This window comes from Dermochelys coriacea, chromosome 1, assembly GCF_009764565.3.
Source record: "Dermochelys coriacea isolate rDerCor1 chromosome 1, rDerCor1.pri.v4, whole genome shotgun sequence".
NCBI lineage: Eukaryota > Metazoa > Chordata > Testudines > Dermochelyidae > Dermochelys > Dermochelys coriacea.
In genome coordinates, this window is record NC_050068.2 from 6999969 (window position 1) to 7286479 (window position 286511).

Below are 286511 nucleotides of genomic sequence, written 5' to 3' on the forward strand. Positions count from 1 at the left end.
ATGACATTTTTAAAAAGTAATAAAGTTGGGGTGGTTTTATTTGAGCACTGGCTTCTGAGCCTTTAGGTTGGGCTTGGGTCACATTTCCAAGCTTTCTTCCACAACCACGAGGGCTAGACCTTTTCAAAAACAAAGCTAAGATTCTAATGCAATCACATGAATCTAGGACCCAGGGTTTTAAGAACGATTGTCAGAGTTGCCAACCCCGCAGTGCCCCCTTGGGTTAGCGAATGCCAGGCTGCAGCTCCCAGCAGGCCATATTCCCAGGGGAAAGAAATAACAATGCATGTAAATTCAAGCAGATAAAAAGCAAATAAAAGGGACAAATCCCCTCCCCCACAATTCTGCAGGAAAAAAAGGCAGTGAATATGGGTGGAGTGCCTGGAAAGGAGAGAGAAAGAAGAGCACTGACAATCATGCCAACCAGAGCTGTTGCATTGTTTCCTTGTGCTTCCCCCACATCGCTCCAACTGTCTCTGTCTGTTCTCTTGTCTTATACTTGGATTGTAAGCTCCTTGGGGGCAGGGACTGTCTGTTCCCTGTTTGTGCAGCACCTTGCACAATGGCCCATGACGGAGACTCCTAAACAGTATGGTAGGGTGGCCACGGGCACATCTCCAGAACACAGGACATCCTCCACCTGCATGACCCTGCCCCTGCTGGTGTGATGCACGGAAGGACCCCCATTTAGAGAGGGCGCCGTTCCATCCCCGCTGGCGTGGCCTTGCAATGCGTGCGAGGTCATGCTTGTGGGGCGGGGATGCTTGCTCCTCAAAACAGGGGGGCCTTGGGAGGATGAATCCGGACACAACCAGGCCCGGTTTTAGATCCGGCCGGACAGCGGGGGGACAAGCCTTGCAGAACCAGGCCTGCCCGGCTTAAAACTGGACAGATGGCCTCGTGACACGACGTCGGACTGTACAAACGACGCAAGGAGAGCGGAGAGAGACCGGCGTGAGCGACGGGGCGAAGGAAAGCGACAGTGCTGCGCGGGGAGAAAGCGGGGCCGGAGGCGCGCGGCGTGGCGGACGGGAGGCCTGCAGTTGCGTGTGAGGGAGAGGAGGGGAAAGCTGGCACCAAGATCGGCATACAGCGAACTCGAGGGGCAGAGGAAGGGGGAGCATCACAGGCGAGCGGGAGAGGGGCAGGTTTGGGACAGGGCAAGTCCCAGACCCAGGATCCCAAAGCCAGGGGGGCAGATGGAGGAACTGCAGAGCCAAGGTCCCTTTGCGGCAGGGTGAGGGGAAGGGCCGCTGGTGCATGTATGCAAATGTGGTGATTTATTTAATTCTGGGAAGGGCTTTCCCCTCCCCCTCCCCCCCTCCTCCTCCCCCCCCCGGGGTGCCCTGCGCTGAGCCTCCCTCAGTGGGGAGGAGGCAGCAGCCTGCATAGGAAGAGGAAGGTCAGTTTCTCCTTTCACTGCCTTACGCTCTGCTTTTCTTCCCCCCCCTACTTTCCCCGACACCTCCTCTCTGCCCTGGAGGATGTGCATTGCCTGGGGGCGGGGGGGTGGTTTTCATGATGCTGGGTGGGGGGGGGACAGGCAGGGGGTTGACTCTGCAAAGCCAACACTTGTTTGTAGGGCACAAACAGTGGGTTGAATCAGTGTGTCCCCCCCCCTCCCTGCCCATCCAAGCCGCTTTGCCCAAGACCCCTTCCGCCCCCACCCCACGTGCCCTGGGGCCAGGGTCTTCAGCCCGGCTCAAACTTTGTTTCAGAAACGTACAAGCCTCCCAGGCAGGCTACAAATGAGAACATGGGAAACAGCAGCCATGGAGGGCTGCTTAAACAGAAGCAGCAGACTTTGGGTGTGAGGGACCCAAGAACAAAGCGTGCATGAATTTTTTTTCATGACCCCCCCCCTTCTTTCTCGCCGGCCACATCTTGCAACAGGGCTTTAAAAATCTGTTTTGGGCGAGGAGTTTGTTTGCTCAGTGGTTTGGACGTGGAAAGGCGCTGGCTGCAGACAGGGTTTGGGCCCAGCTTTTGATCTCAGTTCCATGCTGTGGTTCTGGACTAAACCCCGGGAAACGGAGGGAGGCCCCCCAGGTTACCCTGTGTAACGCAGAGTGGAATCTGGCCCCAGCATATGATGGTTAATTCCATTTTCTATGCTCACAAATATAAACAGGTTCTGCCCCGCAACCAGCATTGCCTTCCAAGGGTTAAGAAAGGACATAAACTGGCCTGCAAATTTTGCTCTCTCTGTCTGCTTGTAGAGACCCCCAACCCTCACCACCCCAGCACGAGTGCCTCCTAAGTATTTCAGAATAGAAATAAACACAGGTGCACTCCCTCTTCCTTCCCAGTCTGCGGGGGGTAAAAAAGCCCATGCTAACGTGTATAGTTCGTGAATTTGTGTAAGGGCAGGTGTTGCGTGTGAATTTACGGAGGGAATGCTAAGGCAAAGGGATGAGCTTTGCAGTCCGTTATAAAAAAGGGGAGGCTGTTTATAGAGGGGTCCTTCTTGGCTCCTGTGACTGTGAGTTCCACAGTCTGCATCTGGCTCGGGTGAAGGTTCCATGCCCTGCTCTTATGAGCCTGCCCTCGCTGGTTTCTACGTTCTGGGGGACTGCAGCTGTCGTGGGAGGGCACCGTTGCAGGGGGAGAGCTGATCTCAGCTGGCCAGGGCTTTGAATAGGACGGAGTCTTGTAGTGAGTGGGGAGCCCACGTGGAGAGGTGAGGTTTGTTTGCTCAGAGGTGATATGATCAGAGCTACCTGCATTCTTTAGCAGATGGGGCGCTGTGTTCTGCATCATCTGGGGCTTTCTTAGGGTATTAATTCATCCTAGGTAAAGAGGTCTAGGTACAGACTGTCCTAAACTGGATCCACGTGGGCACAGAGCCCCATTGGAATGAGAGCAAGGTGGCTCTTCCACCATGAATCCGATGACCGGATCGGGGCTTGAGGGTGGGTTGGGTCTGGGTTCTGTTCTGGTCTGTGTAGGATAGACTCATAGACTTTAAGGCCAGAAGGAACCATCATGGTCATCTAGTCTGACCTCCTGCGCATTGCAGGCCACAGAGCCTTGCCCACGCACTCCTGTTCTTTTCCTGCACTGAGCACCTTGGGTTTGGAGGGGGTTTGGGCAAATGCTTTGGATCTGTCTCCAGAAATAGAGGCTCTGACCCTGCAATGAGCAGCGTGCACATGGAACCCCTTAACCTATCCGGAACCTCCCTGAGGCCGCTGCAGAATTGGGGCATCTCTCTGTATCTTGCACAAACTGTGCCCGGTGAATTAATAGATAATCTCATGGAATAGAATAATGTCCCTTCACCAGCATAATGTTCCCAGTTCTGAGGGACAGTGGTGATAGACACGGTTTTCAATTACCAAAAAAAAAAAAAAAAAAAAAAATTACATTAAAAAGGAAACATAGTTTAATTCCTGAAGGCGGATCTCTTTATTGCCATTTTACAGATGGGGAAACTGAAGCACAGGACAGTAAGGTGACTTGCCCATGGTCATACAACAGGCTAGTGGCAGAGTTAGGAATAGAATCCAGGTTGCTTGAGTTTCAGTCCAGTGCTTGATCCACTAGGCCACCCTACTCTGAAGCAAAGCTAAACTGCAGCCCCTGTAATGAGCAACATGTGGCCTGATCCCCCTGCATGGAGCCCCAAAAGGGTCTGCCCACACAGAATTGGGGCCTAGCTCTGGCTATTAATTTTTACTGAGATAAATAATGTAGATGTATAATATACAAAAATAGGCCCCCTATCTACTGTTCTAGGTGCTTTTACCACAATTAAAAATAGCACCAAATTCAACCAAAAACTGACAGCTACTCCACAATCACAGCCAAGTGAAAATCAAGCCTAGCAAACCCTCCTCTTTCCTGCTCAAGCATCAGCTCCTCTCTCCCCAAAGGCCTGGGTAAATAGATACGACTTGCAGGTGGCAGATCAACGCATTGGGGCTATTTCAGAGCATGTAGAGGGAGTAGGTTCCAAAGCTGCAGGTGTCTCATGGAGAACACCCTGCTGGGGTTCGCAAAGTCCTTTGTCTTGCTGCAAACTCTGGGAGATTTTTATGTATGGTTGTGTGGAGGTGATGATTGGGGGGGTGTTTATAATCAGAAATGCTGCACTAGGTGAGCAGAGAGGATGATGGAGCAGCTTGACTGTCAAGTTTGAGCTGCATGCACCAGAAATGCCGATCAAGGCATGCTGCATGCAATGGAAAGACATCAGCTGGCTATAGCTGATGTGCACAGGTGCACAGCTCCAGTGAACCGCTTTTCCCCACTGCAGAAGTGAAACTTGCCTTCGCAAGGCCCTGTGGAGTTAGAGCTCAGCTGGGTTGTGGGTGTTTTATTCCTCCTTGGGAGGGGTTGCAATGTGTTTATTACACATGTGTGACTGGTCATCCGGTGTGTATCCACCACTGATCCTTGCAAGGATTTAATCTTTTGTTTGTTTGTTGGTAGCAAAGAGTGAGGGGAAATATGTAATGATAAGTATTGCTAAGAATCCAGAATGGCATCATCTCCTTTAAATAGGAGTAACTGGTGGGTTTCCTTATGGGAAGTTATGTCTTCGGGGTAATGTGAATGGTAGAAATGGAAGCTCTGTCTGTCGACGGTCCCAGACTGGTTCTATGAGGCAGTAAGGATCAATGGAGCATTGTCCGGTGCATTGCCACTACAACCACCTTTGGAAAGTCCCTCGTTTGCACCTTTCAAACATAGAGCAATTGGCGTTTGAGAGAAGGAGGGGCAAATCCTCTAGCAAGGTGGGAGGCATGGGATCTAATGGCAAGGCACGCTCCGGGATCCTTAGCATGATCCCCCTGCGTGCTTTATGGCAAAGTCATTGCCAGGCTGTTTGCAGGATGCGCCGTGGTGCACATTACATTCAATTTCAAGTATTGCATATTAATGCTGGGTTGTCTCTAGGTAGCTGAGCTTCCTCCTGGAAACAGTAAGACTAGGCTGAAGTATCCCTAGAATGTTGTTTTGCAGGCAGAGAGGTCACAGGAGGGCAGTGGGTCTGGAGACGTCTTTGAGAGCAATGGCTTAAGGTGGGTTTGTTTTGGGGGGAGGCTTGTTTCTGTTTAGGGCCTCCAGATGCTGTACATTGGAGAGCGGGTTGGGCCAGCACCTCCTTTGCTGGAATTGCAGAGCCCTTTGAATGGTCCTGCTGCATTTACCCCGTCCTGGGGGCTGCCTGTGTTTGATGTCATCAGCTGTTTGGACCTGCCTTTTCTGGCAGGCCTGTGGGATTCTCCTTCGTGTTTCCTGGAGACACTATAGGAGGAATTCTGGCTTCAGGGAAGTCCATGGCAAAATGCCTGTTGACTGCAGTGGGGCCAAGGTTTCAACCTATGTATTTTGTGTAGTTTTTATAATGAGTAGATAGGACCTGATAAGGTTTTCCCATCCGTGAGCCTCTGATCCCATGACTCCTTCATTTATAAATTGCATAGTTAGTTAGTGTGGGTGGTTGCTAGGGTGACCACTGGTCCAGAATTGTGTGGGACAGTCCCAAAATACAGAGTTCAAGTCCCAGTACTGGGCTGAATGACTCCTGGGCAACATTTGTATTGGATTCCCTGTGACACTGCTCCGTGCCTGCTTGAGGCTCGGGGCAGAGCCAGCCTCTTTCCAGTGGGGAGGAGAGGGTGGGCTGAGCAAGGGAGCCTTAGCCCTCCTCTTGCCACAAGGTCCTGGCTCTGCTCCTCCCATATAAAATGATGGGGTCTAAATTAGCTGTTACCACTCAAGATAGAGATCTTGGAGTCATTGTGGATAGTTATCTGAAAACATCCACTCAGTGTGCAGTGGCAGTCAAAAAAGCTGCCAGGATGTTGAGAATCATTAAGAAAGGGATTGGTGATAAGACAGAAAATATCATGTTGCCTCTATATAAATCCATGGTATGCCCACATCTTGAATACTCACAAAAAGAAAAGGAGGACTTGAGGCACCTTAGAGACTAACAAATTTATTTGAGCATAAGCTTTTGTGAGCTACAGCTCACTTCATCGGATGCATTCAGTGGAAAATACAATGAGGAGATTTATATACACACACAGAGAACATGAAACAATGGTTTTTTTCATACACACTGTAAGGAGAGTGATCACTTAAGATGAGCTATTACCAGCAGGAGGGGGGGGAAAGGAGGAAAACCTTTTGTGGTGATAATCAAGGTGGGCCATTTCCAGCAGTTAACAAGAACCTCTGAGGAACTGTGGGGGGTGGGGTAGGGGGAAGAAATAACATGGGGAAATAAAGAAAAGGAGTACTTGTGGCACCTTAGAGACTAACAAATTTATTTGAGCATAAGCTTTCGTGAGCTACAGCTCACTTCAATGCATCCGATGAAGTGAGTTGTAGCTCACGAAAGCTTATGCTCAAATAAATTTGTTAGTCTCTAAGGTGCCACAAGTACTCCTTTTCTTTTTGCAAATACAGGCTAACACGGCTGCTACTCTGAATCTTGAATACTGTGTGCAGATGTGGTCGCCCCATCTCAAAAAAGATATTGGACTTGAAAAAGGTTTGGAAAAGGGCAACCAAAATGATGAGGGGCATGGAACGGCTGCCATAGGAGGAAAGATTAATAAGAGTGGGACTTTTCAGCTTGGAAAAGGGACGGGTAAGGGGAGATATGATGGAGGTCTCTATTATCATGATGGGTGTAGAGAAAGTAAATCAGGAAGTGTTCTTTAGTCCTTCTCATAACACAAGAACCAGGGGTCACCAACAGAAATGAATAGGCAGCAGGTTTAAAACAACAAAAGGAAGTATTTCTTCACACAGCTCACAGTTGATCTGCAGAACTCTTTGCCAGAGGATGTTGTAAACGCCAAGACTATAACAGGGTTCAAAAAAGAACTAGATAAGTTCATGGAGGATAGATTCATCAGCTATTAGCCAGGATGGGCCTGGATGGTGTCCCTAGCCTCTGTTTGCCAGAAGCTGGGAATGGGTGACAGGGGATGGATCACTGGTGATTCCCTGTTCTGTTCATTTCCTCTGGGGCACCTGGCACTGGCCACTGTCAGAAGACAGGATACTGGGCTAGATGGACCTTTAGTCTGACCCAGTATGGCCGCTCTTATGTTATGCTCTCCTCTTTTCCCCCGATTCACCCCCTGGCCAGGCCAGAAGCAAGAGCTGGGTCATGGTAAGAGCCACACAGGAGTCTGGCCCGCTTTGGGGAACCCCCAGATCCTCCACCTGCCCTGGGAGGGGTACCATGGTGCCCAAGAGCAGCCCCGGCTCCTGTTTCTGCTCCCTGGGTCATGCCACCCACGGCAGGTGGAGCATCCGTGGCTCTGCACAGCATCTCGGACTCCCTGGGCAACTCTTACCACGGCCTGGCTCCAGCTTGGTCAGGGGGCAGGGCCCCAGGGGAAGAGGAGGAGCAGGAGGCAGGGCTCCTGCTTTTGTGTCCTGCTTTTGCCTTTGAAAAGGTGGCTGTATGGGTTTTGATGCCCTCCTTCCTTGCTGCAGATGTACCTAGAGGTGCACTTTGGCTAGCAGCTCTGCAGCGGTACTAACCATTGCAGGAGAACCTGTCTCACTAAGGTGGACTAGGGAGGTGAATGCTGCAGAGAGCCTAGAGGAAGAGCAGTGAACTCGACAGAGCGTTGCAGGCTGGGTGTGGAAGCGGCTGCATGGTGGAGCTTTGACAATGTCATCCCCCCAGGTGAACAAAGCTTGCGTTCTGATCCTCCCACTGACGTTTCTGACGTCTGTTTGCTCCCCTCACTCGTTAACACCACCTCAGCTGCTCCTAGCACTGTACGGGCAGCACTGTGTGCAGACGCACACACGCCTCTCTTAGAAACGCTGATGTGGGGAAACTACGAGGAAACCAGTTTGTCCAGGAAAGTGTTCCCTGTAGACATGGTGTTGTCTGTATTTCTCCTTCCCTCTTTCCATATAATTTGTCGGATATAATGATACTCCTCTACCCAAGGTACTGGTGTCATTCATCCCTGGAGTAGCCTGGTGCTTTGGTATCTGTGTTGTCCATCATGGCAGAGAAGAGAAAACTCATTTGTAGTGAGGCTTCTGGACGCAGCCAGCCCCTTCAGTTCTCCCTGGCTCCCAGACAGTGTGAACACAACCTGTGGTGATTTGCCTCCTGAAGACCCCCCGGAGTATGTAGCTCTCTATAGTGAAGGGTGCTCGCCTGAAACTGGATCCTTTGATCTGAAGAGTTGTCATCTCCTTTTGGTTCATCAGCGTCTGTTCTTACTAGGGGAGAGTCCGCTGGCTGGGGTGGGGTTCGGTCCAGAAAAGCGCGAGGTGTTGCTCTTTGGCTGGGTGAAGCTAGCCCCTGTTCCTGATTGCTCCTGACCTCCTAGGATGCAGCGACGACATTGTATGCACCTGGTGCAGAGAGTGTCCGTTTCTCTTAGCTTTCAGAGTAGCAGCCGTGTTAGTCTGTATTCGCAAAAAGAAAAGGAGTACTTGTGGCACCTTAGAGACTAACAAATTTATTTGAGCATAAGCTTTCGTGAGCTACAGCTCACTTCATCGGATGCATTCAGTGGAAAATACAGTGGGGAGATTTATATACACACACAGAGAACATGAAACAATGGGTTTTATCATACACACTGTAAGGAGAGTGATCACTTAAGATGAGCCATCACCAGCAGGAGCGGGGAGGAAGGAGGAAAACCTTTCATGGTGACAAGCAAGGTGGGCCATTTCCAGCAGTTAACAAGAATGTCTGAGGAACAGTGGGGGGTGGGGTGGGGGGGAGAAATAACATGGGGAAATAGTTTTACTTTGTGTTTCTCTTAGCTGTGTCTATAGAGATGTTGTAGGTAGAGAATTGACTCCAGAGGCAGCCTATCCTAGGTACGTACATGGTCCCCCATCACTGTCATATCTGAACACCTCACAGTCTCTAATGTATGTACAGTATCCTCACGCCCCCCTCAGAGTCAGGGCAGTGCTGTTGTCCCATTGTACAAATGGGGACCTGAGGCATAGAGAGGCTAAGGGAGTTGCCCAGGGTCACACACAGGAAATCAGTAGCAGAGCAGGGAATTTAACCCAGAACTTTCAAGTCCTAGGCTAGAGCCCTAACTGCTGGTTCATTTTTCCTCCAAGGATCAAGATTCATTGAAGGGGATAAGCCCGTCAGCCAGGATGCACACAGGACCAAAGTGATATGGAAGTAGATTTGTTTTCTAGCTGCAAGTCACTCAGTGCTTTCTGATGCATTTGAGAAACCAAAGCAGGCTGCTGCGGCTCCACATGGTCTGTAAAAGCTGTTGCTGCTGGTACTCGGGTAGTATTGGTTGCTCTTGATAACACACAAATGCCCGGGCTAGGACTGAGAGCTGCTTAAATCTGAAGGAAAGAGGCCAACAACAAGCTGGGACTGGCCCTCCCTCCCTCACCAGCTTATCTTGCTTTTCCTCTCTCCTCCTTGTAATGTCTGTTGTCTTATGAATCATGATGAATCTGAGTCTGGTCCCCTGGCCAGAACCGGAGGAGGATGGAATAGAGCACGTTTCCCATCCCCCTCTTGTGCCAGAGGCTCCTAGCAGCCTTTTGCTATAAAACCTGCACTTTTGTTGCTTAATCATCTGGATCGGACACGTTGGTCCTGTGGAATGAATGTGAAGTGATAAGATTGTCTTGCTGCCATTCGTTTTTCTATTCTTCCCCTGGTTACAGCAGTATGATTCCAGTGGATTTCAGTGGGGATTGAGGGAAGGATTTTGACCCATCTGATTTAGGAAACAGGGAGCCGCTGCATTCGTCGGAGTACACAGGAATTTTGGCACCGGGTGCTATGGGAATAGGATTTCACCCTAAGGAATTCAGCAATGAAAACCGCCTCCCAAGTCAGGATGCCTGTCTACTGCCGTGGTTTTTGCATTTTCTTCTGAAGCACCTGATACCAACCACAGTCCAGAGACAGGTTTCAGAGTAGCAGCCGTGTTAGTCTGTATTCGCAAAAAGAAAAGGAGTACTTGTGGCACCTTAGAGACTAACAAATTTATTTGAGCATAGGCTTTCATGAGCTACAGCTCACTTCATTGGATGCATCCGATGAAGTGAGCTGTAGCTCACGAAAGCTTATGCTCAAATAAATTTGTTAGTCTCTAAGGTGCCACAAGTAGTCCAGAGACAGGAGACTGGGTTAGATGGGCCAGTTATTCTGATTCTGACTGGCACTGCCAATGCGTCTGTGGAAATTCACAGTGCAGATTAAACCAAGAGAAATCTCTGAGCTAACACAAACCTGTTCTAAACTCGGGCATCAAACCATAAAAAAGGAGTGTAGCCGAGTTAAGTCATCTGACACTCCAGATTTTCTCCACGGAGTCACCAAAAATATCAGTGCCCCCAGGGGACTGTGCGGGGCTCCAAAGTAACCGAGCCTTCTGCAGGTTGCCACTCTTTTAATCACTTGTCGCTCAGGGAAATCGTTCGACCTTTTCGCTGGCATTTAAAACTGCTGCATGCACCAGAAAAATGCCCGGCGTATAGCTAATTAAGGGCACTGTGTGCCCAAGTAGCAGCTCCTGCCTTTCCCGAGGGCTGCGGGATCATGCATGCACTTGCCAGGGTATCCTTTGTCGTCCAGCATTGCTGCTCAGCGAAGCTGCTCTGCTGAGATTGTTAAATGCCATTCAGGTTGCTTAGTGTGAAGGAGGTTCCAAGACTTAGGAGTTACTGAGGAGCGGGTCTTTGCTGACTCTTTGTATCCTGCTGTTGCATTGCTCTGTGGCTGATCCCTTGATGGAAGGTTTCTCCAGCTACTCTGATGCTGAATGCTAAAATGAGCTCCCGCCAAAGCCCTGGGAGGGTGTTGCCCAGGCATACTTGTTGGAAACAGTTTCCATCTTCGAGGAAGGTGCCAAGAAAACCCAACTTAGTGATGCTTCAAATGGTCTAAAGTGCAAGAAGTGTTCCTGCCACTCCAGCACTCAGGTGAGCCATGCCGTGCCATGGCACTGGTGCCTGGTCTGTTGCACACATAATTGGACTGTTTGCGTGATGAAGCAGTTGGCACTGTGAGGCTTGCTTTGAGATGATGGAGGGTGTGACGCTGGCAGGCCAGATGCCCGCTCTTGCCCAGGCTGCAGGCATTTGCTAAGGACTGACAGACTCCTAGCTGGAGACCAGACCAGTTCGCCTGTAAGGTAGTTTTGCCAAGAATAGGCACTAGTCCTATAAGAATGTATTTAGGACGTTGTAGCTGCATGCATTAATCTCATTTGCAATGGCAGCATTCCAGGCTTTACTAAATGAAATACGTACGTTTTGCTTTATGACTTTGAAAATGTTTGCGTTGCACTTGTGAATTCAGGCAGGGGAATCGTTTATCTCCCCACCCCCACTGACTATCAAAATCAGATGGGCCATCAAGGAACATTGCAACACAAAGGGTTTTTTAATGGCTCTCTGGCACCTGGGAAATGCTACGTGCCAGGAAGCTTGTCCTGTGGGCTTGGAAGCGAATGAAGGAAATAAAACAAAGCTACATGGAAATGTTCCATCTCTTTTGGCTGTTTGAACTCGGACAGGGCTGAAACTGAAGCCAGAGATCTCCAGGGGCTGCCACCTGCGTCTTCCCTGAGAGACGCTTTGAACTGACGAATCACTGCAACTCTGTCACTCTTAGGAGTTGGATGGTAACTTATTAGTATGGAAACGTGTGCTTGCTTTAACCTGTACATAACACTCTGATTACTTTTTCCTAGTTAATAAACCTTTAGATAGTTTATTACAGGATTGGCAACAGGCATTGTCTAGGGTACCAGTTGGTCTGGGATAAGTGACTGGTCTCCTGGGACTGGAAGCAACCTGAAGATGGTGTGATTTTATGTGACTATTTATCGCTAAGTCCAGTTTGTCTGGGTGCCAAGAGAGACTGAAGAGTCTAAGGCAGGGGTGGGCAAACTTTTTGGCCTGAGGGCCACATCGGGGAATAGAAATTGTATGGAGGGCCACGAATGCTCACAAAATTGGGGTTGGGGGGTGGGCTCTGGGATGGGGCTGAGGATGAGGAGTTTGGGGTGTAGGAGGGTGCTCTGGGTTGGGACTGAGGGGTTTGGAGGGTGGGAGGGGGATCAGGGCTGGTGCAGGAAGGGGTTCGGGTTCTGGCTGGGGGTGCGGGCTCTGGGGTGGGGCTGGGGATGAGAGATTTGGGGTGCAGGAGGGTGCTCCAGGCTGGGATTGAGGGATTTAGAGAGCGGGAGGGGGATCAGGGTTGGGACAGGGGGCTGGGTGTGGGGAGAGGCTCAGGGGTGTGGCCCCCGACTGAACACCCCCCGGACTAGGGCCAAGCCGTGTCGTGCGGCCCCGGACCCAGCGCCCCGGCTGGAGTGGAGCCGAGCCACTTGGTGCGGCTCAGGGGCCATCTTAAAACAGCTTGCAGGCCGCATCTGGCCTGCGGGCCGTAGTTTGCCCTCCCCTGGTCTAAGGGGACAGTCTGTGACTCCATGGTAAGCCTGGTAGAGTGACTCAGGAGTTCACATTTGTTACTGGCTTGGTGAAATCTAATTACAGAACACACGGCCGCTTAGGGGTGTCTGCCCTGAGGTCGGCACTCCCGGTCGCGAGCCGCTCCAGACAGCGTGACAGAAGGGAACAGAGAAGGAATAAGTGTTGCTATTGGAGCAAGTGATGCTGTTTTATACCAGCGGCTGCGAATCTTCTCATATGGAGGAAGGGAACGTTTCTGGGTATAGGGAAAGGCCCTCTGAAACAAGCCCATCATTATTTGGCTCTGTTAGACACACTCTGCTGCAGGAAGCTGGAGAGTCGGTGATATTTAAATAGAACTGGCGGTGAGTCAAGCAGTTATGAAAAGCTGCTAGAACATCAGAGCCTGGCTTATTTATAGCAAATGAGGAGTTTCCTCCCCCCTGTAAGCAGCTTGTTTGCAGCAACAGTATAAGAAACCCACAGATTGGCATGAGGAAGGGATGGGGGGTCTTGTCCATAGAAGGTTTCTTCAGGAGAAACTGGGGAACTGTTGTACCGCGCCTGGAGTCCAAGCCTGCACATAGTGTGCACACTATGAATAATCCCTATTATTTATAGAGCTCACCAGTGAGGCTTGGCCGGCCAATCTCTGACATCGGCTGTAATTATGAGTTAATTTATGTTCACGTTTGTCCGGGGGCGGGGGGGGAGAACAGCCCACATCAATGCAACATGTGGGGTAAAGGAAGCCGCCGCATTAGACAGCTGCTAGGTTGAGCTGTATGCAGATGTGATCTAATTGCACCCTGGGCTAGGAGTGTGTTTGTCGTTATCGTCCTATGTTTTGTTATCCCTAGGTTAAATTCTGTTCTAGGGCACACCAGTGTAAATCAGGAGTAACTCCAGGAATGTCAAGGAAATGACTCCTATTTACATTGGTGGAAAAGCACAATTTGGCCGACTGGGCCTGATTCTGAGCTCACTTGCATTGCATTTACACTGGTGTAACTCTGTTGACCAGGGTGGAGTTATTCCTGATTGATACTGGGGGGGCATGAGATTAAAATCAGGCCCGGAGACTGCAATAATCTATTGATGCCTTGTGAAAAATTTGAACAACAGAGTAATGTCTGACTTGCCACAAGTAAGAGTGGCAGCATCTGTTTGGTTTCAGAGTAGCAAACTGTATTAGTGTTAGTCTGTATTCGCAAAATGAAAAGGAGTACTTGTGGCACCTTAGAGACTAACAAATTTATTTGAGCATAAGCTTTCGTGAGCTACAGCTCAAGCATCTGTTTGGTATATGCAGCTCTGTTGTTACTCTTTACAAATTAGGCAAAAGGCATGTCCCCGTTTTCTAAGGCTCTGGGCAAAAAAAGACTCGCATCAATACATTCAGTGTTATACTTGCTCTAGAAAGGACATCCCACCTTTACAACTGCCATGCTCCAATAATATCAGGCAGCAGGGAATTCCACTGGTGACTCATATTTTGTGTAAATTACAGGGGCGATCCTTTTACATTAGTCATTTGAATCTAAGATTCTAGGTCTCTCATCTACAAACATGCATATCTCCCTCTTATTATTCAACATGATTTATTATAGCATAAGTACTTAACCCGAAAACACGGTTGGGAGCAATCCTGCTGTGATGTACGTGAATCCTGGCAGTTCAAAGGCTCCTATTGTTCAATGTGCCAGCAGAGCATGGACTCTGGGAACAAAAAGTGTTAAGTAGCTTTCCTGGGGAATATTCAGGGGGAGGGGAATGCAAATTTCCCACCTCTGGTTATGTGAGAACCCATCTTCTTGAAGCCACGCCCTCCGGAGGGAGTCATTGGCTACTGATCACTTGTGACATGAGGCCAAGATCAAAGGCCCAAGTTGTATAAAAGAAAGACTGAGCTATTCTTGAGGGTTCTGAATCTGAGACAGTTATGAAGTTGTAACCATGGGAAAAGCCCAGTTGTGGGTTTTGAAGGACTGACCCCTGCCAAAGCTCAAGGTTGGAGTTGGAGTGACCTTTGTAAGGTTTTGTAGGTTCTTTTATTGTTTTTAATATGTTTTTTTTCATACTGCTTTCACCTTAAGAATAAAGGTGCTTGCTTAGAAGGAGCTGCATGGGAACTTGTGACTGCTGCTGGCAATTACACAGCTCCTAGCCTCTGGAGAGAAAGCAAAGTCCAGATGCTGGTAATCTGTCTTACTGGGGCTTTCACAACATAACCAGGGAACTGTGCAACTTGGAAAAAACCCAGTTAGGAGGGAGAGAGATTCAAGTCTCTGCCCAAGAGAGGGAATGGCTGGGAGCCAGAAGCCTACGAGTGGGTATCCTTGGTGGATCACAGCATGGGAACACAGGTGCAGTTTCCCTGAACCATGAAGTGCATTGGCCAAAAACTTGACTAGATGAAAGGATGTTGCAGAGGAAATAAACAGAGAATAGAGTTTTCATACTTTCTCTCTATTTAAAACTGCCTGAAAGTTCTGAATGTGAATGGTGGCTGTCATAAATGTAAAGAAAAGGATAGCATAAAATCCCTCCTTGGCAGCTGTACTGAATTGCTTTAACTGTAAGGGGTTAAGTAGCTCAAATCACCTAGTTGGCGCCTGACCAGAAGGACCAATGAGGAAAGAAGATGCTTTCAAATCTGGGGGGTGGGGGGAGAATTTGTTTGTGGCTCTCTTTGTTTGTTCCCTCTCTGGACGGAGAGAGAGACCAGGCAGGTACAACATCTCCTGAAAACATACCTGGAATGATCTATCTAAAATTACAGAAATTGTAAGGTTTCAGAGTAGCAGCTGTGTTAGTCTGTATTCGCAAAAAGAAAAGGAGTACTTGTGGCACCTTAGAGACTAACAAATTTATTTGAGCATAAGCTTTCGTGAGCTACAGCTCACTTCATCAGATGCATTGTAAGTAAGGCAAGGAAATGTTAGGTTATCTTTTGTTTTGGCTTGTGAATTTTCCTGTGCTACAAAGGTAGTTTTATTCTTGTTTTTGTAACTGTGAAGCTGAGTCCAGAGGGGAGTCCTCTGTGTTTTAAATCTTTTTATTACCCTGTAAATTTACCTTCCATCCTAATTTTGCAGGTGTGATTCCTTTACTTTTTTCTTTATTACAAAGTTCTTCTTTTAAGAATCTGATTTTAGTGTCCTAAAGAAAAAGAGTCCGGTCTGTACTCACATTGCTAAGGCAATTAGTTGGTATATTATTCTTAAGCCTCCCCAGGAAAGGGGGGTGAAGGAGCTTGGGGAGGATATTTTGAGGGGATAGAGATTCCAAGTGACCCTCCACTGAATTCTTGTGTAAATCACTTGGTGGTGGCAGCAATACCGTCCAAGGACAAGGACAGGAATTTGTGCCTTGGGGAAGATTTTAACCTAAGCTGGTAGAATATAAGCTTAGGAGTCTTTCATGCGGGTCCCCATATCTGTACCCCAGAGTTCAGAGTGTGTGTGTGGGGGAACCCTGACAGTGGCCATTCCTTGCCTTGTATTCAAAGGATAAAGGGATGGAATCAGAATTGCCCTATTGCCCCTCCATGCCAGCTGAGTCTCTGTGCTAGGTGCAGGCTGGAATCTGGTCCAAGGCTTATCAGCTGTGTTCAGTGATGGGCTCCCTTAACACTAGACAGTCTTTGGATTAAGGGACTGGACTGGAATTCAGCTCCTGGATCTACCACAGACTCTGCTGTGCCCATGGGCCAGTCACTTAACCTCTCTGTGCCTCAGTTCCCCATCTGTACAATGGGTATAATAATTAATAGGTTGTAAGGCCAGTGAGGTCTACTGGGGTTATCCAGCCTGCTCAGTCACGGGCTGTAGAATTTGACCAACTAATAGCCCATGTCTTGTGGTTGAATCACAGAATCATGGAAATGTGGGGCTGGACGGGACCTCAAGAGGTCATATAGTCCATCTTCCCACATTGAAGCAGGGCCAAGTGAACCTAGACCCGCCCTGATGGGTTTGTCCAACCTTTTCTTGAAAACCTCCGATGATGGGGATTCCACAACCTCCCTTGGCAGCCTATTGCAGAGTTTAGCAGCCTTTAGAGTTAGAAAGTTTTCCCTAATATCTAACCAAAAGCTCCCTTTGCTGCACACGAAGCCCATTGCTTCTTGCCCTTTAGCGAGAGCGTGTTTAGAAAGACATCCAGCCTGGATTTTAAAAGCTTCAAGCCATGAAGAATCCACCCCATCCCACATTGTTCCAATGATTATATCCTGTTACAAATGTGTGCCTTATTCTAGCCAGAATGTAACTAGCTTCAGCGGCCAGCCCTCGGATCTTGTTGTGCCTTTTTTCTATTCGCTTTGAGAGCTGGAGCTGTGCAGAAAAAAGACATTACGTTTCATGGAGGATTTGAATAGTTTGACAATTTGGTTTTGTTCTCACTTGGAATGAAACACCCAAATTTTGAAATTCTCTGCGAGAGGGAATTCCTGGGGTCGGTGCTCCTAGGCAGTCTGCCTGCCTGGCTGCCCTGAAGTGGCGGACACTGGAACCCCTGGAATCTTCTCCTTTTAGACTGTGATCAAGTCACCTCTTAACTTCTCTTGGAGAAGCTAAATAGATGGAGCTTCTTAAGACTTTCACGGTAGGGCAGGTTTTCCACGCCTGGAATCATACTGGTAGCTCTTTTCCCAAATTCCTTCCCCCCCCCACCCTGTTTTGTCTGTTTAAACTGTAAGCTTTTTGCTGCAGTGACTGTGTCTGTACAGAGCCTAGCACGGGGGTTATTGATCTTGGTTGGAACGTCTAGGTGCTACTGTGTTATGCAGAAGTAGCACCAGAAAGGAGCTCAGAGGTCAATTTACACCTCTACGGGAGGTGCTCCTGTTCATTTCCTCTGCGCTGCGGGTTAATATCTATGCTTTCCCTGCATGTGCAGAAGAGGCCGATCTTGTGGTGTGTGCCTTCTCTTAATCTCGCTTTTCTTGGCAGGGCTTTCTGCCCTTTGGGGGGTTAGGTTACTTCCTGTGCGGTGTTTGCAGTCAGAACGTTCCTGAGCTCATGTGTTTATTTGTTAAGCCTCCCAGCCTTACAGGACCTACGGGGGTAGGCAATAGTGTTGTCGCTGTGTCAGTCCCAGGACATTAAAGAGACAAGGTGGGGATGTAAAATCTTTTATTGGACCAACTTCTGCTGGTGAGAAAGAGAAGCTTTCGAGCTTACACCGAGCTCTTGTTCAGGACAGGAAGGTCTTCCCTCCCCCACCTTGTCTCTCTAGGATCTGCGGACTCAGACAGGGGGTTTGCTGTTGTGTTTCTGGCATTTCCCATCAAAAACAGCTGGGTACGTTACTGAAGAAATCGGATATTACACCTCAAGCTTCAGGCTTTAAGATAGTCTCTAACTTTTAAAAAAAGAAAAGGAGTACTTGTGGCACCTTAGAGACTAACAAATTTATTTGAGCATAAGCTTTCGTGAGCTACAGCTCACTTCATCGGATGCATTTGGTGGAAAATACAGAGGGGAGATTTATATACACACACAGAGAACATGAAACAGTGGGTTTTATCATACACACTGTAAGGAGAGTGATCACTTAAGATAAGCCATCACCAGCAGCAGGGGGGGGGAAGGAGGAAAACCTTTCATGGTGACAAGCAAGGTAGGCTATTTCCAGCAGTTAACAAGAACATCTGAGGAACAGTGGGGGGTGGGGTAGGGGGGAGAAATAACATGGGGAAATAGTAAATATATAAATCTCCCCTCTGTATTTTCCACCAAATGCATCCGATGAAGTGAGCTGTAGCTCACGAAAGCTTATGCTCAAACAAATTTGTTAGTCTCTAAGGTGCTACAAATCCTGCTTTTCTTTTTGCAGATACAGACTAACACGGCTGCTACTCTGAAACCTGTCTCTAACTTTTAGAGACCAGTATAAGACCTAATGTGGGAGGTCAGATAATCCCCCACCTGTTGTTGCCAGGTTTTGACACCTTCTTCTAACATACCTGGCACTGACCAGGATACTGGGCCAGATGGGTCACAGAGGTGATTCAGACTGGCAGTTCCTATGTTCCTCAGATCAAACAACACTGGACATCTACAGCTGGGTGCATGGCCCCGGTCGACTCTTTGCCAAATACAAATTGGGCCAACAAAGAATAACGCAAGGAGGCTGAGCCCTAACGCCGGCCATAGATGGATTAACGTGGCCAGTTTCAGGGAGGGAGTTATATACATGAGGTACCGGAACTAACAGGGGCCTGAGCTCTCCCTGCTTTTGGGATTGTACTGAGGTGGTCACCCCACACTGGCCTGGAAAGGGTTAATGAGGCTTCAAAGGGGCCAGTTAACCTGACAGTCCACACCTGACCGGTGAATTAGTCTTGATAAGCAATCTCTGATTGAGGATGGAGCCCAGCTGAGCAAAGCCAGGAAGTGTGCAGTATGGAAGCCTGGAGTGCTCTCGGGGTCTAGCGAGGGAAAGGAGGAGACCATGGGGAGAGCAGAAGCCCTGGGATCCTGGCCCTGAGGGAAGGGCGGACCCAGAAGGGTGGTGGATAAGGAAGCCTGATAATGATGGAGTTAGAGTTGCCAATTTTCTAATCGCACAAACCCAAACACCCTTGCCCTGTCCCCTTTCGTGCAGCCCCGCTCCTGCCCCACCCCTTCTCTGAGGCCCTTTCCCCTGCTCACGCCATCCCCCTCCCTCTGTCGCTTGCTCTCCCCCACCCTCACTCACTTTCACCAGGCTGGGGCAGGGCGTTGGGGGTGCGGGAAGGGATGAGGGCTCCGGCTGGGGGTACGGGTTCTGGGGTGGGGCCAGAAATGAGGGATTCAGGATGTGCGAGGGGGCTCTGGGCTGGAGCAGGGGGTGGAGGTGTGGGAGGGAGTTCGGGGTGCGGGCTCTGGGAGTGAGTTTGGGTGCAGGAGGGGGCTCAGGGCTTGGGCAGTGGGTTGGGGTTCAGAAGGAGGGTCAGGGTGTGGGCTCCGGGAGGGAGTTTGGCTCCAGGAGGGGGCTCAGGGCTTGGGCAGGGGGTTGGGGTGCGGGAGGGGATCAGGGCTGCGGGTTCCGGCTGGGTGGCACTTACGTTGGGCAGCTTCCAGAAGTAGCTGGCATGTCCGACTCCTAGGCTCAGGGTGGCCAGGAGGCTCTGTGTTCTGCACCTGCCTGCAGGCACCGCCCCCGCAGCTCCCGTTAGTCACGGTTCCCAGCCAATGTGAGCTGTGAAGTCAGTGCTTGGGGTGGGGGCAGCAAGCAGACACCCCCTGGCAACCTCTGTGCCTAGGAGCTGGACATGCTGGCTGCTTCCAGGAGCTGCGCGGGAGGGAGCTGAGCCAGGGACCGAGCTGGACATGCTGGCTGCTTCCAGGAGCTGAGCCAGGGACCGAGAGATGGATGCCGATTCCAGTAGACTCCCAGCCAATCTTGGAGAGTTGGCAACCCTAGATGGAGTACGAAACAGTTCAGGGAAACAGCGGCAAGGTTTGGGATGGAGCAGACCTTGGCTGCTGGTTATAGGAGCCTTGGGCTTGGAATGCAGAGTAGAGGGTGAGCCCAGCTTCCCCTATGAGCCCCGGACAAAGTGGCATAGGCTGGAATTGGAGGACTGGTGAACAATGCCTGGTCAGCCCATCCAGTGAGACTTTGATATCCTGGGAGGGGAAAACTGTTGTGACCGGATGGCCAAGCCACAAAGAGGGAGCATCCTGAGTCACAAGAGGGGTCGTAGCACGAATGAGAGACAGAAAGGGGTGTCAGAGCATGTGGAGCTATTCCCCAGACGTTGGGGGGGCCCACAAGGAGGCGCCCCAGTGGCGAGTTGAGAACCCTGTGATAGGGACAAAGAGCAAGGACCATCTGGTGGACCTCAGTTGTCTTGGAGGAACATCAACAGAGTTGTCACTCAAGTACCCCAGACCTTATACTTTCAACAATAGCTTGAATCCGCACTGGTGGCTTATTGGCACTAGGGTGACCAGATGTCCCGATTTTAAAGGGACAGTCCCGATATTCAGGGCTTTGTCTTATATAGGTGCCTATTACTCCCCCCCATCCTGATTTTTCACACTTGCTATCTGGTCACCCTAATTGGCCCCCACCTCATCACAGAAAATGAATGCACTGTGTGTCTGGGCTTGATCCTCCTTCCACAGGATTCCATGCCAAATCTCCGATCAAGACAGTGAGGACAGGACTATCGGTGTGAGAGTTGGCAGGGAAGCCTTGTGCGGCCATTTGGCTGCACTCTTCCAGCTCGGTCTGTGCAGGGCACTTCTCTATGACAAAGGCAGGGAGACCTTTACCCTGTTTGTTTGGCTCTGAGCAGGGCCCAGCTTGTTCCACACGGTGGCCTCTGATTTTATGGCAACGGGGCCAACCTTGAGGGCTGAAGAGGGTGGTGTCTCTTCCTCCCCTGGGTTGGGCAGTGGGGCAAAAAGACTGTGCCCATCATTAGGATAGCTACACTAGCTGAAATCTGCCGTATCGCTTCTCCTTGTCACAGGCTATGTGTATCACAAACCAAGATGGGTCAGCGTTTGCTTGGGCAGGAGACCCCCCAGGAGCTGCAGGAAGTGGTGCTGATGACTCACTGGCTGATGCTGTGCCCTATGAGTCAGTAATGTAGCAGAATGAGTATGGTGGTGGGCCCCTGATCTCGTCTCTTGCTGTTAAAATATCACATGGTCGTTTCCCCCCCCCCCCCCCTTTTTTTTTTTTTTTTTAAAGAGTGGATGCATTTTCTCTGGTGCCCTGGTCGTATCTGAACTTGTGCAATTAGATTTCCACCCCCACGCTAGACTGTAGGCACCTCTGGGCTCCAACACTGTCTTATTTTTATGTCTGTAAAGCGCCGTATTCACTGAGGTGTGCAAATAATAGCTAATGATGATCAGTCTCCCCACCTCTAATTTCAATTGGATATGGTCGTCATCTTCCCTTCTATACTAACTTGTTGTATCGGGTTGCTGTGTGCTGTTAAACTGATGCTGTGTGCCACCCCAGAGGTGGCTGTATTTCAGTGACAGATGAGCGATTCCTCTAGGTAATTTAAAAGATCCTTTATTCCCTACATAAATATAAGGTTTTCTTAGTCAGTAATAAGTCCTTCTTGTAACTGTTGTTACCGAAGCGTAGGGATCTTAGCATGTAGATATTCAAGGTTATTCTTTCTGATCACAATTTCTTCTGCTGAATAGGTGGTACTCCATTGTCTGGTGTTCTATAGATACCTGTGATAGACGGAACTTTCTTCCTATTCTTTAAAAAGAAAAGGAGTACTTGTGGCACCTTAGAGACTAACAAATTTATTAGAGCATAAGCTTTCGTGAGCTACAGCTTTGAGCTGTAGCTCACGAAAGCTTATGCTCTAATAAATTTGTTAGTCTCTAAGGTGCCACAAGTACTCCTTTTCTTTTTGCGAATACAGACTAACACGGCTGCTACTCTGAAACCTTCCTATTCTTTGTATCTGCTCCCTCACTTCTCCCTGTGCCTCTGTGAGGTTCTTATCTCTCTGCTCCCGTGGAAGGGTTTCTCCTCCGTGAACGAAATCTCTCTGCTCCCGTGGAAGGGTTTCTCCTCCGTGAACGAACTGTGTACGTTGCTCACAGGCTCTGGTAAACTGCAGCTTCTCTGTTACGTGGGGAGGAGTGTGAAATTCAGCGGCGACTACACTGGGTGTCTCCGCTGTGTCATGAAAGAAAGGAGGTGTGCTTTACTACATTGGGTCTTTCTCTTCCTTTAGTCCTCAGGGCAGCAAATAATCTCTTCTTTGCTCCCTTTATTTTTGGTTAAAGTCTTGCCTGGTGCACTGTAAAAGAAGGTGCTATGGCAGGGTAACCCACTGGTGAGCGTGTTACAGGGTCCCCTCCACCGAGGGCATATGTGTTGTTACAACCCCCCCGCTCTAGCTCCTTGACTGAGCTCATGCTTTTTGCTGGAGGTCTCTGGTTCTCTCTCTCCCGTGTGTCAGGGCAAGCAGGAAGAGTAGGAAAAAGGGGTGCAACATACAGTAAAGGGGTGATTGGCCATGTCCTGAAAAAACATTTCAGAGAGAAAAGGAGTACTTGTGGCACCTTAGAGACTAACAAATTTATTAGAGCATAAGCTTTCGTGAGCTACAGCTCACTTCATCGGATGCATTTGGTGGAAAAAACAGAGGAGAGATTTATATACACACACAGAGAACATGAAACAATGGGTTTATCATACACACTGTAAGGAGAGTGATCACTTAAGATAAGCCATCACCAGCAGCAAGGGGGGGAAAGGAGGAAAACCTTTCATGGTGACAAGCAAGGTAGGCTAATTCCAGCAGTTAACAAGAATATCAGAGGAACAGTGGGGGGGGGGGGGGGGGGGGGAGGGAGAAATACCATGGGGAAATAGAAAAGGAGTACTTGTGGCACCTTAGAGACTAACAAATTTATTAGAGCATAAGCTTTCGTGAGCTACAGCTCACTTCATCGGATGCATTTGGTGGAAAAAACAGAGGAGAGATTTATATACACACACACAGAGAACATGAAACAATGGGTTTATTATACACACTGTAAGGAGAGTGATCACTTAAGATAAGCCATCACCAACAGCAGGGGGGGGAAAGGAGGAAAACCTTCCATGGTGACAAGCAGGTAGGCTAATTCCAGCAGTTAACAAGAATATCAGAGGAACAGTGGGGGGTGGGGTGGGAGGGAGAAATACCATGGGGAAATAGTTTTACTTTGTGTAATGACTCATCCATTCCCAGTCTCTATTCAAGCCTAAGTTAATTGTATCCAGTTTGCAAATTAATTCCAATTCAGCAGTCTCTCGTTGGAGTCTGTTTTTGAAGCTTTTTTGTTGAAGTATAGCCACTCTTAGGTCTGTGATCGAGTGACCAGAGAGATTGAAGTGTTCTCCAACTGGTTTTTGAATGTTATAATTCTTGACGTCTGATTTGTGTCCATTCATTCTTTTACGTAGAGACTGTCCAGTTTGGCCAATGTACATGGCAGAGGGGCATTGCTGGCACATGATGGCATATATCACATTGGTAGATGCGCAGGTGAACGAGCCTCTGATAGTGTGGCTGATGTGATTAGGCCCTATGATGGTATCCCCTGAATAGATATGTGGACAGAGTTGGCAACGGGCTTTGTTGCAAGGATAGGTTCCTGGGTTAGTGGTTCTGTTGTGTGGTGTGTGGTTGCTGGTGAGTATTTGCTTCAGATTGGGGGGCTGTCTGTAAGCAAGGACTGGTCTGTCTCCCAAGATCTGAGAGAGCGATGGCTCGTCCTTCAGGATAGGTTGTAGATCCTTGATGATGCGTTGGAGGGGTTTTAGTTGGGGGCTGAAGGTGATGGCTAGTGGCGTTCTGTTGTTTTCTTTGTTGGGCCTGTCCTGTAGTAGGTGACTTCTGGGTACTCTTCTGGCTCTGTCAATCTGTTTCTTCACTTCAGCAGGTGGGTACTGTAGTTGTAGGAATGCATGATAGAGATCTTGTAGGTGTTTGTCTCTGTCTGAGGGGTTGGAGCAAATGCGGTTGTATCGTAGCGCTTGGCTGTAGACAATGGATCGAGTGGTATGATCTGGATGAAAGCTAGAGGCATGTAGGTAGGAATAGCGGTCAGTAGGTTTCCGATATAGGGTGGTGTTTATGTGACCATCGCTTATTAGCACCGTAGTGTCCAGGAAGTGGATCTCTTGTGTGGACTGGTCCAGGCTGAGGTTGATGGTGGGATGGAAATTGTTGAAATCATGGTGGAATTCCTCAAGAGCTTCTTTTCCATGGGTCCAGATGATGAAGATGTCATCAATGTAGCGCAAGTAGAGTAGGGGCATTAGGGAACGAGAGCTGAGGAAGCGTTGTTCTAAGTCAGCCATAAAAATGTTGGCATACTGTGGGGCCATGCGGGTACCCATCGCAGTGCCGCTGATTTGAAGGTATACATTGTCACCAAATGTGAAATAGTTATGGGTCAGGACAAAGTCACAAAGTTCTGCCACCAGGTTAGCCGTGACAGTATCGGGGATACTGTTCCTGACGGCTTGTAGTCCATCTTTGTGTGGAATGTTGGTGTAGAGGGCTTCTACATCCATAGTGGCTAGGATGGTGTTTTTAGGAAGATCACCAATGGACTGTAGTTTCCTCAGGAAATCGGTGGTGTCTCGAAGATAGCTGGGAGTGCTGGTAACGAAGAAACAGATTGACAGAGCCAGAAGAGTACCCAGAAGTCACCTACTACAGGACAGGCCCAACAAAGAAAACAACAGAACGCCACTAGCCATCACCTTCAGCCCCCAACTAAAACCCCTCCAACGCATCATCAAGGATCTACAACCTATCCTGAAGGACGAGCCATCGCTCTCTCAGATCTTGGGAGACAGACCAGTCCTTGCTTACAGACAGCCCCCCAATCTGAAGCAAATACTCACCAGCAACCACACACCACACAACAGAACCACTAACCCAGGAACCTATCCTTGCAACAAAGCCCGTTGCCAACTCTGTCCACATATCTATTCAGGGGATACCATCATAGGGCCTAATCACATCAGCCACACTATCAGAGGCTCGTTCACCTGCGCATCTACCAATGTGATATATGCCATCATGTGCCAGCAATGCCCCTCTGCCATGTACATTGGCCAAACTGGACAGTCTCTACGTAAAAGAATGAATGGACACAAATCAGACGTCAAGAATTATAACATTCAAAAACCAGTTGGAGAACACTTCAATCTCTCTGGTCACTCGATCACAGACCTAAGAGTGGCTATACTTCAACAAAAAAGCTTCAAAAACAGACTCCAACGAGAGACTGCTGAATTGGAATTAATTTGCAAACTGGATACAATTAACTTAGGCTTGAATAGAGACTGGGAATGGATGAGTCATTACACAAAGTAAAACTATTTCCCCATGGTATTTCTCCCTCCCACCCCACCCCCCACTGTTCCTCTGATATTCTTGTTAACTGCTGGAATTAGCCTACCTGCTTGTCACCATGAAAGGTTTTCCTCCTTTCCCCCCCCTGCTGTTGGTGATGGCTTATCTTAAGTGATCACTCTCCTTACAGTGTGTATAATAAACCCATTGTTTCATGTTCTCTGTGTGTGTGTATATAAATCTCTCCTCTGTTTTTTCCACCAAATGCATCCGATGAAGTGAGCTGTAGCTCACGAAAGCTTATGCTCTAATAAATTTGTTAGTCTCTAAGGTGCCACAAGTACTCCTTTTCTATTTCCCCATGGTATTTCTCCCTCCCCCCCCCCCCACTGTTCCTCTGATATTCTTGTTAACTGCTGGAATTAGCCTACCTTGCTTGTCACCATGAAAGGTTTTCCTCCTTTCCCCCCCTTGCTGCTGGTGATGGCTTATCTTAAGTGATCACTCTCCTTACAGTGTGTATGATAAACCCATTGTTTCATGTTCTCTGTGTGTGTATATAAATCTCTCCTCTGTTTTTTCCACCAAATGCATCCGATGAAGTGAGCTGTAGCTCACGAAAGCTTATGCTCTAATAAATTTGTTAGTCTCTAAGGTGCCACAAGTACTCCTTTTCTTTTTGCGAATACAGACTAACACGGCTGCTACTCTGAAACCTGTGATTTCAGAGAGAAAATCCTATAAATATCTCTCTGCAGGCACTGCCCGGCTGGGCCATAATCAGCTGCTTTGTTTCTAGTAGGCGTCACAGGAGAGGTGGGTTTGCAGGAGAGAGATGAGTGAAGAGGAGGTTGGAAGGGGGTGCCAGTGATCGGATGGCAGGGAAGAAAGTGTAGAGAGGTTGGGGGGGGGGGAGGGAAGTGAACCTACAGGGTGTTGAGACTGACATCATTGGAGGAGGAAGTCGTCACTCAAAGCATACCTCTGCTTGCTGCCCATCCCGCTAAACAGGACACTTGCCGTGTATATAAACCTTTCTGGCTTCTCAGCCTTGCCCTGTATTCTTAGGCTCCGGTCAAGGGGATCAGAGCTCTGTGACACGGGGTGGAAAGAAGTGATTTTTACTGAGTTAGCAGAGGATGAAATGGAAGGATAATGACAGCAGTAGGGCATGAGTGAGAGGCTGGATCATGACTCTCTAGTCGGCCTGGCTCCCAGTATCCCAGGGGATACAGCGCCCTCCAGGGAATTTAACTGGAGAGTGTGCTGGTGCCTCGAACGGTCTCCACCGGACTTGCGCGCAGAGGAGAGAAGGAAATCACACCTAATCAGAATGGATCGAGTGTTCATTGAATTTCTGAACAGGGCATCCTAAGCAGGAGAAGGTGACAGGATGGCCAGCCCAGCGGCTTTCCCAGCTGAATCTCCAGGCCAATTACCCTGATAGTGAGAACTGTCCGTTTCTGGATTCTCCCTACAGGAATACAGGGAGCATGGCTCTCTGGGTGAGGTCTTCTCAGTCCAGTGGGCTACTTTGGAACAGTGTCTGTTACTGAGTGGTTGAAACCAGTTGATTTTTTCCCCCCCAATATCGAATGTGCCCTCTGAGTTCATAGCATATCAGAGTCATCCTTCAACGTCATTCTGCATCTATTAATCAAATCCGATTTCTTTGTGGCTCTCTGACCGCCTCCAAGGATCACACAATTAATTAGCAGAGAACCTGAGTTAGTGTATTCCTATCCAGCAAAGCACGTAGGCATGGGCCTAAAGTGGAGAGTGTAGTTAAGTGCAGGGGTGGAGTTAAAAATGTGCTAGTACTTTGCTGAACCAAGGCCTATGTGCAGGATTAGATGAAATGTTGCGTTCGTGTGGGCTAGAGAAAGGGATGAGGAACGTGGCTCCTACATCTCTGCCAATGACTTGTGTGACTACAGACAAGTCGCCTCAAATATGGCTTTGGTCAGAAAAGTGACTATGTAACCCCTCTGCTTCCCAGGAATAGGGCGCAATCTCAGCTGCTGACCTTGGTGATATCTAAATTTGTCTCTGCAACAGGTTGATCCTAAACCCTGGATTCGTGCACCCTCTGAATCTGCACTGTGTGGCTTGTGTTTGTCTCTAGTGCAAAGTTGCGTTCTCTAATCCGCTGCCTGATTGCTAATCGATGTTGTGCAATGCTGTGTTTGCTGACCCCATTACTCACTTAAATGAGTTGGAGTCAGACTTTGTTCTCCAGCCCTCCATCTCCTTGCTGTGCACGAACTGAATCTGCAAGATCCAGTCTGCGGAAGGCAGCTGGGGGATGGTTTGATGAATTTCTCCTACTGCTGAGGTTTCCCCTTGGGGAGGGAACAAAGCAGGTTTGCAGTCTGTTGTGCTGTTGGCTGTGCTGTAGGCAGATGAGGGAAACAGGCCCCCTCTCTCGCACTTCCCTGAAGTACGAAGTGGAGGCTTGAGAAGTTTGTAAGCTGCTAAGTGGCCGTGCCAGAAGCTGACAGGAATTACTCCACTCACTTGATGCTATCTCCTCTTCTGCTCCAAGGCTTGCTGCAGCTGCTAGGAAAGGCCAGGAGGTCATTGTAGACTTTGGAAACAAGACGCCAAATACAAAAGCCTCATGCTAGGGAGGCTTCGAGCAGGAAAAAAGCTGCATTTTCATGCAGAAAGAAAGTGGGAGGACTGGAGGGAGCGTGATCTAGTGGTTAGAATGTGGCACTGGCAGTCAGTCGACCAGGGCTGCATTCCCTGCTCTGTTGTGGATGCTTTGGGTGACCTACGCAAGTCATTTGATCTCTCCGTGCCTCAGTTTCTCCATCGGTAAGATAGGGATAATAGCGATCTACTTCCCAGGGATGTTGCAAGACTTATTTTTTCCTTTTGTGAAAGCCTGGTTTATTTCTTGTCGATGTGTGAAAAATCCAGATCTTACAGCGATGAGCTCTTGAGAAATATGTGTAGTAACAAGTAGCATTTGCAAGGTGCCTTTTTATTTTATTAGTGGCATTATGGTAGAGCGTGGGGGCCCCGAATAAGGTTCCGGGCCCCTGATGTGCTGGCCACTGGACAGACAAGCAACAAAGGAGGCACTCGCCCCTGCAGAGAGCTCTTGACAAGCCAGACGGCAGACATGCTGGGAGAGGGGGACAAAATAGTGTGTGTGGGGGTGTTTTTAAATACCAGTCCCACAAACTCCCCCTGGGATCTGAGAGTCAAGCTGGGGTCTTCCTGTCTCACCCTCTTCCCCCCATAGAGATTCTGCTGGGCTAAAATCTGCCCCCCTCAGAGACTCCTATGTGGTCCTGTTGTCTTCGAACTGGGTTAGCACAGGTACAAGTGAGGAATGAGTCTGACCCTGCAGCTGGGGTTTGGTTAGTTTTTCTGGTGCTGTGCCAGCTGGGGTAGGTGCCGGCTCCCGTAGCTGCTGGCCTAAGAGCAGTAGCGAGAGTCAGAGCTGCTGTCCCTCATTCGCTGCCAGGGATCAGGTGTGGGGAATAAGAAGGGGGACATCTATGCACGGTCACTTCTTAGTACAGCACTGCCCTTTGGGGTAGATCTTCACAGCCCAGGGCAGCGAGCCTCCCAGCCTGGGTCCGCAGACTTGGGGCTGGGGGGGGGCGCCTCATGCTACCGTGCTGAAAATAGCTGTATAGAGAGCGCTTTTAAGTTGCAGCTCGGGCTCTGAAGCCCACCCTCTCACTTGGCTTCACAGCCCAAGCTGCCATGTCTACATGAGCCCCGTAAGCCTGAGACTGTCGCCCCGGGCTCAGAGCAGGGGGCTGTGTAGACGTACCCTGAGAGGGCCGATCATCTAGGGCTGTGGCTAGATGACACAAAAGCTGCTTTTTTTCCAGTTCAGTGTTGCAGATTCAGAGATTTTGGGGGACAGTTAAATTATCAAGGCACTAAACTGTGTCTACAGGGGGGTGCTGGGGTGGGAGGCGTTTCCCAGTTGCTGAGTCCGTTTCTCTAAAGCACCTTTCCTTGGTGGTCTGGAGGCGTGCCGCGTGTCCTTGTCTTGTCAGAGCCTGAGACACGCGTGTGTTCGTCGCGTGCATCAGTGGATCGTCAGTTCTCTGCATAAATGTCATGCTTGAGGAAAGGCAGAAGACTCTCTAAAAATAACCCGGGGCTTCCCGCCCAGATGGCACGGAAGAGAAAGGCTCCTCCTCCCCACAACGCCTAGTTCCTCTAATCACAGCTTTTCGCCTTCCACCTTTTTCCCCCTGCCCCACGCTTGGCAGCGTCTGTGGCAGAGCCTTCCCCCTTTGGAGCTGGGGGTGGCCCCTGGCACTTTCTGAGCGTAGCTGCTCAGATCATGTGATAAGAGCCTCAGGCTCTCAAAGCGGTAGGCTGCTCCCATGGGGTCCCATTCAGCAGATGGGGCGGACGTCCTAGGTTTGCACGTGACCGAAACTCTCGCAGCCATGGTCAAAGCACCTGGGGAGGAGGGGGCTGTCGCGAGACTGAGCGCCTGGGTGCTATGCGCTTAATTCAGGTGGAGAGGTTTTTCGCAGGAGGGGGTGGGTGAGATTCTGTGGCCTGCGTTGTGCAGGAGGTCGGACTAGATGATCGTAATGGTCCCTTCCGACCTTAGTATCTATGAATCTATGAATTCTGATCTATGGCGTGCCCTCATGGTAATCAATGGGAGTTTTGTCCATGGGTCCCCGCACTTTAGATCCAGATCCAAGCAGGCAGCTGGCCCCTTCATCTACAATGGGCCAAATGGCTGGTTTGGGAAAACAATCCATTAAGCGTAGGGAACATTTGGAGCTGGCCATTGTGGCTCAGACCCATGTCTAGGCTTTATGGTTGGACGACGTACGGGCACAAAGCTGCCGTTCGCCCCGGGATGCCGGAATGGCATCTTGCTGCTCTCCCTGGGTGAAGATGATGGGTCGTCTGGGAGGAGGAGGAAGGTTATTGGAATCTGTTGGCATGATCCTGCTCTGGGCCGAATGGGACACAGCTGTGGGGATTGGAAGTGTGATTGTTGCAATAGTGGGGGTGATCCAGTGCTGGAGACGCCATGAACGCAGCCCCTCCCCACCCCCAGTGTGCTGTTATAGCTGCTGTCTGCTGCCATCCATCATGGCTGAGCGTTCCTGTGAGAGGGTATCGGGCAGCGTATCTGCGGAGGGCACAGCTGCCCCGCGCGAGGCTGCAGTGAGCACACGCCCTCTGCCGAGCCATTTACCAAACACTTTCAGTTCCTGCTGAGAGGAAAGTGAAATACTCTGTGTGCTGCGTGGTCCTAACTGGTTTCAGGCTGTTGCAGCTGGTGTCATGAGGTGAGGGACGCGATTCTGCAGAGCACGGGGAAATGCCAGAGTCTCACCACCCTGTCGCTTGAAACGTAACCCCTGAGTTCTCACTGGATCTGTGTCCCATGGATTCAGCTCCAGCCCTGGCCACCTCTCGCTAATGCCTCAAAAAGGAAAAAAACTGGGAACGGCAACCTGTATTCTGTAGTGGTGAGGCATGTTTGGGAGGGGAAGCTGGCACTGGAGAGGCAGCGTGGTCTAGGGGGTGGGCCACTGGGACAGGACCCCTGGGTTCTATTCCCAGCTCTGCCACTGGCCTGCTGGGTGACCTTGGGCAAGTTACTTTCCTCATCTGTGCCTCAGTTTCCCCTCTATTTTATTTTAGATTGTACTTTCCTTGGGGCAGGGACTGTCTCACTCTGTGTCTGTGCAGCATCCAGCAACCAGAGGGGAAGGATTGTCTAGCGGTTCGGGTCCTAACCTTGGACCCAGGAGAGCTGGTTTCTATTTCTGGCTCTGCTTCAGGCCTGCTGGGTGGCCTTGGGCCAATCACTTAGTCTCTCTGGGCCTCAGTTTCCCCATCTGTACAATGGGGATAACAGCCCTGCCTCCCAGGGGTGGTGTGAAGGGAAATGCATTAGAATGTGAGGTGCTCAGCTGCTAGGGTGACTAGGAAGTGGGCACCTATAGTACGTAGACCAGGGTCCTAGTTCAATTGGCACTTCTGGGTGCTACTGCAGTACAAATTATCATCATCATAATTGCAGTGCTGCTACTGAGCTCTGCCAGCCATGCAGATAGACAGAGAACTTTGGTCTCTTTAGTGCTACTCTGCATCCCACTCCCTGTTGTGGTCAGTAGACTCCTATAATCAAAACTATTTAATTGTTGTATTTTTTCTAGTGTGTCTGTTCTTAGCTCTCCCTGGGTAAGACGAGTCCTGCTATATCTCACTGGATTTGACAGTCCTCTGTCCCTTCACCTGCTGTGATCCCAGCACCTCCCACTGTTACCCCCATCCAGCCATTGTACTTTAAACAGCCCAAAGTACCAGTGCTCCAAGCGCTGATAGCAATAGTGGTGAGATGGTAGCAAGAGACAGCAAAGATACGATTTCCTGACCTATTTTTATAAAGGTTTACGCCCAGTGTATAAAGTGTGTCAAGCGCTGTGGGCCCTGCAAACCCCTCTGGGTGGGATAGACATTTCTGAGTACAAGATAAGATTGTAAAGAGATTTTGAAGGTCAGATTGTGTGTGTCTGATACGTTCTCCATCTCCTGCGAAGACACACAAAACTGTAAAAAGAAAAGGAGTACTTGTGGCACCTTAGAGACTAACAAATTTATTTGAGCATGAGCTTTTGTGTATGTGCACTTACCAGCGGTTCTGACGATGTCTCAGCTGCGTGGTGGCATCTGATGTGTGTGTAGTTTTAGTAAGTTGTGTTTTCCTGTAAGTAATGAATAAAATCTATTTTCATAAGAGAACCCGTGTATTAAATTCATGGACAAGTTCTCCCTCTGCCTTCAGCACTACGCGGCTTTGCAATGTCCTTTTAGGGAAACTCAAGATGCAGCGTGGGAACATCTGGTTTTCTAAAGAAACACTAGCAACCTCTATAGGCCACTATCCTCTGACCCCCCTGAGGAGTACCAAAAGAAACTACACCATCTTCTCAAGAAACTCCCTGCTACAGCACGGGAACAAATCTACACGGACACACCCCGAGAGCCCCGACCAGGGGTATTCCATCTGCTACCCAAGATCCATAAACCTGGAAACCCTGGACGCCCCATCATCTCAGGCATTGGCACTCTTACAGCAGGATTATCTGGCTATTTGGACTCTCTCCTCAGACCCTACGCTACCAGCACTCCTAGCTATCTTCGAGACACCACAGACTTCCTGAGGAAACTACAATGCATTGGTGATCTTCCTGAAAACACCATCCTGGCCACCATGGATGTAGAAGCTCTTTCTTTATACCAATATATTCCACGTGAGGATGGACTACAAGCTGTCAAGAACAGTATCCCTGATTTCAGAGTAGCAGCCGTGTTAGTCTGTATTCGCAAAAAAGAAAAGGAGTACTTGTGGCACCTTAGAGACTAACAAATTTATTTGAGCATAAGCTTTCGTGAGCTACAGATGCATCCGATGAAGTGAGCTGTAGCTCACGAAAGCTTAAGCTCAAATAAATTTGTTAGTCTCTAAGGTGCCACAAGTACTCCTTTTCTTTTTTGAGTATCCCTGATGAGGCCACGGCACACCTGGTGGCTGAGCTTTGTGACTTTGTCCTCATCCGCAACCATTTCAGATTTGGGGACAACTTATACCTTCAAGTCAGTGGCACTGCTATGGGTACCCACATGGCCCACAGTATGCCAACATCTTTATGGCTGACTTAGAGCCACACTTCCTCAGCTCTCGTCCCCTAGTTCCCCTCCTCTACTTGCACTACATTGATGACATCTTCATCATATGGACCCACGGGAAGGAGGCCCTTGAAGAATTCCACTTGGATTTCAACAGTTTCCACCCCACCATCAACCTCAGCCTGGACCACACAAGAGATCCACTTCACCAATTAACACCATTAATTTGGGCTTGAATAGGAACTGGGAGTGTCTGGCTCATTACAGAAGCAGCTTTGCCTCTCCTGGAATTGACACCTCCTCATGTATTGTTGGGAGTGGACTACATCCTCCCTGATCAAATTGGCCCTGTCAGCACTGGCTCTCCACTTGTGAGGTCACTCCCTTCTCTTCATGTGTCAGTATATTTATGTCTGCATCTGTAACTTTCACTCCATGCATCTAAAGAAGTGAGGTTTTTACCCACGAAAGCTTATGCTCAAATAAATCAGTTCATCTTAAAGGTGCCACCGGACTCCTTGTTGTTTTTGTGGATACAGACTAACCCGGCTACCCCCTGATACTAGCAACCTTTGTAATGCTCAGGATTTTCTTTTACTGCTTAAAGTAAACCAGCGAGTGGGATAAGCAGAGAAAAGGAGATGACTTGCCAAACAGATTTCAGTCTTTGCCTTTTGAAAAGTTAATAGCAGCGCGTTTAGGCACCTAAATGAGGCTCCAAAATCCACCTTTAGGCACCTCAATGGTAGCCTGATTTTCATAAGGGCTGAGTGGCTGGCAGTTCTTGTTCATAGATGCTGGATACTCAACGCTTCTGAAAACCAGTCTGTTAAGTGCTTGGTGTGGATTTAGGAGCCTGACTTTATGCAACTCTTTTTAAAACCTAGGTCTATGTTTCTAACAGCCTTTGTCCTTCTCTGGCCCACGTAATCCCAGCATCCGAGAGCCTCACAAACGGTAAAGAATGAATCGTTGCAGCAGAGCAGGGAGATGCCTCCATTTTTCAGCTGGGGAAACTGAGGTACGGAGCTTTCCATGATTTGCCTAAGAGCACATGGGAGCCAGGAATAGAAATGAGATCTCCTCAAAAGTTGCATTTTTCAACTGATTTAAAAATAAATTAAAAGGCCATGATTTCTATTTATGATTTAACATTCCTTTTAGTGTATTAAGTGTATCCACTCAATGTGCAGTGGCAATCAAAAACGCAAACAGAATGTTGGGAATCCTTACGAAAGGCACAGGTAATAAGACAGAAAATATCATGTTGCCTCTCTGTAAATCCATGGTACACCCACTCCTTGAATACTGCGTGCGTATGTGATTGCCCCATCTCAAAGACGATATATTGGAATTGGAAAAGGTTCAGAAAAGGGCAACAAAAATGATGGAACAGCTTCCGTATGAGGAGGGATTAATAAGACTGGGACTTTTCAGCTTGGAAAAGAGACAACTAAGGGGGGATATGATAGAGGTCCATAAAATCATGACTGGTGTGGAAGAAAGTCAATAAGGAAGTGTTTACTTCTCATAACACAAGAACTAGGGGTCACCAAATGAAATGAATAGGCAGCAGGTTTAAAACAAACAAAAGGAAGCATTTTTCACACAATGCACAGTCAACCTGTGGAACTCCTTGCCAGAGGATGATGTGAAAACCAAAACTATAACAGGGTTCAAAAAAGAACTAGAGAAGTTCATGGAGGATAGGTCCATCAATGGCTATTAGTCAGGATGGGTAACAGTGGTGTCCCTAGACTCTTTGCCAGAATCTGGGAATGAGCGACGGGATGGATCACTTAATGATTCCCTGTTCTGTTCATTCCTTCTGGGGCACCTGGCATTGGCCAGTGTTGGAAGACAGGTCTGACCCAGGGTGGCCGTTCTTATGTTCTTTTGTTCTTAAGTGCCAGTGAAAGGTGTCAGATTGGCAGCTCTTGAGCGGAAGGTCATCTGTCGCTTCAGAGAAGGGACAACCAGGAACGGTCGGACCCTCGCACCCACACACCGAAGTGCCCACACTCTGACCTTTGGACTCCATATCCTGAGGTAAGAGGGATACCTCGGGCTCCATGGCTCATTCAATCACTGCTAGCAGGTCACTATTCACGCCTGTTTGGGCGATTGTTTTTGTGATATGAAGACAGTCACTGCCGCAAAGGCTTTAGAATCCAGAGTGGTGGAAGGAAGTGTCACTGGTGCTCAGTAAATAATTAGCAATGGTAGAAGACAGGATGACTGGGGAAACCAGAGGTGGGGATGACTTGGCGGAGTTCTCTTTCTGTGCAAAACTACAATCCAACTCCCTTCTTGTGGGCGTCGCTGAAGACGTGAAGTAGGCCTTTGAAGGAGTTCCAGATGGTTTGCCCTGAAAGATTAACTTGCCTCCTTCATACTAATGTAACCGGGTGGGTGGGAGATTTTGAATCTATGTCCTCCTTTGTATGTTTATAAAGTCCGTTTCTGTATTCCTAACACCTTCAGTGTTGTTCACGTCCCTGGATGGGTTTCCATGTTGTGTGAACTCTTGCGGCTGTTAGTGAGTGCTTTGTGGTGCTCAGATCCCACCGTGAGCAGTGCTATTTCAAGCCTCGGAGAGACTGTAAAGGAAAGAGATAACTGAGGCCTTGACCACCACTGGTCATTAATAAGTGTGTTGTATTTTTCACAAGAGCAAATGTCTTAGCTGCAGTATTCAGTCTAGGGGGATAGATTTTTTTTTTTTTTAAGGCCAGAATGGACAGTAATGATCAGCTAGTCTGACCTTGTGCATGGCAAAGGCTAGAGAATTTCAGAGTGATCCCTTTGTCAAGCCCAATAACTTATGGTTGAACTAGACCAGGGGTGGCCAACCTGAGCCTGAGAAGGAGCCAGAATTTACCAATGTACATTGCCAAAGAGCCTCGGTAATACGTCAGCAGCCTCCCCATCAGCTCCCTGTACCACTGGCAGCCCCGCAGATCAGTGCCCTCCCTTCCCCACCTCCCGATCAGCTGTTTCATGGCGTGCAGGAGGCTCTGGGAGGGAGGGGGAGAAGCAAGGGCACGCAGGCTCAGAGGAGGGGGCGGGAAGGAGTGGAGTGGGGGCAGGGCCTATGGCAGAGCCAGGGGGTGAGCAGTGAGCACCCCCCTGGCCCATTGGAAAGTTGGTGCCTGTAGCTCCAGCCCTGGAGTTGGTGCCTAGACAAGGAGCCGCATATAAACTTCTGAAGAGCCGCATTGGGCTCCAGAGCCCCAGGTTGGCCACCCCTGAACTAGAGCATAGCTTCTAGAAAGAGCCTGATTTTAAGCTTGAGCTGGACTTTAAGATGTCAGGTGATTGAGAATTCACCACACCCTTTAGGAAGCAGTGCTGTTAATTGTCTTCATTGTTTTAAAAAAAACAAAAAAAAAACCCCCAAAAAACCACCCTCTTATTTCTAGTTTGAACTTCGCTGACTTCAGTGGCCAGCCGTTGGATCTTGCTTTGTCTTTGTGTGCTAGATAAAAGAGCTCCCTAGCATCAGCTGTCGTCTCCCTGAGTAGATGGAATAGACCATGATCAAGTCCAATTCCAATTGGGTAATTGCCTTCTGCCCCCTTTTTTTTTCTCCACCTCCTCTCTTAGACTGTTGTGTGGGTTAAGCTGTGTGTGGTTAAACAAGTGCTAGTTCCACCCCAGCGATGACTGCACTTCAGCGGGGAGGCAGGGAACAATTCTCATATATATAAATGTATAGGAGTACTTGTGGCACCTTAGAGACTAACAAATTTATTAGAGCATAAGCTTTCGTGAGCTACAGCTCACTTACTCTGAAACCTATAAATGTATAGGGATTTCTATGGTACTGGTCACCATAGCTTAAGTTTATAAAATGCTTTGTGCCCTAGTTACCTTCTTGACTGAGGTGTTTATAAACACCTAAGGGAAAGAGGGAAACTGTCATCAAAGTATTGAAGCATCCAGTCATAGATTCATAGATACTAAGGTCAGAAGGGACCATTCTGATCATCTAGTCCGACCTCCTGCACAACGCAGGCCACAGAATCTCACCCACCCACTCCTACGGAAAAACCTCACCTATGACTGAGCTATTGAAGTCCTCAAATTGTGGTTTAAAGACTTCAAGGAGCAGAGAATCCTCCCTCAAGTGACCCGTGCCCCATGCTACAGAGGAAGGCGAGAAACCTCCAGGGCCTCTCCAATCTGCCCTGGAGGAAAATTCCTTCCCGACCCCAAATATGGCGATCAGCTAAACCCTCAGCATATGGGCAAGATTCACCAGCCAGACGCTACAGAAAATTCTTTCCTGGGTAACTCAGATCCCATCCATCTAATATCCCATCTCAGGGAATTAGGCCTATTTACCCTGAATATTTAAAGATCAATTAATCAGTGAAAGGAGAACCAAGATGCTTAAAAGGAAGGAAATGGTCAGACAGGCAATGTAGGTTGGAGCAAATAATTATTATCCGATAACTCACCAGAGGAAAGTGGAGTTTGGGAGATGAAGACACCAGAGTTATAGAAAGGGAAGTTTCAGAGGGGTAGCCGTGTTAGTCTGTATCAGCAAAAACAATGAGGTGTCCTTGTGGCACCTTAGAGGTTTATTTAGAAATTTATTTGGGCATAAGCTTTCGTGGGCTAAAACCCACTTCATCAGATGCATGGAGTGAAAAATACAGTAAGCAGTAAGGAAAGGAGAAGACATGAGCCATCAGTGAGAGTAGGGCCCTGCAGAAGGACTGGATCAGGAGGGCAGTCCAGGTTATATATGGTGACCTAGCAGGAAATTGCTGAAGTGCTGAGCCTTTGGGTTCTCAAACTTAGGGGGCTGGGTGTGGGAGGGCTGGAAGCTCTGCCAGTGAGAGTCTATGGCCTCTAGCTGCAGGATAGGGAGGAGCTGTTCTTCAAGAAGGAGTAGGGCCGGCCTGAAAACAAGAGCTGAGTTTCATGAAAAATTGGGCATTTTGATGTTTGTTTCCATTCTGATGTGGAATGAAATTGGAGACCCTTGAAAATCCTCTGGAGAGAGTGAGACCCCACCCCCAGCCCAGAATAGCTCATAGCCCAGGGGGCTGGGCCCTCACTGGGGATGTGGGAAATCCAGGTTCAAGCCTCGGCTCTGCCTGATTTGGCAGACTCACTGGTCTGCCACCCCACTGGGGTGGGGCATGTGCTCCCTCTGGCTTTGACAAGGTATTCAGACGGGGGGAGGCATGCCCTGGCCCTGTGGGAGGACAGAAGGCACCAGAGTTGTTGCTTGGAGGAGAGGGAATGTGCTGAGACAGCCTGGCAGCAGATCTTATTAAAAAAAAAAAAAAATCACTGTGCCCTTCTAGAGCCCTTTCCATCTGCATGTCGCCAAGCACTTGGTAGACATTAACTAATTAAAGGCTCTCAGTACCCAGTGAGCTGTCAGGTTTATTACACTAATTATACACATGGGGAAACTAAGGCGCAGGGCAACAACTTGCCCAGGGTCACACATCTCGTCAATGGCAGAGCTGGGAATGCAACCTAGGTCTTCCGAGTCCCAGCCCTGTGCCTTAAAAATGCAAACATCCTCTGACCCTCCCTCAACCCCCGCCTCCAGGGAGGAGCAAGAGAAAGCCATCAAGGTTGGCCTGAAAACTCCAGCTGCTGCTTGCTAGGACCTTCCTCCACAGCAGACCTGCCTGTGGCAGGCTGGGTGATCAACAGGAGACGGAGGGAGAACGTGCTAATCGAGACTTGCTCCTCTGGTGGGAGGCAGGGGGGATGGTGAACAGAGTGTTTGCAAACCCCCACTCTTTCTGATCAAGCCAAAAGACCACTCAGAAGTCCAGATTTCCTCCCAGCCTTCCACAGAGATGCAACCTGCCCAACGCCTCCACCCCTGAGCCCGAATGTCAGGACGTGGGAAAGCCTGGTGCACGCCAGGCTACGGCACCACTCAGTGTCTCCTTCTGAGGTTTGGCCTCCTGCCTCTTTGCCTGATGGTAACAGATGTAACCAGAGTGCTCTCCCCTCTCTGACCTGGCCCCCAGCCCAGGCCCCCTCGAACCACCAAGTGAAGACGGAGAGCAGTGTTGATTCTCCAGCCTTCGTTTGGCTGCTGGCAACAGAGCATTTTCACCCCTCCGCAGGGCTCTTGTGCGAGATGGTCGCCGTCCTGTCACGGTGCATTGAGCCTCACAGATTGGGCCGAGCCTGTCAAGGACCCACCTTGTTCCTCTGATTCCCTCCTATGAAACGACCACTTCTGGGGTCTCGCTCCACAGGGGTCCCGGCAGCTCTTCCCCTCCCTTGGCTCTGCCTTTTCCTTGGGGAGCCCATGGCAGCAATGGAAGCCTCCCTGCTGTACCTTGGCTGGTGCTGAGTTCTGGTCTCCGCCAGTGCGGGGTGTGCAATATATTGCCCGGGGTCAGTTCATGGGGGGGCAGAGAAAGGAAACGGGAACTATGGATGAGCCAGGAAAGGGAAGTGGAAAGAAGCCAGGGAGCTTGCCAGGAGCCAGGGGAGTCAGGGGTCTGCTGGAAGGTGACAAGGAGGGAAAGGCCGGGTGTCACAGAGGGCAGCTCAGCATACTGCTGGCGGGATGCTTCCCCGTGCCGCTGTGCACAGAGACACAGAGGGACGGGGCCATGTGCAGAGAGGAGGGAGCCGGCTGATCTGTGCAGGGGGCAGCCCAGGCAAAAAGGGAAGGTTCCTGAACTTGTTTACAAGAAGCTCTCAGCTGGAGCCTGCACTGCAACCGCATCCCCTTTGATCCGGGGCTGATGGGAAGGCGGCATTATGGAAATGGAAGTAAAACCAGAGAAGGCGAAGCATGGACTACCGCTCGGTGGGAACCGGGTTGTTCTAATCCCTGGACTTCCCTCTCTGGCAGCATCAACAGCCCAAAGATGCCCCCCCCGACCTGGCACCATCGCTCTTAGTTTACTCGCTGGGGCTGGCGGCCCCCGTGGGGGCTTGGATGGGCAACAGTGGTGGCTCTGAGGCCGAGGCTGGTGGTTTGCTTGCTTATGATTGGCCTTGTTCAGTCATCCCAGCTAGAGAATCTGGGTCACATCCTCCTCCCGGTGTCCTGACTGAGAGATTGAAGAGACTGAGATTGATACGGGGAAAGGAGACCGATCAAGGGGGCGTGATGGAAGGATGTAAAACCCTGGTTGGTCGAGAGAAGGTGGATCAGGAACGTCTGGTCTCCCTGCCGCAGAACACAAGAACAAGGGACAGGGCTTCTCCCCAGCTTGCGAAGGGCTCGCTGCCAGGCCCACAGTCTCTTTCGGTTTATTGTCCAAACTTAACCAACCAACCAAAAGCCGTTCCTCAGCTCACCCTTCACATCTCCGGCTCTCTCTGCCTTCCTGCCCATGGGTCTCTCTCAGTCCTGCTGCTCTGGCTTTCTAGCTCTCTAGGACAGTGGTTTTCAAACTTTTTCCTTCTGAGCCTCCCCCCCCCCCGCCCCCACTCCTCCCAACATGCTATATAAACTCCACGGCCCACTCATGCCACAGCCACTGGTTTTCAGTAGATTAAGAGCCAGGGCCGGCGTTGGGGGGTAGCAAGGGGTAGCAAGCAGAACCAGGGCCCCACGCCACAGGGCTCCCCGCAAAGCTAAGTTGTTCAGGCTTCGGCTTCAGCCCTGAGCAGTGAGGCTCGGGATTTAGCTTTCTGCCCTGGGCCCCAGTGAGTTTAACGCTGGCCCTGCTCTCTGGCTTATTTTGGTGGACCCACCCCAAAAACCTGCTCGCAGCCCCCCAGAGGGCCCCAGACCCCTGGTTGAGAACTGCTGCTCTAGGACTCCTTTGTAGCCCCCAGGTGCTTCCCCGTCGTCTATGGCCCTCTGGTTCAGCCCTGAGAGCCTGCAGGCATCTCCCTCTGCTGCCTGCAGCCTTCTGTGGTCTTGGCTCTCTCTGGCTCAGGAAGGACAGCTTGCTAGCCCCTCCACTGGCTTTCCTGCTAATTCCTCTCTCTTTCCAGAAAGGGCCTGCAGTCCCTCAAGGCCGCCTCCAGTCTCCTGACTTCACCTTACTCATCCTCACCAGGGCTTTCACACTGGGTCTCTCCCTGGCCTTTTATAGCCTTCGGTCCTGCTAACTTGGGAGCTCCTGCTCTGGCACAGGATCGCTGAATCTACTTCATTTACTGGGGCCAGCCACCCTGTGACAGGGACATTCAAAACCTGATCAAACAAAATACTCCTCTCCCCCCATCCCCACGAGACATACAATCAGACCGTGGAACTCACTGCCACTGGATGTCATTGAAGTCGAGAACTCAGCAAGGTTCAAAGACTAATGGGACACTTACATGGATATAAAGAATATTCAGGATTGTTATAATTAGTGACAATAAAGCTGTTGGCAGGGAGATGAACCTTATATTTCAGGGTTTAAATCAGTCTCTAGCTAGCTTTCCTCCTGATCTCTAATAATGAGAGTGGGGGCGGGGGGAGCAGGTTATCCCACAACTGCTTCGGTGGGATTTTTAACTCTTCCTGTAGAATACCTGGTGTTGGCCACTGTCAGAGGCGGGATGCTGGGATAGCTGGGCCGTGGGTTTAATGCATTCTGGCCATTGCTACCTCCCTATGTAGCAGTCTCTGTTATGGAGTCTGCCCCTGATGAGATTCCCTTTTGAGTCCAACACCAGCTCGGGTAACATTGTCCTCTTCCCCAGGCTAATGCCCTGTCTCTGGCTGCCACACACGCGTTCAGGTTACTGTCCCTTTAAGTGCTCGAGGCACAGGACTGCTGTCTCTGCCTCCCTGATTTCCTTTTCTACTCTCTGGATGCAGGGCCCCCAGCTGCTGCAGCTTCTGCCAGTCGCAGCCTGCTCCGGGCACTCTGATTGCTCTGAGAATTGGATCCCAGAAAGCCAGCTCTCTTGCTGGCCTGGGAGGGCGCCTTTTTAAAGGGTTTTCACTCCTGTTTTCCTCTTGGCCAGCAGAGAGGAGTCACATTAAGTGTGGTGCAATCGTGGCCCAGCAGATTCCACATGCCGTCTCTTGCTCGGACGACGCCTTGGCGTTCTCATACCTGTGACGGTTGAAGGTCCGGAAATCTGGAGCTGTGATACAAATTACTTATCATATCCTAAACTGCACATTCACGAAATATGTGTTGCCTCATTAAATTAATTTGCAGTCAGCCGCCTTAGATCTGACATGGGGAGCTTTTATGATAAGACTAAATTACCAACATTTAAATATCAATTGCTTTGCACTTGGTTCACGGAGATCTGCCCACAGCACTGAGCGCTGCTAATGAATGTCTCCACTGTTGCTGTGTTCAGACATATTTGTACTAACTGTTGTTAGTTTTTAGAGCCATGGCTGTCCCAATCTAGGACAAGACAAATGTTCTGTCTGTCCTGTAATGTATCCAGTGTTCTCTGTTTGTGTGTAAAATCTTGCTGGTTTCTAAAAGAAGCATAATTGTGTGGGGAAAAAAACTAACAGCTGATGTCAGTTTCCAACCCCAACACAAACGTAACACAGAATTTTGAATCTTTTTGTGAGTGGCAATTAAAGTTCATTGCAAGAATAAGGCAAAGGTGTTTCTTGAATTATTTCCCTCTTGGAGAACACCAGAAATCCTGAGGAAACGACTCACCCCAGCTAGTAGTTACAAGCAGTATTCAGGTTTCAGAGTAGCAGCCGTGTTAATCTGTATTCGCAAAAAGAAAACGAGCACTTGTGGCACCTTAGAGACTAACACATTTATTTGAGCATAAGCTTTCGTGAGCTACAGCTCACTTCATCGGAATGCATCTGATGAAGGTCACGAAAGCTTATGCTCAAATAAATGTGTTAGTCTCTAAGGTGCCACAAGTAGTCCTTTTATTTAAGCAGTATTTAGAAGCACTGCTAAGAGCCAGGGGACATTTGCTGACATTAAAAGGTGACACATACAAAAGGAAGTGCCTTTTCACACAGCTTGTCCACCACAGTGCGGCGGAGGCTGAATGTGTAGTGAGAGTCAGAAAGGGGTTTCAGAGTAGCAGCCGTGTTAGTCTGTATTCGCAAAAAGAAAAGGAGTACTTGTGGCACCTTGGAGACTAACAAATTTATTTGAGCATAAGCTTTCGTGAGCTACAGCTCACTTCATCGGATGCAATGAAGTGAGCTGTAGCTCACGAAAGCTTATGCTCAAATAAATTTGTTAGTCTCTAAGGTGCCACAAGTACTCCTTTTCTTTTTGAGAAAGGGGTTGGACATTTAAGAACTTTGTATCAAGCATATCCACTGTTATCATAATTAATGACAGCCAAATATTTTAGCAGGGTTATTAAACTCCATGCTTCAGGATCTAAGCCAATCTCTAACTGTTAGAGGCCAAGGTGAGGCCTCCTGGGGATGCACATTATCCCAATCTTCTATTGCAGGGTTCTTTATTCCTTTCTCTGAAGCATCTGAGAACATACTGGACCAGCACCAGATCTACATTACAAAGCTTTGTTGGCCTATCATGTTGGTTAGGGGTATGCAAAAAGACACCCGTCCAGTGAGCCAGCATTGTAGACATTTCTAGGCTGCCCAAGAGCCCCGCGCAAAGGCGCCTGTTATAAATGTACACACCCCAGTCTCCGTTTCTCTCCATTCTTTTTTGGTTGGTTGGTTAAGACATGAAGCATGTTTGTAAAGAAATGACAAACAGAGCCATCACGGCGAAAGAGGAAGGAGAGTCCCCAGGTCAGGCAGAGTCACCGGCCTCTGTGGTCATGTGGAGCAGGAATGAGCCCTATGACTCAGGAGGGGGTGGTGGGTGCTGCTAAGCAGTGTCAATAGCAGTATGTGCTCCTGACTTTGTTAGCCCAGATGCCCCAGGTAGCGTGTGGGAGTGGCTGTGATCTCTGCCCTGGATGTTCACACTCCTGGGGCTGTGATTGTGGAGGTGGCTGGGCTTCCTCCCCCCTTAAGATCATCTTACTTATCTTAAACTAATGGCTGAAGGGTCTGGCAGCCTGCATTTAAATGGAGGTCATTGCAACATGTTCTCTCATAAGAGTACAATTGTTAATGTCCTGTGTGTGTGTGTGTTTTTTTTTTTTTCTGGTAAGTTCCCGGTTGCTGTAGCAGCATTTGAGGAAGTTCCTCAGCAAGCAGCACACCCGTAGCTAACCGTGACAGTGGAGGAAGCTAGAGAAGGGGGAATGGAGCGCCGGGCTTCAGAATTCAGATCTCTCAACTAAAAAAAAAAAAAAAAAAAAAAAAAAAGGTACTGGATTATTTATTTGTGGTTTGATTTTTTTGGTTGTTGCTTTGATTAAAAAGCCTGTTGGGGTGAAGAAGGGAAGGAATTGAGTGTCTCAGCAGCATGTGTTTCTTCATCTTGATTGCCTGGCAGAGTGTAGGGGCTGGAGTGAAGATTGCTGCCTTATTTGTGAGAGGGAAACTTGATAAGACAGGCCGTTGATAGGGAATCTTAATAAAACAGCATGCGTGGATGGATGATGCCACTTTTATGTGTTGACAAAAAAGAAAAGGAGGACTTGTGGCACCTTAGAGACTAACAAATTTATTTGAGCATAAGCTTTCTTGAGCTACAGCTCACTTCATCGGATGCATTGCATCTGTAGCTCATGAAAGCTTATGCTCAAATAAATTTGTTAGTCTCTAAGGTGCCACAAGTACTCCTTTTCTTTTTTGCGAATACAGACTAACACGGCTGCTACTCTGAAACCTTTTATGTGTTGCTTAGCCTCTTTCCTGCCAGCTGATCCCGTAGCTTCCTGTAGATTCAGCTAATTCAGCCACGGAGAGACATAGCAGCAGGGGGGCAGAGAAGTAAAGAATCATGAGGCGGGCAGGAAATGTTGGTTACTAGGTAGGATTCAATACACAATGGAGAGACGGAGAACGCTCCTGTAAAGGGAAACAGCATGGGGCAGTGGATAGAGCGTGGGGCTGGAAGACAGGGCACCGGGGTTCTCTTTCTGAGTGATCTTGGTGAAATAGTTTCCCCCTCTTGTGCCTTGGTCTTCCCATCAGTAAAATGGGGATAATGCTGGTGTACCCCACAGAGGTGCTGTGAGGCTAAAGAGTGGGGATCATGACGCTCCCCCACCATCACCAAGCGTTTTAAGATCTATGGATGGAATGGGCTGAGCAGAATTAACCCTGTTTCAGGGGACTCTGGTTGTTTTCTGCTTGGCCGTTGCCTGATTCAAAGCTGGAAGTTGCAAATGGGCTGTCATGCTGTGTTCTCCTTTCATTTTGGTTGTTTATCCAGGAGCTGTCTTAAAGCACATTTCAGTTCCTGTTTCTTTTATCTCATGTTTGTGGGAAGTTGCTGCATCGCTTGATCAAGTTCATACCCTTCCCTCATGCAGGCTGCCTGGCCTGTGCTCAGAGCCAGAGGCTTGTATGTAATGGATGCTCCTCTCCATTTAATCTGTGGCCGGATGATTCCAGGCAGTTCTGAGGGGTCTGTGGTGACTTGAGCTAGACTGGCCGTGAAATCAGTAGCACTAGAGTTGCAATCTATATGGCAGGTTGCATAGCCACCTTCCATCTCAGCTTCCCGTTCAGGTCTGTCTGTCCGTCCCCTTTCTTTGCATTGCCATCTGAACACCAAACCAGCTCTGCAAATGCACCTCAGTTTTGACCTGCCATATCCCCTGCTACTCCAGTCCTCCTCGGCTCCTGCTTTGCCAATGCACTGCTCTCCTGCCCTGCTGCAGTCCTAGCTCCCCCCGTGTGCAGCTCTGCAGATGCATCTCACCCAGCCTGCTTCTACCCACAGCGCACATGCAGGTTCCCCTGACAATAAGACTGGAAGGCCTCTCCTATCCCCATGCATTCAGCTATTTGTCATTGTAACGTGCCAGTCCCCTGATGCACCGTCTTGTACTCCAGGGCAGAACTACCCTTTGCATTGTTGGTAATTCCCATATTGCTCTGATTTGCATGAGTGAACTTTGGCCTCGTGGGGCTAATCAGATGCAGCAGGTCGAGGTGAAAGCAGCTGTTAATGTGTCTGTGTCTTCCTCACCATATCCTAGAAATTCAGCTGTCAGCTCCTTGCACCTTCCTACCGTGGAGTGCTTGTTGATTAAATAATTACAGACACAGGCCTGAATTAGCAGACAAGTGTCAGGAGGGTTGCGTAAGCTACGCAGTGGTATGTGGGTATCAGTCTTCGGGTACTTGTACGCTGCAGTGCGTTGGGTAGACAGACATGCTCTAGCTCAGCTGGGGCTAGCATGCTAAAAATAGTGTAGCTGGGAGTAGCGGTGGGCGGCAGCTCCGGCTCACCGCCCAAGAACAAACCCGCCTGGAGCCTCTGGGTGTGTATCGGGTGGCTAGCCCCAGGCACCACCCATGCTACCCCGTCTTCCCTGTTCCTTTTAATGTGCTAGCTCCCAGTTGCAGGGTAAATGGATCCTTTGTATTTATAGGAGGTTAAACTGGTGCCATACCTGTGTTGATGGGGTTGGCTAAAGGTGTATATTGAGCTAATTTGAGCTCCGTCTAGAGCTTCTGAAACTTGCCTCTGTATTTGCCCCAGAGCATGGGATTAAAAACTGTGACAATGTCATGCAGCGTAGCTTGAAATTGCGCTGTTCAAAGTCCCATGGGAAAATACACTGCAGCAGCAGGGGTGAAACCTGCCTTCAGGAACCTCTCCAGAGTCTGGCAACAACTGTACTTTAACGGCGCTGGTCTCCTAGTAGAGGTGGAGCAGAACTGTGATCCACGGGCCAGATTCCAAGAGGAGTGGGAGCTGGTGAAACCTGTGCTAAGGGGCATGGTACACCAACTTAGAGTGGGCCCAATTCCCCACTCCCTGGTGTAACTTCAGTGGCAGGGTGGAATCCAGCCTGCTGTCCACTAGCTCTTTCAGCTCTGCAGGGTTAATGGGAGTGAGTGCTGGGGGCAGTGGAGTTACACAGATGTAATTGGGGGTGGCAGTTAAGATGCTGTGGGGAGCAGGGCCTGTGCAAGGTTTCACACCCTAGGTGAAACTTCCACCTTGTGCTGCCCCCCTCCCCCCGCGGCAGCTCCCTGGCCCCCCCGCCCCATGGCAGCTCCCCGCTGCCGCCCCCCCCCTCAGCCCAGGCAGCCCCTGCTGTGGTAGCTCCCCGCCGCCCCCTCCTTCCCCTCGGTCTGGGGAGCCGCGTGCAGCAGCTCCCCGCCCCAGCTCGCCTCTGCTCCGCCTCCTCCCCGAACACGCCACCGCTTCTCCCACCTCTCAGGCTTGCGGCGCCAATCAGCTGTTTGGCGTGCAAGCCTGGGAGGGAGAGAAGCAGAGCGGGATGGTGCTCAGGGGAGGAGGCGGAGCAGAGGTGAGCTGGGGTAGGGAGTGGTTTCCCTGTGCACCCTCCCCCGTTACTTGCTGCAGGCAGCCCTCCCTGCGCCCCCCTGCCCCAGCTCACCTCCGCTCCACCGCCGCCCCCAACCACTTGGTGCCCTAGGTGACCGCCTAATTCGCCTAGTGGTTGCACCGGTCCTGGCAGGGAGGGCTAAAGTGGCTGTAAACCAGCTTTGAGCACTCAAGATTATGGGCTTCTCTGAGAGCCTGTACAGTCCCTGGCATAAATTAGAGCAGTCCCAGGGGTGCTCTAATTTATAGCCGCCTCATATAGAGTTGCCTGTAGGCTGCTCTGTGGTCAAGAGCAGCCTGGAACCTCTGTAGGGCCATGTGCTATGGAGCTTCTCCGACATTTCCCCTCCCACCCTGATAGGCCCTGTGTGAAGGGGACATGGTAGAGCCTCTGATGGCAGCCCCACACTGTACCTGTGCCAGGGAAATTCCCCTCTGGACCTTTGTGCCTAGTTCTCGCACCTCTTCTCTACCAGAGCGGAATATAGGGCACGGGGCATGGGAGTGAATCTATCCCAGAATTATGGTTGGTGATGGTGATGTGTGAACCACGAGGAACTCAGCTTGACTTTCAGATCTCGGTTGTAATTTGCATAAAATGGCAATCAGAAAAAAATTCTTCTTTATGCATGTAAATTAATCAAATCTAATCTGGATTGGTGGAGATGTGACAGCCGTGAGACCCCAGGAAGGGCCTGTCTGCACAAACATTTAGTTTGCAGCGAGCTGTTAGTGCACTTTCAGCTAGTCCTCTTGGAAACAGGGCTAATCAAAGCACATTAGTGAACTGCTAATGTGCACCAGCAAGAGCCACATGGACAGTTAGTCCATGGCAGGCTAGTGCAGGGTAGATTCACACCTCAGCTAGCTGCGGATTAATGGTTGTGTAAACACACTCAGACATTGCGTCACAGCAAACAGAAAGTCACACTGTTGTGGATAAACAAAGGATATGAATAATAGACAGTCAGTTCTGATCCTGCATCGCTGAAGGATCAGGGACTAAACGGTTAATAAACCTCCAAGCCTGCAAGGTGGATGATATTGTTCTCTGTATCCAGATGAGGAAAGCGAGGCACTGAGAAGCCACGTGAAGTCTGCCTAAGGTCCCAGCATGAGTTAGGGGCAGAGGTGGGGCCAGGGCCAGGCCTATGATTCTACTCTGACCGCGCTGGGCCTGCAGTGCCTTTTGCTGAGGGAAACGTGAAGTACTATTTGTCAGGTTTCAGAGTAGCAGCCGTGTTAGTCTGTATTTGCAAAAAGAAAAGGAGTACTTGTGGCACCTTAGAGACTAACAAATTTATTAGAGCATAAGCTTTCGTGAGCTACAGCTCATTTCATCAGATGCATTTTCCACCAAATGCATCCGATGAAGTGAGCTGTAGCTCACGAAAGCTTATGCTCTAATAAATTTGTTAGTCTCTAAGGTGCCACAAGTACTCCTTTTCTTTTTACTATTTGTCAGTGACCCAGATCATTCATTTAGCTGGTGCATTGTCTCCCTATCAAAAGGGAGGGTGGCTGTGTGACAGTAATTTTGACTGGTCCCTGTGGGTCACTTTCATGCCTCTCACTCTGCTGCAGACTCCCTTTCCTTTCTGTTTTTGAGGCTGTGAGATTTTTATGATAGTCTCTTGCCAAACACTTTAATCTGGGTTGCCTAATCCAGAGGAGGAATGCATTTTGTAAACCATGGAGGGTTTTGTGGCCGCACGATGATCTCTCAGAACGTGCCAAGCCCTACTCCTGTGTACTGTATAGCAGCATGTGAGAGACACTGGGACATGCTGTACTGTGTAATAGCCATTTAAAGGACAAAAACACTTTGCCCACCTACTGGCTTACAGACACTAAAGAGTTAATCTTCAGAGGATCCCCCTTCTAAATTGTGTGGTCCTGATTTTACAGGTGGGGAAACTGAGGCACTGAGCAGTTAACATTAACCTTTTCAAACCTGGGGGCAGGGCCTGCCCAATATGGGGAATTATTCCCCGCCCTTCGGGGTTGGCCGCTGAGCCCAGTGGTTTGGTTTGATTTTTCAATGGGTAATTTTTTTTTTGGTCATTTTAATTTGTTTCTTTATGAAAATTAATAAACATTAGACTATACAAAAAGGGAAATCACCTACAGCTTGTATATGGGACCAAATACTGCATGTCACAGGATAGCCAATAAAATTATGCAACTTGATGTCTTGTCAAAGCTGCATGCCCAGACAATGCAAAATCAAACTGTTGCACAGACTTAACACTTTAGGGTGGGGATAACAATAAAAAAATAAAGATATACACACAGAGGCAAAAAAGGGAAGGAGGGGACCGGTGGAGGGGAGCAGGAAGAGGGGGTGGAATGGAAATCTGGCATCATTTGAGCTGTCTCGGCATTCTTTCTCCAAACGTATCAAGAAACAGTGTCCACGTTTCTTCAGATTCATATCCTTGCTCTCTGCCTCAAAGAGCGATTTTTTTTTTCCTTTGCTGCTAACTCAAAGGGCTCTGACTCCCTCTGCTCCGGTCTGGGCATTAGCCTACTCCTCCCTTTTTGTAGAATTGTGCGCTTGGTAATCAGTGCAGCCCTCAAGCCCCAAAGCCTTTGCGCTGGAGTAAAACCCAGCATAGTAGGTATGTACGGTAGGATATACTTTCCCACTGAAGACAAGCACTATTTTCACTCCGTCCAGCGCTTTCCACGGCTGCCGGCCTGTTGGAGAATCGCATAGCACGTGCATCAGGTTTCCTTTTTCTTTATTACAGCGCCTGCAAACATCAGAGGGCAAGGCCCCCAACCTGCACAGACCAAAGAATCTTCGGCTGAAGGAGGCAGATTGTGCGCTGCCGTGGGGGTTAGTTAAGGGCTGGGATAACTCGCTTTCACAAAGCGAGTAGTAGAGTGTGCTAGGGCAGCTGAACCAAACTGATATGTTAGCAAGTGTTTTAATTGTAAGTGTTGCTGCCTTGTGGAGGATGGCAGGTCATATTGCTGCTTTTGTGTTAGAAAAGAGACAAAGCCCTCATCCCTGACTATGGGGGGAACTGGATGCATTAGAATCACAGAAGATTAGGGGTGGAAGGGATGTCAGGAAGTCAAAACAGGACCCACCCCAACCAAATCATCCCAGCCAGGGCTTTGTCAAGCCAGGCCTTAGAAACCTCTAAGGATGGAGATTCCACCACCTCCCTAGGGAACCCATCCCAGTGCTTCACCACCCTCCTAGTGAAATAGTGTTTCCTAATATCCAACCTAAACCTCCCCCACTGCAACTTGAGACCACTGCTCCTTGTTCTGTCATCTGCCACCACTGAGAACAGCCGAGCTCCATCCTCTCTGGAACCCCCCTTCAGGTAGTTGAAGGCTGCTATCAAATCCCCCCTCACTCTTCTCTTCTGCAGACTAAATAAGCCCAGTTCCCTCAGCCTCGCCTTGTAAGTCATGTGCCCCAGACCCCTGACCACTGGAGACACTCCAATTTGTCCACAACCCTTCTGTAGTGGGGGGACCAAAATGGATGCAATACTCCAGGTGTGGCCTCACCAGTGTCGAATAGAGGGGAATAATCACTTCCCTCGATCTGCTGGCAGTGCTCCTATTAATGCCGCCCAGTTTGCTGTTAGCCTTGGCAGCAAGGGCACACGGCTGACTCGTATCCAGCTTCTCGTCCACTGTTATCCCCAGGTCCTTTTCTGCAGAACTGCCGCTTAGCCAGTCGGTTCCCAGCCTGTACCGGTGCATGGGATTCTTCCATCCTAAGTGCAGGACTCTGCACTTGTCCTTGTTGAGCCTCATTAGATTTCTTTTGGTTCAATCCTCTAATTTGTCTAGGTCACTCTGGACCCTATCCCTACCCTCCAGCGTATCTATCTCTCCCCCCAGCTTAGTGTCATCTGTGAACTTGCTGAGGGTGCAATCCACACCATCCTCCAGATCATTTATGAAGATGCTGAACAAAACTGACCCCAGGACCTAAGTTCCCTGTAAGCTGCATGGCAACGCAGCAGCCGATTTAGGGCTGTGGAGGTGCTCAGGGAACCCGCCCGGGGATCTGCTGTGGCCGGGGACTGGCTAAGGGGGGGCACCCCTCCCCCAGCCCCAACCTAGCCAGGCCCCCAACCTTCTGTGGGCAGGGTGCCCTCCCCGCCCCCCCGGTCACAACCTGCCATGGCCGGGACACCCGGCCGTGCTGGGGCTGCCTGGCCCCAACCGCGGCCCGTAACCAGGAGTGGCCCGGACCCAAGCACAGACAGGGCGGCCCAGGTGCGGCTTGGCACCAGATGCGGCCAGTGGCGCCGGCCAGCCCCAGTACCAGCCTGGACGGTGTGGCCCAGACCCAGGTGCAGCTGGGGCACCCCTCCCCTGGCCCGAACCCAGCCCCAGCTCGGATCTGCTGAGGCCAGGGAAGGGGCGTCTATCCTGCAGCCCCAACCCTGGAGCTGCTGCAACGGGGAGAGGTGCCTCTCCCTCACAGCCCAGGTGTTGATGCAGGGAGAGGGCTGGGGGGTGTCCTCTCTCCCCTCCGTAGCTCCGGAGTCCTCTCCCAAACCCCTCATCCCCAGCCCCACCCCAGAGCCCGCACCCCCAGCCGGAGCCCTCACACTCCTGCACCCCAACTCTCGCATATCACCTCCATATTGGTGCACATAACAAAATTAATTCCACACATGGGTGGGAAAAATTAGCGGGAACACTGCCCAGGACCGACCCTGGGGCACTCCGCTTGATACCGGCTGCCAAGTAGACATCCATTGATCACCACCCATTGAGCCCGACGATCTAGCCAGCTTTCTATCCACCTTATAGTCCATTCATCCAATCCGTACTTCTTTAACTTGCTGGCAAGAAGCTGGCGGGTAGGGCTAGGGGGTGGAGAGGAGCCCTCGGCCGGCTGGTGGGAAGGCCACGAGGAGCGAGTGGTGGGTGGGGTGGAGGGGCTGGTGGGGTCTCAGGGCAGAGTGCATGCAGAGCAGGCCGGGGCCCCTTCTGAGCATGGGCCCGGCTCCCTGGAGCTACTGGCGCCATTGCAAACCCAGCCCTGGGTGGTGCTAGCCCATGAGGGACCATAGGCAGGAATATTTGGGGGGGCCCAGCACACAACACATACCAATAATTAATAGAGATTTCCTTGAGCTGCTCAGGAACCTAAGCAATTGCTTAGTTTGCTTAGGTCTAGCCCCGGCTCTGTGTATGCCAGCAGCTTGCTGGCTTTTTCCGAGCAGTCCCGCCTGAGTGGGGCAAATTCAGCTCTAAAGGGAAGATTTGAATCTCTGTTTACATGGCTGTTTCTCACCTGGATCTGTTGCTATTTGAAGAGTAACGGGCATGATCAGAGATAGCAATTGCATTAATGGAGGAGTCAGTTGCAGAATTAACCAAGTCCCTGGACAGCAAAAAGAAATCTATGTGGGAATAGGACCTATGTACCAGAGAAAAGTAGGAATCGTCCCTACCCATTGGATGTATAAGATGCCAGATATCACATCATCCCAGATCTTTAAAGTGCAACTCCAGAGCCATTCCAGTTTGGTTGGTTTATGATCCTAAGGCTGAGCTAAATTTGGTCCACAAAAGGATCAAGCGCCTCACTTAAATGCCCAGCAGTCACAGGAGAGAGATAACTTAGTAAAAAACCTATGAAAGGTTTCACTGTCTCCTACAAAAGCACTACGGCTACCTTTGCTTGCTTTAATAAGGGCGACACCTTTTTTCTTTTAACTGGAGCATTGAGGCTCTTTACGTTCCAGGAGATAAAATTAAGATTTGGGGCCAGCTGGCTGTGTTAAGAATTATTTTTGTGTATGTAGCCTTACAAACGAAGGCGATGGAATGTTTGGCTCCTTTGCTCTATTGCCGTGGTTCCCAAACTTTTTTCTTCCAAGGACCCCTTTGGCATCTGGCTGAATTTCCTAGACCCCTTCCATTTTTTTATACCTAAGTTTCGTGGTGGTGGTTTTCTATTAGTTAGAGTAGCTTATTATTTAAAAGTATTTTTGTATTAAAATAAGTCTCACAAAGGAACTAAAAGTTAGCAGCCTGCAATTGTTACAAGTTATCACGTCACCCTTAGTTTCACATTAAAAGAGAGAGTCCTGAATGTGCAAGTACTGGTACTACTGGAACACCCCTAAAATGTCATCCTCCAGCCGGCAAAAGTGCTGGAATGTTGCGTTCTGGTCCCACTCGTCTGGGGTGGTCCCCTCCATAACTCACAGCAGAGCCCACTTTGGGAACCACTGCTCTGTTACATCCCGTCCCTACTCCCTGCACAGAAACCCACAAGCCGGCGGAGTCTATGGCTGAAATGTCTGAGACGCTCCTTCCACAGATTTTGGATTGCTTTGCCAGATGCTTGCCACTTGCCTGGCTTCCTGGGAATGGGGAGGAGAGGACTCCAGAGAGGGGGAAGGAAGAGCACAAAAAGACAAATTAAAACAAAACCTAAAATCACAGACTGTACATAGGTTTCAGAGTAGCAGCCGTGTTAGTCTGTATTCGCAAAAAGAAAAGGAGTACTTGTGGCACCTTAGAGACTAACAAATTTATTAGAGCATAAGCTTTCGTGAGCTACAGCTCACTTCATCGGATGCATTTGGTGGAAAAAACAGAGGAGAGATTTATATACACACACACAGAGAACATGAAACAATGGGTTTATCATACACACTGTAAGGAGAGTGATCACTTAAGATAAGCCATCACCAGCAGCGGGGGCGGGGGGGGGGGGGGGAGAAAGGAGGAAAACCTTTCATGGTGACAAGCAATGTAGAATAGGGCCATCCTTAAGGTTTATGGGGTCCTATATATAGTATTATTAAACTGGTGCCCCTATGCCGGATGGCAGCCCGGGCTCGCATGTGTATTTTCAATTAGGGTGGTCTTTTGAAGGATTTATTTAAAAAACTGTATGTCTGAAGATCCAATCATTTAAGGCTAAAGATGAATACTCAGATTGTGCATCTAAAAATCTATGCAAGGATTTTTTTAGAGATCCGATTTTATAATCTTCAGCAACACACTAATTTAAAATTTGATTTAAAAATATTTCATTAAAGTTCTGTAAACTAACATGTTCTGAGTAAATATTACAGTAATGCACAACTGTTTTTGTCAATAAATTCAGAAACTGACAGTATATACCTAGGGGTTGGCAAACGCTTGGTAAATGGCTCATTACCCCTTGAATGGCTCTTTAACTGTTTCAGTGTTGTGCTAATAGGTCTGGCAGGCTGGAAGCCTTTTTCACTTTTAAGTACTAGATCCCCTCCGGAAGACTCACCAGGCTGCAGCAGCCAGCTGTGGTGGGAGCCTGCAGGAATGGTCAGAACAAGGACAGGAAGAGTCAGAAGGGTGGAGACTAAAACACAGGGGTGCCCCAAATTTTCAGATGCCCTATGGATGGTCCTGCAGTAGAACCTCAGAGTTATGAACACCAGAGTTATGAACCGACCGGTCAACCATACACCTCATTTGGAACCGGAAATACGCAATCAGTTAGCAGCAGAGACCAGAAAAAGAAAAAAAAAGAATAGAAGCAGCAAATACAGTACAGTACTGTGTTAAATGAAATATACTAAAAAAAATTAAGGGAAAGTTAAAGAAAAAGATTTGACAAGGGAAGGAAACTGTTTCTGTGTTTATGCTCAAATAAATTTGTTAGTCTCTAAGGTGCCACAAGTCCTCCTTTTCTTTTTGCAGATACAGACTAACATGGCTGCTACTCTGAAACCTGTTTCTGTGTTTGTTTCATTTAAATTAAGATGGCTAAAAGCTGCATTTTTTTTCTGCATAGTAAAGTTTCAAAGCTGCATGAAGTCCACGTTCAGTTATAAACTTTGGAAAGAACAATCAGAACGTTTTGTTCAGAGTTACGAACAACCTCCATTCCCGAGGGGTTCGTAACTCCGAGGTTCTACTGTATAACAACCAAATTTAGTACCAAGCATAGATTACCATGAAACGGCAACAATTATCGAACACTTAACAGCAGAAACAAAACGAAACCAACATTCTGAAGGGGGCAGGCCGGGCCAGCAGCTCTGCCAATATCCATTAGTTAAATTATTATTAACAGGCACCCTATGTTTCCCAGACAGCGAAGTAGTAACTATATTATAAGGAGATGGAAAGGGAGCACACACTCTGCAAACGTACTGTCTCCTAACCGGCTATGTCAAGGATATTCCCGTGTATTACTCTCTAATTTGCAATCTTTTCACTGTGCCAGACCAGCCAGAGTTGTGGTAATACAGCTTGGTGCGTTGAGTGAGATCTTGTATGTGTTGGGGTTTACTTTCCCAGGGCCACTTGTCTCTCTCCCCCATTTCAATTTACAATCGAACATTGTTTCCCTTCCCCATATTAAACAAACATTTAGTGAAGTGGGGGACGGGGGGGGGAAATTTCACTGCTGTCACAAATGGTAAATGACTGCACCAAAGAAGACCCCCAACCAATCCAATTGAACAATTGCCTCTTCCTCATTGACTTCGGACTTCATGTCCTTGGGGTTTGAGCTCATAGAAGGTGTTCGGCTGAGGGAAGAGGCTGAAGAATCTGAGGGGAGATTCAGAGCGATGGGGGGATGGCACAGCAAGGGGAAAGAGATTGGGGAGGGCAGATGTGGGGGAAGAGGAAGGCAGGGGATATGGGGAAAGGGGCCAGCAGGGGCAGGCTGAGAGGAAGGAATAGGAGGTGTCAGGGAGGGCAGAAATCACTGTCCAACTAACTCAGCAACCCACACTGGGATTCTCCTCTGCTCTCTTGCTCAGCTCCTGGGCAGCTTGCAGGGAGCAGAGCTGCTTCTCACCCTTCTGACACATGGGATGTCAAGCTGCTGAGCTTTGAGGCTCCTCTGCACCTGGGCGGAGAGCCCTCGGACCTATCTTCCACCCATGAGCTTCTTTCTGTTTGAGTCACCCATCCTTTCTGTGCTGGCAGAGAGGTGGCGACAGTCAGCTGCACTGTAGGCTCCATATCTCCTGTATTGGCAGCCACCCTCTCCAGCAGGGCCATCCTAGACTCAGGGCCATCAGCTGCAGCCATCTTGTTCGGGAGGGGTGGGGGGCATGGCTCTGCTCTCTGTTTTTTCAGCTACTTGTAGAGCTCCCAGTGGTCAAATCTTTGCCTACTGATGTTCTGGAGATTTTGGGGGTACCGGTTCCTTTCCTGGGGGGCTGGGCAGGGGCTCTGGACTCTGGAGGGAAATGGAAATTAGCAGATGGCTCTGGAGCTCAAGGGATCGGCTCCTCCGTGCCACACAGCTCACAGCCCAATGGGGGCTTTTACACAGGCTAATAAAAACTGCAAGTCCACTCTGCCCCCAGGGAGTGGTTATGCCCGGTCCTTCTTGGATGTTGGAACAACCCCGATATGTTTTTTCGCTGCAGTTCCAACCGTCTCTTGATGCAGATTTTCTTTTTGGAATTTTCTTTGGCTTCTTCTTTTGGGCTAAATTGTTAACATTTGAAGAGTGAAAACAGCTGGGCTCTGAGGAATGATTTCCCTCTCTGCTGCCTACTGCTGTTCTTTGGCTGATTGTAAAATTACTGTCAGCGTGCAGTGGCTGGCACCCTCAGCAAAGAAGCCAAGGACGGACTAGCAGAAGTGCCAATAAAAACCTTGTGGCCCCAAATGAAGAGATCTGCCCAGTGCTTAATTTATAATGAAAGCGGTGCTGGGGCTCAAGCAGTGTTTTTACTTCCATAACTGACACGGGGAGCCTGGAGGTACTGGGGCTCTGAACTGCCAGGCCCAGAGGTGCCAGGGCTCAGCCCTGGCAAGCCCTGGCACAAATTAAGCCCTGGATGTGTCTGGAGCATGAGAGGGGACTTGCTGCTTTCCTCCCCCATCACTTTCAAGAAGGTGAGGATGTGATGCAAGGAACAAGGTGTGTTGGGGTGTGGAGGGGGGGTCTATGAGTGCCTCCCTGAGTTTGCTTACCCGTAGCATGCAATATTTTCAAGTGAGAGAGGCAGTCAAACCTGATGCCCTGCCCCTCTGATAAGCAGTTGGGGTGCCTGGGGGAGGTAGTGGGAATTTGTACATTAGCTCCTGCTGCTCCTCTTAGGGGGCTGGTGAGTTCTGGGTCTGATCACTTGCAGTGGGAAGCATGTAGAAGTGAGTGGTGGTATTATCTGCTGAATGCCGACAGTTAGCTTGGTGCCACAGAGAAATAAATGCTTCTTGTCCTAGGAGTGTACAGTCAACTCACCTGAGCCAAAGCCTGTTGACTTCAGTAGGCAGACTTCTATTGACGACAGTGGGCTTCAGAGCTGGCCCTAATCAGACAATATTACCTGGACACTGGTGACTGGAAGATGCTGTTAACAAAAGATGTTCTCAGGCTCTTTGGTTGGAAGGATGGGGTGAAGGACAGTTATTCTGTCTCACCCCAGAAGTGGCTGTGTTTTAGTGAACATAAAAGCCATACTGGATCAGACCCATGGTCCAGCTAGCTCAGAACCCTGTACCCTGGCAGTGGCTGGTGCCAGGTGCTTAAGAGGGAATGAACAAAACACACAGTTTTGAGTGATCCATCCCCTGTTGTCCAGTCGGAGCTTCTGGCAGTCAGAGGTTTAGGTGGTGGATGATGAACCTCATTGTTTTTCCTTTGTAATCTGTGTATCAGATTAGTAAAATATGCAAACTGCTTTGAGAGGAAAGGTTCTCTCTGAATGTAAGTTATTAACACCAGGGTGCTGCTGGGTTCCATTGTGCCCCAGAGCCCTCCAGCAATGATGGGGTAACAAAATAAGAATTTTTGGGTGTCCCAAATCTTAAAAACATCCCCGCTTCCTTTTGGTGATGAGCCCTGGGACCCCTTAGCATGACTTGAGAGACTAACGAATGGGAAGATGCAATAAGAGCTGTTGAGTTCAGCTCATCACTTAACTCCATTTGAAGTGAGGCTGTGGGAATGTTCTGAAGTTTCTTACGTATGGGATGTCATTGCTTCAACAGCTGTGCTGTAATGAAACCGGCTATCGGTGCACAAGAACTCAGCATGCACGGTCTGTGATTGGCTTCGTGTAAAGCACAAGTGTTTGGTCTGGATAACTTACATGGCTCTTGAAGCTTTTCCAGTTCTCCCTCCGGGTCTGTTCATTCTTGGTTGATGCAGGGTTATTTCTATAGTGGCTTCTATAAGGTTTTCGCAAAGATCCTGTGTTTGGACAAAGAGGATAATGGGGGAGTGAAAGTTTGTCCAAGTTATTAGCAAAATGAGAAAAGTGCCTTCATTTTTGATTTAGACATTCCTCAGACTCGGTGCCCTGTTGACTCAGAGGGACCAATCCCGAACTCTCTGACTTCAGTGAGGGCAGAACTGGGCACGATATGAGCATGACCCTTGCAATTCTATACTCCAGCCGGAATCCGTTTACAGATGGCATTACTTCCCCTGGCACTTTGCTTCTTGAGTCTCTTCATTGTGGTAACTGAGCACATTGCAAACAGAGAGGGGTGTGAAACTCATCACCATAATGAGAAGATTTTTGTCCCACTCCCTAATTTAATTTATCTGTTCAGAATCTGCTCATGGCAGGAGGGACCAGTGTATGGACCCCTGAAGTGAGAAAATACCCGCCCTTCCTACGGGTAATACGGGATATCTGCCCTCTTCTCAAAACACAATCACATGAGCTCTTCCTACCAAGTTCATCCAGCTGAAAGTAACTGACTCCTGGAACATGCAAAAAGAAAAGGAGTACTTGTGGCACCTTAGCGACTAACAAATTTATTTGAGCATGAGCTTTCGTGAGCTACTCCGATGAAGTGAGCTGTAGCTCACGAAAGCTCATGCTCAAATAAATTTGTTAGTCGCTAAGGTACCACAAGTACTCCTTTTCTTTTTGCGAATACAGGCTAACACGGCTGCTACTCTGAATCCTGGAACATGGGCTTCATATTGCAACAGACAGAGGCCAACATCAGATGCTTCAGAGGAAGTAGTCCAGTCTCCATAATTCCCTAACTAATCAATACTGTGCCATGGGGGGAAATTTCTTCCCATCCACATCTGGTGATTGCTCTATGCGTGAGGATTGATGGAGTTTGCAGTAACATAGTGGCTCATTTTTATTCTAGCTGGCAGATGTATACTCTGATTCATATGAACAGCTCACGCTCTTTAAAAATCTCACCAAGCTATTGGTTTCTCTCATATCCTGTGGCAGCAAGTTTCACAGGTTAATTCTATGTTGCATAAAACTGTGTTGTTTTCGATTTGCATTGTTGGTCAAAATAAATAGACCCTATGGGATATAGCTGCAGAATGTTGGGTTAGGATGAAAATGAGTGAAAGAGCCTTGAAGTCAGTTGCTTGGATTGTACATTGATGATGCTTTGCTAACTGGAAGGAATTCAGTGAGAATCTTTTGACAAAAGAGGTAGCTATAAATTGGAGTTTCAGAGTAGCAGCCGTGTTAGTCTGTATTCGCAAAAAGAAAAGGAGTACTTGTGGCACCTTAGAGACTAACAAATTTATTAGAGCATAAGCTTTCGTGAGCTACAGCTCACTTCATCGGATGCATTTGGTGGAAAAAACAGAGGAGAGATTTATATACACACACACAGAGAACATGAAACAATGGGTTTATCATACACACTGTAAGGAGAGTGATCACTTAAGATAAGCCATCACCAACAGCAGGGGGGGGAAGGAGGAAAACCTTTCATGGTGACAAGCAGGTAGGCTAATTCCAGCAGTTAACAAGAATATCAGAGGAACAGTGGGGGGTGGGGTGGGAGGGAGAAATACCATGGGGAAATAGTTTTACTTTGTGTAATGACTCATCCATTCCCAGTCTCTATTCAAGCCTAAGTTAATTGTATCCAGTTTGCAAATTAATTCCAATTCAGCAGTCTCTCGTTGGAGTCTGTTTTTGAAGCTTTTTTGTTGAAGTATAGCCACTCTTAGGTCTGTGATCGAGTGACCAGAGAGATTGAAGTGTTCTCCAACTGGTTTTTGAATGTTATAATTCTTGACGTCTGATTTGTGTCCATTCATTCTTTTACGTAGAGACTGTCCAGTTTGGCCAATGTACATGGCAGAGGGGCATTGCTGGCACATGATGGCATATATCACATTGGTAGATGCACAGGTGAACGAGCCTCTGATAGTGTGGCTGATGTGATTAGGCCCTATGATGGTATCCCCTGAATAGATATGTGGACAGAGTTGGCAACGGGCTTTGTTGCAAGGATAGGTTCCTGGGTTAGTGGTTCTGTTGTGTGGTGTGTGCTTGCTGGTGAGTATTTGCTTCAGATTGGGGGGCTGTCTGTAAGCAAGGACTGGTCTGTCTCCCAAGATCTGAGAGAGCGATGGCTCGTCCTTCAGGATAGGTTGTAGATCCTTGATGATGCGTTGGAGGGGTTTTAGTTGGGGGCTGAAGGTGATGGCTAGTGGCGTTCTGTTGTTTTCTTTGTTGGGCCTGTCCTGTAGTAGGTGACTTCTGGGTACTCTTCTGGCTCTGTCAATCTGTTTCTTCACTTCAGCAGGTGGGTACTGTAGTTGTAGGAATGCATGATAGAGATCTTGTAGGTGTTTGTCTCTGTCTGAGGGGTTGGAGCAAATGCGGTTATATCGTAGCGCTTGGCTGTAGACAATGGATCGAGTGGTATGATCTGGATGAAAGCTAGAGGCATGTAGGTAGGAATAGCGGTCAGTAGGTTTCCGATATAGGGTGGTGTTTATGTGACCATCGCTTATTAGCACCGTAGTGTCCAGGAAGTGGATCTCTTGTGTGGACTGGTCCAGGCTGAGGTTGATGGTGGGATGGAAATTGTTGAAATCATGGTGGAATTCCTCAAGAGCTTCTTTTCCATGGGTCCAGATGATGAAGATGTCATCAATGTAGCGCAAGTAGAGTAGGGGCATTAGGGAACGAGAGCTGAGGAAGCGTTGTTCTAAGTCAGCCATAAAAATGTTGGCATACTGTGGGGCCATGCGGGTACCCATCGCAGTGCCGCTGATTTGAAGGTATACATTGTCACCAAATGTGAAATAGTTATGGGTCAGGACAAAGTCACAAAGTTCTGCCACCAGGTTAGCCGTGACAGTATCGGGGATACTGTTCCTGACGGCTTGTAGTCCATCTTTGTGTGGAATGTTGGTGTAGAGGGCTTCTACATCCATAGTGGCTAGGATGGTGTTTTTAGGAAGATCACCAATGGACTGTAGTTTCCTCAGGAAATCGGTGGTGTCTCGAAGATAGCTGGGAGTGCTGGTAACGAAGGGCCTGAGGAGGGAGTCTACATAGCCAGACAATCCTGCTGTCAGGGTGCCAATGCCTGAGATGATGGGGCGTCCAGGATTTCCAGGTTTATGGATCTTGGGTAGCAGATAGAATACCCCAGGTCCTGGCTCCAGGGGTGTGTCTGTGCGGATTTGTTCTTGTGCTTTTTCAGGGAGTTTCTTGAGCAAATGCTGTAGTTTCTTTTGGTAACTCTCAGTGGGATCAGAGGGTAATGGCTTGTAGAAAGTGGTGTTGGAGAGCTGCCTAGTAGCCTCTTGTTCACCTGTGCATCTACCAATGTGATATATGCCATCATGTGCCAGCAATGCCCCTCTGCCATGTACATTGACCAAACTGGACAGTCTCTACGTAAAAGAATGAATGGACACAAATCAGACGTCAAGAATTATAACATTCAAAAACCAGTTGGAGAACACTTCAATCTCTCTGGTCACTCGATCACAGACCTAAGAGTGGCTATACTTCAACAAAAAAGCTTCAAAAACAGACTCCAACGAGAGACTGCTGAATTGGAATTAATTTGCAAACTGGATACAATTAACTTAGGCTTGAATAGAGACTGGGAATGGATGAGTCATTACACAAAGTAAAACTATTTCCCCATGGTATTTCTCCCTCCCACCCCACCCCCCACTGTTCCTCTGATATTCTTGTTAACTGCTGGAATTAGCCTACCTGCTTGTCACCATGAAAGGTTTTCCTCCTTCCCCCCCCTGCTGTTGGTGATGGCTTATCTTAAGTGATCACTCTCCTTACAGTGTGTATGATAAACCCATTGTTTCATGTTCTCTGTGTGTGTGTATATAAATCTCTCCTCTGTTTTTTCCACCAAATGCATCCGATGAAGTGAGCTGTAGCTCACGAAAGCTTATGCTCTAATAAATTTGTTAGTCTCTAAGGTGCCACAAGTACTCCTTTTCTTTTTATAAATTGGAGTGTGTCTTTTTAGTTCCAGGAGATCTGCGTGTATTTGTGTGTAAAAGAAAAGGGAGTAGAGATATCATGGAAAAACCCATGATTCATTCACTGGCTCAAACAGGGCTCTGCTGGATTGCTGGAATGCCGTGGGTATCCTCTGTCGGTGCATGAGAGGGAGAGAGATTATTATAATGAGCAGGCACAGCTAGTGTAAAGGGCTACATAATTAATTTTGGAAATAGCAGGGCCTTTGTCCCAGCAGATTCTGGTGTAAGAGCTGCCACAATTTTCTGTTTGTCCTTCAGGACACACAACTGCATTGCAGTGATGTTGTGTCATGACATCTTCTCACTGTGACTGGAATGGGCAAACTGCTTTGGATAAGATCAAAGACTACCTGAACCTTCAGCCAAACCTCCAGCTGGCCTTTTGTTGATGTTTGAAAAAGTTTGGTTAATTTCTGTTTTTTTCCTGTCCTGTGACGCTACTGGTTCCATCAGGACCCAAAGCAGAAGCTCCAGACAACAGCGCAAGAGAGCGTTCTTGCAGTAGCTCTAACCAGGGTGGATACACATGCAGTGCAGAAATTTGTGAGAGCTTATATTGAACCAGTACAACATCCCGGAGATAAGGGGTGGCGTGTTGGTGGAGGTTTTGTCTTTTTGATGCGGCATAAAACAGAAGTCCTGATTACTGTGCCCATTAAAGATTTCCTGGCATGAGAATTGGGGATCTTAATCAGGGGGTTTTGTCCGAATTCCATTCTGGTAACCAATTCCTTCTGGCCTAAAATTCCCCTTCGCAGTTTTGGCTGTGCATGGAATTCTTCTTCACCTCCTGTCCTATGCTCTTGTGCATGGTTTCCTTTTATGGCAGAGTCTGTCCACCTGTATATCTGTAGGGCCTCTAGATTGCTTGAGGCTTCAGGGCCCGACTGTACTACAAAGAAAAAGTAAATAATATTAAATAGCTTCTGGTGTTCCACCCACAATGTCGGTGGGCTAGTTCCTTTGGACAGGTTTAACGCACTTTGGGAGCTTACAACCCCGGAAGCTAGGAATGCAGAAGTCCTGTTAGATCATCTAGTTTCTATGTCTTGGGGCGGTGTAAGCTTGTTCCCTACAGAACATCTTCTAGAGTGTTGTGCAGTCTCCTTTTAAATGACTCAAGTGTTGGAGCTTCCAGCATGTCCAGTGGTCCGAGATCGCTGTCGGGACCCTTTGGGGTGCAAGGCATGCTAGGAGTGGACATCAGACCTCCCCTTCCCAAATCTAGGTAGCTAAAAAGCTGCTTGGAAGAGACCCTTAGATCCTATGGTGAGGAGCACCATAAACATGGTTATAAAAGGAATCAGAATTAATCCATTCGGTTGGTAGGCAAGGACTATTCCTCCCCCTGTGGATTTTCAGGATAGACAAGCTCAACTAGGAAGAGAAAAGAGATGTCAAATGGTGTTTTTAAGGAGAAAGTTGCCATTTGAGAACTTGTCCATAGCAAGTGCCTGTGTTGGGCATTTCTATCGAGTTTGTATATAAGGAAAAGTGAATGCTGGCTCCTTTTGTCAGTGTGGAGTGTGTGCCATGGTGGATTAGTGGTTAGAGCCAGAAGAATTGGTTTCTGTTCCTCAGTTTGGGTGGTCATGTTTCTAGTGGGGAGAGGGCATTTAAGCACTGGAATAAATTGCCTAGGGAGGTTGTGGAATCTCCATCACTGGGGATTTTAAGAGCAGGTTGGACAAACACCTTTCAGGGAAGGTCTAGATAATATTTAGCCCTGCCTTGGTTGTGCAGGGGACTGGACTAGATGGACTTCTCGAGGTCCCTTGCAGTCCTATGATTCTATGATTAGGAGTCAGGACTCCTGGGTTCTCTTCCTGGCTCTGTCAGTAACTGGCTGTCTGACCTTGGTCAAGTTACAGAACCCCTTTGTGCCTCATTTTTCCTATCAAAATCAATACACCACAACTTGGGCAAACACCAATCTCTGGAAAATTGTATACTTAGTTCCTGAAAAACATAGCGAGGCCATTGATAGAGTGGCCCAGTGTGCAACCTGTGTCACTGCAAATAGTGTGTGTGAAGGCAGGTGTCTCCAAAGAAGGGGCAATCTGAGGGACTGTCGGTTCTGAGCTCTGTAACTTCCACCTTTGAAATGAGCGACCGACAGGGAAACACCACGATTGGGTGCTTGTATGCAAAGCTGGATTTTGTGCTTCCTGCTCCTCCTGGTGAAATCTCCTTACTTAAGACCCGTTGTTTACGCTGTTTCTCGAAGGAAGTGATTGCTGGGGTTTTTGAGCTAAATTGGCAACCCTGCGGAAGTAGATAAGTTAGAATGGTGCTGTCCCAGGCTCTGTTATCATCAGGAAAGATTTTTTTAGTCACGAAAGTGTCTGTGTGTGTGTGTGTGTGAGTGTGTGTGTTCATGCACATGCTGTTTTTTTTTCCTTCTTCAAACTTAAATTAGCTAAGTGTAGCTATTTTTATGCAGCTGCAGACCAAGGAAACCAAAAACCCTAGTATAGGTTAACATATTTTGTTCGTTTGTTTCTAAGTCAGACCCATCATGGAGCTGTGTGAGCTCACCGATTAATCTTTTCTTAGCACTCTTACTCAGGCTGTCTGTCACATTCTCACACACACACACACAGTCACACTCTCTGACACATGCACACACACACACAAGGTACGTCCACACTGCAAAGAAAAATCTGTGGCACTGAGTCTCGGAGCCTGGATCTTGTGGGGCAGGGACTGCAGGACTGAAAACATCAGCGTAGACCTTTGTCCCTGTATAAGCAATCTTTAATGAGGCTGTTTCACAACAAACGATAGATCCAGATGAGTCCAAAGCTTCACTGCTTGTGCAGCCATGATCCGAGAATCATAAGACTGGAAGGGACCTTCTGGGTTTATGGAGTCCAGTCCTCCACTATCACGAGCTGCCCTGTCATATAAATAGAGCCCTACCAAATTCATGGCCATGAAAAACGCCTTGTGACCTGGGAAATCTGGTCTTTCTCTGTGAAATCTGGTCTTTTGTGTGCTTTTACCCTATACTATTCAGATTTCACAGGGGAGACCAGCGTTTCTCAAACTGGAGGTCCTGACCCAAAAGGGAGTTGCAGGGAGGTCACAAGGTTATTTTAGAGAGATTGTGGTATTGCCACCCTTCTGTGCTGCCTTCAGAGCTGGGTGGCCTGGGAGCGACAGCTGTTGGCCAGGTGGCCAGCTCTGAAGGCAGCACCCCTCCAGCAGCGGTGCAGAAGTCAGGGTGGCAATAACATACCAGGCCACCCTGACTTCTGTGCTGCCTTCAGAGCTGGGCGGCCGGAGACTGGTGACTGCTGATCGGGGCCCAGCTTTGCAGGCAGCAGCCCAGAAGTAAGGGTGGCAATACCATACCATGCCATCCTTACTTCTGCACTGCTGCTGATGGCGGCCCTGAAGGCAGTGCCACAGCCTGCAGTAGCCCAGAAGTTTAAGGGTAGCAGTACCGCACACCCTCTACAATAACCTTGTGACCCTCCACAACTCCTTTTTGGGTCAGGACCCCCACAATTACAGCACCGTGAAATTTCAGATTTAAATAGATGAAATCATGAAATTTACGATTTTTTAAATCTGATGGTCATGAAATTGACCAAAATGGACAGTGAATTTGGTAGGGCCCTACATATTAACCTCTTCATAACCTTATCAAGCTCCGTTTTAAAGCTAGTCGGGTTGTCGGCTCCACTGCTGCAATGCAGAGGCAGTTCCAGAACCTTCCTCCTTTGATGGGCAGAAACCAGCCGCGCAGCTCCCCGAGGTGTCGGCTCTTCCTTGATAAAGGGAGGACTTCTCTCAGCAGGGTTGTCTCTTCGCTATGGTTGGGTGTTGTCTCATTGTTGAGAAGTCACAGGCTGGAAGTTGGTCCCCTAAGTAATTGGGCCATCCGGGTCTTATAAATTTGCACACGGAAACTGTGCTGTCTGTTTTATTACAAGGTTTGCAGGCTAGGGGGCCTTTTGGATCATCAGCTGCTCCTGGATTCTCAGGTGTAGAGGTGATCTTTCTTCCTCTGCCATTTTTGTCCAGCGTGGAGGTAGTACCCTCTCCCTTGGAAGTCGATGTTCAGCAGCTCTCCATGCCTTTGGTGGCCCGTGGGTTGATTGTTGGCCTATTGGGCTGTACTTGGGGCTAAGTGTGAAGACAACTTAGGGGTATCAGTACAATAGTGATGTTCTCTGAACTGGGCATGGGGGGCATTGGCCTTCGGAGAGGGGAGCGTTGAGGACTCCATGACCTCAGCAGAACGTTTAAACAGCTGAACAAGGCTCTGCAAAATAATGGGGCCATGTTCATCCGGGTTCATTTCTGAATTGGCTTCTGTTTTTCTGGGTGCAGTTCAAGGAGTGGATTTTCATCTATTGTGCCCCAGGGCTTGGCCTGCCCTTAGAGTCATCCTCTGTGCCCCATCCTGGCAGAGGAGATGGCATGCCTCTGTAAGGGCATACCTACCTGTGCTAACCTGAATCCAGCTAGTGCATGTAACGATAACAGTGAATGATGGCTTCGGAGCAAGCTAACGAGCGGAGCATGTACCCGGGGTCTGTGCTTGGCTTCCATTATCTTTGCTTAGCCTGTGCTGTGTTGCCTTTACTGCTATAGTTATCTCTGCTAACTAGATTCCATCTATCTGGGAAAGGCTCGGCTGCACCACTTCTGCTGTGTAGACCTACTCTGACAGCCCCCAGATCTGCACCTCAAGTGTTCAGTCTGTCTGTATATTGGTGTGATGCTCTATACCTTGGGGGAACACCCTGTACCCTCATGTTCCTCCTTATAAAATGATTGTGTGGTATCCAGTGCAAAGTTTGTCATGTCGGGTGTCTTCGGAAGGCTCATGATGCATGGAGCATTGCTGTTATAGCACAGTTGTAGGTTGTAATTTCATGTATATTGTTATGAGGTTGAAAATGTGTCCTCCTGGCTTAAAACAAGCCCAGGCAAAAACTCTCCAGGAGCAGAGGGGCAGTTCACACCTCATCAGGGCATGTATGGGACAAACCCATCCCAGCCTCACAGGAACAAAGAACACTGGCCTAGGCAGCAACAAAGTATCTGTTGGACTCTCGAGTGAGTCAGCACCTTTCCCTTGGTCAGTTTGGGACTGTGATGAGGTAATGCTCACCTGACTCTGGGGGGGGACAAAGCCAAGAGGGAAGAAAGAACATTATAAAAGGGAGAGATGTTTGCCATGCTCTTCCTCTCTCTTCCACCTCCATCTACAGACACCACCACCAAGCCACTGAAGCGCTGATCAAAGGGGAGAGCCTGGCTGAAGAGCAACCAGCCAACCTGTGGTGAGACGCATCTAAGTTTGTAAGGGCACTGAAAGTGTTAAGATGAGTTTAGAATGTATTTTGCTTTTATTTCATTTGACCAAATCTGACTTGTTATGCTTTGACTTATATTCACTTAAAATCTATCTTTTTTCGTTAATAAATCTGTTTGATTCTTCTGCCTGAAGCAGTGCTTGGTTTGAAGCGTGTCAGAGGCTCCCCTTGGGATAACAAGCCTGGTGCAGATCAATTTCTTTGTTAAATTGACAAACTCATGTAAGCTTGCTGCGTCCAGCGGGCATAACTGGACACTGCAAGACTGAGTTTCCTAGGGGTGTGTCTGGGACTGGAGATATTGGCTAGTGTCATTTGGTTGCACAATCCAAGCAGCGGCTGGCCAAAAGTGCTCACTCACGTAGCTGGGAGCAGCTTACATGCCAGAGGCTGTGCGTGACCAGGCTGGGAGTGGAGGTTCTCACAGCAGAGCAGGGCAAGGCTGGCTCCCAGAGTCAAGGATTGGAGTGACCTAGCAGATCACCGGTCCAGATAACACCAGGGGAACATCACAATTGGTTTCTCCTTCCCCTGTCAGTCTGAGAAAGCTGGAGTTCATTGACTTTCTGAGCATATAGCAACGTCTACTGTATCTAGAGGCTCATGGGCTCAGGCATTTCACGAGCAGAGCAGGTTTGCTCCGTGTGCTGGGGGAGTTCTGCGGTAGATGCACTGCTGTCCTGTTCTGTTGTGTGTATCTTGAATTGATGTGAATGCCTCCAGAAATTATTGATGGGTGCATATTTTATAAGTCAAAATACTGATGAGTGGCTTCAGGGTGACCTCTATGCTCTAGGTCCCTCTTAATTGTACTCCTGACATTTCACAAGTGTGGCCTCTGTCTAAAGGAAATCCACAGTTGCCTGAAAGATCTGGGTTTAATTTTATGAGGCAGTGCAGGCTAGTGATTTCCAGGTTTGGGCCCTGGAAATCCTGAGTTCTGACCCCGACTTACACAGCAATGCCACCTGTGGCTTTGGGTCAGGCATGTTTCTCTCTCTCTGCCTTAGTTTCCTTATCTGTAAAATGGGGATAATACTACGGTGCCTCCTCAGGTGGGAGAGTTAAATTCAGAGGTCAAACTCATCCCTGGTGTAACTCAGTTGACATCAGTGGAGTTACACCAGGGATTGAATTGGCCTCCTGTGTGTAAATCGCTTTGCACACATTACACAAGAGAAGCAGCAGCATTACTGGTATTTCAGCAAATGCTGCAAGTGAGTGGCAGAGTCCTCAGAGGGTTAACAGCGGCATGAGTCAGTGAAATGTGACGGTGACTGGCAGGCTTTGTGATCTGCCTATTTATAGCAACAGGAAACTCCTCTCTCTGGAAGGCCGGTACTGCAAAGTGCACCAGGGTCACAGTGCTGGGAACAGTGAACCTCAGGCTGATGTGAAGCAATAACCCAGCTCCAGCTGGGCTGGGGGACGTGGCTGTCACAAGGGATAAATCACCCACTGTTGGGAAGGGCCCGGATGGTGCCGCAGTGCCCTTGGCCATGGGGAAAGGTGTTTTTTCCCCAATAACTTTGGCGCTTATTGCTCACAAAAACCATTTAATGTCGTTGTTGGGCCAGCGAGTTAACGAGCACTTAGGTGCTGGTGGCGGGACCCAGAGCTCTGGAGATGGAAGGCCTCTGCCTAGCTGTGGTGCAAACTTCCCCCATGCCAGTTGCTGAGTGAACTGCTGGGCTCTGTGTTGCATGGTGGGGCACGAGACCTGCCAGTCACCCTCAAGGAAATCGATGAGCTTTGAGGGACCGTCAGGGGTATCAATGATAGATTTATCCCCTCACTCTTCCGCCTTCCCCCCAGCAAAATGTAGCTACTGTATCTTGGCTGTTCGGATACTTTCTGAAAGTCAGCTGTGGAGGGGGGTGGAGAGATGGCTTTCCCCCTGCCCCAGATGGAATCGGCTAAGGCAGGGGCAGTCAATTATTTTTTATCAAGGTCCAGATTCCTTGGTTAAGATAGAATCAAAGTCTGGACTCCAGAGGAACACTTTTCACGCCACAAGTGACCCCGTTCAACAAACACATACAATGCTGTGTAATGTACCCAGGGCCTATTGCTTATATTTTTAGTGCCTTAAATGAAAAATAAAACCAAACCACTGCACAACCTAAAAATAACCTTCAAGAAAGATGTAATTTATCTGAGACTTTGAGAAAATACTTGGATAAAATGTCAAACAGATGCAAATATTGGCATTAAAAACGTTAAGACAACTGTTTCAAGTCTTGAATGAGTTTTGTCACACCCGATTATTGTAATGTAGCCATATCTGCATATAGATAGATAAACATATTCAAAACTTTTCAGCCTTTTGTGGTTTATTTAACATAAGTATCAGAGTTTGACAGAAAATAACACTTAGTACACATGAACTCTTTATCTGTTAAAAAGAAAAGGAGTACTTGTGGCACCTTAGAGACTAACAAATTTATTAGAGCATAAGCTTTCGTGAGCTACAGCTCACTTCATCGGATGCATTTGGTGGAAAAAACAGAGGAGAGATTTATATACACACACACAGAGAACATGAAACAATGGGTTTATCATACACACTGTAAGGAGAGTGATCACTTAAGATAAGCCATCACCAACAGCAGGGGGGGGAAGGAGGAAAACCTTTCATGGTGACAAGCAGGTAGGCTAATTCCAGCAGTTAACAAGAATATCAGAGGAACAGTGGGGGGTGGGGTGGGAGGGAGAAATACCATGGGGAAATAGTTTTACTTTGTGTAATGACTCATCCATTCCCAGTCTCTATTCAAGCCTAAGTTAATTGTATCCAGTTTGCAAATTAATTCCAATTCAGCAGTCTCTCGTTGGAGTCTGTTTTTGAAGCTTTTTTGTTGAAGTATAGCCACTCTTAGGTCTGTGATCGAGTGACCAGAGAGATTGAAGTGTTCTCCAACTGGTTTTTGAATGTTATAATTCTTGACGTCTGATTTGTGTCCATTCATTCTTTTACGTAGAGACTGTCCAGTTTGGCCAATGTACATGGCAGAGGGGCATTGCTGGCACATGATGGCATATATCACATTGGTAGATGCGCAGGTGAACGAGCCTCTGATAGTGTGGCTGATGTGATTAGGCCCTATGATGGTATCCCCTGAATAGATATGTGGACAGAGTTGGCAACGGGCTTTGTTGCAAGGATAGGTTCCTGGGTTAGTGGTTCTGTTGTGTGGTGTGTGGTTGCTGGTGAGTATTTGCTTCAGATTGGGGGGCTGTCTGTAAGCAAGGACTGGTCTGTCTCCCAAGATCTGAGAGAGCGATGGCTCGTCCTTCAGGATAGGTTGTAGATCCTTGATGATGCGTTGGAGGGGTTTTAGTTGGGGGCTGAAGGTGATGGCTAGTGGCGTTCTGTTGTTTTCTTTGTTGGGCCTGTCCTGTAGTAGGTGACTTCTGGGTACTCTTCTGGCTCTGTCAATCTGTTTCTTCACTTCAGCAGGTGGGTACTGTAGTTGTAGGAATGCATGATAGAGATCTTGTAGGTGTTTGTCTCTGTCTGAGGGGTTTGAGCAAATGCGGTTATATCGTAGCGCTTGGCTGTAGACAATGGATCGAGTGGTATGATCTGGATGAAAGCTAGAGGCATGTAGGTAGGAATAGCGGTCAGTAGGTTTCCGATATAGGGTGGTGTTTATGTGACCATCGCTTATTAGCACCGTAGTGTCCAGGAAGTGGATCTCTTGTGTGGACTGGTCCAGGCTGAGGTTGATGGTGGGATGGAAATTGTTGAAATCATGGTGGAATTCCTCAAGAGCTTCTTTTCCATGGGTCCAGATGATGAAGATGTCATCAATGTAGCGCAAGTAGAGTAGGGGCATTAGGGAACGAGAGCTGAGGAAGCGTTGTTCTAAGTCAGCCATAAAAATGTTCCTCTGATATTCTTGTTAACTGCTGGAATTAGCCTACCTGCTTGTCACCATGAAAGGTTTTCCTCCTTCCCCCCCCTGCTGTTGGTGATGGCTTATCTTAAGTGATCACTCTCCTTACAGTGTGTATGATAAACCCATTGTTTCATGTTCTCTGTGTGTGTGTATATAAATCTCTCCTCTGTTTTTTCCACCAAATGCATCCGATGAAGTGAGCTGTAGCTCACGAAAGCTTATGCTCTAATAAATTTGTTAGTCTCTAAGGTGCCACAAGTACTCCTTTTCTTTTTGCGAATACAGACTAACACGGCTGCTACTCTGAAACCTGTCTTTATCTGTTATGATTCAAGTCTTTAAAATAACCAATACACACCCATCTACACATGTATTAAGCAAAAGAATCATGAATAATTACTGTGAAATACCTGTTAAAACCATAGTATTACTACTGAAAATATAATTTTATACAGCACTACAAATTACTACTACTTCAACAACCTGAAGCGGGGTTCCAAAGAGGATGGAGCTCGGCTGTTCTCAGTGGTGGCAAATGACAGAACAAGGAGCAGTGGTCTCAAGTTGCAGTGGGGGAGGTCTAGGTTGGATAGTAGGATACACTATTTCACTAGGAGGGTGGTGAAGCATTGGAATGGGTTACCTAGGGAGGTGGTGGAATCTCCATCCACAGAGATTTTTAAGGATCGGCTTGATGAAGCCCTCGCTGGGATGATTTACAGTAGTTGGTGTTGATCCTGGTTTGAGCAGGGGGTTGGACTAGATGACCTCCTGAGGTCTCGTCCAACCCTAATCTTATATGATTCTATAAATTTAAAATAAAATATGCATGAGTAATGTATAACTATAGTGCTCCCTATCAGTGGGGAAAGTGACAGGACCTCTACTGGACAAGGGCCTTGAAGGTTGGAGTGAGTTCAGTCAAGGCAAGATGGAAGCAATTGCAGAGATGATTATCAGCCAGAACAGAGTGATTATGTAATTTACTGTTGTTCATGGTCGAGAATGCTGACTCACACACGTATGTCGAGCCGAACATAGTCAAAATGTTAAATGCCATCTTCCTCAAGTGTGGATACATGGAGTCCAGCCCAAGGGTTGTCCAGAAAGTTTCAGATGTAGTTTCAATGTGCAAACATCTAGAAGATAATAAGGGGATAAGTAACAGTCAGCATGGATTGGTCAAGAACAAATCATGTCAAACCAAGGGAAGGTCATGCCTGACTAATCTAATCGCCTTTTATGATGAGATTACTGGTTCTGTGGATGAAGGGAAAGCAGTGGATGTATTGTTTCTTGACTTTAGCAAAGCTTTTGACACGGTCTCCCACAGCATTCTTGTCAGCAAGTTAAGGAAGTATGGGCTGGATGAATGCACTATAAGGTGGGTAGAAAGCTGGCTAGATTGTCGGGCTCAACGGGTAGTGATCAATGGCTCCATGTCTAGTTGGCAGCCGGTGTCAAGTGGAGTGCCCCAGGGGTCGGTCCTGGGGCCCGTTTTGTTCAATATCTTCATAAATGATCTGGAGGATGGTGTGGATTGCACTCTCAGCAAATTTGCGGATGATACTAAACTGGGAGGAGTGGTAGATACGCTGGAGGGGAGGGATAGGATACAGAAGGACCTAGACAAATTGGAAGATTGGGCCAAAAGAAATCTAATGAGGTTCAATAAGGATAAGTGCAGGGTCCTGCACTTAGGATGGAAGAATCCAATGCACCGCTACAGACTAGGGACCGAATGGCTCGGCAGCAGTTCTGCGGAAAAGGACCTAGGGGTGACAGTGGACGAGAAGCTGGATATGAGTCAGCAGTGTGCCCTTGTTGCCAAGAAGGCCAATGGCATTTTGGGATGTATAAGTAGGGGCATAGCGAGCAGATCGAGGGACGTGATCGTTCCCCTCTATTCGACACTGGTGAGGCCTCATCTGGAGTACTGTGTCCAGTTTTGGGCCCCACACTACAAGAAGGATGTGGATAAATTGGAAAGAGTACAGCGAAGGGCAACAAAAATGATTAGGGGTCTAGAGCACATGACTTACGAGGAGAGGCTGAGGGAGCTGGGATTGTTTAGTCTGCAGAAGAGAAGAATGAGGGGGGATTTGATAGCTGCTTTCAACTACCTGAAAGGGGGTTTCAAAGAGGATGGCTCTAGACTGTTCTCAATGGTAGCAGATGACAGAACGAGGAGTAATGGTCTCAAGTTGCAATGGGGGAGGTTTAGATTGGATATTAGGAAAAACTTTTTCACTAAGAGGGTGGTGAAACACTGGAATGCGTTACCTAGGGAGGTGGTAGAATCTCCTTCCTTAGAGGTTTTTAAGGTCAGGCTTGACAAAGCCCTGGCTAGGATGATTTAACTGGGACTTGGTCCTGCTTTGAGCAGGGGGTTTGGACTAGATGACCTTCTGGGGTCCCTTCCAACCCTGATATTCTATGATTCTATAATTCTATGATTCTATGAAACCAACTATATAATTCAAAATGATCTGAGCAAACTGGAGAAATGGTCTGAAGTAAATAGGATGAAATTCAATAAGGACAAATGCAAAGTACTCCACTTAGGAAGGAACAATCAATTGCACACATACAACATGGGAAATGACTGCCTAGGAAGGAGCACTGCAGAAAGGGACCTGGGGGTCATAGTGGACCACAAGCTAAATATGAGTCAACAGGGTAACTGTTGCAAAAAAACCAGTTGTCATTCTGGGATGTATTAGCAGGAGTGTTGTAAGCAAGACACGAGAAATAATTCTTTCGCTCTACTCCACTCTGATTAGGCCTCAACTGGAGTATTGTGTCCAGTTCTGGGCACCACATTTCAGGAAAGATGTGGATGAATTGGAGAAAGTCCAGAGAAGAGCAACAAAAATGATTTAAAGGTCTAGAAAACATGACTTATGAGAGAAGATTGAAAAAACTGGATTTTTTTAGTCTGGAGAAGAGAAGACTGAGAGGGGACATAACAGCTTTCAAGTACATAAAAGGTTGTTACAAGGAGAAGGGAGAAAAATTGTTCTATTTAACCTCTGAGGATAGCACAAGAAGCAATGGGCTTAAATTGCAGCAGGGGCTGTTTAGGTTGGACATTAGGAAAAACTTCCTAACTGTCAGGGTGGTAAAGCACTGGAATAAATTACCTAGGGCGGTTGTGGAATCTCCATCATTGGGGATTTTTAAGAGCGGGCTAGGCAAACACCTGTCAGGAATGGTCTAGATAATACTTCGTCCTGCCGTGAGTGCAGGGGACTGGACTGGATGACCTCTCGAGGTCCCTTCCAGTCCTACAATTCTATGATTCAATGTGCTGCATCTTAAGCACTTCAACCGCTTGTAAATCATTAAGCTCCAGCTGTAGTTTTGCTTATTCAACATCTGGAAAGGATGCTTTTGCTTGATTGCAACAAGTGCCATTTGCTTGTACCACGAATGGATTCCTTACAAACAGGAAGATGTCTTTAACACTTTCAACTTCTTGGAGCCTCTGCTGGTAGTTTTGAAGAAGAGATGATTCCATCTGATTCACATCTGCGGTGTCCTGACAGCTTAGTAGTATTGGGAAATGCTGCATCTCCCCAGTTCCCGAATCACTTTTGAAGAGTCTCAGTTTGTTTTTAGATGAAGTGACACTGCTGTGGAGATCCACTACATTTGCGATTTTAGCTTTAAGTTGAAATTGTTTAAGTGGCCTGTTAAATTAACAAGGAAGGCCAGGATGCTCATGCTTGTGGGATCCCTCAAAAATGCATGTAGCTCCTCTGCCTTTTTCCCTGGAATATTATGTAGATATTCTTCCACATGAACTCTTAATTTCCCACAGCCGCCTTAGTACATGCCCAGTGCTCAGTCAGCGGCTGCCGGCAGGGCTGAAGGGGTGCAGGGAGGAAGAGGAGAAGAGGGAGAGGCACAAGATGCCTCTCCTTGTCCCAAGCATAGAAGGAAGGGAAAAGCAGGGCTGCCACAAGCCACTGAACTCTTTCTCTCTCCTGTGAAAAGGGGGCAGGGGCAGAGACAGGGCTGTCCCTAGGGGGGTGAGGGGCCCGGGACAAATCAGCTTCCCCGCTGGTCTCCTAATCATACATCGGTCGGGACGCGGGACAAAAGGGTTAAATATCGGGACAGTCCCGGTTTTATCGAAGCGCGGGGCCCCCCTAAAGTGCAGGGCCAGAGGCGGTCACCCCGATTCGCTCTGCCCAAGGGATGGCTCTGGGCAGAGAGCACCCCCTGCTTCCTGCAGCTGCCCTGATTGTCAGCAAGGGAAAAAACAGCCAATCAAACGAGGTTTCTCCAAGACAGACAGGAAATATGCAGCCTCAGCTGTTGGGGTGGGATTGTGGCCATTTTAATTGCAGGGTCTGTGACCTGGAGGTGCCATTTTAGATTTTGATTGGGGTGGTGGGTAGCATTCCAGGGGGTACTTGGCTGTCAGCCCCAGGTAGCCGGGCTCCTGCTGTCACGGATTACATGCATGTGCACCAGACTGGAGGTCGATAAATGTTTGGGAACCCCCCCGAGTCTCCTGCTGCACTGAAGCGCTAGTCCCCAAGAGCCTCCTGAGTCACAGCGCGGCTCAGACCTGGTGTCCCAGCGGGCCTCAGGCAGGGCTGAAGCCCCGAGTCCCAGAGCTGCCACCAGCAAGGGGCCAAAGCCCCGAGTCCTGGTGGGGCCGAAGCCCTAAGTCCCTGCATGCCTCGGGCAGGGCTGCATCCACGAGTCCCGGCGGGGCTGAGGCTTGGCATCCCAGAGCCCCTCCAGTGGGGCTTCAGCCCTGCAGAAAGTACGCCTGGACTCTGGGCTTCAGCCCCATGAGGAATTGGAGCTTCAGCCCCTCAGGAAGCACCTCGGGACTGAAGCACCCACCTGCAGGGCTGAAGCCCGTAGCTCCCATGAGCCCTGTGGTCTGCTGAAAAGGCTCATGTGGTCTGGATTTGGACCGCAAGTTGCCTATTGATTATCCCCGGAGTAAGGGTCTGAAGCATGCAGACTCAGACCCTTTGAAATAAAATCCTGGAGCATCTGTGGCCGTGAAAGATCTACTTTCACAAGCAGATGGGGTGCTAACCCCCTGTGTGCTGGCTAAGTTCCAGTTCTGTACGTCTAACTGCCTTATTGCAATTATTATTATGAATTTGTACTACTGTAACACTTAGGAGTCTCTGCCCTGTCCAAGACCCCATGGCACTAGGCGCTGCACAAACCCAGAATAAAAAGACAGTCCTAAAGAGCTTACAATCAAGGCGTAAGACTGGGGACCACAGATGGATACAGAGAGATGGAGAATACAAGGGAACAATAGCCAATATTGGTCACCACAGTTGGCTGTGGTCTCTTGACCAGCATCAAGTTTTCTGTCGATGTCCCGGCAAAGGAGAGTTGTAAGGAGAGATCTGAAGGAATGTAATGAGTCAGTTGCGTGGCTCTTCATGGGGAGTCCCTGCCAAGCATGAGGGTACAGCAAGAGTGAGAGCGGCAAGGTGTGTATTTGAAAACGTAACCCTTGGGCGATGGAGGCTGACATCAGGAGTGGACCTTTCCATGCTGAATGAGAGAAGCAGGGTGGGAATAGGCTGTAAAAGGGCCTTGACAGCAAAGACCAGCGACTTACGTTTGATACAATAGAGATGGGGAAGCCTGTGGAGGGATGCAAAGTGACAGGCTAGGAAAATGAACTTTGCTGCAGCCTTCTGACTGGATAGAAGCAGGGCAAGAGTGCATTTGTCAAGGCCAGAGAGAAGGACGCTGAAGTGATTAAGACACAGAATGATGAGAGCTGGGATGAGCATTTTAGCTGCACAGATGGATAGGAAAGGCCGTATCTTAGAAAGAATCTGCAGGATTTAGACTTAGGCAGGAAGTGAGGACCTAGGTGCAAGTCGCAGATGACGTCCAGGTTACAGATCTGAGTGAGAAGGATGGGGTAGTGTTGTCCGCAGTTCTAGAGAAAGAAAGTAGCAGGAAGGGATTGAGGAGGAGGGAGAAGATTCAGAGCTCTGTTTTGGACAGGTTGAGTGTGATCTGGTGGCTAGCCATCCATGAGGAGACATTAGAGAAATGGGTCAAGATTGTCGTTTGGACAGAAGCAGATGGCTCTGGAGTTGAGAGGTAGATCTGAGTCGTCGGCATGGAGACAGTGATTGAATTTGGTTTTGTGGATAAGTGGCCCCTGCAGGTTCAGTGGCCAGATTCATCTTGCTCACCGCCTGAATTGAACAGTTGTGTAGAGGTATTGTTAAGCAGCCGCCGTATTCTGCCCCAGAGGTGGCTCTATTTCAGTGGTGGGTGATGTGATCCCTGCTTGTTGTTTGTATGACAGTTTGTTTGTAAAGTCGGGGGGATCATTTGAAATGGAATGGGAGCTGCCGGTGATGTATTTGCATGTCGTGTCTATCCCAAGCTGTAGGGACTGTGTTTGGGTAAAGTAAGTCATATGTTTAATATTTTAAAAAACCCATCCATAAGCCACTAGGTGACTAATAAACTGTGAGCCTGTCCTCCACCGGATCCCGCTGCTCATATGTAGCATGCCTTCTCCCCTCCCTTCATTGGTGAGCTCTCCGGGACAGGATCTGTGTCTCCTTCAGGGATATGCCTAGGACATGTTGAGTGCTAATTCAATCTGAAAATGATAGTCACAGTTACTGCAGGTGGACATGGCTGTGTCACAAGTACTCCTTTTCTTTTTGCGAAAATGCTCAAATAAATTTGTTAGTCTCTAAGATGCCACAAGTACTCCTTTTCTTTTTGCGAATACAGACTAACACGGCTGCTACTCTGAAAACAGATCCTTGCAAGTCCCCCTTGTGGCTATTCACTAGGCCTGCTGTCAGGGGAATCCAAGCTTGTTTCACTGGATCCCCCAGATATTGTAAGCCCCTGGCCTAAACAGAGTCCAGCCACTGCCTCAACTGTGGAGGCCCCAGGCGCACTCATGTGGTGCAGACCTTCGATCTGCCGCCCTCTTTTCAGAGCTAGAGTCCCCAGTCTAGCTGTCTAGCACCTGGGCGCAGTGGTGACCGCTCAGGCTCCCCCTGTGTGTGAACACACCCCTCTCCCAGAACTCCATCCCAAAGGTGTGAAGCTTCTGGTTGCAGCTTAACTCTCGCTGTTACATGGTGGATGGTCTCGAGACAAATGACCCTGTCCCAAGAAAAACAGCTTCTTCCCTTTTAAAAACCTTTCAGCCCCGTGTCAGGTGACACCCGTGCCATCTTCCCCACATGCGCACAAACTCCTGCCAAGTGACTTTGTTGCCAGGGCGCCCTCTCCCCTGAGCAACCAGTTCCCCTGGGTAGAAACTGGTCTGTTGGCTTGAGCGACTACATTTCAATGGAAGAGCATGTAACTTCAAGGGCCAGTCTTTGGGATCTCAACTCCGCATGGAGGCAAACAAGCCTCAGAGAATGAGCGTGAAAGGCTGCGCGTTCAGATTGGGGCGTGCAGCCTGGCCTCTATGCACCGAGTTTACGAATTCTGTGTGAGATTATGAATTGTACAGACACATTCCCAAATCGCTGCAGGCTGGCAGGAGGGTTTTGCCGCTGTGAATCAGGACACAGACTGCAAAGCGTCGATCCATGTAATGGCTTTGCTCTCTGGAATTTGCTTCCCCACCTGCCCCTGAGGCAGTAGGTGGTGATTTTAATGTATTTTGCTTGTCAGACATTGGACAAAGTGGTGCTGTCCGTGGACCCTGGCTATGGGGATGGGTTCATTGGCTGTAACAGATCCAGGTAAGGGAAATAAGGACCTTTTGGGTTACGCACTTGCTTAGCTGATGGCGCAGCCTTGCTATCTGCTCTTTTATCCTGAGGGCCAGAAGGCCCCAACCCTGGAATTACCCCTCTAAGGCAGTGGTTCTCAACCAGGGGTACTCATACCCCTCGGCGTACACAGGGGTCTTTCAGGGGACACATCAACTCATTTAGATATTTGCCTTGTTTTACAACAGGCTATACTAGCCCTAGCAAAGTCAGTACAATGTAAAATTTTCTACAGACAATGACTTGTTTATGCTGCTCTGTGGACTGTACACTGAAATGGAAGTACAATATTTATATTCCAGTTGATTTATTTAATAATTATATGAACGTAAGCAATTGTTCAGGAATAGTGGGATGTGACACTTTTGTATCTCGATGTCTGATTTTGTAAGCAAGTCGTTTTTAAGTGAAGTGAAACTTGGGGAGGGGGTAGGCGAGACAAATCAAACTTTTGAAAGGGGTACAGTTGTCTGGAAAGGCTGAGAGCCGCTGCAATAAGGGACTGGAAACTGTGAGGCTCCCCCGGGCATTGTTCCATCCAGGGTTCTGCCTCCAAAATTAGTGGATCACCTTTGACCCATAGAGGCAGGGCTCTGTTGGTGCCTCCCCCTCCCCTGCCCTGTGTGCTGGGGCTCTGTGGGTGGGTATCTGCAAATTCCAGCCTATGCAGAGGAGAGACAGATGCATGCACACACTGATGCAGAGCCTCTGAGAACTTTCACTTCGCTGAGAACCGCAGCGGGGATCTGAGCCAAGCTTCAGTGTCGGTAGGGGAGAGGAACAGGGCAGGAAACCCGCAGAGGAGTGTGGGAGGGGGGTTGCCCTCTCCTGGGTAGGGAGCGCAGCCGCTGCCCAAGTTGGCGGAGGAACACACTTGCAAAGGAGAGGGGACACGGGGTCTGAACTTGTCTGGGGCAGATGGAGGTGAATGACTGCGCCGGGAGGTTTGTATTCACCCGTACTCGGCACTGCTCCTGTTTGGAAGCTCCAGCTGCTGTTTGTTCCTTAGCTTTTCACTCTCAGAAACGCAGCCCTTTCCCCCAGAAACGGCCTGCTGCAGTCTCCCAGCAAGCACCGCCAGTGCCAGCTGGCTCCTCTCTGCTGGTTTCTGACCCCTGTTGGAAACCAGCCCCTGCTGGACTCCCCTGCTGGTCCACCAGGGGCTTGGGAAAAGCCGGCAGAGATACACACTTGCTAGAGCTCAAAGGCAGCGGGGTGGGGCAGGGAGGAATGTAGGGGGTGAGGGTTATGTGGCTGGGGGCACTCTTAGCTGCAGGATCTGTAGCAGCAGAATAATAATACCTGTGCTTTTCATCCATAGAACTCACTTTACCCAGCAGGATGGTATCGTTACCCCCATTGTACAGATGGGGAAACTGAGGCACAGAACAGGGCTATGACTTGCCCAAGGTTGCCCAGCCTGTCAGTGGCCAAGGGGGGCATAGAGCTCAGGTCACTGGAGTGCCAGGGTCAGGTGTCCTTTGGAGGAGGAGAGGATCAGTAGCTGGGAGCAGATTGCACTTTGGGCGAGGGAGGAGGAGACTTGTCCTCAGGGACATGAAGTGTCATGTATAGGACTTGTCTGTAACTGAGAGCCCTGGTGTGGCACATCCGCTCATCACATGCAGGGTTTCCACCACTGGAGAAAGAGAAGAAGAACTTGTATTGCTGTCAAGCTAGTCTACGCTAAGGAGATGATGCCCACCCCCCGCCACGTGAAGAACTGTAAGCCCTTTTTTCTCTAAGCCAGGGGAGGCCTCATTCCTAGAGCTCCTGGGATCTGTTGGTGAAAGAAGCCAGGAAAAGCTGCCCTCGGCTTGCAGCAATCCTCCAGGTGGCAGAGCAGCCGGCCCACAAAGGTGTTCTCCTGCTGACACAGCTCGACTCACAAGGCTTCTGCTTTGCATAGGGAGGCTAAAGCACAAAAAGGGGAAAAGAGAAACATTTCCCTCCCTGAGATCACAGCAGGCTTTGTCACACCACTGTGACCGCCGCTGAGATCTGATGTCATTGCATCTTGTCGCTGAGGTGTAAGATGCTGCCACCCTCCGATTGAGGAAGTCTCCCACCATTGAGAGTCCTTGTGGGGAATCAGCCTGTGGTGGGCGCCGTGGCTGCAGGAGGGGTAGGGCTGTCTGTGACTCACTGCAGAGAAAAGGACACAAGACGTGACAGTGGCGCTAGGATGAGCCCTTTGGTCTGGTGATGGGTGTGTCTGATGTCTCAAGGGCAGGGGAAGCAGCAGTACCTAGTGAGAAAGTGTATCATGGTTTGAATGACTAGGAGGGAATTTTTAAACATGATTCAGATCTGTGTTTTTTTCTCAAAAGCTGGTTCTTATAAGCAACACGAAGAGTTAAAAACTGCCATTGAACTGTAAAGATTTACCAACAGGGTAAATCTTTGGTGTCCAAGAGAAAAAAAGTAATTCCTCGGAGCTTTGGCATTGTTACACCGGATTACACTAATGACCTGCCTGGTCCAGTATCCGAGAGTGGCCAGTTCCCTCCCCACACCTGTCGGTGAGCAGTTGCCTTCACCTCAGAGCATGAGGTTTTATAACCCTTATAAAATGTTATCCAAGCAGGCAAAACTCTGGTGGTTGTTCATGTTAATGTCTAATCCTTGTTTTGAATCCTGCTAACTTCTTGGCCTCAGAATATCTTGTTGCAATGAGTTTCACAGGCTAATTATACATTGTGTTTAAAAGAGTATTTCCTTTGATCAGTTTTAAGTTTACCTTTTAATTTCACTGGATGTAGCTTTGCTCTTGTGTTGTGAAGAAAGGTGAGCAGGCGCACTTAACAGACAGTCTGCAGCCCTTGTCCTTTCTGTGTACTTCTTTCATGTCCCCTTTTATCCATCTCCTCTCTAAACATGTACTCTGAGCAGAGGGGGATAACTGTAGTTATCTCAGACACCACCATATGGTAACAGTTGGCATATATTAAATCATTGTATATATGTTGTCATCCAAACATGGGCTCATGCTGGACTGGAAGCCTCTGTACTATCAGTGCATGGAAACTTTGAATTGTCTCTGTTTGTGAAGTTAGTATATTGCCATACTATCCTATCTGGTTAAAGGGACACGTGGGCTGTTTTCCCTAGAGGAAGCACTATCTAAACACTACCCCTGTCAACTCTGACTGTCCTGGGGCTGGAATATTCTATTGAAACTGTCTGGTACTCTGTCATTGGTGTAGTGAGTTATTTTGGTCAGTAATAAATCTGTACATTTATACAGACCCTGTAGTTGGAGGATCTCGGAGCATTTTATAAACACTAATATTCACAACACTCCTGTGAGGCAGGTCTGTTTGACTATGCCTACTTTACAGATGGGGAAACTGAGGCACAGAGTGGCCTGTTCACCATCAGAGCCAGGAGTAGAACTCAGGAGTCCTGATTCCCTGTTCTGCGGACTGAGCACTACATCACTCTCCCTTTATCTTGCATATACCACATCCCCTTTCCCTTGGTACATTTGCCACTGCTGGGCCTTTGTCTGCTTGACACCCGCTATCGTTTCCAGACAAAGGTGAGCACGTCAGCCATAGGGAGAGACAAAACTACCGATAACTGAGACCAGAGGCTTGGAGCCAGAGGAGGAATGAAAGACCTTTAAAAGGACACAGCAGAGCTGTCTGAGACAGCTTCCTGATGAAGATTTGGTGCAGTGCTCAACTCAGAGGAAGGTTCTGGAAGGAGCCAAGGAGGAGGCAGGTGGACTGAGACATGATGGGGGTTGCTATCCTGCTGCCCATGACCTCTGCGGGGTTCTGAGCAGCACCCCCAGAGAGCGGGCGTGGTTAGTTATTACTGTTCAAGGTATTTCTGGCGCTAAAAGTAAATTTTATATTGAAAAAAAATCAGGAGTCAGGCCCTGAAAATCATGAAATTTGACTTAAAAATCCTGGGATTTTTAGAGAAAGAAAGAATGAAATGTGGGTTCTTTTCTCAGACTTCGCGGGTCGCGTATTCAGGCTTCACTCTGTGACCATAAGGTCTGGAAACTTCCTTTTAAAAAAAAGAAAAAGAAATCTGAGCTTTTCCTGGAATTATGTGACTCCTGGAGCTGGGGCTGTTGGAAAAACACTCGATTTCGTGAGACTGGAGATAGAACTGCAGGAGCTGGCATCACTGTGTAGAGGTACGAATGCAGGGAGAAGAGCTCACATCTAGTGCCCCGCTACCTGCATTAACAGACACAACCCATGGATACAGCAAATAAACTCTGGAATACGTCAGGGCCTTGGGCCAGATTCTTAGCTGGTGTAAATTGGCATAGGTCCATTAGTTTCACTGGAGCGGGGATGGTCTACAGTAGCTGAAGAACTGGCTCTTTCTGGATAAAGATCATGAGGGGAGTGTGTCATCGGTATGTCCCCTACACCAGTGCCTTGGTATAAAAATAGAATGATGCCAGGCAGGGCAAGATGTTCCCGTATTACTTCTGTTCTCGCCTGGAGCCCCTCAGGCAAAGGTGTGAGAGAGGCGTGTGCGCTCTTCATGCCATATGTACTTTTTAGCTAACAAGTGCGTCTGTTAGCGATGATGATTTCTGTTGTACCATGTAGACTGAGGTCGCCAAACACAACTCCCACCTCTGTGGGAGGATAACAACTTTCCATTGCTGCCGGTGACCTAGATGCAATAGGTTCCGTAGCTCATTCCCAACAGCCAATGTGCCACCAATGGCACAGATCTTTTACAGTGAAGGTGATTAACCACTGGAATAAAATACTCAGGGGCAGGGTGGATTCCCCATCTCTGGAGATCTTCTGATTAAGACTGGTTGCCTTTGTGGAAGACAGGCTTTAATTAAACACAGGTTTGCTTTAGTCAAACACAAGTTATTGGGCTCAATACAGAGGTAACAAGGTGAAATTCTCCAGCCTGTGTTAGACTAGAGCAGGGTTTCTCAGCCTATGGTTTGGGACCCAAAACTGGGTCACCAAAATGTTTTAAAGGGTGAAGTGGCTGCTCCTGCCCCATGGGACTGGCTGGGCTCACCTCCCTGCTCCAGGCACTGTGACCTCTGGAGTCCCAGCACCACTCACTTTTGGCCCAGCCGTCATGATGACGGGAGTCCAGGTAGACCAAATGTGAGTGGGTGGCCCTGCAACCCCAGGAGCCAGGTCACAACTCCATTCACACAGATTTGGTCCAGTAGGGGGGCAGGGCCAAACCTGAGCCGTGCTGCAACCTCGGAGGTTGTAACGCTTGGAGCGGAGAGCCAAGCCCAGCCAGCCCCTCAGCACAGGAGCTGCAGGAGCCGCCAGCGTGGGGTGAGTGCTGGGCAAGACCCAACCCCTGCAAGGCGCAGGATCTGACCGAAACCGCCCCAGGGCAGCTCTGTATCCAGGGCTGGCGAGCGGGGCAGTGGCCCAGGGTGAAAAGCTGCGGGCAACCCAGCCCGTCTGGGTTCGGGGGGGGAAGCAACCAACAAATCTGGGGAGGGGGACGTGACCCCGCATGTCTTCCCCCCACGCGTCGCTTCTGGTAGGGGGCATAAATATGCTTGTGTGCCCTAGGCGCTAAAGTGCCTAGTTCGGGCTCTGCCCAGAGCCTCCACCCCCAGACTGTTTACTGGGTTGCGACAGGACGTAAATGTTTACAAAGGGGTCCTGAGCCCACAAAGGTTGAGAACTGCTGGTCTAGATGATCTAATGGGCCCTTTGGAGCTGAAACACTCTGAATCTGTCAATCTCCCCAGTAGTCTTTGAAAAGTAGCTTGATAGTCAAGCTCTGAGGGTGGTAGGGCCTTGGACTGGGACTTGTAAGACCAGTGTGAGTGAAACTGTGGCCCCTTGAAGTGAATAGGGAGTTTTGCTGTTGACTTCAATGGAGTTAAGATTTTATCTCCTCCACAAACAGCCCCTGGAGTTTATCCCTTGATAAACTTGCTAAGCCAATCCCTCCGTGCTCCCTCTGGTGGTAGAACAGCCCCCTGAGGCTTGCTAAGTTCAGCAGCAACCTTCAGGACAAAATGGGTGCAAGATCCCGGCGACTCGCTTTGGGCTGCAAGATTGTGAAAGCACCAGCCATGGGGTAACTTCATTGTCTCCTTTTTCTGAGCTGCAGAAATCTCTGTGACTCTTGAATGGGTTGTTTGCTGGCCTCTCTAGAAGCTGGATAGTGATAGGTATCGATCTGGTGTACGGCAGGAGAATAACCCATCAACTGCTAATCGGTATAAATAATATCACAGGAGTCAATGGATCTTTTTCCTCACTGACTGAGGTCTCCTCTTGTTTTCAAAGTTACACACAGGAGGTAGCTTTGAGCCCTCATTGGGATTAAACTGGATCCTTTGCTGAATGAACCTCAGCCAAATCCAACAGCAGATTCATCTTGCTTCCTCCTTTGGCTTGTCAAGTTGGAAAAAAAATGGTGTGATCTATTTGAAAAGCCTTTGCAAATCAAAATCTGTTGGCTGATTTAGTGCATGTGTTCACATATAGCTCTAATAGCTGGCCACACGGAGGATACGAACCTGCTACTTCTCACAGCTGATGGAGTCACTCTGTTAGCTCGAGTATTAGGGGCTTTGGTGTCCAAACTCCTAGGTTCAAACCCTGCAGATGGATGTATTTGTCTGTATACATGAGAATTGTTGCACAAGCGGAAGATGGCCTTAGGACAGGGGCTCTAAGTTTGAGATGCCAGTGGAGCTGTCCCTCGGTGCTGTGTTTATATGCTTGCCTTGCAAGTTGGTTATTGAGCCGGGCATGGGACTTATTTTTTCCACTGGAAAAGTAATCCACACCCGGCATTCATTGTGCTTGGTCTTCTCACAGCAATGCTGACCCCTGCATGGCCATCCATTCCTTTCCCACAAGCAAATGAAGATGATTCCCTTTCCCTGCCCTGCTGCTGTGATCTCCAGATGGCCTAATGGAGAAACACGTGCTGGTGGGTCTAATCTGCTGCATACCTCCCCTTCCGCTAGATGTATACCAGGTGTGTGACGATTGTCCATAGTGAATTGCACTGATTTGCCACCTCTGTCTTCCAGACCTTTCTAGCTGCATTAATTACAAGGCGAAATGGTTTCCTGGCCTAATAAGAAAGCCTGATGTAACCTTAAAAGTTTGGTCGACATAGTTACGATACACGGGGTGTGAAAAATTCACACCTCTCAGTGACGTAGCTATGGCGATCTCACTCTGGTGTAGATGTGGGTAGCTCAACAGAAGAGTTCTTCCATCGACCTGGCTACCGCCGCTCGGAGAGCTGGAGTACTGGCACTGATGGAAAAACCCCTTCCATAGCTGGAGGAAGCCATGTGTCTCCGCTGCGGTGCGACATAGTGGCAGTGCCGAAACTGTAGACATGACCTACCAACAGTTGAGAGTCCAATGGTTTAAGAGAGTTGAGTTCCTCGAATAAACAGGGAGTGTGGATGTGCCCCCCATCCAGCTTCTGTATTGCATCCCACACGCAAATGGTATTAAGTTAGAATCCAAGTCGTTCAGCTGCGTTTCCTAACCATGGAACTGCCAGGAGTCCCATGGACTGTCCAGCTAAACTACGTCCATGAGGCTCTGCAGTAACACTTCAAAATCAAAGTCTCTCTGTTTTTGGCCAAAATAGTTTGGTTTTAGGAATTCTTTTGGATGGAAAAACTGGGCTTTTCCATGGAAAGCCGTCACTTTTCACAAAAGAAATAAAAAAATCATTGAGTCGAGAACCCAATTTTCCATCAAGACCCGATGTTCCTAAATGGAATCCCTTGGGGGAAATCCAATCCTCCTTTGGCCTGGGAAAAATAAAACAATGATGATGAACAAACCAAACAACAATGGTTTGTATTTTGAATTCTCCACCCCGACCTAGCAATGACTCTGCGTTGGGGCTTTTCCTTGCCGTGTAGCCCGCAGGGACATTTCAAATTGGTTCCTGTTGAGAGTCTGATGTTAGTGGCACTGTGACGATGCTGCCCGTGGGAGCCAGCGGAGGTCACTCCGTTAGGGTGAGCAGCAAACAAAATGGGGCAGACAAACCCCCAAAACTGGTGGATATTCCAATACTTAGATTTACCCAGCCAGCCCAAAACAGCCTCTGTATTACCTCACTGGTTACTCAGCAGTCCAAACTGTGCAGTTCCCTTCAAGCACCCAGCCTCAGGCCTCCCTCCAAACACACATGTCAGATATGATGATGATTACTGAAAATCTTATCTTGTCCTATAAAAGAAAAGGTTCTTCCAGCCCCAAAGGATCAGCCACACACCCAGGTCCAATTATAACTTAGATCTTACCCAGAATACACGCTTATAGTCAATTCTTATTAACTAAGCTAACATTTATTTTAAAAGAAAAGAGAGTTGGTTAAAAGATCAGTATACATACAGACATGAATTCAATTCTTGAGGTTCAGATACATAGCAGAGATGAGTTTGTAGCTGTCAAAAGTCCTTTAGAATAAGCCATAGGTTATAGTCCAATGTCCATATTCAGGGTGACTCCAGCCAGTGACTGGGGATCTCAATTCTTATGGGTTAGGGTTTCCCCTTCTTGAAACCCAAAGCAAATTTGAGATGAAGAAGGATCGTGTCCCAGAGTTTTTATACATTTCCAGCAGCCTTTTGGCCTGAGAAAACATTAGGCTTAACTCCCAACATCATGGCGATTAGCACAGGGTAATTTATCCATTAAATAGTTCAGATGCAGGTTACCACAACCTTCAAAGAGACATCTAGATAATAATACTATTTCACTCAAGTGTCTTCCTAAATATTAATACTCCTTTTTTGATCTTTGAATTAAAGCTATAGCAATAGACAAGACTCGTTTGCTTACATCGCAAAACCTGAGCAAATATCTACCCTTCTATCTCTAACAATGCAGGCTTGCATTTCAAAGCTCTGTTCATTTACATATCTTCCTAACCAATCTTTAAAATTTGGCCATGGGTCAGGTCAGTTTGTGAGTTAATTAACTCTTTCTGGCCCTGTCACTTTTCAATGAGAGATTATATTACACTCATAATGTCACTGGCACCCAAACAAAACAAGGAGAGACGTCTTACAAATCTGTCAGAATGCGGCAATGAAGGCTCCAGGGAGAGTGGAAAGTACCTGAGGAGTCAAAGACTGTCCTGCTTGAAAAAGTCCCCCCTTTGAGATTGATTTCTTTAATTTAATTAAGCGATTTGAACCCAGCTCCATATAGTCTTAAGTATTAGGGTGGGAGGAATAGCTCAGTGGTTGGAGCATTGGCCTGCTAAAATCCGGATTGTGAGTTCAATCCTTGAGGGGGCCATTTAGGGATCTGGGGCAAAAATTGGGGATTGGTCCTGCTTTGAGTAGGGAGTTGCACTAGATGACCTCCTCCCTTCCAACCCTGGTGTTCTATGATCCCCACCACAGTGTTTGTCTCAGACATCCCAAAACTTCCAGACCTTACTGTTTTTCTGCGGGTGCGAAAGGACTCCGGCTCTGCATGAGTGATTAACACCAGGCTGTATTTTGCATAGGTCTCTGACTGCGGTGTAGCCAGTGGCAACATTAGCCAGTTCATAGTGATCCTGTACCTTTGGTATAAGGACATTTCCCTTTGGTGTCCCTCCTGTTTGTCCAAGTCTTTCCCAGTTCTCTGGCTGCTCCAGGGCTGCTCTAACCCAGGTGAGAAGGGACTTTGGAGCCCTTCCTGCAGCGGGCTCTGTGAAGATAGAAATACAGACATATTCATACTCTGTTCTCACTGAAGAGCATGAATTCTGCTCTTTTTGGTTTAATTAGATGCAGCCCTGCTGTGTACTCTGCCCTCTTCCACCTCACAAGGAGTGTTAGGGACTCTAGCTGGGAGTGTTACGCCCTTTGGGAGGCTGAGTGGGGGAGTGATGTTGAAATCATCTTGTACTTTCCTTCATTCGGCTGGTTCTTCTTTGATACAATCTGTAGTCTCCAGGGCGCTGGTAGAAACATGGAGTCACTCCACTCCACGGTGTAACTGAGAGTGGTCTCTGGTCCCGATTGCTTGCCTTCGCTACTGGAGCATGTGTAGCTGTGCAAGCTAAGGTGGTCGGTGTGATGGAGTCTCATGCTTTGGGGAATGAGATCTTGGCCTATGCAGGAGTCGGTTGAGAACATGTCCTCTCCTGAGGCAGGAAGGTGAGGCGGTTTCAGTTTTCTTGCCTTTCTCAGAACGCATCGCGGCAGGGTGGATTACAGTTTTGATGGAGCAATAATCTAAGCCAGGATGGCAAATCCCATGTAACAGCATGCTCACGTCCAGCCAGCAGGTGCACCAGCTGAGAGAATGAGAGAACGTGGTGGCTTGATTCTCTTCTTATTCAGTGTTACGCTGATTGACCTCCACTGATTGAGTGACCTTGGTACGAGAGGAAGATCAGCCTCCACCTCTCTAACCTGTTGGTCAGCTCCAGGAGCGAGCTGTCTAAGGGAACTATTTCTCTCTGCAGAGGGTCAGGGTGGATATTCTATTAACCACCAGCCTCAGGCAGCTCAACCTGATAGTGTCATTCCAGTCCCTGAGAAACTCCCCTGTTAGTTCCCCTATTTAAGGGAGGGATAAGTAAGTTACCTACACTTCCTTCCTTCTTCCCTTACACATGCTCTTTCTTATAGCGTGTCGGAGGTGTGGTTCGGATGCTCGAGCTTTGGTTTGAAATATCTTAACTCCCTGCAACTGCAGGTTAAAATCTTAGCATGGTCAGCTCAGACCGTCTTCCTTCTGAGAGGGTTAATCTGTGTGTTAGAGCAGGAGGCAACCTGAAGAACCTCAGGCCTGTCTGCTATGTGGGGGCGTTACCCATGCCTTGTTACTCTTAAGAGCAGAGGTTTTGTCCTGGTGTCCTTGGCTGGAATTTCCCCCTCCCTGTTTAGCAGTGTTGTGATGCACCATGTGGCAGCCACCCTAGAGATGGCTGCATTTCAGAGGTGTTGAGAACCAGTTAGAACAGACCACCTCCCAGCAGATTAAAGAATGGAATGTGGGTTAACTGATTCAGTTTAAACCGTTCCAATTTTGATTGTTTTTCACGAGGCATCAGCAGTGGCTAAAATACAAAGCAGGAGTCTTCTTGCCTTGTACAGCAGCAACATGCTGGGCTGGCTAATGAATTCCATTCATCCTCAGTCACCTTGTTAGCTAGTTGCTGTGCTCCAGACACTAATGAGTCTCTCACCACTCTGACATCATTAGCTGATGGCCCCTCTTCTCTGTATATGATCAGAAAATATAACTTCTCTTCTCCCTCTACACCTTATTTCCGGGCAATCTCATCCACAAACACAAATTCAAAACCCGTTCCTCTGCTGTCAATTCACAGATCTAACTCTGTGCTCCATGCCTGCCTCCTTCTGTCCAGACTAAAATCCTGGCCTGTCTCTCTGATGTCTCCTCACTGTGTAGCCATCAGCTCAAACAAAACATGGCTCAGACAGAGCTCTGGAACCCCCGCACCCCCACCCCAACCCCCACAAAAAAACCTTCCTGCTACCTCCTTTCTCGAGTGCTATGGACACCACCACCTGGGCCTTGCACCTTTCTCTAGGTCCTCACCTCCTGGCAATGTCTAAATCTTGCAGCTAGAACGCTTATCTAGCCTCTCGTCATTACTGCCCCTTCCTTCTCTCCGGCCTTGACAAATACAACCGTGCCCTGCTCGGATCCATTCTTCCTAGGGTTGTCTTCCTAGGCTGCCGCTTTGACCGTATCACCCCTCTCTTTGCACCTCTCCCCTGGCTCCCCCCATCTCGATTGCAGCAAGGCTCCTCCTAGCGACTCCCCACCCTATCTAGCAGGTCCACTTCGCTGTAGCTGTCGGGTGCTGCTTCCCCTCAGCCCATGAGACAGCCTCCTCTGCCCATTGTTAAAATGTCAAATAAGCCTCTTTCTGCTTTCTCCCCTGCTGCCCCTCACACAGAGACAACCGGTAACTCTGGATGGTGGGGAGCACAATTTAAAGGTTTGGGGGTGGCGGGGAGGAGGATGTGACCGCCCCATGCGTTGCCTCTGGCCCCTTTTCCACACCCGCTGCAAGCTGGCACCACCTTCCGCGCACTCCCCTCACACCTCCTTCCCCACTTACTTCTCCCATCGCCTCCCTGCTGCAGGCACGGGTTCCAGAGACTGACAGCCGAGCAGGTGACTGCAGCTGCGGGCAAGGAAGGGATGGGACTCAGTGGGCTTCCCCGCGCCCCCTCTGGCGGAGCTGTGCTGCCAGCCCCATCTCTCTTCTCTGCTCTGGGCACCCTCTAGCGGGGCTCAGCAAGAGCGGTAGGTGCTGGTGCCTTTCCCAGGCACATACCCCTTGACCACACTCAGCTCGACTCCCACCCTGGCAGAGATCTGGAGAGGCATGTCACGCCATGTGACCCCCCCACGTGTCGCCTCTGCCCTCACGCTTGGGAGGAGCGCCTGATCTCCATTAGCAAAGTTACCTCGCCATCCTCCTTCAAATCCCTCCACAAAATTCTCCTTCGCCGTGATGCCTACAGAAAATGGGACAGTGGTCTGCAGGGATCCTAGAAATCCGTTTGCCACGGAAAAACCCGGAATTTGCGTTTTTACAGAGAATCTTTAGTTTTGTGCCGTTTGTGAAAAAATAAAAACATAGATTAACCATTCACTACATTTTACTGAAAGCACCGGTGTCACTTATTCAATGCTCGCAACCTCCGCCTCGCATAGTTGATTTTTAAACACGCTTTAAATTGACATCGGTAAACATACTCCAACGAACTGCTTCTGGCGTCGAGTAGTTACTCAGCGGGTTTGTGTTTTAATGCATCTCAAATTTCACTTCAGCCTCCAGACAGGAGTAAGCAAAGTTATGAAAAGGTGGTGGAAACTTTAAAAATCCCCCCTAAAGACTGTGTCACTGAGTTTTGCAAGGACAAATTTCACGTTGATGGTAATGGGCTGCTCCGTACTCTATGCAACAAGGCAGCAGATTACGTTCAAAGGCAGGCAATTGTAGAACCCATGGAAAGCTCTGAACATAAACTGAATGATGAGAAACGAAGATGAGTCTGAAACAACAGGACTGTTGACAACAGAAGAGGAACAATATACTGTGACAGGATCATTCTAGTCATTTTATTTTATTATAATGATGGATGGCAGTGGTAGGCTTCTAACTTATCTAAATGTTGTAAATATATCTACAAAACATTGTGTTCAACTGATACTTGTATAGATTGTGGCTAGGGAAACTAAGGCTCAGCGTTTCATTTTAATCATGGAAAAACACAGAATTGTATGTGTTTTTTTTGTTTTTGTTTTTTTTTATTAATCAGGGAAAACAAGGAGATTCCTGATGGTCAGGCATGTGGTGTGCTGAGATCCCCTGCCCATCCTGCAGACTAATAGTGTCTCATTGTTTCCAGGTACTCCCCTCTCTGTCTGGCTGTATCCATCTGTTGTCTCTTCGATTATAAACTCTTGTGGGCAGAGACCATCTCTTAGTTCTAGTACAGCCCCTAGCACTGTGATTCATGACTGGGGCGCCAAAGTGCTAAGAGAACACAAATAAAAAATAATAATACTAATAATTAATAAGAGATTTGGGGAGGTTTCTCTGAACTGTGTGCGTGTCCAGGGACCATGCTAGCAGGGAAGCATCTTGAACGATGGCAGATCTTTCTCTGGACGGGCTATCCCACAGCAAACAGCATGATGAGGGTGTGACCCTCTGTATCTTGGGGGAACATCGTGCACCTCCGTGTTCATCCTTATTATATGATTGTGTGGTATCCAATGCAAAGTTTGTCATGTTAGGTGTCTTTGGAAGGCTCATGATGCACTGAGCGTTGTTGTCATAGTAATGTTATAGGTTGTAACTTCATGTATATAATTATGAGGCTGAAATTGTGTCCTCGTGGCTTAAAACAAGCCCAGGCAAAACTCTCCAGGAGCAGAGGGGCAGTTCACACCTCATCAGGGCATGTATGGGACAAACCCAGCCCAGCCTTACAGGAACAAAGGACAGTGGGCTAGGCAGCGCAAAGGATGTGTTGGGCTCTTGAGTGAGTCACCCCCCTTCCCTTGGTCAGTTTGGGACTGCGATGAGGTAATGCTCACCTGACTCTGAAGGGGTGGGAAGGAGGGAAGAAAGAACATGATAAAAGGGAGAGACGTTTGCCATGCTCTTCCTCTCTCTTCCGCCTCCATCTACATGCACCACCATCAAGCCACTGAAGCGCTGATCAAAGGGGAGAGCCTGGCTGAAGAGCAACCAGCCAGCCTGTGGTGAGAAACATCTCAGTTTGCAAGGGCATTGAAAGTGTTAAGATTAGCTTAGAATGCGTTTTGCTTTTATTTCATTTGACCAAATCTGACTTCTTGTGCTTTGACTTATAATCACTTAAAATCTATCTGTTTGTTTCTTCTACCTGAAGCAGTGCGTTTGGTTTGAAGCGTGTCAGAGACTCCCCTTGGGATAACAAGTCTGGGACATATCAATTTCTTTGTTAAATTGACAAACTCATATAAGCTTGCAGTGTCCAGCGGGCATAACTGGACACTGCAAGACGGAGGTTCCTAAGGTTGTGTCTGGGACTGGAGATATTGGCTAGTGTCATTCGCTTGCACAATCCAAGCAGCTTCTGGCCAGAAGTGCTCACTCGTGTGCTGGGAGCAGTTTACATGCCAGAGGCTGTGCGTGACCAGCCCAGGAGTGGGGGTTCTCACAGCAGAGCAGGGCAAGATGGCTCCCAGAGTCAAGGATTGGAGTGACTTAGCAGATCACACCGGTCCACGGACCGTGTCAAAGCGTTTTCACCACAGTGTTGCTTCTGACCCTGTAACAGCTCTGTGGTCAGCCGAGGTTTTGGCATTGCGAGCAAGGAGCCAGAGTTAAAGGAGCGTCTCTCAGTCGGAGAAGTGTTGGGCCTCGTGTGGACACTGGTTTGACTTTCTGGGCATCAGTGGCGCTTGCAACATTGCACCTGTTGATTTCCATCTAGCCACCACTCTGCTGCTGCTGAATGGGATGTCCCCTTGTCCCCATGTACACAGGGTGCTTGATGTCTGTTGTGTTTGTGCTGGTCCCCAATGTGCCATATTCACCCTCTCCAGCCTCTTTCGCGTGTGCTCCTGATAGGAATATTAGGAGTTAGAGATGGAAGAGCCAGACTGGGGCAGGTGGCCCAGCCAGCGTAGGAGTTCCTTGCAGTCTCTTCCCCACTGCATCACCAGCCCAGCTTTTAATATCTGTATATCTCCTGCCACTTCCCTTTGGAGAGACTATTTCAGTCGAACGCACTTGGGTCTCAGGGGTGCTTTTTGCTGAGACTTAGTTCAAGGTGGGAACTTCCTCGTTTCCCGATTTGCTCTGTGGGTTCATAAGTGACGTTCATGTTGGCTTGGAAATTAATTGTTGTTAGATGTGGTTGACTTTGGGGCAAACCGCTAGATTTGTTTGGCTGTCTGAAGCGAGGCTCCTAAAGCTGCACGTAGGGACCCAAACGAGTGGCTTTATTTTCTCAGAGGTGCTGACAGTCCACTGCTCCTGTTGACTTCTGTGGCATTCATGGGGGCTAAGGTGCTTGGATGCTGTGCTGATGAGGGCAATATAAAAACCTGGATAGAATAGAACAGCCTGGTCTGAAAATCAGCCCACTTTGATCTAGACAGTATCATGAAAATACAGGTCTTAGCGTCTCTGGGGCTTAGTTTTCCCCTCTGTAAAATGGGTAACAATCGCATGGGATTTCAGTGGGATGCTTTATGCAACAGCCAAAGGAAGAGTGGCAGGACAGGGCTTCTGTCTCCTCCCTGTTTGATGCTCTGATGCCTGCACGTTCTAACGAGCTCTTTGTTTGTTTCCTTCTAGGTGCGGATGCCATTTTGAAGCTCACCACGTGGCGGAGAAATGAACTGAGGTGGAGCTCCCCCGTCCCACGATGGAGGAAGGGGCATCTCTGCTTGTGGCTGAATGGCTCAGAGCCCTTCACCTGGACCAGTACTTGGAGAGCTTTGAGAAGAACGACCTCTGGAAGGTGTCGGACTGCAGGAACCTGACGGATGAGACGCTGACTCAGATCGGGATCTTGCTGCCAGGCCATCGCAAGCGCATCCTCTTTGGCCTCCAGAAGGCCTTCATGGAGGCTCCACCAGGCATGGAGGGGCCTGCGGTGGCAGCGAGGAGGCCGGTCCCCATGAAACGCAACATTTTCCGGGTCAGCACAGATGCTGTGACCGCCTGGGCAGAGCCGGAGCTCAAAGGTGACTCGCCCACGTCAGCCAGCGGAAAGTCTCCTCTTCTCACGGAGATGGAGAACCCTGCCGGCCTCAGCCAGGTGCCCCCACCCATCCCGCCGAGACTGGGGTGTCGCCCTCCCATCAAGTTCTCCTCAATGTCGCCTCCTGTCTCTGCTGAACTGTCCCCTGCTGTCCCCTGTCGCTCCGAACTGCCCTCCTTCACTGACTTTGCCCCTCCACTGCCTGCTCCTCTGCCAGCCAGAGACAAGCTCTCTCTGGGGCCAGCGGTCCCAGAAGGGAAGGGGAAACTACCGCTGCCCCCTTTGCCAGTGAAACGCCACCAGCTGGAGACCAAGCCCCACTCCCTCAAGGTGCCCCCCCTGCCAAGCCGACCACCCTTGCTGCCGCCAAGGGCTTTGTCCCAGAGGACGACCACCAGGTACGGTTAATGGGAGAATTGGAAGTCCAGTGACTGTGGAATCGGATGCAGGCCAGGGGTGGGATAGGTGCCTTCATGGAGGGCCACTTCACCTGGCTCCTCTCAGGACTCCCGAGCTAAGCCAGGTTAGGCTGGGTCCATGCTTGGGTGAGGGACCTCCGAGGAAGCCCAGGGGCTGCCGAAACCTATGCTGACCCCATGCAGAGCTCAGTGCGCTTCTCACCAGTCTGTTGGATGAGCTGTGAATCCCAGGTCTGGGTCATCCGGTGCAGCTGTGGGCGTGAAGTTCAGGAAGGGTCTGAGGAAGAGCCTGAGCTATGTAGATGCGTCTGCGCTTCCCAGACCCATTTTCATATAGACTGTGCTTAGAGCCATTGACCCAAATCTTTGTGTGGCCCCTTAAAAATGACCATAGTGCTATGACTGGGAGTCACTCAGCTCAGCGACCTTTTCCTCCTTGTGGCTCTGGCCGAGGGACTCCCGTCTGGAAGGATGGGCAGGACGCTGGGCACCCCGAAACAGACAGTGGAGGGGAGAGGGAGCTCAATCGCTGGGTGTAGACAGAAAGCGGGGTGTCCTGGGACAGGGCTGGGATGGGGGCTTTCTTTCCATAACTGCAGCACGAAGCCTTTGCCTAGTGGTGGTCACCAAAGTCCCCATGGGGAGCCCATGGAGGCCCCCAGATCGGCGTGAGTTACTGCTGGGTGTGCAGTCCTGCTGGCATTTGCCCCATCACACAGCACTGGTCAGCTGTGGCGCTCTGAGCTGGTGCTGGGGAATGTCACTCTGTAGCAAGCTACCGACTACAGAGAAGAGACTTGGATCCCCTGAGGGGAAGGGGTGTGTGTGTTGAGTATCAGAGAAATCATTGATCTCCCTCAGGAGTGGCCCTATCCATTTTGCTGAATACCGGCAGCTGAGCAAAAATAAACCAACCACATCCGGCCAATCAGCAAAGCGAAATAATAAAAAAAAAAAACAGCCAGCCAATCAGAGTGGCCAGTTACTTTTGCTCCAATCAGAATGGAGAAAAAAAAATTAAAAAGCCAAGTGGCAGAGCAGTGTGGCAGCACCCTTGGAAGTTGGGCCCAGGATGACTGCCCTGCTCGCCCACGTGCCCGTCCGCAGCTGGCCCTGGTTTCTAGTATGGATGGGTGGCACTGTGTGGTGTTGATTTCGCTTCCCACTAACAGGGTGCATTTTCTTCTCTCTATAAGCGTTATAAACTTTAGGGGTCTAGTGGTTAGAGCAGGAGACTAGGACTTCTCTGGGTTTGGTGCCCAGGTCTGCACCTGACTCAGCTGTGGGTACTTGGGGAAGGGCCACGTTTCCAGAAGTGGTCACAGATTTTGTGTGCCCAGCTTTGGGGACCTCCCCATGCCTGCTGTTCAGAGGTGCTGTTCAGAGGTCCAAGTGCCCAGCCCCACTGCCAATCAGACCCCAGGGGGTCCCAACTTGGGCACCCCAAATTAGAAGCCACTCTTGAAAGTTTGGGCAATAATTTTTGTGTCCAAATTCCTCACCTCCACACTGGGGATAATAATCCTTCCCCACCACCCGGAGGGAATGCTTAGTATTATTTATTTGTATCATCCTCATACTTGCAGCCCCAGTCATAGCCCAGGACCCCGTTGTGCTTGGTGCTGCACAAACACAGAACAAACGGATGGTAGCTGTCCCAGAGAGCTTCCAAGCAAAGTACAAGACCAGAGACAACAGACAGGGGTGCACAAGGAGACAGTGCTGGTCAGCGGGACAGGTTGTGGTCTCCATGCACACAGATGTGAGGCGCTATATAAATCTCAAAGCATGGTCATTGGTAGTGGTTCACTAGACAGAGATGTGGCCTAGTGATCTATACACAGGACCTGAGAGGAGGGACTCCGGAGGTATAATCTTTCTAGAAACATGTACAGCTCCTATGACAGGAGCATCTGAGGCTGTTCTGACACTGGCTCCCGACTCCCTAGTGGAGGATGATTGTGCAGTCCTTTGAACATGAACCAGTACTGAACATTGTCTTGTTATAAAAAGAAAAGGAGTACTTGTGGCACCTTAGAGACTAACAAATTTATTAGAGCATAAGCTACAGCTCACTTCATCGGATGCAAGTGAGCTGTAGCTCACGAAAGCTTATGCTCTAATAAATTTGTTAGTCTCTAAGGTGCCACAAGTACTCCTTTTCTTTTTGCGAATACAGACTAAAACGGCTGCTACTCTGAAACCTGTCTTGTTATAGTGACTGTTCCCAGGTTTGCTCCTTCTGGGGAGATTTCCTGGGGTTTTCAGGAAGTGGCTCACGGGGGAAGAAATGTTGCAGCCATGGCTGCTGCCCTGCGATAGAGTGATTGTCTCTGCCTAGTTCAGTAGTATGTGTCTGACATGATACAGGCACAAAGGTCTTGTCTGTTTTATTTGGTGTAATGCTGCTCTCTAGTGCTGAATTTGTGCAACCGATGCCTCAGATCTGGGGCATGAAAATGACACGCTAGAACAGTTAATGAATGTTCTGCAAACATTTTTGGTTGATAGTTTTAAATCTCATAGAGAATTGAAAGTAAATGCAAAGGGGAACTGCCAGCAAAATCAAGCTGATCCTTCCAGCAAGAGGAGCTGTCTGTACCCACTGACCTGCTTGAGAGGCGCTCAACTTTCCCCTATAAGTCAGCCGCAGAGAGGCATTCCCTATCTATCTAGGTAGCTGTATGGTCCACATTACCATAGCATGCGAGTGCTGAACAATCATTGCTAGATTTTACCCGCACAATACCCTGGTGAAGTACTGCCTCTGTGGGGAATAGAGGCACAGGGCAAATTAAGTGATTTGCCTGAAGTCTCCCTAACTAACACACACACACCCACACACACACTTAGCACCAGTTCTTTGGTATCATTGATCCATGTTTTACTCTTACTTCTAGCGTAAACGTAAGGGAGTCCTGAAAATTTTGGACTTCAAATAAGAGGGCATCAACCCGAAAATGCTGAGAAGCACTGTTCTGGATCATGTTTCCTCGCCATTAGCTTGTGTCCCAGTTCCTCTGTGAAATTAGCCATAAACAATGGTGAAACTGGCCGTGATCCCACTGACACATAAGCACAAAGCAGCTCCCAGAGCACCGATAGTGACAAGCACATAGGATGTGTAAGATTCCCTCCTTCACTGTGAAATGTCACAGTATGTACTTACTGAGCAAGGGTCTCTGGTCTGTGTTATGCAGAGAAACTGTTCTTAAAAAGTTAATATATTAGTAGGAAACAAAAAAAAATTGTCAACTAAAACCCAACAGAGCAGAGAGGTTTGTGGGGCAACACCTGGGTAGCTCAGAAGGAGAGGAGAAAAGATTGAGATCCTTCAGGACGGCCCTGTCGTGACTGTGCGAATGGTGCCGGTGAACAAAGAATTAAACAAGATATGTTAATAATTCTTATGTGCATAGTCCTTGTTCGGTTCCGTCTGTCTAACTACTTTCACACACACCTGCCTGCCTGTCTGTCGCTGTAATATCGGAGTGCCTGCCACATCAATAGAGACGTCCTTGGCGGACTCTGTGAAGTCTCTGGCTCTTCTCTCTGTTTGGGGTCAAGACTCTGGCTGGGGTTTTTGTTTTGATTTTTTTCATATGCTGCATGGGTGTGAGGCAGGATTTCTTCCGTATCTATCTTGCAGGTTCCTCTTAGTTCTTCTTCGAGTGCTTGTTCATGTCCATTCCAATCAGGTGTATGCACGCCGCATGCATGACAGCCGGAAGATTTTTTCCCTAGCAGCATCCAGAGGGTCGGCCTGGGTGCCCCTCTGGAGTTGTGCCTTCATGGCACCCAATATAGGGCCCTGCCGACCTGCCATCCCCTTGGTTCCTTCTTACCGCCTGTGACGGCTACCTGGAACTTCCCTCGCTCTTGCTTCTGCAAGCGCCTTTAGCAGTGTGCTGTTGTATTTTGTATACAGTTCATAGTTTTTTGTCTTAAGTTCATAATAGTAGTGGGCTAAGTTTTTACTGTGGGGGTTACTCCCCCCCCGACTTTCTCCCCCGCTGGGGTTCAAACCATGTGAAGTCTGCGGAGAGTTGATGCCAATGGTGAGAGTCACAAGGACAAGTGCTGCATTTGTAAAGGGTTTTGACTAAGGACCCTTAAGCATCGCTTGCAGAGACTCAGGCTTATCCTCATGGAGGCAGCCCTCCGCCTGCAATCCGACTCCGGTTGGCGGAGGCTGTGCTGAGTGCCTCCTCTTTCGTGCGCAGCGCACCGACGCTGACGGCGCGCAAGTCGGCTCCTATGAAGGAGACTAAGGACTCTCGGCTCTGACATGGCACCAAACATAAGACTTCTGGTGGGCGCCGATCTGTATCCCTGGTGCCCCTGAAGAAAAAGAGCCCAGAGAGGAGGCGCTCTCCCCCTCCTGTGCCTCAGAGACAACGGCAGCCTCCTTCGGGCCCGGCAGCTCCCAGGGGCTCATCGACTCCTGCCCCGCAAGGGGTCCAGTCGAGTCTGGTCCACTACTGTTCTACGGACCATCATGGCTGGGACATTCAACTCCCCTCCGCTCCGGAGACCTTTGAGGCGGTGCAGGACCGTAGTCACCTGACGGCTCCGCCTTCTCCAAGGAGGGACGAGGCACCGGTGTTAGCCAGGTTGCCTAGTCCATCTAGGGGCAAGCCGGCGATGATGTCACGCCGCTCCCCATCTCTGGCGCCGGCCACCCACGGGGGGGGGAACCGCATCAGTTCCCAGAGGCTCAGCACTGCTCTTCGGCACCACCGAGTACCGCTCCTGGTCTTCTTTTTCAGGGTCTGAGGTAAAGTCCTGTCGTTTGGAGAGGTCCAGCAGCAGGAGGTCTAGATCTAGGCAACACCGCCAGCCTCCTCCGGCGCTGTGGCCACTTCAGTGGCAACCACCAGCTCAACAAACAGGGTTGCACACTTCTCTCCCCTGTGCCAGGAAGCCCTCGTGCTGTGGGACTTCTGTGTAGAGCACTTGCTACACCTGCAAGCATCGTACCGCCCTGGAGTACAGAACGAGCTGGCGGACCATCTCAGCAGGTCGTTCCACGGCCACGAGTGGTCCCTCTGCCTGGATGTCATGAACTCAATCTTCCATCAGTGGGGCTTTCCCCAGATAGACCTGTTCGCCACTCCATGCAACAGGAAGTGTCAGCAGTTCTGCTCCTTCCTGAGTCACAGCCCGGGCTCCATTGCGGACGCGTTCCCCCTCCCAGGGGAGGCCGTCTCCTCAACGCGTTCCTGCCCGTCCCTTTCGTTCACAAGGTGCTCCTCAAGATCCGCAGGGACCAAGCTCTGTGATATTGATAGCGCCAGCCTGGCCCTTCCAGCATGGGTACATATCACTCCTGGAAATGTCCGTGGAAAGCCCCGTCATCCTGCCACTCTTCCCGGACCTTATAACCCAGGATCATGGCCGCCTCCAACATCCGAATTTCGAGTCGCTTCACCTTGCGGCATGGAAGCTCCATGGCTGAACCCAGTGGAGCTCTCTTGCTCTGATCAAGTCGGACAAGTTCTCGTCGGCAGCAGGAAACCCTCTATAAGAGCTACCTCTCTTGCCAAGTGTAAGAAATTTTCAGTCTGGTCGGCTCAGCATCACTCCTTCCTGATGCTCACTTCTGTGCCACTAATACTGTACTATCTTCTCCACTAAATAATGGAAAAGGGCCTATATTTGGCAGGCTCCAGTGTATAGGAGAAGGCGGTTATCCAAGGGAACATGAATAATTCAGGGTTCCAGTACAGGGAATTTCATTGGCAAATGCTGAGCGCTGAGCACTGAGCTGGGAGAGATCTAAATTCAGGTCCTGTTCTGGGGGGTTTCTCTGGAGAGCACAGGTTCTTCTATAAACAGAATAAACCCAACAGCGATGGCAGCAACATGTATCCTGCGAGGTGCTGGGGCCCTGCTGAAGTCCGTGGCCACTGAGGGTGCTCAGCATCTCACAGGATGAGGCTCCAGGATAGCTTTAACAGTTAGGTAGGGCTTTTTCTCAGAGGTGCTTCACAAACATCGATTAATTCTCTCATGCCCCAGGAGGCAGGTATGCCATGTCTGTTTGTTTTGGGGACTGTTTTCCCCCCTTTGTTGCGTTTGCAAATAGCATGTGTATGTGTGATATTGAATGCACACAGGCACTGAGACAGAACTGGCCATAGCTTAGACATCTAAGGGCTCATTCCTCACTCCAGCGACTACACATGCTTCCAAAACTGATGTAATACAGCAGTGACCAAGCCCCTGGATACATCTCCAAATAATGGGAGGGTTCAGAAGCCTCTGGGCCCTGATCTTCCTGCAGGGGCTGAGTGCATTTTGGTGCTCTGGGTGTTACTTTCTCCAGTTATCCTATTTCTTATTTCAGAGTAGCAGCCGTGTTAGTCTGTATCTGCAAAAAGAAAAGGAGTACTTGTGGCACCTTAAAGACTAACAAATTTATTTGAGCATAAGCTTTCGTGAGCTACAGCTCACTTCTCACGAAAGCTTATGCTCAATTAAATTTGTTAATCTCTAAGGTGCCACAAGTCCTCCTTTTCTTTTTGCGTATTTCTTATTGTAGCCAGTGATATTAATGTGATTCACATACTCCGAACCATCATCCCAGCCCTGTGCCCCAAACACACAGAGAGCCAGAGGGCTCGAGTCTCTTCTGCCCTTGCCCCGTTCGTTGTTGTGCAAGTTGGACCAAGCTTGACCCTTTTTTGCAGAGGTGTAAATGACTGCCCAGGATAGCAAGGGAGTGGAGAGTCTGACATCCCAGTAGGTGGTGCTGTTCCCTTGATGTCACTAACCAGGTGATGCCCCAGAAAGGTGGTGTGCAGCTAGAGGGTCCATTTCTTGGAGAAGAGGTGGAATCGAAGGGCTGGCCCACATGTGGTTATTAAAGAGCCTGTGGGAATACTGAACGGCAGCAAGGAACTCAATCGTAGTGTCCTGCAAAAATCCCTAATCGGGCAGCTCCATTCTGCCTACATCAACTCCCCCTGTGGCTGCGATGGACAAGCTATTCTTCTTCACTTCCTGTCCTAAACCGTTTGTAGTGGGCTTGCGCGGTACCAAATAAAGGGCATGAAAATTCCACCCGGCCCCTTGTCTGTAGGACACGTTCTCTGGAGGGCAAGGGACCCAAATGATTGTATTCTGCAGAATCTAAGGTTTCGTTTATGACCAAAAAGGAAGTTTCGAACCCTCAGGCTCGTGGGGACAGCGAAGGACTGTTCTAAATAGGAATGGATGCGCTCTTGTCTTTCAGCATCTGCAGGCAAACCACTCCGTGGCCTTAGCTGCTGTTCATAGATGTCCCAACCTATGAATGAAACTAACCAGTCTCTCCCTGCTGATTTTCACCCACAGCAGTGAAAGTAGCAGGAATCATGCTGGTCTTACAGCATCCCAGGCAGGGCGTGAGGACAACCCCTGCCCTTTGAGTTATCCACAAGAAGCGAATCTGGGGGATATAGTTACTCTGTTAATCACTACCTCTAGATTTCCCGGTGCCCCTTATAGCTGTCCTTCAGCTTGGCCTGGGACTGGCTGTGTTTGTGTGTCATTGTATAGTGCTGAATAAATAAATACTGATAAGATAGATGGCCCTTTAAATTCAGGGAGTGTGCGTGTGTGTGTTTGGGGGGGCTAGTAATATAAATCTTGGTCTGTTGTGCTTCTTGGCAGCCATGGTAACCTCCCTTTGTGCTGTGTGGTTGATGGTGAGCAGCCGTCAGTGCAAGGTCTGGGAGGTGTCACTTTTTGGGGGTTAGAGGAGGAAGTATTAGCCCCAGTGAATTCTGGGTGGCGTTTTTTTTTTCTTGCTTTGGTGGGCCTGTTCTTTCAGGAAGTATTGTGCAGTTCAGAGAGAAGGTCAGCCCAGAGAAAGAGCGAGGCTGTGGGGTGTGTGTGTATGTGCCGGAGGACTTTCTGGACAGCCAGTGCCTTGTGTGAAGTTTGCAGAGGGAGCGTGAGTGGGGGCAGGTTTCTTGCAGAGTCTCCAGATGGAAGTATAAAAGCCCATTGTGCTGTGTTTTCCCGGCTGTATTCCAGAGACAGGGATGAGAATCTCACTGCTGCCTTCCCAGGTGAGGACTCAGGTTTGAATTTTGGATGATGAAATGCAGGGTTTGTAAAATTAGCAGTTGAGAGACTGTCTGGTGGGGGTGGGGGAGGTGCATTCTGCGTTTCAACAAGCTTTCTTTCCATTTCCTTATCCACACAATAATTTCTCTCTCTCTCTCTCTCTCTCTGTCTCACTTTCTCTTCATCTTTCTGCCAGTGGGTTGTTTTGCTGATCTTATCTACAGCTATTTTAAATCCTTAGAGGATGAATAATAGCAAAAGGGTTGGGGGAAAGTATCTGTGGAAGCATTAAACTACATAAGAAACTCCAAAGAGCCGTACTGGGTCAGACCAGTGATCCATCTAGCCCAGTATGCTGTCTCTGATGGTGGCCCGTGCTAGATGCTTCAGAGGGAATGAACAGAACAGGGCGATTTTCGAGTGATCCATCTCCTATCGTTAAGTCCCATCTTTTGGCATGCAGAGCCCGGGGTTGCGTCCCTGACCATCTTAGCTAATAGTCATTGATGGACCAATCCTCTATGAATTTATCTAATTCCATTTTGAACCCACTTATGCTTTTGGTGATGATACTACATTCTACTACAATGTTCTGGTTAGAATTTGACCCCAGCAACGTCACTTTGAAGCAACTGGTCGCTATCAGAGACAGGAGACAGGGCTAGAAGAATCACTGGTCTGGTCCTGTAAGGTTGCTTTCCAGGATTGCTGCCTCCTGGGGAAATGATAGCTTACTGATTGCTTTTAGGTCGCTCTGAGATCAGGCATGTTCATTCCTCGTTGAGGTGGTGTCCATATGCTAGACACCAGGGTGTCCTTGCTCATGGCTGGGGACAGAAAGAGTGGAATTGCTAGGCAGAATTCCTCTGGGTATGACTTACCCAATTCCTTTACAGGATGGTAACTTCAGAGGATCCCATCTGTGGAAAGGAATTGATTAAATTCCACAAGTCATTGGTTTCCCTGTGTCTCGCCACCCAAATCACCTTAGACAGCAACAGGGCCTGGTTCTGAGCTGCCGTTCGGATCTGTCACTGACCAGAGAGAACCTCGGCATGGGGACCAGCAGCACCCATCCCATTGCTCTGGGCTTCCTTTGCCACAGATGTTTGGTTGTTTTAAGACAGATGTTCTTAAACTGTCAGTCAGGACCCCAAAGTAGCTTAGACTTACTGGGGCCTGGGACTGAAGCCCAAGTCCCACTGCCCAGAGCCGAAGCCAAGCCCGAGGGCTTCAGCCCTGAGTGGTGGGGCTCGGGTTACAGGCCCCTTGCCTGGGGCTGAAGCCCTTGCACTTTGCCCCCCCCCCCCCCCCCCCGCCTGGAGCGGTGGGGCCTGGGCTTTGGCCCTCCTGTGGTCGTGTCGTGTAGTAATTTTTGTTGTCAGAAGGGGGTCGCAGTGCAGGGAAGTTTGAGATCCTGTTTTAAGAACATGCACAGCGTTTCTGGGTTCTTTCCAAGCCACCCGTTTCTGGGTTCTTTCCAAGCCACCCAGTCAGTTTCCTCATGCCATTATCTTCTCCCCTAGCGCGGCGGGAGGCCCGGGGCTGTAAGAAGAGGGTTAACAGGATTCTTGCTGTGAGCAGGGAGACAGATGTGCGATAACAAAGGGAGCCCTGTTCTGGGCTGCAGAGCCAGCCAGGCCATGTCTGAGGCCTTTCTGCGGTGGTGCTCTCTCTGCTGCGTTGCCATCACGCTGCATTGCTTTCCCATCCTTGGCTTGATCTGCTTCTTGTGGCCTCTGCTGGAGGTAAGCTGTGACGTTCTCGGTGGTTTCATCTGGTGGCAAAAAGGGGAAGAGGACAAGCATCTGTTCTCCAGGAATTTGCTCAGTTTAAATGACTGCAGCTGCTGATACTGGCTGGTAATGTGCCAGTGGCGATGGCCGCTTCTGGGCGCTGCGATGGTGAGTGCGTCGGAATTGCTGGTAGATAAGATGATGGCAAAGGGCCAAACCTCCAGCCTGTGCCGAGGGCAGTCTGCTGGGTGCCTCTGTGTCTGCTCCTACCTTGGGGCCCCGCTGCCATCTGTGCAGGGAGCCCCAAGGAGCTGTGCTCTGCTGTCCTGACTGGGTGCATTCCTCTACACTTCCCCATGTCCAGTTCCCCCATGCCACAGGGGCTGTCTGTCTCCAACAGGCTAAATGTGCATTCTATTGTCAAACTGAATGTGGGAAGGCAGCCAGCAGCTACTTCCCTTTATCAGCCCCGTCCTGAGCACACGTCCTGTGCGTCTCCCCAGAAACAGCTGAGATCACCAACAGCCCAGGCCTTCGGCTAACAGAATGCTGTAGGTCTTGGTGGTGCCAGGAAACACACAACCATTGCCCCAGGGCTCGGCAGAGGACAGGTTTTCAGTCCTCCCGGCGACAGCGATGGGCTGCCTCGACCTGTCCCTATCAGGGTGGTATTGACCAGCAGGAAGCCAGCTTGTTGTCCTGGATTTGCGTCTGATGATCACTAGTGGGCTTTTAATGGTAGCGTGGACAGACACCTGTACTTTAAAAATGCAGTAGCTCAGCCATAGAGTAACGGCCAGTGGGGCTGGGCCCTGGGCTGGGTTCTGATCTCACACCAGTGGGAAATAGGAGTATGTGAGATCAGAATCAGGCCCATTATGTGTTCAGAGCAAGGACTCCTGGGACCTATTCCCAGCTGTATTGCAGACTGACTCAGACCTCAGGCCAGTTGCTTAACCCTTTGTCACCCTCTTTCCCCCATTTGTATAATGGGCTTGGTGTTACCTCGCCTTAGTACAGGAACTCCTCACTTAACGTCGTTACGGTTAATGTTGTTTCGTTGTCACGTTGCTGATCAAGTAGGGAACATGCTCGTTTAAATTTGCGCAATGCTCCCTCCTTACGTCGTTTGGCAGCCGCCTACTTTGTCCCCGGCTTGCAGGAAGAGCAGCCCAGTGGAGCAAGCTGATGGGGGCTTGGTACCAGGGTGAGCCAGCAGCCCCCCATCCACTCCCTGCTCCCCTAAGTTCCATGTGCGGCAGCCACCCAGCTGTCTACCTATTGCCGGCAGCTCATCTGTCCCACCCCGCACTGCCATAGAGCTGCTCCCCGAGCCTCCTGCTTGCTGCGCAGAGGCGGGGGGGAAGGGTGCTAATGTCAGGGTGTCCTCTCTGCCCCCGCTTCTTTACCCCATCTCCACAGAGCAGGTGGATGGGGGGACGACAGGGCTCAGGAAGGAGGGAACTTGCTGGCAGCCGCTGCTGTCTCAACTTGCTGATCTACTTAAAAAGACAATGTACTTAGAGTGGGGTCAGCGTACTTAAAGGGGCAATGTGCATCTCTCTCTCTCTCTCACACACACACACACACACACACACACACACACACACTCCCTGTCTCTCTCTGCCATGCAGTTGCTCCTCCCTCCATTCCTGCTGCTTTGTAGAGCGTGAGGCTCCATTAACAACAATGTGTTAACCCTTGAGGGCTCAGCTGAATGCTAGTTCATCATTTAGCAGTAAGGCATTCCCTGGGAAATATCCCACCCTCTGACTCCACCACCTCAACCGAGCTTCACAATCATCATCGCTGTGTACAGTAATAAATTGTTTGTTTAAAACTTACACTCTGTGTGTGTGTGTGTGTATAAAATATAGTCTTTTGTCTGGCAAAAAAAATTTCCCTGGAACCTTACCTCCCATGTACATTAATTCTTATGGGGAAATTGGATTTGCTTAACATTGTTTTGCTTAAAGTAGCATTTTTTGGGAGCACAAGCGAGGAGTTACTGTGTAGCACCTTTGCGGTTAGGAATGAATTAACATGTCGAGAGGCAGGTGATTATTATTACACCCTTCGTACAGCTGGGGAAGCAGAGAGGAGAGGACTTGCCCAAGATCAGACGGGGAGCTTGAGGAATAACCACAGACAGGACATAGGTTTCTCAGCCCACTGCAGCCAGTGTCTTTCTAATGTTTCTGAGGGAGGGAGAAGGTGGTTGTAGGAGACTTAATTCCACCAAATGCATCCGATGAAGTGAGCTGTAGCTCACGAAAGCTTATGCTCTAATAAATTTGTTAGTCTCTAAGGTGCCACAAGTACTCCTTTTCTTTTTGCGAATACAGACTAACACGGCTGCTACTCTGAAACCTGAAATGAATCTGATGTTTGTGAAGTGCCTTGGAAGGAAGATGCTGTAGAAACGCAAAGGGGCATTTATTATTAATAGGCGCTGGGCAGGGGCTGAGCTCCCATAGGGCTGGCTGCCTTGGACCCTGCCTCATTGCGTGTCTCTGGTCTCCTGGGGCTACATGCAGGGATGGCGAGTTGTATGGGCCCCTGGTGCCCGGGCTCCAGCAAATTCAGGGCCCCAGGGGCCCAGTTCTATTAATGTTAAGGGCCGAGTCTCTCCCCTGGCCCCGCCTGCGGACCCCAGGCGCCTCCCCCCAGCATCCCCTGGCCCCACGCGCCTCCCCCGAGCGTCCCTTCCTCACCTGCGCCCTGGCAGTGGGCGGCTGCTCTGCGCTGCACTCCCTGGCCAGTCGCTGCTGGCTAAGGGAGTGGCGCCAGTGGCAGGCTGACTGCTGGGCCGGGGAGGGGAGGAGGTGCAGCAGCACGACAGCCCCCCCCCCGCCCCCCGGCAGGCGACTCTGAGGGGGCTTATCCTGTCTGGACCTCCTGAGCAGCAGCCTGGGGCTTGGGTGAGTGTCGTGCCAGGGGGGAGAGTGGGGGCTCCTCCCCCGGAGCTCGCTGCTGCCGCCGGCGGGGAGAGGGCAGCGGGGAGTCCTCCTTTCTAGCCCCAGCCCCGGGGCAGCCTGCCTGCTGCACCCCAAAGTTTGAACTCCTCATCCCCCGCCCCACCCCAGAGCCTGCACCCCCAGCCAAAGCCCTCACCCTGCCCCCCCCCGCCCCCCGGCAGGCGACTCTGAGGGGGCTTATCCTGTCTGGACCTCCTGAGCAGCAGCCTGGGGCTTGGGTGAGTGTCGTGCCAGGGGGGAGAGTGGGGGCTCCTCCCCCGGAGCTCGCTGCTGCCGCCGGCGGGGAGAGGGCAGCGGGGAGTCCTCCTTTCTAGCCCCAGCCCCGGGGCAGCCTGCCTGCTGCACCCCAAAGTTTGAACTCCTCATCCCCCACCCCACCCCAGAGCCTGCACCCCCAGCCAAAGCCCTCACCCTGCCCCCACCCTCGACCCCAACCCTCTGCCCCAGCCCTGAGCCTGCACCGTGAACCCCTTATCCCCCGCCCCATTCTTTGCTAAGGAGTTGTCATTTCTTTCCTTTGTTCTTTATATGTGGTTCTGAGGGGTGCATTGCTGTAGGTGGTAGACTGTCTGACTTGCAGGCTTTTATTTGCAGGGTTATTTTACACCAACGTAGCTGCATTTGTGGAAGCTCCTAGTGTAAACTCCTGGTATAGTTTATCTCAGTGTGAAACGCCAGTGTGGACAAGCCCTTAATAAGGTGACAACTCCACTTAATCTAAAAAATTAGTTTTATAAAAACAAACCCTTAAGACCCACAGAAAAATGTTCCCTCTGTTATTCTTTTAAATTCGATTGAAAACACTGGTTTCACAGGAAGGACAAATTTCCATCAAGGATTCGCAACCTGAATGTTACAGCATTGAGAACTTGGAAGCACCTTAATGGATTTTCATTGTCCAAGATAAGAGATGCGCAGACTGTGAGAGAGTCATAAATAGGTACAGAAACACCTGTTTACAATATCTGGCTTTCAGCCTGGCCATGTCCCCAATAACAAGTTTCGCCTTTACCTCCCTGTGCACATTAATGAAGATTTACCCTTTTAGATTCCTTTCATCTTGGTTATGAGGCTGAAGTATTTGTATAATAGTTAAAAACAAATCCAGTTAAATCAGCGTATATCCCCAGTCGTAATGCTCTGCACAGTCATGTCAGTAATCCAGTTCTGCCTGTTCTCCAGCCTGGTAGAGGAAAGGAATGTCTTAACCCTCATCCCCAACCCCACCCCAGAGCCCTGACCCCCAGCCAGAGCCCTCATCCCCTGCACCCCAACCCTCAGCCCCAGCCCTGAGCCCTCTCCTGCACTGTGAACTTCTCATCCCTGGCCCCACCCTGCAGCCTGAGCCCCTCCCAAACCCCTCATCCCCAGCCCCCCCAGAGCCTTCATCCCCAGCCAGAGCCTCATCTCCCCACACCCCAACCCACTGCCCCAGCCCTGAGTCCCCTCCTGCACTGTGAACCCCTCATCCCCAGCCCCATCCCGCAGCCCTCACCCCTGCACTCCAACCCTCTGCCCCCTCCCACACTCCAAACCCCTCAGCCCCAATAATTTTGTGTAATAATAATCAACAGTGGAGAAATTCTTAATAAAATTACCCAGAGAAAAAGAACAAAAGGGTAATTGATCAAGTGACGGCCTGAGTTCGACACCCAGCTTGCAAACTGAAGTTATACAAAAGAAAGATGTGCAAATCTAAAAGATAAGAAAAGGAGTTTTCATCAGTGTTGGCTATCAAGATTTATGAGATTGGAGTACAATAGCGAATTAGACAGAGCTTTTTGCTTTTGTAGGTTATTGATCCAAGAGTGCTGGGTTGTTTCCATATTCAAAAGAGTATTAATAAAGTTGGTATTCTTAGTTAAATTATCTTTCTTACAATAGTGATATTGTGCAATATAGGGAAACTGTTAAACGTGTACTGTTTCCAGTCCATTTTTACATTATTTTAAAAAATATATATCAGCTTACAAGGAAAGTGAGGGGGTCAGAGGGAGGTGGGAGTGGGGGCTTGGACCCATTCTGGGCACCACCAAAAATTATACTCATGCTTTCATTCTCCTGTCTAACCCCCACCTCTCCGATAGGAGCAGCTTTCCTTTCTCTGTGAAGCAGAAAGTGTCTGATCTATGGGATTTTTTGGCTGCAGCATCACCATTAAAACAGCCTCCTGAAGGTCTCGTGAGCTGGCTGCCTGATGCTTTTTTTCACCTTTGCGGTGAGGATGGGCCAGTAGAGCTTGTGTCTGGGCGTGTAAATGTTCATGTTGATTTGGCAAGGCTGCGTACAAGGGTAGCTGTGGGGTGGTGGTCTCTCTTGGTGCTGCCCTGAGAAATTCACTCTTTTTACCCCGTAAGAAGATTTGTTGTCCAGCTTGTCAGTGTCTCAGAACCCTGCTTCCTAGGCTCTCAAGCTGGGTAATTCCTGTCTCCTGCCTCACAACTGGGAAATCCCATGTTTAGGATTTCACTGCTGCCGATCCAGGAGAATAGAATCCCGTTTACTCTCTCGTGTCTCTGCCGGCTCTCCAGAGCGAAAGGGACCGGCCACTCGGTTGTGCCAGTGTATCCGGCAGACGTGAGTCGGGGGCCTCAGAGGGGACCGATGTAAGAAGGGGCCGTTTCCACTGTCACATCTCTGACAATACCCGCACCTTCTAGGCCTGCACGGGTGGTTGCAAATGCTTTGTCTCTGCTCTGTGGTCCCTTGAGAGGAAGTCCATGTGGCTCGCTCCCCAGAGTCCATTGCCCCACAGGCTGCAGCTGACGAGCTGCAGTCCCTGCTCTGTGTTAGCAGGAGCCAGACATCTTCACAGTGATTCTGATTGATTTATTGCTTTACCGCTTTACAAACCCAGCCAATGGAAGGGAGATGGTGTTAAGGGTGGTCTGGATCCTGAGCGACTCAGCGTTTGCTCAGTCCTTACTCGGCCCCAGCTCCCACTTCACTGATGTTAGGTCGGGGTAAACAGGCTCTGGCCCTGGGAGAAGAGATGACCCTTGGACGGTGCCCCGACGGCCTGGGTGTTTGGGCTGTTTTGGATCAAAGGCGCGGAGCCCCTCTTGGAGAAGGCCTGGCCCATGGCCTCCTCTTTGTAAGCCAAGGAGGAAACGGCTAGAGCAGCCTGTCTGGGCCTGGGGAAAGGAGGTCTCTAAGCAGGCAGGTCCCAGGCCCTTGAGAGTGGGACAAAGACATCCCTGGTGTACATACTTCGGTTGAAGTCAGCTGAGTTATACCAGAGCTGGATTTGGCCTCCTGCCTCTGGGTCAGAGAGCACTGTGCACTGCCTCTCGAATTCACCCCCATTAGTGGTGTTGCACCCACTTGTAGCAGGGATGGATTTGGCCCTGGCACCATTTGTTTAGGGCTTGATCCTTGGGTCACCTGGTGCCTTGCTCGCCAATAGCCGCTCTGGACTCAGTGGGACGACTGGGGGAGGGAGCGGGGTGGAAGGGGGCAAAGCCCCATCCCCTGCTCCTGGCACAGTTGGTAAAATGGGGGCCTGGGCTGGTGGGGCTGCTGCTCCTGCCTTAGAGGCAACACCATGCCCAGCCGGCAGGTCTCCTGCCCCTGCCCATGGAGCAGTGGTTCTCAGTCAGGGGTTCTGGGCGCCCAGGGGGGCCATGAGCAGGTTTCAGGAGATCTGCTAAGCAGGGCCAGGGTTAGACTCACTGGGGCCCAGGGCAGAAAGCTGAAGCCCCACAGCACGGGGCTGAACCCCAGGGCCCTGAGCCCCCCCACCTGGGGCTGAAGCCAAAGCCTGAGCAATGTAGCTCTGCGGGGGCCCCTGTGGCGTGGGGCCCTAGGCAATTGCCTTGCTTGCTTTCCCCTAATGCAGTGGTTCTCAAACTTTTGTACCGGTGACCCCTTTCACATAGCAAGCCTCTGAGTGCAACCCCTGCCCCCTTATAAATTAAAAACACTTTTTATGTGTTTAACACCATTATAAATGCTGGAGGCAAAGTGGGGTTTGGGGTGGAGGCTGATAGCTCACGACCCCACATGTAATAACCTCGTGATCCCCCCCAAGGGGTCCCAATCCCCAGTTTGAGAACCCCTGCTCTAACGCCAGTCCTGAGCAAACCAGCTGTTGGGCACAGGTGGGCCGTGTAGTTTTTATTGCATGTCGGGGGGCCTCAGAAAGAAAAAGCTTGTAACCCCTGCCCTAGAGGACAGCAGCAGTGGAGGAGCTCAGGCTCCTACTGCTGCCGGCAGGCAGGGGCATGCTGCCTCTGTGGGGCTCCCCACATGCTGCCTGGAGGGGAGGGGGGTTGCCGTGGAGCTGACTCTGGAGGTGCCATGGGGAGGGAGGTCGCTGTGGAGCTGGCTCTGGGGGTGCTGGTTCTGAGGAGGAGGCACCATGGTGGTACTCTGGGGAATGGTGTTGCCACTGCCAGGTGTTTTTTACTGTGTTCCCTGTGCAGACCCCACTCAGGAGCCTGATCTGTCCCCTCCATCTCCTCGTAGTACCCGGTCTGCCTGCTTCTCTTTTTGCAGTGCCTGGGTGCATCGCACTGCCCCTTCCCTCTTCCCCCTTCTGTCTATATGCAAGCATCTCCACACCTGGCTGTGTGCTTGTCTGCCCCATTAGCAAGCACTTCCTCTCTGCCTCCCCACGTTTGATGGGCTGAGGCTGGTAGCATGACGAACGAGTCCCGAACACGCTTCACCTCCTTTGAACCTAACCAGACTTCAACGTCAGCTTTAGGAAGCCGAAATGGCATCGCCCTGATGTCAAAGCGTGATTCTGCAGGACTGACCTTTGCCCTTCTGCTGTGGTTTGCAGACACCCACCTCCCGTTTCTGACCCCTTCCTTCCTTCCTCTGGGGCTTGCCGTTGAGCAGCCCACAGAGAAGGTGCTATATCTCATGCTTTTGGTCAGCTACTCCCATCAGCTGCTGAAGGCAGCTACTCCCATCAGCAACAAGGAGACTGCATTTCAACAGCTGCAAGAATCTTACGCTCCCCGTGGTGGCTAGCAGTAGAATTCAGGGCCTGGCTGAGGTCCAGCGCCTGCACCTCGGAGGGATTCAGGGAGGCTTTTGAGAGAGGTGAGTTAATGACTGGTGCTAATGCTACTGGTAGTTGGACGTGGACTGAGGTGAGATCCTGATCAGAGGGAGCCCACGCAGGGGACCCAAGACACCGCAGGACACAGCTGGCTGACTTGATGGCCTAAGATCTGTGAGAGTGATGGCTCGTCCTTCAGGATAGGTTGTAGATCCTTGATGATGCGTTGGAGAAGTTTTAGTTGGGGGCTGAAGGTGATGGCTAGTGGCGTTCTGTTGTTTTCTTTGTTGGGCCTGTCCTGTAGTAGGTCACCTGTAGTAGGTGACTTCTGGGTACTCTTCTGGCTCTGTCAATCTGTTTCTTCACTTCAGCAGGTGGGTATTGTAGTTGTAGGAATGCATGATAGAGATCTTGTAGGTGTTTGTCTCTGTCTGAGGGGTTGGAGCAAATGCGGTTATATCGTAGCGCTTGGCTGTAGACAATGGATCGTGTGGTATGATCTGGATGAAAGCTAGAGGCATGTAGGTAGGAATAGCGGTCAGTAGGTTTCCGATATAGGGTGGTGTTTATGTGACCATCGCTTATTAGCACCGTAGTGTCCAGGAAGTGGATCTCTTGTGTGGACTGGTCCAGGCTCAGGTTGATGGTGGGATGGAAATTGTTGAAATCATGGTGGAATTCCTCAAGAGCTTCTTTTCCATGGGTCCAGATGATGAAGATGTCATCAATGTAGCGCAAGTAGAGTAGGGGCATTAGGAGACGAGAGCTGAGGAAGCGTTGTTCTAAGTCAGCCATAAAAATGTTGGCATACTGTGGGGCCATGCGGGTATCCATCGCAGTGCCGCTGATTTGAAGGTATACATTGTCACCAAATGTGAAATAGTTATGGGTCAGGACAAAGTCACAAAGTTCAGCCACCAGGTTAGCCGTGACAGTATCGGGGATACTGTTCCTGACGGCTTGTAGTCCACCTTTGTGTGGAATGTTGGTGTAGAGGCTTCTACATCCATAGTGGCTAGGATGGTGTTTTTAGGAAGATCACCAATGGACTGTAGTTTCCTCAGGAAATCGGTGGTGTCTCGAAGATAGCTGGGAGTGCTGGTAACGAAGGGCCTGAGGAGGGAGTCTACATAGCCAGACAATCCTGCTGCCAGGGTGCCAATGCCTGAGATGATGGGGCGTCCAGGATTTCCAGGTTTATGGATCTTGGGTAGCAGATAGAATACCCCAGGTCGGGGCTCCAGGGGTGTGTCTGTGCGGATTTGTTCTTGTGCTTTTTTAGGGAGTTTCTTGAGCAAATGCTGTAGTTTCTCTTGGTAACTCTCAGTGGGATCAGAGGGTAATGGCTTGTAGAAAGTGGTGTTGGAGAGCTGCCTAGTAGCCTCTTGTTCATACTCCGACCTATTCATGATGACGACAGCACCTCCTTTGTCAGCCTTTTTGATTATGATGTCAGAGTTGTTTCCGAGGCTGTGGATGGCACTGTGTTCTGCATGGCTGAGGTTATGGGGTAAGCGATGCTGCTTTTCCACAATTTCAGCTCGTGCACGTCGGCGGAAGCAGTCTATGTAGAAATCCAGGCTGCTGTTTCGACCTTCAGGAGGAGTCCACCCAGAATCCTTCTTTTTGTAGTGTTGGCAGGAAGGTCTCTGTGGGTTAATATGTTGGTCAGAGGTGTGTTGGAAATATTCCTTGAGTCTGAGACGTCGAAAATAGGATTCTAGGTCACCACAGAATTGTATCATGTTCGTGGGGGTGGAGGGGCAAAAGGAGAGGCCCCGAGATAGGACAGATTCTTCCGCTGGGCTAAGAGTATAGTTGGATAGATTAACAATATTGCTGGGTGGGTTACGGGAACCATTGTTGTGGCCCCTTGTGGCATATAGTAGTTTAGATAGCTTAGTGTCCTTTTTCTTTTGTAGAGAAGCAAAGTGTGTTTTGTAAATGGCTTGTCTAGTTTTTGTAAAGTCCAGCCACGAGGAAGTTTGTGTGGAAGGTTGGTTCTTTATGAGAGTATCCAGTTTTGAGAGCTCATTCTTAATCTTTCCCTGTTTGCTGTAGAGGATGTTGATCAGGTGGTTCCGCAGTTTCTTTGAGAGTGTGTGGCACAAGCTGTCAGCATAGTCTGTGTGGTATGTAGATTGTAATGGATTTTTTACCTTCAGTCCTTTCGGTATGATGTCCATCTGTTTGCATTTGGAGAGGAAGATGATGTCTGTCTGTATCTGTGCGAGTTTTTTCATGAAGTTGACAGATTTCCACTCTATACGGCTAAATTCAGTGCCTTGCATAATCACAGGTTTCAGAGTAGCAGCCGTGTTAGTCTGTATTCACAAAAAGAAAAGGAGTACTGGTGGCACCTTAGAGACTAACAAATTTATTAGAGCATAAGCTTTCGTGAGCTACAGCTCACTTCATCGGATGCATTTGGTGGAAAAAACAGAGGAGAGATTTATACACACACACACAGAGAACATGAAACAATGGGTTTATCATACACACTGTAAGGAGAGTGATCACTTAAGATAAGCCATCACCAGCAGCGGGGTGGGGAAAGGAGGAAAACCTTTCATGGTGACAAGCAAGGTAGGCTAATTCCAGCAGTTAACAAGAATATCAGAGGAACAGTGGGGGGTGGGGTGGGAGGGAGAAATACCATGGGGAAATAGTTTTACTTTGTGTAATGACTCATCCATTCCCAGTCTCTATTCAAGCCTAAGTTAATTGTATCCAGTCTCTACGTAAAAGAATGAATGGACACAAATCAGACGTCAAGAATTATAACATTCAAAAACCAGTTGGAGAACACTTCAATCTCTCTGGTCACTCGATCACAGATCTTAGAGTGGCTATACTTCAACAAAAAAGCTTCAAAAACAGACTCCAAGGAGAGACTGCTGAATTGGAATTAATTTGCAAACTGGATACAATTAACTTAGGCTTGAATAGAGACTGGGAATGGATGAGTCATTACACAAAGTAAAACTATTTCCCCATGGTATTTCTCCCTCCCACCCCACCCCCCACTGTTCCTCTGATATTCTTGTTAACTGCTGGAATTAGCCTACCTTGCTTGTCACCATGAAAGGTTTTCCTCCTTTCCCCCCCCTGCTGTGGGTGATGGCTTATCTTAAGTGATCACTCTCCTTACAGTGTGTATGATAAACCCATTGTTTCATGTTCTCTGTGTGTGTGTATATAAATCTCTCCTCTGTTTTTTCCACCAAATGCATCCGATGAAGTGAGCTGTAGCTCACGAAAGCTTATGCTCTAATAAATTTGTTAGTCTCTAAGGTGCCACCAGTACTCCTTTTCTTTATGGAGTAGGGAGAAGATGAGCAATGGGCAAGCCGCAGAAGGTTGGGCGGGTTGGTTCAGATAAAGGTTTGGATTCTTCTCCATGCCACTCTAAGAATCTGGCTCACAGAACAGCACCTTTCATCTGGGAGTGCTACACTAATCCCATACAGACAGCACCCTGGGAGCGCAGCTGCCTCTAGAGTGGAGAGCAGCAGCTAGCCAGCTCGGGCACAGTTCAGCGGTGGCAAGAAAAGGGATGTTTTGGCCATGAGCAAGACATTAGCCAGGTGCCTGTGATTATGTTGACTTTGGGCGGCTGACCACAGCGGCTCAGAGTTACTCTGTTAGCTCCGGTGGAAAAGGCTGGTACTTTCCGTGCTGAAGGCTCAGGACCATGGTGTTTGTATGCATATGTGGCCACAGCTTGTTATGCAAGGATGCTGAGGCCAACCTCCTAGTCTTATGAAAGGCGCTCTGCATGTCCAGGCAGCACAGCCAGAAGCTCGGGTTGGAAAGTCCCCGCCTGTGGAAAGATCCATGGAATTCACTGCAGCTACCTCCCAGAGCCGGAGGGCTGGGTTGAGCCAGCCAGCCTCTTCAGCTGGGCTTTCACAAAGCGAGAGTATTTTAAACCTGATGCTTAACCAACTACGCCATCCCCCTGGCTTGCCCCACTAAACCTTCCTTCCGGTCAGTGACTACAGGGTTCACAGCAGAACTTGTGATGTTTTTCTCCCTTTGACCTCGATGGCCTTCAGAGAAGCTGTGCCAGAAGAACTAGTCAGCCTGTACTGTGTTTAAAGGGACACTATCACAGAGCATAGACATAGCATCTCAACTGTCTGAGGACTGTTAGCATCTAGTTAGGAATGCAGCCAGTACAGATAAATGCTTATCATTGATCTGTGATCCCTGCCTGCAGGTGCAGCTATGAAGAGGACAGGCCATTTTAAAAAAAAGTCTGAAAAGTTCTTAAAACCACTTTGAATATAATGCTGAATAAAAATGACATTCCCTGCATTGCAATTTACCAATTTCTGGATGAAAAGACCAGAGTTTGGAATTTCAGCCCTATTAATCTCCTGGCAAAACACCACGGAACCACTTGACACCAGCCAACTCCACCTCTATTAACAATGACCTGTGGGAAGGAAATTATTTTAATTGGGTGTGTGGCCTTTGATGTGGTGCTTTTACCAGGTATTATGTGAAACTCTAAGTCTAGATCTAGTCTTTTAAGGCAGAAGTTGCCAAATGAAGTTTTAAAAACTCATCAACTAAAACACAATGCCTGTCCCTTGCAAACTAAGGCTATGTCTGCAAACAGCCTGCAGAAGCGAGCCTCCCAGCCCCGGCTGTCAAACTCCGGCTTCCGGGGCTTGCAGTGGTGCTCTAAAAATATCTGTACAGACAGTGCCTTGAAGTTGCGGCATTGAAGTCTAGGGTGTGGGGTGATCTTTGTGAATCCCACACGAGTGGTCTTGTAATGAAGCAACAGTCACTCATTAGGATAAATTGTTTGCCTGGGGCAAAAACTCCTTCCCGGTCCCAGCCCAGTGATCCACTCCATTCTGCTTATGGCACTTGATCTTGCTCTTCTTGAAACAAACAAGAGTCTGTCCAGGGACATCAACGTGTGTTGGATCTGGCCCTGGTGGACAGGGCTGGAGTCCTGGTTCCACTGAAGTCAAACTGAGTTTTGCCATTGATTCAGTGTGCCCAGGCTTTCACCCCAGATTTTCACAAGTGCTCAACACCTATAGTGACACCAATGGGCAGCCTGTCCCCAAATCCCAGGTTCCAGTGTGCCTCCAAAACCTGATGTGCGTTCAATGTGCTGAGCACTTCTACTAATCTTTGGGGGCTGAGTTCGTTAAGAACAGTCTGGCCCAGGGGAGCAAGAACTGCTGTAATTAAGCAGCTAACCCTGAATATCCTTGTAAGAAATCTTGGGGTTTGCCAGTTGGAAAAGAACAGTACCAGGAGGGCAATAATAGTATTTGGTTTGAATTTACTAGGTGGGCATTGTGAATGTCCTTACTCGGTTGTCATTCAAGCAATACGCCCAGTGACATTATCTCCTGAGTGAGAATCACATATGAATTGAGTATAAAACTGCAAGCATTTGCCAGTGTTATTGACTTCTCCCAAGGTCAGAGTGTCTGTCCCCACTGGTACACAGAAGGCAGAACTTACCTAACTATGAGAAGAGGAAGGCAAAGATAGAAATGATGATTTCTCCCTAGCCGCGGAGCAAGTGGAAAGTGTGGTGTAAATTCCCCACTGGTGGGATCTTGTTTCTCCCCGTGTCAGGGCTTTGAGGAAGTGCAAGGATCATAGGCCGTTATCCGGACAGGGGGATTGAGGCCTGCAGTTGAAATGACAGCCACCCTCAAGGGAGATAAGGAAATGGAGGAGTTCGTTTCTGACGAAAGACGGACTGAATGAGATAAGCCTGTGGTATCTTAGCTAATGATGACTAAGGAAGAATGCCTCTGTAAATGCAGTTTTATTGGCAGTGTAGTTTGACAAAGTCCGTGGCAGCTGGTACGGCTGCACTTCATTGCTTAGACACTGTGGTGAGGAGTGCTCTGGAGACACATGGACAGGGAACAAGTAGGAATAGTGGGAGCAAAGGAAATTCTGTATGAGCCTCAGGAGTGCTTTGGACCAAGGCCTCCCTTAGGGAATGGCAGGAATCTCCTGACCTGAACTGGAAAAAGGAGTCTTGCTCCAGTAGAAGTTCCCAGAGCCTCCCACCGGAGTCTTTCAGCCTTAGCAGTCCTGAGCAGCTTCGCTGCAGTGCAGGGTCATGGCTCTGCAGATGAAGGCTGGAAGCTGTGGGGCGAAGGGGGGAACTGGGCTAGGAATCAGGAGACCTGGGATCTATTCTCAGCTCTGCCATTGGCCTGCTGAGTGACCTTGGGCCAGTCATCTCCCTTCCTTGTGCCTCAGTTTCCTCTCCCACCCTAGCCTGTCCACTGCAGTCAGCTCTGTCTTTAACTCGCGTGCGGGGCTCAGCACCCCCGGATTCACTAAGCCCCTGCTTTGCCGGAGGACGGCAGCGACGGGGTCCTGGTGGTGCAGAGAGCGGCTCCATTGCTTTGGGGGTGAGGGGCTCTTTGCAGCGCTTGTCCTGAACTGCAGGGCAACATGCCCCCAGGGCTCCGCTCTGCCTTCTGCACGGCTATCTTGCCAGTCTGTGGATGTTTGCGGGCTTGTTTCTATAGAAACGGCTGCGAAGGAATGAGGTCACTCCAACCCAGAGAAAGAGAGAAGTCCGGTCTGATTATTCCCCCAGACCTCCTCTCACCCACTCCCGCACCAAGTAAACAGAGCTACCAAATCTGCTCTGCTGTATGTGCTGAGCAGGTGTGAACTGGAGAGAGAGGCCCCGCGCCAAAGCCCGGCACTGGACACCCCAGGACTCGGTGGCATCTTGGATCTGGATCCACTCTGGGTCGGGCCCATGTGTGTAGCCCTGACTGAAAGGCTCACAGCTGCCCCATCAGAGTCCCTTCATGTCCCTGCTGTCTGTTTGGGCATGTCACTGGTATCCCAGCACCTCTGAAATGCCCCAGACCAGTCAGCCCGAATGTTGAAGCCAGATCTCCCGAGTCCAGCCAATTGTTAAATGGAGTGGAGACATGAATGCTGGATGCAGAACCATGAGAGCAGAGGCACTGGGCCTGGCTTGTAGGGCATCTTCCCTTCAGAAGGTTGACAGACCAGGACTTTCTAAAGTGACTAGTGATCTGGGATGTCCAACTCAGGACACCTTCAAGGGGCCAGATTCTCAGAGGGGGCTGAGTGCCTGCCTTCTGGATCTTGCCCTGACAGAGGGAGGACTGAGCCCTCTAGTTGCTCTCTAACTATTCCGACTGGTAAACACTTGCAAAGGGTGTGTCATGTCCGCATCTAATGCCTGGGCTACACAGAGGATAGCAGCCTACTGCTGCCAGCCAATGGAGTTATTCCTTTCATTCCAATGATAGACGTTCATGATGTTCTCCCACTTTCCCTATTCTCGCTACGGCCGCCATGTAAACTGCAGGGCCTCAGGATTTCCATACAGCTGTTGGAACCCAGAAGCAATTAGCTTAATGGATTTATACTTCCTTCCCCCTCCCTCTCCCCCTCCTTCTCCTGGTAAATTATAGAACCTAAAAGTGATGGCCCTGGCTGCAGCTCCGTTCCCAGCCCTGCTCCTGGCCCCAGAGCCACCCCAAGTTGCAGCCACAGCCTTGGCCCCCTTACCCCTGTCTGCGTCCCCCTCTCCCCCAGAGCCGTGGCCCCACTCCTGACCCCAGCTCTGGAGGCACACGGTAAGGGGGGACATGACCCCGAAAAGTTTGGGGACCATTGACATATGCATGGTGATATAGTTGTTAATGACACGATCACATCCGATTTTTTACACAGGACCCCAGCCTTATTCAGTGAATGGGACGCATCTGCACCAGGGCTGAATCAGAACTGTGTAGTGAAGGAGGCTGTTGTCTGCAGGATCCCTGCCTCATTTGACGATGTCTAGTGAATGAGGCAGGGGCTGCAGAAAGAGAAAGGGTGGATCTGTGGCCAAGGAAATTGAATGTTGCCCTGCAGAACTGGATTCTCTGCTTGCTTCTGTCAGAACTCCTGCTTGATGCTGGATAAATCACTTAAACCACAGTGCTCAGAGTTGGCCACTAATTGGGTCTTCCTCATTTTCTGGCTTCCCAACCTACCACACAGGGGAACAGATTTGCAGAAGCACTGAACACTCACAGCTGCAACTCAGGTTGACTGGAGCTGAGCTCTGGGCAAATAACTTGCCATAAAAATGCTAAGAGAGATGAGGTGTGTGAGATAATCTCTTTTATTGGACCAATTTTTGTTGTTGAGTGCTCTGAAAAATCAGGGGTCTACTGTGTCTCAAATTAGTTGTCACTGTTGATAATTGCCGCCTTAATCTCTCTCTGTCTCAGTTCCCCATCTATAAAATAGATATAAGAATATCCCCTGCACAAAGATAAGTCCATGAATGTTTGTGATGCTGTCACGGAGTCCCCAGGCGATGCTCTGGAACTGCTCCCTATGAAGCCAGTCATGACTCTGGGGAAGTCTCCTTTCTGGGAGCAGCCTGTCTGCAGGACACACAGCTCACCCGGCTTCCCCCTTCCTGGGCCTGACCTCAGAGCATTCAGCATCCTCTGCCCCTCCGTGTGCTTCCCACAGTAAGTCCACCCAGGCGGGGTCCTGGGGAAGCCAGAGGGTCCTGCCCCCCAATTCTGCAGTCAGACGTGACTCTCAGCCAGCCAGTAAAACAGAAGGTTTATTAGATGACAGGAACATGGTCTAACACAGAGCTTGTAGGTGCAGAGAACAAGATCCCTCAGCTGGATCCATTTTGGGGGGCAGTGAGCCAGACAACCACGTCTGCACTTCACTCCATATCCCCAGCCAGCCCCAAACTGAAACTCTCTCCAGCCCCTCCTCCTCTGGGCTTTGTCCCTTTTCCAGGCCAAGAGGGCACCTGATTCCTTTAAGAAAAGGAGTACTTGTGGCACCTTAGAGACTAACAAATTTATTAGAGCATAAGCTTTCGTGAGCTACAGCTCACTTCATCGGATGCATTGGATGGGGATTCCTTTGTTCTCCAACCCTTTAGCTCTCACCTTGCAGGGGGGAAGGGCCCAGGCCATCAGTTGCCAGGAAACAGGGTGTCGGCCATTCTCTGTGTCCCCACCCCTGCACACACCTGCCCTCTAGGGCTCTGCAATGATCATACACCCTTATCCCACCTCTAGATACTTAAGAACTGCACAGGGGAAACTGAGGCACACCCACACTATTCAGAGGAAAGATTAAGAACAGTCCCGCTTCATCATAGATGCACTCAAACACTACGGGGAGAGCACCATAGAAACACCCAGCAGGAAATTAATTCTGTAGGCCATGCAGGATTTGGATGGTGTGTGGTAAATAAAGCCTGGGCCACGTATTGAATGAGAAGATAAAAGAAATGCTGAATAACTACTCATTCGCTGAAGGAGGTGGCAGTCCTCTGGAAAATATAGTGTGGGAACGTGTAAATAAAGCCCATATCGTAATGCACAAGGGGGCTGAAATAAGGTTGCATGGGCAACTTTAATGCTGGTGTTTCATTACTTCTAAGTGTTTGACTGTGCACCCTGAATTTTGGATGTAATTAGTACTTGTTAGTATGGCTAGACTCTGCACACCCATGCTGAGAGACACTCCCTGAACTGCTGAAGAGCTTACGGTCTAAGTAGACAAGAGCGACAAAGGGTGGGAGAAGGAAGCGGCATTAGCCCCGCTTGACTGATGGGGCACTCGGCCCACAGAGGTTAAGTTGCTTGGCCAAGGTCATCCAAGGGACCTGTCTGAGTACTGGGAGTTGCACCTGGATTTCTAAGTCCCAGGCCAGGGCCTTAACCACCAAGCCATCCTCCTTCCTGTGACATGTCATTATTGGCTTGTCCTTTAGACCAGGCCCCGTGGGGTGCTATATACTTTCCAGACATTTGGAAAAGGAGGAGTTCACAGGCACTGGGGCTTCTCCTGGGAGATATTCCACAGCCGCCTCCGGATTGGGAAGCTTTCCACAAAAACAAAGGACAACAGACTCAGATCTCTTATTTTTGTGCCCGAGGAAACTTCCCCTCTTTCCTGTCCTTAGAAAATCTTTACTGTAAACATTCTGTGCATTGCCCATCTGGTGGTGCTTGTTTGGGAGGTGAGAAATGACTGAAAAGTAGCAACAGGGAGGCAGCTGTGGCTGAATTCTAGTTCTAGTTCCCAAGAGGTTCGGAGTTCAATGCAACCAAAGAGAAAGTTGCTGGGAAAGAGTGTCTCTTTGGTGCTTGTTGCATGCCCTCGGCCAGATTTTCAGAGGTGCTGAGCACCTGTCACCCCAAACGACTTCAGCTTTGCTCAGCACCTCTGCAATTCAGGCCGTGGGTGGCTTCCACTATATTTTTTGTTCATTAGCCCAAGAGAACCTGAGTTACTCACTACCAATCATAAATCATTGCCCTCACATAGCAGCTTTCAGCTGAGAATCTCCAAAGCTTTGTCATTAAATTGTCCCCCCAAGAGGTGGGTAAATGGCACTATCCTTATTTTGCAGATGGTGAATAAGGAAGTACCTCTTCCCATAACACAAGAACCAAGGGTCACCCAATGAAATGAACAGGCAGCAGGTCTAAAACAAACCAAAGGAAGTATTTCTTCACACAACGCACAGTCAACCTCTGGAACTCATTGCCAGGGGATGTTGTGAAGGCCAAAACTATAACTGCGTTCAAAAAAGAACTAGATAATTTCTTGGAGGTTAGGTCCATCAATGGCTATTAGCTAAGATGGTCAGGGATGAAAATCCTGTGCTCTGGGTGTCCCTAAGCCTCTGACTGCCAGGAACTGGGATTGGACAACAGGGGATGGCTCACTCAAAATTGCCCTGCTCTGTTCATTCCCTCTGAAGCATCTGGCACTGGACACTGTCAGAAGACAGGATACTGGCCTAGATGGACCATGGGTCTGACCCAGCATGGCCATTCTGATGTTCTTATGTGGAAGCTGAGTCATGGGGAGAATGAGGCCAACATTTTTGAGTTGGGTGCCTAAAACTAGGCCCCTGAATTCAACTGTAGGCACCTAAATACAAATGGCCTGTTTCTCAGAGATGTTGGGTGCCTGCCGTTCCTGCTGATTCCAGTGGGGAGTTGTTGGAGCTGAGCACTTTGGAAAATACAGCCACTGATGTAGGGACCAATCTGAGGATTTGGATGTCTGTCATTAGGCACCTGAGGATGAAAATGCTCACGTTCGTGGCTTTCCCAAAGTCCCACTGAATCAGGAAGAGATTCCTGACCCCTGAACTGTAGCCTCGTGGAAGGCCATGCTCCTGTTAAATAGAAGGCAGGAAGAGGAGGTTGCGTATTTGGGATGCCATTTTAAGAACTTACTGTCTGGACACAGCACTTGCTTTTGCGACCCAGTGGAGTCCTTCCTCCGACATATATGGCACATCTGCCCTGCTGGGGGACATACCACACCCGGGTTAGTTTACTCAGGTAACTGAGCCAGGTAACTGAGAGGCAGGTAAGGATTCCCTTTGAACCTGGCTATGGCAGCTTGTCCAAAATACCCATCAGCCTCCCCAAATCACTGCGCTGGGGTCTAGCTCTCCACTGTTTGCTGTCTCACTGGTAACCATTTTCTGTCTAATTGCTGTTGGTGTAAATGCTGTTAGGACAAGGGGCTCTGTCTCCCTTAGAAGGGGGGGGGCAATTTTCATCAAAACAGTTTTCTGTTGGGAAATGCCATTTAGCCAAAACCAAATTTTGTGTGAAATCATATCAAATTTTGTTCTGACAACAATTGGAAATAAAAGTTTCCACTTTTTTGGAATGAAAGCTTCTGATGTTTTGTTAATAAACAAAATGACTGTTTTGAAATGTACTTTATTTGATATAAAAATAAATTAAAAAAGGGTCAAAACTGAAATAAAACATTGAGAATTTATCATAGCAAAACATTTCAATTGACCCCAAAATTTTTTTCCACCCAGAATTTCATTTCCAAAAAATTTGGGAATTTTGGCTGTGTGTGTGTGTGTGTGTGTGTGTGAGAGAGAGAGAGAGGTTCATTTTTTAACCAGTTGTGGTCTCCCCCAGCAGCTCCACCATTGGTGGTGAGCAGAGGGGTCTCGGGTGCTTGTTGACACAATAGTTGTGTATATTTTTGCGTGGTGCTTGCCAAGCTTGGATGGGGAGTGGGGGTGCAGGATTAGGTTTGTGTCAGTACTGAATGACATGCTTGCTCAAAGAAGGGCCCTGGAACATTGCAGGATGGCACATGAGACTGAATGAGAGTGCTCAGGTAGGAAGTGGTTATACAGGACCTCTCATGACAGGGTGACCAGCCTGGTGGATGGGGTGGGGCGGTAGATGTAATGTATCTGGATTTTAGCAAGGCCTTTGACACAATCCCACATGACATTCCCATGGGCAAACTAGGGAAATATTGTCTAGGTTAAATTACTAAAAGATGACTGCACACCTCGATGAAAGATCATATTCACAGAGTACTTATCAATGATTTGGGAGGGTGTATCTGGGGGGTGAGAGTGGTGGGGAGGGAGGGGGTCACACAGGGGTCTGTCCTGGGTCCAGTGCAATTGAATATGTTCATTGATGACGTGGATAATGGAGTGGAGAGGAAGCTTGTAAAATTTGCATATTATACCAAGCTGGGAGGGGTTGCCAGCACTTGAGAGGACAGAGTTAGAATTCAAAATGACCTTGGACATTAGAGAATAGGTCTGAAATCAGAAAGAGGAAATTCAGTAAAGACACATGCAAAGTATATCACCTAGGAAGGAAAAATCAAACGAGTAATTACAAACTGGGGAATAACTGGATGGGAGGGAGGCCTGCTGAAAAGGATCTGGGGGCTATCATGAATCAGAAATTGACTGTCAGTTGATAATGTGATGCAGTTACAAAAAGGGCTAAACTTATTCTGGGGTGGATTAACAGGTTTATTGTACGTAAGCCCCAGGAGGTAATTGTCCTGCTGTCCTCGGCCCTGGAAAGATGTGGACAAATTGGAGAGGGTCCAGAGGAGAGCAGCAAAAATGATCAAAGGTTTAGAGAACCTGAGCTGGGAGGGAAGGTTAAAAAACCTGGGCATGTTTAGTTTTGAGGAAAGAAGACCGAGGGGGGACCTGAGAACAGTCTCCAAATCTGTGAAGGGCTGTTCTAAGGAGACGGGGATCAATTGTTCCCCATGTCCACTGAAGGTTGGACTAGCAGCAATGGGCTTAATCTGCAGCCAGGGAGATTTAGGTCAGATATCAGGAAAAACTTTCTAACTCTCAGGATAGTTAAGGTCTGGAGCAGGCTTCCAAGGGAGTTGTGGAATCCCTGTCACTGGAGGTTTTTAAGACCAGCTTGGACAAACCCCTGTTAGGGCCGGTCTAGGTTTGCTTGGCCCTGCCTCAGCGCAGGGGGATAGACTTGATGACCTCTTGAGGTCCCTTCATTTCTGTGATAGGACAGCAGGTCAGGTTAACGGGCAGTGCAGAGTGGCAGTGGCACTTAGTTCTGGGCAGCTCCTTACTCACACTGCAGGGTTCATGCTGTCAGAGGGCTTTGTGCTGAATGTGATATTTGAAGGGCTTTTGGTGTTGTCCGTCGTCGGTGGAGGTGGGTTTTTGATGGTGGTTAGTGGTGGGGACAGGGACAATCCCAGCTGTCTGCAATTTGGCTGTTAAATATTCTTTTTCCTTGAGGCGTGTTGGAAGTCTGTGTCGGGAGGTGATCCGTGGTGATCTCATGGCGATGCCTCTGTAATATGGTCTGCTGAACCCACCTGACCACTTGGCTCTTGCACGATGCGAAGGCCCTGATTCTAATCCCCATTATCCCAATGCAAACCCAGTGTCGCTCCTTCCACTTCAGTGGAGTGAGTCTGGGTATCCGCTGGCATCAATGAGATCAGGATCTGGCCCTCAATTTTTAAGGCAGCCATGCAGGGAAGGGAAGGAGGGGGATTCATGGAAGGCTTGTGACCCCGTTAACGTGGGATCTTTCTTTTTCTTTGCAGCTTTCCTGCTAGAGAGGAATCTCAAGCCCCTGAGCCGGTGCCTATTGTCCCACCCCCTCTGCCTCCTGTCCTTCCCCCTGTGAAACCACAACAACAGAGCCCCCCGATACTGCCTCCTAGACCAGTCGATCTCTTCCAGCCGGAGTTTGGTGAGTGTGTGTCAGGGTTAACCTGCCCCTTCTCGAGCTTTGCATTAGTGCAATGAACGGGGCTTCCCGAAACAGCCTTTGGGCCTTGTGTAGTTTGTCCCTCCGTCCATCCATCCCACTCATTGCAGCAGTATCACAGGTTTGCCTGGGTTGACCCTGGGGATTTTCATGGGTTGCCAGATCAGGTTTTGGGTGCCAGGAATCCCAACACGGTCACTGGACTCGACAATGGGGGGCTCTTACGCCACGTAGCGATAGTTCTGAAGCTGGCTTGTCCAGTCGCCATGTGGCGATCCCCTCCTAGCATCTCTCAGCGCAGCACCAGGGTTTCGTTGTCCTAAAATCAAGCAAAGGATTTTATCCCAGTGCATAGGCTTAAAAGAGGGCCAGCAAAACAATGTTCCATCAGGAGAGCAGATGAGAGGAAAGGGAATCATTTTTATTGAGCATCATCTGCTAAATGATCCCACAGCATCCAATAATTGGATTCAACTTTGCTGGCTGGCTGAGCCTTAAGCATTGCTGCTCCCAGCTTCGTTCCAGGGGCTTCTGTGACCCAAGAACCAGTTAGTGCCAACTGTTGGAGGAGCACAGAGGGGCTGCTGAGAGTTACAGGAATCTCCTGGCCCTGGTGTGTATATTCTAGTTCAGCAAAGAATGTTGTGGCGTCTCAGATAAAAGCTGGCGTCACCCTGGTCATCAGTGTCATGAAGACATGCCAGTAAGGATGTTATGCAAGGAGTTAGGTATCTACACTGAAAATTGTGTTCCTAAGGTCTGTGCCTGGGGACGGGTCACTAGCGAAGGTGGAAAGCAGGTTTTCTGTCAGGGAAGACATGTTTATCCAGTTGTTTATGTGTAAATTCAGTATTGTGTCTTTCACAATGGGTCTGCTGCTGCCGGTGGGAACCAAATGCTACTGAAGGATTGTAAAAACTTCAGAGAGAGACCAGTAATAGAAAAAGTAAACGGGGGGTGGACCCTATCTTGAATTGCACATCAGATGTTTGCTCTAGTATATTTGGGGGACAAAGGAGACACCTTGTCATCCTTTACCGAGGAAGTAAATGGCCAGTGAATTGGCTTCATGAAAGAGGAAGTCTCAGCCAAACTTGACTGAAAGTGCTGGAGAAACCTGTGCTAGAGAGAAGCTGCTTTAGACAGGCGGGTAACCTGTTAGGTAGGTTTAGTTTCTAGAAAACATGTTATGATTTTGTTTCATATGAAACAATTTGTTTCCACCGTCCTTACTCACAATCCCTCGTATCTCTGTTCATGGATAATAAATGTATTCTTGTTTTCACTGTGCATCTAGCTCAGGGCTGTGGTGTGGAGCAAAGTGCCAGTCCCAGGTTGAATCTTACAAGCTGGCATGTCCTGTTCCTTTGGGAACAGCCGGCCTGGTAGTTCTGTGAGTGTCCAGTGAGAAGGGGCTGGGCACTGCAGGGTACGCTCCGAGGCCGTGGGCGTTGGCGTGTGCCATTCACTGCCTGGTTCAGAGAGGGCGAGGCCTGCAGAGACCTGGCGGGCAGGGCTTGTGCTGCCAGAAGCTGGTGGTTTCAGGGAGTGACCCACGGCAGGCACAGACGAGATGCCTTTGCACTCAGAGCAAGTGGTGGTGAGGTGCCTCACATCCCTGGCCGCCCCTGCGGAGTGTCACAGCTACTTTAGACAAGGAGAGCAGAGCAATTTTCATCTGCAGCCGCTGAGCAAAGCTGGATGAGAGAGACAGGCCTGGGGACCAATCAGCAAGAGGCATTGCTGTGGCCTTGTGTTCCTGCCATCCAGGGCTGCCCTATGGACAGGCCTACAGGTAACCTGAGCGGAGGGAAAGCTGGAGTGGGAACCAGCAGCAAAGTGGTTAAATCTCAAAGTAAAGGGGAGGAAATACTGCTCACGTCTAGAGTATGGGACTAAAACTCAGGACTCCTGGGTTCTATTCCCTGCTGTGCCACTGACTCACTGTGTGGCCTTGGGCAACTCTCTCAGTTTCTGTGGGCCTCAGTTTTCTCCTTCGTAAAACAGGGGTTGTGATACTTCCCTTCCTCTCTAGGGCCATATCAGCCCTTAGTTCATTAAGCCGAATGGGGCCGAATTAGTTAAACTCTCTGCAAATTAGTTAAGCTCTGGGTTTGCACTGGGATAATGGGGATTATCATTAAATTCACAGGCCTGCCTCGCACCAGCTGTGTAGTTCGGGGTGTGCCGGGGGGCAGTTTAGTCTTTTACTGCTTTGGAAACCCTCTGGCACTAGAGAGGAGAGAGGTCTCAGCTGTGGGACCTAGAAAGGGGCTTCTTTATTGAGGCTGCTGGACACACCCAGGTCTTCTGGCTCCCCTACTGACAGACGGAGGCTATGCTGCCCGGTGTGGCTGCACAGGCCCTACATCCTGGCCTGGAGTAAGCAGTCACGGAAGCAATGGCTCAGAAGGCTGCACGCTGCAGAGGAAGTATAGCAGCAGCTGTAACTGGGTATCCGTGCCTTTTCTGCATTGCTGAAGGAACAAAGAGGAAGGAGACTGTAGTTCTCTCCCGAAACCGGGTGTCCCAACAAACTCCTACCCCAGGAGAAGAGGCAGCTGGTTCTCTGTGTGCATATAAAGCTAGGGTGGGCAAACTTTTTGGCCCGAGGGCCACATCGGCGTTGCAAAACTGTAGGAGGGCCGGGTAGGGAAGGCTGTGTTCCCCAAACAGCCTGGCCCCCGCCCTGCCCCCTATTCATCACCTCCCACTTCCTACCCCCTGACTGCCCCCCTCGAAACCTCCGACCCATCCAACTCCCCCTGCTCCTTGTCCCCGACTGCCCCCTCCTGGGACCCCACCCCCTATCCAACCGCCCCGCTGCCTGTCCCCTGACTGCCCCGACCCCTATCCACACCCCCACCCCCTGACAGGCCCCCCGGGACTCCCATGCCTATCCAACCGCCCCTGTCCCCTAACCTCCCTCCCAAACCTCCGCCCCATCCAACCGCTCCCTGCCCCCTGACTGCCCCCTGGGACCTCCTGCACCTTGTCTAACCCCCCCCCCCCCGCTTCCCATCCCATTACCATGCTGCTCGGAGTGGTAGGACTGGCTTATTGGAAAGCCTGGGAGGTGGGCAGGCGCAAGCCATGCTATCTACACGGCGGCATAGCTCCAGGGGAGGGGAGACAGCAGGGGAGGGGCCGGGGGCTAGCCTCCCCAGCTGGGAGCTCAAGGGCTGGGCAGGACGGTCCCGTGGGCCGGATGTGGCCCGTGGGCCATAGTTTGCCCACCTCTGATATAAAGTCACGGAGACATTCCGTTTCCATATCACCTTTCACCCCAGAGTGCTTTGTAGTCTGCCTGTACTGGGATCACTCACCCAGCACTGAAATGCAGCCGCCTCTGGGGTGGGAAGCATCAGCCACTCTGCAATAGCTGCACGGGTAGCAGTGTAGGATAGCCACGCGAATATGTACCTAGAGCCCCAGGCAGGATTGTGCCTGGGTGACTAGCCTGTGCCACCAGCCGTGTCCCAGCAGCTACCCTGCTGTTTTGATCTCTGTCAAACCTAGCTTGGGTAGGGGGACGTGTGCTGCACTCACACCTCGCATTGCTACGTAGACTCACCTGAGGAGGGGTAATTAAGGGGGGTTCCTCCTATGAAACTGACAGGGAGACTGGAGCCATTGCAAGCTCTGGAATTTGGCACATATGCCCCTGCTCGTGCAAAGACAGCCACGGGCTCTTTCAGGACGGCAGGCGGTCAGGGCCTTGTTTTTACAGCTCATTTGTTCAAATGCTCGAGTCTAAATAGTGCCTCCTGCTTGGGTGTTCCAAAAAGAAATAAATCAGGGAGCTCTCTTCCAGCCTCGAGTATCCCAAGGTCCCAGGAGAAATTCCCCGCCTTCAGAGGCTGGGGTACTGGGAGACAGTCTTACCAAGCCTGGCTGTCTTGCCAAGGGATAGATTTGATACTGTAATACCTCATATGTAGTTAGCTTTGCCAGAAAGCAGCCACACCTGCCTCTAGACTCCGGTTGACCACATAGCAGTGTTTAACGCTGGCAGTTAGCACCGTGGTTCCTATAGCTCTTGTTCTTTATAAAGGTTAAATAAATGGCCCATTTTGTTTTCCTCCCCTGGCTCTTACCTCCCTCCTGTTTCTGAATGGAGCCTTTAATTCATTGCACTGGATGATTAGTGCTCACCCTTAGGAGCTGCAGCCACTTGCGATTTCTCTCTGCAGTGCCAGCCCTGTCTTCAACGCTCCATTAAACACTAGCTCAGCATATTACCAGAGAAAAAACTCCTTTCAAAATCACTCTGGAAACAAAAACTCCTCTGGAGAAAAACAACAAAAAAGGAACCAACAGGATGTACCACTACCCTTTCTCATGGTCTCGTCCTTCTGTAACCTCACCTCCGTGATGGCTGTCTGTCATTCCTTCGCTGTGCTCTGTCTAATTTAGACTTCAATCTTGCAGTCCTTGGACAAAACGCCCACTGATTTCAGGTTCAGGCTCTTAGGAGAGGGATTCACATGATGTATTAACGGGAGTGTCGTACGTAAGACACGGGAGGTCATTGTCTGGCTCGACTCAGCACTGGAGAGGCCCCAGCTGGAGAACTGTGTCCAGTTCTGGGTGCCACTTTAGGGAGGATGGGGACAAACTGGAGAAAGTCCAGAGGAGAGCAATAAAAATGATCAAAGGTTTAGAAAACCTGAGCTGAGGAAAGGTTAAAAAAACTGGACACATTTAGTTCTGAGAAAAGAAGACTGTTCTCAGATTCCCCCCTCAGTCTTCAAATCTGTTAAGGGCTGTTCTAAAGAGATGGGGATCAATTGTTCTCCATGTCCACTGAAGGTAGGACAAGAAGCAATGGGCTTAATTTGCAGCCAGGGAGATTTAGGTCAGATATTAGGAGAAACTTTCTAACTCTCAGGGGAGTTAAACTCTGGAACAGGCTTCCAAAGGAGGTTATAGAATCCCCTCACTGGAGGTTTTTAAGACCAGGTTGGACAAACCCCTGTCAGGGCTGGTCTAGGTTTGCTTGGCCCTGCCTCAGCGCAGGGGGCTGGAAATGATAACCTCTCGAGGTCCCTCTAGCAGGACACTTCTACGATCTTGTGATGTGTAAAGCCCCTGGGTTCTGTGGGAATCAGAGGGGATATGAGCGAGGCATTGCCAGACAGCAAAGAGCAGAGTGTGCTGGATGACAGCTGTTGCAGAGTGTGACCTTCAGAAGCCGTTCATAGAAAGCCTTTTCCCAGTCTAGTGTCATTCATGGAAGGGTCTCGGCGTGCTTGACAAAATTAGCCTCATTTTACAGATGGGGAAATTGAGGAATGGAGAGGCGAAGTGCCATGGGCAGGGTCACCCAGGGAGTCTGTAGCAGAGCTATGGACCCCAGACCACCTGAATCCCACTCTGGTGCCCTACCCCTGGACAATGTTGCCTCTTGCTGTGAGAGCTGTGTTGCTCCCCGGCTGGGTGTGGGAGCAGGCACAAGAAAATGGTTGACAGGAACACAGCAATCTCCGGGTGCCTGCTCCTTGAAGCCGTTTTGGAATGAAACATGTTTCTCAGCCTCCCTTTGTATCTCTTCGCAGATGACTCTGACTATGAAGAACCCCCGTGGGAGGAGGAATTGGCAGCTGCCACGGGAGAAATGAGTGACAAGGTTGGCTCATAATATGGCGCAGAGTGTCCGGGCTTTCCGGTTCTCTCAGCGGGTCGGTCTGTCTGTCTGTCCTGTCTTCCGTTTTAAAAGACAAGAAGAGAGAAAATAGCCCCAATGTTGTATGGAAAGGAGGGATGGGGTGGAAAAATCAGATGATCCCATTAACTTTATACCGTGGCATTCATTCCAGAGGACCAGAGAGTGTCCGGGACTCGGACACTCGCTGCTGAAATGCAACCAAGTCTGACATGGAACGCAGCAGCTGTTAACGGCACACAGCAACACTGCACAATGCTTTAGGACAGGAAGTGAAGAAGAACACTGCATCTAATTGAAACTGTGGGGGGATGTGAGGGAGGCAGAACGTTGTTACCCAAATTTTGTCCGTGGTACAGGGGACAATGCCTGTCTAACGCTCCTGCCAGTGCCTGGGTGAGTTAGGACTTGAAGGGGCTTGGGTTGTTGTTGGGACATGAGAGCAGAAATGCTGCTTTCGGGGACAACCCTGAAGAGCATGAGGCCTGGTTCTGCCTTTGACTGGCCACAGCTGATTCATAGAGACATGTTTCAATTCTGTCTGTTCTAATACCAGCCCCGTGGGCTCTCGAGCTGCAAATCAGAGGCAGTGCTGAGGGGTGCCAGGCTCCCAGAGCCGGTGACAGTAAGAGGAGTCCAGGGCCATGCACAAACTACGCAGCTGCGTAGGGTACCCGGAAATTTGGGGCACCAAATTGCACCAAATTTTCTGGTGCCCTATGCAGCTGCATGCTGCTCCTGCGGCCAGCCCGATCCCCCAGCCAGCTGAGCTGGCCAGGAAAGCTGCCCCTGCCCCAGCCCTGCCCCACCTCTTCTCCAAAGCATCCGCTCCAGCCCTGCCCCCACTCCACCCCTTCCCCAAAGCCTCTGCCCCCACCCCACCTCTTCCCACCCTTGCTCCACCCCAGCCCTGCCCTCACTCCACCCCTTCCCCTGAGCTACGTCCCAGGGGACTGTAGCAGGTGTCAGGCCCGACCCCGCACTCACCCGGCGGCGGGAAGTGGAGTGACCCAGCCACACTGCCAGTGAGTGCTGGGGGGCACTTCCCCCCAACTCCCCAAGTCCCAAGTCTGGGAGCCAGGAGAGGGGAGCGGAGCAGGCTGGGGCCAGGTTGCTCCACTTCCCGCCACCTGTGAGTGCGGGGTCGGACCCACCTTGCAATCACCGGGCGGCGGGAAGTGGAGCAACCTGGCCCCAACCCACTCCACTCCACCGGCTCGTGCTGCGGGGTGGTTTCCCCCCTGCCCCCCAAGCCACAACCTGCTCCTGGCCCCCACAGACATTGGGGCACAGCCCCCCTCCCATGGAGGACTAGGAATGCCTCCCCCACCGAGGCCTGGGGCCAGCCCCCCTTCCCCCCCAACCCCCGTGGGGGGCTGCGTAGGGCACCACAATGTCTAGAGACGGCCCTGGAGGAGCCTAAACCCCTCTGAGGATCTGCGCCTAGGTTCCTGAATAAATGCACCCTCAATTCAGTGTGAGCTGCCTCTGGTGTAGTGATCATCAGTTTGTGGTGGTGGGGTGTGGGCTGTGGACATTTGTGCTGAGCTGGGCTGCTTGTGTGTGTCCGTGTCTGTGCCTGTGTGTGCTCCTCTCCACCAGAGAGGAAATGCAGAACTTTTCACCAAAACCTAACGCAGCAATTTTGATTTCTATAAATAAAGTGCCCAATGGCCAAACCCTACCTCTGGCTGCACTTCCCTGTACTGTGAGGGCAGTGCATGCTCCTCTGAGGGCAGAAGAGCTAGGACGTTGGAGGGGGGCCATCAGTTACAGACACTGGTCTCTCCTCTCCGGGGGCTTGGGTTCAGGAATCACATGCTGTGAGTTTGGTCTCCAGCTAGACCCATCACTGCCTGTAATCGCAGTCTTGCACAACTGGCCTTCTCTGTCCAAGAGAGGCCCAGGGCTGGAATAGCAAGGGGCGCTGCAAGTCTGGATTGGTGAGTATTGGCAAAGCTGGGTGGGGACCCAGGACTGGCGTAGCAGAGGGGCTGCAGGTCAGGAGAGGGGGACATCTGCAGAGCTGGGTGGGAGAAGCCTGCACATCCTCTGCCTCTCCCAGGCCTGGCTTTTCCTTAGCACCAAATTCACGCCAATGAAGGAAGTAAACATGAGTCACTCCCGGAGGCGACACGTGAACCCATGGCATGCACTGTCTCTCTCTCTGAGTGGATCCTGGCCACGCTGAGGACGTTCCCCACGTTGTGTGTCTGAGGAGCTGGCTGGGAGGAGCGCATCCCTGTGCGAGTGTGCTGGTGTGGGGTGGGGTTTGTGCTCACAACGGCCCTGTCTCCTCCCTATCCCTCCCCCTTTGGGCTGGCTAGTCCCCCAGAGGACTCAGCCTCGCCCATCAGATGGACCGCTTGGAAGAACCCAGGGGTATTACGCAGGCAGCTGGCCGGTCGCTGTGGTTGGGACCCGAGTTAGCGAGGTGCTAATCTGGCTCAGGCCCGTCTGCATGAGCTGCAACGTGGGCAGAGCACGCAGGGGTGTGGGACTGCTTCATCCCGGCTGCACTGGCCAGCCCCACTGACAGCAGGGACAGAAACGGCTGCTGTGCGTCACCCTCCCTGTCTCTGTTTCTGTCTCTGCAGGACGATGCCGAGACCATGAGGGGGAGGCCACACTCGGAGCGAGTCAACAGTCTGTTCAGCGAGGACGAGCTCATTGAAGACTATTACGACCCGCCACCGGCTGCCAAGTAGGGACCGCCTCTGCCATCCCCTCCTCCTCCTTCCCCTCCTATGTGTGTGCATGTGTTCTCCCCCCTTCTGTGCTGCCCCTGCTATGGTGAATTATGGAGTCAGTGAAGGACTGATCAGGTGGCTGACAGCAGCCTCAGAAGGGAGGCAGTGCCGAACGTTACACATGCAGGCCCTAGGAGATCTAGCTTGGGCTGGCAGATCCTTGGCTACTTAAAAGCACCTCATTTCTCATGTGAGATTGTTATATGCATTCCTTTGGGCCAGACACCGCTCTGAGTGATGCCTGTGTAAATCCAGAGCCACCCTTCTGAAGGGAGTGGAGCGACTCTGGATTTACCCTGGCATTGCTGAGAGCAGGATCATGAGTACATAATGGATCTGGCCCTTTGCATTTGATTTTACCCAAAGTACCCAGCCTGGCTTCGGCCTGTCCTACCACGGGGATCGCCATGGTGTCTGTTGCTGTGCCAACCTCTGCAGACTCTCCTAACCCTGAGCAGCTCAGAGCCAGTCAACCTCCCCTCTCCATGCATCCTTCTCTCCCAGGCAGGCTCATTCAATGCTGGCCGCCCATTCAGCAGATCTGACCATAGGGGCAGCAGAAGCCCTGGCCGGTGAGACCAAAACAGCTTGCTTGCCCTTGCTACTGAACTTGTTAGCTCTCCTGTTCTCTTTAATTTGGTTCAATTTAATTCATTTTGGATGTGAATTCAGCTAAACCAAATTAAAGTCAGTGTAATTCAGAGTAAGAGCACCCACACAAGGATTTAATGCTGTTTAACCAATCCACTTGAAATCAACACCTTTAGTTGATTTGGGATTAACTTTCCTGAGGCCACGCCTACACTACAAATGTATATTGACTCAAGTGACGTCAGCATACGGCCACTGCAGTCAGTACATTGTTTGTGTGTGTGTGCATACGTGGCTCCTTGTTTCACTGGAGTGTATACTTACTCCGAGTGCCTGTATCGATGCAGAGTGTGGTGCACCATGGGTAGGTATCCCACTGTGCAACTTGCCATCATCCAGCACTCTGTCTTTTGGGAAGTTTTGGCAATGCATGATGGGACTGAAATGAGTGGCGCAGCAATGACTGGGAGCATGGGGTCAACTTCCCAGTTTGCAAAGGTCTCCAACCCACAGTAGCATCTGTATCCCATCATTTTTGCACCGTTCTTCAAAACCCAACAACCTGCACAGCCCTCCTTGCTGTCTACCATCTCTGATAGAAGCAAGGAGCCTGTGCAGCTCTGCACTATCGTCACGAGCGTTGCAAGCACAGGATACACGATCCTGGAGTGTGTACAGAGCTGCAAGAAGAACCAAACGATTTTGGAACTTGATGATTTCTTGGACAACAGATGGCTGTGGCACATAGCAAGAACCAATTCAAGTTTGTTGGGGGCATTCGTGGAGCAGCTGCAGGTGGTGGAGTGCTGCTTCTGGGTCTGGGAAACAGACACTGACTGATAGGATCTCATTGTAATGCAGAAAGAAAAGGAGTACTTGTGGCACCTTAGAGACTAACAAATTTATTAGAGCATAAGCTTTCGTGAGCTACAGCTCACTTCATCGGATGCATTTGGTGGAAAAAACAGAGGAGAGATTTATATACACACACAGAGAACATGAAACAATGGGTTTATCATACACACTGTAAGGAGAAAGAAAAGGAGTACTTGTGGCACCTTAGAGACTAACAAATTTATTAGAGCATAAGCTTTCGTGAGCTACAGCTCACTTCATCGGATGCATTTGGTGAAAAAAATGCATCCGATGAAGTGAGCTGTAGCTCACGAAAGCTTATGCTCTAATAAATTTGTTAGTCTCTAAGGTGCCACAAGTACTCCTTTTCTTTTTGCGAATACAGACTAACACAGCTGCTACTCTGAAAACTGTAAGGAGAGTGATCACTTAAGATAAGCCATCACCAGCAGCAGGGGGGGGAAAGGAGGAAAACCTTTCATGGTGACAAGCAAGGTAGGCTAATTCCAGCAGTTAACAAGAATATCAGAGGAACAGTGGGGGGTGGGGTGGGAGGGAGAAATACATGATTTCAACAATTTCCATCCCACCATCAACCTCAGCCTGGACCAGTCCACACAAGAGATCCACTTCCTGGACACTACGGTGCTAATAAGCGTTGGTCACATAAACACCACCCTATATCGGAAACCTACTGACCGCTATTCCTACCTACATGCCTCTAGCTTTCATCCAGATCATACCACTCGATCCATTGTCTACAGCCAAGCTCTACGATATAACCGCATTTGCTCCAACCCCTCAGACAGAGACAAACACCTACAAGATCTCTATCATGCATTCCTACAACTACAATACCCACCTGCTGAAGTGAAGAAACAGATTGACAGAGCCAGAAGAGTACCCAGAAGTCACCTACCACAGGACAGGCCTAACAAAGAAAATAACAGAACGCCACTAGCCATCACCTTCAGCCCCCAACTAAAACCTCTCCAACGCATCATAAAGGATCTACAACCTATCCTGAAGGACGACCCATCACTCTCACAGATCTTGGGAGACACGCCAGTCCTTGCTTACAGACAGCCCCCCAATCTGAAGCAAATACTTACTAGCAACCACACACCACACAGCAGAACCACTAACCCAGGAACCTATCCTTGCAACAAAGCCCGTTGCCAACTCTGTCCACATATCTATTCAGGGGATACCATCATAGGGCCTAATCACATCAGCCACACTATCAGAGGCTCTTTCACCTGCGCATCTACCAATGTGATATATGCCATCATGTGCCAGCAATGCCCCTCTGCCATGTACATTGGCCAAACTGGACAGTCTCTACGTAAAAGAATGAATGGACACAAATCAGACGTCAAGAATTATAACATTCAAAAACCAGTTGCAGAACACTTCAATCTCTCTGGTCACTCGATCACAGACCTAAGAGTGGCTATCCTTCAACAAAAAAGCTTCAAAAACAGACTCCAAGGAGAGACTGCTGAATTGGAATTAATTTGCAAACTGGATACAATTAACTTAGGCTTGAATAGAGACTGGGAATGGATGAGTCATTACACAAAGTAAAACTATTTCCCCATGGTATTTCTCCCTCCCACCCCACCCCCCACTGTTCCTCTGATATTCTTGTTAACTGCTGGAATTAGCCTACCTTGATGCAAAGCGGGAAAAGTTTTCATCAGGGTAGAGGGTGGAGGTGGAGCAGCTGTCTGCTGACTTTGAACAGGCAGATACAAGGGTTATTAGAAGAGCTCAGTGCAGAGCTATGTGTCTCCGGGAGGCTTTGAAATACCATTTTAACAGTGAGCCAGAGCAGTGTGTGTTGTAGTAGTGTGCTCTGTCTGGTCCTGTTTTTTTGTGGCCTGGTAGGAATCGTACGGTGATTGCTGTATATGTAGGAATATAACATTGTCAGTGCACCTGTTAATTTTGTTTGTGAATGATCCTCTAACTCACCTGATGAATTGCAGATCATGATGAATAAGTTCTCTGAGGCATATATCAAGTTCAGCCTGGTAATCAAGAAACCAGTTGTCGCTGGGAAACTTACCACACGTGTCTGGAACAACAAGCTGCTGGCCCTGAATATCAGGCTTGTGGCCTTGGTATCCCCCTTTACAGCTGTGAAAACTGGGTCACAGGAGTGGAGATTGAACAGCTTCCAATCTCAGAAAAATCCTTGGAGTCACTTGGGACCAACGGATCATCAATAATGGGATCCTAGAGAGAACCAGCCTACAGTCTATGCAGACTACGCTGGACGCTCGCAGGCTTCGCTGGCTGGGACGTATGGAATGGGTCCCTACGAATCTCTAGATCATCTGCTGAAGGCTGTGCTGTATGGCCAACTCAAGACCTGCCTGTGACGCAGAGCCAGGCCAAAGCTCTGGTACAGCAACAAGATCAGGCAAGGTCTCAAGAAATTCAGCATTCCTCCTGACAACTGGGAGGGGCCTGCCCACATCTGCTCAGTCTGGACAAGCCATGTCAAGGCTGGTGCAGTCATCGTGGAGAGCCATCAGGAAGCAGAGTGTGCTCCAAGCACCATCTGGCGAGTTGACCTGTAGCCACTGTAGGAAGGTTTGCTGCTTGTGCATTGGGCTTTTCTCCCATACCACTGTCAAGCACCATTGACAGACTGGATTTGTCGTGTTTCCTTTCATCTGTCAAGATGTTGGATGGCCGCATGAGGCGGGGTAGTGCTCTGAGCCCTGATGCCATGTGTATGTGGAGGGAGGGTACAGGGAGGTCCTGATATTGAGTTCTCAACAGGCTGCAGAGGGAGGTGAGCCTGGGACTGTTGAATCTGCAGGTCCACCAGAGTCCGCAGCATCTGTGTATGTTGCCTGAGAAGCCCCATTACGTCTTGGTGCCTCCCACTCTCCGTTTCCTGCTGGGACTTGTGGGCCTTTCTCCTCTCCACTCTCCCCTTCTCCAGGCTGTCCGCAGTGTTCATCCTCAAGGCCCTGTCCTCGTGCTCCGATGCTGACTTGTAGGGTCTCACTGAACATGTCATCCTGAGTCCTCTTCTTTCTCCTCCTCCTCCTCTGGCTTGGGCATTCCACGGGTGTGGAGGGGCAGATCCTGAAGGCCACAATGACAGCAGATGAAGATAAAACACACAGAGGTATCACTGTCAGCATGATCACGACAGAAAATGAAACGTAAGATGCTGAACTCACTCCCCTAAAGTTTTAAGCACTACATTCTCACTTCTGCTTGGGATTTCCAGTCACAGCACGAGCCCTGGTGAGTACGGCCCACCAGGGGCTGGGGAAATGAGGAGGGAATTGCTCAGTTGCATGATTGCAGCAGTACTGGGCAATAGCACTGAATGCTGGCACCGTTTCCCTCAGGCATCAGTGGTTTCAGCTGATATCTCACTCCTGAAGGTCACAAAGGCAGCTGTTTCTGCACAGCCTCTTCTCCAGACAGGCCCAAGAGATCCAGTCTCTCCTGTCCACTCCCAGCAGGAGCGTGTGGGCAGCTGGCCAGCTGCACTCAATGGTGGAGAACTGCTGGGTGTGAGTGCCAAACCGGGCCACCAGGAAAAGGAATTTCAAAAATGTGCGGGGCTTTAAAGGGGAGGGGAGTTTCCGGTCTCCATGACGCCTGGGCAGTGGTGTTCACAATGGTGACCACAGCGGTCAGTGCCTGGCATTGTGGGACAGCTTCTGGAGGACAGTTAGGGTCAACATAAGGAATGCAGTATCCACACATGCACTGCGTTGAGCTAGTTGCATCGGCTGGGACCGTACGCTGCTCAGCGAGCTGGTGGTACTGTGGCAGTGTAACCGGGCGCTTATGTCAGTGGGATACTAATAGAAGTGTAGGCACACGCACAACAAGGCCGACATAAGCTGCCTTGTGGCGATCTAACTTTGTCGTGTAGATCAGGCCTGAGTTTCCTTGTGCAGACAAGCCCTAGGACATGCTGGCTTCTGTGTTGGCCCTGGAAGTTTTACTAGATTTGGGTCAATACTGCAAAAAAGCCATCTCTGTCATGGAAACTCTCATTTGCGTGCTGCTAACGTGCTCCCGAGTGACTGGGGCTCACAGGAGACCTGCACGGGGAGAGAGCGTGGTGTATCTGTATGGGCCTGAACGCTAATGCCGGATGGGTGGAGGCAGCCATCCTACACGTATGTCCACATAGTGCCAGGCAAATCGACCCTGGTAAACAATCAGCATCTGTCATCTAAACCCATCCCTTTCCTTAGGGGAAGGGTGGGCTCAGTGGTTAGAGTGCTTGCCAGAGACCTAGGTTCAATCCCCTGCTCTGTCCCCATGTCTCCAAGTGCTTTGCAGAGGAGCAGTATGGCTTGGGGGAGGTCTAGGTTGGATATTAGGAAACACTATCTAGGAGGGTGGTGAAGCACTGGAATGGGTTACCTAGGGAGGTGGTGGAATCTCCATCCTTAGAGGTTTTTAAGGCTGGCTTGACAAAGCCCTGGCTGGGATGATTTAGTGGGTGTTGGTCCTGCTTTGAGCAGGGGGTTGGACTAGCTGACCTCCTGAGGTCCCTTCCAACCTGATATTCTGCGATTGTCCTAGGCCAGGCCGCTGGCCAGTGACAGGAATAGAATTCAGCTCTCCTGCATCTATTGTCCTGCCCGCTAGGCCTCACTGCTGCTCTCAAATCCACACACTGAAAACCACAACCAAAGGAGAACGTTGCTTAGTTATATGCAGTGAGCAGGGGGAATCACTAAGAGGAGTAAAATAATTTCCCATTGCCCAAGTAATTTGTAGTCTTAATGAGCAACTGAGAGCAATTTCACATAATGAAATACCAATTCATTTATTTGCTGGATGAATTTAGCTGGGAAACAATGTCTGAGTGTTCTCTGTAATTATAGATGCTTCGTGTCACTTTGGCTAAGCATTTACAGAGAAGGAAATAATTCCCCAGAGTAAAACCTGTTGGAGTGTCTGTCTAGACATGAGCCCGAGCTGCGAGGTTTGGACCTGGATTTAGAAGTCTGGATTCAGGTTGCTGGGCTGGTCCATTAAAGGGAAAGGGCCTGATGCAAAGCCCCACTGAAGTCAGTGGGAATCTGTCCCTTGACGTCCCAGGACTTTGGATCAGGCCCCTAGTAGCTAGTTGTGATGCTGGGCTTTGGGTGTATGCGTCTCTGGAACTCAGTGGTGTGTGACACTCCAGGGTGTGGGGGAAGGAGGAGGGAGGCAAGTTGATGTGTTTGTGGGAGGCATCTGACTAATGTCCCCCACCCTCCTCCACACTAGCTGTTTGGAGTCTGTTGTGGACTGGAGCTTGAGTCTTGGAAGGATCCGTATTCTCCAGTCAGTTCGTTTAGCTGAACTTGCCAAACTAGGTTTCACAGCTTTAAATCAGTGAAGTAAGCCCTGCCACGCTCTGCCTGCATGTGCTAATTCACCCAGCCTGCCCTGTGCCATTGCTGTGGGGGGGGGCACATGGAGGGGGGGCTACAGCCTGCAGGAGACTAGTTGGTTTCTAGTTCTATCAGCACAAAAGCCATTGAAGAGGGGCATCTTCTATGTGGGTCCCGTTTCTGGACAGCCAGTGAGTGTCTGGTGGTGGGGGGGGGCAAGGCAAGGAGATGGCAGGGGGAAGAGGCAGTACTGTTAGACCCGTAATAGAGGGGATTTTACAGGATGGGGAGCAAGCGGATACCGGACACAGTGTTGATATACAATACTTTAAATGCTTTTTATTGATTACAAGCCTTACTTACTTTACATTTACACCCCAAACATACTATCCCAGGATTTAAAGGTTATTTGATTTGCAGAAATTATAGGCATTTATTTATAGTTTATTTTGTTGCGTTATTGTTTTTTTGCCTTTTGTTTACTAGGCCTTTTACCTACACAATTTTAAAGAGACAATTTTGGGCAGGTCACCATGATTTAAGGTGGTGATTTTAAAATTAAAAATGTTAATATTTGACCATTGTGGATTAAAATGTTTGTTTTTTGTAGCTGAGCAGACTGAGATACATTTTTTGCATATTGCCTGATTTATTTTTTTTGCTGTTATTAATTAATTTTTTTGTTGTTTTTAATGTATTTTTAAATTAAAGGACCAGTTTACATTTTTTTGTTTTTTGTTTTGCCATGGGGGTGGCAGGGGAAGAGGCAGTACCAGAGCAGTAGGGTGGGAAGCTTGCACAGAACCTGCACCCACTCTATACAGGGCCAGACAGAACAGTTGCCCCTCCCGTGTATAAGGTCCATCGTGGGGCTTCAGATGTATGCTGCCCTGTGTTCAATACTGCATTGAACTGTACTAAAAATCAAAGACATCCAGTTTTTTTCTTTGGTGTATTTTTCTGTACTGGGATGCACGGGCCACCAAGTTCTTCCCTTGTGCTCAGCCTAGTTCCACAGGTCAATGCATCTTTGTACTTTTAAGGGGCTGCAAAAGCACGGGAGAAAGCTCAACACACAGTGTTGTAGGTTTCTCCCTCCGCTCTCCCGCAAGGATTTTAAATCCACTTTGTAGCAGGCTAGGACAGAATGACTGGCTGCACAGGCGAAAGGCAGGTTCTGTCCGTTTGCTGGTTCTCTAGCCGTTCAATCCATCATAAAAGCACCTCACATTTGATTTCTTTTGAGTTTCATTCCAAAAACTTAAAAAGCTAAATAAACCTGAAGTTAGTTCTCCTTTTTCTGCCCCAACTCTAACTTCTGTCCCGCGTGGGAAACGTTGGATAAGCATGGGATGTGTTTCGAGAAGGGAATGAGAACAGAGACCAATTCCTGCTGACCGTCACAACTGTGTAGCCTTATTGACCCAGGAGAACAGATTTTTGCACAAGAATAGATTTTGGTCCCTTCTGATTTTTCACATGTGGTATAAGCAGAATCTCATTCACTTTCCTCCCCTAAACTCTGAGCACTTTAAGGAAAACAAATAAGCAAGGTCTGCTTGATTTACACATGCAAACAAAACAGGAAGCTCCCCCTACATTCTACACCAGCCTTCAACAAACACCAGCCCTGATGTAACAAGGGTGTCACTACAGCGGCCATGGTTGGACTGTTCTTTTGAAAGATCTTTTAAGATGCTGATTTTCAGTGAAGTCTATTTGTTCAGGGGGGCAGAGAACTCAACAGGGAATAGCTCTGTTTTGTCAACTCCCAGTCATTCAAAAACTGAAAGGCTTTAGATTAAGTTTGTTTAATGTTTATACAGTGAATCTGAAGAGTTAACGTAGTACAGAAGTGATAAATATTATGACTGGGCATCAGTCTAAAGATCTGTGTCCCTTCTAGCTGTTACCTTTTTCTTACAGAAAGCTTAAAACAAACAAATGCAAACCGTAGGGGGCTAGTGCACACAGAACTCATGCTTAAAAAACCTCATGTCCAAGCTGCTGATTACATATTCTAGAATAGATAGTACTTAGTCCTGCCATGAGTGCAGGGGACCGGACTAGATGACCTCTCAAGGTGCCTTCCTGTCCTATGAGTCTATTCCATGATTTTAATTGTGGCAGAGCTTGGTGACAGAATGGCCTGATGTGGTGACTTACTGGAGATTAACTACACAAACTGGGTATCATCCCACAAATAATATCTGGGTTCAGTGTGAAAACTGAAATTCATTGTCCTCAGCTAGTGCAACACGGGGAGGCAGCTTTCAGAGCAAGACAGCCTGAAATACAATGCCACCCAATGTAATTTCTCCACTCCTACTTCCTCTACTTCAGTGGATTTTCCACCTGAGTGTTTTTCTTTTACATAATAAAAGCTGGCTGCACCCCAGACTGCAGTCAGAGTGCAGTAGGGTCTGTGGTGTAGAGCAGTGCTACTCAAAGTGGTGGTCCACGGACCCCATTGGCTGCCGGTCTGCATGCACATTGGAAAAAAAATTACCGGTCTCCCACATCAGATAGCTTGAGAAGCACTGGTGTAGAGTCCACAGCTTGGGGAAAACGCTTGCAGGGCTTGGCTTTGCACTGTGCCATGTAGAGAGCTGAGGGTAGAAGCACCAGTTGGAAAGAGGGGAGCAGGATGGGGAATGTTGCAGAGATCACCCTCAGACAGAGGAGCACTCCATTACTTGGAGGAAGGAGGCTTAAGAGAAGGCCAGCGTTGTATCCCCGGTGCTACCTCTTACTCAGAAGTATCTGTTTAAAGAATTGAGTGTCGTGAGAGTAGAATAAACTTGTTCATTTTAACTAATTAAATAATCTGTAAATATATATGTTGAGAAATGTTTGATGACTTCATCATTTTGTTTGCAGTACGTCATTCATACTTAGCCCTGCCCTCCCGTTAGCCTTCGGCTCCTCAGAACCTTCATCCCCCTCTGCCTCTAGGGCAGGAACTTCCAATCCCACAGCAGCGGCTGTCCCCTCGTCAGCAGCCTCAGACAGATCGAGACCTGGATGGTCCCGGGAGAGCACGTACCCCTTCTGGGCAGTGTGAGGGCACTTTGGGGGCAGGGAGTGATTTTTTTTTTTCCCTACTACTGCCTGGGCCCTGTGGATAAGCCGAACATTTCAGGGTCTAGCACAAGGAATTCTGAGTGCCTTCCATTTAAGATAGACTGGTCCTTAGAGGACGTCATGGCTAAGCTCCTTACTGGGCTGTTAGGAACACTGCTCGGGGTGGAGGGCTTTGGAGAGCCGGGAAGGCCCATAGAGCTGAAAGCCATTACCATTTTTCTGTCAGAATCCTGGACAAAGAGAGAGGAGAAATAGGCTGGCTTTGTGCTTGTCTCAGGTGACAGGCTGCTGTCACTTTGGTTTGCAGACCCCCCTCCTGGTAATTAATCATCATCCCCAACTGTAGGCGAGGACTCTGTGGGTACTCAGCACCCACTGGCAGCCCCCTTATCAGCTCTCTCCCTCCCTGCCAGTGCCTCCTTCCTGCCGGTGGCTCCACTGATCAGCACCTCCTGCTCCCTCCAAGTGCCTCTGGCCTGCCGTGGATCAGCTGTTTAGCAGCATACAGGAGGTGCTGGGAGTGGAGAGGAGTGAGGGCGGGGGCGTTCAGGGGAAGGGGTGGAATGGGGCAAGAAGAGGTGGGGCAGGGGCAGGAAAGGCAGGGCGGGGGTCATGGCCTGGGGTAAAGTGGGGGTCAAGCACCCTTTTCCCCCCTCCCCCAGGCAAGGGCAAAATTTGTACCTGTGACCCCAACTACAGACCCCAAGTGGAGGAGATGTGCCTTGGCTGTAATGGAGCACATGGTTAGAATCCAGCAGAAGACCAAAAGCTGCCTCAGCCACTCTGGGGCAGTGACCTGAGCTGGGGGAGGTGAGCAGCCTGTTTGCTCTAGTCCTGGAGAGGGACCTCAGGCAGATGGGCTGGGGCAGGGTGGAAGGGAGATGAGGTTTGTGGTCTCCATTGCAGAGGCCGGATGTACCCACAGGGCTGTGCTCTCTCTCTCTTTCCTTCCCCCTCCGTGAGGTCTGTTGGGGTGGCCCCGAATGGGTCCTAGATGTTTTATGCAAATCCTCCCTGTGCTCCTGTCCTCGCTTTAGAGAGTGGGCCTGGCTCTTTGTACCAGCTCCAGCCAATGAAGTCACAGAGTTAAATCAGGGATGGCTTTGGCCCTTGCTTGATACCACATGTGTCTGGGCTCACTTGCCCCTGGCCTCAAGCTGACCCCTTTGCTGCAACCACTACTGGAAAGGAGGAGTCATGGCCCAGAGACTTCTCTGCTGAGAGATCCTTTGATGCCAGCCAGCCCCCATTCTCCTTGTGAATTCCACCCCCATCTCGCAATAGGGACCCTGCCTTTGGCTGCCGTTCCTTGGGCTTGGCTTAGCCAGGAGGGGGAGCCTAGTTACTCTTCTTTCAGATTTATGTTGCAGTAGTATACAGAGACTACATTTGGGATCGGAGCTTCCTTTGTGCTGGTCATTATACAACTCCTGCATCCTTCCTCCCCCCACCCACGAGCACACACTAAGTCCTCTCCCTGCCCCTCAGCCAGCATGGCTGCTTTAAAACAGACCCTTTGCTCAGGGTAATACGTTATCCAAAGGACAAGGAATGCGGGCAAAGTCTGTGCGTGACAGACAGGCTTTTTTGCATGGGGCAAGAGTGTGAAGTGCTCTGTGCTCTGCTTGACCTGGCTTTCGCCAGCCCTGCCCATTAGGGGGAAGGAGGGTTCTTCTATATCTCAGACATTGATCCTGGGGCTACAGGTATGGAGAGGAGACAGGCAAATCCGGAGAGCGGAGGGTGGTGGGCAAGTCACAGCTGGGGACCCTTTTGACCAGTGGGGTGCAGACCTTCTGATCTGTTAGCTGCCTGGTTAATGGGCCTCTCCTAACCGCTTCTCCCCCTTTGCTCCTGCCCTCAGTGACAGCAGCTGTTGGAATGACTATGGCTTGAGCACCCCGCAGTCCAGCGGCACGGTATCCTCCCGCAGCTCCAGCATGCACAGCGGCAGCACAGAGGGGTTGGATGCCCCCGCCCAGTTCTTACCCATCATCAAAGCCGGGTGGCTGGACAAGAACCCCCCGCAAGGGTGAGTGATGCTCCAAAGGGTGCAGCCTGGGAGACTGTGGGCTGAATGAGAGAAATCTTCCTGTTTAGCTCTTGATTTACAGCATCCAGTCAGTCCTATTGATTGCGTTAGGCTCGGGGTGCGATCAGGCCAAGAGCGGCCTGCAGTGTCACACGCAGCCTCCGGCAGCCCTTGTCTGTCCCTCGAGGGGCAGCAGTACCCGGAGACTCTGGGTCCCAGCACGCCACGCCCCACCCTGATGTCTGAGCCCTTCCTCAAGATGGAGCAGGCACGGTGGGGCCTGCAGTCGGAGCAGGTGGCAGCGTTCAAGAGAAAGGCAGCTGCAGTCTGTGCCCAGAGACGAACTAAGTGCAGCCCCGAGACTGCTGGCCAGTTGCCACTCGAGCCCTGGCTTGTTTGGACAAAGCCTATGCCCTGGGCTACAGTTGTTCTGCTTAATCCATTCCCTGCTCACTCGGTTGAGGGCTTTGATTTAATCTCTGCCGTGGAGATGCTGGTGTTTCCCTATTGTACTCCAGGCAGTCAGAGACTGCTGAGCTGTCACAAATAGCTGGCGGATTGCACTTCCTCCCTGTTACCCAACAGCCCAACAGCGATGCCTGGGCTGGCTTGCATATTAATGGGAAGCTGGGAAATCACACTGCTCCCGTAAGTCAGCTGGTCACCCAGGGGAGGGGAGCAGGCTCTGGGCTAATCTTAAAGGGCCCATGCTCCTAAAGTAGGGCATGTCTATACTATACAGAGGAGAAGATGTACTGATGCAGCTGGGCTACTGTCAGATCGCTCATGTAGCCGCTCTGTGCTGATGGGAGAGAGCGCTCCAGTCGACATAATAAAACCAGCTCAATGGGAGGTGGTTGTTTGTCGGTGGGAGGAGCTCTCCTGCCGACATAGCGCTGGGCACACTCGCGTTTATGCCGGTGAAATTTATGTCGCTCAGGGGCGTGGTTTTTTCACACCCCTGGGCAACATAAGTTTTGCCGAGAGAAGTGGCAGTGTAGACATGGCCTTAGAAGATTCTCCATGGGAGAGGGAGGGTTTTTTGTTGTTTGCATTGTTGTTGTAGCTGTGTTGGTCCCGGGATTTTAGCAAGACAAGGTGGGTGAGGTGATGTCTTTTATTGAACCAACTTGTCTTGGTCAGAGGGACGAGCTTTCGAGCTTCACAGAGCTCTTCTTCTGGTCTGGGAAGGGTACACGGGGTGTCAGCTACATACAAGGTGGGATAGGTTGCTTAACGTAAGAAGTTAACACATATTCTAAGGCAATGGTTCTCAACCAGGGGTACGCATACTCCTGGAGATATGCAGAGATCTTCCAGGGGGTACATCAATTCATCTAGATATTCGCCTGGTGTTACAACAGGTGACATAAAAAGCACTAGTGAAGTCACTACACTAAAATTTCATACAATGACTTGTTTATACTGCTCTGTAGACTATACACTGAAATGTAAGTACACTATTTATATTCCAATTGATTTATTTTATAATTATATGGCAAAAATGAGAAAATAAGCAATTGAGCAGTAATAGCGTGCTGTGACACTTTGTATTTTGAAGTCTGATTTTGTAAGCAAGTCGTTTTTCAAGTGAGGTGAAACTTGGGGGTACACAGGACAAATCAGACTCCTGAAAGGGGTACAGTAGTCTGGAAAGGTTGAGCACCCCTGATTTAAGGGACCATTCAAGGTGAAGTGGCTTTTTAACATAGGACTGCAGTCATAGGACATTGGCAGACTTTCTGCTGTGTTTGCTTGGCTGAGGGCTTATCTGCACTTGAAATGCCACAGCTCCCCCGAGAGGCAGTAACTAGGTGACAGAAGAATTTCCCCATCAACCTATGGCTGTTTATACAGGGACTGAGGTCAGTTTAACACCCCTTCTCAGGGGTGTAGCTTTTTCACAGCCTTGAGCAATGTAGATATAATATTTTAAGAGTAGACCAGGCCCTAGTAATTAGGCTGTGGTGTGTGTTTTGGGACTCTGGATTTTTCCTGAGGAGGAGGAAGTTTTGTGTGTGTGTGTGTGGTGGGGGGAGAGAGAGAGAGAGTTCCCATATTAATGATTAATATAGCCATACCTATTGTGAGATCAGATCCCATGAGGTAAATATTTTACTGGCTTGACAAAGCAGTGGGAACCCAGCAGCTGCCATGTTGATTCAGCGCATGGTCTGTCTAGCCAGTGTCCTGCTTCTGATGGCACCAGTTGTTTCATAGGAAGGTGCACGAAAGCCCGTAACAGACAGTGCCCAGAGGGGACGGTTGGTCCTGGCTCCCTGATTCTCATGGAGCATGTGCACTGACCCCAGCCCTGGAGCCGGTGAGAGAAGCCCTGGGGTTGCTCTAACTTGTGCCAGCTCTCCAAGGGACTGACTACAGCTGAGAATAGATAGCCAAGTCTTTTGTCCCATTCCCAACCCCAGCATGCTGCCCCACCCTGGGGCAAGACTGGGTGTATTGTAGGGCCTGGCTAGGGCTACACTGGCTCTGTGTCCATTGAGAATGTCCCTGTGTTAAGGAGAGTCTCAGCTGGCCAGATGTGGCCGCCGTCCTGCTCCTTTGCACCATCTGAGTGACCCAAAGGGGCAACGGAGTGTAGAGAATCTCACCCAGGCAGTGTGATTTCAGCCTGGACCCTGAAGCGAGTGGGGAGCTGTTGGAGCAGTCGGAGGATGGGGGGGGTGTGGGTGCTGTGTGTTTCAGGGCTCGGGCCATGGCATCTTACACATGCTGAAGTCTGGAGAGACTGGGGGACAGTGGTGGTTCAAGGATGATGTCATGGGAGGGATTTCGGTGGAGTCCGTGCAGGGCTGTATACAGGCTCCGTTGTGTGTGGGACGCAGGAAGGTTGATTTATTAGCCACCCTCCTCCCTCAATAAAGCTTCTTGTTCAAGGTCTCCTGCTGGGGATGGAACTGTTGTGGCAGCCTGTTACCTCCTGTTACTCTGTCTTCCCTGAGCCCACAGAGCTTAGGCCCCTGCCTTATGGCAAGTCTCTTTTATGGGTGGCTTATGCACCCTAATACACATATCAATCTTTCTGTAAATTATTCCTGAGAAACCAGTTGAGGTTGCACAGAGAGCTGGCTAGTGAAACTGACCAGAAAGAGACAGCGAAACTGACCATCCGGGAATCCCTGCCCATATGGCCTGTGATACAGAGAGTGAGTGGATAGCCTCGCAGGTGCAAAGCACAGCTCAGCATTTAAAAGCCTGCACGGCTGATGGTATATGGTGGGGTTAGCGGCTTTTACAATGTACATGTGTGGGATTATGGGGCCTGGCGTCGCCAACTGGGAGCTACGGCACCACGTTGAGGGTGAACTTGCTGGCTGCTCCATGCCAAGGCAGGTTCAGGAACGGGAGAGGGGAGTTCTCATTGTCCATGTGACACCGAGCTGCACAGATAACTCTTGGCAGGCTGGACCAGTGGAGGGGGCTGGGCCAGTGGGGAGCACTGGCTGCGCAAAGGCAGTAAGAGGGAAATCGGGGAATGGGGAGAGCAGGGATACTCAGAGCTCAGTGGTTCAGGAGCCAAATTAGTGATCAGCATTACCCAAAACAGTCCTGTGAATTCATTTACTCTAGTACTATATAGTCGGATTTAAACAGTATGACGGGAAATATTTAGTGCATATATCTATATATATTATTCTCACAGCAAGATGACTTGTCAAGTATTATATTATCAACTACCGTGGGCTAATGACATAGTAAACGCATTCTGATTGGTTAATAACGTTGATTGGTTAATAATTCAATCACGCCATGTTCTAATATCAGGTGCTGCAAAGAACCGCAGGAGCCAGGGCCCCGGAACCTTTGTAGAAGTGGGGGGTGGTGGGGGCAAGGTCAAAGTGGCAGCGAAATTAACAAATTCTTCAATATCCCGCAGAGTACAGCTGTCACCACATTCTAGTATTGAAGATATAGGTACAGTACGGACAAACGAAAAAAATAGGACCACTTTAGTTCTAAACATTGGTGTGGGGAGGAGGTGATTTCCAGCCCATTTCCATCTCGAACTCGCAGTGTCCTCAGCAGCACCCTTTTCACCCCCCCACTTGGCCCGGGTCCCGGCCCCAGGGGGTGCAGGGCTGCTCTGCCCCTTAGGCTTTGTGCCCAACGCAGCTGCCACATGCGGTGCTGCTCCTTCTGCAGGGGGCACCCTCTCCCGCTGAGCCGCCTCTGGCCAGCTGCTGAAGTCCCTGCCCTCAGGTTCCCTGGGGCCCTGGTGCACAATGCTTCCTTAGGGCTTAACCCCTTCCTGCCTGCTCTGCAGCTGGGGGTACAGGAGGCGGCTGGGCTATGTCAGTGGCCAGCAGCAGCCTTGAGACTTTAGCTGCCTGGAGGTGCTGTGCAGGCAGGAAGGGATTGGAGCTGCTTCCAACCACGGGGGGAGAAGGGATGAGCTCTGATGGGCCAGGTCATCCCTTCCCCCCTCCAACTGCACAGTGCCGAAAGGCTGCTGCTGGCCACGTTCTGGGGAGCACGTGATCCCATGTGCCCCGCCCATGTGTGGGCTCTATGATCATGTCTTTCCCACAGCACATATGGGAAAAGGGGGGGGGAATGGGTCCCCAGTGCATGGAAGACATATTGAAGACCTGCTTGCAGCTCCCGAGCCTCAGTCTGAGTATCACCGCCCTATAGAGACAATCCAGGCTGCGTGTCTGCTCCCCCCGTGAACCTTCTCACATGGGGGATGCCTCCTCACCCCCAAACTGATCCACATGACTGCTGCTCTGTCCTCTTGCATACCCCTTCTCCGGTATGCCCCTATGCTTGCGAGATGCCGGCCTGCATTTAAACAGCTAGGCGGAGGGGCAGGTGGGCAGGGTCCTATACTATCAAGCAGGAAAAGCATGTTTATGTGTCTATAAAATGCGTATCTATTGCACTGTATCCATCTGGCCCGCCCTTCCTATGCTGTCCATCTGGTTACGTTGCAAGTCCTTTGGGGCAGATTAGCTCCGAAGCAAAAATACCCCTGTGCATGTTTATAAAGCACGCATCCTCTTACCTCCTTGAGCTTTGCTCACTAAGGGAGCAGTCAGGAGCCCCTGCATTCCCCACTGGCACTGCTGGCTCACCAAGGCTAACTAGCCTTTTCCATCCCATTACAGCTCATACATCTACCAGAAGCGCTGGGTGAAGCTAGACGCCGACTACCTCCGATATTTTGACAGCGAAAAGGTGAGTGCAATGCCCCGCTCTGTCACAGACTTTCTGTGTGACCTTGAGCCAGTCACTTAGCCTTCCTGGGCCTCAGTTCCCCATCTGTACAACGGGAATACCAGCCCCGCCCTGCTGTGTGGAGGAGAGATGCATTAAAGGTCGTGCAGTGCTCAGATACTGCAGTCGTGGGGCTGTGTAGGTACCTAATCTCGATTGCTTGTCTTTGAAATCTGCCACCCAGGGTGGGACTGATGTGTGGTTTGGAACCAGGGGCGGCAGGTTTGTATAATTTCTGGTGGTGACCAGAACCCGTCCCAGCCCAAACTCTGCCCCCACTTGCCCAAGGCTCTGGGAGGGAGTTTGGGTGGGGGAGGCGGTCTGGGGTGCAGGCCCTAGGCTGGGGCAGGGGATTGGGGTGCAGGTTGCAGGCTCTGGGAGGGAGTTTGGGGATGGGAGGGGGTGTGGAGGGAGGGGGTGCAGGGGTGAGGAGTGTGGGGTGAGGGCTGTGGGGTGTGGCTGCAGATGAGGGGTTTGGGGTCTGGGAGGGGCTCAGGGTGAGAGTAGGAATGTGGGGGGTGAGGGATCTGTCTGGAGCTGGGGGGTTTGGGATGTTAGAGAGGCTCAGGGCTGGGGCAGAAAGTTAGGGTGCAGAGGGATGAGAGATCTGGCTGGGGCTGGAGATGAGGGGTTTGTGGTGTTGGAGGGGGCTCAGGGCTGGGGCAGAGGGTTGGGGTGTGGGGGGATGAGGGCTCTGGCTGGGACTGGGGATAAGGTGTTTGTGGTGTTGGAGGGGCGCAGGGCTCGGGCAGAGGGTTGAGCGTGCAGTTGGGGAGTGAAAGCTCTGGCTGGGGGTGTGGGCTCTGGGGTGGGGCAGGGCTGGCGATGGGTTTGGGGTGCAGGCAGGCTGCTCCGGAACAGGGGCCAGAGAGGAGGACTCCCCCCAGCCCTTTCCCTGCTGGGAGCAGAGAGCTCTGGGGGAGGAGCCCCCTTTCCTGCCTCCCCAACAGCACACTCACCCCCACCACTGTCACTGCACGTGCTCCTAGAACCCCTCTCAGGTCCAGGAATCTCCCTTGCCTGCCCCGTGGTGGGTGCCGGGGTGTGCTGCGTGCGCCCCCTCCCCTCCTGCTGTAGCCTCACTGGGGGTGAGGGATGGGGCTGCCTCCTTGCCCAGCAAGGGGCAGGAGTGGTGACTGCGGGCAGGGGGCCCCCTGTGCTGGTCGAGGGTCCTGCCGGAAAAGGGAAGGTTCTGAGGTGGAAGGGCAGGCTCAGAGTCATTCTGCCCTGGCAGGGGAGATGGGGGGCACTAGGACCCTGCGGCAGCAGCTGCTGCAGGGAGGCAGCATGGAGCTGCAGGGAAGAGGCAGCCAGGGATGCTCTGCTCCGGGGCCAGGGAAGTGCGTGGGGGCAGCAAGCGAGGGCTGGGGGGGGGGACACCCAGCCTCAAATATTGGTGGAGCTGAGTCCCTGGGCTCTGAATATTGCTGGCGCCAAGGTACCACGTGGAGATATAACAACTCGCCGCCCCTGTTCGGAACTTCCCCCAGGGATGGGGACGTGCTCTTCTGGTTCAGGTTCCCCTCTGCTTTCTAGAAATCAGTACAGAGTGATGATAACTTGCATCGCCCAGCTGGGCTGTGAACTAGGGCTCCCAAGCTAAGCAGCGCTAGGCCTGGTCAGAAGGTGGAAGGGAGACCCCGGCAGAGCCAGGGTGATGTAAAGAGCAGCGTTGGCGCTGCAGGCCATGATGTTCTTGTCTCCGAGTCAGCCCCGGATTGGCGCAGCCTTTCAGACGAGGCATTCTCATCTGCTTGTAGTCCTGGAAGATTCCACTTACGGCCAGAGATGGTGTGGAACGCAGCCACCTCTGGGGTGGCAGGCAGTTGAAGTTTAACAGCACACAGGAATGCTGGGCACTGCTTTAGTACAGGGAGTGGGGTAAGGATACCGTGTCCAAGAGGGACTGAGTTTAACAGAATGGGGCTGACCCCTCTGCTCGAGTGACGGTGCTGTGGGGTCTCTCCTGGCTATGGGTAGGGCTGATGTTGGCATGTCCTGATAGTGATGGGGCTCTCAGCCTCAGGTTGTGCTAGCACATGGGTGTTTCCTTGGGTCTGTTACCCTCCTTCTGCGTCTCTGGGGGTGTGGTTGTGACCCGGGTGACTCTCTGCTGCAGGACACGTATTCCAAGCGCTTCATTCCGGTGACCTCAATAACCCGCGTGGCCAGCATTGGAGACCAGAAATTCGAGGTGATAACTAACAACAGGACCTTCGCCTTCCGGGCTGAGAGTGATGGTGAGTGTGGGGAGCCCCACAGTGTCGCTCCTGGCATGGGTTTCTCCAGGGCTGGCACATGTAGGGTGGGGAGAAGGAAGCAGAGAACAGGGAAGCAGCTGCTCCTGTTTCTCCCGCCTGGCAGGAGAGAGTTCCCAGGAGTCAGCTGTCATTTCCCTTTACTCACTCCAGTCCCATTGCTGCTGGTTATTGCCCACTGACCCCCTGCTCCCCACCTCAGTAATCCCTCTCCTTCCTGATGATCATACCCCGAGGATGGCACCATGCCCTCCACACCCCTTCGCTCTCTTTTAGCTGAGCTTTGGCTCCGTCTTCTTCCAGCAAGTTACTCTCGGTCCAGACCAACATCCAAAGCAGCTAAGAGCTTCGGGGGCAGTGACTGAATTCCCTGCTCTTTCCTTCTCCCTGGCTCCTCAGCAGTGCCGGGGGGCAACTGCCTGCTGAGCATCCGAGCCCATTAATAAGGCTTCTGTCCCTGAGCAGCAAGGGGCGCTGAAGGTGCACTCCCTGCCTGGCGGATCGAGGACGCTGCCTCTCTACACGGCCAGCCCTTGCTGCTCTGCAGAGCAAAGGGCCAAGCTGGAAATCCATGCTCTTGCCCCCCGGTGCTCCCGCATGTGTCCACAGTGAGTGGGAGGGGGCCTGCCACAACCTACACACCAGCTTTGGAGCCCATCCTCGGGCCTGATGGCAGGCCTGGCTCCCAGCTGACCCAGCCATGTCTGCCCTGCAGCGGATCGTAACGAGTGGATGAGGACCCTCCAGCAGATGGTGGACGAGCGGAAGTTCAAGGCTTTGAACAGGATATCCCTGTTCCAGCTGGCCATCGGCACCTTGGACTCAGTGGACAAGTGCGGGCTGCTGGAGCTGCGGGGCTTTAAGAACAAGCTGTACGTGGTGGTGGCTGGAGATAAGGTTTTCCTGTACAAGAACGCCGAGGTTTGTATCTGCGGAGGCTGTCTCCTTCCAGGGGTGGGGAAAGGGCCCTATTGAAATACAACAGCTCAGACCCCTGCCAAGGTACGGGGGGGGTGGGGTCACAGCCCAGCTTGAAACGCTTCTCACACCCTTCTTTCTCCTCCCTCTCCCTCTTCCCCCGCTTCCTTCATGCCATCCCCATTTCGCTTCTTGCCTGCTCCTGTCCTCCTCCCCTGCGTCCGCTCCCTCTGGGTCCTTCCCCTTGGTCTTTCCTTGGGGCCGCCAAGAGAGTTTGTGAGCAAGGTTATTATGAACCATAGGAGCGGTAGCAGCTAGCGCCTGACACTGGATCCCCACTGTGCTGGGAGCTGCACATTCACAGGCTCGAACGCTACACGCTCAAACTGGACAAGGCAGGCAAAGTGTGGGGGTCGGATGGCTCATTTTACACATGGGCAGTGGAGGCACCGGGTGGATGAAGGGATGTGCCTGAGGTCCTGCAGGGAGTCAGGGCAGAGCAGGAAATGAACCCGGCTCTCCTATCCAGCCCTTTGATCCCCGTAGTCCCAGCCGTCCTCCAAGGAGGTGTTGGGAAATGGGGATCAGATCAGGAGTTTAGTCCCACAGGGCACAGAGGTGTTACCAGCTTTGCCGGTTACTTTGGGGTACGCTCATTTATTACGGTTACACTTCTGGTGGAGGGTGTTCTGTAATTCTATCAGTGTTCTGCTTGTGTCACTTGTGTTCTCATACAGAGCTCTACTTCTCCCTGCTGCAAGTCCCTCCCAGTGGAGCTATCCTGCAGGACCCAGGGGCTGGGTTCTTCCCACCCCAGATTTTTTTATATATATATATATATATATATATATATATATATATATATATATATATATGTAATCTCACACACTCACTCACTCACACACACACCCATGTCTGAGAGGGCCGGGTTAATCAGCTCTCCCAAGCTGACCCCTCATATGTCCCTGGACTCAGCAGGCTGGGTCGAGCAGCACTTCCAAGCTGCCACCCTCATGTGTCCCAGGTTCAGCACGTCCCTATCCCCGCTTTCATGTTACAATTGTTCTGGTCGTAACCCACTTGATGAGCAAACCCCACAGGGTTTTTGGGCGCTGCAGGGATCTTTTAGCTTAGGCTACGAGGAGCATTGCTGCAGAGCGAATGAGAAAACCAAAAAACACCCACAGGGGGGTGGGGGAGGGAGAGAGAGAAGCAACCAGCGTAACCATGAAAGTTATTTAGTGCTGGTAATAACCATAGGGGAGCAAACAAACAAAACCGTTATAATATGAAATCTAACTTATATTTGATTATAAAAGTCAGGTTTAGAAAACTATAACTGATCACACCAGTCAGGGTCAGAAGGCTATACCTAGAGAAAGAGTGAGACAGAGAGAGCTCGGTTCTTACCACTCCGTGAAGTTTGAATCGATCGGGGTCCCCAGGTGGTGATGGTAGCTGAGGGTCCGGAGTGCTGGAGACAGGCAGAGCCCCCAGCATGATCAGTCAGGAGAAGATGAAGTCCCAATGGAAATGCTACAGATTTTGGATCCAGGCATCAGAACACTTACTTGAGCATGGGTAGGGAGTTTTGTAGGGAAACAACAATGATTCAAAGGAGAATATTAGATTTGTTGATGTGTAAACAAGGGAGAATACCAAAGTTGTTTTGTTCAGGCTAGACATGGGAGCTGATCATTCCTGGCTTTGTTTCAGAGAAGCAGCCGTGTTAGTCTGTGGAGTACTTGTGGCACCTTAGAGACTAACAAATTTATTTGAGCATAAGCTTTTGTGAGCTACAGCTCACTTCATCGGATGCATTTGGTGGAAAATACAGAGGGGAGATTTATATACACACACGGAGAACATGAAACAATGGGTTTTATCATACACACTGTAAGGAGAGGTTTCAGAGTAGCAGCCGTGTTAGTCTGTATTCGCAAAAAGAAAAGGAGTACTTGTGGCACCTTAGAGACTAACAAATTTATTAGAGCATAAGCTTTCGTGAGCTACAGCTCACTTCATCGGATGCATTTCCGATGAAGTGAGCTGTAGCTCACGAAAGCTTATGCTCTAATAAATTTGTTAGTCTCTAAGGTGCCACAAGTACTCCTTTTCTTACTGTAAGGAGAGTGATCACTTAAGATGAGCCATCACCAGCAGCGGTGGGGGGGGGGAGGAGGAAAACCTTTCATGGTGACAAGCAAGGTAGGCTATTTCCAGCAGTTAACAAGAACATCTGAGGAACAGTGGGGGGTGGGGTGGTGTTCCTTGGAGGGAGCTCACAATGTAATTAGGGAGCTTCACTATTTTGAATACCAATAAAGGATTTATTCCTAGAATTGGTCTTGAAAAGTACTGAGCTGGGTGTGTGCAGGCGTGGGTTCATTAACATCTGGAGCAGAGATCCCCCATCATGCAGTGCTTTCCTGCTTTTCTGGTCCCAGAGTTCTGTGCAGTTCTTGCCTTGGAATCGCTTTTCTCCATTCTGTAGGCTAATGGAGATGCGAGGGGATGCAAATGAGGCAAGGGGAGTTTCCTTAATCCAGTCCTCCTTATCCCAGGGGTTTAGGTGGGTCTCCCACAGGCTTTCCATTGCTTTTTGTAAGTCTGCTGATGCGGATTTGGTTCAAGCAGGGACGGAAGGTCTTTCGTGAGTCAGCCTGGGTACTGCACCCTGGTTCCCCAAGAACACAGAGCTGCCAGGTAACAGAGGGGCGCAGGACCCGGGTGTGAGTTGCGCTGGACGTGGGAGTGTGAAGTGGCCATTTGCGGTGCCCCCTGATGTGCTCTAGCCCTGCTTCCTTCCACCCTGTCTCACCAGGAGAGGAAACTTGTCTCCAACATGATTTGAAGGAACTCTGCAGACTGTGGTCTCTTTAAGCCCTGGCACAGTCTCTTCTCTTACAAAGACCTTGCATGACGCTCCTGAAAAGGGGACATGGCTTCATGGCAGAGACCTTGCCATCTGGGTCTGTCCAGTGCACCGAGTTCCCAGGTTTTAACATCTGTCTTAGAATCATAGCACTGGAAGGGACCTCAAGAGGTCATCTAGGCCAATCCCCTTCACTGAGGCAGGGCTAAGTATTATCAAGACCATCCCTGATAGGTGTTTGTCCAACCTGCTCTTAAAAATCTCCAATGATGGAGATTCCACAACCTCCCTAGGCAATTTATTCCAGTGCTTAACCACCCTGACAGTTAGGAAGTTTTTCCTAATGTCCAACCTAAACCTCCCTTGCTGCAATTTAAGCCCATTGTTGCTTCTCCTGTCCTCAGAGGTTAAGGAGAACAGTTTTTCTCCCTCCTCCTTGTAACTTGAAAACTGTTATCATGTCCCCCATCAGTCTTCTCTTCTCCAGACTAAACAAACCCAGTTGTTTTCAATTTTCCCTCCTAGGTCATGTTTTCTAGACCTTTAAATCATTTTTGTTGCTCTCCTCTGGACTTTCTCCAGTTTGTCCACATCTTTCCTGAATGTGGTGCCCAGACCTGGACACAATACTCCAGTTGAGTCCTAAACAGCGGAAGAATTGCTTCTTGTGTCTTGCTTACGACACTCCTGCTAATACATCCCAGAAAGATGTTTGCTTTCTTGCAACTGTTCACTCATATTCATCTTGTGTGCTTTGAGGTTGGCCTTCAAGGTGTCTTTATATCTGAGGATGGGTCAATCCTTAGGGCAGGTTCCCATGCTCAGCTGGCTGTAGAGCACTGCTTTTGGTATATGGGAAACCTCCATGCAGCCCATGGGTCCAACCCAGCAAAGTTGAGACGTGATGAGTATACTCTGGAAGCCAGAGATTGGACATCTCTCAAGGACTTCATGCTTAGTTCTATGGCAGACACACCATTAAAAATTCTTTGTATCCTTTAATTCAAGATACAGAAGAGAAGAACAAACAGATAAAGCATTTGAAATGCAAAATATGAAGGAGTTTGTCTTTTAACCACAGCATTGTTCCCTGGCTCTTGAGCTGCAAAAAGTTTCTATAAGGAAAACCTCCTTCTGAGATGGTACTTGTGGGGGGAAAGAGACGAAGTCAGCTGAGATGGGCTGGAACTGCTGGTGCTAAAGTCCAGTCCTGTTTCCTAAGGCAACACAAGAGAAACACGCACTCAAAAGGTGAGAGGAAAAGAGCAGCAAAGAGAGAAAATGCAGCTTCTGTCTCAGGGGCTGACTCATTTGCAAACTCAGTGCTGGAAGGACACAGGCTCAGCACATGGTCTTGGTCTTATCACCCACCTGGCAAACTTGTACCAGCGTTGGGCTGTGTTCAGCATTGCTTTTATCTGCCTCATTCTGGTCACAGGCTTGCAGCTGTGTTGCAAAATACAGTCTTGGCTGCTCTTGTTTGCCAGGTGTGATCTTTGCCAGTGCTTGAGTTCTATCTAGAGGCCTTTCTTGCGTGGACTCATTGGGTCCGTCTGTCTCCCTTTTGCACCTGATCCCATCACCATTTGTTGGTACAGGTTATTGTGACCCTTCAGAAACTTTCATGCGTTTTGCCACAGTTGAACTCCCCGTTAGGCTATCCGTGCGAGCCCGGTTACCACGACACGCCTCCGGGGCTCGAGGGCCCCAACAGCGATCATAGCACTGCCAGCACTGGGTGCGATAGGGCTGGTACAGGCACCTGCAGGCTGGGTGCCCAGGGCTGGAATTGGTGCACCACCCCATCTCATCTGTCTGCTTCACTCCCACATGCAGAACAGCCAGAGGTGCCTCTGGTGTGACCTTGTGAGTCCCGTACTGTTGGTCTTTAACCCCTTCCTGGCTGTTCTTGCCCCATCAGGATTATCGACAGGGGATCGGAATCACCTACATTGAGATGAATGTGGGGAACGTGAAGGATGTGGACAGAAGAGGATTTGATCTGACAACGCCTTACAGGATCTTCAGGTAAGGGGGGGGTCTAGGTGCTGTGCACCACGGGTGTCGGTCCCTCCCCTGCTGTACAGCGTGCGTCTCCCCCCAGCCACCCCATTCCCCCACATGGCTCTCTGGTGTCTTTCAGCTTCTCGGCAGACTCAGACCAGGAGAAGGATGAGTGGGTGGAGGCCATGCAGCAGTCCATCGCTGAGGCTCTCTCCAACTCGGAGGTAGCGGAGAAGATCTGGTCGGTGGAGGCAAACCAGTTCTGCGCCGACTGCGGGTCGCCCAAACCCGACTGGGCCTCCATCAACCTTTGTGTCGTCATCTGCAAGAGATGCGCAGGTATGGCCTGAGCCCGGGTGGCACGAGCCGTGGGGCACGGTGATGGAGAGAGGCCCAGCTCCATGCTGGGTCAGCGAGCTTAGAGCACGGTGCACCCCTGGCTTCAGCAATGGGACTGAGCTCTGCCTCTCCCAGGAGTTTCTTCCTACATCACCCCGGACTGGGCTGACCCTTCTCGCCCTCCTTAGGAATTGCCCGACTAGGTCAGACTCGTGACTGTCTCAGCCATTTCGGAGGCAGGCTCAGGAACCCCCACCAGTGGACGCTTGTGGAATTGCCTCCTCCTGGGGGAGATTCTTCCTAACTCAGAAACGGGGACATCAGGGTCCTTCTGATGCAGAATCCGTGCCAGGGCAGCTGCAGCCGGGTCCAGACGAGGCTGCTCATCACCCAAGTGCACGTTCCACTGGGGTGGGCTCTAAAGCCGCAGCGGGACTTCACTGAGCAGCCTGGGGCCCTTTCAGGAGTGTCTGTCGTTAAGCGTGTTCAGGCTTCTAAGTTTTGCCAGCCTAGCTGGGTTGGGTAGGGATGTGGAACAAATCGCCCCCCTCACTGACACAACTGTGTTGGCAGCTCCCCCGGTGGAGACACAGCTCGGCTGGCAGTCGAGTGCTTGTGTTGGCTTCTCGAATGGCCCTCAGGGAGCTATGCCAGTGAAACTCCTTTTGCCTGCATGCGCTGCCTCTTCACTGGGGGCTCTGCTGACCCAGCTTTACCAGCAAAGGCCCTGTAGTGTAGACAAGCCCTGAGCGGATGGTGTCCGTCCAGTTCCCAGTGGCCAAGGCGATGGACTGGAGATGACCCAGCAATGCAGACCTCTACTAGCTGTGATGCTTTGGCGGCCGTCTGCATCAGAAAGCTGCAACTGGTGGGAAAAACTCGGGGAGACTGAAGTGCCCTCCTGTCTAGAGAGGCACCCTCTGGGGTGAAGTGGAGGCATGAAGGAGAGGGGATGCTTACCCAGAACTTAGCAGGATAACCTCGCCTGATACCGTTATCCCCTTCTGCAGATGGGGAAACTGAGGCAGAGAGGCCATGGCACTAACCCTGGGCCACTGCCGGGCAGCCGGAGTTCCTGGCTCTCAGACTCACACTCAGAGCATGACGCTGTGCCGCTGTCCCTAACGAGACCTTTGCTTTTGTTTGTCTGACCAACAGGAGAACATCGGGGGCTGGGGCCGAGCATCACCAAAGTGCGGAGCCTGAAGATGGACAGAAAGGTGTGGACGGAGGAGCTGATTGAGGTATTGGTGCAGATTCCCGTGGGCTAGCTGGTGGAAAGGGGGCTTTGTCGTAGCCATCTGTGAAATCGTGCCCTTATTTGATACTCAGACACTTGCGGGGCCTGTGGCAAACTGTACAGAGCCAGACTGGCTGGGTGCCTGCTTCTGGGAAGTTCGAAACAGCCAGTCGAACCCATGTGGGCTGATTCTGAGCTCCCGTTCCCCGTGGTATCTGTGCTTCCTGACAGACGCTGCTGTGACGTAGAACCCACAGCTTCGCTTCTGTAGCATCCACCCTCTGGAGATGTGCCCCACGGCTCCCATGAATCTGGAAACAAACCCGCCCTGATGCCTCCGTTCAGGGGGCGAGCGAGTCTGTGTCTGGGACCGGAAGCCTGAATGTGCCTGGCTGCAGATAGCAGAGCTGGCAGATCAGTCATTTCCGAGGAGCTCGGGAGTGGGGCAAAGGGACACGAGGCGTTAATAGCGCCCCAGCTCAGTTTTGTTTCGAAGGAGGAGAGGCCTAGCTGTTGGAGTCAGAAACAGCTGCACAGAGAGCAGCGGGAAAGCTGCTGATCCAGGCACAGTGACTGCATCTGGAGTAACCGGAGCCCGGAGGGTGTGGGAGGCTGTGTTTTGTTACTGCAGAAATACCGAGGGTATGTTTTCAAGCAGCAAAGCTGGCTCAGGAGGTGACGAGTGGGCGAAAGAGGCCTTCCCCTCTTAGGGTCCAGTTTGGAGCTGGCTGGGGCTGGCCAGTGACTCAGGCCACATCTCCACTGGGTCAGAAGAGTGACTGCAGCCTGCATGGATGTTCCCAAGCTAGCTTTGCTGGCGCTCGAGGGACAAGCAGTGAAGCCGGGGGTGCGCTCAGTAAACGTTTCCTGAGACTAATGGAGCCAGTGCTGCATTCTGAGCGCGCCGGCTCCCAAGACGCCCGCCGGCTGCCCCGGTACAGGGGCCATTTCGCTTCCCCATCCACGTGACCCTGGCCCCCTGAGGGGGCGACGGCTGCGCGCGTCGCAGGGGGCTGCCGATTCGGGAAGCCATGTTAGCCACCAGAGAGGGCCGGGCTCTACAAAGCCCTCCATAGCTCGGGCCCTGGCTGTCTGCAAGAGCGCCCCGCGGTCAGCCAGCACGCCCGCGCCGACAGCCCCTGATGGAGGTGCTAGGGACAGGTTGTGTGTCTCCTCCCGTCCTCCCAGTCGCTGCACCTGTGACCTGGCAGGGCGTTCTCCACCCGGGGATCCCACCTTGGCCTGACACAGCTGCCGTCTCTTACATTTGGACCTAGCTTCTGCTCGGTGGGAGGTAGGTCACTGGCTGCACGGGCTGCAGCACGACTCTGCCTCCATCACACACCGCAAGGACCGTCCCCTCTTTGGCTGTCTGAGGCGAAACCAGACAGTCGTTGGCCTGCCTCTGAGTCATTCCCACCAGGAACCTGGTGCTTCCAGCCCAGGCAGGCTGCTCCTCCTCGCCGTCCGGTCAGACTCAGGGCCCCGCGCCAAGGAGCAGCTAGGCAGGGACTGAGCTTTCCCTGCCCTTCTCCAGGACAATGGGATCTGGAAGCAAAGCGCTTCATGCTGGGAGATTCATCTGCTACCAGGGTGGCCAAAGCTGCTTGCAGCTCGGCCCGTGGCCACCTGGAGCCTGGCTGCGTCCGGCCTCCAGACACCTCTCCCCTGCCCCAGAGTCAGCTTCTGCCTGTGCCCGCTTCCCACAGACGCATCCTGAAAGTGCTTCCAGCTGCTCTCCCTAGCTGTGGGCGGCAGGTTTCTGCTCTCCCCTCTCCTTTAAGGCTATGTTAACCCCCAATGGCCCCCGGCATGTAACATGCAGAGAAACCAGCTGAGAGAGAAATGGGGATGTTCCTCCGTAGATCTCACCCCCCCCGTACTTCCCCAGCTCCCTCTCCCCTCGCCTTGTGAGGTGTTTAGTTGTGGTGATAATGGTGTTTTCTGTGCACTGACCCTTTGAATTACAAAGGGCTCTGTTCACTGCGGAGTCAGGCAGCCATTTTGTGTCCAGGACAGTGCAGACAGTCAGACACACACACACGCTGCGCTCTCTCCTGGAATCTGCACTGTTGTTCTTCCCTGTGTTCTCCACCAACAGTAAAAGCAGTGCCCTTGGCCTGCAATCAGGAGCAACCCTACAAAAACAAACCAGTATGTGAAGCCCTGCGCTTATGAACGACCGTACAATAACAAACCAGGGTGTGCAGCCCGGAGCTTGCAAGCAGCCCTACAATAACAAACCAGTGGGTACAGCCCAGCACTTAAGAGCAACCTGACAATAACAAACCAGCATGTGTGGCCTGGAACTCGTGAGCAACCCTCTAATAACAAACCATTGTGTGCAGCCCAGCTCTTGCGAGCGACTCTACAATAACAAACCAGCATGTGCAGCCCAGCTCTTGCAAGTGACCCTACAATAACAAACCAGTGCGGGAGAAAGAACATCAGTAAGGAAATGTGTGACTCTCAAAGTGCAGGGGCTGATCCAGGTGAAAATGAGAAGCAATCGCTTTAAAACGTCAGTGTCCTTTTTGTAACCTGCAGCTGGAGCCAACAAGCCTCCATGTGGCTCCGCAGATGTTATTCTGCGGCAGGAAAGGGGGTGGGGGATTGGCTGCCCTGCCAGACCATAGTCTTAGAGGCTGGGGTCCATAGGAGAGGTGTGTGTGGGCCAGCCAGGGCCCTTGGGGCGTGTTCTGTGGGGAACAATCCCAGCCTGGTTGAGGGGGCGGAGGAGATGAACAAACAGGCGGATGGTAAGCTGGTCTCTGTGTCTGTCTGCGGACACCACGCAATGGGCGATTTCACATGTGAACAGCAAATGGGGTTCTCACATCAGTGCTGGCGCATTCAGTTACTAGTTCTCTCTCCCACACCCCCCATTCTTAAATTGCTGCCCATCACCAAGGTATCAAATCCCCAATTCATAGGTTGGTACAACACAGAGCCAGAAGGGACCACTGAGATCACATAGTCTGATCTCCTGTAGAACACAGGCCGTAGGACTTCCCGGGATTAATTGGCTTGTCTGTCTGTCTGTCTCTCTGTTCCGTTCGCACCGGGCCCCTAGCCCCACCTTCCCCACTCAGCCCACCCCTTGGGGAAAGCCTAAGTGAACACATAGGCTTTGCACGTGCCCTGCGGGTGAGCCTGTTTGGGCTGTTGGACTGAGTGTTAATGACAGGCAGATTGATGGTGGTCTCCCCCTTTGACCACACCCAGAGCTGCACTAGGCACTAGCCCCACGTGGTTTGTCTCGCGTCCAGTGGAGATCCATGGGGGATGTGGGAAGGGCAATGGGGAGATGGTGTTACTCGCACAGAGGTGCCAGGCAGTGCCGCTCACTCTGCCGTCACTGTTTTATATCCCCAGCTGTTCTGCAAGATTGGTAACTGCGTGGCGAACCAGTTCTGGGCAGCCAACGTGCCCCCCAGCGAGGCCATCCACACGGTGAGCGGGAGCCAGGAGCGGAGACGCTTCCTCGTAGCCAAGTACAAGGAGGGCAAGTATCGGCGCTACCACCCGCTCTTTGGGAACCAGGAAGAGCTCAACAAGGTTGGTGCCTAGTGGTCTCAAGATCACATTCAGGGAAGGGTTGGTCTGCTGGCCTCTGTCCTGGCAAGGGGTCTCCATTGCCTGGAGACGGTGAGCAGGCAGGGCCTTCTCCACCCAGGGCCTGCATGCTAAAGAGCCTCCTTCAACGTTGGATTTTCCTCCTCGCCTTCCGCAGAGGCAGGCTCAGGCCTGTCAGGCTCCTGTGAGGGGCTCAGGCCTGTCAGCTGGGAACTCCTAAGCGTGGTTCTGCCTGACTCACTCTGGGAGCTTTGCCCAGTTGCCAAAGCCCAAATGTTCATAAGTGGGCCACCAATGGTGACACTGATTTTCGGAGGGGCCAGGTACCCACAGCTCCAGTCGGTAGCACTAGGAGCTGTGGGAGCTCAGGCAATGGCCTTAGTGGTGATCCTCGCGGCTGACCTCCTCTGTTCCTAAAATCTATGAATCTGTGAAATCAGCTCCAAGGTCTTGCAGGCTGATCACCCAAAAGAGGTTGCCTGGCTCCCTGCTTCAGTTTCCCCATCTGTGAAATTGGCATGCTCCTGTCTGACTGACAAGTGCTCAGCATTATTGTCTGTGGTGTGTGTGTTGTAGGGAAGGTATGAGGCACAGGTGGGGGTGCTCAGGTCGGTCTCTGCAGTGTTCAGGTAGTTTGCCTGGTGCATGGTTAAATGTTGGTTTTCAATAAATAGATGTTAAACTGAGGCCTGGCCTGCTCTTAGCTTAAAGATCCCAGGTCTCGACTGGGAGGCTAATCCAATTGTTCTGGCCAAATTCCAGTTAAGAAATAACATTCTGTCTCCCTGAAATTCCCTCTGCAGTGTCTCAGGTCTGGTCCTAACGTGTCATGAAATGTTGCTGTGTGCTGTTCAGTAGCTGCTGTGTGCCACCCCAGAGGTGGCTGCATTTCAGACCTGGATGAAGTGATTCCAATGTACAGTTTGTAGCTTGCTTTGTGGCAAGCGGGGTCTGTACAATTGTCAGTTCTTTTCCTCAGCACCTGCAGTGCCCGCTGAGCTCTTGGTCAAAGTGTATTGGGGTAAACGAATGCTTAAGTTCTCATGTTGCAATGACCCCTTCCTTTTCTCTGTACCAGAGATGGCAGCTTGTGCCTTCCAGATCAGGCGGAGGCTCCCGCTCTGTACGGCACTCGTAATCTCTCTCTCTCCCCCTGGCTTTCTGCAGGGGATTCGGTCCCTGGCTGCATCCCCACTCTGAAGATGGGGGTCTGCTTAGTGCTGACATCCCAGGTCCTCCCTAGGCTGTGGCCGGTTGGGAGGGAGATGGCTGGAGCTTTGCTCTTTCTTGCTACTGGAAAGAAAGGAGAAGGCACAAGCTAAAAATAATCCAGTCGGGAAATCCAGCAGGATACTGCAGGAGGAGATGGGTGGAGTGATCAGAGTATCGGGGTCCAGAGTCTTGGCTCCCCCACCCCCACCCCCAGACCGCTGAAGCATAAAGTACTGCCTGTCCTCTGGCGTCATCCCTGGCTCATCGTCTGGGCAGGGATAGTGTCTCTAGCCTCTGCCTGCCAGAAGCTGGGGCTGGATGACAGGGGTGGATCACTTGATGATTCCCTGTTCTGTTCATTCCCTCTGGGGCATTGACCACTGTCAGAAGACAGGACACTGGGCTAGATGGACCTTGGTCTGACCCAGTATGGCTGCTCTTATGTTCTTTTGTCACCCAGGCTTGTTCTCCCTGAGCATAATACTGCATTTACTTTCTTTCCACGGGGCCAGTGTCTCCCCTCATAATGCTGGGGATAGACCAGGCCTGTGTATCCCGGCTCCTCCAGGCCAGCCATCCACTCCTATGCTCCATCAGCCCCCTTCACCGCGGATCCTGTTTATTCATGCCCCACACGCAGTCCGCTGGCAAGGCTGATCTCACGGCTGCTGCAGGGATGCTCTAGCAGTGTTTGCCCCAGGTGCGTATTGACCTTGGCTGCAGCCTATAGGGAGAGAGGCTGTTAACCAGATGTCAAGACCATCCAGGGACCTGCAGTTTCATTCTTTCTTAGCACGGTACAAAGGTCTGAACAGGACAGATTGAAACATGCATGTGGCCTAGATCCCATCCTCACTGAGGGCTAGTGGCTTTGCTTGGCCTGAAAAGAACTGGTCTTGACTGAACAACAACTCTTGGGCTGGGCCTCTCGCAGGCACCTTTGCCTTTGAAGATCTCTGCCATGATCACTGTTTGTGTGCGTGGCTAGGAACCGCACAGGGACCCTGATCTATTCCAGGTGTCAGCAGCCCCTGAACACCAAATGGCTTTCGAGCCCGCAACTCATTACAAGCTCCTCCTGCAAAGCTGGCCGAGCTTGTAAGCATTGCAGGGCAGGGGGCAAGAGTGGTCGGCCCAAGTGTAATACCCCTCCCCCCATGGGTAAACAGCGGGTTTTGAACCAGGGCACTTCAGCACCGAAGCAGGCTTGAGCTAAAGGAGTAGCTCCTCTAGCAGTAGTAGGCTGTTATCCTCTAGTGGATCAGTCACTAGGGGGCAATATGATTCACACATTGTGCTGCCTAATTGTGTTGCTTAATTCCTGTTATTGGCCGCTCACACCAAGTGAGTGAAATCTACTGGGGCTCAAAATCACTGCTTTGGAAGGATCATTAGCACCGTAGCCTGGACCTCTGCTGCGTGAGCAAGAAGAATAACTTCTTTGGCTGGTAGCGGTAGTAAGCAGTTATCCTCTAAAGAACCAGCCACCAGAGGGGGATGCATTGTTACCCTGGGGGCACCCAAATGACCTTTCTAAACACTGCAGCATAGCAGACCAACCCCTATGATATTTTCTAAAGGAATTCTTTCAGGGCAGGCTATTTCCCGGGGGCTCCATCAGGGAACTGAAATATTTTAAATGAGCAAATTTCAGAGAGCTATGTTGAGCGTCCCTTTAAGAGACACCTTGAAGCCCTCACTGGTAACTGCTGGTGACAGACGTTGCGCCAAGCGGGAAAGCTGATTTTTTTTCCATGCTCCAGGCAAAGTTGAGGGGACAGTGGGAGGAGCGTAATTAACTTTTGAACTCTTTCTTTTTTCCTTTTGCTTCACACCGGTGGTGAGGATTATATGGGAGCAGCGACTGGGCTGGAGGACAACAGAAACCAGGCTGGCCATATCAGATTGCAAGCCGCTTTCCCTCCTGGACTTTGTATTTTTGTTTGCTAAGAAAGTCCAGTCCCCACCCTAAGCCTCTCTGGAGAGGAGCTCTGGAATTTCACATGTGGGCTTGCTTGTTTTCTCCCTATACAGAGGCCGTCCCACCTTCTCGCTGTATGACGTCACCCAGGGCTCCTTAAAGGAGGGATTAAAACCAAAGCTGCTCCAAACTTTCTCCCCCAGTTCAAGCCCCTTTCCCTTCCCCAGCTGGCCTGGAAGCCAGTTCTCAGCTGCAGCAATCAGCAGCCCTTGCCTGTGGCACTTTCTGCCTGTGTCAATATTTTGTTTCCAGCCTGTTTTGCTGAGCTCAGCTCGGAGCCCCCCTGCCTCCCCCGCTGCCCCGCTCTGGGTTTTAACTGGTGAGGGGGCTTTGTCATTCTCTGTTGATGCTCTGCGACTGGACTCATCTGTTGCCTTCCTTGCCCTGTTGCAGGCCCTGTGTGCTACGGTGACGACCAGCGACCTGGCTGAAACTCAGTCCCTGGTGTTCTGCGGGGCGGAGGTGAGCTGCTTCTCCGGGGACCCCAACTTCCCGAACCCCATCGCCTTAGCCGAGCAGGCTGGACAGAAGCTGCAGATGGAATTCCTGCTTCATAACAAAAACTCAGGTAAGAGGAGCAGGTGGGACTGGACAGAGCCCCCAAGCCAGGGCTGTGAGCAGGATGGAGTTATGGGAATGCTGCTGCTGAACTTGCCTTGCCTGAGAGAGACGATGGGATGGGCTAGTGGTTAGAGGATCAGACGTGGGCTCTGTTCTCCGCTCCGCTACTTAATGGTTCAAGGTCACACACCAAGTCACTTTGTGTCTCTGTGCCTCCATTTCTCTCATCGGTGAAATAGGGCCGGGTACGCTCGCCTATCTCTCTAGTGAGGCTTGATTGAGCCAAGTGCTTTGATACCCTCCGTGCTACGGAGGAGGGGCAGAAATTGGATAGCAAAGTTGCAAGAATGCTTAAGAGACCCTATGTGCATTGGAAGCATTAGCTCGGATCGTGCTAGGTTCCTGGCAGAGCTATTTGAAACTGGGTGGTGTCGATTCACATGAGCCAGGGCTTTGGTTCTGTGGGTCCCATGTGAACCCAGAACTGCCCTCGCCTCGTCCCTGGGCCTGCTGTGAACCCTCCCCTGCCTCCTTTTGGGCTGACTCAAAACTGAACCTTCTGGCCCCACAGTGGCTCAGGTTTCAGCCCCACAGGACCAACTTTGGCACAAACTCAGAGTCTTTGGTGTGTAGCTGAAATCAGGCTAGCTCAGTTCAGGCTTCCAGGAAGGTTTTCCCCACCATTCTGGAGAAATCGTTGAGGAAAGTGTCAGGGGCGTAATGAGAACAGGAAGTGGCTATGAATGAGGAGGGAGCTGGTATGGGTGTACGTTGGCGTCAGCTGTAACACACATTTAAAACTGTGTTTAAAAAGCCCGTCTTACCCAGAGAAAACGCAGCAAACAGCCCAGCTGGAAAGGCACCAGGAGGGGCTGCTTCTCTCCCATCATTCTTATGGGCTGGTTCGACTCTCCCTGGAGCATTTTTCTGTGCTGTCCCAGCATGCTTCAGCAATCTAGGGATGCGTCCAATGGTTCTGGGAGTGCTCTCACTGTGCTGCTGGTCCATCGATGCCCGTGCCCTCAGCGCAGCAGGGTGATGGAGTGCCAGCGACAAAGGGTCTGTTGGTCTGCAGGTGACCGCGCGTTAAGGCAAAGACCCAGGTGTTTTCAGGTGCTCAGGCAGATGGCTGGGGGAAGCATGACCCATCGGCTGCCCAGTATTCACCAAAGCGATGCTCTGCCCGGGGCTGCTCCACATTGCCAGTGTAGTAGCTGAGGGTTTCCGCCCTCTGTCAGCGCTTCGCCGGGGTCTGACCCGAGCTCCCAGCTGACTTCCTGCTCAGCGTGGCTTATTGCTTCGCAGCATTTGACCCTTCATGAGCGCGTCAAGCCACGTATGAGCAGATCATGGCCTTCAGGGGAAGATCCACTCTGTGCATTCAATAGAATCCCTCCCCACCCTGCATCGCCACGTGCATTTCCCCACCGGCCATGGCCCTGCAGTGCTCGGTGTTAGAGCCAGGCATGCTTAGCGCTATGGCAGAACTGCCCGTCTTCAAACAAGCCCAGGTTTTGGTTGGCTTCCAGCTCACCTGCAGCTCTGGTTCCATAGGACAAAATTCTCAAGTCAGTAAAAGGGCATCTAATTCTAAAAACTCCCATTGACTCGGGTAGGGACCCAGACTTTGCACAGGGGAAGAAGGAGAGGAAATGTCTATTGTCAGGGATACAATGCCTGGGAGCACAGTGTGAAACACTGAACAACAGGCCAGTCAATCTCTGCTATTGATCTCTAGTCTAATCTATAGACAGCTCGCTCATGACCGTAATGTTTGGGTGACCTATAAACCTATTGAAGTTGTTGGATTTATAGGGGTGGGGGGTGGTAAGGGGGAGAAACCTGGCCCAACAAGTTCAGAAATGTCAGCACAAAAGTAAATGCAGCTGGTGTGAACCCTCTCCAGCCTGTGCATGATGAATCAGAGAAATCTGAGAGCTCTTAGGTCAAATAGTCCCTCTCCTGGGACCATCCTGGGCTCACTCCCTGCTGTTTTCCTGAAGTCCAGTGCACTGAGTCTGTTATGCAGAGTACATTTCTGGCAAGGACATAAGAGCCTTGTCTATGAGGGATGGGCAAATCAGACTGGAGAATGTGCAGTCCAGGCTCAAAACTTGCACAGACCAAGATCCCAAATGCTGATGTCTCCCCCGTCAATCATTTGTACTGCTGGGTTCCCAGTGAGGCCAGAAACATAAGGGCTGAAATACCAAAGGAGGGGCTGTTCTCTCGGTCTTTTCAGCCAGATCAGAAAGAGAGAGAAACAGAGAGCTCTCACGAAAGCGGCTGTGCCCAGATTGCCAGCTGGCAGAGTCAAAGGATCCAGATAAACATCTGTGCTCTAAACTCTCCTGGGCAGGGACCTCGCTTCTACACCACGCTATCCATCCCCTTGCTCCCCGTGGAACAGCAGTAACCCCAGTGTTTGTACTGCGTACGGCACAGCACCTTTCCACCACAGATCTCTGAGCATTGCACCAAGGGGCATGAGTATTGCCACAGAAGGGAAAACTGAGCCCCAGAGCCATGAAGCGTCCATGGCAGTGCTGGGAATAGAACTGAGATCAGTTTTTAAAGCAGGCCCACCCTTTGGCCACTGGCAGGATTTTGTCCCTGCCCTTCAGGGCCGGAACCTCATTTTCTGCTATCGTTTGTAAAGCCTTGAGCCCTCCGTCGGCACTGAAGAAATACTTGTTAGAGAGAACAATCTTCTGCCCTGATTCTTGAGCACCTTCCCTGTGAGGAGCTCAGCACGCTCCACTGACATGGGTGATTCCAGCTTGAATTGTGTCTCAATGAGGAAAGGAGAGAATATCGGCTCTGTTTTACAGATGGGGAAACTGAGGCACGGAGTGGTGAAGTGACTAATGCAAGGTGTCTGTGTCAGAGGCGGGAATAGAGCCCAGCTCCCCTTAGCCCCAAGACCATCCCCCTGACTAGGAGAATCTCTTCCCCTGCCCCCCCCCCCCGAAGGTTAGCAGTGAATTCAGCACTAGTGCCGTGTCCCCAGGCTAGAGTCCCAGGGTGAGAGGAGGTGGTTTTTGGCCCTGCTGTTGGATTACGTTAGATAAACCAGGCCCTCTCTGTGTCCGGTTTGCGTAGCTCAGGAATCCCTTCCTCTGACTTGCTGGTAATGAAGCATCACAACGGAGCTGTCAGCTCGGGGAGACGAGCTCTGGCTGATTGCACTGACTTCTTCCATTTGACAGAGCAATGACAAGGGACTGTAACAACAGCATCTCCCAAGCCGGACCCAGGGCTATTGTTGTTGTGCTCTATGACGGCCCAGTGATGGGTCATTTCCGATTCCCTGCTGCAATCCTCACACAATCCGCCTGCCCTGTGATTGCCCTGAATGTGCCCTGCCAGGCTGGCACCAGCCCAGCCCCGCAACCAGCCCACCAGGCCTGCCTCCAGGGCTCACGCGTCAAAGAAGGGGACCTCTATGCCAGGATCTCTTCTCTGGGCCCAAGCAGTGGAGTAGGAGATGTACCCCTGCAGTGGGGCTGCCTGGGGCTGTTAACTTACTGCCCCCTTGTACCTGGACATGAACCGTTCCCGACATTCAGTCGAGCAGTTCTAGTGCTGGAGGCTTTGGCCTGGGCCCCCGCAGCCCTGCTGCCTAGTGCCAGGCTGGCGGGAAGCGATGAGCCTCGCTACACGCCCTGAAAGGAGCAAGAGTCAGGCTAGGCGTGACCGTCAGCAGGAACAATGCCACGGCCTCCAGCCACAGCAAGTCTGTGCCTGGCCTCGGTCAGCCTCCACCTGCCCATTTAACCTCCCTGCCCACCTGGGCGAGAGCTGGTTTCCCCCAGACCTAGGCGTTGCTCCACGTAAGGATTTAAAGAGCAGGACCTGGAATAGATGCAGCTGGGCTAGGCGGTCGGTGCTGCGGGCAGGCGGCGGGGCGATGCACTGCCGGAGGGCAGCTCAGCTCGGGCCGCGGGGTGCAGGAAGCAACCCATGTACACCTTGGGAGGTGGCGGCAGGAGGCAGTGGCGTCGCCGGGTGGAAAAAACAGGGGGAGCAGAGATTAAAAAAGGCACCACCCCCTGGTACTCACGCGGCGGTGCTCCGGGTCTTCAGCAGCACTTCGGCGTCGGGCCCTTCGCTCGCTCCGGTCTTCGGCACTGAAGGACCCCCCGCCACTGCAATGCTGCCGTAGACTGGAGCGAGTGAAGGGCCCGACGTGGTGGTGGTGCCTTTTTTTATCTCCGCTCCCCCTGACCCGCTGCCGAAGACCCGGAGCGCCGCCGGGTGAGTAAAAATGTGAAAGGTGCCAAAGAATTCAAAAGGCATCATTTCTGCTTGGTGGGGGAACGGCCGCTGCCCCGCTCCCCCCCAGCTACGGCACTGGCAGGAAGGGCTGGGGTGCTGAGCGGGCAGCCAGAGGGAGTAGCGAGGTGCACAGGGACACCAAGCCCAGAGCTCCCAGGAGAGGCCTTTTCGGCCGGTGCCAAGAGCACCAGCTGCAGCACGCAGGACAGTTGGAAACTTAGTATAATATGCAGACGCTGCTCCCCACAGAGCACCTGGTCGCCTATCCCCTTTAGCCTGTCCAGCACGTCGCGTCTGCGCTTCCTGTCAGCCCCCGTGGGAGGCAGGAGGGTCGTCTTCCCCACAGCTAGCTAGACATCGCAAAGCTAGGGCTGCAGCCCAGAGCTCCCCTCCGGCTGCCCTGCTGGTATAACCCATTGCTGCTGCAGCCCCGCTGCTGCTTTCCGGGGCGCTGGCTTATGGGGGCATAAGAGGGGGCTTGGGGCAGCCTAGCCAGAGGATGCTGTTGGATTTGACTGAGGTCTGTTCGTTGGCAGATGGGGGTTAACATGTCTCGCTCAGAGGGCTGGGGATGGGGTATGGTGCCTGAGCTCTGTCCCCCCGAGGGCTGTAGGGTCTGAAAGCTGACAATCTGCTGGCTGTCGGGCAGCCTGCGCCGTTGGTTTCAGCCAGCTCCAAGTGTGCATGTAACAGCTGTTTGTGGTCTCAGCGGAGAGGCCAAGGCTTAATTGAGCCCTGGAGACCGAACCCCTCTCTCATCCTGAGCCAGATTGAGTCCTGCAGGCAGCGCTGGCACCATGACAGCTAGCACCAGGCCTGCTCTAAGAGTGGCGTGGGTTTTGGTCTCTGGGGCCACCCAGGGGGTACTATAGAAAAGCGACCAGCAGCAGAAAGCAGCTTCTAGCCTGTGGCCAAATGGCTGTTACCATTAGGTTTCCCTAACCGCCTCGGGGTTGCTGTTTGCCCTGGGCTGCCAATGCCAGAGTGACGCTTGGCTCCCAGACAGCGAGAGTTCAAATTCCTCATCCGCTGGGTGCAGCGCACAACCAATGGGCCTTTAACGCCGTTTGTGACTGCAGAGATCCCGCGGGTGGAAGCGGGGTGCAGTGAGGAGAAGCACTACTCGGTGATCCTGCCGTCCGTCACTCACAACGGCTTCCTCTACAAGATGCCCTCCATGGCCAAGCTGATGCATGAACGGAAATCCCGGGAAGGTAGGTGCTTCTGTGGTTACCTGCCAGGGAGAGGAGGTGGGCAAGGTTGTGGAAGCATTGTGTGGCGTGGCACAGGGCAGGACCTGTTGCTATTGTGCCAGAACAAAGACCCAGCCCTGTGGTGCAGAGAGTAGAAAACCTCGAGACACAGACAGACACACCTGGGGTGTCTTTGGCACAGGCCGTGTAGGGTGTCAGATGTCTCTGTAGATCCCTAGCATAAGCTGTGTCTGCTCTTGACTCCTGTTAACCCTGTGGCGCCAGCCCAGCTGTGGGAGCAGGAGCTGGAGTCCTGCCTGCACATCATTAACACAGTTGTTTGTGAGCTCCAGTGTGCAAACCCAGTGCCAGGACCAGGGGTGGCCCAGAGGGCAGAGTTTGGCTGACCAACCCTTTGCTGGCAGAGCAGAGATGTGGGAAGGGAAGAGTCCAGCCTGGCTTTCGGATCCCCGGGGGAGTTTGCAAGCCTGGCCATTGGACAAACCATTTTGTTTGCTTGGAAACTGAGCGGGTTTTGTCTGGGGTCCATGAGCCACAGTAAACGCCGCACCCCCTTTAACTCCTCTCCCCCATAGAATTCAGCCGCCGCTGGTGCACCCTCAACGACAGCATCTTCAGCTACTACGAGAACGACCGCAACGCCGTGCCTAATGGCGAGATCAAGATGGAGGAGATCGTGTGCCTGGTGAACAACCCGCCTGACACCCACGGGTAAGGGTCTGCCCACCCCGCATGGCCCCAGGGGACCCTAGCCCGCAGAGGCACTCTACAGGGAATGGGAACATAATTAACCCTCTCTGGCAACAGCTGGAGCAGCAATGGGTACCGAGGCCAGTGACCGCTAATGACGTTGGGAGGGCCCATAGGCACCATAGAGCCATTTCTAGACCTGTGTGCGTAACAAGTGAGCGAGCGTGAGTTTGGAACTCCCAGTGTCTGATCGTGGCTCTGCCGGTGACGTGCTTCGGACAGGTTACTTAAACCTTTGTATGAGTTTCCCCATTAGTAGAACGGGACTCAGACCTACCTATCTTTGCGGGAATCATTTGCTGCGTGAGTTGGCTGCATTGCTACAGGAATTCCTCGCAGTGGCATTAAATCTCAGAAGGGTCTTTCCAGTCCCTGAGGAATTTGTCCCCTCCAGGGAATTGAACCACCTGTCCCTGGATGTGAAAGCAGCAACGCTACCTCCCAGGGTGAAAGCAGAGCCTTCTGGTAACTGTTCATACCCGTCGCAGTGAGAGCGTCTTCCAGGCTGTCAGCTGGCAGTGTGCAAGCCCATCCCTGGGCATGGCTTACAAGGCAGTTGCCTGATTCTCTCCTCACACTGGTGTAAATCAGGAGCAGCATCCCTGAAGTCAGTGGGGTTCTTGAGCTCAGTCCTGTAGCCTGGCGAGGCCCCTTGTGGGCGCTCCGTGGAATGGAGTCACTCACAGCGGCCCTGGAGCCGGTGAGGCAGCTCTATAGAATCATCCAAGTGTCGTACAATCGCCGAGCCACTTATTCTCCACTTTGTGGTAAGGCATTTGATTTTTCCTTCTTCAGTGAAGTACTTTGCACTTGTTTGGATTGAATTTCATTTTGTTGATTTCAGGCCTATTCTCCTATTCGTCAAGGTCCTTTGGAATTTTTAAACCTGTCCTCCCAAGTACTGGCAACCCCTCCCAGCTTGGTATCATATGCAAATTTTACAAGCTTCCCCTCCACTCCATTATCCACGTCATTAATAAACACATTGAATTGCACTGGACCCGTGATCTCTGTGGGACCCCCCTGGAGACACCCTCCCAGCTTGACAGCCAACCATTGATAGCAACTCTTTGATTACGGTCTTTCAATCAATTGTGCACCCACCTTATAGTAATTTCATCTGGACCACATTTCCCTCGTTTGTTTATGAAAATGTCATGAGTATTTGTGCCAAAAGCCTTACTAAAATCAAGGTAAAAAGAAAAGGAGGACTTGTGGTACCTTAGAGACTAACAAATTTATTAGAGCATAAGCTTTTGTGGGCTAGAACCCACTTCATCAGATGCAGCTACAGCTCACTTCATCAGATGCTTATGCTCTAATAAATTTGTTAGTCTGTAAGGTGCCACAAGTATGCCTGTTCTTTTTATGGATACAGACTAACACGGCTGCTACTCTGAAACCTGTCATAAAATCAAGGTATATCTTGTCTACTGCTTCATCCTTATCCACTAGGTCAGTATCCCATCAAAGAAGGAAATTAAGTTAGTTTGGCATGATTTGTTCCTGACAAAGCCTTGCTGTCTATTCCTTATAACCCCGTTAGCCTTCAGGTGCTTACACATGGATTGTTTAATAATTTGTTCCAGTATCTTTCCAGATATTGAAGTTAGGGTGAGTGGTCTGTAATTCCCCGGGTCTTCCTTGTTCTCCTTTTTAAAGATAGGTGTTATGTTTACCCCTTCCCAGTCTTCTGGGACAACTCCCATCCTCCAGGAGTCCTCAAAGATAATTGTTAATGATTCCGAGATTGCTTTAGCTAGTTCCTTACCTACCCCAGGATGAATTTCATCAGACACTCCTGACTTGACTACATCTAACTTCTCTAAATATTCTTTAACCTGTTCTTTCCCTATTTTGGCTTGTGTTCCTTCCCCTGGTTGTCAGTATTAATTGTGTGGAGTATCTGGTCACCATTAACCTTATTAGTGAAAACTGAACCAAAATATGCATTAAGCAGCCATCTTTTTGTCATTAGTTATTAGCTCTTCTTCCCCACTAAGCACAGGACCTGCACTTTTCTTCCTCTTCCTCCTCATGTATTTAAAGAACCTCTTCGTATTGCTGTTTATGTCCTTGCCAGGACATAACTCCTTTAGTGCTGTAGCTTTTCTGATTATGTCCCTGCACACTTGTGCTGTTCTTTTGTCCTCCTCCTTAGCAGTGTGACCAGGTTTCCACTTTTTGTAGGATTCCTTTTTGATTTTCAGGTCCTTAAAGAGCCCCCGATGCAGCCGTGTTGGCTTCTCACTATTCTTCCTGTCTTTCCTTTGCGTTGGAATAGTTGGCCATTGTGCCTTTAATTTTGTTTCCTTGAGGAACTGCCAGCTCTCCTGGACTCCTTTTCCCCTTAGATTTTCTTCCCAGGGGATGTCACCAGTTCTCTAAATTTGTTAAAGTCTCCCTTGTTTGAAATCCATTGTCCTTATTCTGATGCTCTCACTCCTTCCTTTCCTGAGAATCATGAAATCTATTATCCCCACCCCTGTTGGTCAGAGTCAAATCTAAAATAGCTGCCCCCCATACCCCCCTGGTTACTTCCTCCGCTGTCTGGGACAAAATGTTGTCCCGGACACGTTCCAAGAACTTACAGGAGATTTTGTGTGTTGCCATATTACTTCCCCAACCAAGGGCTGGGTGGTTAAACTCTCCCATTGCTACCAGGTCCTGTGGTTTGGATATTTCTGTACCAGCCTCCTCCTCCTGTAGCTTCCCAGCAGCTGGGACTCTCAGAGCTGCTTTTGCAGTGAAGCCCTTGTGACAAAGAAAACTGGGACTGCAGAGCAGTGGGGGCTAGTTTGGAGTAAAGGTGGAGATGGGACCAGAAAGGGCTCGAGGTTAAATGAAATCCTCAGTGTATGTGTCTCCTTCCTTCCTCTATTCTCGCTTTCTCCCTCACGCAGGTTTGAGAGCACATTTGAGGTCTACATTGAATCAGAGAGACTGTACCTCTTTGGGCTGGATAACCTGGAGGCCATTCGGAAGTGGGTCAAGTCCATAGCCAAGGTAAGGTGCACCCCGATCCTGAGAGGTGGTGGAGGGAATTTGCTAGGGGTTGAATCCCAGTCTGGATTTGAATGGAGCAAGGACTCCAGGCAGGGGTGAAAGTTACATAAGGGACTTACCGGTACGCAGGACCGGGACGGGGTCCTTTGGGCAGAAGGGGTGGGGCCTCAGGAAGAAGGGGTGGGGCCTCAGGTGGAAGAGCGGGGCCTTTAAATCCCCAAGCCCTTTAAATTGCTGCCGTTACGCCGGGGCTCCAGTCGTGAATTAAAGGGCCCAGAACTCCAGCTTCGGTAGCAGTGGCCGGGAGCCCCGGGCCCTTTAAATCGCTACTGGAGCCCCATGGTAGAGGTAGCTGCGGCAGTGGCCAGAGCTGTGGGGCTCTGGCGGCAATTTAAAGGGCCCGGGGCTCTGGCGGCAATTTAAAGGGCCCGGGGCTCTGGCAGTGGGGCTCTGGTGGCAATTTAAAGGGCCCAGGGCTCCGGCTGCTGCTGGAAGCCCAGGGCCCTTTTAAATTGCCCACCTGGGGAAGCTGCACCCTGCTGGTACGGTCGGCTGTGTACCGGCTCTTGACCGGACCGGACCGGCTTACTTTCACCTCTGTCTCCAGGGCAGTTCCCAAGTGGAGGCCCTGCACAGGACGCTTCAGTGGGTAGATGGGCATGGGGAGCGAGTCTCAGGACTGGGACGTTGTCCTCGCTGCATGGTCCTGTCCCTTCATATCACTCGAGGGCCCAGTGTTGGGCTGGTTGACTAGGGCCAAATTTGGAAGCACATCGAGAGCTTAGTTCCCCGGAGGCCTGGGGAACCAGATTCAGGGGCTGTGAGCAAGGGCGGCGAGTGACTCCCAGTCAGTGTAACTCCCCATCTCACTGCAGGAGAGATTCGCGCCTTCTCACTGGGACATGGGGCGCCGAGGGGCCCAACGAGGAGAATTCCCCAGCACGTAGGGCCGCAGTTTAGGGGTGTGCCAGGGAGGCCTCTCCAGAGCACACGCTGCTCCAGAGATTCTGGGGCCACAGCCCCCAGGCCGCCCTGGAGAAGTTGCTGTCAGTTACAGCAGCCCCTGAGGCTGCTCTAATTTATGCCAGGTGCTGCTCCAGCTCTTGGCCGGCCCAGAATCCAGGGGCACAAAGGCGGCTAACACCAGCTTTCCCCTCCCGCTGTTTGTGAAGCCCCCCGAAGAGTTGCAGTTCCCTGGTGTGTCTGCATCCGGCTCCTCGTGCCGTTCATGGCTGGGTAGCTGTGTTGACGCACAAGGGCTCACGGCTTCTCTCCTCTCTTCTCCCTCCCTTGCTGCTGCCCATGACTCAGTCCTTCGTCCACCCCCGAGCGGATGAGCTGCTGAGCCACGACTTCGAGAGGATCGGGCGGCTGCAGTACAAGGGCGGACTGAACCTGCAGCGGGCCAAGGAGGGCTGGTTCGCCCTCACCCAGTCCACCCTCTACGCCTTCTTTGAGGACAGTGACAAGGAGGAGGCACTGCACCTGAAGAAGCTGCAGGAGCTCTGTATGTACCACACCCCTTCCTGCTTCCATGCTGTCCCTCCTCCCGGGCCCCTTGCCTTGCTTCTCCATAGAGAGGGGTCTCGTCCCTGGGCCTGACAGGTGTCATCCCCACCCACCCCACGGCTTGCCCCATCCTTTCCCCTTGCCACCTTAAAACCCAGTACCGTGAGTCCGACAGGCCACTGGCGTTTGTACAGAACAGTCCAGTTAGACAGCACCTCTGATCCTGGAGGATCTCGGAGCACGTTATGGGCCAGGATCACTCCCTCAGTGCTGAAATGCAGCCGGCTCTGGGGAGGAACATGCCAACTGTTCTCCACTAGTAACGCTCCACAATTACATTCCGAAGCGGAGCAGTGAGGGAGAGCACCCCTCTCATAGATCTAAAGGCAGGAAGGGGGTTGCCCAGGATGGAGGGGTTAATACCCCTTCTGCAAAAGGTACCCCGAAATCTTTCAGCTGCATATCTCCCATGGCACAATGTTCCCCAGCCCAAACCTGGGGCTTGGTTCAGTGCCAACTCTGGGAGGCTAGTGCCACCTGCCGCACCGCATGTCCACGTACCACCCAGAGAGAAGTCTGTTAGTGGAACCTCTCTCAGGGCCCTAGCTGCCCGCACCACTGCTGCTGGCAGCTGGCACTTGGAGGCAGGTACTTTCACCGACAGAACCGAGCTTCTACCGCCGTCTAGCCGGAGGACGGGGAAGGTGAGCTTCCTGCACTGGTGTGCTCTCACCGCATCTCTGCTTTTCATTTCACAGCCGTCCAAGGGGACAGTCTGGTTCTGGTGGAGAGAAGAAGGTAAAAAGCCTGTTTGTGCTTCATGTAGTGCAGGGCAGAACCCAGGGAGAGATCCTTCGGGATCGTTAGATCCTGCAGGGTTCTAAAAGCGGCAGGGTTTGAATAGAAAGCGAAAGGGACTAAAAATAGCCAGCAGGACGGAGGTGGATGGGTGATGAGATGGGGACTTCCCTGGGGCAAATCAGGCCATCTTAGCAGGAAGCAACTTCCCCCCGCTGTATACCCCGTGACTCATGTGAAACATCTGGTTGGCCTCCGTCTGCTTCTGCAGGGGCTGGTGTTCACCTCGACATGGCCACGTCTGAAACCGAGGCCCTGCCCTGCTTCACGCTGCCAGTGGAGGGCGCAGAGGTTGCTGTCTCTCCCGGGAGATGGGCAGGTCCAGGCTGAGACGCATCGCGGTGGGCAGGGCTGTGGGGGTGGGTAGCGTGAAGACGTGACTGCCCAGGGCTGTTCACCCAGTACCTTCCACCCACATGGAATTCACTTTAGAGGGCAGCCTAGATGCATCAGCTGATGGACTCTCCAGCAAAGCTTACTCCTGGTTGTTTCCCAGCTAAGAGGCTGTGGGGCTGTGTTTGTCTCCCCAGGACGCTGTACATCCAAGGGGAGAGGAAGCTGGATTTCTTGGGCTGGGTGGCTGCCATCCAGAAGGCTGCGGGGAGCTCCGGTGACACGTTGTCTGAGCAGCAGCTCACGGAGTCGGACATCCCTGTCATCGTAGACAGATGCACGATTACATCACGCAGGCGGTACGTCCTCACCCAGGAGTTCCCTGTCTGTGGGCATGCAGCAGGCCCTCTCCCCCTCGCTTGCGTGCTGGGGGCACCCCTGCTTCCAGAGGCAAACCCCTAGCCCAAGAGATGGTTTGGTGTGGATTGGCTATTGGCTACGAGATGATCATCATGGTCCCTTGTGGCCTTAATGTCTACGAGTCTGAGTCTATAATGGAACCGTAGTGACAATTCAGTGGTGCAAACTATTGCACATCCAGCCCCAGGAGGACAAGGGAAGTGCAGGCAGGTATATTACCACGTGTCTTCTCTCCTTGACCTACTGTCGGATTCATCCATTGCATTAGCATGCTACCTTCACCCGGCCTGGTGAGGGGGTAGGAAGGCTATTTCTGTGGCTGGTCAAGGTTGGAGTGGTGGCTTCAGTGAGGCCTTGCGGCCTTGCAGAGCTCCGCTTGGCTTCTTATGTCAGGCCAGTGGGAGGGTGGGTGGTCTGTGACTCCCTGTGGGACATGCTGCACCAGAGCTCGTTGTTCTTCACATGAGGCTGTTTGCATCACTGACCTCGAGTGACCTCTCTGCTTCAGGCTGACCTCGGAGGGGATCTACAGGAAGAGCGGCCAGAAACTCCAAGACCACCAATCTGCTGGAGATGCTCCGGAGGACGCGCGCAGGGTCGGCTCCAAGGAAGGGGTAGCACCAGGTGGACGACGTCTCCAACACGCTGAAGAGGTTCTTCCGAGACCTCGGGGATGGGCTCTCACCAAAGAGTTCTGCCAGGACTGGCTGAAGGCAGCAGGTAGGGGGTGGTGCTGTCCTCTCCTGGCAGAGTCTGAAAGCAGAGTAATGACAGGAGCTGAGGCTGGGTGAACAGGGGTCCCTTCTGGCTTTACAGTCCATAAATCTATGAGTTTGACACAAGGAGGCAGCGTGGCAGGGAGAGCATTGGTAGCTGGGTGCCCTGCCATGGGAGGATAATGGGGAGTCCAGATCGTTAACGGCCCTGCTTTAGAGAGGAACATGTGTCCCGAGAGGGGAGGACTAATCTGGGGTGGGATTAGATCAAGAGATTGGAAGGTCAGGGCTGCTGGTTCCAATCCCAGCGCTGCCACATGCGTGCTGGGTGATCTTGGCCAAGTGACTGCCCCTCCCGGTGCCTCAGTTTCCCCATCTGTGAAATGGGAGTTATACTATTTACTTCTCCCACACTGGAGTGTGTGAAACTTAACTGCTGTTTGTAAATGCTTTGAGCGCCACGGTGGGAAGGACAATCCCTGTCACAAACTCTCACTCCTCTGGACTCCGGCATCATCACTGGGCTGCCCACCAGGTCCTCTTAGAATGTCACGGGGACAGAACTCCCAGCCTCCTGCTCCTAGAGCTCAGCTAATCTCCGTGAGCTGTAAGCCATACGGGCCTGCGACACACAGTTCAGCCGTTCCAATGTCATCCAGTAGAGGGCAGTGTGACATGTACACACCAGCCAGCTCCCTACGGGATTCATATTAGGACTGGTTATTGCAGGATTAGGCATTTCTGCTACAGGTGAATTAGCCCCATCCCTGGAGTTTAGTGATCTCAGGTCGGTAGCAGACGTCTCAGCCAGCCCCTCTCCCTGTGTCGCTCCAGCACTGCACGGCAGGATGCCACAGCCTGCTCCCTGGGCTCTAGTCTGAGAGCGCCTGAGGACACACGTCTTTCCTGGCTCGGGCTGAGCAGCTGGGGTTAGACACACAGCTGAGCGTGCAGCCTGCTAGTGCCCACCTGCTGGCTCCTCTGCCAACCGTTCAGGCTGGGGAAACAGCATCTGGGCTGCAGATGTTTTGTTCGGGGAACTATGGGCGGGTTGAGGCCTCTGGATCCGGGAGTTAGAAGTGGCCAGGCGCAGACAGGAAGCGAGATCTGGAGCCTGCCCTGACTGAGTGGGGAACGTGGCACAGGAACCGGGTCCCTCTGCCGTGGGAAGATCCAAGTCTGCCTGTGGGGCAGGGCTGAGGGGAGATGGGGGAGCAGGGCTGGCCCGAGACGCAGGCAGGTCCCAGATCCCCAGCCTCACTGGGGTGGGGCGTGTTTCTCCTCTTAATGGGTCCGCGGCAGGTCAGAGGGACCTGCTTGTCTGACTAATGTCTAGTGATGCTTTGGCTTGTCCAGCACAGCAGAAAGGACGCCGGGCCGTTCACCCTTTACACCTGGAGCTGCCAAGCAGCACCAGCACTTGGGATGGGTGAATCCGGCTGCCAACCGGCTGAGATCTGAGCGGGGAGCTCAGCCGTGTCGTTCCCTTCCCACGCCCCTGCCTGCCCGGGTCCACGGACAGGTCATTGGCGGAGGCAGCGCCGTCAGGTTTGCACAGTGCAGCTGGCCAGAGGCTAGAAGAAAATCATGAGACCTGAATCCCTCCAGGACCCAGGAAGGCTGGGTGGCTCCCAGAGAGTTTCTCCCCAGTGTCTCCACCCCCCTGGTCTTCCCCTGGGATCCCAGTGCTTCTTCCCAAGTGGGGCCACCCCTCTACCCAAGTCCACCCCCGCAGGCAGCAATCCTCTGTGTGCCGCATCACCTCCTCCCTGCAGGGGATGGGGCAGGTGAGGGGCGATCTGGGAAACAGATGGACGGGGGTCAGGCAAGCAGAGGAGGGTCCGTGAGAGTCCAGCTCCGCTTGTACCATGTACAACCCCTGGCAGGGAAGCCTAGCGGCCAATCTGGCAGCATTTGGCAGCCTGCTCCCCCAAGCCCACCCGCTCTGCCGCTGAGCGGCTCTGCTCACCCTGTGCTCCGCTTCCTTCCCTGCCAGCGATTGAAGACGAGGAGGAGAAGATTGGCCAGTACCGTCGGCTCCTGAGCAGCCTCCCCATGGTGAACAGAGCCACAGTCAAAGCGCTGATCAACCACCTGTACCGGTAAGTGGGGCACGGCACAGCCAAGCCCAGCTGCACAGCTCCACTCTGGGCCTGGCCAAGGCCAGTGCTCTCCGGCGGGTGCCGGAGCTGTGTGCCCCGTTCTGCCAGCTGAGCATGCAAGGCCTGGTTCCACCCAGCCGGAGAGTCACTTGCCAGGGCTCCCTGCTGAGGAAAGAGGTGCTGGGTTTACCTGCTGGTTTGTGATGCAGCGAGATAAGGGTCGTTCTCTCTCTAACAGGCTGTGGAGGGAAGGGGCTAAAGCCAGGGATTCAGGAGACCTGGGCTTAATCCCCTGCTCTGCCACCAACTTCCTGTGTGACTCCAAGCCTGTTAGTAGTGAACTTCCGCACAGGGCGGGTTGTGAGACCCTCATATAAAGGAGGCTCCAGATATGCACCGTGTTGTTAGGATGAAGGCCAGACTCAGGATCAGCAGAGCAGTGTTTGTCTTTCCCAGAGTTCCTGGGACAGGTTCTTCTGCCTCCTCTTCAAAGAGCCATGCACCTTTTATGGCTAATGGGTCCCACTGGCCATGTCTATGTAGCCTTTTGTTTTATGTAATGGTAATTATACTACAGTGGGTTCTGCTCTGGCGGCTACAGTCTCACATTCAGGAGAGTTATCTCTGTTCTAGAACTAGAGGCCATAGGAACCCACGAAACCATAGGCAAGTGACACAGACAATCACAAGAACATTGATCTTTTAGCAGTTTTATTAAAGTTACCAACAAAGTTATAAATGTCACAGTGTTTACAGTTCCTAAAAATAAGTAACTGCAGACAAAAAGAAAAGGAGGACTTGTGGCACCTTAGAGACTAACAAACTACAGACATGCTCACATCCTCCTAGATGGGCTTAGGGTCTGTTGGCCCTCTCATGGATTGATCATCAATACGGGCATGGCTCCTGCTGTAGGTTTTCCATGGGAAGCTCAATTTTCCTGCTCTGGGCACCCTCTTTTATACTGTGATTCTGTCTATAGCTACACTCAGCGCATGTACCTGGCAGTGCCAACCCTCTCTTTCTTACTGGTCTGTGTTCCCTAGAAACACAAGGGATCCCTGTAGGCTGTGCAGGTTCTTATTGACATTGACATACCGCCTTTATTTTGTGGTTAAGACACATATTGGAGACAATATTTGCTATTACAGCATTTTATCTTTTAAATTTAATCTTCTGGCTAAACTTTCACAACATTACCAGCGGGTACCTCTTTTCCCATCATCTTTAGGGTTATTTCTCCGTCATTGACTCATGTCAGCATTTCTTGTCTTTTGCAGGCCTCAGCCTACAGGTTTTTGCATTTCCGCTTGTCTGACTAATGTCTAGTACATGGTTCCTCTAAATACTGATCAATCTTATACTTCTATAATCCTACAGATGAACTCTAATTAACATAAAATGAATATATATGATATAAGATGTTGATTAATCATAACATCACACAATACATGGATAATAAACTAAAATCATTGGCTACATCTGGCTGGATCTGTCAGGCAGGACAGCTCCTTCCCTTAGACAAGCTGGAGAGCGAGGAACTTCTTTCTACCGGCTCCAAACCCCATCCCTTGTGAGCAGCAGCTGGCTCCTTTGACCCAACAGTGTCCCTGAGCCGTTCACCCAATGGCTGGGGGTTTGCCCCAGGTCAGAGGTGGAGCAGGGTGTTTGTGGCCGAGAGGGTCCCTGCCACTAGAGAGCCGAGTCTGGGCCCAGACCTTATAAGGTGTTTAGGTGCCTAGCTCCCACTGAGATCAGTACCTTGTAGAATCTGGGCCTAGAGCACTACACACAGCAACCCATGGAGGGTCCCCCCAGAAACGGAAACCCCGACTGTCATGGTGAGATCTGAGAGGACCTTTGGGGCAGGGCAGGGACAAGGTACAAGGAGATGGGAGCATTACTCCTCTTTCACTCTGTGCCAGGCAGAGGGAGGCAGCTGGAGCTCCAGGAGGAGCTGTCCTTAACGTGCTGGCTTTCCGCAGGGTCCAGTACTTCTCCGACATGAACCAGATGAACACACACAACCTGGCTATCGTCTTTGGGCCGACGCTCTTCCAGACGGACGGGAAGGACTACAAGGCGGGGCGCGTGGTGGAGGATCTCATCAGCCGCTACGTGGTCATATTTAGCGTATGTAGCATTCAGAAGCCCTGCTCTGCTACCCTGGGCAAGCTACTTCCCCTCCCTGTGCCTCAGTTTCCCCATCTTACAGATGATACTAACCTCCTTTGTTATGTGCTTTGAGATCCACGGATGTTAAGAGCTCAGCATGATTACTGTTATTATGAGACCTTCGCGCCCATTGTTTTACCCTTCCTCCACGAGGACATTTTTTCCTTTGTCGTCTTTCTGATCTCCAGCCTCTCTTTCTACACGCCGCTCAGCACCTGGCTCTGGGCATACAATTCTCAGCAATGCACTAGCCACCAGATCCTATAAAGGACCCTCTGCAGATAAAGCCCGGCCATTGGGAGAAGGGTGACTTTGGAGAGGACTGGCTGGATTTGGGGGATCCATGAGGGGAGGGTGGCTGTGTCTGAGCCATGCTGGAGAAGTCGAGTTTGCTTAGAGGCAAGTGGAGGGAGGGATTGCGTCTCACAGATCAAGGAGAGACACTGACGACGCAGCGTGTCCAGCTGCACTGCAGTCAGAAGGTGTGAATCCAGCACGTACAGACGTACCTGAGCTGGCATGAGTAACAATAGCAGTGAAGCTGTGACGGCATGGGCTAGCCACTCCACATCGGAACGGGTGGGGAGAAGCACGGGAAGGCCTGTTAGGAGTTCAACACTATTTGGCGGAGGCACTTGAGTGCCTTTCCTTGGCCGGTGGAGCTGGGCAGGTGGGTGACTCCAGACCATCACAGCTCAGTGATGGGCAGGGGGCCAGGGACTGATGGGGAAGGCCCGTGTCCCCCCCCCAGAGCTGAAGTTGTCCATCTGGCGTTTCTGCTGCCAGGCTGTGGAGGGTTCGATTGTTCTGGCCTTCTCTCCTCTCGGCAGGTGGACGAACAAGAGATGAGGAAACAGCAGGACGAGATCACGGCCATCATCAAGATGCGGATAGCCGGCTCGTCTAGTGGAACCCAGGTAGCCGACCCGTCCGCCTGCTGGTGGAGGAGGGTCAGGTCTCACCTGCACATGCTTGCTCGGTTCTCTGCGGAGATCCACTGGGAAACTAAGATCTCAGGAACTCCGAAGGGGCCAGGCAGACACATTTAATCTCCTCCCTCAGCTAACCCGGGAAGGTCGCTCTCTGCTTTAGCTGTCTGACTGTAGAGGCTGCTTCCCGTTCTGACACAGCTGGTTTCACAGCTCTGTGTACGCTGCAGCTGCCCGTTCACACTCCCAAGAGCAAATCCCCTTTTTCTATCGCTCCCAGAATCCTAGGCGGTAGAAGGGGGCAGCTTGTTAGGTCCCAGCTAGCTCACCCCACTCCCTGTTGCCCTTTGGAAGCTGAAATATCAAACGTTTTCAGCTATTTCCCCCTCCCATTCAGCAGCCCCTGGGTCTGTCCTCAGCATCCCTGGATAGACCACCACTGTGCCGCCATGAAGCCAGCTGTAAAGGCTCCTTTTTCCTGCTGATGGCTTCTCACGGCTCCGGTCACTGCTGCTACTGACCAGCAGGGGGCGCTCCGGCAGACGCCGTCTATTCTGGTGGGACCACAGCGAAACTCATTGCTGTGCTGAATTGCTTGGTGGAAAACAGGGTCAGCTGCCAGCTGAGCAGTGGCCTGGTTAAATCACATGACCCGCTGATCACATAACCTTCCTTTTGCCCACCTGTGGAGTTAAGTGTGTCACAGGTAGGGCTTGGGACCCTTCTCCCCTTAAAGGGCCAGCCACCCTGTGCTGGCGGGTTATTCAGTGAATAACATAGGGCATTGAGGGGGATCTCTGCACCCAGATTAACTCTGGGGTGTGGCAGGCCAGGCCGGGAGGGGATTCACACTCACCAGTGTCGGTGCCCCTCAGTAAACGGGAACCTGCTGGTAAAAGCCCCTTTCTTGTTTCCTTCCAGCAAGCCGGGGACTTCATCTGCACAGTGTATCTGGAGGAGAAGAAGACGGAAGCAGAACAGCACATCAAGGTGAGGCAAGGGCAGGGGCGGTGGGAAGGGAAAGAGGCCCTGGCTGTGCGCCCTGAGGAAGGGGAAGCCGGGTGGTGGCACATGATGCTCTCTTCACTCTGATCCAAAGGGCTGGGGCTTCACAGTGCCACTTGGGAGAGAGTCAGGGTGGCGCCGTTGCTTCAGACAGCCAGCACGAGATGGGGCAGCCGACTGCATCCTGACTGCCCTCTGAGCCCCAGCGCTGGGCTTGCACTGGCAGGTGGGTGCGGGGGGCTTCCACCTCTACCCCAGGGCACATGTGACTCTTAGCACTGGGGATGAGGGGAGTCTAAGCCGGAGGAGCCTGCTAGGAAAGCTGGGCACATGCCAGTGTGGGGAAGTGCAGATTGGATTTCCAATCTGGTCCCTTCAACAGCAGAGCTAGAGCCTTCCTCTGACTGCCCTGACAGAAGGCACAGCCCTGGCAAACCACTTCTGAGGGCTGCCCGCTAGCCAGAGAATGAACGCAGAGTCCGTGGCTCCTGGTCAGAAGGGCTGGTACCCCACTAGATGCTCGGGCCTGCACTGAGGGGCCGGGGGATCTGGAGACATCACCTGCCATAGCGCAGACATGAGAGAGGCTTCTTTCTTCCTCGCCTCAGATCCCAGCCACCATGACGGCGGAAGAGCTGACCTTCGAGATCTTGGAACGGAGGAAAATTGTTATGAAGGAGAAGGAGTACTGGAGCTGCTTCGAAGTGAATGAGAGGGAGGAAGCAGGTCGGTGTCTGGGCGGGAGAGAGGCTTACTCCCAGAATGGTAACCTGCCAGGTGTAGAGCGGGCGGGGCATTGGGTCCGAGAGCTGGATGGACAACCTGTCACGGCTCCGGCAAGCAGACTAGAGCAGGGCATCGGGAGAGTCTTGGCTCTGACCTTGTGACCTCGCAAGTCACTTAGATCGAACATAAAGGCAAGCACAAAGCACTTAGTTTAGGAAGGAAAAATCAAATGCATCACTACAAAGCGGGGAATAACTTGGCCAGGCGGTCGTACTGATGAAAAGGATCTGGGGGTGAGAGTAAATCACAAATTGAACATGAGTCAACCATGTGATGCAGTGGTGAAAAAGGGTAATGTCATTCCAGGGTGTATTAACAGGAGTGTTGTACGTAAGACATGACAGGTCAATGTTCTGCTCTACTCGGCACTGGTGAGGCCTCAGCTGGAGAACTGTGTCCAGTTCTGGGGGCCGCACTTTAGGATGGATATGGACAAACTGGAAAGAGCCCAGAGGAGAGCAACAAAAATGATCAAAGGTTGAGAAAACCTGAGCTGTGGAAAGGTTAAAATCCTGGGCTTGTTTAGCCTTGAGAAAAGAAGACCGAGGGGGGACCTGACAAGTCTTCAAATACATGAAGGGCCGTTCTAAAGAGGACAGGGATCAGTTGTTCTCCATGCCCTCTGAGGGTAATACAGAAGCAATGGGCTTGAGCCACAGCCAGGGAGATTTAGGTCAGATAGTAGGAAAACCTTTCTCACTCTCAGGGCGTTAAGCTCTACAGTAGGGAGCTTGTGGAACTTTTAAGGGAGGTTGTGGAATCCCCATCACCGGTGGATTTTAAGAACAAATGCCTGTTAGGGTCGGTTTAGGTTGACTTGGTCCTGCCTCAGTGCAGGTGGCTGCACTAAATGACCTTGAGGTCTCTTCCCGCCCTCCATTTCTGTGATTTCCAGATCAGCCACTGAGTTTAGATGTGTCAGTTTCTAGGTGCCCACCCTCACATTTGGGGCTTGAATTTGCAGAGGTGCTGAGCACCCACATGGACTTCAATCGGGCTCTGTGTGCTCAGCCTTTCTGAAAACCAGGTGCTGGGGGCCAGATCTTTAAAGGTGTCTCTCGGCATTTTGAAGCCCCTCGATATCTTTGACTATCTGGCCCTAGGTGTCCAGCTGGGCTCCCCAGCTTTGTGGCACCCAAAATCAATAGCCACTTTGAAGCTAGGCCTTTCCTTCGCTATACTCTCTGTTTCCTTTAAACAGGGAGGGTTATAGCGACTCACCTTTGGAAAGTGCTTTGAGATCTGTGGATGAAAAGCCCCATGTTAATACTAACTAGTCGGCCAAATCCTGCAAAGAGCTGAGCACCCGGGAAGTCAGTGGAAGCGGTGGGTGCTCTGCAGCTTCTCAGGACCGCTCTGGATTTTGCCCAGCCATGCTGTGAAAATCCCAGTGGCAGTAAAGGCCTTACACGAGCTCATTGCCAGCAGCTGGTAAACTACCGACGGCAGCGTTTCCCGACCTCCAGACAGCTTAGCCACCTTCAGGAAGGGGAAACCACCTGCACCCATTTGACTGGGCCATGTGTCATTAAAGTCAGATCCGTCTGCAGTAACACCTCCCCTTTGCCTCCCCATGAGGCATGGGGAGAGTTCACCTCACACTGTGACCGGTGCTGACATACGCTGTTTTTTCTCCTTTAAAGGCTCAGTCTTGCTTCCACTGAAGTCACTGGCAACACAATCAGTGAGTTCAGCGGGGGCAGGATCGGGGCCATGATGGGGAACTAGCTTGTACAGATTTGAAGGCCAGAAGGGATCATTATGATCATCTAGCCTTCTTTGGGCACGTCTTAACACTAGAGCCAAGTCGGGCTCTAACTCAGGGTTTGACCCTGACCCCCTCCTGTCTACACACACAGCCATCTCACCTGAGCTTAGTGGTGCTTTCAGCCCAGGCTAGTGGGTGCACCTTGGGGTATAGGTTAAAACCCAGCTGAGTCTTTCACTTGGGCTGGTAACCTACCCACTTTACAGAGGACACAGACTAAATCACTGCAGTGCTGATAGTCCTCCAACACCTTCCCACAATTCCCCCTATTTGCCCAGGATAGACAAGTCCTCCCACAATTCCCTGGGAGAGAACCATAGTGTGGCTCAGCATCTGCGGCACGAAGAACCTGGGATCATTCCCCCTGGAGACACACAAGGGAGGACAGAATAACATGGGTGAGGCTTTGCAGGGGGGCTTCTCACTCCCGAGCAAGGCTGACTCAGGTGCCCATCCCGAGTGAGCTCTGCGGCAAGACAGACCTTTTGACACCCAGCTCTGATCAGTGGCCTTTAATCCATTGATCTCCAAGCTCCTGACAAAAACAGGAGTATCATTAACCCTGTTTCCCTCTGATGGCAACAGCAGCCAGAAGCTGCACTGGCTATGGTCTGCAAGTACCTCTTTTCTCCTCATCTGCCTTCCCCGTCCCCTCTCCAAGCGGCAGCACTGTGCCAAGCAGCTCTGTCAGAAAGCTGGGCTCTCCACAACAGAACAGGAGAACTCATTAGGAAGGTGAATGCTGACTGTCCTGTACAAAAAAGCTGTTTGTTAATTGATCAGGCTAGTTAATATACCCTGCACTATGCTTACTATTGATTTCCCATCAGTAGTATAATGGTGTGGCCTACTTTTTAATATTTTCTGGTCCGCTGGCTATATTTTTTCCTGTGGCTGATACGTGATTCTGTCAGATCGCACAAGCTAAGCAGTGCATGTATGGGAGACCTGTAACAAACAATTCAGCGCTGCCTGACATGGCACGGATGCTTTTCCTCTGAATCTGTATTGAAGCAGTTACCCAGCGTTGTGCTAGGGGGTGCTCTGCTGCTGATGAGTCAGAAAGCTGAGGGACTGAGCTCTGCGGTCATTAAAAGCCCCCGGGCGCTCTTTGCCAGAGAAGATGCGCGAGGCCTTGGTGATATCATTCACTTCCTCTCCTAAGCCGCTGGGTAGTGTTGCTATAGGCTGTCGAACAGCCGCCCACATTCCACCCCAGAGGTGGCTGCATTCTGGTGGTGGGGGAAGAGATGCTTGGGTATAGTTTGTAAAGCACTTGAAGAGGCTCTCTACATGTAAAATGATAATCCTCCCCCAAGCAGCGGTTACTAGGCTCGGAAAGAGTTGAGTTAAAACACGCAGCTTTGGTCGCCGTCAGCATGGTCGCAGGGAAGGGGGTAAGCCGGATGGGGGCGTTAATACACCCGTTCCTCCTCCCCCATGCAGAGCGGCCCTTGCACTACTCTGAGAAAGTCCTGCCTATCTTGCATGACCTGGGGACGGACAGCTTCCTGGTGGTGAAGAAGCAGCTGTCCATGGAGAATATGCTCATCTATCTAGGTAGGTGACTGCAGGGGTATGTCAGAGATGTACCTCAGCGTAGAAAGGATCCAGGCCGCTCAGGGTTCTCACACTCCCTTGTCTTCATTGTCCAAAAGAGAGAGCTGGCTGGTGCAGTGTTCTTCAGGGTAGCCTGCGATATCCTCCAGACATGGAGCCCTGGAATTGCGGGAGGAGAATCCTGCACCCAGATGGTCCTGGGTCTGCCTAAGCCCATGCTCAGCGCAGGGTTCTGCGCTCTTCCTTTGTCAGTACTGGGTTGTGCTAGGGGGCTCTAGGCAGCCAACCCACGGCTGGTGGGGAGAGGGAGGGAGGAAAAAAGGAAAGACCTAGGAGCATGTGCATGCCAGCCGGTACCAACCAATGGCAGGGAGGAGCTTTCCAACCCGACAGACAGGCAGATGGGCTCAATCCAGTCCCAGTCAGAGCTGATCCTGCAAACAGAGGGCAAAGAGACGTGACAGCCGCATCTTTCCCCAGTGCCTGCCCTCCTTCTCACTCACCCTGCAGCTCGGATGGGAAGCCCGTTTATTATCAAGCCCTGCCCTGGTCAGTTTCTGCACAGAGCGTCTGCCATGTCTCTGCCCAGCGGGGGTGGGGGGGTCTCTCCAGCAGCCCTGCACCCTGGAACAGGGGATGGCAAGTGTGGCCTGACCCTGCAGCTTCCATTGTGATGGTTCCTCAAAGAAAGAGGAGACTCCTTTGCAGAGAGAGCCTGGGACGCAAGGGAGCAGGGTTAGAAACCCTCAAAGGGAGGCCTGCAGAGCCCCGGAGAGAGTGAGTGAGTGTGTGTGTGTGTCCCCCTGCCTTTCCATGAGGCCACCCCTTCCAGTGGAAACCCTCATTTGCCAATTACGGGACCAGTGGGGCTGGTTCTGGGATCCCTCGTCTCACTCCACGGCCCTGTGCGTTGTCCGCCAGCTAGAAGCGGGATGGGAATTACCCTCCGTCTGGAGCTGCATGGGCTGCAGCTCGTGTCCCGCTGCAGCCGTGTGTTTAACCCCTCGCGCTCCGGCGCTAACAGCTCTGTGCCCACCCCCTTTGCGCTCCCCAGCCAGCAGAGTGGGCGACAGCAAGCACGGCATGATGAAGTTCCGGGAGGAGAGGAACCTTCTGGGGCTCGGGCTGAGCACGGGCTTCCACGACCGATACTTCATCCTGAACCACAGCTGCCTGAGGCTCTACAAGGAAGTGCGGGTGAGCTCCCTGGGCTGCCACAATCCTCTCCCACCTCCCGTCCCGGCACACCATCCTTTCCCATGCCTCCTGGCCTGCAGCGCCCCCTACTGACCAAAGCCGACCTGAGCGAGCATCCTTTTTTCTGGCTCCACTTCCCCTCTGGCATTGCCTCTTTGCCTCTCCTTACCAGTAGCTGTAAGATCTAGCTGTGGGGGGGGACTCTTCCTCAGGGTGACACTGTGGTCAGTGGCACTTGACTGCAGGCATTTCAGCTGGTTTCGTTTCCAGTGTTCGCAGGCAAGATATTTCCAGAAGCGATAGGGATGTATCAGTGCCTGTGTGCAAGGCACTGGTGAGACCTCATCTGGAATCCCACCTGCAGTTCTCGTCACCCATGGTCAAGAGAGAGGAATTTAAACGGGAACAGGTGCAGAGAAGAGCTGTGAGGATAACAACGGGAGGGCCTGTCTTAGGGGAGGCGACTGGAAGTGCTTGCCTGGTTTAGCCTAGCAAAATGCAGGCTGAGCAGGGATTGGATTGCTCTGTAAATACACCAGGGAGGGAGAAGAGCTTTTGAAATTAAAGGATAATGTTGGCACAGGAACAAATGGGGATGAACTGGGCATGAGTAAATGTAGTCTGGAAGTGAGAAGACAGTTTCTGACCATCCGAGGAGGGAGGTTTTGGAAGAGCCGCCCAGTAGGAGCAGTGGGGCCAACAACCCAGCTAGTTTTAAGATGGAGCTTGTTAAATTTATGACCGGGATTATATGACAGAGTTGCCTGTGATAGCCGGGACAGGACTCAGTGACCCAGGAGGTCCTTACCAGTCCTGTGTTCCTATGTAGCAAACTGCCTAGTCTGTGTGTGCACCACTTCCCTCTGCTGGATGGAATCAGAGCTGCTTCACTGTGTGTCATGGGTCCTCTACGGGTAGTAGCTAATGGGGAGTCTCCTTTGGCTCAAGTGGAAAGGGCCAGTGTTGTCAGATTCATTATAACACATTGGAGCCTTATTTACTTTTCATTCTCAAATCCCATTTATAGCAGCAGAGATCACACCCTTTGTGGCCAAGTGCCCAAATCCCCATGCCCCACTTCACAGATCCTTGTAGCTTCCGTGCCCTGCTCCATGGGAAGTGAGACGCAGATCCCCATTGGCTTTACAAGCTTCCTGTTTTGTGGCAGTGGTGGGGTAGAATAGGGGGTTACCCAGAGGGTGGCACTTGCCCCCCTCCAAAACACACACTCCTCTCTCCAGTCTATGGGTGATCCTCTGTGTCTGGTTTAACCCTGATCCTTTATTAAACAGAGCTTGAAGCAGCGGATGCCTGCTGTGGAAAACGTGAGTAGAGAAGTGTTTTGTGTTACAGCTGAGCGGGATGATCTGTGGGCTTTGATTTGCTCTCTTGCCTTACAAGGTTGCCCTGGGTCAAACCCAAATCCAGCTGCTAAACACATTCAAGGGTGTGTTTGTGTGGGACACATGAGCACATGGTTTTCCTTATCCGAAAAAAATGGATTCACACCATCACAAACGGAAATCATGCGAAAAAATACAGCAGTATTGTGTAACAATGGTACAAAACAATAGCTCTTCCTGTAGAATACCACAGTGGTTTTTTAGGGTGTGATCCAGCCCCCACTGAGTTCAGTGGTCTCTTGTAAGCGATGGAAATGTCTTGACTGCTGTCTGTGGACACGCACACACCCATGCACATCCCTCCATCCTGAGCTGTGTTCCCAAAGACACCTGACATGCACTGTAACTAGCAGCTGTAATGAGAGAGGTCAGGCGTGTGTTGCCATGGCGAGGGAAATTACACCAGCAACCTTAGGGAACAGGCAAAGACAGTGGGCTCCGTGAAAATCCCAGAAGCAACAGCGCCTGTGAAAGCAGGGTGACTTATTGCCAAAATGAAATCATGCCTAAGCTTCCAAGGGTCAGAGGCAAAGTCAGGGCTCTGATGCTGGTCTAGGCATCTACCCTGGGGCAGGCTTTGGCCTGACCCTTTTACCAGTGGCCCTTTCCCAAGTTTGCCGAAAGTCCCCTGTATCTCTGTTACCACAGTATCTGAGCACCTCACAACACCCCTGGGAGGCAGGGCAGGGCTGTTATCCTCCTTGTACGGGGGGAAACTGAGGCACAGAGGCTAAATGACTTGCCCAAAGTCACACAGGAAGTTCGTGTATTGAACCCTGTCTCCCAAGTCCCAGGTCAGGGCCCTAACACTGCACCATCCTTCCTTTCTTCCTGGGTGAGGGGTGATGTGGAATATTGAAAGAGGAGGCTTTGACCAGATTGTCACCACCCGGTGATCTAGGGGGTACTGCCTCCAGTGAAGCTGCTGCCATTGTGGGCATAATTTTGGACCCCTCGTATGTGCAGGGGTGGTTGAAATATTAAAGTGCCTGTTCCCCTCAAGAATTCTTGAGTTTTCTGGGACCAAAAACGCTTTTGTAATCCACCCCCAGCGCTCATTTGGCCATCAGGAAAAAGGCATTGTTCCCAAGGTTAGCAAGGGAGGTCTAGTAGTCCCTCTGAGGAGTTCATCTGGCTGCAGTGCCATTCTGTGGTAGCAGATGTTCAGGAGGGCGTGAAAGGATGATGAATGGGAGTTACAGTTTTTCACCGCTTGCCTGTCCCGGGGCGGGAGGCACTGAGGGACCATGGATAACTGTAGAACCATAGAAATGATGGGTGAAACTATTAGGTCATTCAGTACATCTCCCATTTAGCGCAGGAATGTTCCCCCCAATGTGTCCTTCGGGGCTTTGTCCAGTCCCGTGTCAGTGTCGTGTTTGATGGGGCTTCCCCCTCTCTTCCCTTGGGGGAGCTATTCTGCAGTCGAGCAGACCTCTCCAGTGAGCGGGGGGTTCTGGCATTCAGAGGACGGTTCTGTCCCATCGCTCCTAGTTACACACACACACATCAGCCTGAGCAATTCCTCTCCCTTGATTGGACGCTCGCAGGCACTGCTGCCTGACAGGTCAATACTGATCTTTCCTGCGTGTAATCAGCATTGCCAACTCCACACTATGACCCAGGGGCGCTTTTGTAAGTGGCTTAGTGTGAGATCAATGGTTTTGTAATTACAATTCGCCTTTTCTGTGTGTGCAACGTGCCTGAGACTTGACTGTGTAAACTGCTCCTTTTGAGTCTTGTACATATGAATATAATCAGCCATATTCATATGGGGCCTAAGCAGGAGCAGCCTGGAGACTGAATTGTGCCCTGGCATAACTTAGAACCAGCCCTAGTAAATAGGAACCATGAGCCCAAGCTGCCAAGTGCTGGATGGTTTGAGAGCCCAAAGATCTGGTCTGGGAGTTTGGTTTGGGCCATTAGAAGGAGGGGGCCAGTGACAAAATTCAGATCCGAACCCAACCTTCCCCGGAGTGCGGGGTGGAACAAAGGAGACATTGGGTATATGTGCATGCCACACAGGTAGCATACGTTGTATCACTGAAGTCTTGTGGCTCTCGGCATGAGCTGACATGAAAATGGCTCTTCCGTAGGTAACACGTCTGCAACATACCATTCCACACCTAGAACGCGGCCCCGCCTTCCGCATAGGCAGATCTGGAATTTCGGTTTGAGCCATTCCAGGCCAGGATGTCTAGGTCTTGATCCAGGCTTGTTGGTGGGTGTTTGTGGAATGAACCTGGGCCAGATGTACAGGAGGGCTGGCCTGGCGGTGAAGGCAGTAACTCCATTAGCATGGAGCGAGGAGCAGGCGAGTGGGGCCGGCTGGCAGAGGGCGGCTGAGTCCGTGAATTGCGTTTGGATTCTGGGGTGTGGCTGGGGCCCTTCTCCAGCAGCCAGGGTCATGTCTGTCTGTTCCGCCCATGCCTCTCACCCCTGCTCCTTCCTTTCAAAGGGGCCCTGACGCTACCTGGGAAAACCCACATTAGAGATGTTTACATAGAAACGGGATCTTTGTGGAGTACGGCTCCATCTGCTGTTGGCCGTCTCGGTCTGTAGGGCTTGTTGGGATGTCATGGACGGGTTGCGGGGAGCAGGCGCAGCTGGGCCTGTTCTGTTTGTATGCACACAGCCCCAGCATTAAATACAGGTCTGTGTCTGTGCTCGTGGGATCCCTGCTCCTAACTGCACTGGGATACCAGCCCCAATCCCAGCTCCATGGGGCCCAGGCAGAGCAGGAGTGCACATACGATGGCTTGGGAGGCAGTTTGAACAAGACCCTAATGCGGGTCAGGCCTCCCCCGCAACCAGCAGTAGGGGTTGCACATGTACATCTAAGGAGAGGATTTGCCTCAACAAGGTCTGTGAGTGGCAGAGCTCCAACCCTACTCTCCGCACAAGACACACACCCCACGCTCCCATTCCTTCCTGGCATTCACCTTTACACTTCAGAACCACAAAACATAAGGAGCTGCCTCCTGTTCTTTTCCGAGCAAGACCTTCTGTGTCACCTCCTCCTCCTCCTCTTTTCTCAACCCTTTGAAACCCCGAGGCTGGAACTAATAGGACCCACCTGGTCTGGTTGCTGGGTGAGTCAGGAGAACAGCACTGCACCATCTGCTTGCCCTTGGTGCTCTATTACAGGCTGGTCTCTAAGAAGGTGTTATATTCATGTCTGTCTGTCTGTCCCAGAAGGGTATTTCTGTTGTTGAGGGAAGAAAACCCTTCCTCTTTTTGTGTGTTGCTTTGGCATCATTCAGAGTTCTGCTCACTGGAGCTGAACTCACCAGAATGGACTGTCCCCTGCAATCAGAACTGGAAGGCTGATCCAGATTGTATGCGTCTACACCGTGGCAGTAGGTTCACTGTCGATGTTGGGTTGTTTCTCTCTCTGACTCCCTCTTGTCCTTCTGTCTCCCCAGAGCCACAGACCGGAGAAAGAGTGGCCAGTCAAGAATCTGAAAGTTTATCTGGGAATTAAGAAGAAACTGCGCCCTCCATCCTGGTGAGCAATGGGTTGGAGTCTGAACAGCAGCACTTCTCATGGGTCCTGGCTCAGTCAGCCCAGCCAGCAGGAAGCCATGGGGCCACCATGGCAACGCAATGAACAAGGTCTAGTAGATAAAGCAGAGGGATGGGGAGCTGGGAGCTCTGGATTCAACTCCCGGATCTGCCAGCAAATAGCTGGGTGACCTCACGGGAATCACTTCGCCACTCTTTGCCTCAGTTTCCCCATTTCTGAAATAGGGGTGATGGTACAGCTGACTATGAGATTGCGAGGTTTCATTCATTAATGTTCTGAGCACTTCACTTGGTGCAATGAAGATCCTGAACGGGGCCTCTCGGCACGACCTCAATACAGTAATAAACAATTGGAATGGAGTGCTGCTATCGTATCTTCCACGAGGATCCATTCCAGTTATTTATTACTGTATTGCAATCGTGCCTAGGAACCCCGCTGAGGATCCAGGGTTCATTGCAGTTACTGATAAGCAGCTGTTGACTTTTATGGAGGTGACAGTCATCCTAGGCCAATAGCACTGCCCCCATTTCACAGAAGGGGAAACTGAGGCACAAAGACGGAACGTGGAATTGCCCAAGGCTGTGCTGTGGCAGAACCAGGAGAGCTGAGCTCCCAGCCCCCCCACGCAGTCCACTCGGTCTCTACTGACCCACATCACTGTCATGCTAAAGCCAACCTGCAGCGCGAGGAGCCATTAGCTGCCTGAACAATAGTGATGTGGTTTCCCTGCTGTGAACCCGCTGTCGGCTGCTGCACCTTGCCCATGGAGCAGAGCTGTGTGCCAGGAGGTGGCCAGTAGAGAACAGAGGTGCATAAAATCCCGTGGAGGCGCCTTTGCCCCGGGCAGCACAAGGCTCAGCTGTCTCGCTGTTGTGCTTTAAGCTCTGAGGTTTGCTGCTCTTTGCTGTTCCCACGGGCGGATGAAAGCTGGGAACAGAGCCTGGGTGCGTTGTCAGCGCTGCAGGTGTCGGCAAAGGAGCCGCACACAGTCCCAATTGCTGGGGTTTCTCCTGGTCTCTGGCTTCTTGCCACCAGATGTCAGAGCAGCCTAGCAAACCACAGTCCTCTTCCTCCTGAGCCTCAGGCTGTGTCTGGGGCACACAGGGCTCCTCTCCATCCCTCCCCTGATGTCCCCAGGCCCCCCAGAGCCCCAGCCTGCCAAGAGATTAGCACTTCTAGGGAGGAAAAGTGCTGGCCTGCGCCTTCTGCCCTGATTCCATGCCAGCCTAGCGGTCCCTGTGCCCCCCTCTGGGTGGAGAGGGCTGAGAGTGGGGTTGCTGGGAGATGGGGGCCTTCGCTCGCCCAAAGCTCGAAACTCAGCCACAGGGAAGGAGTCACTGACTGCCAGCCACAAGTAAATACTGGGGACAACAAATGAAAAAACAGGGGCAGGCGTGAAGGTTAAAATCTGAGATCCAAAAGGGGGAAACCAAGCCGAGAACCCCCGACAGCGCCCACCTCTCCTCAGAGGAGTCAGTGGGCACCGTCCAGAAGCACTCTGCCCAGGGGCATGGTCAGAGACGGCACCATAAATAGGGACCCCGGGTCGCAGACCAACCCTCCCACTCCCACATCCAGCTTCCTCCTTCTGGGATGGACGACGGCCATCTTGGCCAGTGCCAGGAGGAGGTTGACAAGGAGGCCAGGGGTTAGTGTATGCCTGGGTCAGAAAGTGAGGGAAAAGTGCAGCCGGAGCCTCAATAAGAGGTTCTGGAGCAGCTGCAGCCTGACGCCCTCGATGTAGATGTGCGCCAGGGTCTCCCTCTCACTGCAAGAGGAGCAGGTATCGGGGAGTTCATGATCCACGCCAGGTGCACACACATGCTGATAGCTCGGCGGAGGAGCTGCCAGCTGATAGCCCCGCTGGGCTGTGGAACCAGAGTGGGGAACAGGTTCCCCCACCTGGGTTTCTCACCCTCCATAGGCAGCAGCAGAACCTGGCACTTGGTGCCAGGAGGGCATGAAGCATGAGCAGACACAGATGTTTCCTCGGTGCGGTTTGGAGACAGATCCAGTCAGCCTACTCAGGCAGCGTGTCAGAGATGGGACAGGCTCTGAGTTACTACAGAGAATTCTTTCCCCAGGGGTCTGGGGTCTGGCTGGTGGGTCTTACCCACATGCCAGCTGATTGCCATATTTGGGATCAGGAGGGAATTCCCCCGGCCTCATCAGATTGGCAGAGAGCCTGGTGGGGTTTTGCCTTCCTCTGCAGCATGGAGCACGGGTCATTTGCAGGGTTAAACTAGTGTAAATGGCGGAGTCTCTGTAACTCGAAGTCTTTAAACCATGATTTGAGGTTGTCAGTGACTCAGCCAGAGGTTCGGGGTCTATTACAGGAGTGGGTGGGCGAGGTTCTGTGGCTTGCAAAGTGCAGGCGGTCAGACTAGATGATCATGATGGTTCCTTCTGCCCTTAAAGTTTAGGGGTCGGGTAGGCTTGCCGGGCGATGGCACGGTGACAAGTTGGAGAGAGCAGCGTTACTCTCCAGGTTGGAATCTGGCTAAGGCACCCCCACTCTTGTGCAAAGCAGCTGGGGGTGCCCTCAAACAAGCTTCTGGGTGAAGCATTGCCCCGTGGGTTCAGTACTGAGGAAAGGGCCACTTCCTGTAGCATCAGGAGACCTGTCAGACTCCCTTCCAAGTCCTAATCTGGCTGGCCCCTGCTTAGCTTGGGAGGTGCGAGAGCAGCACAGTTGGAGGCTGTAAAGCTGCAGCTGTAGCTTGAGATGCATCTTTGGAGGTCTGCAGGTGCAGACGTTCTTCCAGATTTGTATTTCATAGAGTGGAAAGGGAAAACGCAGGAGCTATGAAATAGACCACGCTGGGGCTGTCTGCCAGGGCTGGGGGACGCAAAGGACCAGGAGAGGAATGCCCCGAGCACAGCATGGCAATGTGTCACTGTGCTATTCCAGAGTGCTTTATTCAGCACATCACACTGGGGGTTAGACGTCACAGGTCAGGCAGGCCTGCTGTGGGGGGCTTGGCCCCAAGACTGGGTCTGAGTTGGAAGCAATTCGGTCGGGTAAGAGAAGGCAGGGAGTGGACTGGAGACTGGAGGGGCCAGGACTGTGGTTCACATCCAGCTAGCCCCATTGTTTAGATTCTGACACTGCTAGGCTCTTGCCTTGGGGGGGGCGGGGTTTGGATTGGACCTGTCTTATTAAAAATGGGCCTGATCCTGAGAGATACTGAGAGCCCAGTATTGTTAATGCCTAAAGATCCTGGTTTTCAAGCTGGCACAAAGGCCAAATCAGATTCGTTACTGAAACCAATCCAATCCATCAGATTCAAACAGATCAGATTCATGAGCTGGAATCAGTCTCTCCCTGCTGCAAACAAACCCACACTTGAAAGGAAACCCGAGTGAAGCCTCCTGGGGGAACGTGACACTGATACATAAGCAGGGAGCACTGCAGGGTCACGGCTCTCTCTAGAGACAGTCCTGCCTCCTGCTCCCATGGGCGGCCGGTGCTATGTGGAGGGCCGTGGAGCTGGTATCTTTGCCAGAGCGCCACTCATGTCCGGTAGGTCGTGATGTTCATTTGGACATCACTGTCTCACTGGCTGTGCCTGGGGGCAACTTGTGGGTTGCACACTGGCATAAAACCAGGAAGAATCAGGGCTAATGTCTTTTGTTTTACTGGGCTGTCCTGCTGTGTAACGTTGCATTGTGCTGTTAAACATCCCCCACCCCAGATGTGGCTGCATTTAATCAGCAGGCAAACTTGGGGATCCACTGGGATCAATTGCACCACAAAACCATGAGAGAGGATGGCTTTATGGCACCTGGCAGCCTTCCGACCTTTGCGGAGAGTTCCTCTCATTGCCGGAGGATGCCAGCAATAGACTCAAGTGTCACCTGGCCTCTCCAAAAGCAAAGATCATGGAGGAAAGTGCCTGGCGGTGGTGACAAATCACAACAGTTTGCCACCGTAACGCAGAGAGGCTTGTGGTTGCTGGGATATCAGGTTTGCTCTGTTGGAAAACTTACTAACCTAATGGACGGGGAGCCGTTTGGGAGAGGAAAGCTTGGAATTCAGCGTTCTGTTCTCTTCTCTCCCTGGCAGCTGGGGATTCACGGTGTTCTGTGAAAACGAGAAGCATGAAAAGCAGCAGTGGTAAGGAGCGGTGGCGGGCCGGGGCCTGGGGGGTTTGGCTGGAGGAGAGCTGTTTGTTAAGCTTAGCCAGGCCCAGACCCTGATCCGCGGGCGTTCAGGCAGACAGGGACCGAGGCGGAGCTCCTTTCAGAAACAGAGCCGTGCTCGCGTACCAAAGGGGTTCCGGGACTTCTCCTCCCCAAGTCTCCTGCGGTGGGGAAGTCGTTTCTGCACAGAAATGTCCCTGGCCAGGATCTGTCTGCATGGCCTTGTACAGTTATTATTGAAACAAATTGATCACCGTGCCAGACTGTAGCTACTTAAAACCCCCATCTTTGGGCCCCTGTCACTTGAGCTAAATGAGAATCTCTATGGATAGGGGTCTATGACATACAGACCAGAAATGCTGAGTCCATCCTGGAGAGAGGAGGGGGCTCTCTCTCACCCCGTCCCCCAGCATTTTATTTAAAGGAGCCACTGTCCATTTCTTCAACCATCTGTCCCTCTAGACCAGTGGTTCTCAAGCTTTTGTTCTGGTGACCCCTTTCACACAGCAAGCCTCTGAGTGCGACTCCCCCCTTATCAATTAAAAACAGTTTTTATGTGTTTAACACCATTATAAATGCTGGAGGCAAAGTGGGGTTTGGGGTGGAGGCTGACAGCCTCGCGACCCCCAAGGTCATAACCTCATGACCCCCCGAGGGGTCCCAACCCCCAGTTTGAGAACCCCTGGCCTAGATTCCCTCCCTCTGGCTCTGCCAGCCCAGCTGCTGTCTCTGTCTAATTATCTAGAGCTCAGAAGCAGCTTTCATCATCCGACGCTCCAGATGTTCTCTGATCCCGAATGAGGATGTCAGTAATAGATCACTTGACACACAGCTGTATTTCTTAATCACGGTGATACCCGCTGTATGCCCACAGCCTGACAGCCAGGACCCCATCCTGAGAGATGCTGAAAGCCCAGTAACGTTGAGAGCTGATTTTGAATGCCTAAAGATCCTGGTTTTCAAGCTGGCACAAAGGCCAAATCAGATTCGTTACTGAAACCAATCCGATCCATCAGATTCAAACAGATCAGATTCATGAGCTGGAATCAGTCTCTCCCTGCTGCAAACAAACCCTTGCTTGAAAGGAAACCTGAGTGCAGCCTCCCAGGGGAACATGCCATTGATCCATAAGCAGGGAGCTCTGCAGGGTCGCGGCTCTCTCTAGCCCTGCCTCCAGCTACACCAGCAGATCCAACCCCACTGGTCGCAAGTGCCAGGGCTGGACCCAGGGCAGCCGGCAGCCCCTGTGCCCTCTGTGCCCTGAACTGGGCAAGAGCCATCTGGCTGTGGTCTGGAATAACAGCCACAGAGGCAGCTATGATTGTGAACTAACGAGCCAGCCTGTAGGGCCGGGATTTCTGCCGCAGGTGGCTTGCAAGCAGCTGCATTCCCTACACTGGATGCAAGCAGGCTGGGGGGAGGGGGGCAGGGGAGGGGGCTCGTCTCGCTGCTCACGTCACCTCCGGCTGGACGCGTCCACCCTGACCACCCCTTTGATCTCCTCCCCAGGTACCTGTGCTGTGATACGCAGATGGAGCTGCGCGAGTGGTTCGCAACCTTTCTCCACGTACAGGTACCACCTGAGCAGCGGGCGGCCCCTCAGCGCGCGTTGCCATCCTTCAGGGGGGGGGGCAGAGAGGGGCCTTTCCGCATGGCTCGGATACACCCCCTGTCACGTGGGGGGCCTGGCGTGGGGGTCTGCCGGCCTGACAGGACAGTCACATTTCACAGCCCACGCAGCCAGGTCACCATCTCTCCCAGCCAGCCCAAGAGGAAGGATGGTCTGGTGGCTAGAAGACTAGCTTGAGGTGTGGGAGAGTAGGATTCGATTCCTACCCCACCACCAAGCTCCTGGGTGATCCTGGGCAACTCACAGCCTTTCCAGGGCTCTGTTCCCCCATCTGTACAATGGGGACAGAGGGGTGGGAGAGAATAAACACAGTAATGATAGTGATGGGGGCCAGATAAGTATGGCAGTAGGTAGCTGAGCAGGTGTGTAGGAGAGGGGCAGCATCGGTCATTGATCTGCTGACCGGCTGGCTCAAAGATCCCCTTGAAAAGTCTGTAAAGCCTTTGGCCACTAGCTCCTGGCCCTGCTCAGTACTGCAGTCTCTGATCTCAGTCCAGAGCTGTACGTGAAATGCTTTGGTGGCTCTTAGTCCAGCTGGTGCAGCATTGCAATGGGCTTTGGTTGCTCTCCGGACTGAGTTGAGACACATTGGCCGGACAGCATTGAGGGCCGCTGGCGCCGCTCTGCGTCTGAACTAGAGAGCGCTCAGTGAGGCCCCATTCACTGGCACACTGAGATCCCAGGCTTGTTCCAGCAGCGCTGGCTGCTTTCCTGCTCACTCGCCATGTGTCTGCTCTCCCTCCCCAGAACGGCGGGAACGTGTGGCCCTCCGAATCCTCCAAGGTGCGGGCGTCACGGACGCAGCAGGACTCCAGGTTGGGTAACATCTCGCTCATCCCTCTGCGGGGCAATGAGAATGAGATGAGGAACAGTGTGGCTGCTTTTGCTGCTGATCCGCTAACTGTGAGTGACAACCAATCGGTGCTGGGTTTCCCGGTGCAGGGAGTGGCATCCCACGGGCTCGTAGCATCACGCCTGCCGGGCGGGTGGGACAGGCGCAGGATCCCCACGCCCGGGGATTTCCTTCAGAGTGAGATCAGTAGGCGAGAGCTGGGTGGGGTTGGCGAACACAGAGCATCTTCTGCTGTTAGTCTGGCTCCCAATCCTTTCCCGGCCTCTGTCCTAGTCATTGACTCAGAGCAAACAAAGCCAGGAGGGCAGGGTTCGTTCTTTGCCCGTGCTGGGTAACTGTCCCCAGCAGGCCTAGGGGCCCATTGTCCAATGGTCAGCAGGGAGGTGCCTGCAGGCGTGATGCAGCGACTGGGGATGCAGCTCAGCAGATGATTTCTCCTGGTAATTGGGGTCGCTGCTTTGAAATTCCTTCTCCGTTACAAATCCGCTCCCTGTCCCTTTCCTTTCACTCTCCTCGGTCTGGACTCTGTCCACATGCAATGGCAGCACGGGGGACTGCCGGAGAGGCTACTGCAGACTGTGATTTGTCTACTGTGTCTTCCACAAATGTGGAAACCTCTCAGATTCGCTTGAGCAACAAGGCCCAAACCAGCAGTCGGCGACTCAGATAAGGACTAGCTTGGTGTGGGCAGTTAGCAAAGAGCTGGTCTTTATCTGATTGCCAACGGACTGATCCTGGGGGTCCTTATTGCTGTTATAAACCTGACCAGAAGCTTTTCTCCTGGGCCCTGAAAGCAGGACAGCTGGGTCTAAGGAATGCGGCTGGTGGCCAGAGAGAAGCCACTGGCAAGTAGCCACGTTCATCCTGGCCAGCTCCTCCTCCATGGCTTGGGGACTGGGCAATTGGCCGTCCGATGCTTTCCAGCTACCAGCCCAGGTTGGTAGGGACTGAACCTCGTTACTGTTCAGTGGCCTGGTGTTAAATGAGTTTGGTGGGTCTCCCGTCAGTTCCTAATGGACCAGTGTCTGTGTGGCAAAAAATCATGAGTCCAATGGGTGGGGGTCATGACATGAGCCGGTGGGTCTCAGCCCAATGGCTAGCAGACAGGCATTCCTACACAAACACCATCTTCACAAGGGGCACTAGCAGGCCTCTCTGCAGAGGAGCTAGAGGCTGAACGGGCCTCTCTAGAGGGGTCAGTTGAGGGCAGGGTCATGGCATATTGGCCAGGAAGCTTGCCCCACCACTGCCCAGGCTGTATTTCCGCTGTGGGTCAGGAAGGGACCAACGCTTCCTAGCACTGAATTCACGATGTCCGTGGTTAAAGGTCTGTTAGTACAAGCACCCTTTGCCTGGGAGATCCAGGCTGTGCAGCGCATAGCACCCTGGGCCCTGCCTTCCCTCAGGTTTATAATGACAGCTATGGTGGAACGGGATCTCCAGCGTGGCTCTTTGCAATGGGATGCGTCTGGCTTTTTGCTTGGCAGAGGGGGCGGGGAGAAATGCCCCCCAGCTCCCCACCCTGGGGCCCGTTCGGACGCTGCTTCGTGTTTGCTTCCCCTCTTCTGCTCTTGCTCGGTTCAAGAGTTTGGGGCTAACCCTGCAGCTGGCAGTCATTTCCCGTCTCTGTCCCTCAGGATGTGTCTGCAGGCCGAACTGCGGACAGCGGGTGCTGCACCGAGGCAGCTGGCTCAGCCCCGCACGCCAGGGATGGGGCAGAGGGTGCGGGAGCAGCATTTGGTGCGAGTCCTGGCCAGGCTGCTGCCAGCCTCAAGGGTGGGGAGCACAAGGGCTGTGTGGGGCTGAGACAGCCCAGATCCCCCAGTCAGGAAGCGCTGTCCAACGGTCTGCCGATGGCATCTGAAACACCGCCGTCAGCATGCAGCATCGCAGGGAAGCCCCTGGGAGCTGCATCTTCTCAGGAGATCCCCAAATTAACAACCCTTGGCCCTTGTGCACATCAGTGAATTCACCCTCACCAAACCCGGGAAGGTGGGCCAGCACCATTAGCCCTATTTGCCAGATGGGGAAACCAAGGCCCGGAGTGTTTAGTGACTTTCCCCGGGGGATGGAGCACAGCAAATCCGTGGCAGGAATAAAACGCATGACTCGGATTCCCGTGCTCTAACCACTAAGCAAAACTGCCTGTGGGTGCGGTATAATTCCTGAAAGGATGGGGCTCCCTTGTATAACCCCCGCCAGCGTGCTCAAGAAATCTCTCCGCAGCGTAGCAAGGCTTTGAGGTGCTGAGTACATTGAACCAGGGTCCATTTGCCTAGAGCTATTGCCCACTCCCCGAGGATGTTCGGACTCCTCGTGGCCGAGCTGTCAAGGGGCCTGTTGTGCGTTCACTCTGTGCGCCCGGTGCATTGAGCAAGGAAGGGCTTGAGCTGGCAGACGGAGAAATGATTCGGTCTCCAACCCCTTTGCTCTGAAAGCTGGGAACAAAAGACATCGTGAAAGGGGGGGCCTGATGGGATGGGAAAGCTGGTGAGTCCCGAGGAAGAGTGCTGAGTCTTTGAAGAGTAACTGGTGATGTGCCAGCAATTCTCTCCCCTCCTGTTTCTGGGGTGGTTCGGAGATCAGCCAGAGCGCCGGGGCACTGTACCTGAGCACATCCCTCTGGCTGCGAGCCAGGGCTCAGGAGCACCTGGGTAGACAAGTGTGCTGTGCTGAGACAAGCAGAGCCAGGCTGCGGCCCTGCCTCCTTCCTGCCCCTCTCAGTGTGAGTTTGCTTCCCAGAGGGAGCAAGGAGAAGCTGCTCAGGCTGGGCAGTGTGAGGACAAGGTGTGTGCATTCCCGCCGCCGGGCAAGGGCTGATCCTAACCTGGCCCCTTGATGAGACGGGCTGTCTCTCGGGGCACGATGCACCTTCACCGATTCAGAGAGCCCCAGTTACAGCTGAAAATCCCTTTCCGACATAAGCCCCTGCCTCTCGATCCAAAGCTGCTTGGCTAGTATATTAGAATCGGTTGCTGGAGCGAGACTCTTCATCCCCCAGCAGATTGGAGGGGTCAGGATTAGAGGCGGTGTTTTCCCCCTTCCTCTGGTGCTTTTGTGCCAGCCCCCTTGGCAGCAGGTCTGGTTCAGCAGCAATGGGACATCTCTGCTTGGCTGATGTTTGTACCATGGCGCTAAGCGTTTGCCAGGCTATTAAATCTAGTGCCCCTTTGTTTCTCTGATGCAAAGGTTGCCACGTTTTCCAGCAGCTGCCGCTGCTGAAGTTGTTACTTGTGCAGCTGGCTGGGTAATACAGGCCGTTTGCCCAGGGATGTGTTTGTGGCACATCTTGTGGTCACTTCCCTCAGGCGTTCGAGTGAGTCAGGACAGTCGTGCGGTAAAGGTGCTGGACAGAGATCTGGGTTCAAGTCCCGCTTTGCCACAAACTGACCTTGGTCAAGTCACTGCATCTCTCCGGGCTCTCGCTCCCCATCTGGCTAAACAGGGATAATAGTTACCATGTAGGGGAGTTGTGGAGTGCTCAGACACTGTGGCAGTCTGGGCTGAAACATTTGATGGGCTCACAATGCTCACAGAAAGGGATTTTTAAAGTCACACTTGGAAGTCTTTGTGCGAGATGCACTTAGGTTCTCCTCCAATCAATATCACGTGATTTTTTTTTTGGACCAATCCCAAAGCAGCACAGTTCGAGTTTCCAGTATTCCCGCTCAGACTGTGGAGTAAAGAAAAGGCAGTTTGAGTATGAGGCCGTTGCAACGCGTGAGCGGGAAACTGCTAATAATGATTCCCTGTGACTCAGGCCTGGGTTTTAGCAATTCACTGTTTTGCCCAAGGCAAATAGTGTGTGTCTTTTACAAGCCAGGGACTTGGGGCCACGAGGTCTTATCATCGGCTTCCCAAGTACCCTGTTTTCTGCAAGAGGATGGGGCATCTCCCCAAGCACTTGGGGTTTGCCGCACAGTGCTTGTTACTCCTGGGGAGGGTGGATGCTGTAGAAATTGATGTGTCCCCAGATAGACAGGACTACGATACAGTGGCTCTTGGTTCTAAGGAAGCCTGAGGGAGGGGTGAACAGCGTGAGATAATGCGGGTTGTGTGGGGGCGGGAACAGCCTGGCTAAGGGACAAACCACCAGCTCCTGCCAGTGTGTTTCTATGAGGTTTCAGAGTAGCAGCTGTGTTAGTCTGTATTCGCAAAAAAGAAAAGGAGGACTTGTGGCACCTTAGAGACTAACAAATTTATTTGAGCATAAGCTTTCGTGAGCTACAGCTCACTTCATCGGATGCATCCGATGAAGTGAGCTGTAGCTCAAAAAACTTATGCTCAAATAGATTTGTTAGTCTCTAAGGTGCCACAAGTCCTCCTTTTCTTTTTTGTGTTTCTATGAGCATGTGATGTGCCGGGTGCCTCTAAAAGAGACAGAGGTGCCGGCAGGCCTGCCCCTGAGGTTCGTGGGTTTGCAGGATTCAGCCAGATCTGGAAATTTCACTGCACAAAGCCTGCTGCAACACCATCATCCGTGGTCACGCTGGCTGATGCGGTGGTGCTCAGTAGGCCGTGGTGGTGGAGACGGTTGAGATTGGCCTGCTGGTCTCAGCAGCTGAGTTCTCCTGGGTCCACCATTGAGCTCCCGTCTCAGGCAAGTCGTTTAACCTCAGCTCCTGCCCCTGAAGAGTGGGGTGGCGCCTGCCCCGCACTCTGTGGTGTCTGGGAAGCATTCAGGCATCCTGGAGTGAAAGATGCTTGAAGAGACCCAGATAGCGGCCACTCTCGGCTTCATAGGATAGTTACAAAGTGAAGGTCGTCTTCCTCTCCCAGGCCAGGCCCTGGTAGCTAATTGATATGGGTACACAGCGGGAGGGGAAACTGAGCCAGAGTTAATCCTTTGTTCCCCATGGAGCAGCCCCGTCACCTTCATCTAATTACTCACAATCGTTCCGAGCCGAGGAGTGCAGCCCTTCCAGCTACTTAGCGCCACCAACGGTACATGTCGGAAAAGGAACTAACCCCTTCCTCCTTATTTTCTCTCTCTCCAGCTTCTTCGAAACGTATGAGCCGGAGACCTAACACATCAGGTAATTCAGTGCTTCAAGCATTCCTGCTTGTTTGCAGTGCTCTGCGGCACGGTGTATGCCGGGGAGATCTTCCCCCAGCTCCCGGGACCCGATGGCAGCTCAGTGGCCAGAATTAGCGCAGAGCCGCCTTCGTCTTCCCTGCAGAGCTACAGCTCACAGTGGATCCCACAACCTGGCCTGCTCCATCTCCCCTCAAGCGGCCGCTGCTCGGATCAGGAGGTCGCACGACAAGCTGGGACCTTTGTAATAGAGCCTACAGTTTCCATCTCGATCTCGGCTGCCCCTGGCTCGGCGCTCCATGGGGTTCAAACCAGGAGGTCTGGATCTAAAAGGCATGTCCCGGTACTGCCTGATCTGTGAGCTGACCAGCAGGGTCAGAGAGCTGCGCTGTGCTAATGTGGGTAACGCCAGCAAGCTGGCACCGGCACAGTGCACAGGTATGGAGACTACATCTCCTGCTGGGCTGACAGTGACAGCCGCTGGCCCTCAGCACTTCTGAAAACCTGGCCAAGTCTATTTAGGGACTTGGGGAGGGTCTCAGGGCCTAACTATGTGCACCCAGAGTTTGGCCTCTGTGGCTCGCTCAAAATCACTCAAGTGAAGCAGAGTCAGAGCCAGGAGGCGGACCCAGGAGCTGACCTAGACTCCCAGTCCCCTCCTGAACCCCCAAAACCATGCCACCCCCCCTTAGCGACATAGCGGGCCTATCTCCAATGGACGGGCCGCAAAGCAGTGGAGGGTGGAGAAAGCAGCCCAGAGAGTGTGAGATGTGAGTGGGGAGGGATAGCAGGAGCCAGCGGGGCAGGGAAAGGCCCTGGAGGAGCCGTTCGGCAGGCCAGCAGTCTCTCTCCTTGGGAGTCAGCCTGGTGTCTCTCTCTTTTTGTCCCCAGGTCCGTTTGCAAGAGGGGGGAGCCAGCCTGAGAGCCCAGGTGCGCACAAGTCACGTCACATTGTCCCTGCTCACCCAGCGGGGTCTGCGCAGAGACCGGGGGACTCCCAGAATGTGTGCCGGCCCCTCGATCCAATCATTTCTTTCTACAGCAAAGCCGACAGCAGCAGGAAAACGATAAGCAACTGTGTTTGATTTAAGGAAAATGAATCCATTGGCAAAGAGCGGCTTCTAAAGGGTTAATTATTCAAGCAGACACTGTCTCATCAGTCATCTTGCCGGCTGTCCGTGCCGTGACCAGCCGAACCCCAGAGACGGGGCAGAGGAAGCTGTGCTGGGATGGACTTTCTGGACCCATCACTTCACCTGGGAGTGTCTTTCTCCCCCATCACCAGCTGCTTCTTGCTTCTTCTTGGGTCCTGAATTAAAACTGGAAGGGCGCAGGCTGGGATGGCCCCTCTCTGGTGCCAGCTGCGGCTCAGGGAGGGGTTAGGGGCTGGGGGCACTCTTGCTTTCTTTAAAATTCTTTCTCTCTATTTGAAACCGCAAGCCACCGAAAGGCAGCAAGGACCACGCAGCCAGTCCAGGCAGAGACCTTCCCGCAAGGGTGCTTCTGCTGGTGGAAGCATTAAACCTTCCCAAGGAGGAGCGACGGGCTAACCCCAGCTGTTCTGTATCACTACGTTGGAGAAGGGCTGAAGACGACCCATGGGGGAAGCGGATGGAAGGCTCCCATCGCTGCTGCTGGCCCCTCAGAGCCACACGCCGCTTCTCTCCTTCTCCCAGGCCGCCCGATCCCGTGACCGCATAGGCCTTTTGGGTGAAAGATTCGCGAGCAGGGCTTTAGAGCAGGGAGAGTCCAGCGCCCAGCCGTGGGCATGTGGAGATGGCTGAGTGGAGTCACGGCTGGGACGCGTGGCTTGAGGGGCCTTGGTGGAAGCAGCAAGAGACTGGGGCGCGTGTGGGGGGACGGGACTCTGGACCAGCCTGAAGTTGAGCTTGGAGTGGGGCCGTTTGTCATGGGAGTCTGTTGCCTTCTGGTGTGTAGGAAACTGCAAACTGTGTCTGCAGCAGCTGTGGGCAGGGAGAGGGGCCAGTGCTGTCCTGGACAATGGCATCCTTGGTTATGGTTAATATTAAACGCCTGGGGAAGCCCATGTGATGGTGTCCCCGTGATTCTGGGCTGCAGGGCAAAGGGAGGGGCTGGCAGCCTGAATGCAGCAGGCTAATGCTGGGGATGTCCTGTTACCCCTGGGCTGCAAGCTGAGATAAAGGGGCAAAGAACCGTGGGCTTGGGGCTGCAGGCCAAGATGGGGGAGTGGGGGAGGGTCAGTTGCTTCCCCTAGAGGTGAAGATGGAGGAGCATGAGCCCATTATTTTAGGGCCCCAGGCCAAGACGGAGGAGCAGTGGCCCTCTTCCTCAGGACTCTAAGTTGGGACAGAGAGAAAGAGGCCAGTTTCTGTCTCCCTCAATGTTCAAAAGTGGGTGCTCAGAGAGCCGAGCGATCAATCGCTAATGCACTAGGCAAAGCCAGATCAGTTGCTAATACTATCAGGCAAAGCCAGAGCGTTCTCCAGGTGGCTAGCTACATGGGAGAATTCTTCTGTTTAATAGTCTCCCTTTTCTTTAAAAGCCTAGGAGGTTCTAGACCCAAAAAAAGATGTTAAAAGAACATTACATCTGCATGGTCAAGCACTCAAAAGCCAGGAAATGTCAAAAGTAAGGTTATCCAGGCAACCTTAACTCTGCCCCTTGAACATTATGGTATAGTGTTTAATGATGTGATCACATGCCATTTTCTCTGCAAACCCTCTGCCCCATTCCTTGTTTGGTGAATGAGGCAGGGACCACACAGTGAGCAGCTGTCTTGTTCACTGCATGCCAGGCAGCTTGTGCCTTGCACGAGGCAGGTGCTGCAGGAAACCAGTGTGTGATCCTGTAATTAAAGAGTGTATTGTAACCCATACCTAGGGGGAAGAGTTAAGGTTATGCAGCAGTCTGTAACCAGATAACCTTAACGTAAGTGTCTTTTTGGTATGGAATAGAGTAGTAATGTTCTGTCTATATATAACATCTTTCAGCTGGGGAAGACAGAGCACTTTACAAAGGAGAAAAGGGTAATGTTGCTCTTTCTATCAGGGCTCACACTCTAAAGAACAGGTCAGATGCAATGCCTTGGAAAACTGAAGTTAGAATTAAGCATGGCCATTTATTCTGTTAACCTGGGCCAAGGAAAGGGGGCCATAGGGATAATAAACGTTTTGCACTTCCTTAGCCTCTTTTGCCCAAGGATCTCTAAGCATTAGGAGAGCTGCATTGTAAGGGTTAGATGGGGGGGTGGTTCAGATCACGTTTCACTCCCCCTCACACACTCAAACATAGCCAGTGTCAGGACTGGACACGGCTGCTGGTTAACATCAGCATTGCACACCACGTCGGGACAGGAAGCGAAGATGAATGCCATATCTTGCTGAAGCTACAGGGGGAATTTAAGGAGGCCAGCTGGAGTGATCCAAGTAGAAATCGGCCCAGGAGCCTGGTGTTAACACCCCCTACTCTTGGGGTACCAGGCAAGCTATGGCCAGTGCTGGAACCTAGTTTCTTTGCATAAAGAAGCCGAGAGACCAAGATGACTGGCTGCTCAGAAACAGCATGTCCGGTTAGCTAGGGAATTCCATCCCATCCTGGTGGAGGGTGACCTGGCCTCAGTTTTTCAGGCCTTCCTTGCCTGTCCTCTGGATTCCAGCAATACAACACACCTGGGCATGAAGCCTTCAGGGTTTAGGAAACTTCAACTAATACATAACATTGCAGCATGTCTCCTTAGCAACATGGGCTACCGCGAGCACAGCAGATCTGCCCTCTGCTTCCCACAGATCACTGAATCCAGCTACAAAGTCCTTGTTTTCAGAGTAGTCAATGGCCTCAGCCCAGGGTATCTAAAATAGCCTGCGGTGCCAAGATCGGGACTGGAGTGGAGCTCTCTGCTCCTCTGGTACAGTCGAACTTTCCACCATCATCTGTGCAGGAGACAGAACTTTGTCAGGGGCTGGTCCCAGACTGCGGAGTCAACTCCCCCAGGAACTAAGGACCGTCACAGACCTCCTCACCTTCCACCCCAAGGGCAATAGGAGCTTCTCCAATCAGCCTTCTCGAACAGAGGAAGATGATGGAGGCTGTCAGGCAGCCACTTCTGGCTTCCTGATGTATGCCACTTGGCCCTGGCATTAACTGGAACAGCTGAGGAGCTGCTCTAACTTACACCTGTGGTGAAATGTCCATGAGACAGGACACGGGTGCTCCATGGGTCTCGCCACCTCTCAGGATTTGGCCATAGGATTGTAGGAAACAGCTGCAACCATGCAGAGGTCTAAGGTACCGTACCAGGGCGCAGAGCAGTTATTCATTAATGATGCTGAGGTGTCCAGTGAATCTAGTTTGTTGGCTAGCTGGAGATTTTCGAACCAGTTGTCAGGTTCCCATTCCCCAAACCGCTCCTTGAAATATGCTTCTGAAGTAGATGCTGTCTGTGTGCATCTGGTTCAGCAAAGCCAACATGAATAGCAAATGATTAACAGGGAATGAATGCTAGGAGTAACTGAGTCCCCCAGGGATGAGAGAGAGAGCGGGATAAAGAGCCCCACTCAGGCTGCAGAGAAACAGGCACCAGAGTCAAAAGCTATTCTGGCTGGAGATCCAAGACGCTGGAAGCAGCTCACTGCTCTGCTTGGCAAAAGACTGAGACCCCTGTTTATGCCTTGTGGGCATAAAATGGACTGAAATTGGGGCCCCTACATGCTGCTTGGGGTTTTACACTGTGTGTCGTATGCATTATGGATGGGAAAAGTCCAACTATTGAAGAGAGATGGTCAGGAACCAGATTTTCCATTCTGTAGATCTTTTTTTTCTTTTCTGTTCCTAAATGGAACGAAACCAAAAAACGTGGACATTTCCCGCAATGTGAAATTTCAGGGGGCGGGGGAAATTGTTTTAGGTCAGTTTGAAACATTTTGTTCCAACTTCAACTTTTTCAATTTGCTACGACGTTATCTAAGATAAAATAAAGAAATGGAAAGTTGTTCCCCAGGGAGATTCGGGGCAGCTGTTCATTGGGTTTTGGTTTGGTTTTCCTGAAATGAAATTTTGAGATCAGCGTGTTTCTGCAAAACGTTTTGCTTTTGACAAAGCAGCATGGAAAAATGTCCTGTTGGAAAATTCCTTGCCAGGTTACTGTTGGGTCTGTCTCTACTCCTGGGGTGAATCTGTCTGTCCTCCCGTTAGCACATGCCTGGTCCCTAGCGCCTGCATGGCAATGCTGGATCCTGTCATGTTGTTGTCGGGCCCTTGTCTTTAACCCATCACACTCTGAGGAGCCCTAACATGAGTCTCATTTGCTGACTGCCCACTCTCCTCTCTGTAAAGAGCCCCCATACACCCCACCTTCTGGGAGAACCAGCGGGCAGAGAATGATACTCCCCTTCTTTCTTCAGCTTACCCCCTGCTAGACATGATCACAGTCTGTAAGTATCCACATGGGGAACAAATCATAGAATCATAGAATCATAGAATATCAGGGTTGGAAGGGACCCCAGAAGGTCATCTAGTCCAACCCCCTGCTCAAAGCAGGACCAAGTCCCAGTTAAATCATCCCAGCCAGGGCTTTGTCAAGCCTGACCTTAAAAACCTCTAAGGAAGGAGATTCTACCACCTCCCTAGGTAACGCATTCCAGTGTTTCACCACCCTCTTAGTGAAAAAGTTTTTCCTAATATCCAATCTAAACCTCCCCCATTGCAACTTGAGACCATTACTCCTCGTTCTGTCATCTGCTACCATTGAGAACAGTCTAGAGCCATCCTCTTTGAAACCCCCTTTCAGGTAGTTGAAAGCAGCTATCAAATCCCCCTCATTCTTCTCTTCTGCAGACTAAACAATCCCAGCTCCCTCAGCCTCTCCTCATAAGTCATGTGCTCTAGACCCCTAATCATTTTTGTTGCCCTTCGTTGTACTCTTTCCAATTTATCCACATCCTTCCTGTAGTGTGGGGCCCAAAACTGGACACAGTACTCCAGATGAGGCCTCACCAGTGTCGAATAGAGGGGAACGATCACGTCCCTCGATCTGCTCGCTATGCCCCTACTTATACAACCCAAAATGCCATTGGCCTTCTTGGCAACAAGGGCACACTGCTGACTCATATCCAGCTTCTCGTCCACTGTCCCCTAGGTCCTTTTCCGCAGAACTGCTGCCGAGCCATTCGGTCCCTAGTCTGTAGCGGTGCATTGGATTCTTCCATCCTAAGTGCAGGACCCTGCATTTATCCTTATTGAACCTCATTAGATTTCTTTTGGCCCAATCCTCCAATTTGTCTAGGTCCTTCTGTATCCTATCCCTCCCCTCCAGCGTATCTACCACTCCTCCCAGTTTAGTATCATCCGCAAATTTGCTGAGAGTGCAATCCACACCATCCTCCAGATCATTTATGAATATTTAATAACGGGCTCAATCTGGCAGAGGAAGGTCTAACACGATCCAATGGCTGGAAGTTGAAGCTAGACAAATTCAGACTGGAAATGAGGCATAAATGTTTAGCTGTGAGAGTAATTAGCCACTGGAACAAATTACCAAGGGTCATGGTGGATTCTGCATCACTGATCATTTTTAAATCAAAACTGGCTGGCTGTCTAAAAGCTCTGCTCTAGGGATGATCGTGGGGCAGGTCTCTGGCCTGAGTTATACAGGAGGTCAGACTGGATGATCACATTGGCCCCTTCTGGCCTTGGAAGGTGTGAATCTAGAAGGGGACGTCCATTCCCCTCAGGCCGACAGACCCGCTAAGGCAGGTCAGTCATTCCAGTCAGGGCGGGTGGGATGGAGGTACCGGAGGAGTCGGGGCAGAGTCAGAATTAGCACTCAGGAGCCTTGCGGCCCATAGCCCTGTGCACAGACTACTAGCCTTTTCCAAAATGTGCAGGGCCGCGGAGACTGCAGACCCTGGGGCCACCAAATAGATGATAGGCCAGGCTGGGCATGTGTGTGTCCCGCCCTACCGTGACTGGCAGCTACAACCAGAGAATAAAGGCACCAGGTTTAGGATTCTTCTCCTGTGGTGACTTGTGTGTGATTGGCCCAGATTACCATGGGGATGGTCACGCTTTGCACTAATCAGATGTGCTGTTCTGTCTGCAGTGGCTTTCTGTATCCCTTTCACGACCTACGTCCTGTATGTAACATGGTCTCATGGGTAGAGCACTGAAGTAGGATTCAGGTGATGGGGGTTTAAGTCCCTGCCCTGCTATGGACCGGTCACTCCAAACACGTTAACGGCGGGGGTGGTCTCAGAGATTAGGCGAGTGAGAACTATATAAGTAGATGTCCATGGAAGATGATCTCATGCCGTTGCCCCCAGTTGTGCCCTACACCTCGGCACGTGCAGAGTTAACAGCATCACCAGGTCGGTGAGATTCCTGACCTTGGAGGAGAAGAGCTATTTTTGTTCTTTAAAAGCCGGAGCTATTTTTAAGAGGCAGCCGTTATCCCTTAAATGAAGACGCCCACGACGGTAGTTTCCGCTGCTAATGGAAGAGCTCTCCTGCATGTGTTCTAGGCACCCGGCCCCATTAGTGTCACTCAGCTATTCTTCTTCCATTAGCGGGTGGGAAGGCAGGCTGGTGATGTGTCGGGAACAGCGTGAGCACTGTGTGTGCCACAGAAGAGGGAAGGCAAGAGAGTTGGAAGGAGTCTGAAGAATTACTCCTCCTCTATGGCTTTCTGCATAGTTACCTTCTAACCCCCACCCTCCAAGCCTCCCTTGGCATGGGGGATAGAATGCAGCCCCATCTGCTCTAGAACCAGTGGAGCTAAAGGAAAATCCCTCTTAGGGGTCAACAGAAGTTGTAGGTCTTTTATCTACTGTCGGCCTCTGGAGCACATACCCTGGAGGTTTTACCTAAGCAAGGCAGCATCTAGAGATTCCCGGTGTACGTGTTAGCTAGTGCAACACAATATATATCGTGGGGAGGTGGTAGCATTAAGGAATTAGACAAGGCTGCTGCCTGGCTGTGACATACTTCCCCGGGGTGCAACCTGGAATGGGGTTACCGCTGAGCCCTCTGGCATACCAATCTCACACTGTGAGGCTGTGACAAGCTGCAGTCCTCTCCAGGTCTTGCACTTACACAGCCATACACAAGCAAGGACGCACCCAGCTGCAGTTACATGAATGCTTTCCCTAGCCACTCGTGAACCAACAATAGGTTTCAGTCAGTTCTCCCCAGCCTAGGACCCCAGAGCTGTACTGTCCGACCAGTGTAAGTTATTACCGGTCCGCCCCTCCCTCAGTGTGGAGAGACAATGCACCAGCCCCCGTTCGTGAGCAGATTGCACTTCAAACAATGCACTGTTTTAGGTAAAGAATATAAAACAGATTTATTAACTACATAAGAACATTTTAAGTGATTAGAAGTAAAAGCGTACAGATCATAGTTGGCTACCTAAAAAATAAAACAAAATTGCAATCTAAGTTCTATACACCACACAGGATATGAAACAAGCAGTGTCTCACCCTGATGATACAAACTCTCCACCAATCTTCCATACACAGGCTGGGATTCCCTATTTCCTGCCTGGGACCACCTCCCTGGTTCAGTCTTTGTTCCTGAGGTGTCTCCAGCTGTTGCGTTCTGGGGAGAGTGAGGCCAAGTGATGATGTCGCTTTCCCCTTATAGCTTCTTCCATGTGGAGGGAACTTCATTGTCCCAAACAAAGCCCCCTAGCATAGTTAGTGGAAAAGTACAGGTACAAAATGGAGTCCAGGGTCACATATCCTCGCATGCTTCGATGAGCCATAGCAGCCATTAGCCATATATTGGCTAGAACGTCCACAGGAAAGTCCGTCAGGTTGGGATAAGCTTCTTCCATGGCCTACTGTGTTAATGGGCCATTACCTTGAATGGTTTATCCTCAACGTGCTGGCTAGACTGGATGTAAACTACCTTGTGGGTGTCACCCTAGGAGCAAACACATTTGAAATACTGGTACATAGTTAATATTCATAACTTCAGATACAATGACAGGACATACAATTCAACAGGATATTGATGTTCAATAGATCAAGACTTTTAGAATAATACCTTACAAGGCATACTTTGCACAAAACATATGATTATACCACCAGGGGTTGCCAGGGTGTTGCTTTGGGGTACAGAATGTCACACTGGCTGTTTGCGAAATGTCGCAAACTGGCTGTAGAGGAGGAGGGATAAGAGTTTATTTCCCATCCATAACTATGGGCAAAGGGAAGTTGATTGTGGAGTGTCTCTCTAATGAATGGTCTTAGCGCTGTGAGAAATACTCCAAGACTGGCTGCAATCCTCCTCTCTGAGCCTGGAAACACGGAATCCCAAACAGCTGGGCTTAATGGTGCCCCAGTTGTGTGGAGTGTCCATTGACTTCAATGTGCGTGCCACGTGGATGATGAACCCAGCCACATCCCTCCTTCCCCATGCTCGATGCTGCCTTGAGCTCTTACCCCCTCTCAGACCCACCTGCAAACAATGACTCCTCTGATCCTGGCACAGGCCTTTCAACCCTTCCGGCAGCTAGAAAAATGCTGAATTTTTCCAGGCGGTTAGTATGTTTCACTGCTTGGAGCTAAGCATGAGCAAGCCAGAAACTGGAGAGCCAGGCCTATGAGCCTGTAGCATGAGATATGTGGGAAATCCCAGTGGAGGTCTTCCCCAGAGAGCCCTCTACAGCCAAGTACCCCAAGTCGTGTGTCAGCACAGAGGCCTGAGATTTCCATGTTAAAGATGGCCTCCTGCGCGGATGTTCAGATGCGTCAAGTGGAGAAGCGTACTCAGAAAGGGAATGGCCATCTCTCAGCAAAGCAGGTGTGAGAATTGCCTGCCAACACGGTACTCTGCTGTCCTCGCTAATGAGGAGAGAAGAACATCCCCATGACCCCTGACTGAGTTGGCTTCTTCCTGGGCTTGGCTTCCATTCATGGACGTGCTCTCAGAGTGAGCGTGAGTAATAGGTGCCAGCTGATCTTTGCCTGCATGTTCCGGGCCAGGTGAGATTCTCGGGTGTGTGGATACTGTGGAGATGGGTGGGAGATGAGTGGTCCTAGCTGAGCTCCATTGACTTTTCTGTCTGTCAACACTAGACAGCTTTACTAGATTAGATGTATTTAGAAGGTCTGTCTCGCTCCCACCCAAAGCAATCTGTCCAGAAAGCCGCAGCAGACCTCCCCCATCAAATACCACCATTTTGCTCATCTTCACTGCTGTAGCCACTACACGATTGCCCTTGTCTTCAAGATTTTTCATTGCCATGTCCCCATCTAGCTCCCTGGCCTCCCATTCTCTTACAGCTGGGTCAGTGCTGTCATCTTTCTATCTAATCATTTATCTACGCTCCTCACCCTGCTATCTCAATGCCTCCCAGTTCCCCCTCTCTGTCCTCTGCCTTGTTGTAGGTTGATCCTTTCCTGACCCTCTATGACAGGTTTCAGAGTAGCAGCCGTGTTAGTCTGTATTCGCAAAAAGAAAAGGAGTACTTGTGGCACCTTAGAGACTAACACATTTATTTGAGCATAAGCTTTCGTAGCTCACGAAAGCTTATGCTCAAATAAATGTGTTAGTCTCTAAGGTGCCACAAGTACTCCTTTTCTTTTTGACCCTCTATGGTATCTACAACAGCCTGCCAGCCTCTCTCCATCTCTGATTATCACAGCTCTTTTCAAACCCAGCTCTTCTCCACAGCCCACTGTTCACCTGTTCCCCATGAGGGCACGCAACTCTTAGCAAGCCATTGTGCTTCTCCTTTCCACCTCTCACTGTAGCTTTTCCTTCGCTGGGCAATGCGAGACCATTCTATTGAGAGCAGCACCGTCTTTGCTTTTGAATAGCCAAGGTTTCATAAGCATGAGTCTCCTAAGCAAGAATACACAAAATGCCTCCCACTTGAGTTTTCGAGTCATTGTGCTTTCCAAATACCAGCCATACTGCTCTGGAAAAAATCCATGTTAAAAATGTCAAGGCTAAAAATCTCTGTGTGGGGAGGGATTTGTTTGTGGAAATTGTTTTCAGCAACAGCCAGATTGGGCAGAGGAGTCTGGGGTCAGAGATTGTGTGTGATGTGCCAAAACATGTCCCCACCTGACATAACGCTGAGTCTGACCTGGAGAACTGATGAATCGATCTCTACACTGAAACTGTAGCTTAATGACGGGGGTGACTTATGCACAGATATAACAGTATTGCATTATATTTCTCTCCTGTTGTATCAGAGAGCGCCATCTTTGCTCCCCGTGTGTCTGTCTGCTTCTCTCCACTTCCCTTTTCCCCATCCATGTCCTCTTCCCCAACCCCTTCTGTCTTCCATGTACCCGCACACCAGCTCTGTCATGGAGTCCCCGGGGGATGCTCTGGAACTGCTCCCCATGAAACCAGTCAGGACTCTGGGGAAGCCTCCTTTCTGTGAGCAGCCTGTCTTCAGGACACACAGCTCACCCGGCTTCCCCCTTCCTGGGGCTGACCCCGGAGCATTCAGCATCCTCTGCCCCTCCGTGTGCTTCCCACAGCGAGTCCCCCCCAGGAGGGGTCCTGGGGAAGCCAGAGGGTCCTGCCCCCCAACTCTGCAGTCAGACGTTACTCTCAGCCAGCCAGTAAAACAGAAGGTTTATTAGACGACAGGAACATGGTCTAACACAGAGCTTGTAGGTGCAGAGAACAGGACCCCTCAGCCGGGTCCATTTTGGGGGGCAGTGAGCCAGACAACCCTGTCTGCACTTCACTCCTTGTCCCCAGCCAGCCCCAAACCGAAACTCTCTCCAGCCCCCCCCCCCTCTGGGCTTTGTCCCTTTCCCAGGCCAGGAGGGCACCTGATTCCTTTGTTCTCCAACCCTTTAGCTCTCACCTTGCAGGGGGGAAGGGCCAGGCCATCAGTTTCCAGGAAACAGGGTGTCGGCCATTCTCTGTGTCCAGATCCCTGCACACACCTGCTCTCTAGGGCTCTGCAACGATCATACACCCTTATCCCACCCCCTAGATACTTAAGAACTGCATAGGGGAAACTGAGGCATCCCCACAATATTCAGAGACTTAAGAACAGTCCCACTTCGTCACAAGCTCCTTCTCCGTCTCTTCCCGCCAGGCCCTTCTCTCTTTCTCGAGCCCTCGTCAGCTCATTGCTGAGCCATCACCCCTTCTCCTGGTCTCCCCCAGCTTGTTCTCCAGCCACCCAGCTTCCTCCCTCCTCTCCTTCCACTTCTTTTGGCCACCACTGCCTGGAGGCTGGTTGCATTTCAGTTCCTCTTTCTGGACTGCTCTCAACTGAGGAGCCAAGTCCAGCTCATGGGTTCCCAGATTCACCCCCCCCACCACCACCACTGTGTCGGTCCTCGATGCTCCACCTCTATAGGGCACCCCACAATCAAAGGAACAGCTTGCACACTGGGCAGAGCTGATGGGGCTTAATAGCTGGGCCCACCTTTCTATCTCCCTAGGGTTTTATAGTCTCATATCACACTGGTATCTGAGTGCCCCCTCCCCACAGGCGAAATGACCATAAACGTCTCTCTCTCATCCAGCCCTGCTGGTAGGAAGAAGCTTAAAGACCCTTGTTGCTGGGACGGCTCTGTATTGTCGGTGGGAGGATGCTGAGGGCCCCAGACATTTAGCCCTGCGTGCAGCATGGCTGGCAGTGGTGATTTCAGCAACCACTTCTGCTGGATGCTGGCATCCTGCTCGGGGGCTGGGGAATGCACAGACCTTAAGGCCGGCACGGACCGCTGTGATCAGACAGTCTGACCTCCTGCCTAGCACAAGCCGGAGGATTTCAGCCAGTCACTGCTCCTCCAGCCCAGTGCTGTGAGGTTGAACCAGAGCAAGTTGTGGTAGTGGCACCTGGAGTTTACAAACGCATGGCTCACTGCGGCCAGGTCAGTGACAGGACCAGCGTAATCCTCTGGCCAGGCACAAGTGGAAATGTCTGTCCTTTGCCGCCGCATTGATTTGGGTATCTAATCACATTGCATAGCACCAAGGCTGTGCACGGATCGAACACCCAGAGCACGGCACCTTCAACCAGCAAGGGGCAGCTTTAACTCCAGGGCGGGGCGCTGCTCTGATTTTCCTAATGCTAGAGAGTGCAGCTGGGTAAGGTAACATCTAATGTTTGAGACCTAGGCACGGCAGTAGGCAGCTAGGTCCCCTACTCAGATCAGCCCGTGGCCATCACAGATCCGTGATGGGCGTAGGATGGAGGGGTGGGTATAGATCTGTAAAGCTGGGATTCCTATAAATGATCCTTCCTTTAATGGGGCATGATGAACGGTAGCAGGTTCCCCTGATAACGTCACCAAGGTTACGATAGCAGCATCTTGGCTACAGATTAAATAAACCCCACCTTGGGATTCTTAGAAAAAAGGAAATGGAAAAAATTGCCCATGATCCAAAAGGGAGCTGCTGCCACACACAAGGGGGCGGAGATTGGGGGGTCTTGTCACACTGGCCGTGCAGCATGCACACACGTGTGTGCACTTGTGCATATGCCCGGTGCACAATTCTCTGGATCCCCTGACTTTTAATTGGATAATTTTCATGCTGGTGCCCTGTTCTCCTCTCCAGTTTGTTCCTCCACATGATGCAGCTGAACCCTTCCCCTGCTGGAGCCCTGGTATGCTGCCTTTGTCTATTATTGTTCCATCAGGGGACATTTAGGCTGACCCTGGCATGGTCAGCAGCAGCAATCCTTCCCTCTCACTTTCCCCATCCCCAGCTAGACCTACTCAATCTACCCACCCCTCCAGCTCCCCTGCCCCAGCCGGAGCTGAGCGGCTCATGCTTCCCCTAGCGTCCCTCCACCTCCAATTCCCTCTCCTCTGCCACAGCAACTCAGCATCTCTCCCAGTGTCATCCGCCATCCCTGTGCCATCTCCCCAGAACCAGCGATGAGCCTTCCCAGCTACAGGAGATAGTGGGGGCTTCTCTCCACTCCTCTCCTGGCGAAGCCCCCACTAACCTGTGGCTGTAGCACCTTGACAGCGTGGGGCCTGGTTAGCGCTTGGGTGAAGGACTCCTTTCCCCTAAGTTCAAAGCAGGTTGCTGCCAAATGGGTGTCAGTGAGTGGTGCTCTTGCTGGCTCCCCCCCCCCAGGGTACTGTGGGGATGAGGGGGAGACATCCTTATGGGCAATGCCTGGGTTGCGTGGTGAGAACCAGGAGCTTAGTTCTTAAGAGAATTTTGTGACACCTGTTGTGGTACTAGGGAACTACCATGTCAGCATTCCCGACTGCACCGGCACCCGGCTCTCTCCTGATCGGCTCTGTCCTGTCTGTGCTTTTAGCAGACCCCCGTTACAAGGCTCCAGCAGAGGCCTAGGCTGTCCCTTTCCGGCCCGTTCATTTTCTCGGGCTTCCCCAGATAGGCAGTGAGCAGGGGCATTTCACCAGAAGGGGAGGGTGTGGGTGGCTGGTACAGACAGGATGCAGTGAACTAAAGCAGCATTGATTGCATGGATACCTCTGAGCTTGTCTAAGCCAGGGGCTCTTACATCTATTCACAGTATAATGGCACGGTTGGCTCAGGGACCCACCTCCCCTTCTGTTCACAACCATCCAGACTTGCTCCCCTCCCACTCATCAGCCCTGAACGCCAGGCAAAGCCGTGGGTGGCTACGAGGAAGAGGAACATTAAGTAAGCATTGGCGCCTGTGACCTGCCAGACCCCACTGCCCTGTCGGCCACTGCTCTCTCCCGTTGGCCATGGGCTAAGGGAGGCTGTGTTTGACTCTTTGGTCGCTGCAGGAAGGCTATGGAGGTGGTGTTCAAGATGCTGCCCCCTGTAAAGGGTGACCCTCGGGCTGGTTGGGATCTCAAGGGCTCGGGTGTTCCCCCCACACCATGGCCTGACACCGAGGCCACTTCCACATCTCCAGTGCATCGCTGTTCCTGCAGCCACATGCCTCTACGTCAGCGGCCGGGCATCACAGGGTGAACCGTTAGCCCTGTGCTGATGGCACGCGCTGCCCTCTGGCACCAGTAAAGAGTCAATGTCCGGGGGGCCAAGTCCAGTGCGGGTAATGACACCATCCCTGCTTGATCCTGCTGCCAATGCAGTTGGATGGAGGCCTCTCTGTCACTTTCTGTCCTTATCGGCTGTTAAAAGTCTGCCCCCTTCATCCTCTGTGCGGGGAGGGAGGGTGCCCAGCAGGGCTCTGGGGTGGGACCAGGGATGAGGGATTTGGGATGCAGGAGGGGCCTTAGGGCTGGGGCAGAGGGTTGGGGTATGGGCGGGGGTGTGGGCTCTGGGAGGGAGTTTGGGTGTGGGAGGGGGCTCAGGACTGGGGCAGGGGATTCAGGGTCCAGGCTCTGGGAGGGAGTTAGGGTGCTGGAGGAGGTTCTGACCTGGGGCAGGGAGTTGGGGTGTGGGAGGGGGTCTGGGGTGCTGGCTTCAGCCCAGCAGCACTTACCTCAGCGGCTCCTGGTTGGCAGGGCAGCGGGGCTAAGGCAGGCTTCCTACCTGCCCTGGGTCTGCGTGGCTTCTGGAAGTGGCCGGCATTTCCGGCTCCTAGGCAGAGAGGCCAGGGCTGCCCGTGCAGCTGTGGAGCTGGTGTTTGGGGCGGGGGCAGCATGTGGAGCCCCTGTGGTCACCCCTGCACCTAGGAGCCAGCCAGGCTGGCTGGTTACAGGAGCTGTGCGGAGCCAGGGCAGGCAGGGTGCCGGCCTTAGCCCTGCTGTGCCACTGACTGGACTTTTAGCAGCCCGGTCACCAGAGCCACCAGGGTCCCTTTTCGACCAGGCATCCCGGTCGAAAACTGGATGCCTGGCAACCCTAAGTGGGGTGTATAGCTGCTTTAGGGGAAGGTGCAATAAACCCCCTAGGGGCCACCTCTGGGAGAAATTTCTTGCTTAGCCCCCTGAGTTAGCGGAGGATTTTGGGTGCTGAAATGTTAATCCTTGTTCAGCCATCATGCTAAATCCATTGTTGTATGTTGTGTGGTTGTAGATGCCCCAGGATATTAGAGAGACAAAGTAGGTGGGCTCTCCTTTGGGGTGTGGGAAAGGGACTCCCAGAGAAATGCAAGGTGGAATGGATTGATAAGTGTCAGTCATTAGTTCCACGCATTTCGCTGGGAGTCCCTTTGTGCCTGAAGAAGAGCGCTGTGTGGCTCGAAAGCGTGTCTCTTTCATCAACAGAAGATGGTCCAAGAGAAGATATGACCTCCCCCGTCTTCACATGCTTAGGCCAGCCGTGCCGAGGCACTGCACAAACCCAGAGCAGTACAGGGGCTTTGTGACCCCAAGATTTCTGGAGCTTGTCTGCAACGAGGCAGGTGCTCTGCGTGAGCTATTGTGACCAGAGGTGAGGGGGACAGGAACAGGAGGCAGCCACTGGCAGCTCAAGGCTACGGAGGCTAAGAACAAACCACAGCCACAGAACACCCCATTCACCAGCATTGCAAACCAGGCTGCAGAGAGAGCCGGGATCAGGCACAGAGCAACAAAGCGGGACTCCAGGGGAGGGGAGAAAGCTGCAAAGCGAGGGAGCAACACAAGTGAGAGGCATGTGCCAGTCTCTATTTAATTGCATGAGCCCAGCTGGCCACTCCAATTATACAGTTTGCCAGCTGGGTGGAAGATGTTTTCAGCTCCATCCTCCCAGCCCAGCCCAGCACCGGAGCAGCAGAGCAAGAAAAGAAAAACCCACCCCAAGCCGCATGGCAGGATGGTACCATCTGCCCTGATCACCCACCTCTAGAACTGGCCCTGAATATCAGGCAACCAGGTGGCCTGCCAACATGATAGTTCCCCATTCTTTGATAGTTCTCATGGTGTGCATTGCAGAGGTTCCCAGCTGAGATTGGGGCTCAGTTTTGCTGGCCGCTTCCCACACACAGAGCAAGGGCCAGCTCCTGCCCCGGAGAGTTTACGCTCTAGCTAGCCAAAGAAAGGATTATCCCCATTTTACAACTGAGGAAATGACTTGCCTCCGGCAGAGCTGGAAAATGGACCCGGATCTCCTGAGTGCTACTCCCATGCCTTAACCACTAGACCAGCTTTACTCTTGGCTTAGCTTGCTTGCATCAGGAGAAAGGGCAGCCTCACTTTATGGGAAGCATTTCCCAGTGCACTAGTTAGGGCACTAGTCTAGGACTTGGGTGACTCAGGTTCAATTCCTGGCTTGGCCACATGCTTCCTATGTGACAGTGGGCAAGTCATTTGTCTCCCTGTGCCTCAGTTTCCCCATCAGTACCATGGGGTTAACAGCCCTGCCTCAGAGGGCTGTGTGAGGAGCCCTACATTAAAGATTGTGTGGTGCTCAGAAACGGGAATGCTGGGGGCCAGAGAAGTACCATAGCTAGAGTCCAATCTTTGAGCCGTGTGCTGGCGTGGTCTCTCTTTAGGACAGGGATACTCAGACCTCAGTGGTTCAGGAGACAAACTAGCGATCAGCATTACCCAAAAGAGTCACAGACGTGTGCATTCCTTGTTTCATTTACTGTGGTACTATAGATTCTTATCTGAAGAGCAAGACAGGGGAAATATTTAGTTTATACACGTCACGGAATGAGGCAGTTAGCTCGGAAGCGAATGTAAGTCCTGGCCAGCTGGGGGATTGGCCTGATTTTCAGCCAGGCCCCAGTCCAAGCCGCTGTCAGTCTTGAGTTCCAGGGGCCACTTCCCCTGCGTTTGGCAGGGCTCAGGAATGCCAGCGGCTTGGCGGCTCTGCTCCCGGGCTTTGCAGGTAACGAGGGATTGGAGCAGCTGCAGGGGTGGGTGAAATAGAGCAGATAAGACGTCGGTCACACCCTTTGCGGCCTGCCTGGTGGATTCTAGTCCAGCGTTACGGCTTCACTCCTCGTGGGACCACAGGCCAGGGTGGGACCGCCTGGGTCACAAGTCCAATCCCCTCTTATCTCAGGCAAGCCCGGCATAGCATCCTGCGTGTCACCATGGCTGCCCAGAATTGTGCACAGTATCCCAAAGGGCTCCCCGGGGCCTTGGCCAATGGCATTAATATGTCCCTGTCGCCACTGGACATGCCTCACTTGAGCTATCGGCCTGTTTTGACGGCCCTAGCACAGCCTGACGTTTCTCCGGGGGAGCAGGGGCGATCACCAGAGGGGGCAGTCGTGCTTTCCCCTCGGTGCCGCCCCCACCCACCACTGCCCTCTGCTGGAGGGACTCAGGATTGCTCAGATATGTCCCTCCAAGCCCCCTCCTGCCAAGAGCTGATGGTGACGCGCAAGTGGTAGACACCTGCTGCTGGAGAAATCTATTGCCGGCGGGTGGCCCAAGCCATCTCACATCATCCCAACCGGAAACCTCTCCCTGTCACCCTTTGCCAGACGCTACCACCCGCGGTGGGGCATCGAGAACCAACCTCGCTGAAACTGGCCAGCAGGTGGCACTAGAAGAGCAGGCAAACTGGGTTTATTCCATCCCAGATGGGCCCAAGCGCTCATCGCATTGCCAAGGGTTTCCCCCAGCCCGGCGTGTACGGCTGCCCAGTTCCCCTCCCCACGGGTGCTACAGAGGAGCCGACCGGTCCCTGTGGCCTGGACAGGGAGCACCCTGCTCAGGAGCTAGTGATCAGTCATAGAGGGAAGGGCTGCAGAGCAGGGTCTAAAAGCCTCAGTGGCAGAAAGGATGGAGCAGCAGGGGCAGGCCAAAGCCTGGAGTGACTGAAACCCATGTTCAAGCACCCCGTGTGACCTTGCAGGTCACTTGGCCTCTCCGTGCCTCAGTTTCCCAGCTGCACAATGGGGTGAACAGCCCTGTGCTGCCTGCCGGGGCGTGTGAGGATACATATATTACAGATTGTGAGGTGCTCGGACATGGGGGTCCAGGCGAGACTCAGCGCTAGAGATGGACAAGCTATAATGGTTTGCACATCTACAACTGTCGTATTAGCCCCATTTTATGCACAGGGAAACTGAGGCACAGAGTGAGGCAAAGGGATTTGGCCAAGACCATGCAGCAAGAGTCATGACCTCTAGCCACATGCTCTAACCACTGGAACATGCTGTCTTCCAACCTAGTGTCAGTCACCACGGTGGCTGAGTGCACAAATACATTTCTCCTCCCACTACATAAGTGAGGTAGGCGTGGTATTTTGCCAAGGGGGAAACTGAGGCACAAAGAGAGTAATTTACCTAGGGGCAAACAGAGAGACTGTGGGTAAGCCAGGGTTTGAACCCAGGTTTCCTGCTACCTAACTCAATTCCACAATAACCACAAACTCTGCTCAGTGCCCCTCGGGTTGTTTGTTTGGCTGACAGTTCCTGAGGCAGCCATGCCAGCTGTGGCCACGGCTCTGGTGGTTTTTGCCAAAGGCGCTGCGGCAGCATGACATATATCGGCTTCAGAAATGGGCCATGCAGCTCTGCGTGATGGTGATGAATTCCATCATCGGGCACGGGATGGTGATGAATTCCCCTGGCACCCAGCGCTCAGGCAGTGGCCAGAAACGGTCACGGATGTGCAGTGGCATTTTCCTCTGCCAATAAATAACATGTGACACCTGCCTCCCCCTAGGGGTGATGAACCTGGCGACGAGTGTTGGCGGCAGGAGAGGTTGATGGAGCTGCCAGGGAAGCGTGAGGAGGGGCTTCCTGCACACGGCCGGCTAATGTATCTCAGCCCTTCCTGCCAGCACCTTCTGCTGGTCCAGCCCTGGGGCCCCCTTCCTAGTCCAGGCATGGCTGCCTCCATGGCTCTGCCAAACCATCCTGCCTCTGCACATGCCCTGCTGTGCGTGCCACTCTGCCAATGCCGCTCAGTGCTGACCTGCAACCCCCCGACCTCTACTGCCCCAGCCCTCACCCTGCCAATGCCCCTCCGTACAGCTTTGCCAACCTGCAGCCATCTCTGCTCTGCTCCTTCTCCTCCGCCAGCGGAGCACAGTCATGACCTGCCGTGCACCCTTGCAGCTGGCTGCTGCCTGGCTAGGCCATTGCACACTGCAGCTGGGCTGTAGCCCAGAGGTGGCTGCATCTCAGCAACCGGTGGAGCGACTTCAGGCTGTACGCTCTGGGTTCATTTGAGCTGGGTGGCAGCATATAAAGGTCTGGTCTCAGGCCAGATCCTCAGCTGGTGTAACCAGGCTGTGGAGTCAGTTAACAGCAGTTGCGGCTCTGGCCTGTTATTCTCAGCTTGACTGTGCTGTTGGCACCAGGCAGCCCCCCACAGTCCCCAGGCGCAAGGGGATGCCAGCCTTCCTCCTCCTCTCTTGGCCACCCTTAGTTCAACTGGCCTTATCAATGTGTGCTGCAAGCAGCGACACTTCCCTGCTGACCTTTCGGCTGCTCTATTTATAGGGACGTTTCAAGGCAAGAGACCTTCAGCTTGGCAGCTTTGAAGGCAGCGCTCACTGCGGGGGGCTCTGGGCAGGCGCCAAGCTGCCATTTTTGGAGGAGATCTCGGGCGTGGCCCCAGAGCAGGGAGGCTGTCCCTGGGCACAGCGAGCCATAGGCCTTGGAGACAAAGACAGGGATTGGCAGAGAGTCGGGCTGCTGGCTGGAGAGCTGGTGCCTGTTACATTACACTCATGTGTGAGAACTCGAGTGCAGCCGAGTCCCTGCTGTCTTCGCTGGGTGAGCTGGACCCCTTGAGGTCCCCAGACCTGCGGAAACAATTTCAGGTTCATTTGAACCACAGCTGTCCTTACACTAGTGAGGACAACTCCAATGGCAACCGATCCTCATGCTTCAGGGCCCAGCTGCCAGCAGCCAAGATCAGGAAGAAACATCCCCCAGCTGTACAGGAGCGCACAAGCAGGGGACTTATGATGGCCTGAATTTCTTCCTCTGAAGCAGCTGGTGCGGTGTGCTGCTGTAGACGAGGTGCCAGAGTAAATGGGCCATTGGCTTGTTCTGGCAGGGCTGTGCTGGAGAGTTAAATCTGGCATGTAAATTACCTTCCCTCAAAGTCCAGGCTTCTTTGAGAGCGCAGGATTTACCTCTTTGTCACACCGATCAACGCGACCCCCCGAGGGTCGTCTGCTTTCACAGCCCTGCCTCATGTGTCAGACGATGCTGCATAGTGACTTCCAGCTCCGATGTGTCCCATCCATTCTGCCACAGCCCTGTGGCTGGGCTCACAACTGGGCCCAGGTACCCTTGGAAGCTTCCTGCCAAACCTGAGCTGGGTTTCCTGGGAAATCAGCTGTGTTTTGGGTTCCGTTGCAAACGTTGGTGCAGAGCCGTGGTTGACGGCCCTCAAGCATCACGATATTAGACCAAGGCATCACGATATTAGACTAAGGCTCATTATCCTTTTCCCCATGTTGTAGGCCAAAGCTGGCCTGATTCTGAGCTCGTGCTGGTTTTACACCAGCAAAACACGATTGATTTCTAAGGAGCCCCTCCCAGTTCCCACCACGTGAGAGAGAGCAGAATCCGGCCCAGGAGCACAGCCATCTGGGCTGGAAGGAGACATGCACAGAAGAGGGGAGCCACTCTCATTTCGGGCCTGTCATCTATCCCAGGGACTTATGTAGCCCCTGGCACCGGTATCTCCGCCTCCCACTCTTTGCCCTCCCACTCTTTGTCTTGTCCATTTATACTGTAAGCTCTTTGGGGCCGAGACTGGCTCTATGTGTATGTGCAGCTCCTGGCACAATGGAATGCGGATCTCAGTTGGAGCCTCTGGCTGCTGGTGCGATATGAATAACGCTCTGATAGTGTTTCACAGCCATTTTGCACAGATGTAACTGACGACACAAGGTCTGAGGCCTGGGGGAGTGAGGACTAATGACTAAACTCGTTCAGATTCAGTGGGAGCAGAAGAGAAGCCTTCCTCTTGGAATCAAGATCAGTTCAAAATTTTCAAAAGAAAATTGCCAGTCACAAAAAGAGGGTGTATTTTTTGCCCAAATACGGCCTTTTTTTAAAATGAAACTTTTCACCCTCAATTGTCAACACTTAGCAACAGTTACTGCTTTTCACATTATGTTCCAAGGTATTTTTAACTGAAAATGTTATTGAAAAATTGGTCCAGAAATTATTCTTTTATCAAAATCTTGGATTGCAATTGAAACAAATACAGTTATCAGTACACAAAACTGATCTCGACAGGAAGTCCATCGAAATGTCATGAATACCAGAAAATTCATCCATTTCAAACCCCTGTGGAATGGAAACCATTTTGAAATTGTTTATAAACTCATTTGTCACAGATTCATAGATTTTTAGACCAGCAATGTCACAGGCCATTAAATTTCTCCCCGTTACTCCTGTGTTGAACCCCAAAACTTGTGTTTGGCTTCAGCATTATTTCCAGAAAGGCGGCTAGTCTTGCCTTGAAGACATCAAAAGATGGAGAAGCTGTCACTGCCATTGGTCATTTGTTCCAACAGTTAATCACCTTCAGTGCTGGAAACTTGTGCCTTATTTCATGTTTGAATGTGTCCAGGTTCTGATTCCAGCCACTGGGGCTTGTTGGGCCTTTCTCCGCTAGAGTCATTTTTAGAAATTAATTTTCAGGCAGCCCTACTGAGGAAAATTTGTCTGGATTTTATAATGCCCCCACAATTGGCGTGGATGTCAAGATGTTTCAGGGCTGTGGGACGGATCAGGTCTCTGTGCTGGGGAAACAAGGAATTCAGCTCAGCCAGCCTTGCATTCTGTTTGAGTTTGCAGCACACAGAGCCCGATTCAAAGCTAATTTGCACGAGTGTAACTGCTTTCAATGGTGTGACCCTGGGCGCTGGGTTCCTAATGCTTGTTGCTGAGCTCTGAAATCCACCTGGTACAAGATGCAGCCTGCAAATCGACTGAGAGCAGCTTCTGACCTAGCAAGCGTGGCCAGGAATGAAAAGCAGATGACAATGCCCCTGCTTAATTTGGTATTTCCAATGTTCTTCTCTTGATTGGGCTCTTCATTTTTAATTTGATTTCCGTGCTTTCTGTTTATTTCACTGGATACCAGAGCAGCTGAGCTGGCGTCTGATTTATTGTGTCTTTCTTCTCCCTCCCATGATATGCCCCAACCAATTTATTGCTGATGACAGAAAACAAGATCATTAATAACAATCCAGGGAGAAATGACTTTCACGTGTCAATTTCAGCAGCGACCTCTGTCCCCGCTATGATGCGGGGGTCCCTGCTTGGGATGGGGGCTTCTCACTCTCCTTCTCTGTAGAAGTTTGTTCTTGCAAAGATATGATCCTGTCCAGCACAAACACAGAGCATGAGGTTAGAAAGCACTGGACAGGGGGTGGAGGAGACCTTGCTTCTGCATTACTGAGAGCTCCACTGCAAAGTCTCTCTTGCCAAGCAGATGAGCCTGGCTGAGGGTGGGAGGGGGCCTTATAAAGCAAGAGGTGGCTCTGAACCGCCAGGCGCAGAGGTGCCGGGGCTAGGGACTGCCAGGCCCGGAGGTGCTGGGGCCATGAACTGCCAGGCCCAGAAGTGCCGGGACTCTTAACTGCCAGGCCCAGAGGTGCTGGGGCTGTGAACTGCCAGGCCCAGAGGTGCCAGGGCTCTGAAATGCCGGGCCTGGAGGTGCCGGGGCTGTGGACTGCCAGGCCCGGAGGTGCCGGGGCTCAGCCCTGGTACAAATGAAGCCCTGGCCGTGTTTCCGTATTAAACGTCTCTTAGGGAGGTCACACCACGCTTTATTAGTTCTGTGGCGTGTGCTACCCGGGAGAGCAGCTCAGATGATCACAGCAGTCCCTGCTGGCCATGGAATCCATGAATCTGTTTCGCTGTTAGAAGAAAATTCTGGCTACCTTTTCCCTTAGCCCCCCGACCTCCCACCTCTGCCTCCCCGCTTCTCGCTGCAGAGACTGCAGGCGGAGCCCTGACGAGTAGCTCCCTCCTAGAAAAGGGCTTGGGGATGAGTCATGAATGGGAGACGTGCTGCCAATCGGTCTAACAACCAGGGAAACCTGACAAGGGCCTTGGATTTGCCTAGGAAGCGCTGGCAATTTAATCAGTGAGAGCTAAGCAAAGAGGGCAGGTTTCAGAGCCAAGGAAGATGAATCAGGGATGCTCGACATGGGAGAGGTAATACACTGGGTCACCACAGGCAGGTGTGGTCCCTACAGCTGGCTTTCCAGAGGGCTGAGTTTCAGATCCATTTGCTTGGCTGAAGCGAGACTGTAAAATGAGCCGGGGGTTCCCATGAATGGAGACTTGGCAAACTGCTCCCTCTGTGCCTGCTCTCTGGTCCCTACCAGCCTGGCAGTCTCCCGGGAGATCCCGTGCTCCCCTGGTGCCCTGCTCCTCAGCTCTGTAGCATTAGAGGAGCGGGCAGGCTGATAAGCATCCATATCAGCTGTTCTCGGGCCATGGCCGGGCTATGACTGCTGCCACACTGCCCTGGTCTATGCCACCGTACCGGCTGATTTCACTGCGCTGCAGGGCCAAGGACTCTCTGATCCAGCCGACCAGTTCAGCTGTTCCCAGCCCCAGGGCAGTGCCCTTCAGTGCCCACCCACGCCCTGCGAGGCCACGACCTCTGCTCTCTGCCCAACCAGCCATCCGGCCACATCATTCATCCCCTGCCCCATTCCAGGAGCCAGGCACATTCAGCGCCATCTCTTTTCCAGTCCCCAAACTGGCCAGGCTTTCAGTGACATGACGCTTCAGACACCCCGATCTTGGCCTGAAGAATGTGAAAGAACTGGGTACCACCCACGTGCCCCGGGGTAGAGAATACAGGACAACAAGACCAGGCCAGGCCCTACAATAGGCTGAGCACCCTCCCATCCCATTGCAGGTGCATGTCTCCCTGAAAGATCTCTCGATACAGGAATCACTGGGAGAATTATCTGGCCTGGGCTATGCAGGAGGCCAGACTGGATGATCAGGGTTCCTATCTAGGAACCTTTCTGGGCATTCCTTGAGACAGGGGGGCTAGAGGTGGGTATTTGGGGATGGGAGTTAGGATCACAGGATTGGAAAGGACCGACTGGGCCTTTGAGCCCAGTCAAAATGATACCAAATGATGGGGTCTAAATGAGCTGTTCCCACTCAAGAAAGTGACCCAGGAGCCATTGTGGATGATTCTCTGAACAGATCCACTCAATATGCAGCAGCAGTCAAAAAAGCGAACCAAATGTAGGAACCACTAGGAAAGGGATAGATAATAAGACAGAAAATACCATAATGCCTCTATATAAACCCATGGTACACCCATACCTTGAACACTGCGTGCAGGTTGGGTCGCCCCATCTCAAAACAGCTGTATTAGAAGTGGAAAAGGTGCAGAAAAGGGCAACAAAATGCTGAGGGGTGTGGAACGGCTTCCATACGAGGAGAGATTAATAAGACCAGGACTTTTCAGCTGGGAAAAGAGATGACCAAGGGGGGAAATGACAGAGGTCTATAAAATCTTGACGGGCGTGGAGACAGTGAATAGGGAAGCATTATTTACTCCTTCTCGTAACACAAGAACTAGGGGTCACCCAATGCAATTAATTGGCAGCAGGTTAAAAACAAACAGAGGGAAGTATTTCTTCACACAACGCACAGTCAGCCTGTGGAACTCGTAGCCAGGGGATGTTCTGAAGGCCAAAACTATAACAGGGATCAAAAAAAGAATTAGATAAGTACTTGGAGGACAGTTGCATCACAGGCTATTAGCCAAGATGGTCAGGGGTGCAGCATGCTCTGAGTGGCCCTAGCCTCTTTTTGCCAAAAACTGGAAGTGGATTGACTGGGAGCTGATCACTTGGTGATGACCTGTTCTGTTCATTCCCTCTGAGGGACCTGGCATTGGCCACTGTCGGAAGACAGGACGCTGGGCTAGATGGACCTTTGGTCTGACCCAGTCTGGCTGTTCTTATGTCCCCTGCTATCATAGACTATCAGGCTTGGAAGGGACCTCAGGATGCAACCCCCTGCTCAAAGCAGGACCAATCCCCAATTTTTGCCCTAGAACCCTAAATGGCCCCCTCAAGGATTGAACTCACAATGCTGGGTTTAGCAGGTCAATGCTCACACCACTGAGCGATCCCTCCCCCCAGTTTTTGTTTTTCATAGGTGAAAACGAACAGGTGCCACACACATGTGACCTCAGCATGCGACCCATGACCCCATGGAAGCACCGCTTCCCAAGCATGGGGTTCAGGCTGTCCCACAACCGGGCTGACTGCAAGGTGTAGGCAAGGCCCCCAGGGACAAACAAACACTGTTAAGGGGCTGAGAGCACTAACGGGCTGGTAATCAAAGCTAAAGAGATTCCAAGCAGGCAGCCAGGAAGGGGGAGGGAGGGGAGGAGAGCCCAAAAAATAAAAGACTTTGATCGTCTGTGTCAGCCGGCCACTCCAGGAAAGGGAAAAACCCAGCATTCAGCGCCAATCAATACACACTCAGCCCTATTATTTAATTACCGCAAGTAGGCGGAAAGGCGCCTTCGTGAACTGCTGCCATGCTCTTGCCATGTCTAGGCAATTATCGGAGCCCACCCAGCCAGCATGTAGGCCTGCGAGTGGCTAGAATAACAAAGTCTGAGGCTCCAGATGCCTTCACTGGCCAACGTTCACGGGACGTTCGTCATGCCCGACTCTAACGTCATTAAGAACCAAAATAAGTCAAAGCTGGGGAACTCAGCTGCTCTCATTCGCTGCTTCCACTTGCTTGGGAGTTTGGTCCATCCCCTTCCGGCTTAGAGAACAGCGAGTTCATCAGGGCAATGGGATGGGTCAAGGCCTCGGGCCTATGGTAGGGTATAGGAACAGGGTAGGGGCACTGTAAATCCTTGGTGACCCTCTAGCGGTGCTCACTGTGCTCTGTGTTTCAAAAGCCAACCAGAACAGCCGTGTGTATGGGGCTAGGCCTGGCGTGTTGGGGTGTCGTTGCAAAATGTGGGAGCTGGGACCCAGCTGAGCCCTGGGGGGTTTCTCTTTGTGTAATGAGCAAAAGACACACAGGATAGGAGCAGGAAGCTCCTTGGTTGTTTGTTCTCAGTGCCCAACAGATCCAGCTACCTCCCTCTTCTTCCTTGATCTTTGTGCCTTTGCTGCCCGGCTGAATCCTGATCAGCCCCTGCCCTCTAGATCCCCCCCCCCCGGTCTCTCTGGCCTCCCCACCTGGGCGATTCACTCCTGCGCCAGAGCCATCTCTGACTGCATATCAGCCGCCACGTTCCCCAAGTGCCGTCTTCCTCTCCGGTCCCTGCAGCATTCCCGAGTGACTCCCCCTCCTGGCATTCTGGCCTGTCTGAGTAGATGGAGATCCTGCTGCTCAGAGTCACAGCCACCCCCTTGCAAATGTCTCCAGCAGGTCCCCCTGCCCGAGCGCTCAGGCAGGGCGAGGAGTCGGCGGGGGGGCGCAGTGTTTAGGGAACCCAGAGGCCTGGACGGATCTGGGTGTCGGTGACTCCTCCTGTCGGTGACACACGAGGCATAGTTACATAACAACACACAGCCATGCACACACCACCCCTAGCATGGGCTAGACACAGACACACCCCCAGCGTGGGCTTCACACAGACTCCCCCACACATACCACTCCTAGCATCGGCTAAGCACAGACATGCAACACCTCCTCCCCCAACATACCACCCCTAGCGTGGGCTACACATAGCAGCCCCCCACATACCACCCCTAGTGTGGGGTACACACCGACACATCCCACACATACCACCCCTAGCATGGGCTATGCATAGACACACAGACACCCCCATACCACCCCTAGCATGGGCTATACACAGACACACGGCACACAGCTATGCACACATCGCCCCTAGCGTGGGCTACACACAGACACACCCTCCACACACAACCCCTAACGTGGGTTACCTCCCCACTTCCACACACAAAATCCCTAGTGTGGGTTACCCGAACCCTGTGTGGGTTCCCCACACCTAAAAGCCCTGCACATCTGCCCCCTTGTGCGGGGTCCACACACTCACTGATTAGAAAAAGTCATCCTGCACCATTTGACTCAGACAAAACCTTTGGGATGATTTGCCTCTGGGGCTTTGGGCCAGCCCATTCCAGTGAGCCATCTCCCGCGCGCTCACATTGCCGCCCGGCGCTGTGCTATACGAGCGGGGGTGCTGCTGTAAAAGTACCTCCCTGGGGTTTGGGGTTGCTTGCAAATTGGACCTTTGGTTCTTGAGTCCAGCAACCCAAAAGTCACCCAAAGTCCCAGAAGTCTCTGTCCCTGGTGAATGCAGCTCCAGAGTTAAAAAGCTTATCTGCAGAGTTTTACCTCCCAACCTGGGTGGAAATGGGGAGGGGGGTGGTTAAGGGGCACCTTACATGGTCTGAAGCCAATTGCCCCACCTCTCCATGGGGCTCTGCTTTGCTCCACCAGCCATCCCACAAGTTGCTCCCCAATATAGCTTCAGGCCCCCCCCCTACTTAACACAACGCTCAGTGATTTCCGCTTGTACTAGGGGAGCCTCAGCGGCGGTGCACCATTAGCCCAAAGCAATTGCACCTTAGCAGCCTACAGCTAGACTCCTACTGGAATCAAAACTAGCTCTGACGTTCTACAGTGGAGAGAGGAGACTATACAATTCACATATAGCCCCCCTCACCGAGAAGAGGGTATCCATACTATCCCCAGCCTCTCTCCCCTCTCTAGTTATTGGAACCCATGACCCCTGCCTAGCGAGTGCTGCTTAGTTGATGGTGAGTCCCTCCAGCATAACAAAAGGCCAAGTACAGTTCCACTGTCCTTGAGTCACATAATCAGGATAATAACAGTTTATTCCTGCCCCAATAACAGAGAAACTGGGGCTCCTACAAAAAGAAAAGGAGTACTTGTGGCACCTTAGAGACTAACAAATTTATTAGAGCATAAGCTTTCGTGAGCTACAGCTCACTTCATCGGATGCCAAAGTGACCATCTAGGCGGGGTGAGTGGGCCTATGCAAATGAGATCAGCCCCTGAAGTTCTTTTCCACAACCCACCATGACTCGCCACCAGATGTCAGGGTAGAGCTCGTCCTGACTCTGCTTACAGTTATAAAGAGGTATTGGCAGGGGCATGAATCACTGTTAAGAGAGAAAAAAGAAAAGGAGTACTTGTGGCACCTTAGAGACTAACAAATTTATTAGAGCATAAGCTTTCGTGAGCTACAGCTCAATGCATCCGATGAAGTGAGCTGTAGCTCACGAAAGCTTATGCTCTAATAAATTTGTTAGTCTCTAAGGTGCCACAAGTACTCCTTTTCTTTTTTGCAAATACAGACTAACACGGCTGCTACTCTGAAACCTGTTAAGAGAGAGCGGGTGCAGAGAGGGTGTGCAGAAGGGGGGGCAGGGTACAGAGACCTGGGTACCCTCCCCCCAAGTGTGTCTACACACAGAGCACCAGAAAATGTAGAGCCAAATTTGATGCATTTGTGGGGGGGCGGGTGGGAGGGGAAATAACTGACAATTCAGAGCTGCCTATCGCTCGGCAGTTGCAGTTTCCAGGGTTTCATTAGCACTGTTCTTTATGTTCACATACATTGTTCACAGTCCCTTCCATTTGGGTTCAACCCAACCCCGGGGTGAAATTCACCAAACTTTGGCTTGGTTTCGCTCGGTTCGGCTGCCATGACCTTGCTGGAACTGAGCCCTGTGATGTCAAGGACCATGGGCAAAACCTGGGTAGATGGATTTAGACACCCCCCTTCTCTTCTCTCTCTCTGTGCATACATATAGATGCGGAGGTGATCTCTGTGTGATACATTGTACAGACGAGTGATCAATCGCACAGGTGTGTAATAAGCAAACGTATCACATCCCTGTGCATTTTAGCACATGCCCGTGTGACCACATCACCTTGCCACCAATCCATTTTTCCTGGGGCTACTTTTGACCTTCCTAACCACTCACCAGCTTTAGTTTAAAAACCAAACAAACCCAGCCTGGAATGGAAACTTCCCTAGCAAGCGCCAGGGCTGGCTTTTCAAGGTATCAAAATGCCATGGCTTTAAAGCCCAGTGTTACCCTTGAATCCCTGCTGGAGCTGGGAGATTGATCTCATGCATGGGGGGACCGCAGGGAATTAGTGGCTAGGCTGGGGCACTAGAGAACTACTGTCTTGTTGGTATTAATACTTTTGTTCATTGATTAAATGGACTAAGTAAATGCCAAGAAATATCCATTAATTTTCAAGATAATGTAAAGTAAACACAAGTAATTGTATTACTTAGTACCAGCCACTAAAAATGACAGAGGGATCCACTGAAATCTTGCCGCAAGCTTCAGTGGGTTTTGGATCAAGGTTCAGGTATTCTTTACTCTTTGAACAGGCTATTAGCTCAAAAGGAAGGCAGCGCGGTCTTGTGGTTAGAGCAGAGGAACAGAAAGTCAAGTCTCCTCATCCCATTGCTGGCTTTGCTGCTGCCTTTCTGCATTGATAAGTCGTTGTACTGCTCTGTGGCTCAGTTTCCACACTGGTAAAATGGGGGTTAATCATACTGCCCTCCCCTCATTGAGGGGCCTGAGGCTGAATTGAGTTTGTACAGTGCTTTGAGATCCATGGACGGGCAGAGCTGTAATGGTAAGGAAACAAATAGGCTGTTAAGATACAAAATGTAACTGAATTTAACTCCTTAACCGGGGACTTGGAGTCTGTTCCTAGCTCTGCCACCACCCTGCTGGCTGACCTTGGCTGAGTCACTTTACTCACCCTGTGTTTCAGTTTCCCCATCCTGACCATGGGAATAACAATCCTTACCCATCTCCTAGGGGCGCCATGGGGTTCGAAATTCACTGATGTCTCCATGGTGCTTTGAGACCCTGCAGGTGCTGGAGGTCCAGGCTGTATTATTATAGACTGGACTGTGACCTGTAGGGAAGGATCCTGGAATGGCCTGACATGACCCAGCAGCTCCTTCCTCTCTCTGAGCACCATGATCCTACAGAAGCAGATGTTGCGTTAATGAGCCCTGCACACACAGCATGCAGCAGTGGTACCGGTGATGCCTCCCCATGGAAGGTTAGTGCCGGGGTTCCCCACCCTGCAGCCTGATTATTCCAGTTTAATTTGCTCATCAGCACAGATGCTCCCCTGTTCTGCACTTCATCTTCTTCAAAGAGTGAGCGGGGAAGCTGGTCCTTTGCTTGGCGCTGCGGTCCCTCGCCTTTAATCATGCCAGCAGTCAGTGATCCCCCTCTAAGTCCCCGCAGCCCACTTCCCACTGCAATTAGTCCACCGAAAGGAACACTGGGTCAGGGATCAAGCTCCTAATGCTGGATGCAGGCTCCAGTTGTGAGAGCTTTAATGATCAGCTGCTGACTGGGGGGTCACGGTATCCTGGAATCATAACGCATCTGCTGTGATTGCCCTGCTAACAGCCTGCTCTGCTGAAGCAGAGAGGCATAGCTTTTAGCCACCGGCTCCCTCCATGCCCACGTTTTGGATGGATTGATTCAATGTTTTAAAGCTGATCTTCATTCCAGCAAAGGGCAGAGGATTCTGCCCCACAGCCTGAAAGCAGGTATAAGGACAACAGACCCGGGCGTCAGCGGGCAGGATCGAACCAGGGCCCTCTGGTGCTTAGTGCATGAGCCTTTACAGCATGAGCTAAAAGCCAACTGCTTGTTAGTTAAGGCTGTAGAGTAGACTCCTTTTATCTCTCTCTCTAAGTGGTCTCCGTGCCACGAGATGGAACACAACACCACACCCAGAAGGTGTGTGGGTTACAGAGGGAGAGATGCTGCTACTTGGGAATTGGCGCTCAACTGAGCCTATTCCTCATGTCTAAGCAAGAGGGCTTTATTCAACCACCTTCGCCCACAAACAAATTGCTGGGCTTCCCTTGTATGGGGAGACTTTGGCAAACCAGTAAAGTGCCTGAAACCACTATGGCTTATTGTTAAAAGCAGCCAAGTCAGCAGGCTGTAAATTGGCCATTCAGCACTCTCAGTTTGACCAAGGCAAGAGGGGAGGGGTCTTTTTGGGTGCCACAGGGAGGGCAGCTTGACCCCTCATCCTTCCTGATAAGAATTGTGTTGAAGTTGCTGATACATGCATCGTAGAAAAGCAGGATGTGCCCCAGGAATGGCTATTGGGGTCTCAAGGCTGCAAACGCTGGAAAAACCCACACCTGGTTAATCGATAATCAGAAGAAAGCCTTTTGCTTGACCATTGAAACTGCTTGCTTGACAAGTTTTCTTTAGGGACCATGTCATTCTATTACTAATGTATAAATAAAGGGAGAAAAGTTTGAGGTAGGGGGGCTCTTCAGGACTGGACTCTCCCTCTGGATGCATCTTGTGTTCCCCACTGGCAGATGGGCTGCCGCTGTGCCACTTGAAAGCCACACTTAGCTTTGGTAATTATCGAGGGTTGGGGTGTTTTAGTAACCTGTTGCAGACGTGTGTATAAGTGCTGGAGACTAAGTAAAGTTTAGCTTTAAGTGAAAGCACTCTTGTGTTGCCCTGTTTGTGCCAGCCATCTATCGGTTGGACGGCCGTGTCTTCCCTGATTTATTTCCTGACACCACCTCGCACACAGTAAAACTTACCAAGAGCTTTGGGTTGAAAGAACCGCGGGTAACACCCTGTTCGTTGTCACTGAGTTGGTGGATGCCTCTTGGGCTGAGTTACAAGACCATTTCGCATTTCCCTAGCACTTCCCATCCCAAAAGTGAATTAATTCTCAATCCTCCTCTTTGCCATGTAGGGAATCGTCACTGTTGTCATTGTACAGGTGGGGAAACTGAGGCACACACTGACATCACTCACCTGGGCCTGGATAAGATAATCAGATATGGTGCAGCGGCTGCTGATGGCTTTTTTTTTTTTTTTAACGGTGCTGAGGGCAACATTGCTGTTTGCTTTTCAGTTTTATAGCCCAAAGCAATGCCTCTTACCTTGTAAATGTCTGGAGAAATAGAGATCTAGTGATTTTCATGGGGAAACTGGCATCTCCAGCTTCTAGGAGATCCAGTCCTTTTTTGTCAGATTATCAGTAGCCCCGTGAGGTGTGGTGGCTATTAAAATTCACAACGTGAATGGACGTTGGATGGACGGGTGTTAGTAAAGGTGGGGTGTTCCAGGCTTCATCAGGAGGTTTATAAACAGTTGCAACTTCAACTGGACCGATCCTTACAATGTCCCAGTGAGGCGAAGTAATTGATCAGGCCCCTGCATCAGCTTTTGTCTAAAGGGCTCTGCCATATTTTCCATCGAGGCTGTAAATTACAAAGTTACTGTCAGCCAACCGGTGAGGAAAGTGCTGACATGCACTCCTTGGAGACGAATGACATTGACCCCCCAAGAGACTACGAGTGCTTTTGCTGGTACTGAGTGCTTGGAAGCTGACGGCCCCTCGCCATTGAGTCAAAGAATGGAAAGCAAAGAACCAGCAAGGCTCACTGGAGTCAGGATCTGGATTGTGCAGATTTGGTCTGGTATTTGCTGCTTCACTGGCCCTTGAAGGGTGCTCACAAGGTGCAGGATGAGAACGGAGCAGCATTGTGTCCCCACCCGTCCTCTGGTGTAAATCAGTAGCTGCAGTGAAGTCATTGGAGCAGGCTACATTAGGTTAGACCAGAGTGGAGTCAGGCCCCCTGGATTTACCATGACAATCAAGTGGCATGAGACTAAACTGGATTGGAAAAAAAAAGAAAAAGAAAAAAAAAGCAAATATGAAGACTTGGTAAATGTCCTTCAGTGACCATGACAGCAGGGATTACAAACTCCATAGTAACCAAGCCAGCCTGTGCAGTACCTGTTCCCCCTTAGAATAATAATTATAATTAATGGTCACCTATCTGGCCATGATGCTCTCAGCTCAGAGGAGATGTTGAAATCAGGTCTCTAATATTCTCCAGTGCTGTAAAATGGTGTCTCTGTCATCGGAGTAAGAACCCAAACCAAGCGTCTCTGTTAAAGTCCTACCCAGTCTGAGCCCACTGACTAATATACTTGGGTGCCCGTAAACCCCTTCATGCGCCGAGTTACAGAACCCCTTTGGCACACACGGCTATGCACAAAGCATAAAGAAACTCCTAATCACATGGCGTGAAATGCCTCTTAGGGCTGCTTTGAAGCAAGCAATCATTATGCAGATTAAACCTGTCAGTGAGTAGCCACATTTTCAATTTCCTTCTTTTCCCATATAGGAGGAGCCAGAGAGCTTTTGTTCCCCCGCAAGCCTTCGAGTGCTGGGGTTGCCATCATTATATGGTCCCCTCTACAGCTCCTGTCATCTGGAGATCTACAAAGTGCTTAAACCTTGCCAGCCTGAAGGTAGGTGTTATGACTGCTATTTTACAGGTGGGGAAACTGAGGCTGGGAGAGGGGACGTGGATAAAGAGCCTGACCCAAGTAATGGCCTATTGGCTAGAGCACCGGACCAGGACTCAGAAGACCTGGGTGTTAGATCTGGCTCTGCCACTGGCATGCTGGGTGACCATAGGCAAGGCAAGTCCCCCCTCTGTGCTTCAGTTTCCCCATCTGTAAAATGGGGATACTGATACTGGCGACCTGTGTAAAGCACTTTGAGATCTATGAGTGAAAAGAGCAAGGGATTGTAAGTATCTCATACCTGAATGAAACACCATATACTGAGCTGGCCTGAGTGTAAAAACTGCACCAATGAACTAAGGACTTTTCTGTGCACAATAATGTTGCAGTCAGCTGCTTGAAATGGTGCTGGAGTCAGAGCAGTGCCCTCAGGGGGCTTGATCTGTATCTAGTGATGGGGCCGAATGGCAAGATCTCTTTATTCAGGCAATATCGCACCATGTTCCTGGGGATAAATAATGCCACACCTAAAGTTTGCTTGCTTCCCTGGGTGTTCCATGTGTAGTTACCCATAAATATCCAGGGGAAACAAAATAGGGATATTTTAAAAAAAGTGATAGATTCCTAGATGCCAAGGCCAGAAGGGACCATTGTGATCAGCTAATCTAACCTCCTGTATAACACAGGCCAGAGAATGTCCCCAATATAATCCCTAGAGCAGAGGTTTTAGAAAAACAGCCAGCCTTGATTTTAAAATGCTCAGTGATGGAGAATCCACCATGACCCTTGGGAATTTGTTCCAGTGGTTAATTACTCTCACCGTTCAAAATATCCACCTTATTTCCAGCCTGAATTTGTCTAGCTTCAACTTCCAGCCACTGCATCCTGTTAGACCTTTGTCTGATAAATTGAAGAGCCCATTAGTAAATATTTGTTCTCCATGTAGATACTGATGGACTGTAATTGAGTCACCCCATAGTCTTTTTGTTAAGCTAAATAGATTGAGCTACTTGAGACTATCACTAGAAGGCAGGTTTTCTAATCCTTTAATCATTCTCGTGGCTCTTCTTTGAACCCTCTCCAATGTATCAACATCTTTCTTGAATAGTGGACATCAGAACTGGACACGGTATTCCAGCAGCAGTCACACCAGTGCCAAATATAGAGGTGAAAGAACCTGTCTACTTGTACTTTAGATTCCCTGTTTATGCATCCCTGGATTGCATTTGCCCTTTTGGCTACAGCGTCGCACTGGGAGCTCATGTTCAGCTGATTATCCATAATAAACCCTGAAATCTTGTTCAGAGTCACAGCTTCCTAGGGTAGAGTCCCCCAGTCTGTAAGTATGGCCAGCATTCTTTGTTCCTACATGTAGACAGTTGCATTTAGCCATATTAAAACTCATAATATTTGCTTGCATCCGGTGTACTAAGTGATACAGGTCACTCTGACTCAGCGATTTGTCCTCTTTTGATTTTATGTTTTCTTCCAGATCATTGATAAAAATGTTGAATAGCATAGGGGCAAGAACCTGTTGGACCCCACTAGAAGCACACCTGCTTGATAATGATTCCCCGTTTACAATTACATTTTGAGACCTACCAGTTAGTCAGTTTTTAATCCATTTAATATGTGCATCTTAATTTTATAGCAGTCTAGTTTTTTAATCAAAATGTTGTGTGGTATCAAGTCAAATGCCTTACAGAAGTCTAGGTATATTATGGCAACACTATAACCTTTATCAACTAAACTTGTAAACTCATCAGAAAAAGATATCATATTAGGTTGACAGGATCTGTTTTCCAAAACCCCATGTTGATTTGAATTAATTACATTGTGCTCCTTTAATTCTTTATTAATTGAGTACCGTATCAGCTGCTCCATTATTTTGCCCAGGATCAATGGCAGGCTGACAGGTCCATAATTACCTGGGTCATCCTGTTTACAATTTTTAAAACTTGCCACAATGTTAGCTGTTTTCCAGTGTTTAGGAGCTTCCCCAGTGTTCCAAGGCTTATTGAAAAATCAACATTAATGGTCCAGCGAACTCCCCAGCCAACTCTTTTAAAACTCTTGGATGCAAGTTATCTGAACCTGTTGATTTTAAAATGTGTGTCTTTCATAGCTTCTGTTTAACATCCTCCAGGGATACTCGTGGAATGGAAAGAGTGTTATCATCATCATATGACAGGTTTCAGAGTAGCAGCCGTGTTAGTCTGTATTCGCAAAAAGAAAAGGAGTACTTGTGGCACCTTAGAGACTAACAAATTTATTTGAGCATAAGCTTTCGTGAGCTACAGCTCACTTCATCGGATGCATTTGGTGGAAAATACAGTGGGGAGATTTATATACACACACAGAGAACATGAAACAATGGGTTTTATAATACACACTGTAAGGAGAAAGAAAAGCAGTACTTGTGGCACCTTAGAGACTAACAAATTTATTAGAGCATAAGCTTTCGTGAGCTACAGCTCACTTCATCGGATGCAGTTGGTGGAAAAAACAGAGGGGAGATTTATATACACACACACAGAGAACATGAAACAATGGGTTTATCATACACACTGTAAGGAGAGTGATCACTTAAGATAAGCCATCACCAGCAGCGGGGGGGGGGGGGGGGGGAAGAAAGGAGGAAAACCTTTCATGGTGACCAGCAAGGTAGGCTAATTCCAGCAGTTAACAAGAATATCAGAGGAACAGTGGGGGGTGGGGTGGGGGGGAGAAATACCATGGGGAAATAGTTTTACTTTGTGTAATGACTCATCCATTCCCAGTCTCTATTCAAGCCTAAGTTAATTGTATCCAGTTTGCAAATTAATTCCTATTCAGCAGTCTCATGTTGGAGTCTGTTTTTGAAGTTTTTTATTGAAGGATAGCCACCCTCAGGTCTGTAATCGAGTGACCGGAGAGATTGAAGTGTTCTCCGACTGGTTTTTGAATGTTATAATTCTTGACGTCTGATTTGTGTCCATTCATTCTTTTATATAGAGACTGTCCAGTTTGACCAATGTACATGGCAGAGGGGCATTGCTGGCACATGATGGCATATATCACATTGGTAGATGCGCAGGTGAACGAGCCTCTGATAGTGTGGCTGATGTGATTAGGACCTATGATAGTGTCCCCTGAATAGATATGTGGACAGAATTGGCAACGGGCTTTGTTGCAAGGATAGGTTCCTGAGTTAGTGGTTCTGTTGTGTGGTGTGTGGTTGCTGGTGAGTATTTGCTTCAGGTTGGGGGGCTGTCTGTAAGCAAGGACTGGCCTGTCTCCCAAGATCTGTGAGAATGATGGGTCGTCCTTCAGGATAGGTTGTAGATCCTTGATGATGCGTTGGAGAGGTTTTAGTTGGGGGCTGAAGGTGACGGCTAGTGGCGTTCTGTTATTTTCTTTGTTGGGCCTGTCCTGTAGTAGGTTACTTCTGGGTACTCTTCTGGCTCTGTCAATCCGTTTCTTCACTTCAGCAGGTGGGTATTGTAATTGTAGGAATGCATGATAGAGATCTTGTAGGTGTTTGTCTCTGTCTGAGGGGTTGGAGCAAATGCGGTTATATAGTAGAGCTTGGCTGTAGACAATGGATCGTGTGGTGTAGTCTGGATGAAAGCTGGAGGCATGTAGGTAGGAATAGTGGTCAGTAGGTTTCTGATATAGGGTGGTGTTTATGAGACCACCGCGTATTAGCACTATAGTGTCCAGGAAGTGGATCTCTTGTGTGGACTGGTCCAGGCTGAGGTTGATGGTGGGATGGAAATTGTTGAAATCATGGTGGAATTCCTCAAGGGCTTCTTTTCCATGGGTCCACATGATGAAGATGTCATCAACGTAGCACAAGTAGAGTAGGGGCATTAGGGGACGAGAGCTGAGGAAGCGTTGTTCTAAGTCAGCCATAAAAATGTTGGCATACTGTGGGGCCATGCGGGTATCCATTGCAGTGCCGCTGATTTGAAGGTATACATTGTCCCCAAACGTGAAATAGTTATGGGTGAGGACAAAGTCACAAAGTTCAGCCACCAGGTTTGCTGTGACATTATTGGGGATACTGTTCCTGATGGCTTGTAGTCCATCTTTGTGTGGAATGTTGGTGTAGAGGCTTCTACATCCATAGTGGTCAGGATGGTGTTTTCAGGAAGATCACCGATGGATTGTAGTTTCCTCAGGAAGTCAGTGGTATCTCGAAGATAGCTGGGAGTGCTGGTAATGTAGGGCCTGAGAAGGGAGTCTACATAGCCAGACAATCCTGCTGTCAGGGTGCCAATGCCTGAGATGATGGGGCGTCCAGGATTTCCAGGTTTATGGATCTTGGGTAGCAGATAGAACCCCAGCTCGGGGTTCCAGGGGTGTGTCTGTGCGGATTTGTTCTTGTGCTTTTTCAGGGAGTTTCTTGAGCAAATGCTGTAGTTTCTTTTGGTAACTCTCAGTGGGATCAGAGGGTAATGGCTTGTAGAAAGTGGTGTTGGAGAGCTGCCTAGTAGCTTCTTGTTCATATTCCAACCTATTCATGATGACGACAGCACCTCCTTTGTCAGCCTTTTTTATTATGATGTCAGAGTTGTTTCTGAGGCTGTGGATGGCATTGTGTTCTGCACGGCTGAGGTTATGGGGCAAGTGATGCTGCTTTTCCACAATTTCAGCCCGTGCATGTCGGCAGAAGCACTCTATGTAGAAGTCTAGTCTGTTGTTTCGACCTTCAGGAGGAGTCCACCCAGAATCCTTCTTTTTGTAGTGTTGGTAGGAAGGTCTCTGTGGGTTAATATGTTGGTCAGAGGTGTGTTGGAAATATTCCTTGAGTTGGAGACGTCGAAAATAAGATTCTAGGTCACCACAGAACTGTGTCATGTTCGTGGGGGTGGAGGGGCAAAAGGAGAGGTCCCAAGATAGGACAGATTCTTCTGCTGGGTTAAGAGTATAGTTGGATAGATTAACAATATTGCTGGGTGGGTAACTGGAACCACTGTTGTGGCCCCTTGTGGCATGTAGTAGTTTAGATAGCTTAGTGTCCTTTTTCTTTTGTAGAGAAGCAAAGTGTGTGTTGTAAATGGCTTGTCTAGTGTTTGTAAAGTCCAGCCACGAGGAAGTTTGTGTGGAAGGTTGGTTCTTTATGAGAGTATCATAGGGCCTAATCACGTCAGCCACACTATCAGAGGCTCGTTCACCTGCGCATCTACCAATGTGATATATGCCATCATGTGCCAGCAATGCCCCTCTGCCATGTACATTGGTCAAACTGGACAGTCTCTACATAAAAGAATAAATGGACACAAATCAGACGTCAAGAATTATAACATTCAAAAACCAGTCGGAGAACACTTCAATCTCTCTGGTCACTCGATCACAGACCTAAGAGTGGCTATACTTCAACAAAAAAGCTTCAAAAACAGACTCCAAGGAGAGACTGCTGAATTGGAATTAATTTGCAAACTGGATACAATTAACTTAGGCTTGAATAGAGACTGGGAATGGATGAGTCATTACACAAAGTAAAACTATTTCCCCATGTTATTTCTCCCCCCCCCCCACCCCCCACTGTTCCTCAGATGTTCTTGTTAACTGCTGGAAATAGCCTACCTTGCTTGTCACCATGAAAGGTTTTCCTCCTTTCCCCCCCTGCTGGTAGTGATGGCTCATCTTAAGTGATCACTCTCCTTACAGTGTGTATGATAAAACCCATTGTTTCATGTTCTCTGTGTGTATATAAATCTCCCCACTGTATTTTCCACCAAATGCATCCGATGAAGTGAGCTGTAGCTCATGAAAGCTTATGCTCACATAAATTTGTTAGTCTCTAAGGTGCCACAAGTACTCCTTTTCATCATCATATGATGAGACTGCATCAACTGTATTTTCCCGCAAATACAGAACAGAAATGTTTATTGAACACTTCTGCCTTTTCTATATTATAGAATCATAGAAAAGTAGGTCTGAAAGGGACTTTGATGGGTCATCTACTCCAGTCCCCTATGCTGAGACCAGACTAAGTATTAACTAGTCTATCCCTGAGAGGTGTTTGTCTAGCCTGTTCTTAAAAACCTCTAATGATGGAGATTCCACAACCTCCCTTGGTAATTTATTCCAGTGCTTAACCACCCTGACAGTTAGAAAGCTTTTTCTAAAGTCCAACCTAAACCTCTCTTGATGCAGTTTAAGCCCACTGCTTCTTGTCCTGTCCTTTCGTGGATAAGCAGAACAATTTATTGCTCTATTCTTGAAAACAACCTTTTACATACTTGAAGACTGTTGTCATGTCCTCTCTCGGTCTTCTCTTCTTCAGACTAAACAAACCCAATTATTTCCATCTTCCGCCATTGGTCATGTTTTCTAGATTTTTAATAATTTTTGTTGCTCTTCTTTGGACTTTCTCCAATTTGTCCACATCCTTCTTGAAATGTGGCGCCCAGAACTGGACACAATACTCCAGTTGAGGCCTTATGAGTGCGGAGTAGAGCAGAAGAATTACTTCTTGTGTCTTGCTTACAACTCTCCTGCTAATACATCCCAGAATGATGTTTCCTTTTTTGGAAACAGTGTTACACTGTTGACTCATATTTAGTGTGAGATCCACTATAACCCCCAGATCCTTTTTTGCAGTACTCCTTTCTAGGCAGTCATTGTCTGTGTTTTAGGTGTGCAGCTGATTGTTCCTTCCTAAGTGGAGTACTTTGCATTTGTTCCTATTGAATTTCATCCTATTTAATTCAGACCATTTCTCAAGTTGTCAAGATCATTTTGAATTCTAATCCTTCAATGGATTCTGTCCTTCAAGGTGCTTGCAACCCTTCCCAGCTTGGTATCATTTGCAAACTTTATAAGTGTTCTCTCTATTCCATTATCCATATCATTTATGGAGATATCGAATAGCACCGAACCCAGGACGGATCCCTGAGGGACCCCACTCCATATGCCCCTCCATCTTGACTCTGAACCATTGCTAACCACTCTCAGAGTATGGTTTTTCAACCAGTTGTGCACCCACCCTATATTAGGTTCATCTGGGCTATATCTCCTAGTTTGCTTATGAGAAGGTCACAAGAGACAGTATCAAAAGCCATGCTAAAGTTGAGATATACCACGTCTACTGTTTCCCCCTGTGATGCTGACAGACCAGATGCTACTTCATGTCAAGGTCCCCATGCCTCAAAGGAACACTAACAAATACTGGGCTGAAATCAGTCTGGGTGTTAGTGTTGTGAAAACAGGTATTTGAATGATAGGAATGTGTTTAGTGTTTACACGTTATTGAATGCTAGTGAATTGCTGCCTGCATTAATCTCCCTTAGAAAGTCTGTATGCCATATTGTAAGGTAACATTTGAGAAACATCTGTATTGTAAACCAGACTGTGACTATGGCCAGGCCTACATTAGAAAATTGTCACCCTAACTTTCATTGGCATACAGCAGCCGCCATAATTATATTGCTTGTATGTGTCTACACTTTGTTCCTTGTGTCAGCGGTGTGTGTCCTCACTAGGAGCACTTGTATCATTTGTACTGTCAGTAGGAGGCAATGTGACAGCCCCTGACAGCCAGTAATTGTCGACATAAGCAACACAGTGCCTACAATGCGTCAACGCAACTACATCAACCTTTCAGAGTAGCAGCCATGTTAGTCTGTATTCGCAAAAAGAAAAGGAGTACTTGTGGCACCTTAGAGACTAACAAATTTATTAGAGCATAAGCTTTCGTGAGCTACAGCTCACTTCATCGGATGCATTTGGTGGAAAAAACAGAGGAGAGATTTATATACACACACACAGAGAACATGAAACAATGGGTTTATCATACACACTGTAAGGAGAGTGATCACTTAAGATAAGCCATCACCAACAGCGGGGGGGGAAAGGAGGAAAACCTTTCATGGTGACAAGCAGGTAGGCTAATTCCAGCAGTTAACAAGAATATCAGAGGAACAGTGGGGGGTGGGGTGGGAGGGAGAAATACCATGGGGAAATAGTTTTACTTTGTGTAATGACTCATCCATTCCCAGTCTCTATTCAAGCCTAAGTTAATTGTATCCAGTTTGCAAATTAATTCCAATTCAGCAGTCTCTCGTTGGAGTCTGTTTTTGAAGCTTTTTTGTTGAAGTATAGCCACTCTTAGGTCTGTGATCGAGTGACCAGAGAGATTGAAGTGTTCTCCAACTGGTTTTTGAATGTTATAATTGTTGACGTCTGATTTGTGTCCATTCATTCTTTTACGTAGAGACTGTCCAGTTTGGCCAATGTACATGGCAGAGGGGCATTGCTGGCACATGATGGCATATATCACATTGGTAGATGCGCAGGTGAACGAGCCTCTGATAGTGTGGCTGATGTGATTAGGCCCTATGATGGTATCCGCTGAATAGATATGTGGACAGAGTTGGCAACGGGCTTTGTTGCAAGGATAGGTTCCTGGGTTAGTGGTTCTGTTGTGTGGTGTGTGCTTGCTGGTGAGTATTTGCTTCAGATTGGGGGGCTGTCTGTAAGCAAGGACTGGTCTGTCTCCCAAGATCTGAGAGAGCGATGGCTCGTCCTTCAGGATAGGTTGTAGATCCTTGATGATGCGTTGGAGAGGTTTTAGTTGGGGGCTGAAGGTGATGGCTAGTGGCGTTCTGTTGTTTTCTTTGTTGGGCCTGTCCTGTAGTAGGTGACTTCTGGGTACTCTTCTGGCTCTGTCAATCTGTTTCTTCACTTCAGCAGGTGGGTATTGTAGTTGTAGGAATGCATGATAGAGATCTTGTAGGTGTTTGTCTCTGTCTGAGGGGTTGGAGCAAATGCGGTTATATCGTAGCGCTTGGCTGTAGACAATGGATCGAGTGGTATGATCTGGATGAAAGCTAGAGGCATGTAGGTAGGAATAGCGGTCAGTAGGTTTCCGATATAGGGTGGTGTTTATGTGACCATCGCTTATTAGCACCGTAGTGTCCAGGAAGTGGATCTCTTGTGTGGACTGGTCCAGGCTGAGGTTGATGGTGGGATGGAAACTGTTGAAATCATGGTGGAATTCCTCAAGAGCTTCTTTTCCATGGGTCCAGATGATGAAGATGTCATCAATGTAGCGCAAGTAGAGTAGGGGCATTAGGGGACGAGAGCTGAGGAAGCGTTGTTCTAAGTCAGCCATAAAAATGTTGGCATACTGTGGGGCCATGCGGGTACCCATCGCAGTGCCGCTGATTTGAAGGTATACATTGTCACCAAATGTGAAATAGTTATGGGTCAGGACAAAGTCACAAAGTTCTGCCACCAGGTTAGCCGTGACAGTATCGGGGATACTGTTCCTGACGGCTTGTAGTCCATCTTTGTGTGGAATGTTGGTGTAGAGGCTTCTACATCCATAGTGGCTAGGATGGTGTTTTTAGGAAGATCACCAATGGACTGTAGTTTCCTCAGGAAATCGGTGGTGTCTCGAAGATAGCTGGGAGTGCTGGTAACGAAGGGCCTGAGGAGGGAGTCTACATAGCCAGACAATCCTGCTGTCAGGGTGCCAATGCCTGAGATGATGGGGCGTCCAGGATTTCCAGGTTTATGGATCTTGGGTAGCAGATAGAATATCCCAGGTCGGGGTTCTAGGGGTGTGTCTGTGCGGATTTGTTCTTGTGCTTTTTCAGGGAGTTTCTTGAGCAAATGCTGTAGTTTCTTTTGGTAACTCTCAGTGGGATCAGAGGGTAATGGCTTGTAGAAAGTGGTGTTGGAGAGCTGCCTAGTAGCCTCTTGTTCATACTCCGACCTATTCATGATGACGACAGCACCTCCTTTGTCAGCCTTTTTGATTATGATGTCAGAGTTGTTTCTGAGGCTGTGGATGGCACTGTGTTCTGCATGGCTGAGGTTATGGGGTAAGCGATGCTGCTTTTCCACAATTTCAGCTCGTGCACGTCGGCGGAAGCAGTCTATGTAGAAATCCAGGCTGCTGTTTCGACCTTCAGGAGGAGTCCACCCAGAATCCTTCTTTTTGTAGTGTTGGCAGGAAGGTCTCTGTGGGTTAATATGTTGGTCAGAGGTGTGTTGGAAATATTCCTTGAGTCTGAGACGTCGAAAATAGGATTCTAGGTCACCACAGAACTGTATCATGTTCGTGGGGGTGGAGGGGCAAAAGGAGAGGCCCCGAGATAGGACAGATTCTTCTGTTGGGCTAAGAGTATAGTTGGATAGATTAACAATATTGCTGGGTGGGTTACGGGAACCATTGTTGTGGCCCCTTGTGGCATATAGTAGTTTAGATAGCTTAGTGTCCTTTTTCTTTTGTAGAGAATCAAAGTGTGTTTTGTAAATGGCTTGTCTAGTTTTTGTAAAGTCCAGCCACGAGGAAGTTTGTGTGGAAGGTTGGTTCTTTATGAGAGTATCCAGTTTTGAGAGCTCATGCTTGTCACCATGAAAGGTTTTCCTCCTTTCCCCCCCCTGCTGTTGGTGATGGCTTATCTTAAGTGATCACTCTCCTTACAGTGTGTATGATAAACCCATTGTTTCATGTTCTCTGTGTGTGTGTATATAAATCTCTCCTCTGTTTTTTCCACCAAATGCATCCGATGAAGTGAGCTGTAGCTCACGAAAGCTTATGCTCTAATAAATTTGTTAGTCTCTAAGGTGCCACAAGTACTCCTTTTCTTTTTGCGAATACAGACTAACACGGCTGCTACTCTGAAACCTGTGATTATGCAAGGCACTGAATTTAGCCGTATAGAGTGGAAATCTGTCAACTTCATGAAAAAACTCGCACAGATACAGACAGACATCATCTTCCTCTCCAAATGCAAACAGATGGACATCATACCGAAAGGACTGAAGGTAAAAAATCCATTACAATCTACATACCACACAGACTATGCTGACAGCTTGTGCCACACACTCTCAAGGAAACTGCGGAACCACCTGATCAACATCCTCTACAGCAAACAGGGAAAGATTAAGAATGAGCTCTCAAAACTGGATACTCTCATAAAGAACCAACCTTCCACACAAACTTCCTCGTGGCTGGACTTTACAAAAACTAGACAAGCCATTTACAAAACACACTTTGATTCTCTACAAAAGAAAAAGGACACTAAGCTATCTAAACTACTATATGCCACAAGGGGCCACAACAATGGTTCCCGTAACCCACCCAGCAATATTGTTAATCTATCCAACTATACTCTTAGCCCAACAGAAGAATCTGTCCTATCTCGGGGCCTCTCCTTTTGCCCCTCCACCCCCACGAACATGATACAGTTCTGTGGTGACCTAGAATCCTATTTTCGACGTCTCAGACTCAAGGAATATTTCCAACACACCTCTGACCAACATATTAACCCACAGAGACCTTCCTGCCAACACTACAAAAAGAAGGATTCTGGGTGGACTCCTCCTGAAGGTCGAAACAGCAGCCTGGATTTCTACATAGACTGCTTCCGCCGACGTGCACGAGCTGAAATTGTGGAAAAGCAGCATCGCTTACCCCATAACCTCAGCCATGCAGAACACAGTGCCATCCACAGCCTCAGAAACAACTCTGACATCATAATCAAAAAGGCTGACAAAGGAGGTGCTGTTGTCATCATGAATAGGTCGGAGTATGAACAAGAGGCTACTAGGCAGCTCTCCAACACCACTTTCTACAAGCCATTACCCTCTGATCCCACTGAGAGTTACCAAAAGAAACTACAGCATTTGCTCAAGAAACTCCCTGAAAAAGCACAAGAACAAATCCGCACAGACACACCCCTAGAACCCCGACCTGGGATATTCTATCTGCTACCCAAGATCCATAAACCTGGAAATCCTGGACGCCCCATCATCTCAGGCATTGGCACCCTGACAGCAGGATTGTCTGGCTATGTAGACTCCCTCCTCAGGCCCTTCGTTACCAGCACTCCCAGCTATCTTCGAGACACCACCGATTTCCTGAGGAAACTACAGTCCATTGGTGATCTTCCTAAAAACACCATCCTAGCCACTATGGATGTAGAAGCCTCTACACCAACATTCCACACAAAGATGGACTACAAGCCGTCAGGAACAGTATCCCCGATACTGTCACGGCTAACCTGGTGGCAGAACTTTGTGACTTTGTCCTGACCCATAACTATTTCACATTTGGTGACAATGTATACCTTCAAATCAGCGGCACTGCGATGGGTACCCGCATGGCCCCACAGTATGCCAACATTTTTATGGCTGACTTAGAACAACGCTTCCTCAGCTCTCGTCCCCTAATGCCCCTACTCTACTTGCGCTACATTGATGACATCTTCATCATCTGGACCCATGGAAAAGAAGCTCTTGAGGAATTCCACCATGATTTCAACAGTTTCCATCCCACCATCAACCTCAGCCTGGACCAGTCCACACAAGAGATCCACTTCCTGGACACTACAGTGCTAATAAGCGATGGTCACATAAACACCACCCTATATCAGAAACCTACTGACCGCTATTCCTACCTACATGCCTCTAGCTTTCATCCAGATCATACCACTCGATCCATTGTCTACAGCCAAGCGCTACGATATAACCGCATTTGCTCCAACCCCTCAGACAGAGACAAACACCTACAAGATCTCTATCATGCATTCCTACAACTACAATACCCACCTGCTGAAGTGAAGAAACAGATTGACAGAGCCAGAAGAGTACCCAGAAGTCACCTACTACAGGACAGGCCCAACAAAGAAAACAACAGAACGCCACTAGCCATCACCTTCAGCCCCCAACTAAAACCTCTCCAACGCATCATCAAGGATCTACAACCTATCCTGAAGGACGAGCCATCGCTCTCTCAGATCTTGGGAGACAGACCAGTCCTTGCTTACAGACAGCCCCCCAATCTGAAGCAAATACTCACCAGCAAGCACACACCACACAACAGAACCACTAACCCAGGAACCTATCCTTGCAACAAAGCCCGTTGCCAACTCTGTCCACATATCTATTCAGGGGATACCATCATAGGGCCTAATCACATCAGCCACACTATCAGAGGCTCGTTCACCTGCGCATCTACCAATGTGATATATGCCATCATGTGCCAGCAATGCCCCTCTGCCATGTACATTGGCCAAACTGGACAGTCTCTACGTAAAAGAATGAATGGACACAAATCAGACGTCAAGAATTATAACATTCAAAAACCAGTTGGAGAACACTTCAATCTCTCTGGTCACTCGATCACAGACCTAAGAGTGGCTATACTTCAACAAAAAAGCTTCAAAAACAGACTCCAACGAGAGACTGCTGAATTGGAATTAATTTGCAAACTGGATACAATTAACTTAGGCTTGAATAGAGACTGGGAATGGATGAGTCATTACACAAAGTAAAACTATTTCCCCATGGTATTTCTCCCTCCCACCCCACCCCCCACTGTTCCTCTGATATTCTTGTTAACTGCTGGAATTAGCCTACCTGCTTGTCACCATGAAAGGTTTTCCTCCTTTCCCCCCCCTGCTGTTGGTGATGGCTTATCTTAAGTGATCACTCTCCTTACAGTGTGTATGATAAACCCATTGTTTCATGTTCTCTGTGTGTGTGTATATAAATCTCTCCTCTGTTTTTTCCACCAAATGCATCCGATGAAGTGAGCTGTAGCTCATGAAAGCTTATGCTCTAATAAATTTGTTAGTCTCTAAGGTGCCACAAGTACTCCTTTTCTTTTTACATCAACCTTGACTCTGTGCTGCTGGTGGAGATGGAGTTATGAAGTAGGCGTTGCGGGGCAGTTATGTCAACGGGAGCGAAATTTACATGTAGACACTTCTATAGTTAGGTCGACGTAAGCTGCCTTGCATCGACCTAACTTTGTCTTATAGACTAGGCCTATGTAGATCACCGGACAGGAGAGAAACTTTAACTGGTGTGAAGTGCTGGTCTGCAACAGAAGGTGTTATGTCCTGCCCAACAGGAGAGGGCCCTAAACACCAGATGGACTATTGTGGGATGCTAAAGGGGATAAAATACTTTATTGCTCTGCTCTTCCCCCACAAGAAGATGAGTCATGAGAGTGGATTCCTCCCATCAGCTGAGTTTGCAGCTCAGAGCACATTGTGAGGGGTAAAGGATACAAACCCCAATCAGAAGGTACTGGTTATCTCTATGCTTGGACTGTGGGGTGCAAGGTTTGCTAGGCATAAGCAAGAAATCCCCAGTGCATAGCCTGCATTAGCCCTAAAAGTCATATAGAGCTTTCTTATTATAAGAGCTTCTATTACTTTTTTAAACTTAAGATTGTAACTCATTTGTGTTTATATGTTTACCTGCTTTAACCTCGTAAATAACTCTCCTATTTTCGTTTCCTAGTTAATACATCTTTAGATGGTTTACTATAGAATTGGCTACAAGTGTTGTCTTTGGTGTGAGATCTGGGCTGCAACTGACCTGGGGCAAGTAACTGGTCATTTGGGACTGGGAGTAACCTGAATACTGCTGTGATTGTTGGTATAAGGGATCATCTATCACAAAGGCAGGCACATCATGGTGGTGAGACAGATCGGAGTGCCCACGGGGACTCTGTGACTCCATGATAAGGACAGGTTTCAGAGTAGCAGCCGTGTTAGTCTGTATTCGCAAAAAGAAAAGGAGTACTTGTGGCACCTTAGAGACTAACAAATTTATTAGAGCATAAGCTTTCGTGAGCTACAGCTCACTTGATCGGATGCATTTCCGAGTAAATGCATCCGATGAAGTGAGCTGTAGCTCACGAAAGCTTATGCTCTAATAAATTTGTTAGTCTCTAAGGTGCCACAAGTACTCCTTTTCTTTTCATGATAAGGAGTTTACACTTGATAATTAGTCGGTGAAATCAAAGTATAGAACTCACAGTCAGTTTGGGGTCTGTGCCCTAGTTCTTAACAGTCTTCCCTGACACTGGTACTCACGTTCTTGAGTCACTGCAGGCCTATCCACCCCTCCTATCCACAAGGCTTGTTACCCCGTCAAAGAAGCATATTAGGTTGGTTTGACATGATCTGTTCTTGACAAATCCATATTGACTGTTGCTTATCACCTTCTTATTGTCTACATGCTTAGAAATTGATTGTTTGATTATTTGCTCCATTATCTTTCTGGGTACCAAAGTTAAGTTAACTGGTCCATAATTCCCCGAGTTGTCCTTACTCCCTTTTTTGTAGGTAGATACTATATTTGCTCTTTTCCAGTCCTTTGGGATCCCTCCCGTCCTCCATGAGTTCTCAAAGATAATCGCTAATGGCTCTGAGATATCTTCAGCCAGTTCCTTAGGTCAGATGTATTTCGTCTGGACCTGCTGACCTGAAGACATCTAACTTTTCTATGTACTTCTTAACTTGTTCTGTCTCTGTTTAAGCCTCAGCTCCTGCCCCATTTACACTGATGTTCACTATGTTAGTCGTCTGATCACTGCTATGAAAACCGGAAAAAAAAAAAGGCATTTAACACTTTGGCCATTGCAGCGTTTCCAGTTATTGTCTTTCCCTCCTCATTTTTCCTGTTATCCTTTGCTTCCCTCGTAGTTTAATCTCATTTTGTGCCTTGGCCTTTCTAGTTTTGTCCCTATATGTTTGCGTTGTTTTTTTATAATCATTCTTTGTAATTTAGTATTGATCATTCTACCATGTCTATTGAGTAATGGACGGATTTCATTGTCTGTATCTTAGAAACCCCCAGCAGGGTGTCAGCCAGATAACGTTAGCAACACCTAGAAGATTGAGCCAGGACCCTTGTGCCCCTGCCATACATACATCTATGTACACAGTGCATCTGAGGAAGTGAGGTTTTTACCCACAAAAACTTATGCTCAAATAAATCTGTTAGTCTTTAAGGTGCCACCGGACTCCTTGTTGTTTTTGTGGATACAGACTAACATGGCTACCCCCTGATACTATGTACACAGTGTTGTTGTGTGCACCTCTAGTGAGAGATTGCCACCGTTAACTTCAGGAAGAGGCAAAGAGACTTGCCCAGCATAACTCAGCAGGATAGTAGCAGAGCTCAGTCTAGAACCCGGGTCTCGCGGGGCCTAATTCAACAACCTACCCACCGGCTGCTTGGTGGCCTGCTAACCCATGCCCATCCAGATCAATGTTCCACAGCTGCGCTGCGGAGGGGTGCCCAGTCCCGAGGGAGGGACAAGATAAAGGTGGAGGGTGGGGGTGCTGCATTGCAGAGCTGGCATTGAATCACCACTCTGTGCAGAGTCCCCCATGATGGGGGTTCACTCTCCTTCAGCCTGTGGGGTGTTGCTCCCCTTGGCACATGACAATACAGGGCGCAGGGGAGTGGGAGAATCAGGCCCAAAGATTGTCATTCCCCTCCTGAGTATCCCTGCAGCCCCTGTATGCCAGCCAGGCTGGTGTCAAGGAGCCATAGGACAGGCCGGGGAACTCCCCCGAGGCAGGTCATCCGGAGGGACACAGCAGGGTTCTGAGGCTGGGCGGGACTTAGGAGGGAGGGGGCGTGGCCAAGGCAGACTTGCGCTTTGGCAAGTCTGCACCCCAGGGGCTGTGGAAGGAGGGGTACTAGCCACATGCTGTGCCAGCTCCCACAGCCTCCTTCCATCCCCCAAAAAAGGAGGCTCAAATGACCTCTCCTCCCTGCGTGTGTTGTGCCAGGATGAATCTGCCTCGAAACACCTGCAGGCTCCTGCCGGAGGAGGGCCGTGTTAAAGTTACAAATTGCTGGCAGCCTGGGGGTAGCTGCGCTAATGGCAACCTTAGTCCCCTTCAATCAAATTCATCCATGGGAAAAAAATATGCATGCCCCAGGTGAAGCTGCCATTTCCCCCTCGCAACATGGTAATAAACTCGGCAGCTTACTAGCGACCTCAATTTAATAGACGCACAGCCGCGCTCTGGCAGACTTTAAAACAGTCATTATTTCATCAGCTGCCCCATTAAACTGTCATGTGCTAGTGCAGCTGCGTTTCCCGTCACTGCTTATTCTCACAGGCGCCAATGCTGCAGAGTGTAGGCATGAAGCACCAGGCCCACCTACGCCACTCTCCCAGAGCTGGCGGGAGTGTATTGCTCTGTTCTGGCTGGATGTGCCGAGCAGCTGTCTGATTGGATTGTTTGCAGTGGGAAGCTGTGGGCAGAGCCTGGCCTAGTGATTAGCACAGAAGTCAGGATTCCTCAGGACTTGGATGAGTCATGTCCCTCCAACACACACACAAATGCCGTGCCTCAGTTTTCCCATCTGTAAAATGGGGATAACACTGACCTACCTGGAGTAATAAACTTATGACTATTATGGTAGCATTCCAGCCACTCCTAAAGCTGTGTAGAGAGGCAGCGAAGTAGCCCCTGACAGCAAGGAAAAAGAAGAGGCGGTTGCCCTGGATTATTAGCAGTCTAGGGTACATGACACACTGTCAAACAGTTCTGAATCTGTCCTGTAGAGTGCAGCAGTGCACTTGCACACTCGCCTCATTTATGATGCTATTGGCAGCGTGCTGTAGTGGCTTCCCAGGCACCGCTCACTCCCTCGCTTCGCCCCCATCACATCCTTGCAGCTCAGTGTGGAGTCTGGTGCTTCTCTGCCCAGAGCTGAGTAGAACTTTATGCTTCTGTGCAAAGCTGTGTTTATACAACACCTAGCACAAGGGGGCCGGGCCCAAGACTGGGGCTCCCAGGTGCTACAGACAAGCAAATAATAAATAATTGTAATGAAGGCACTCTCCGCCCTGAGCCCAAACCTGCCAAAGTATCGGCAGAGGGGACGCTGGGGGCTTGGGAGGCAAAATGCCATGGAGCCAGTGCTTCTCTCTTTTGCCCTCCTTGCCCCAGTACGGTCACTCCTGCTCCTCTCTGCTAACAGAACTGGAGGGGGGCAGGGGACCCATACAGTAATATGCAGCACGACTCTTTACTGGGGCTAGGTGTGACACCGGGCCAGAAAGGGTTAAACAACTTGCAGGGTAAATGACCCAAATTCAACCTTTAAAAGATGTATTAGAGAAGTATATAAATGGCCTAGGGCTATTCCTTATAAATAGCAACATAGCCACATTCAATAGACTAGAGCTCTGAAAGGCAAACCTATATTGTTAGCGAATTAGAGAGAATACTAATTGTATGTGTTATATCTTGTTATATCTTGTTAGATGTTAACCACATAAACAGATGGTTCCTGTCCATTACTTTACCTGTTGATTCAGGGATCAGAAAGGAATATTAATATTTAGATGAAACCTGAATGTAATAATGTCATTGTCTATATGTCTCTTGGAAGTTTGTAGTAAACTTTCTATGAACTGCTTAATGGATAGGTACCTTATGCTGATGTATGCAACTAGGTACCTGTGTATACATAGGAAATAGGTAATTCTACTTTGAAACTACCATTCTTCACCCAAGGAATACCAGCTGTCAGGAGGTGAGCATAGCCTGCCAGTGACCTATATAAAGAAATCTTGGGCCCTGATCCTTTCATCTCAGATCTGCTTAAGCTTCGTCCGGGGACGTTTGAGTCGCAAGCCTGAGGTCTTCAGTTCCATTCTGGATCACCCTGATATTGGCTGTTTGGACATTGGATGATCAACTGATTCTGGAAAGAGTTTTTGCAATTCAACAGCTCACCATGAAACTGACCTAAGAACTCTATTCACATCTGTATGTATACTGAGCTTTTAACCCATAATCTCTTTCTTAATACATTTGGGTTTAGTTAATAAGAATTGGTTGCAGTGTGTATTTGGGTAAGATCTGGAATATTCATTGACTTGGGAGGTAAATGTGTCAGATCCTTTGGAATTGATAGAACTTTTTATATGATGAATAAGATTTTCTTTAATCCTCATCATATTTGACGTGGCTGTCTGGGTGGGAGCCTAAGGCTGGGTTGCTTTAAGGGAACTGTATTTTTGGCTTCTGGGTAACCAGCAAGCTATTGTAGAAACTGTTTTGTTGCTGCCTTAGTGAATCTAAGTATTAGAATAACCACCAGTTTTGGGGATCATCTGCCATTCTTTGCAGTTTGCCCTAATTGAGCAATCTCAGCGTGGCACCCTGGGACCCTGGTCACACTAGGTAACTGGTCTTGTGCGTTTCCAGCCTGTCCAGAAGCACTGGGAATCTCCCCCCGTTCTCCTGAGACTTCTAGTCCTGTTTCAGCATGCCCAAGAGGTTTCTCCCATCTCTAACACTTTCCCCTCCAGGTCTCAGTCCATTTTCTTCTGTGTGACACATAGATAAAGTGGTCTTTGGTCTCTGTACAAAGCTCATTGCCATCTCTTCTCCCTGGTAAGATCGCAAGCAGCATGTGATTCCTGCAGAGAACCCAGAGAGCTCTTTCTGTGAACCATGACTTGGCTGCAAACACCCCTCTGGATGGAGATGCAGCTGCTGACATGAGTGTGTCTGATCTTTATATAAAGCAACTCTGATTTCTTTAGGCTAGAGATAGGCCTAGACCATAACCCGTGAGAATATTTGAAATCTGAACCCAGTTCCAGCTCCACATTTTGCATATGGCCTCCACAGTCATATTCTATAGAATCAAAGGTTTCAGAGTAGCAGCCGTGTTAGTCTGTATTCGCAAAAAGAAAAGGAGTACTTGTGGCACCTTAGAGACTAACCAATTTATTAGAGCATAAGCTTTCGTCTCGAAAGCTTATGCTCTAATAAATTGGTTAGTCTCTAAGGTGCCACAAGTACTCCTTTTCTTTTTATAGAATCAAAGTCCATCTAAAACAGCCACACATTATAGATACAAACAGGCTTCCACATAGCTTGAGTTCCAGCTTTGCTTCCTTTGTTAACCAGGGACCATACTTTGTCTAAACTTCCAGCTCAACACACAGAGAAATCAGGTGGGTGAATCATATAATGCAATTAAACATATAATCTCACCCATCTTTTATGGTGAGTTGAACAAAAGCCATGTATCCAAGTGCCACCAAAACCTGGTATAATGATGCTGGTTCTGGTGGGACCCAACTGAGAGTGCCAATTCAGGACAAATTGCTTAAAGCAGAGCAGTTACAGCCCAGGCTGGGGTTTCTATGCACACCAAGGCAAACCAAACCAGCCAGACAGAGCGGACTTTGGTCTCACCCCACTGGCTAACCACAAGCCACACAAGCAATTCCCTTAGACACTCCAGTTTCCCAGTATCACCACCAGTGCCACTCGTTATGGGGACAAATGGTTATGAAAACCAATATCCCAGTAAAAGAAAAAAGATTCTCTTGATCCCAAAGGACCAAGCCCCAGACCCAGGTCAATATACAAATCAGATCTTACCCACAAATCACGCTGTTGCCAATCCTTTAGAATCTAAAATCTAAAGGTTTATTCAAAAAAGGAAAAGATATAGATGAGAGCTAGAATTGGTTAAATGGAATCAGTAACATACAGTAATGGCAAAGTGCTTGGTTCAGGCTTGTAGCAATGATGGAATAAGCTGCAGGTTCAAATCAAGTCTCTGGGTGGAGTACATCCACAGCTGGGATGAGTCTTTCAGAACTTTGTTTAGAGCTTCCGTTTGTAGCAAAGTCCTTCCAGAGGTAAGAAGCAGGATTGAAGACAAGATGGAGGAGCTGCAGCAGCCTTTTATAGTCTCTTGCCATGTGGTCTCTGCTTTCTTTGTTCCAAGGACAAACTGTCCATCACATGGGATAGAAAAACCTCAGAGTTCTGTCCATAGGCAGGTCCCTGCACACCTTGCCGAGTCCCAAAGCGTGTCTGCCTTCTCTCAGTGGGTCAATTGTATATCTGATGGTCCTTAATGGGCCATCAAGCAGGCTAGGCAGAGCTTACACCAACTTGTCTGGGGTGTCACCCAGAAGCATAGCATAAATTTGAACTACAGACAGGATAAAACCAATATTCATAACTTCAACTATAAAATGAAACACATATACAGATAGCATAATCATAACCAGAAAACTATAACCCTGTCTTAGACACCTCATTTGACCCCCTTTATATAAGATTTGGTGCCACCACAGGACTTTGGTTGCAACAATGATCTATACGGTCACAGCTTATGTCAATAACGTCACATCTGGTCATTCCAAATCCAAATTTTTCCATCTCGAACCCAATCTCTGCTACCAACTTGAAACCTTAGAATCATAGAATCATAGAATATTAGGGTTGGAAAAGACCTCAGGAGGTCATCTAGTCCAACCCCCTGCTCAAAGCCTTCCAGCCTGACAAGCTGCAGATTTCTTCTCTTCCCCTCCCCCTGCTATTACGTTTCTCCATAAACAAAGAGAATATCTATATTTTGAATCTAGATGACTTTTAGATTAAAAGGACAACACAATCAGAAAGAGCAAATGCAAAGTCTCCAGAAGAGCGTGCAGGGGGTTTATCTCCTCCAACAGTCTGCATGGACCCAAACACAAAATGTTTGCTTTTCTCTGCAGGCAGCCGTGTCCTTAGCCATGTAAAGATGCAGTATACACAGGACACAATATATAATTGATCTTGAATAGATAAATACAACCTGCACAAACATGGTGGTTTACAGCCTCCTTAAAAAACTCCCGTCATCCGAAATGGAAGCAGGGATTGTCTGAAAATTAGGAGTGTTTGTAGATGCCATTAACTGTGCACTATAATCCCATTATATAATATCCATAATTTTAAGCCATCCCTGCCTTGGCATTGTGCTCTCACTCTCCCTTCCTTTGAGCTAACTGGGTTTTTGCATCCCAGTCCATAGCTGCACTCACGGAGACAGCATTGCTGGTTTCCTTTCCCCTACAACTCAGTGGCCTCATTCCGTGAGTCTGTAGCCCGGTCACGGCCAGAGAAGCAGGGCTAAAAGTTCCTTCTTCTGACTCACCAGAGCTGCTCCCTCTGTTCCCTTGAGTGGCACCTGCTCGTGACCTTACCTACACACCCCTGTTTGCTCTGCCGAGCGGACGCAGCAATGGGAGGGCAAGCCGAATTCAGTTCTGTCGCATACCTCTGCAGCCAGGAGCCGCTGAGCTGACTGACACTGAGGATTTGCAGAACCGCAGCTGCACCAGATCTGTTGTACGGCAGCCATAGGCGCCGATTTCTTCTGGCGCCAGTGGGTGCTTGACCCCCCTGCCCCCCAGGCCTGGAGCGCTCATGGAGTCAGCGCCTACGATGGCAGCAGGTGCTGAGGAATGCTGAAGAGCGAGTGCCGAACTGGCATTTTTGATTCTTGGCATCTGTGTCAGCTGCTCCATAGTAAGTGGCAGGACGAGATCAGAAATGCGACTATTCGTAGCTAGGGCCCTACCAAATTCATGGTCCAGTTTGGTCAATTTCATGGCCGTAGGATCTTAGAAATCATAAATTTCATGATTTCTGCTATTTAAATCTGAAATTTCACGGTGCTGTAACTGTGGGGATCCTGAACCAAAAGGAGGCAGCGAGGGGGTCGCAAGGTTATTGTAGGAGGGTCATGGTATTGCCACCCTTACTTCTGCTAGAGAGTGGCAGCTGCTGGCCAGGAGCCCATCTCTGAAGGCAGCGCAGAAGTAAGGGTGGCCTGGTATGGTATTGCCACCATTACTTCTGCACTGCTGCTGGCCGGGCGCTGTCTTCAGAGCTGGGCATCAGGTCAGCAGCCGCCTCTCTCCGGCCACCCAGCTCTGAAGGCAGCACAGAAGCAAGATTGGCAATACTGCAACCCCCCCTACAATAACCTCGCCACCCCCCAATGACCCGCTTTTGGTTTGGGACCCCCAGTTTGAGAAACGCTGGACTACCCCGTGAAATCTGTATAGCACAGGGTAAAAATACACAACAGACCAGATTTCACGGGAGGAATCCGGATTGCAGCGTCCATGATGCGTTTTTCATGGCTGTGAATTTGATAGGGCCCTATTCATAGCCAAAGCCAGAAACCACTGCCATCAGCACTGGATTGGGTTCAGCCAGCGGCATTTTTGGTGGGGACTTATTTCAGGGTGGAAGACCAATGAACTCCAAAGAGTATTTACCAAGGACGCCGCACACGGCAGGTGATCACATGGGTGCCAAAAGCATTGGTGGCACGACTCAGTTGCCAGTTGTGGACGTAGGCCGAGCATCCAGCCAGCCCTCCTTAAGGACCTCGCTAGAGACTGGTCTCAGTGGTGTTTGATCTGCAAGGAGACTGCCTCCCTTCGGGGCGTGCCATGATGAAATTAAGCAACGAGTGGACCTCCTCCCCAGAGTTAACCTCCTGGACGGCCTTGTGCACATGTGCAGACACAAACACAACAGCAATACAGAATAAGGGCTTTGCACCTGAGCGATGGCTCTCTGAGGCTTAGGTCAGTCTTAGAGGTAGAATTCACAGCATTCACTTCACACGCTGGTCTGGGGAAATCCTTCCAGCCCTGGGGGTGGAAGGAACGTATGGACTTGGTCACAGCGCCCAGCAAAGCCACAGCACAATCCAGGACAGGACACGAAGGGGAACATTGGATCCGACTGAAGCCACATGTGGACTGTAGGGAGCTGGCCTGCCATGATCCCTGCTGGAAGTTGTTCAGGAAACTCTGGCGAACCCGCTGCTCCTGCAGATAGGGCCATGGTACCATGTCATAGGAAAGCGCAGAGGAAGCAAGCCTCAGATCCCTGGAGCATCTACAGGTCCCTAGCAGGTCTCTTATCCACTTGCCAAATGCTGCTTCAGTTTGTGAGAACTGCGGGGAAGCCCAGCGCAGGGGCCTGTGGCTGCAGGAGGGAAACTGAGGCCCCAGAATTGTTAATTTCAAGCATCATTAAAGCAAAGGGGATCACAGTAGAATGTTTACAGGGGAATAAAATCCACTTGGAAGCTTTTAAGAGCAAGCACCTTGCATCGGAGTCCGCGAGGAACCCACAGGCACGATTCCCCTCTCCTCCCCCCACCCCGTGCCAGTCTCTTTTCTCCTCCATTAGCCGCCCACATGCCAGGTTTATTCTTTAAGAAATGCAAATTGAATGTAGCGCTGGTGAAAGGTGCCAGAGTGACAGCTCTATTTATCCCCAGAGTAGAAATAGCACATTGGTGGCCCCCAGATGGCCTTGCCTGCTGCTGTTATGCCTCACCCTGACCTGGACTGAGCCCCTCTGCGGGTGGAAATGTCCTCTCCATCCCACCATTCAGTCCCTGCTGAGATAGAGACTGATTGCTGCCCGGTGGGGGCACTGGAGGGAGGCCTGTCTCCTCCTCGCACGGCGGACACGCAGCAGCTGGCAGTGACTCTTGGGGACACCTACACGGGAAGTGCACTAGCGTTTGGTGACTAGCTTGTCACAATCACGGCTGATCCAGGGCCAACACACTCTGAGCTGGGCCCACACAGGTATTGTTCACTAAGTGTATTACAGGAGCATGGGAAAGGCCTCAAATGTAGACACTGCACAGACACCTAGGAAGGGATAGTCCCTTTTGTGACGCCTTCACAATCTAAAGCAGGGTTGGGCAAACTTTTTGGCCTGAGGGCCACATTGGGGAATAGAAATTGTAGAGGGAGCCTTGAATGCTCACAAAATTGGGGTTGGGGTGTGGGAAGGGATGAGGGCTCTGGTTGTGGGTGCGGGGCTCTGAGCTGGGATTGGGGCAGAGGAGTTTGGGGTGTAGGACGGTACTGGTAGGTCTGGGCTGGAACTGAGGGGGTTGGAGGGTGGGAGGGGTATCAGGGCTGGGGCAGGGGTGCTGGAAGGGGTGCAAGTTCTGGCTGGGGGTGGGGGCTCTGGGGTGGGGCTGGGGATGAGAGGTTTGGGGTGCAGGAGGGGGCTCCGTGCTGGGATCAAGAGGTTTGGAGAGCAGGAGGGGGATCAGGGTTGGGGCATGGGGAGCGGCTCAGGGGTGCAGGCTCCAAACGGCACTTACCTCAAGTGGCTCCCGGAAGCATTGGCATGTCCCTTCTCCAGCTCCTATGCGTGGAGTGGCCCCCAACCCTGCTAGTGCCAGAGTGGGGCAATGCGGCTGCTTCTGGGAGCTGCATGGTGCGGCCCCTGACCTGGTGCCCCGGGTGGAGCCCTGGAGCGGGGCAAGCCCCAGACCCCACTCCCCAGTGGAAGCTTGTGGGCTGGCTTAAAACAACTTATGGGCCAGATCAGGCCTATGGGCCGTAGTTTGCCCACCCCTGATCTAAAGAGACAAGGACAGGGAAACAGAGTCCAAGGATCTCACTCCAGCTCTTACACCAGTTGAGTCAGGACCCCAATCTCCTGAGTCACAATCCAAGAGACCACAGCAGGGGCACTGGAACAGGGGACCATGGCCCCATCACTTTTTACCAGCTGTAAGGGTGAGTGATTGGGGCAAGTAGGTGGAGAGGAGTGAGGGGGGGCAGGGTTTTGGGGGGAAAAGACAGTGTGGGAGCAGGGCCTCTGGGGAAAAGGCAGCACAGGGGTGGGCCCATGGGGGAAGAGGTGACGTGGGGGCAGGGCCACAGGGCGAACGGGTGGAGGATGGCTCTCAACAGGGCTTCCAATGGAGGTTGCCATGGACTCAGAACGCACAGACATGAGAACATCACCGATTGCTCGTGATGCTCGGGCCGGGGGCTGCTGAGTCAGACTCTCCATGGCAGCTCAGGCCATCCAGGCTTCCTAGAATGTCTATCAACCTCCCTCTCCGCACAGGATCCTTTCCCCTCCCCGCTCCCACAGGAGCGGTGTCTGGCTGGTGTGTCGGTGAATGTGAGTGTGCGTCTGTCTAGTGCACATGGCAGCTCAGTGAGGGATCCGGGAGTGAGCCTGCTCTCAGAGCCAGGAGGATAAAGCTGGAGTGATGCCACTGAGCTCCCCCAGTGGAGGAGAGAACAGAATCTGGCCCCACAGGCCCAGAAACGCAAGGGAGGTGAGTTGCTCCAGCACTGGGGAGAGTGGATCCCGTTTTTCTGGCTGTGAGGATGCAGGCAGAGCGAAAGGGGAACAGGTTTTCCTTACAGTGACTTGGTGTCATTCCTGACACAGCCCAGCCAAAGTCAGGACACCCGGAGCCTGATTTGTCATCACTCCATTCCTGTGCTTGGGGTGAGGGGCAAGGGGCTAAGGTGGCTTGAATCTTTCTTTGCACTTCTTGTATTCAAGGGCCTGCCAAGCCCTCAGTGTAAGTTAGAGCAGCCTCAGGGCTGCTCTAACTTACGCTCTACTTCCCAGAGCCCATTCTGGGCCCCAGGAAACAAAGAACAGTCATAGTGCAGTGTGATCCAGCTACGCTTCTGACCTGCTGGCAGCCGGGCTGGAGCAGAGCCCTTATACTGGTGAAGAGACCTCCCACATGATGGGCGGAGTCATGCAGAGGGCTAGGCCCCCTTAGACTGCCAGAGGGGAACAAAGGGAAACAGGTAACTGAGAATCATCCTAAATATATTCAGGTGTCATGATATATGCAATCATTGTTCATTTTGCACAGGAGGTGCTTATGGAAAAAAACCAGCTAACTGCTACAGACAGAGGCCAACAGGTTTCCACGCAGCTCACATTCCAGCTTTGTCTCTCTTGATTACCAGAGACCACACTCTGCCCGGAAGTCTACACAGCATTGAAGGACAGCTTGTGGCTAAATAATATACTGCAAATAAAAATATCCTTGTACATGGGGGCCCCAAGTCATTGAGGTGTCCCAGCATCGCCCTTTGGACCTGCAAAATGTGATGACTAACCATTGTGGTGAAGCAGTGATTTGACAGGAGTGATGAGAAGCTGTGACGCTGAGAGGTTTTGCGGGGTGAGGTGAGCAGCCGGAAGGCTGCAGCTGGGCTTAGTGCTGAGCTGCAAGCTCAGCGGGCTGACTGGAAACTACAGCATCAGGTCGATGGTAGTTACACACTGCACATCTCATTGCTAGAGAAGAGGCTGAGCTTGACGGGTGTCTGCCTGGAAAGAGATGGTGGTGGTAGTGGGATTACGCTATCCTGAGGTGAATTCATCTGTCTCTCATCCTCCTTGAGTCACTCCAAGGTGCTTTCACTTTAGGCCTGTGACATGTGGCCGAAGACAATGCTGTGTGCCTCAGAGGCCGAGCTGCTGCACATAGCTCCAGGAACATGTCTTCTGCAGAGCCAGGGAGGAGGAAGGCACCCAGGCAGACATTAAGGCAGTCCCTGATGCCGCTGCAGGAGAACAACAGAGTCAGGCCAGGAAAGAGCTTCATGTTTCTGACATGGACAGCCAGGCTAAAAGAGACACAGCAGCGTCAACACCCTTTGAGCCTTCCATCCTCTGCGCTGCAGCTTTCAGAAGAATGGGCTTTGACAGAGGCTGTCTCCTATCTCTTTATTATGTACAGGGGGTCTGACCCCCGAGCTTCTGTGCTGTGAAGCAAGTGCCACCTCTGCCCCATGGCTCTCATGCCTCCAGTCCAATGTGCTGACTCTCCCCTAGGGAACGTAATCCCAACTATACATATAAAATGATGGAGTCTAAATTAGCTGTTGCCACTCAAGAAAGAGATCTTGGAGTCATTGTGATAGTTCTCTGAAAACATCCACTCAATATACAACGGCAGTCAAAAAAGCGAAAAGAATGTTGGGAATCATTAAGAAAGGGATAGATAATAAAACAGAAAAGATCATGTTGCCTCTATATAAATCCATGGTATGCCCACATATTGAATATTGCGTGCAGATGTGGTTGCCCCATCTCAAAAAAGTTATATTGGAATTGTAAAAGGTTCAGAAAAGGGCAACAAAAATGATGAGGGGTATGGAACAGCTTCCGTATGAGGAGAGATTAATAAGACTGGGACTTTTCAGCTTGGAAAAGAGACGACTAAGGGGGGATATGATCGAGGTCTATAAAATCATGACAGGTGTGGAGAAAATAAATAAGAAAGTGTTAATTACTCCTTCACATAACACAAGAACTAGGGGCCACCAAATGAAATTAATAGGTTTAAATTAAATGGTAGCAAGTTTAAAACAAACAAAAGGAAGTATTCACACAACGCACAGTCAACCTGTGGAACTCCTTGCCAGAAGATGTTGTGAAGGTCAAGACTATAACAGGGTTCAAAAAAGAATAGATACATTCATGGAGGATAGGTCCATTAGTGGCTATTAGCCAGGATGGGCAGGGATGGTGTCTCTAGCCTCTGTTTGCCAGAATCTGGGAATGAACGACAGGGGATGAATCACTTGATGATTCCCTGTTCTGTTCATTCCCTCTGGGGCACCTGATATTGGCCACTATCAGAGGACAGGATACTGAGCTAGATGGACGTTTGGTCTGACCAAGTATGGCCATGCTTATGTTCTTCTTATGCTAGAGGAATTGATCTTTTAGAAGTGTGAACAGTCTGTTGATCCCATTCAGTGGTTAGAGCACTAGCCTGGGAAGACATGGGTTTAATCCTTTACTTGGTCACAGATTCTGTGTGTGACCCTGGGCATGTCACTTAACCTCTCTGTGCCTCAGTTCCCCACCTATACAATGGAGATGAAAGCCCTGGGAGGTTAATGATTATGCGGTGTTCTGACACTGTGGCAGACAGGGAACCATATCAATTAGACAGAGAGGACACAGGAAAACAAGTTTCTATTCCTAGCTCTGCCACTAAATGGCGGTGTGACCTCGGATCCTCATAGGTATTGAGGTACGGGACTCCCGTTGATCTCAATTAGGGGTTAGGCGCTTAAATACCTTTGATGATCTGGGCCTTGCTGTCTCTGTCTTGCTGATGTAGGCTGTAAGCTCCTTGGAGCAGTGACCATCTCTCACTGCGTGCAGGTGCTCCGATACCACGGTGATGGGTGCAGCATAAGAACCTTGATATAACAGCTGCTACGTGGTTTATGTGCCACTCCCCTCCTGGTGGTTAGTATAGGGATGTGGCTGGGGTGTTCCTACTCTCAGCTGATCCCTGGCCCCTTACTGTAGGCCGGATGGGTGTCAGAATGCAAAAGGTGGCTTAAAACCCTCAGCAGCTGCTGTTCTTGCTAGCCATCCGAAAGCAGTGTCTGTCCATCCATCAGGGAGAGGAATGGCTTTAACCATCGCTAAATACCCATCTCTCTTTATTTGATGCAGTGCATGTGTCCAAGCTAGAAACATGGCCATGGGGCTCATTCTTTTCTGAGTCAACCTCACAGGCTCCCCCAATGAAATACAACCAGACTCACCGTCCTTCTGCCAAGCTGAAGCGGGTTCAGTCTGCTCTCGTATCCCATGGATTGTAGTGGAGCCACATCGCATGACACCAGCCGAGGCAGTGACAGCAGTTCTTTGCGGTTGCTGGTGGCTGTGTTGTGTTAGCCTGGTCCCTAGAGTAAACCACAAACATCTGGAGCACGGCACCAAGGGGTGGGAATGGCCACACTAGCTTTTAGAAATGTACTAACTGCCTTGAGAGAGGTGGCAATCTATTAGCTCAGGGTAAAAACTCTAGTGGAGATATGTGATCCATGCGCTCATGATCTCCCGGCATGATTTCTCCAGCACACTGATAATAAATACCACAGGTCAAATTCTGATCTGTTACTGTCAGGCACTGCCTCCGACAATCAGGCCTAGTGGTTGGAGTGTGGGTCACAGTTAGGTGTACGCAACCTATCTGCCAGGTGGAGTTGGCAGCAACAAGGGCTGGGTTCAATATCTAGGGCTTTTCTCTTAACAATACAAAACAGAAGCGGTTTGAGCCACACCCAAAAACCTGGGAAAATTACCTACCACCCCTGGGTGCCTCTAAGAGGCAATACTTCCCCTCTTGCAAGCACAGAGTCTGTGTGTAGAAAATAAACTTTTAATTAAAAAAAAAAGGGAAAGGAACCCGGCATTAACTTGGGAAAATGCCGCAAGCAGGATTCATAAACATAAGACCGTTAGCAAAACACCCACGCCAATGTCTTTTGCCTCAGGTTCTCATCTTGCAGTGAGAAAATCCAACAAACCAAACGTTCCTTTAATGTGCCCCTCCCCTTTCCCTCCACTGCACCCACTCACAACTGTTGTCCTTGGTCAGCGACGACGTTCAGCGGCACATTTGCAGAAGTTCACCCCCCCACCCAGAGAGGGGGAGGGCACCCTGCTCCATGAGTTCACCCCCCCCACCCAGAGAGGGGGAGGGCACCCTGCTCCAGCATCAGCTGCTCACACTGCCCTGCCATTAGCCACACACTCTGCTCGCTCCACTACCTCGGGGATGATTTGAGGTCCCATCTCTTAACACAGCTCTCAGCTGAGGACCCTCGCTGCTAGTACAAGCTGAACAGCCACACTCATTACAGGCATGGTCCCAAAGCAGGTCTAACACTTACACCTGGCTATTGTGATTTCAGCTCTATTGATCTGTAACAAAGGACTCCCAATAGAATCTTAATTAGCTGTGTCACAGCACAGTAGAAAGGGTCACATGGTATCTAGGACCCCCAGGCAGGACCCACATCACCAAGAACAAATACCTATCCCTATTTTCTTTATTAAGCTTTGGAATCCCTACCCCCTGATTAGCAAGCACAGTTCAGCTGAGGGTGAGTCCCTCAATCAGGGTGTGCCAAGCACAGTTCTGCTGCCCTTGATTGACACAACAAGGATAACAACCCTTTATTACCCCTGCACCCAATAATAAAGTGACTTGCAATCCAACCCCCGCCAAAAGTGCTCATTTGGGCAAAGCAGCCCCCTCATGCTGCGCACCTAGGCAGGGTGGGTGTGTCCATGCAAACAAGGTCAGCTCCTGAAGGCCTCTTGTCCTGCTCACCACTAGATGTCAGGAGAGAGCTCGTTCAACGCTGCTTATACCTAGGACTGGACCTGAGCCAAGGGTGGACCTGGAATCGAGACCTGGGGACACGCCGGGGTCAATGCCGAGAGCAGAGTCCATAGACAAGCCAAGATCAGAACCATAGCCAGAGTCCAGGCTGAAGCCAGAGGTGGAAGCTGGGTGGTCAGAGTTCAAAGACAAGCCAACTTGATACCAAAGTCAGAGTCCAGATATGTGCCAAAGGTCAAAACCCAGATAGTCAAAGTCTGAGGGTTTGGGGGCAGGGATCAGGGCAAGGGCAGGGCTCAGGAGCAGGTAGAGATGCAGGAGCAGGCTGGGAGTTTCTGGAGCCTGGTGCACTGCGAGGCAGCAGGAGGGTTCCTGGCCGGGTAGCGCTGTTGCTCAGACTGATCTGCAGCTCTGCTGGGACTATGGGAATACTTGAGCCTAGGGTCACCTGATCCAGGCTCTGCTCAGTGATTGGCTGCTCCTGTGTGCCTGGGGGCCTGACTCATCGAAGCCCTCACTGTGATGGTCTGACCAGTACTCCGGGCTGCCTATCCAATACCAGAACCTGTGAAAGGTCCTCATGCTTCCTTCCAAGGTCCTTGAGAAACAGAAAGGAAGGAAGGAAGTGGGGCTTGTGGAGATAAGTTGTTGTTTGTTGTTTCTGTGCGACGCTCAAGTGCTACAGTGGTGGGTGTGATATAAAGAACTCGTCCAACTGCAGAGACAAGAAGAGACCTAACGTTATTTCTCATGCAACTGGGAGAGTCAGACCTTTCTCTGCTCCCTTTTTCTGGACAACTTGCACTGCAGCTTCTGGACAAATCTCTCTCGGGGCATCTGGTTTAGACCTGTTCCAGACTCTCAGAGCCACTTGAAGGACATAGAAGCAATGTCATTATCTTTCTGACCTGGACAGCGGCCAGACGAGTGCTCTGCAATCATCAGTGCATTGGCCCTGACTAGCTCTTTGGCGTTAGCTGCTGCTACGAAGTTCTTTGTGCTTGAGGTCCCATTGCTGAGACCAACCTATCAATAGCAATTAGCCAGTGTGCCAACCCCTTCCTTGAGTTCCTTCTGCTCTGCAATCCTGCTGTGCTGAGTGCTGCTCTTCCTTCCCTTTCATTGGGGTTATAACTTTCCTTTGCAAACTACTCCCTAGTGATTCACCTTGTGTTCTGCTGTACAATGAAGGGGCTCTTTGGAGACAAGGACTATAAGGAAAAAAACCCAGAGACCTTGAGGTTTCCATGGATCCGTCATGTATCACTTTCCATTCTCTGAACACCCAGCTTCTTGTTAAGTATTAACCCTGGCTGTGTCGAAACTGTGGAGCCATAAATACTATGTATTGACCAATAAACCCAAGAATGTATGAAACCCAAAATGTAGACAGCCCTGGCTTCACAAATTTCACCCCATTCTCTGAGTGCATCATCAGAAGAGCTCTGTGTCTGTCACGGAGGTCGCAGAAGTCACGGATTCTGTGACTTTCCATGACCTCTGTGACTTCTGCAAGAGCCAGTGTGGCTGACCCCAGAGCTGCCCAAGCAGCTGGCTCCAGGGTCAGCTGCTTAGGTGACCTCCGGGACAGCCACACCAGCCGCTGCTCCAGCTCCACCCTCCAGGGGTGGCCAGAGCAGACGTGGTCCATGGCCTCAGGCAGCGATTCCTGGGTGGCCAGATGGAGCAGCTGCAGTTCGCAGCCATGGGCAATGGTATCCAGCTGGCAGGTCGGAGCAGCTGTGGCCTCCAGTCTCCGGCTGACTGGCTGGAGCAGCCACTGGCCCTGGCAGTGGTCCCTGGGCAGCCAGTCAAAGCAGCCACAGTCTGCAGCCCAGGCAGCTGGTGCCGCTGGCCCTGGGAACCTCCCCCACAGCAGCAGACCCCAGTGCCCCCCCCCAAGATTTAATCACGGCACAGGTATTTTTAGTATAAGTCATGGACAGGTCACGGGCCATGAATTTTTGTTTATTGCCCGTGACCGGTCCATGACTTTTACTAAAAATACCCATGACTAAATCATAGCCTTAATCATCAGCAAGGTTTCAGATATCATGAGCTAAAGGAAAACCTCCACTAAGTGGCAGGTGTAGTAGGCTGTTATCCTGTAGCGGACCAGTGGCCAGAAGGGGATGTCACACAGAATCCGCTGCCACAGGTTACACTCACTATTTAAAAGACAAAGAAAGAGAAGACAGGATGCATTGGGAGCCCAGAAGAGGGAATTTTTTTGTCAGTGTGTATATTGGTTCACTTCCCCTGGGTGGCACGGAAGAGGATTCTGGGTAATGCTGTCCAAGAGGCATTTCCTGTGCTAAGTAATACATTACTCAGATCTACCACTAAAGGGCCTTCAAAACTCTGTGTGCAGCTATAGCTACCTCTCCTCAATCTTGCATCCCTTCAAAGAGATGGCCTGTCCATCAGCATAGCACTCCCTATGCTGCTGGGGCACTGGTTTAGTCCCATGCAGAGAGGAAAAAGGGGCCATTAGGTAAAGCCTCCCTTCTCATAGCACACACCTGCTCCAGCAAAGTCTTCCATCCAAAGACTGAACAACCCTGATCATGTTTAGTTTGCAGAAGCTGGGAGGACCATCATGCAAAGCGGTCACTCCGTTGAGCCTCCCGGTATGTCCGCTGTGATTAACGTAACGAGCAATGCCATGAGAGCTGAGCCGTTCAAGGTGTGTTTCGTTGAAACCATTCTGTTCGGAGTTGGCACTTCCCCTGGTTTTGGAGGATTATGTATTAACCCGGAAAAGCAGGTGCTCCATTAAACGGCTTGACATAAAATCCATAAAGGTCAGGGGAAACTAGACAGCAAATGGGCTGAGATCTGCAAAATAACTCCACTGCAGAGAGAGGAGAGTGGCAATGATTAGGCCAGATGAAAATAGGTTATTCAGGATGTCTTTTCTCATTGCTATCCACATGGACGCTGACAGCAGGTATGTGTGTGGATTGGGGGCTGGGAGGAGCGGGGAAGGTGCTGCTCCTTTATTCCCTTGTTTGGAGGTGAAGGAACAAGCTGGCTTTGGCAATGGACTCTTTTCACAGGAAGGAGTTGTTTAAAAGCTATTTTAAGTGAATGAAGGAGTCGTGCTGGATTGGCAGCCTCTGATGGTTCACAGATTAATAGATTCCAAGGCCAGAAGGGTCCATTGTGATCATCTACTCCGACCTCCTGTACAAAATAGGCCACAGAATTTCTCCCTCAATAACTTCTAGAGCATACATACCAGTCCTGAGTCCGCTACTCTTCAATGTGTTCATTCATGACTTGGATAATGGAGTGCAGAGTTTCTAGCATTTGCAGGTGACACCAAGTTGGGAGGGGTTGCCACCACTTTGGAGGACAGGGTTTGAATTCAAAATGACCTTGACAGATTGGAGAATTGGTCTGAATTCAACAATGAAATTCAATGAAGACAAGTGCAAAGTACTTCACATGGGAAGGAAAAATCAAAGGAACAGCTACGAAACGGGGAGTCAATGGGTAGGTGGGGGTACTGCTGAAAAGGATCTGGGGGTTAGGGTGGATCTCAAATTGAAGATGAGCCAACAATGTGATGCAGTGGTGAAAAAGGCTAATATCATGCTCGGGTGTTTTAACAGGAGTGTCGTATGTAAGACATGGGAGGTAACTGTCCTGCTTCGCTCGGCACTGATGCAGCCTCAGCTGGACAAATTGCAGAGAGTCCAGAGAAGAGCAACAAAAATGATCGAAGGTTAGAAAACCTGAGCTGTGTGGAAAGTTTTAAAAAGTGGGTGTGTTTAGTCTTGAGATAAGAAGACTGAGGGGGAATGTGGGAACAGTCTTCAGATTCGTTAAGGGCTGTTATAAAGAGGACAGTGATTGACTGTTCTCCATGTGCACTGAAGATAGGACAAGAAGCAATGGCTTAATCTGCAACCAGGGAGATTTAGATCAGATATTAGGAAAAACGTTCTAACTCTCAGGGCAGCTAAGCTTTGCAATAGGCTTCCAAAGGAGATTGAGGAGTCTCCATCATTGAAGGTTTTTAAGACCAGGCTGGACAAACCCCTGTCTAGGTTTACTTGGTCCAGCCCCAATGAAGGAGCCTAGAATTGATGACTTCTCGAGGTCCCTTCCAGCCCAACATTTCTATGATATTATCGTGGCATCTTGAGGCCCCAGTGTGTTAGGTGCTGTGCAGACCCAGAGTGGGCTGGTCCCTACCCTAAGATCACTTTGGAAGCCTATGGCACTCCTCGGAATTGAACTCCTGTTACTCAAGGGCCAGTGTCGGGCCAGGCCCATCCGCCTTCACATTTGCCATGGAGGGTGATAACGACATGTCAGAGAACCCAGCTCAGATGCAGGAAACTCTCCACTGCCCTGAGGGAGCAGGTGTTTTTTAAAGTGAATAGACGTCAACCCATCCTTTGTTCTGCTCTGCTGGGACTGCAATGGATAGGTACATTTCCAGTTCCCTGTGCTTTGCGTCGTGTGCAGGTGCCGTCTCAGCCATTCACCAAACAGCCAGAGGGGGTGCCGCTACTGTGGCGGCCATGGTCTCACTTTCTCCTCCTCCCCCCAGTATCTCTTAGGCCAGTGAGGAGGGCACTCAGCTGGGGTGTGGGAGCCCCATGTTTGAATCTCTGCTCTGGAACAGAGCCAACATGGATTTTTTTTCAATTCATTGAAAATTCCCAAAAAATTCAGATCTCTCCCCGTCCCTGAGATTTTCCAGGCCTGCCATTGAACAGAAATGTCAGTTAGTTATTCACACTTGCTCTAATGTAAAAGGCGCCGTGATGGTGTCCGTTACTCCAAATCCAACCCACTCCATTTACTGGTAAAGAGCCACCAGCCCCACAAACCCAGCCTGGGATATGAGAGTCAAGCAGAGCCCTTCCCTGGTCACTCACACAGGGTCTGCAGGGCTCAGTTCTGCCCCCAGAGGTCCCTGGGCAGCCCATTGCCTTCAGTGGGTTTGCACAGATCTACCTGATTGGGACACTGTTGCAAAGCCACAGGCAGGTGCAGACTTCAGCTCCCTCTCCCAGAGTTGCCCTGGACATGCAGGGCTAAAATCAGTTTTGACTCTTTGAATCATTGACGTCAGCAGCTCTGTCTCTGCTACACAGGGAAAGCCGGACTATGGGGTGAGAAACGGCCTTGTGCACAGTCCTTTTTAAGGGAAGATCCTGTCTCTTCATGCTCTGCTCGTCCTTCTGTTTCTGTTCTGCTCGCTGTCACGACTCACCTCCAGGACACAGCAAGCTGCGATGGTTTGCAGGAATCTGCTGCAGCTCCAACCTGCTTGGTGAGAGGCTCGTCCGTTCCTCTAGCTAGCTCCGGGTTTGCTAGTCCGAGGGCAGCTGTCGCTGTACCAAAGGGAAGCGATGTGTTTGAATGCTACATGGAGATGTATGTAATGAGTCCCTTCCAGCCCAGCGGGTTCATTTTCCACTGTCTTGCAGTTCGTGTTGTCATTTCCACTGATGCAAAGAGGGGACAATGCACTCTGGTGGCAGATTTCACTCTCACTTTGCCCTGGTGTAAATGACACCAACAGGTGATAAGCCACAAGGAGTCTGGCCCCATGGTTTGGATGATCATCCAGCTCATAGCCATTTGTCTAGACGACACTTTTTGAGGCTATGCATATTGTCATGGCGGAGCCACTAGGTGGCAGTGTGATCCTCAGCTTCACAAGTTTCAGAGTAGTTAGTCTGTATTCGCAAAAAGAAAAGGGGGACTTGTGGCACCTTAGAGACTAACAAATTTATTTGAGCATCAGCTTTCTTGAGCTACAGCTCACTTCATTGGATGCATCCGGTGAAGTGAGCTGTAGCTCACGAAAGCTGATGCTCAAATAAATTTGATAGTCTCTAAGGTGCCACAAGTCCCCCTTTTCTTTTTAGCTTCACAAACTCTCTTTCTTAGCATGCAGGCTGTTCCCAGACTTTGAAGGAATGCTGTCCCATTATTAGTGTGCTGTGATGGTGTCTCTGTTAGGGGAGCTGTTGCAAGCAGACGGAGTTTGCTTTCTGCTCAGTCTCTCTCACTAAAGTCAAGGACACTCAGACCTGTATTCACACCCTGTTGTAATCATCTTTGAACAAAATATGCATCGTGGTGTCATTTGAAAACTAGTAACTCACTGATCATTAATATTATTGTGCTATATGTACACAGTGTGGATTCAGAGTTAAGGATCTACGCTGGAATCCTGACTCAAATGTGTGTAAACCAGGTATGTCTGGGGAGGTGGTAAACAGGTCTGGAGTAAACAAAGGAATGCGTTCTCTGCACCTGGGAGTTACTTCCAAAGTCCTTTGAAAGGCAAGAGAATGTATTTATATATCACATAAACAGACCCATCAGGCTAACGAGGGGCGAAGGCAAACCTCACGCTAGCAAGTGGGGAAGAAGACACAGCATGCTTTCTATGCCCTCAGGAGGAGAGAGAAGCAGGTGGTGACACAACCCCTCCCTGTGCTGGATTGCACCCCAAATTGCCATCCCAGAGGCAAAGGTGCTCTGAGGGAGGTTCCCGAAGGAAAGGATTTGCCTGCATGCTGTCTGACCACCTCTGCTGCAGAACCAGGGGGTATAATGTAAATACACCAGTTGCAGAATATGCTCAGATTCTGCATCACAGATTTCTTCTTCAGCTGGAAACGGACATGAAAGTCCCTGAGCCCTGCTACTGCTTGGGAACCTGGGGCCCGACTATATATTAAATTGTGTTCATGGGTCATGGCAAGGCTGTTGCCAGGGTCTGACTCAGTCTGTTCAGCCGCAGTCCAGAAGAGGTTGCAGAACAAGCAATCGAATAGGGGTAAGAGCTCTTGGGAAGAGTTAATAACAGGATTTATCCTGACAAGTGAGTTCAAGGAACGTTAACTGAGAATGAAGATTGCTCCGGGGCCACCGTGGTAAATCTGCTGCCACCCAACTCTTGACACCATTGCCGCAAGGATCAAGATAATCCCAACCCACCCACAAAAGAATATCCATCAGCTGGCTTCTGAATCATGACACAGGATAGGTAGGGGGACTGGATGCCCTGAGTGCGGAGATCACAGCCCAAATGCAGCCCAAGTGAGTGGTTATGATAGAGGTGTATAAAATCATGAGTGGTGTGGAGAAAGTGAATAAGGAAAAGTTATTTACTTGTTCCCATAATATAAGATCTAGGGGCCACCAAATGAAATTAATGGGCAGCAGGTTTAAAACAAATAAAAGGAAGTTCTTCTTCACACAGTCAACCTGTGGAACTCCTTGCCTGAGGAGGTTGTGTAGGCTAGGACTATAACAGGGTTTAAAAGAGAACTAGATAAATTCATGGAGGTTAAGTCCATTAATGGCTATTAGCCAGGATGGGTAAGGAATGGTGTCCCTAGTGTCTGTTTGTCAGAGGGTGGAGATGGATGGCAGGAGAAAGATCACTTGATCATTACCTGTTAGGTTCACTCCCTCTGGGGCACCTGGCATTGGCCACTGTCAGTAGACAGGATACTGGGCTGGATGAACCTTTGGTCTGACCCAGTATGGCTGTTCTTATGTTACTGGACAGTGTTCGGGTTATCTGGTGATCTGTGCAAATGAGTTTGGTGGATCTCAACCTGGTTGCTAATATGTATTAGTTATATTAGGGTAGCACCCAGAAGCTGCAGCCAAGATCGGGTTTACCCCATTGTGCTAAAGGCTTAGTAAGGGATGGGACTTTTGCACAGAACAGCTTGCAATTTAAAGAGACAATGGGAAAATTATCACCCTCCTTTTACAGCTAGAAAGGCGAGGTGCGGAGAGATTGAATGACTCACCCATGGAGCCTGTGGCAGAGTCAGAACTTGAACCTAAGCTCTACAGGGCCCAGCTGCTGCTCTGACATCAGCCGATCCCTGCTCTCTGGAGGATAGGGCTGTCTGTCAGGCCAGACGCCTGATCCAACTGGCAGCATGAAGAGAGAAGCCAAGAGGAATCAACAGTCCCTGGAGGCTGATAGGCTCCCAAAGTCAGGGCTGGGGTTTGCTTGTGAATCGCTAGGGGGACTTCTACAGCTAGGCAGAGCATGCCAGGGCCTGAACAGGTGGAGAGAGGAGAAACTCCAGCCAAGCCAGAGGAGCGCCACATGGAAGTGAGAGGAGAATCAGGGCTGTCCAGCCAGCGCTTTGATAAAGCCGAGATGAGTTTTAATGCTTGGTGCATGCAGTAGGATTAACAGAGCCCCATCAGCAACTATTGTATGATTTATTATTTTCTCCACTGCCCTCTGTGGGAGACACTCGCAAAAGCTGGGAGATGTCACGGCTTGGGTTGTCTTGCTCCATTAGAACTACGCTGATTTACATTCATTTGATAATCACAGAGGCTGAAATTGACATGGGTTTGTTGTTGGCTCCCCCTCTGCACCCTGCCTTCCCTGGGAATGGTAGCTCCCTGTGACGGCTGTGCATCTGATGTGGTCACTGCTGGCCCATCGGAAGGAAAAGAGAGGCGGCTGTTTGAAATTTCTGGTGAAGGGCGGAATTGTTTTTAAAAACTGTTACAGAACACCATTTACATGGCAATGCTGGGGTATGAGACCCTTCAATAACCAGGGTTTTAGGGTAAATGGGAAAGTCATTATTAGTATTCATTGTTTGTACTGCAGAAGCACATAGATGTCCAGTCAAAACGGGGACCCCATCATACCTGTATCATACTGTACAGACACATAATAAGAGAACAATACCTGCCCTAAAGAGCTTGGAGTCTAAATAAACCAGACAGCCAAACAAAGAGCATTATCCACCATTTTACAGATGCAGAACTGAGGCATGGAGAGATTAAGGGACTTAGCCAAGATCATACAGAGGGTCTGTAGCAGAGATTGCAGCTCTTCCAAGCTCAAACCCATGCCTTAGCAATGAGACAAGACCAGCCTCTCTCATTGGGAAAATTCAGATGTAGTTCCAACTTCCATGGCTCAAACTTTGTTGCCATTTTCTAAGGTCACCAGCATTGCTAAATACAACCAGGAAAGCAGATGGCACTCAATCCCATTAGGACAACACTGGTCTTTGTTCCCCTTTAGTGACTAGTCCACCTAAGGGGTTTAGGAGCAGAGCTGGTTGGAAAAGGGTTATTTCCCCACTCCATGGACTTTTGTGACTTTTCCCCAGAAATTGAAAACTGAAAGTTTTCAGCCAAATTCCAGAAGTTTTGATACATAAATGTCACCCCAGGGCCTCACAGGAGTTGTAGTTAGGGAGAATGAGGTCGTGAGACACCCGATCACCCATGACGTACCACAAACTCTCCTGTTGTAGAACTACCATGTTGTATCTGTGGTGCTTCATGGGACACGTAGGCTGGCTGAGGAAGAAAATGGGGCTTTGAAGCACCTGAACTACAATTCCCACCACCCCGCCATTTCCAAATTGGACTATTTTGTAATCCATGTGTTTGATTTTTGAGAAGTTGTCATTTTCAGCCAAAAAGCCGACACTGTTTGCAAAATCTTTGCTTAGTCATAACCCCCAATTTCCTGCCAAAAAAAAAAACAAAACAAAAAACAAAACAGTTTGGATGGAAAAATTTTCCACCAGCCGTATTTAGGAGTCGCAGACAGCTCCCTGCCTAATAGGCTGAGCCCTTAGTCTAGCAAGAGACACTCATGCTAAAGGTCCAGCGTTCCAATCCTACTGCGACCCATGAATCCTGGTGGAGTGCAACCACTCAGGAGAAGTGGTGGAAGCGTGAAATCGCTGTCAGCCCGAGGTGCATCAGCATCAGAGCCACAGATGAAAAGGAAAAGACGACAGAAGTGTTTGCAAAGCTGGCTGAAATCTTTGCAATTCTTCTGGCGCAGCTCACTCCTCTGTTATGGAAATGGGTTCCTCTATGGCAGATGAGGGAGTAGGCTACCCAGTGCCCTTCCCTTTATTAATAGAAAGTGATGCCACAATGTCTCCAGAGGCTGGGGGGGGGAAGACTAAATAAAGCATAAAAAAAGATTAGGAAAGAGAGAATTGTTTGGAGGAAAAGAAGCAGCAAAATGAATCCCAGTGCATAAATCACTTCCCCCTTAAATGAAGGCTCTTGAGAAGAAAGCAGTATCCAAGGTACTTTTCAAAAGCGTGTACATCCCTTCCCCTGACAGCAGTAGAGACGCCACCGAGGGATACAGACGCCTCCGAGGAAGCTTTGAAATGGCTCATATCTGTCTTCATTTTGATCCTTCATTTGTGAACCGTTTGGAAGAGAATGGGCCGTTTGCTATAAACCTGGACCATCCACCTTTCCA

General features: G+C 50.6%; 1 protein-coding gene across 1 annotated transcript; it reads left to right on the forward strand.

Moving 5' to 3' along the window:
• The first annotated feature begins 43918 nt into the window (after positions 1–43918).
• Positions 43919–216699, forward strand: ARAP1 (ArfGAP with RhoGAP domain, ankyrin repeat and PH domain 1). The gene is given in 37 exon segments (XM_043504001.1): positions 43919–44070; positions 95211–96019; positions 127735–127883; positions 133460–133530; positions 136164–136270; positions 148086–148253; positions 153383–153452; positions 155611–155731; positions 156465–156670; positions 161464–161570; positions 161686–161885; positions 163044–163129; positions 166501–166683; positions 170288–170462; positions 175813–175947; positions 176523–176658; positions 179601–179703; positions 181015–181210; positions 181971–182010; positions 182601–182795; positions 183332–183368; positions 183370–183502; positions 183505–183543; positions 185536–185641; positions 187627–187774; positions 188647–188733; positions 189667–189735; positions 190359–190476; positions 193751–193864; positions 194919–195061; positions 196354–196386; positions 199890–199972; positions 204057–204107; positions 205643–205706; positions 206511–206666; positions 211614–211652; positions 212543–216699. Coding segments are annotated over 35 exon segments (4584 nt in total). The 5' UTR covers positions 43919–44070; positions 95211–95282; the 3' UTR covers positions 211632–211652; positions 212543–216699.
• The last annotated feature ends 69812 nt before the right edge of the window (positions 216700–286511 follow it).